This window comes from Microcaecilia unicolor, chromosome 3 (assembly GCF_901765095.1).
Source record: "Microcaecilia unicolor chromosome 3, aMicUni1.1, whole genome shotgun sequence".
In the NCBI taxonomy this organism is placed as follows: Eukaryota; Metazoa; Chordata; class Amphibia; order Gymnophiona; family Siphonopidae; genus Microcaecilia; species Microcaecilia unicolor.
The window spans coordinates 133,422,692-133,711,049 of NC_044033.1; the positions used below are offsets into that span (position 1 = coordinate 133,422,692).

Genomic DNA, 288,358 nt, shown 5'->3' on the forward strand with positions numbered 1-288,358 from the left:
TATTATGAGGGACATGATCAATAACAAAGCATCTCAGGGAATCAAAATCAAGACCCCTGTCATAGCAATGCGCTGCTACTGGAGCACCTTTTTTATTCAATTTAATGCATGAACGGTGTTCTGTGATACGATGATGCATCCGTCGTTTGGTCTTCCCTACTTAAAATTTTTGGCAAGGGCATACAAGAATGTAAATAACGTGTAGATTGACAATCCGTGGGATGATACAATTTGTATCTTTTTCCATCAACAGGATTCCTGAACTCATTTATTTCAAGAGTAATAGTACATGTTTTGCAATGATAACATTTTTTATATCCCCCCACTTCTGAGGTCCGAGTCAAAGGAGGTAAATTAGCTGGACTGATGATTTATTTGAGATTGCGTGTTGGTTATGTAGAATAGAGTGGGACTGCATCATTGTCCAATTGCGTTTGATAATATTTCTCATGCTGTCTCCACCTCTAGGGAATTGTATTATGAAGGTATTAATTTCCTTATGATCCATACATGATCGTGGGGACCCTTGAAGAAGAAGGTCTCTATCGTTGTATTTGGCCCTTTTGTATGCTGTATTGACCACACTGTCAGGATAACCACGCCTGGCTAGGTCTTTTTGAAAATTCCTAGCACAGATCTTAAAGTCTTTCTTATTCTCGCAGATCCTTTTAAACCTTAAGAACTGCGAGAAGGGCAAATTGTTCTTCAGATTTGTGGGATGACAACTTTGGTATTGGAGGAATGTATTCCTATCAGTGGAATTTTTGTAAATCTTGGTATTGAATTTATGGTTGATAATAGTGACATCAATGTCTAAAAAATGCACATTATTGGTGGAAAATTCATATGTAAATTTGATGTTCAAATGGCGAGAATTGAGCCAAAGTATGAAATTCCTGAGAACCTTACAACTAAAGATCTTTTTCATTGGAAAAGAGAATTCTCAAGATCCATCTATCATATCCCCAATATTGACCTGGACTCCTCCCATCCCCATGGACCCTTTGCTTGCAGCTTTTCAAACTCTGGTGTTGAGAGATATGGATGATCATTTTAGCAAGGAGCATTGGCGCTTTCATGATTTTGTGGAATGGGATTTGATTGGCCACCGCTGTTGACTCCTAGTCCATGTCACCTCTAGCAACAGCAGATCAGACTGTTGTCATAAGGGCTGAAGATCTCAGTGAGGTGGGATGCATGTATAAGAGCTCTTTGTGTGAAAGAAGGTTTGGGGGCTAAAAGACTGTCAGATGATTTTAAATTTATATTCCTAACAATGGGGATTTATAAGAACACTGCCATTCACTTTAGAAGTGATTTTCTTGTAAAGAAAAATAATTTTTCTGTTCTATCATTCAGGTGAGTGTCATAAGAAAGTGTAAAAGTGATTGGAACTGTGTCAGGAATTGTATTTTTGTGTTGGGAGTAAGGTCACAGTAGGGAAAATAAATTATTTTCTCTCCGGAACTGTAATTTTGAGGTGGGCCTATAAGGTTTGGGGTTCTGGACTGCAAGGCCTAGATGCTGGCCTAGTAGTATAGCAGTGGGTGAGATACCTGATACTTTACTAAATGTGAATGAAAGAGGTTAACTGGAGTTCTACTTAAAAGTGAAAATCCTGGGATGAAGGGATTTATTTTAAAAATTATTTTCTTCAATACAACTGCCTGTAGTTGGGTTTAGGGCCTAGGCCTGGGTGTAAGGTCTTAAGGTTCACAAATATAGGAGCTGGCCTAATAGTAAAACACAAGAGTGTATGGAAAATGTGATATGTGAGTGAAGTTATTATGAAAACCCACCTGTGCCCTTCTTAGTACAGGGACAACAGTATCAAGACAGGTATTTTAAGTTACGGGCCTCAGTTCTTTTTTAAAATAGTTATAGACACAAGTAACATTTCCTTTAGAAAGAATAACATGAAATTAGTCAGGAACGCTAAAAAATGGATCAGCACGTGCCCAAAACCCACGCCTACACTACCGCAAGCCATTTTTCAGCCCGCATTTGTAAAAGGACCCCTAAATGCATGATTTGGTCTATTATATCCTGCATGTATGCACGTCATCAACAACAACCGCACTAAGAATTTCACAGATCCAAGCGCCATGGCATCGTTTATTGAAAAATTTTCTCCCACTGCAATCAACATGGTATGAACTTTTGTCTGTAACTACATCATGCTGGATATTAATATAAATTCTGTCTAAATATTTCAACAAGAAAGCTAATATAAGATTCTATATTGATATATCTTTTCCCTCATTTCCTAATCTTACAAATCTAATAATAAATTAATTCTCCTTTAACACAGAAGATATAAAAAGAATCATTTATCGCTAATGGCAGTACTTTAAACAGTAATATCTAATGATTGGCTGTAACATTCAAGCTTCCAGGAAATATCTTTAGAATTGCATGTTAACATTCATAACAAAAGATAGTGATCCAACAACTACCAGCTAGCCTATTCAGGGAATAAATCTCTGACTATGGAGGAAAAAGAGCTTCAGTTTGTGCCGAAAATCAGGATAATGTTCCAAGGATTCTTGTATTGCAAACTTCCTTCAATCGGCTATATTCAATCATCGGTTCATAAAAAACCTCCAAATCTGAATTTATTAAAGAAAAAATAATTTTTCTTTCTTTTTTTTTTAACTTATTCATTCATTCATTCATTCATTTATGGTCTCATCCATCTGAATACTGCTAACCAGTGTGGTCAATCAAACCACAGTTTTTTATGAGCCGATGATTGAATATAGCCGATTGAAGGAAGTTTGCAATACAAGGTTCCTTGGAACATTATCCTGATTTCAGCACCAACTGAGGCTCTTTTTCCTTCATATTCAGAGATTTATTCCCTGAATAGGCTAGCTGGTAGTTCTTGGATCACTATCTTTTGTTTTAAGTGGGAACTAACTATTTGTGATCTTCTTCAAAATAATTTTTTGATGTTAACACTCATACCATCACGAATGGATTTTATGTGTATCAACTATTTTGTTGTTATTGGGACCTTTGGATTCCTTCTTGTCTTTCTGCCTCTCAACAACATCCTGGCACGATGAGTTACTTTGCAGTATTCCAGTTGCTGCCGATATATGGTGTGCTCGAATTTATACCGTGTTTGAAAGGAACACCTATATAAACCTTCTCCTCCAGCTGATCCTGGTTGGGTACGCAATGTACATCCGTAAGCAATCTCTCTGGATTTTGCATGTCAAATTTAAGAGTCCCTTGACAACTCGTCATATTATATCATGTAAATTAGTGAATTAACATTTACAATCATTTGTCTATTTTCAGATGGACGGACAGAGAATCCTATATCCAGCAATGATTTGTCTGAATATGCTTATGCTGACCTGCTACAGCTGTCAATAGTGTTTTCACACTTTTGGTTGCTATATTATGTATAATTGTTTCTATACTACTCTTTTTAAAATGAAGTATAGAAGCATATACAGTTCAACAATTATGTTAATTGAATACAAGGTTTTCATATATGATGTTCATAAATATATAATTCTAATTGCTGCTATAAAGATAGGATGCTACTAACTATAATATATGAAGCTATATAACATCAGTGAATCAGCTGAAGTGAGAAGCGCATCACCTTACTCAGTAACCTGTATTTTTCCTTTACCGTCATGCAATTGTTAGTTAAGTTCAGCATGATGGTAAGTTATGTTAACACATTTGTGTCTAGAGGTGTTTTCATCTGGTATACTATCCAGCTTATAATCGAAAAAGAAAAACGCCTATATTTCGACCCAAATCGGGAGATGGGCGTTTTTCTCGCAAAGGCGCCCAAATCGGTATATCGAAAGCCGATTTTGGGCGTTTCCAACTGCACTCCATCGCGGAAACGAATAAAGTATAAAGTTGATGGGGGGGGGGGGGTGTCGGAGGCGTGGTGGAGGCGAGACTGGGGCGTGGTTATCAGCTGAGGAGAGATGGACGTCTTTAGCTGATAATTGAAAAAAAAGGCGTTTTGACCGCGATTTTGGGTCACTTTTTTGGACCCTTTTTTCTGACGAACAAGTCCCAAAAAAGTGCCCCAACTGCCCAGACGACCACTGGAGGGAATCGGGGATGACCTCCCCGGACTCCCCCAGTGGTCACTAACCCCCTCCCACCAAAAAAACCCCCACTTTAAAAACTTTTTTTCCAGCCTGTATGCCAGCCTCAAATGCCATACCCACCTCCAAGACAGCAGAATGTGTTTGATCCTGTCACAGCCTTTCCCTGGGTCAGATGTGGTTCTCGGGTGCAGTAGAGGGTCACATCAGCCTTGCATTGTGGTGGATGTAGGGTATTGGGCTCCGTGATTTCATTTGCTTGTGTTACAGTCTCACGATGTTGGTAGTTGATAGGCTCTTCTCCCATGGTGCTTTTCCCCCTGCCTACTGGGTCAGAGTGTGCCCTGTTGTGTTTCCTGTTGTAGTCCATGTGGTAGTGGCCATTTTTGTAAGCCAGTTTTAGTTCCCTTTCCTGTGTTAGCCACATTAGAGAACTTAGTTCTTACCTTGAATGTGGCTGAAAGAGGGCATTGTACAGCATTCTGCCAGCTCAGACCTACTGCTAATCTCAGTACCAGGGAGACTCGTTGCCAGTGGGGCACAACCTCTGATCTGCAGTTAACTGTGAGTAAACGCGGTTATTCCAATAAAGGACATTTTCGGAGAGATTAGTCTTCAGGTGTCAACTGGTGTGCCAATGTTATACAGCAGCAACAAGTCCTAGAGGCCTGCGTGTATGCAGGTCCCTGGAGCACTTTTATTGGGTACCGCAGTGCACTTCAGCCAGGTGGACCCAGGCCCATCCCCCCCCCCCACCTGTAACACTTGTGCTGGTAAATGGGAGGCCTCCAAAACCCACTGTACCCACATGTAGGTGCCCCCTTCACCCCTAAGAGCTATGGTAGTGTTGTACATTTGTGGGTAGTGGGTTTTGGGGGAGGGGGTTGGGAGCTCAGCACCCGTGGTAAGGGAGCTATGCATGTGGGAGCTTTTTCTGAAGTCCACCACACTGACCTAGGGTGCCCAGTTAGTGTCCTGGCATATCAGGGGGGCCAGTGTACTATGAATCCTGGCCCCTCCCATGACCAAATGGCTCGGATTAGGACGTTTTTGAGCTGGGCGTTTTTAGTTTCCATTATCGTTAAAAAAAAACAAACGCCCAGCTCAAAAACGTCCATTTTTTCGAAAATACGGCTCGGCCCGCCCCTTCACGGACCCGTTCTCGGAGATAAACACCCATGGAGATAGGCGTTTGCATTCGATTATGCCCCTCCACGCATATTACCACTCTGCTCAAGGTATTTATAAATGCAATGTCAACATCACAACTGATCATATCATTACTACATGTAAAGATGAGCTTAAAGATTTTAAAGGTTTTAATAATCCAATCAAGAGAAGAAAAATATTAACCAGCTTAAATACAGATTTACCTGACATTCTTTTTCTACAGGAAACCCACCTATTCACAAGTGAGTCTGCTAAACTTAAAACCATTTGGTGTCACCCTCCCATTTTCTCTCCAGCGAATGGGAGAAGAAATGGAGTAGGAACACTTATAAGAAAAAGATCTGATATCAGTATCCTTTCACATTTGACAGACTCCTGTGGAAGATGGGTTAAAGTTAATATAAAAATTAATGACATATATTTAACGTTTATTAACATATATGCTCCAAATATAGATAATCCAGACTTCTTTAAAATAATTGCTGATCTATTAAAATAATTGCTCTCATGGATCTTCCTCCACCCCCATCCCCTTATCTGTTGGTGTTCCCCAGGGATATGTCCTTGGACCCCTTCTCTTCTCAATCTACACCTCTTCCCTGGGCTCCCTGATCTCATCTCTTGGTTTCCAGTATCACCTCTATGCTGATGACACCCAACTGTATCTCTCCACAGCAGACATCACCGTGGAGACCCAGGCAAAGGTATCGGCCTGCTTATCCAACATTGCTGCCTGGATGTCCAACCGCCACCTGAAACTGAACATGTCCAAGACCGAGCTTATCGTCTTTCCACCAAAACCCACTTCTCCTCTTCCTCCACTTTCTATCTCAGTTGATAACACCCTCATCCTCCCCGTCTCATCTGCCCGCAACCTCGGAGTCATCTTTGACTCCGCTCTCTCCTTCTCTGCGCATATCCAGCAGATAGCCAAGACCTGTCGCTTCTTCCTCTTTAACATCAGCAAAATTCGCCCTTTCCTCTCTGAACACACCACCCGAACTCTCGTCCACGCTCTCATTACCTCTCGCCTGGACTACTGCAACTTACTCCTCACCGGCCTCCCACTTAGCCATCTATCCCCCCTTCAATCTGTTCAGAACTCTGCTGCACGTCTCATATTCCGCCAGAACCGATATACTCATATCACCCCTCTCCTCAGGTCACTTCACTGGCTTCCGATTAGATACCGCATTCAATTCAAGCTTCTCCTTCTTACCTACAAATGCACTCAGTCTGCTGCCCCTCACTATCTTTCTACCCTCATCTATCCTTACGTTCCCGCCCGTAACCTCCGTTCACAGGATAAATCCCTCCTCTCAGTACCCTTCTCCACCACCGCCAACTCCAGGCTCTGCCCATTCTGCCTCGCCTCACCCTATGCTTGGAACAACCTTCCTGAGCCCTTACACCAAGCCCCCTCCCTGCCCGTCTTCAAGTCTTTGCTTAAAGCCCACCTCTTCAATTCTGCGTTCGGCACCTAACCCTTACCGTTCAGTGAATCCAGACTGCCCCAATTTGACTGCCCCTATCGGACCGACCATTCACTTGTCTATTAGATTGTAAGCTCTTTGAGCAGGGACTGTCTCTCTTTGTTAAATTGTACAGTGCTGCGTAACCCTAGTAGCACTCTAGAAATGTTAAGTAGTAGTAGTAGTATCTATGTATTCAAGAAAGTTCAAGCAAATGTATAATTGGAGGTGACTTTAATCTAGTGCTGTATCCATCTATAGATAAGAAGTCTGCCTTATCATATAAATGTACAAAATCATGGAACACTCTTCATGACATCATTAAACAGCTTGCATTGATTGATATATGGAGGTATCAACACAAACTAGAACATGAATATACCTTTTACTCTAAACCACACAACTCATATTCACGATTAGATTTCTTTTTAATTAATAAACCTTTACTTAGTTCAGTATCAAACTCAAACATTGGTACAATATGTTTATCAGATCACGCACCCATATCTATAACTCTCAACATAACTACAAATATAACAGTTAACAAAATATGGATATTTAATGCATCACTGTTAGGTAACTCTGACTTTAAGCCCACCATTGAAAAGGCAATTGAGTTATTTCAATTCAATAAGCCAAAAAAACCACAAATTGGATCACATTATGGGATTCCTTCAAAGCATACATCAGAGGTATCACAATATCCTACTCTGTTTCTCAACTTAAGAAATAAATGAACATGAAAATTCTTATTAAATCCTTGGAATTACTTCATCAAGCCAACCCAACAGATATGCATATCTTAAATCAACTGAACAAAACTAGATTCCAATATGTAATTCAATACTTAGTAAAAGGAAAGCTAGTGAATCCATTTTTATGTAGTCAGCTACATATTATTCTGATAATAACAAATGTGAACATTTACTAGCACAATATCTAAAAGCCAAAGCCGAAAAGAAAAACATATCGGCTATCTTAGACAGTAATAATATAATACAATCTAAATCAGAAATAATTGTTGAATGTTTTAGACATTTTTACACATCCTTATATAAGTCTGAAATATCTGATAAACATGGTAATTCATCATTTCTCGAAAACTTAGTCCATCCCATTTTTGAAGAAGAAGATAATTCTCTACTAACGAAGCAGATAACTGTAAAAGAAATTGAAATTATATTTAAAAAATGGCACCTAAAAAAGCCCCTGGGCCTGATGGACTAACAGTTGAATTTTACACAACTTTTATACACAAGCTTGCACCTATTTTGAATTCTTTTTTTTTCTTCACATCTTATTGAATCTGGTGATATTAGAGGTACATTTACAGAAGCTAATATAATAGTACTCCCAAAACTGGACACGGATCCTTTGTTAATACAAAACTATAGATGACTTTCATTAATTAATATTGATGTGAAAATTTATGCCAAACTAATTGCAGAACGTTTGAAATGTGTTCTTCCCAAACTAATTAAGAATGATCAATCTGGATTTATGCATGGAAGACTATCGTGTCATAATACCAGACTATTTACTAATGTAATTTTTGGTGCACACAATTCTCCTGAACTGGTCATTGATATAGGATTAGATGCTGAGAAAGCATTTGACTGTGTTGAATGGTCCTTTATGTTTTCTGTTCAAGTATCTCCAATTTTAAAGGTACTGTATGTTGATGCTAATCATTTAATTAATATGGCTCCTTCCTTTCTTCATTTATGTACGTATTTTTATGTATTCTATATATATCTGAATGCTTATTTTAATAATCACCAAAAAGAGGAAAAAATAAATCCACCAAAATGCAGTGCTCAACACAAATACAAACAGTATTTGACTCTTCAGTTTTAAAAATAAAGGTGGAGGAAAAGACCTCAGAAATCTTGGGCAATACAACTGACTGCCCAAACTTTGATGAGGACTAACAAGTTGCAGCCAAAGTAGACCAAAATTAATCACTGTCCAAAAATCTCTACCACACTATAGAGTACAAACTTAGGGATCTTTTTACAAAGCGGTGCTACCAATTAGCGTGTGCCATAGCCGCCAGGACCATGCCCCACATCCTGACTCACCTTCTGTCCACAAAGGAGCATGGGGGTCAATCTCCACAGTTCCTCCCAGGGTCCAGGCTGCCATCCTGTGGTGGCAGGACACTCATGCTGCTGTGCCAGTGACTGGGCACCCCATCGGGGGAGCAGGCCACACCTGCTGTGAGACACTGCGACTGCTTGGTACCAGCTCCTCTAGGCGCACACACATGCTGAAGACTCTAATTTAAAGGGTCCATAGCAGTAGTACCAGGAAACCATTTGGGAACTCCACTTCCAGTCTCCCCACATTTAAGGCTGGTTCAAATTCTTTTCCAGAGCAACAGGTCTCCTTTTGTGACTTGGTTCGTTGCTCCAGTGTTCCAGCTTGCCTCCAGTTGTGTTTCAGCCTGCCTTCAGCCCTTGTTCTACCTTGATTCCAGTCAGCTTGTCTCCAGTTCAGCCTTGACTTCAGCTCCAGCTTGTCCTCAGTTCCAACTTGTCTCTGAGACCTCTGCTGATGTGTTTCCAGCCTGCCAGGATCAAGCCTTCATCAGACGGTTTAGTTTCTTGCCAAAGTGACTTACCTGCCACTAGCTGGGACCTAGCTAACCCTCAGATTGGCTAGGTAGCATCAATCTAGCTACGGCCTAAGGGCTCACCCTTCTAGTTGTGTGACAGATTGCTAAGGCCATGAGCTCTGTTGAATCATCCGCAGTGCAGTTGTTCCAGCAATTGGCACTCCAACTCCAACAGCTCTCGGGTTTAGTTAAAGACTTGACCACCTGCATGGATCATCTTCAGATGTCAGCTGCAGCTCAAGTTGTGGCTTCTCCCATGCCAGATGCCAGCTCAGTTTTAGGAGCTGCATCTGAAGCCCCTGGTATCTGACTCGTGGCTCTGTTTAGATATGATGGAAATCCCTAGGCCTGCAGGGGCTTCATCAACCAATGAATCCATAATTTGCAAATTTCAAGCAAGAGATTTCCTTTTAGACAGAGCCCGGGTGGCTTACATAATTTCCTTATTGTCAGGGCTATCCTTCGCTTGGGCCTCCCCTCTCTGGGAATGGAATGACCCAGTGCTCTACAAACCTTAACAGCTTTCTTTACCAGTTTTGGAGGGTTTTTGAGGAACCAGGGAAGATGACTTCTGATGCCTCCATGCTGCTCAGTTTGAAGGAGGAATCACATATCCTCGGGACTTACACCATCAATTCCACACCATATCCGCAGAGCTAAAGTGAAACAATGAAAACCTAGTGGTGGTTTTCTGGAAGAGGTTGGCTCCCCAAATTAAAGATGAGTTAGGTGGATAGGACCTTCCTACTTTATTGGATGATCTCATCAGTCTCTGTAACCAGATATCTGATTTCAGGAATGGGCTCGAGAACGACAATCCCTTCTGTAAAATGGTCCACTTGGTACCTAATTTCCAGCAAGCCTTATGCCTGCCTTACAAGGAGGCTTTATTTACGGACACTAGGGAACCCATGCAGGTGGACCGATCTTCCATTTCAATACAAGAAAAACAGAGACACAGGTCTTTGAACTTGTGCCTCTATTGTGGAAAGCAAGGATATTATGCCCTTAAATGCCCTAAAAAGTCAGAAAACTTTCAGTCCTAGCCCTGGTTGGGGAAATGGCATTAGGTCCAGCTCCCGGGATTCCCAAACCCAATTTTTAGTCCCAGCATTACTGGATCTCAGTCAAGACATCAAGTTCACTGAGGCCTTCATTGACTCCGAAGCAGGAGAAAATTTAATTGACGAGGCTGTCATCCGACATTGTAAAATTCGAACCCACACCCTGATTAAAGCCTCTGGTTTCCTTGGTGTATGGAAACTTTCAGGGACACCTGAAGGCTAAAATGATACCCCTATGCCTGAGAATTGGGGCCCTCCACAGGAAGACTACCATCTTCTATGTTCTCCAGACATCCATGAACCCAATCATCCTGGGGTTGCCTTGGCTACAGAAACATAATCTGTCCATAGACTGGGAGAGTGGCGAAATTACCACCTGGAGCCCAATATGTTTCCAACACTGCATAAACTCAGTAAGGCCTGCCATTCCTCTTGCTACTGTCAACATCAGTATCCCAGATGGTCTGTCTCAGGCTTATGTGGCCTACGCTGATGTATTTTCAAAAAAGCAAGCAGAGATGCTGCCCCCTCACTGGGAGTATGATTGTCCCATCGACCTTGTACCAGGTAAGATGCCACCTCGAGGAAGAGTTTACCTGCTCTCAGTTCCCAAGACCCAAGCCATGTCTGACTACGTTGCAGAAAATCTACAGAGAGGCTTCATCTATCCATCCACTACTCAGCAGGGGCTGGCTTTTTCTTTGTTGTAAAGAAGGATGGAACACTACGCCCCTGTATTGACTACTGAGAGTTGAATGCCATTACCATCCAGATAAATATTCACTTCCCTTGATATTTATTTATTTATTTGTTGCATTTGTACCCCACATTTAACTGTTTGACCACTTTCAAGGAGCTTGCATCCTTAGTAAGCTGGACTTGAGGGGAGCTTATAACCTGATTTGCATCCGTGAGGGGGACGAATGCAAGATGGCCTTTAACATCAGCGCTGGACATTATGAGTATCTAGTTATGCCATTTGGGTTCTCAAATGCCCCAGCTGTCTTCCAAAACTTTGTGAATGATGTGTTTCAGGATTTGTTACAGAGCTGCATCTTGGTTTATTTAGATGATATCTTGACCTACTCCAAGATACTAGCCTAACATCATGAACAAGTAAAGCAGGTCCTGCAATGTCTTTGTGAAAACCATCTGAACACTAAATTGGAGAAGTGTACCTTTGAATGAGGGGAGTTGCCTTTATTAGGGCTAGACAAGGCAAGGCAGAGTAGGGCAGGACAAAACAAAGGCAACAAGGAAGAGTTCCAGGCCCTAACATAGTTCTGCTGGTGGCTCCCGTGGGTCCTCCCAGCTGTGGGTCCTTTAAAAAACAGCCAGTGTGCACGTGTGCCTATGCAAACCAGCTTCCGCTGGATGCATGCCCACAGGTCCTGAAGACAGCAGCGCTGGCAGCCTGCCATACCAATGGACCAGCTTGAGAGCCCCCTACAAAGGCCATGGAACCCCTCCCCAACTCCCACCAAGGCTTGCAGATGAGTTATGCCTGGGAAGTGACTGGAACTGCCTGGGTTGACACTGTGACACTGTGGTACCCCAAAGTCTCCAGGATAAAGTATTAAGATGGAGTCATAATTCTAAGCTCACCAGACATCCTGGACTCCGCAAGACATTAGAGCTAATATCTCATATCTATTGGTGGCCGCAGATGAAAAAGAATGTACACGACTTCATGACCTCTTGTCCAGTCTTTGCTCAGCACAAGCCATCCCAGTCACATCCCTGGGGGCTTCTGCAATCCCTTTCAGTACCAGGATCCCATGGGCTCACATTGCCATGGACTTCTTGACGGATCTTCCATTATCAGAGGGGTTTTTCACTGCATGATTGTGGATCGATTTTCTAAAATGGCCAACTTTGTTCCTTTATTAGGACTACCATCTGCACCAGCCTTGGCCTAACACATCTTTTAAAAAGTCTTCCGTCTGCACGGACTTCTCAAAATGATCATCTTGGATCGAGAAGTTCAATTCATCTCCAGGTTCTGGTGAGGTCTATGCAAGAGTCTATGAATTAAACTGGAATACTCTTTGGGTTATCACCCGCAGACCAATGGGCAGAGAGGGTCAACCAAGTTTTGAAGACCTTTCTTCAGAGCTATGTATCTGCTCAACAAAATGATTGGTCTCATTTGCTACCTTGAGTGGAATTCAGTTACAATAATCATGTAAGCAAGGTTTCTGGCTCATCCTTGTTCCAGATTGTATTCGGACGACATCACCATGTCACCAACTGCCGATGTTTGTGCTGTTGAGGCCACAGCCATCTCCTTTCATAATCGTTGGAAGAAGATTTGGGAACTCATACTCCAAGCGACAGAAAAATACAAAAGACAGGCAAATAAGAAATGGCAACCTCAGGCAGCACTCTTCAGAAGCATCTCAGGGGGCAGCTTCGCAGTGTTTTACCTCGTCACGTTGACATTCCAAACTGGTTATTTCCCACTCACAATCTGCAGTTAGGTACATAAAACTATTTAACAAATAGTTTTGAATATCAGGGGGTTTATGCACCTTTCAGTTCCCTTTGACCCTCTTTGGTGTGATGGGGGCTTCGTGCCATTCTTGGGGTTGCTTTACTATAGTGCATTAACAGATTTAGCTCATGCTAATGATTAGCATGAGCTAAATGCTAAGAAGCCCATAGGTATAAAATGGGTTCCTTAGCATTTAGCGCACCTTAGTAAAAGGACCCCTTGATGTCTTGTAGAACTGTTGCCTCTGCAGAGATGCAGATGTTAGGCTAGTTCTGGATTTTTGACAACTCCATCATAAAGCATTATGGGACCTACAGCACTGTTTTTAATGGGAAAAATTAGGGGATAAAAATAGCTCACTACTTTGGGATATAAGTACAAAACCAAGACTGGACAAAAAATCTCCCTCCTGAGGTAACTTGGCAGCTCTGTCTTACAGATGCCTGCCAACAAGTTTCACAATTTTTTTTTTATTTAGCTCACACCTTTAAGGTAAGTCACATTCTAAAAGAGTCATTCTATAAATCGGTGCCTCAGTCTAGGTGCCCCAATGCGATATGCTTACAGTAGCACCAATTCTATAATGGCATCTTGGCATCAATATTCCATTATGGAATACTAGTATAAGGATGGCATTGGTGCTCCCATATACAGGCTCATCCTCTCACATCATGTCAATGGCAGGCATAAGTTGGCAAGCCAAATGATGCATATAGTTTTATAGTATTCCATGAAATACATTCCTGAGAGATGTGCCCATAGCCTGCCCATGCTCCGCCCACATGTACCCCCCCCCCCTTACCCTTAGGCACTACCTTAGAGAATAGCATCTGTCTATGTGCTGTAAGTGGTGCCTACCTCTAGGGACCACTTTATAGATTTGACCCCAAATTTTACCTGAGGCAACAAAGTATCAGTGGAATCTGAACCCTAATATCACAGTTCAAACCATTAGACTCTTCTTCCATTTCAGAGAAGTCTCACTGAAAATTGCTTTCCTGTTGGCTTTAATGGAAACAAATTAGACAAATTTGACATACAAAAACCAATGGAACATTTTTCCTATGCACCTAGTACTACCCCAAACCCTAAGGATACAAACGCATGTTTAGTGTTATGTCACAGAAACATCATGTAACCTTTGTACTGGGGGGGGTGGGGGGGTCATCCCAAACAAGATGAGGGTTTGATCTGCTGGTGAACACCCAATTAGATAAAAGTGGCCAATGTTCTATGAGTCAGGTTATCTTGTGCCAAAAACCCAGGAATAAATGCATACAGCTCCTTCAGTTGTGACTCCAAAATAGGTCAACTTTATTTATACAGCAAGATATTTACAAGATACTTTTCAGATAAGCAATAAATGGTATAATTCTCAATTCACGTGCAGAGCAAATCAAATGTTTGTTTTACAAATCCAATATAGAGTATGTACATTTTGTTATTTACATCCACTCCAACATTCACAGAAAAGCTTAACGATTGTTGTGTCTTGCTTTAATCTTCCAGAAGTTACAGATTTTCTCTTTCCTCCCTGTATGCCTTTAACTTGGAGCTGTAGGATCGGTGTTTTAACAATTCAGCTGACAAATCGTTGAATATCTTTATTTGCTTTCAGATGTGCTACTGAGACTTAATCACCAGGATTTTAAAGCATGCTGCTTCTCCCCATCTTTCCCAATGAAATGGACTTCTGACTATGAACATAAAAACTTGTTACATTTGTAATTCATAGATCTGAAATTGCACCACAGGGAGGGGCAGCCTGAAAATCTTGTGTCATGTTGTTAACTGTGCCATTTATGTGACTGTTCGTTTTGTTTGTTTTTCTTGTTTTTGTTTTGTTTTGTTCCAGCTGAATACACACAATTAACAAAGAGTGCAGCTCTTTTTCCATCAGTGCACACATGCATGAACTATCTATCATGCATGCACACTTTTTGTAAAGTGTGCACACTATTATCAGCAAATAAAAAAACATAGAATGTATATTCTTCAGCTCATTTTCATATATTAGTGACATACAACTTGAGATATGTCATTGACATTTCCCATGTCATTGCAGACGACAGGTCAAAACCCCTAAAACAAATGAGGCAAGAGGCCCCTGTATTTGCACATGAGTTGAAGCAGTAGGGTTCTTTTGCAGATTTCCCTTAATTCAACCTTAAATGATGACTTGAATTCTAAAGAATATGAGAAATTGTAAGCTGTGGAAAAAAATTATTTTTATATAAAAGCCACAGATAACAATTGCATGGACCTACCATAGGCCTTTTACACTTCTCCAAACTCCACATTCATTGATCAAAAACATACAGTGGTGCATTGGTGCAGAGATGTGAATGTAGCATTCATCAGGCTCTGGCTCTTTATATTTATAAGTCCTTCTCCTAATTGGTTTTGAATGGTTTGGAACACATCATATCTTCAAACTTGAGAAAACAGGACATGGAAATAACCACAGTGAACACTTGAGAAATGTAAACAAAATGCATAAGCTATGGAAATTTGTAATAGTCAGATCTCATTAATGACGAAGACATCACAAGCAGGCAAGTATTTAACTACATCAGCATGTCTCTTAAGTCACTTCTTCCACGGTTTCATCATAAACAGCAATTTCATTCATCCTGGTGGATATGAAATGTTTAAGAAAATAGAGTAATAAACGCCCCTAAATGGAGAACTTATTTTTTACCTTGCTACAAATGTAGAGCCATGTAATGAGTTGCCCCTAATATCACATGAACTTCTTGGAGACTTGCTATGGAAGTACACAGCACTTACGAGGCAAAAGAGAGAACAAATGGGGGGGGGGGGGGGGGGGTTGGTGCACGCCAAAAATTCTGAATGACAGAAAAGAGAGATTTTCATTTAAAAGCAACACTTTTTTTGAGAACATATAGGGTTGTGCTGTTAGTACAATGCATTCACAGGTAGCATTTCATAATTATATTTGCCCATCATATTTAACACTCAGACCCACACTGTTGGTTTTGGACTTCATACGTTCTCATTAATAGCACTGGCAGCTATGTCTCATTTATTTTGAAATGTTCCTGTGGAAAATGTCTCACCTAAATCCAATTAGATCCAGTGGTATGTCGGTACTTCACAAAGTGAACTGCAAAAAAATAGTTTTCTTAAATATTAACTAAATTTATTCTAAATTTTAATCTGTGTCCTCTGGTTCTTTTAATTCCACAAATGTACACATGACCCTCTTGAATACATGTGCAAAGTTATCTTATTGCCAAGCATTCTTAGGATTCTGCTTCACATTAAGAAGTTTAGTTGTGATTGTCAACGTTTCCTGAAGCTGTAAATGTTTTTGAACTGCTCACAATGCCGAAGATTCCACCATAATGTAAAATGCAGGCACAGAGGATCTAACAAAACCCTAGAGACACGTGAAGACAAAATTCCCCTTTCTGTAACAGGGCACTTAAAAAAGTTTGATTACTGTGCCGATTTATGTTTCTTTTATAGAAGACAATATAGAGGGGCATAATTGAACAAAAATGTCTATCTCCATGGGCGTTTATCTCTGAGAACGGGTCCGTGAAGGGGCGGACCGAACCGTATTTTCACAAAAAATAGACGTCCATGTTTTATTCGACAATTTGTGAGCTGGGTGTTTTTGTTTTTCAGTGATAATGGAAAATGAAAGCGCCCAGCTCAAAAACGAATAAATCCAAGGCATTTGTTTGTGGGAGGGGCCAGGAGTCGTAGTGCACTGGTCCCCCTCACATGCCAGGACACCAACCGGGCACCCTAGGGGGCACTTTTACAAAAACAAAAAAAAAGGTAAAAGAGCTCCCAGGGTAATAGCACCCTTCCCTTGGATGTTGAGCCCCCTAAATTCCCCTCAAAACCCACCGCCCACAAGTCTACACCATTACTATAGCCCTAAGGGGTGAAGGGGGGCACCTACATGTGGGTACAGTGGGTTTGGGGGGCGGTTCGGAGGGCTCCCATTTACCAGCACAAGTGTAACAGGTGGGGGGGATGGGCCTGGGTCCACCTGCCTGAAGTCCACTGCACCCCCTAATAACTGCTCCAGTGACCTGCATACTGCTGCCAGGGAGGTGGGTATGACATTTGAGGGTGAAAATAAATAGTTGTGAAACGGCATATTTTGTGGTGGGAGGGGGTTTGTGACCACTGGGGGAGTCAGGGGAGGTCATCCCCGATTCCCTCCAGTGGTCATCTGGTCATTTAGGGCACTTTTTGGGGCCTTATTTGTGGAAAAACAGGGTCCAGGAAAAGTGCCCTAAATTCTCGCTAAAAATGCATATTTTTTTCCATTATCGGCGAAAGGCGCCCATCTCTGATCGCCCGATAACCACGCCCCAGTTCCGCCTTCACCACGCCTTCAACACGCCCCATCAACTTTATCCGCATCCGCGACGGAGTGCAGTTGAAAACGTCCAAATTCGGCTTTTGATTATACCGCTTTATTCGTTTTTGTGAGATAAACGTCTATCTCCCGATTTGGGTCGCAATATAGGCGTTTTTCTTTTTCAATTATAAGCTGGATAGACACCCATGTGCCTTTCAAAATAAGCCCCCAGAAGCAAAATGTGTGAGCAAAATGGAAATAAAATAAAATAAAAATAAAAAATAAACCCCAGTAATGTGCAAATCCAAATGCACTATTCTCTTCTCATACTGCATTTTTCCAAAGCAATATTCAAGAGTTAGCTAATTTATAGAGGAAACTTGATCTCATGGGGGCCCTTTTACAAAGCGTTGGTAAACCCAATGTGGGCTTACCACACGCTGTTCTTGAACCTGGCTGAGGTATAAGCAAGACAGGTCTCAAAGAGACTAGAGAAAAGGGATCACATGCCAACATCTAACCTATAGGTGTAAAGGTTACAGGACTAAAGCTGGAAACAGCTTACATTAGCTTAAGCCTGTCAGTATAATACAAACTAAAGTAAACATATACACACAATCTTGGGGACAGAACATGCACAAATTCACACCTGCTCTGGGGCAGGCGTAAATGTGCATGCATAATTTATGTGTGTTCACAAGCGTGACTCCAGGAATGATTATGCATGGTGTGCATGTAAGTACATTTGATTTATATTGTGATAAACACAGTGTCTGCCCTTACTTGAGGAGGCCACCAGAGGGTGCTCTCCCACTGAAAACCGGGAAAATGCCCATTCTGGTCACTAGAGGGAGCTCCAGGGATCTAGCTGAGTATTGACTTGCAAGGGCCAGTAGAGGGAGCTCCAGGGAGATAGCTGGGGGAGTGAGAAGAGACTTCTAGACCCAGAGCTTTCTGGAACCAGAGGGGCGAGGTCTCAAGAGGTGGGGAGGTTTATTGGACACCTCATAAATAGCTTCCTCTCAGTAGAGGAGGGAGTTTTCCCCAAAGGAGAAGAGATGGGAACCTGGAGACCCTGAGGCCTGGAGGAGGAGATGGTCCTGAACTGACTGGCAGCCTGAAGACATCAGGGGGAAAGTGCAGATACTTCCCAGACTTGGGGGCTATGTTATTGATGGACAAGGGAATGGTTTGAAATGGACTAACAGCCGTGGGGTGGAGGATAAGACTGTAAGGTCAATGAGAGTGAAGAAAGTCCTATCCAGGGGTGCTGGCTGTTATACACTGAGACCCAGGTTTCCCACAGTAAATGGGCTCAGTGAGTGAATTTGTAGTAAATATATAATAGCTGGAAAGAAAGGTTCCCACAAGACTGAAGCATAGTTCTAATAAATTGAATTGGCATCTACTCAGTTAATTTGCATATTTCTGAAAGCAGAGGAATCCTGGCTATATTCCAGAGAAGGGTGGCCAGGGGGCCCCACCAGAAGCACTGGTAAGGGGGTTGGTTACCAGGAGATACAGCAGGGAGGCAGGTCCATGACCGGATGTTAATGAAGAGGTCACCCTGAGGGAAAGAGGAGCCCCAAACATAGAGACCAGAGTCACTGGAGTCAGAGGAATCTTGTTTCAAGGTTGTTCCCTGAAGCAAAGGGCTGGTTAGGCCGGGCAGGAGCCACTAGAGGGCCTCTGCACATCTGAGAGCACTCCTGTGGGCTTACGATATGTATATATACAACTGTGCAATTTTGAAAAAGACCATTTCCTGTATAAAGAAGAGGTTCCACATATGGAAAACCCTTTCTAAAATACTTCTATAATAACCCCCACTAAGTCAATATTTTCCCCATCCACAACCCCAATCTTTCTCATATCACCAAATGCTCTACCTGCCTTATAAATCTGTGTATTTGAGACTCAACATTTTCAATCATTTAGGTTGAAAAGTTTCTTTAATTTCTTTGCATTCTCTTTTTTCCCTTACTGAATCCAGTGGATGTTACAAAGAAGGATATGAAAGTAGGGCAAAGGGGGGGGGGGGGTCCAATGTGAACGGAGATGGATGGATGGTAATATACGCCAGTGTCAAATCAACAATAGGGAGATAATTATATATGGCGTTATCAAACAACTCTATTTATTTAGTCTTAACATTTGTGAAGATTAAATGCTTATTAAGAGGAAAAAGCCTCTAGAAGCCTCCAGTGAATACTATTTGTTTTTGTATTTCACTATGGAGAGCTGGACTTCATCATCGGCTTACAAAAAACCTCTTTTAAGCATCATAGTTAAATGTCGTTATTTCTTATAACATAGAACTAGCACTAGTGTTTTAATTAGCTACTTAGCTTCGGGCAGAGTCAAAATTTGACTGGTCGAACCCCGAACGGGGTTCGACCAGTCAAATTTTGACTCTGCCCGAAGCTAAGTAGCTAATTAAAACACTAGTGCTAGTTCTATGTTATAAGAAATAACGACATTTAACTATGATGCTTAAAAGAGGTTTTTTGTAAGCCGATGATGAAGTCCAGCTCTCCATAGTGAAATACAAAAACAAATAGTATTCACTGGAGGCTTCTAGAGGCTTTTTCCTCTTAATAAGCATTTAATCTTCACAAATGTTAAGACTAAATAAATAGAGTTGTTTGATAACGCCATATATAATTATCTCCCTATTGTTGATTTGATATAAGCTAAACTCAATTGATTTTGGGAGATAACTTCTTTCTATGATTTAGTTTAATATACGCCAGTGAACATCAAATAAGGAGGAGATGCAGTTACTTGTTCTGAAAGCTTGGGATGGGAGCCCTTTGTCTACATATTGTGTTGTTATGGTATAAGTTAATTGTCAGAATTAAATGTGTAGCAGAATTATTGATTTTACTGGATCAGGTACCAGTATTAGAACAGAACATCCTTCTCTAAAATTGTTTTCAGACTTTTATCGGCTTTCATTTTCTGTTCAACAACACTACGTATGACATACGAGTGGCAGTCACCATCGGGCAGTTTCACAAATGTGGCTTTAGCAAAACTTTATCTGCCTGTTGTAAAGAAACAAAAAATAATACAGGTCTCCACGGTTGTTTACCTCCTAGATAAGTAATTGTTACAGTGCAACCCATGCCTTGATAAGAAACATACTACAGGTTTTGGACTATGTTGAGAAAGAAGTAGTGTTCCCATGCTGATATCAGGGCCGCAAAGAAACAGAGCCAGGTCCAGGGCAGGGCCTCCGCACCAGCCACCACCCCTCCACCCCACTCAGGCCACTGCCTCCCCCCCTGGGTTTCTGCCACTCCTGTCCCCTTACTTTCTGCTTGCCATCTACCTGCTTGAACCTGAACTTGCCTTGCCTTCTGTTTGCCGTTTGCCTACTGAACCTGAACGTGACTTGCCTTCTGCTTTCTGTTTGCCTGCTTGTACCTTGAGCCCGAGCCTGTGTGAGGCATAGATCCAGCTTTCAACTAGTCTCCTGTAAGCCTGTCAGTTCCTTTGAGCCTGCTGCCCTAGTTCTCCTCGAAGTCCTATCGGCTGCCAGCACTCAGGGGCTCAACCCCTGGGGAACAGTGGTCACCACAGATAAAGCACGGGGCTTACCAACTGCTGCTCCTGGTACTGAAAGTTCCAGAACAGCACAAGGGCTCACTACTCATGGCATCAATGTATCAACTCGACCAACGTGACAGAAAGTTGAAATTAGTCAGCTAATAATGTGATTGATGTCATTCAACTCTTTTTTAAAAGCATCTTCCTCTTATGAGACTTGTTACTTAGGGGATCTTTTACTAAAGATTAACTTGAGTTAGCTGTAGCAGGGCCCATAGGAATAAAATGGGTCCTGCTACAGATAACTTGAGCTAATCTTTAGTAAAAGACCCCCTAAATGATTAAATGTAAAGCTTAAATAATTTTCTTCCCTTGTATTTTTGCACCGTCTTTATACTGTTTACACTGTAGTATTATGTTTGCAAATCTTACTCATAAAATAAAATGTCTAATGTAAGCCACATTGAACCCAAGCTTAATTGGGATAATGCGGGGATATAATTGATAGTAAGTAAGTAAATAAATAAATAAATGTTTGTATCATATCGTCTCTCTCTCCTTTTCTCTAGTGTATAATATTCAAGTCCTCCAGTCTGTTCTATATGTCTTATGGCACAAACCCTGTACCATTTTTGTCACCTTCCTCTGAATCACCTCAGCCACATTCCTGGCTTTTCAATACTCCGTACCTTATTCCTGGTGCAGCATCTACTATAGGGTCCTCAATGACCTGAGTTGGGTAGTCTGAAGGGAGGGAGAAAGGAGCTAGTCATCTGGAGCAGACTACCCAACCCAGGGCATTGAGGACCTCACAGTAGATGCTGGGCCAGGAATAAGATACAGAATATTGAAATACCAAGAATATGGTCAGGCCTAACCTGAGTTGCAAGGAAGAGAGGAGCTCTTAACCCTGGGGTTCCTGGAAAGAAGCTGACCATCTCAGGGAGGAAAGGGAGGCCAGCTGACTGGAGAATACCACCACAGGAGCTCAGAATAGAAAGACTGCAGGAGCGGGACCTCTGTTGGCATGTGTAGACAGTACAAAGGAAACGTTAACATTCTCCTGATGACGCTGTGATCAGGTGAAACATCTATTCTCTTTATGCACACGTTCTTTAGGATCAAGTTACGTAAAGTACAATCTCTAATAAATCCTAATAAACTTGAACTTAACAACTTGTCTTATTTTTGTTACATTTGGACCCGGCGCTTTCCCACTCATGGCAGGCTCAATGCGGCTTACATATTATATACAGGTATTTATTTGTACCTGAGGCAATGGAGTTAAGTGACTTGCCCAGAGTCACAAGGAGCAGGCAGTGCCTGTGCCTGAAGTGGGAATCAAACTCAGTTCCTCAGTTTCCCCAGGACCAGAGTCCACCGCCCTAACTACTAGGCCACTCCTCCTACCAAAGTCCTTTTCTTTGGAGGAAAAAGCCTCAACAGACTCCTTTAACTAGCTCTAAGGCTTTAAATTAGTTGGAGTTCTCACTGTCATCATAGGCAAAAAACCTCCGTTAGTTATTTGGTATAAACAACCATACTTTGGCATAGATAACCAGCCCTTATCTTAAAGCTGCATTCTTCTCCGTTCGTCGCTTAACCTTTGCACTCCACGGTGGGAGGCCAATATGATGCCAATTTTTTAAACTATTATAAAGAATAAAATTGCAAAACACATAGACAAATATGGTTTAATTGGACATAGACAACATGGGTTCTGCCAAGGGAAGTCTTGCCTCACCAATTTGCTTAATTTCATTAAAGAAACTACTACTATCACTCCTTATGCATAATGAATCTTATGTATAGGTTCCCTGGGCACCTATTTTTTCAATTACATTTTAATCATTTTTGATCACACCACCACACTAGCATCATTATGCATAAGGAGTGATAGTAGTAGTTTCTTTATATATTGTTTTACTCCTGGCAGTTGTTTATATATTAATTTCTTTAAAGGCATGAATAAATATGTGGATAAAGGTGAGCCGGTTGATGTAGTGTATCTAGATTTTCAGAAAGCTTTTGATATTGGGCTAGATGGACCATTGGTCTGACTCAGTATGGCTACTCTTATGTTCTTATTACATGCACTAGTGCTAAGATAAACAGCATCACAATTTATAACAGAAGAATATGTCTGAAATAATTAACTGCATAAACAGTATATGTGTATACAGAAACATAAGCAACAAAATAATTTCATATCATAATGAATCTTTTACTGAATAATCTATGGAAAAGGGGAAGGAAATTAAGAAAGGAGGAAAAGGGGAAGGAAAGAGAATGAAGGAGGAAGAAGAGGTTAGGGGATGGAGGAAAGGGATAAAAAAAAAAGGGAAGAGGAGGGAAAACAGAGGAAGGGGAGAAAGGGAGGAAAATAGAAAAAAGGGGAAAGGGAAGTGGAAAAAGAGAACCTATCGTAGAAACACCTTCAAGTTAATATCTTGATTGAGTCCTGCTGGCTATGAACCTTTTACCATCTTTTCTACATGTTAAGTAAAACTTTTTTTTACCACAAAATAAGAAAGTTCATCAAATTTATGATCATAGTTTAGCCAATGTTCCACTAAATGAGCAGTCAAAATATTTCATTTAATAGAACCGTTCTGTTCTAATATTCAAGTTCTTACAAGTATAATGGTTTTACCAACATATAGTAATTTGAAAGGCCAGATGATATATATATAACTCCTGCTGAGAAATGCTTAAGTCTATAAGTCCTATGGGAGACAGGATGAAAAATGTATCAGTATTTAATTGGTACATAGTGTACAACAGACACATTTAAAATGTCCATTGGTGGATAGTTGAATTATCTTTCTCTCTGGCAGTGCTGTAGGAGCTATCATTTCTTTCAAATTCTTGCCTCTGGAGTATGCAACTATCAAAACCATCAAAATTTTGAAGGATATGTTGGTGTCTAAAATATTCATGATACCTTTTGACAAAGTAGAGAAGCTCAGTGTATACACTAAGGCTTTGGCCTATGTTTCTTTGATGATAATAAATCCATACTGTTAGTACATCTGGCTTTCTCAAATCCTTCACTAATACATTTGATAAGATATTCTCTATTGATGAAGCTGGATATCCATGTTTTGATTGTTTTCAAAATCTTCAAATTCACTGCAAGATCTTCTCAATCTGAAAAATTGACTGTACGGATCATAATATTTGAGACTGTATATGGGCATGCAGTTTAGGAAAAAAGGTTAAGGCAAAACTCCAACAATTTTAGGAAGGAACTTCAGATGGGTGCACAAAAGCATTCAATTAAAAAAAACAAAAAACAGGGTCTGACGCTCACTAATCCTGTGTACTCAAGTAACTGCCACCAAAAATAAGACCTTTATGGCCTTGTACTTCAAGAGGTTCAGAAGGAGCTTTCATCAACTGGGCAAGAACAATATTGAGGTCCCATGACAATGCAGGAGGCTTAATGAAAGGTTTTATAAGCAGCAAGCCTCACATAAAGTGAACTAAAGGCTGCACAGAGCTAGATTTACCTTCAGCAGGATGAGCTCCGATTGTGTTAAGGTGAACCCTTACAAAACTGGTCTTTAGACCCGCCTCTGATAAATGTAGAAGGTATTGTTTTTTTTTTTTCAGAAGGGCAAATAAGGGATCTATGGCCTCACCCTCACATCAAATGGCAAACCCATTTAAAATCATATGCCTTCTTACTAGAATCATTTCTGGCAGCTAGCAATACCTGTGAGATGCTGTCCAGTAAGTTCAGCGAAGTCAATGTCTACATCCAAGCTGTGAAGGCTAAGGATCCACAAAGGGATGCAACAGTGTGCTGTGCTCTTGTATGATCAGTGTTGGAAAACACTCAAGCCTCCTAGGACTTCTGATGGAAAGGTCCCCAACAGAAGTGGGAATCACATTTGTCTCAGCAAATAAGGGGCTATGAGACTCACGGTTCCCCAATCTTGCTTGAGCTTCAAGATGGATTTCATTATGAGATGTATTGGGTATACATATGAAGTATCACATACCATGTAAAATGAGTTTATCTTGTTGGCCAGACTGGATGGACCATACAGGTCTTTATCTGCCGTCATTTACTATGCTACTATATGTTACCTCAATGCAAGAGAAAGGCATCCAAGGCTTGTTTGCAATGTGACTCCATCCTGAAGCAAAATGAGATACTTTCTTGATGAACTAAGTGGCAAAGAGGACTACAAAGATGGTACCACCCACTTTTGAAAGATTCTGCGGACAACTTCATCATCCAGTGACCACTCATGGGGCTGTTTCGACATTCTGATGCTCTCTCCCACAAAGGGGGTACAACCCCACCCCTCTCCACTTTTTTATATAATACAAGGCCACTTGACCCAGGATGACCTTGTTGGACAACTGATCTCTGGCAGGCTTAAGAGCATCAGTCACAAACAGAAGGAAGAAACCTCCACAGATGGAAAGCACCAGACATAAAACAGTAGAGGAACAAAAAAGAAAAGACTCTCACAGATGGTGTCCAAAAACTTCTTTATTTCAGTAAATTTCAAGAACAATAAAGGAAACCCGACATGACTCCTGTTTAGGCTCTACCGGCCTGCATCAGGGGTCTTGGAAAATACAGACAAAAAATACAACTAAATCAACATCTAAAACATAAATAATACATAAAAATAAAATTATATACTTAAAAAACCCTTAAGACATATGGATCATACATATATTATATATTTAAGAGACACATTAAGGTCACATAAAGATCATTATCTGACCTTAATATGTCTCTTAAATGTATTTGTATTTTTTAAACTTTACATTTTATACGTTTTTGTATTGTTAATAGGAGACTTTTTTTGATGATCTTTCTGGGAATATGTAAGATATGACAAATTCCTAGGTAGGAATCATTTTTCTTTATCTATTTTATTTTTTTTATGTATGATCCATATGTCTTACGAGTACAAAGGAGGAGGCGGATGATTTGAGAATTTTGAATGCTGTCAGAGTCTGAGTCAGCCACTCCTAGCCTTTCTTCTTTTTCCACCTCCTTTCCTTCTGTGTGTGTGTGTGTGTGGGGGGGGGGGGGGGGTGCTTATACTTCTCTCCCACCCCCCTCCTCCTTTCCTTATCTTCTGCTCTCACTACACCACTGTAACTCTTTCTTCTGCCAGCGAGGCTGAGAACTTTGCCTACTCTACCCTCCCGTCATGGCCATGATCCACTTCAGTCTCTTCTGATGGCTAGGGCAGGAACCTCACTGGTGCTTAATCCCTGCCATAGCCTGCCTCCCTCATTTGTTGGCAAGGCTAGGAACCTTGCTAGAGTTTTCCTTATATTGCCTACACAGTCCTCATTCTTTCTTTTGTTTCCGAGGACGGCTCACTATCTCCATATGGATGAATGGATACAAGACCGTTCGTAAACAGGCACTATCATTTAGGTGAAATGTACCTAAAAACAAATCCAGATTTTAGCAAACTTTAATTTTAAAACACACATTTTCATTTATTAGCAAACATTCTTTTAATGTTTTATACATCTGTGTTTGAGACAAATATTTTTTTCCATGAGACCCACATAACTGTAAGTTTCTTACCAATGTCCTATATGTACAGATGACAATACAGTGGGAGCCTGAACCTGATTACTGTAATATACTGTCAATCATGACATTGCACAACAGTACAATATCCTAGGTAAAACAAAAGTTATCATACAAGGAAATAAGAACTGGTCAACAAAAGGGAAAACGTAAAAGTATCTAAAAATAATGCATACAGTGGTGGAAATAAGTATTTGATCCCTTGCTGATTTTGTAAGTTTGCCCACTGACAAAGACATGAGCAGCCCATAATTGAAGGGTAGGTTATTGGTAACAGTGAGAGATAGCACATCACAAATTAAATCCGGAAAATCACATTGTGGAAAGTAAATGAATTTATTTGCATTCTGCAGAGGGAAATAAGTATACTTTCCACAATGTTACCAATAACCTACCCTTCAATTATGGGCTGCTCATGTCTTTGTCAGTGGGCAAACTTACAAAATCAGCAAGGGATCAAATACTTATTTCCACCACTGTATATTGAACAGGACTAAAGGGTGAGCACTTTTTTTTTTTTTAAATGATAACATCTCAGTCATTTAATGTTCACATAGGTGACTAAGCCTGTGCTGGTTTTGAAACAATGCTATGAAGTTTTTAACTAGAAAATACATTTGGGGAAAAAACTCATCAAAGCTGCAAAAACTGTATTGATATAAAACAATTCTGCACCGTTTTAAATTTGTACCACAAATCTATCCAGGTGTATGTTTATGTACTCTACAAAAGGATATGTTGTAGTCCTGCACCTGTTCTTTTAAATATTCCATAAGGGGTCATTTCTTCTAAGTTTCCACATGTAAAGGCAATTTTAAACCCAGAAAAGGATTGCACAAATAAGCACATTGATAAGATGACATGTACTTATATGTATCTCATGGGCACGCATTCCCAGCGATGTACTTTGGATAGAGTAGGGGCAGCACCTCAATATAAAATATACAAATACATAGGCAGAGTTCATGCCCATATTTACACCTGATTTGCATCAGATGCAAATGTGTACATTGGTGTTTACATGTTACTGGGGCTGGTTCTGGATGCCTTTGTTATGAAGAGATATAAGCCTTTGTGAACTTCTCACATAGGCATCTTGTTATAAAACTAGGCCCAAAGAATGAAAGAACCCCCCCCCCCCCCCAAAAAAAAAAAAAAAAAAAAAACAAACCAACCCAAATCATACAGGGTTCACTGATGTTTATTAGAGGCAGAAGTCCACATTTAATTTTTCTTTCAATTGCTGTCACTGTTACAAAAGACCATGGTAACTGTTTAAAAGGACATCAGTCTAGACTGTCACTTCCATAACGGATAGCAATGGTACTGCTGACTGATTTTTCAACTACTGTTTATGACACATCTGAACTAAACTTCCTTTTGTTAAAGGCGGGTGCAGCATCTTTATCCACTTTATCAATCCTCTCCCCTCCATCTTAACACACACACACAAACCTGAACCAAAAGTATTTACATCTAGGAGTGTGTATCACTGATTCCCCCCCCCCCCCCCAATAAAAAGAAGTTAAGCAATTATTTGCCTATCTAATGTTTTAAATTTAAAAATAGCTACGATAGGCTTGACAATAATCAGCTGTTGCTTTACATTACTACATTAGTCATAGCATAATAATGGGATCATAATAAGACTATTTCGTAGTCATCTCAGGAGGTGTATAATCACTGAATGTATGCAGCACTATTGTCATCTGTACTCTAATTTTATATTAAAAATTTTATAGAAGTGTGCATTTATAAATGCACATTTGGTTCGTCTGGGCACCAAAATTTTAAAATGTGTGCAACTTGTCTGTATGAACATACAGTCAATTTCACACTTAAAAGTTATAGTGTGCATGAATATATATATAAAGAATGAATAAGTGAATCATGAAAAATGTTTGTAAATTGGAAAAACTTTCAACAAATCAAAACTGAACTTTTTGGGGGACCTAAATAACCCTACTTTACTAACCCTCCCCCAGCTTACCATGCTTTTTCTGAATCATCAGTGATTTCCAATACAGACAGCAATCTACTTGGGCTTCAACCACTTCTAAATTACTCTCATATGCCATGTCTTACTGGACAAAATTCTCTGAATTTTATGGTTTCTGGAACATTTACAAAGGAACGCTGGGACTAAAACAACCTATGGCCAAGAATATACAAAGTGATCCAATACTCAAAATTTGAAAAGGTTACTCCAGTTCTATAGCAACAGCACACAAACTTCAGATACATTCCTGGCTATAAAATTGGTTGGCTTCGGTTCGTTTACAAAATATATTTCGATCTGAAGTCACTACTAATGTCTCCTGCCATGTATTCATTTTCTTGTATATTTCATAAGAATACATTTTCGTAATTTTTCTTTTAGTATTTGCCTGTAAGTATGCAAAATGGTTCTTATTTTTCTTTTTTTCTCTGTTTTTTTCTTGGTCTGGAATCATCTTCAGGCTTTGGTTCCCAGAGAGCGTTCCTTAAAAACCTGGACGCGGCTCCTTTATCCAATTTGGCTGCTTTTTTCTTATCCGTTATTTCTTTGACTCTGTTCATGTATGTTCTGACTCTCTCCTGGATTGAACACACAGATATCAGAAATTTACTAGCATATAGGCTCATATCCCTTTTGGATATCATTCAATCCAGTACACAGGTTGACAAAATCCCTTAAGAAACAAGCTCATATTAACACCTTTGGCCTCAAGATCAACCCCGTTTACAAATAAAACAGTTTAGTTCCGGATTTTTCAGGTTTGAGATAAGGTGAATCCACAAATACGACTATTTTACAGTATCCATAGTTGTAAGCTGTACAGACATCAAGACTACTTAAACAACTACATTTAGATAAGGTGGTATATCAAATCTTCTTCATTCAAATGTATATATAGTACCAGGTATGTCGGATTAGCACAGGCACTGGTATTCATCAATTTTGCTGTAAAATCTTAAGGAATGAGCCCATTTGAGAGAGCTGTTCCTCAATATTAGAACTGACACCACATCAAAATACCACCGTTAACAGAAATAATAATGAAAGAAAAACTAATGAGATAATGTCTTCAAGGAGCTTGGCTCTGACAGTTTCCCGAAGTTTTTTCAGTTTTATTCTCTGAAATCAGAAAATATAACTGTAAACCAGGGTTGTCAACCTGCAAACCTCGAGGAACTCAAATCAGTCTGGATTTCAAGATGCACCTCATGCGCATAAGTGAGCTATATTTGCAAATAACTGAAGTAGAAAATGAAAATCTCTCAAGTATACCCAGGGCACATTCTGTAAAACCAGATCACTTTGTGGCCTTTGATAACTTAAGATGGATACATCTGATTGACCTATTGAAGAATATGGAAGCTTGTATCCTTTGTGTGTGAAATGTGAATAGGCATATTTTTACCATGTCACTGTCTTTGGTAAATTAATTTCACGTGATTCTTATCATATAGGGGGCCCTTTTACTAAAGGGTTGCCCCGCAGCAATGGGCTTGCCACGCGCAGCCTCTGGTGGTAGTTCCGCTTCGAACACGCGCCATTTCTGGTGCAACCAAAAATATTTTTGTAATTTTTACTGTGGCGCTAATCCAGTGGTAATTGAACAGCGCCATGTGCTGCCTGGTTAGCACCAGGTTACAGCAGGAGCCCCTACCGCCACCTCAATAGGTGGCAGTAAGTGTTTCCCACCACATGGCAATGTGATAAGAGTAACCTTACCACATGGCTATTTTTTTAGGGGTTTTTTTACCTCCTGCAGTATAAAAAAGGCCCTGGCATGCTACCGCAAACCATTTTTACCGCAGCTTGGTAAAAAGACCCTTAAGTGCAATAGAACTCAATTAAAAATCTTTAGGCCCTGTTTACTAAGGTGCACTAGCATATTTAGCTCACACTAAATGCTAGAGTTGCCGATAAGTACCTATGGGTGACTTAGCATTTAGCATATGCTAAAAACGTTAGTGCACCCTTAGCATATCTTAGTAAACAGTGCCCCTTTGTATCAAACATTGTCTCCATATAAGGAGAAACACTGCTTTTCAAAACATATCCTTACTTACTCCTTTATAAAATTATTAGATTAGCTTTATTTTTTATTTTAATTTTTTATTTCTGCAATTATCAAGCTAAATCTAAGACATACATACTTGTTACATAAAAAAGACATTCTAGTAAGGAAATAAAATTACTAGGAAAATTAACAAGGAAATTATTAATCTGACTTAAAGTCCACAACTTGGGACGGGGGACAAGGCCAATACCAGGAAAAATTACATTTTAAAAAGGCAATTGAAAGAGCCATCCAATACTAATTACAGAGTAGAAGCGGAACCACCCAGAGGGGAACGGGAAACAATAGCAGGTGACTTAGAATCAAAAAATTTCTTTAAATGATCGGGATCAAAGAAATTATATTTAACAGAATTACACATGACACAATCAACAAGGACAGTTAAACCAAAAACCAAAAAAGGGTTTTTGTCCAACTGTAATATATGCGGTCTCAGAGCCAAAACGTTTTGGCGATGCTTCTGGGTTGCCTTTGTAACAAACAGAAAAAGCCCAAATTTTACAACCCACAAAAAGGGAATCATGATGGCAAGAGACTTAAAACTCAATCACAGTCCAGGTCTAATACAAAGGACACAAAGTTGCAGGTTTAACTTCAGGCACATCTGCTTCAAAGACCTGGGTTAAATTCAACAAATCATATGAAACAACCAAATTAGCTGCTGTTATCTGCTGGTTGATCCATTTCTTTCTTTAAAAAAGGTGCAATAAAATGTATCTTAGATATAGGTGGATAGAATTATCTGGAATTTTCAAAAACCATCTCCCAAATATTTCTTAAAAGTAATCAATACTGCTTCAGCATATACTTTAGGAACATTTATAAAACGTAGAGTCCTACACCTTAAGATATTATCTAAGTTCTCTATTGTGCGGTGCAACTGAATATTGTCTTTTGCCAATAAACTATGACTTTCATTAACTCTAGATTCCAAATTCTCCATTTTTTTTTTCAACTGAAATAGTTTTCTGCTCCAATGTAGAAACCCAGGCAAAATCCATTGAAAAGAGACTAACAAACGTTTTGGGGATAAAGAGTGCTCCATACTAACCATTGCATCCCACAAAGTGTGCAGGCTTTTGAGGAAAAGAAGACTTACTGAGAACTGTACATAGATATGAATGCTCTCCTTCCATAGTCACTGCTCGCTTCCAAGGGTGGTGGACTTTGGTCCTGGGGAACTGAGGAACTGAGTTCGATTCCCACTTCAGGCACAGGCAGCTCCTTGTGACTCTGGGCAAGTCACTTAACCCTCCATTGCCCCATGTAAGCCACATTGAGCCTGCCATGAGTGGGAAAGCACCGGGTACAAATGTAACAAAAAAGAAAAAAAAAAAAAAAAAGAAGAACTCCCCTCCACAATACTGCCTCCAGTTTCCTGGACTGCTGTGACTGCAGGAGTCACCTCCAGATGCCTCTCCTGGGCAAGAAAGCCCTGCTAAGAAGCCCTTGGTCATTGTAAAAGATCCCCAGAGGTGCCACTCTACAAAGCCTGTAGATGCCGGCATCGGAGACAGACTCTGAATTTCCAGGCTTCAAGGTGATGTCAGCCTCAAGTGGGGGCAGTAGTTCCCCTCTTGACGCTCCCACCGTGGAACACTGAATCAATCTATTTGATCCAGAACCAGGGCTCCAGGTGCAGCAAGGAAATCATGCTGCTTCCCCCTCCTCTTCAGCAAGAAGAAAAGTCATGAAAAGAAACCTGTACATGTATCTTTCCTATGCAACCTACTCACGAAAAAGACTATACTCTAGCTATTTTTTTTAGCAGTTAGTTCTGGATCTTTGCATTGTTTATTAGCTAAAGAACTTTTCTAGAAAATCAGTTCTGCGTTAGACCATTTATTGCTCGATTTTACACTCATCTTCAGCTAACCTCAAGTTCCTCTTTCCTCTACACATTAATTGATCTGCTTGCTTTATTTTTTGTCTATTAGATTGTAAGCTCTTTGAGCAGGGACTGTCTTCCTTCTATGTTTGTGCAGCGCTGCGTACGCTTTGTAGCGCTATAGAAATGCTAAATAGTAGTAGTAATATGCCGAAAGCTTGATTCAAAACAACTCTGGGATAATGCTATTCCTCTGTTAGAAACTGTACAATCTAATTTTAATAGCTCTCTTAAGGGGCCTTTTACAAAGCCGTGCTAGTGATTTAGCTAGCGGTAAAAATCAGCTGGCTGTAAATGCTGAGACGCCCATAGGAACATAAATGTGTGTCTCAGTGTTTACCACCAGCTGATTTTTACTGCAAGCTAAAAACGCTAGGGCGGCTTTGTAAAAGGCCCCCTTAGTAACTGGAATGAAACACCTCTCTCAACTCTCGATACCTTAGTCGATTAACTTTGAAATCTAAGTCTAACAGACATCAAGCTCTCTGGTATTCCAAAGAATAACTTCAACTGAAAACATCATGCCATCACTTAGAATATTGCTGGAGAAAATCACACGACCAAGAGAAAAAAAATCTGATGGAAAATAGAATTTAAACAATATAAAGAAGCCACTTTTGAGGCGAAGAAACCATATTATGCTTAACATTCTACTTAAGATCAGAAAAAACTATTTGGGATCTTTAACAACTTAATGGTTACATTGTTTTCTTTAACTGCTGATTTGGAATCCATTCCTTCTGCAGATACTTTTGCTAGCTATTTTTTTGAAAAAAAAATCAAAAATTAAGAACTCAAATACCACCTAATTTAGACATTATTGTTGAACCATCTTATTATGAACACAGGGGCCCTTTTACTAAGCCGCGCAGGTGCCTACGTGCACCAAATTGGAGTTACCGCCCGGTTATGCGTGGCCCTTGTGGTAATTTCAATTTTGGCGCACGTCTACTACGCATCCGAAAAAAATGTATTATTTTCTGACGCGCGTAGACCATTACCGCCCGGTTACCGCGCAAGACCTTACTGCTAGGTCAATGGCTTGCGGTAAGGTATCAGATCCAAAACAGAAGCATGGCAATTTTCATTCTGATGCACGTCCGTTTTCGGCAAAAAAACCAAAAGGTATTTTTTGTAGGTACACTAAAAAATAATTCTGCGCGTGCCCGAAACACGCATCTACACTACTGCAGGCCATTTTTCAGCACACCATAGTAAAAGGACCCCACAGATATGTCATTTTGCCCTGCAGATAGATTCCGGTCACCTTTCTCATCTTATTTAATGGTAGATCCTCCTGCTCAGACTGACTGGCTTATCTCTTTTTCCATAACTTTTTACTTACAAAGGGAAAATTAGGTTCTTACCTTGGTAATTTTCTTTCCTTTAGTCACAGCAGATGAATCCATTAACTGATGGGTTATGTTCGCCTACCAGCAGGTGGCGATAGAGAACACTGAAAAACCATAGTGCTCTATGGACGGCTAGCTCCATCTGCCTTCAGTATTTGAAACTTCCAAAGCAGAGTGTATCCTCAAAGTAGAATAACATGAACTTTCCTCACAGCGAACAAATGCCCCAGAACAGGTGCCATAGTCACACAAAGGAGGGACGATCTCAACCTCCTGTAACAGAACAGAAATCCTGAAGACTGTTTTCCAACTTCTCCCAATGAGGGAACATGTCTGCAGGAAACAACTGAACAAATAAACAGAGTCAGACAGGGAGGGATCATGGATTCATCTGCTGTGACTAAAAGGAAAGAAAATTACCAAGGTAAGAACCTAATTTTCCCTTCCTTGTCATCAGCAGCAGTTGAATCCATTAACTGATGGGATGTACAAAAGCACTCCCTAGTTAGGGCGGGCATCTGTCACTCCCCGAGCAAGCACTTACGCTCCAAACTGCGCGTTCCGCTTCGCTGCAACATCCAGCCTCTAATGCCAGACAAAGGAGAGCTTAGAAGCCCAAGTAGCCGCACTACAGATCTCCTGGAGAGTGCTCCTGTTTCGGCCCACGAAGAGGAAATCACTCTTGTGGAATGCGCTTTAAATGCGTCAGGCGGAGACCGCCCTGATAGCAGATATGCAGAAAATATGACTTCCTTGAGCCAACGGGCTATAGTGGCCTTAGATGTCGGAGACCCTCTTCGAGGACCTGACAACAAGACAAAAAGGTGATCAGAGGTCCTGAAGTCATTTGACATTTGTAGATAATGCAAGAGAGCCCTGCGAACATCCAGAAGATGTAACTGCCCAAAAGATTCCGGAAACTCCTCCCTAGTAAAGGAGGGCAGATAAATGGGCTGGTTTAGGTGAAACGCTGAAACCACCTTAGGCAGGAAGGAAGGCACAGTATGTACCGTAACTCCGGACTCTGAGAATTGCAGAAAGAGGTCTCGACAGGACAGAGCTTAGAGCTCAGACACACGTCTCGCCGAGGTTATGGCCACCAAAAACACTGTCTTGAGAGTCATATCCTTCTCTGAAGCTCGCCCCAGCGGCTCAAAGGGCGAACACTAGAGAGCCTTCAACACCAGCCCCAGGTTCCAAGCAGGACACGGCAGCTGCACTGGCGGGCGGAGCCGGAGCGCCCCTCTTAGAAATCAGGCAACATCCGGATGAGCGGCCAGAGACCTTCCCTCGAAAGCATGCCAATGCTGCAACTTGCACTCGCAGGGAATTGTAGGACAAGCCTTTTTGTAAACCATCCTGCAAAAACTCCAGTATTGGCAAGACTGTAGCCCTGGGTTGTGAACCACTGACAGACATTATGCCTCCCCCAGCATACCCACATAAATTTACACCTGTACCTTTCCATATAGAGAAAGGGAAACAACGGAGCTTTTCAGTTTACAACCCCAAACAGCTCAACAAGCACACCTATCCCAACCACATCCACACCGACAAGTACAGCCATAATCTCCCACCCTCCAAACATACCCACAACTCTGCCACACAATGCCCATTCACAGAACCTCCCCCTCCCCACACAGTAAATATCCATCCTACTTACATCGCCCCCCCCCCCCCAGACTTTCCCTCAACCAACATACATGCACACTGACCCCCACCTAAACCACAGCCATACTCCCCAAAAATCATTCTGCCAACCCAACCTCCTACCCATTCACAAACACACTACATAACATCTACTTCCAAATGTACACTCCTACATTACACAGCTCTGTACTCTCCTCCCAATAAAGTCCACCCTCATGCACACACAATATCCACAACCTCAACCACCTCCAGAATACACAACCAACCTATACCTCCTACATATACATCCCATCACAAACCCCTTTCTTTCACAATTCTATGTTGCAAAGCTTTCCTTAAGCCATACCTCTACATACTTTCCCTACTTGCTATTCAAAATGTACTGATGCATCGTATTATCTATGACTGAGGAATCTCATTCCTCTAAAGAATATAATCTGACTCAATAGTTGACAATCTAGCATTCCATCAAAGACTTTGAGACTATGTGACCTTGTGAAGACCATGGAACAAAAAAAAAAAAAAAAAAAAGATGACCAACAACTGAAAAAGGATTAGTAATCTCAAAATAGTGGAGAAGCACCCTGCAAGCATCCAGCTTAAGTGTCTGTACTGTATAATGATCCCAACCCTGAGGGCATCCCAAAAGTAGGAAGAGAAACCACCTGGTTCAAACAAAAAGGAGAAACCACCTTCAACAGAAAAGTGGAACAGTACATAGCAAAACATCAGGAAAAAAAGGGACAAATAAGGTCCCTACAATAAAGCACCTGCAGCTCCGAGATCCGGGCCACAAGGAAAGCTGCTTGAGGAGCGAGATCTTTCATGGAAAACCACCAAACGGGGCCACCATCAAACAGATACCACTGGGCATCACCACCCAAAGGTAGGGGGGGGATGGGAATAAAACTGCCCAAAGAAAATACACATCTGGCAGGGCCACAATAAGAGGCCTAGAATGTCTGCCCACCAGGAGCTTACACTCTGGACAAAGCACAAGACGTCAAAGACCCTCCAGACCCTGACATAGGCCAGAGATGTGGAGGATTTCTATGTCTTCAGCAGGAAGGCAATGACTGATGGAAAAAATCTCTTCCTTCTCATATGCTGCCTTTCTTGGGCCAGGCTGAAAGCCAGAAGGGATCTAGATTTTCCATAAGTACCTTGGAAAAGAAGTCCCTGCAAGGGTAGCAGATGACCCACCAGGAGCTGAATCAGATCGCGTACCAATGGTGGTGAGGCCGGACAATCAGAATGACTAGAAACAGGTGCTTTGTAATCTGCAAATCACCCAACCTACCAGAGGCAGAGGGGGTGGGGGGGGGGGAGCAGATGTACAGAGGCTGAAGTTGAGGCCTGTGCTGCACCAGAGAATCTAGCCCCTTCAGCCAGGGATCTCCTCCGCTGAAGAACTGAGGGCATTTGGAATTCTGGTGAGACACCATCAGATCTGACAATGAAACTCCCAAGTGCTCCACCACCAGGTGGAAGGCACCCAGACTGACCTCTCACTCTCCAGGTCCAGAGTCTGTGGCTAAGAATGTCTGCCTGCACATTGTCCACCTCCAGCATATGGGCCTGCAAGAATGCCAGCAAGTGCAATTTTGCCCTTGCACAGAGCTTGTCCATCTCTAGGGAGACACCTGCACTTCTGGTACCTGTTTGTTTACATATGCCACATCCATGGTGTTGTTGGATAATACACAAAACTACAACACTGAAGTGGAGGAAAGAAGTCTAGCAATGCTAGATTAACAGTTCTAACCTCCAGGCGATTAATGGACCAGTCCATGTCCTGGCTGACCAACACCCCTGAGCGACCCTATCCAAACAGTGGACTTCCCAGCCTCAGACTAGTATTCATGGTTACCATAATCTGGTGGATTCAAAGGAATCCCTCTTAAGAGGTGGTACAGGACTGACCACCACACTAGCTCATTCCAAGGTGCTGCTGGCAGGGGAAGCTGAACTCTGAACCAATGAGATTGCAGGGACCACTGGGCCAGCACAACCCACTAGAGGCTGCATGTGGGCCCTTGTTTATGAACCTGAGCAACTACAGGTAGTCCCAAGCTCTTGCAGCTGCAAATCCATAGAAGGCATGGGAGCGGAGACTGAAAGCCTGCTCACTAGGGCCTGCAGAAGGAAGACTGATAGTAGACAGGTATTGAATCCAACTACCATATACTCAAGGATCTAACCTGGTACCAAGTGACTCTTGGCAAAATTTACCTCTCAGACAAGGCCTTGCAGGAAGACCACCACCCCAGCTGTTGCCTTGTCAAGGTAGGGTTGAACTCTGATCCCTTCCTTGCAAAGGAACACTGCAGCCACAGCCATTTCCCTCCTAAAGGTCCAAGGGGTTGTGGTAAAGTCAATTAGGAGCGTTCTGAACTAAACTGTCCCCCAGGACATAAAAGCACAGAAAATGCTTGTGAGATTCCTGAATGGCTATGTGGAAGTATGCTTCTGAAAGATCTCGAGGCCAGAAATTCCCCAGAACATACTGCCAAGATCAAGTGAAGAGTCTTCATCGAGAAATGCAGGACTCTCAAGGAAGTGCTAACCCTTTGAGGTCCCAAACTGTCCAAGAAGTCCCCCCCTTCCCCATTTTTGGGGTGACAACAAAGTAAGTTGAATAGCTACACTCATGCTCCTGTAGTGGCCCTTGCTCAATAGCTACACTTATGCTCCAGTAGTGGTACTTGCTCTACAGCTCCTAGCATGAACAGGCAATTCAAGGTCTCCCATTCTGTGAGTCGCTTGGGCCCTGCCCCACAGGATGATACTATAAAGGCATCTGAAACAGGTTATGCAAACTCAAAAGCATAGCCCAACTGAACCACCTCCACCACCCACTGGAGGGTTCACTCTTGGTGAAACAGGCAAAGTCTGATTCTAACCGGTTTGACTTTAGAGAGGACACACTGAATGTCACTGGAGCCCTTTGGCCCGCCAGCAGGGTTGCCAACAGTGGAGCCTGAAAATCTCAGTCAACTTGCTCCCCAGCCCCCCAACCCACCTCAAAAAGGCTGGCCTTTTTGCAAAACTGCTGAAGCATGAAAGGAAGACATCTTAATGGGACAGACTACAGCACTCTCTAGGCCAAACTCCCAGTGGATGCCCTGAGTATCTTGCCCTGTCCTCCTGAGTTAAGGAGGCTTGGTTTCCCCTAGGTCCTTCTCAAGATTGGGGGCTGGCCCCTGACTTGGGTGATCCCTACAGCTTCCCTTAAATTGCAATACTAACCCTTTCACACATGAGGCAAAAGGAACCAGCCACTGTGTCTGTTGAGATTCCCAGTTGTCAAAAAAGCTCCTGGCTGCACCGCTCCAGCGAAGCTGCAGACACATGGTCCTCCCTCGCTCCCAAAAGAGGCAGTTCTGTCTACCTCAGGTTCAATTACAAAAGGCCTGCCACTGGACCGAGCAGTGAGTGGAGGAGTAGCCTAATGGTTAGTGCAGTGGGCTTTGATCTTGGTGACCTAGGTTCAATTCCCACTGCAGCTCCTTATAGCCCAGGGCAAGTCACTTAAGACTCCATTGCCCCACATACAAAAACTTAGATTATGAGCCTTCTAAGGACAGAGAAAGTACCTGCATATAATGTGTACAGCGCTGCGTACATTTAGTAGCGCTACAGAAATGATTAGTAGAAATAGTACAAAGCAAGGCTGTTCTGCCCACTTGCTTTCTCACCTCCCCCCTCACCAAAAGCTCTATTGTCAGGAGAGAATCACCAGCAAACACAGCATTTTTTTTTCTTTTTTTCTTCAGAGCCCCTTGGGAGGATGAAAGAAATTACCCTTGCTGCTTGGTCCCATGAGCCCTGCTGGAACTCTGCACACTGAGCAAACCCCTCCTTTAGCTCAGTGGTCTACATAGCTCAGACCCAAGGAGGGAGTCCCCCAGTGAGACTTCAACCATATAGCCAAGGGCCGTAGCCCAAAGTTTGTGGAGTTTGGCCCAAAACTGGATCCTGCAGCACAAGTCCGCTTGCACCGTCTGCTACAGGCAGAGAAATACTGGAATGTTCCTGGCTACACCAATCCTCATGGTTAATATTTTCTGCTTTTCAATGTTAATAAGCTATTTTCCCGGGGATTCTTGAAGGGATACATTTGTTATTTGTCCTTGGGACTGTAGCGTTTTTGCCCCTACATTATCTACCCTAAAATTATAGGAGTATTTCTTTTTTCCATAACATGAGAAAACTTGTTATTATTTGCCATACAATACACAACCATGTAGCTCACATACAGCTATATGCAATACTACCCCATTTAAAATATATACTACTACTCACATTCTCTATAGCAGTTATTTATATGGGCAATTCTAAAATGGCAGCTGTAAATTAGATTTCTAATATTTATTTTCTTTAAATTGAAATGATTTGATCTGTGAAGTCAGCATTTTTTTAAACAGATATAGACCGTATATACCTAAATGGAATACAAAGACAAACCAGAAAGATTTATTATGGGCTATAAATATGTCAGTAATACAGAATTACTGGGCAGTACGTAGGCAGCTGGTGCCAAAAAAGCTTTTAGTTTTGTTGCTGAACTGGATTCTTTACTGCTGAGAAAATGAATTAATGGAAGAATTGGAATAGGGAGGGGGACAGAAAAAAAAAAAAAAGCTTTCCTGTTGTTGCTAGTAAATCAACTACCATTTAGTTTCTAGAGTACCAGGGCAAGGAAAATATCCTTGATTGTGCATACAATTCCAAGTATTTATAGGACGAATACAAATCTAGAGGTTTAAGGTAATTAATTGGACAGATTTCATTCAGTAAATGCAGACTAAAGAAGTCTGCTTAAAACTGTCCAACTGCCATTTGATATCTTTATTTCCTGTGACTTGGCTTTCAGTATGACTCAGATTCAAATGAAAACTGCCATAACAAATTTACAAAAAGAAGTAGTTAATATGAGAAGACACTAATCCTAGGAACACAATACTATACACAATGAAGTACAGAAAGAATGGTGACCTACCAACTCTTGTTTCACAGGATGTTCTTTGGGGTTCATTCCTTGAGTGGCCAGGTAGACTGAAAAAAAAAAAAGTGATTCATAAAAGCTTCATCTTTTTTCCTCCCATCCTTCTTCCAAATAAAAAGTCTCATGCTTACCCCAAAAAAGTGAATTCAGTGTGTATGCTGAAACCAAATCGAGCTTGGCCTGTTCAAGGGGGTCCAGCTTTAAAAGAAAAGAAGTTTATTTTTTTTAATTGAATTCCTTTTTTAATTTTTATTAATTGAATTTTAATAAGCAAACCATAACATTCACCAACTGAGTTATTAACAGTACATGGTATTGTTATATGAGCCAGCTATTTTGGCCACAATCTTAATATGACTACTACTTCCATCATGACTGGTTGAGTGACAGTTTTCCCTCAATATAGTAATCTGCGACTCAAGAAAAGTTTTTGGTTTTGTGGGAAAAAATGAAATAAAATAAGCACAAAGGACAGTTATATTCAGCCCATGGTGGTAAGTGATTTTTAAGCCACTGACAGGTACAGGCTGAATTAAGCCCAGATACTCAATCTCAGGTCACGTCTGGGTTCTGGCATTGAATATCTGCATAAATGTGGCCATCCAAAGTTAATCAGGCATCAGTTGATATTCAGACCAATACCCAGTTAAGCTCAGCAGATGAAGTTTGGACAACATTTTTGCTGTCCTAACTTTATCCACTTACTGAACCAGTTAGCAGGTTGAATATCACCACTAACCACCCCCGGCCTTCCCCAGCACCAACCAGTGCTTAATACTGGCAGATCATCAGCTCAGCAGGGTTTAACCGTTAAACCCTGAATATTGAGCCCAAAATTATATATTCAAAAAAACCCAGTCACAAATTGACAAAAAGGGGAAATTTCAAACTTCTTTCACAATATTGTTAGCATTTCCAGTATAAAAATTCAACAAAGGATGAAAAAACAAGATGCAATCAAGTGTTGTACATGTTGTGAATGGGAAAGTTTTAGCACATTGTGGACATACGTTTCTGATAAAAACACCAACCCAGGAGAGAAAGAGAATAAAATTATTTCCTTACAAAGAAAAGATAGGGCTCTTCAGCTTGGAGAAGAAATGGCTGAGAGAAAATAAGGACGTCTATAAAATCATGAGTTGGATAACAGCTAAATAGAGAATGTTTGTTTATTCTTTCAAAAAGAACTAAAATGAGAGATCACTTCTGAAAATTAACAGATAGAAGAACATTTAAAGCAAATTTGAAACAGTATTTAACGCAACATGCAATTAAGATGTGGAAGTGGTTTCCAGAATATATGGTCAATGCAGTTAACCCAGCTGTGTTTAAACGTTTATAAAGATTCCTGGAGGAAAAGTATGTGGAACATTTTTGTTCTTCGCCCATTTCTCTTTGGAAAACGCCCATTACTAGTCATGTAGGCTTGGGAAACCACCACTTCTCTCTGGTTATGAGCAAAATTTGTCCTGTTTGTCTGTCCTAATTAGATTGTAAGCTCTGTCGAGCAGGGACTCTCTCTTCATGTTCAAGTGTACAGTGCTGCGTACATCTAGTAGCGCTATAGAAATGATAAGTAGTAGTAGTAATAAAGAATGGATCTACTCCTTGGTATCATGCTGGGTACTTGCGACTTGGATTAATCAAACCCAAGCTTCAGCAGATCCTCTAGACTCTGATACCTATGGTCCTGTGCCTGCTTTGAAGAGTGCCTTTGGTTAAAATACCATACCCATGTTGACTTCACACTTTCAAATTCTTGATCACCTCTTTCCATTCTGCTACTGCACTTGCAACAAAAGAGTACTATGTCCATCTGACAAACTCTCTCTTGCTTCCAACCTTTGCCACACTGAACTCTATCTTCAAAATGCTTCCACCTCCAACAACCTCTCCCCCCCCTCATCTTCTGCCCAGCATAAGATAAGAATAAAGTTAATCTTGGAGGTTACCTGGTGGAGAACTCATCACATCCTTCTTTCAATCCCAGTCATCCCCTTTCTTCCTTTTTCACGTTCACATAGGAGGAAATTGCACATCTTCTCTCCTCCTTCAAACTCACTACCTGTTCCTCCAATACCATGCCCACCCATCTATTGAGCCCCATCTCCCCAACTGTCATATGCTCAAATCTATCAGTTTCCACTGCAACTGTTTCTGATATCTTCATACATGCTGCTATTACATCACTCCTCAAAACACCTTCACTAGACCCCATGGTCCGGTTACCCAATATGTGTATCCTTGGCTAATGTGGCTCGGAGCCCAATGTCTATGTGAGAGGAAAGAATATTTTATTATATATATATATATATATATATATATATATATATATATATATATATATATATATATATATGTGTGTGTGTGTGTGTGTGTGTGTGTGTGTAAAATGTTTTAGGAGCAACAGTTGCACAGCTGCAAAAGCCAACAACCTTGCTCAACTGACTTCTAATTTCCCTTCTAAGCTCTGGCTTTTTATTAGCAATAACCAAGCATGACTGAACATTCCATACACAATTACAATTTTGGTGAACAATATACTTCTATCTTTCTCACACACTGCTTGCAAAATTTACAGCCCACCTTATCTTCTTTGGCTAGACTACATACACATTGCCTCCCTTATGCCTTGTTTGTTTCTCAAGGACCTGTATCGTACAGTCTCATTCAGCAATTAGTGATAACAGATAATATTCACAGCTTGTTCCCTCCAAGATTACAGCTCTCACCAAATGAAGAATTTAATAATTCTTTATATGACCGACACACTCTCCATTTCTCCTTGGTCTTGTACTGGACCCCACCTACACAAATTCTTCACTTTTCCTTGGTCCCCTACTGGACCTCTTCCACAACCCTGCCTGCCCTTCTATTGTCCCTTCTCCTTCTTTCCTTTCACATCCAATCTACTTGAACATGCTGCTCACTATCATGTACCACTCCAATCTAGCCTTCACCCGTTACATTCTACAGAAACAGCTCTTGCCAAAGTCTCTAGTGATCTGTTCCTGGCCAAATCCAAGAGGTTTAACTCAATCCTCATCCTGCTTGACCAATGTAATGCTTTTGACACCGTTGATCACCACCTACTCCTTGATACACTTTCCTCACTTGAATTATGGGGCTCTCTTCTGTCTTGTATCCTTTATCTATTATCGCTATGCTGCTATCAATGTACCACAGGGCTCCATCTGGGAGCTTTTTCTATATATAAACTTGTTCCCTTTGTGCTCTGAACTCCTCCCATGGCTTTAGTACCATCTTTACACTGATGACTTCCAGAGCTACATTTTCACTTGAAATTTCACCAGGACACTAGGCCCAGGTCCATGTTTCAGCCTTCTCATCTGACCTTGCTGACTGAATGTCCCACCACCATCTGAAACTGAGCTTTTATCTTTTCCTCTAAACCCACCTTTCCTCTTCCAGCATTCTTTATTTCCATCGATAACACTGTTATAATTCTTGTCTCCTTGGCTCATAACCTTGAGAACATCTCGGACTCTTCTCCTCTGTACCTATATACAATATATAAATCACTTTGGTTGTACCATAGAAAGGTGGTATATCAAATGCATTACCCCTTACCTTACCACATATCCAACAGACTGCTAAAACCTGTTGTTTCTATCTCTACAACATCACCAAGATCTGCCCCTTCCTTTCTGAACATGCAATCAAAGACTTTAATCATATTCTCATCACCTCCTGAGCCTGCTCTTCAAAGGGCATCCATTCAATCACCTCTCTCCCCTTTAATCTATTCAAAATTTTGCTGTACAACTTATTTTCCACCGGTCACTAGTTTATAGTTATAGTTTATTAAATTTGTTACACCGCTTTACTTAAATACAAATATCAAAGCTAAAGGAAAGTCCAGTATGTTGGTAGCAAGAGGCATAAAAGATGAATCTCTTTCTGCTCACAAAAATGACACTCTTCAAACAAGACAACATCTCTAGCATCTATCCTGGAGGAGATACATGTCATAAAAGATTTATTCTTGGAAACCAAGGAGGACACCAGAGATGAAGTCAGAATTGACCTCTATAAAAAGCGACCTGGCTGCCTTTCACACAAATGAAGAGTGTTGAGACTAGGGTGCACGCAGCTGAAGAAAATATCCATGGCCTGCAGAGGAACACAAAACTTGTTGCGCAATTGGAAAGAGACTAGAAAGGCCTTGAAAAAAGGTCATGTAGAAATAGTTTGTGTGTCTTCAGTATACCGGAAGGTAAAGAAGGTCCTGACTCTAAAATTTCTGGAGACCCAATTTCCCATCTCTTGGATCTCAAGTTTGTCAAAGATTTTGAAAAAGGGCCCACCGGGGTAACAATCGCTATTCACAGCCCTGTGTCATGAAGCTCCTGCACTACAATCAGCTGATTGAAATCATGCAGCATATGAAGCCAAGCGTGCCAATAAAATACAAAGATCATACAACAAAAATATGGTTCACCTCAAGAAGCAACTCATGGCACTTCGGCCAGGTATAAAAGCTGCTAATGCTCGTCATGGCATGTACTACCCAGCTCATTTGGGAGTTACCTTACATAATCGGGCTCAGCCAAAACATCACACTGATAGCTGATTCCGGGCTGCATCGGGTCACTGCTCGCACATCACGCTTCCCTTCGCTTGCGCATTGCGCTTCCTTTCTGGGGCTGCTGGTCTTCTTCCTGGTGTCTTTCCCTGCATGCCTCCCTGCCTGAGTGTGTTTCCGGCGCTGCATCTTTCAGTTATGTTCTGAAGTGTATTTCTCCTATTTGGCCAGCAGATGGTGCATGTTTAAGCTTAAAAGCTGCTACAGAGGACTGACTTCTCTTTCTTTTAGGGGTCCTTTTACTAAGCCGCAGTAAAAAGTCGCCTGCGGCAGTGTAGGCATGCGTAGTAGGCGTGCGCCGGACCAGTTTTTACTGTGTCTGCAAAAAAGGTTTTGTTTTTTTTTATGTGACAGGAAACGGGCATGCGGTTAAAACTGAAACCAGCGCACGTCTAAAACCGGCCTGAGCCCTTAATGCCACCCATTAATCTAGCGGTAAGGGCTCACGCGCTACACATGCAGTGACTGATTGGCACCATCTGATGATTACCGCCAGAAACGACACGTGTGGGAGGAAATAATTCACCCACGTGTTATGGAAACGCGCCAAATCTGAAATTCCCGCCGGGGTGGGTGGGCACGCTGGCCTGAACAGCTATATATCCCGACCTTCCCAGGTACTGTTCAGATAGTATATAGATGTTTAGTTAGCGTTATAATTGTTCCATTTTTCAGTTATCAGTTATTGTTTGCCAATTTCACATTTGTTGCCATTGTTCCAGTGTGAGAATAAAACACATTTGTTTGTTCGTTCTGTCTGACCAGTGACTCCTACAGGTAGTCTTGTTTCCTAGAATGGCATTTACTGAACGCTTGTCCTCAAAAGCACGTCTCAATGAGCTGGTTATTCTTTGAGGAACCCTCAGCCTCTCGCTTTTGCTACTCAGCAAATATTACTATGTGCTTCAACGTAAAGAGGTTATGCCCTCTAAGAGAAAACAAAGCCACATAAATTGAAATAAACACAAAATTGTATGGTGTTCTCCAAGTTGCATCAAATATGAACACAGTATTTTTTAATATAAAGTTTTAACTTTCATTTTACCTTCTGAAGTAGCTCACTTCTAGAAACAGACATCATAGTTGTCAATATCTCATCCACGGACGCAAGAGAATTCTCAAATGCTAAAAGATAGTCATGAATTTCCATTGGATATTCTTCTCCAGTGATGTCATCTTCTGTCATTCTGATCTAAGGATAATACAAGAACATCTGCATTTCTTTTCTGTTAGACCTTTAGATGACAGAAGTTGATAAATATCTGTTATATAAACAAAATTGAAACTATACTGATCCAGCCAATTCAGTTCCAGGATACAAGAGGCATTTTACATAAGCAAAGAGATAATACCTCAAAACTCGTTTTACTACATCACAATAATACCACAGATATTGTTTTCTTTGATCCTAAACACTTAATAGTTTTTTGGCACTTACAGTTCTAATTCTGATAATTCTGCTGTTTTAAAGATGTGGACCAGGATACATGCGTACATACATGAGATTTAGTAGAATGGTTTGAATTATATTTACCATGTTTTAACATTAGTATTTTCTTTAATTAGTTTCTATTTCACTTCTTGTATTCTCTCCATTGTTATATCGAGTATAGTGGGAATATGTTGTGCTTTTTTTATATTTCTGTTATTATTTTATGGGAGTTTTGTTATTGCCTCACAACTATTCCATATTTTTGTTAAACCATTTTTAAATATCATAACACCAGCATTAATCCAACAAGCATATATTTAATAATATTTCAATGCTATCTATAATTCTCAGCAATGTGCCCATTATTTCTATCAAATATGGATGGTCTTACAAACAAGTAGGATAACCCTCAATTTTGACAATTTGTGGCTTTTTGGATCTAATGTATAAAGTTTACGCACATGATTGAATGGGCTATCCCCACTGGCCACATGGCTAATTGGGCCAACCAACTGAGCTGTGAAAAATGGGCTAGCCCACTTGTCCGTAAGATCATCCATATGAAATAATAAATCATACAAAATGTTTATGGGGATAGTCATTAAGGTGTAGTAAAATCAAGTTTTTTATCGCACCTTAATTTACCTCAGGAGTGATTAACCTGTGGCAGCTCAGTACAGTGAATGATACATACCTGTAGCAGGTGTTCTCCGAGGACAGCAGGCTGATTGTTCTCACGACTAGGTGACGTCCGCGGCAGCCCCCACCAACCGGAAGAAGCTTCGCGGGCGGTCCGCACGCAGGGCACGCCCACCGCGCATGCGCGGCCATCTTCCCGCCCGTGCGTGACCGTTTCCGCCAGTTGAATGACAAGCAAAAGATGAAAACGCAACTCCAAAGGGGAGGAGGGAGGGTAGGTGAGAACAATCAGCCTGCTGTCCTCGGAGAACACCTGCTACAGGTATGTATCATTCACTTTCTCAGAGGACAAGCAGGCTGCTTGTTCTCACGACTGGGGTATCCCTAGCTCTCAGGCTCACTCAAAACAAGAACCCAGGTCAATTGAACCTCGCAACGGCGAGGGTACAACAGAAAATTGACCTACGAAGAACAACTAACTGAGAGTGCAGCCTGACCAGAATAAATTCGGGTCCTGGAGGGTGGAGTTGGATTTACACCCCAAACAGATTCTGCAGCACCGACTGCCCGAACCGACTGTCGCGTTGGGTATCCTGCTGGAGGCAGTAATGTGATGTGAATGTGTGGACAGATGACCACGTCGCAGCCTTGCAAATCTCTTCAATAGTGGCTGACTTCAAGTGAGCCACCGACGCTGCCATGGCTCTGACACTATGAGCCATGACATGACCCTCAAGAGCCAGCCCAGCCTGGGCGTAACTGAAGGAAATGCAATCTGCTAGCCAATTGGAGATGGTGCGTTTCCCGACAGCGACCCCTAGCCTGTTAGGGTCGAAAGAAATAAACAATTGGGCGGACTGTCTGTGGGGCTGTGTCCGCTCCAAGTAGAAGGCCAATGCTCTCTTGCAGTCCAATGTGTGCAACTGACGTTCAGCAGGGCGGGTATGCGGCCTGGGGAAGAATCTTGGCAAGACAATTGACTGGTTAAGATGGAACTCCGACACCACCTTCAGCAGGAACTTTGGGTGGGTGCGGAGCACTACTCTGTTGTGATGAAATTTGGTATAGGGAGCATGAGCTACCAGGGCCTGAAGCTCACTGACCCTACGAGCTGAAGTAACTGCCACCAAGAAAATGACCTTCCAGGTCAAGTACTTCAGATGGCAGGTATTCAGTGGCTCAAAAGGAGGTTTCATCAGCTGGGTGAGGACGACGTTGAGATCCCATGACACTGCGGGAGGCTTGATAGGGGACTTTGACAAAAGCAAGCCTCTCATGAATCGAACGACTAAAGGCTCTCCAGAGATGGCTTTACCTTCCATACGATAATGGTAAGCACTAATCGCACTAAGGTGATTCCTTACTGAGTTGGTCTTAAGGCCAGACTCTGATAAGTGCAGAAGGTATTCAAGCAGGTTTTGTGCAGGGCAAGAACGAGGTTCTAGGGCCTTGCTCTCACACCAAACGACAAACCTCCTCCACTTGAAAAAGTAACTCTTTTTAGTGGAATCCTTCCTAGAGGCAAGCAAGACACGGGAGACACCCTCAGACAGACCCAACGCAGCAAAGTCTACGCCCTCAACATCCAGGCCGTGAGAGCCAGAGACTGAAGGTTGGGGTGCAGCAACGCTCCGTCGTTCTGCGAAATGAGAGTCGGAAAACACTCCAATCTCCACGGTTCTTCTGAGGACAACTCCAGAAGAAGAGGGAACCAGATCTGACGGGGCCAAAAGGGCGCTATCAGAATCATGGTGCCGCGGTCTTGCTTGAGCTTCAGTAAGGTCTTCCCCACCAAAGGTATGGGAGGATAAGCATACAGGAGGCCAGTCCCCCAATGAAGGAGAAAGGCATCCGACGCTAGCCTGCCGTGTGTCTGAAGTCTGGAACAGAACAGAGGCAGCTTGTGGTTGGTCTGAGAGGCGAAAAGGTCCACCGAGGGGGTGCCCCACTCTCGGAAGATCTTGCGTACCACTCTGGAATGGAGCGACCACTCGTGCGGTTGCATGACTCTGCTCAGTCTGTCGGCCAGACTGTTGTTTACGCCTGCCAGGTATGTGGCTTGGAGGAGCATGCCGAACTGGCAAGCCCAACGCCACATCCCGACGGCTTCCTGACACAGGGGGCGAGATCCGGTGCCCCCCTGCTTGTTGACGTAATACATTGCAACCTGATTGTCTGTCCGAATTTGGGTAATTTGGAAGGACAGCCGATCTCTGAAAGCCCTCAGTGCGTTCCAGATCGCTCGGAGCTCCAGGAGGTTGATCTGCAGATCCTTTTCCTGGAGGGACCACAGACCCTGGGTGTGGAGCCCATCGACATGAGCTCCCCACCCCAGGCGAGATGCATCCGTCGTCAGCACTTTCGTGGGCTGCGGAATTTGGAATGGACGTCCCAGGGTCAAATTGGTCCGAATGGTCCACCAGAGCAGTGAAGTGCGGCAACTGGTGGAGAGGCGGATGACATCTTCTAGATTCCCGGTGGCTTGGAACCACTGGGAAGCTAGGGTCCATTGAGCAGATCTCATGTGAAGACGAGCCATGGGAGTCACGTGAACTGTGGAGGCCATATGACCCAGAAGTCTCAACATCTGCCGAGCTGTGACCTGCTGAGACGCTCTGGTCTGCGAAGCCAGGGACAGGAGGTTGTTAGCCCTCGCTTCGGGAAGGAAGGCCTGAGCCGTCTGGGTATTCAGCAGAGCTCCTATGAATTCCAGAGACTGGGTTGGCTGGAGATGGGACTTTGGGTAATTTATCACAAACCCCAGCAGCTCCAGTAGTTGAATAGTGCACTGCATGGACCGGAGGGCTTCTGCCTCCGAGGTGTTCTTGACCAGCCAATCGTCGAGATATGGGAACACGTGCACTCCCAGCTTGCGTAGATACGCCGCCACCACCACGAGGCACTTTGTAAACACTCGTGGGGCAGAGGCGAGCCCAAAGGGCAGCACACAATACTGAAAGTGCCGTGCGCCCAGGCGGACTCTGAGATACTGTCGGTGAGCTGGCAGTATCGGGATGTGAGCGTATGCGTCCTTTAAATCCAGGGAACATAGCCAATCGTTTTTCTGAATCATTGGCAGAAGGGTGCCCAAGGAAAGCATCCTGAACTTTTCTTTGACCAGGAATTTGTTCAGGCCTCTCAGGTCTAGGATGGGACGCATCCCCCCTTTTTCTTTTCCACAAGGAAGTACCTGGAATAGAATCCCTGCCCTTCCTGCCCGGGTGGTACGGGCTCGACCGCATTGGCGCTGAGAAGGGCGGAGAGTTCCTCTGCAAGTACCTGCTTGTGATGGGAGCTGAAGGATTGAGCTCCCGGAGGACAATTTGGTGGCAGGGAGGCCAAATTCAGGGCGTATCCGCACCGCACTATTTGGAGAACCCACTGGTCGGAGGTTATGAGAGGCCATCTTTGGTGAAAAAATTTTAACCTCCCTCCGACCGGCAGATCGTCCGGTACGGACACTTTGAGGGCGGCTATGTTCCCGTGGATCCAGTCAAAAGCCCGTCCCCGGCTTTTGCTGTGGAGGCGCAGGGGGCTGCTTAGGCGCACGCTGTTGACGAGAACGAGCGCGCTGGGGCTGTCCCTGTGCCTGACGAGGCCTTCGGGCCGGCTGGGTGTACCTACGCTTTGCAAAAGAATAGGGTACAGCCTGCCGGGCCCGGGAAAAACGTCCACCTGCTGAGGTGGATGCTGAAGGCGCCCGGTGGGAGAGCTTGTCGAGGGCGGTTTCCCGCTGATGCAGTTGATCCACCAGCTGCTCGACCTTCTCACCAAAAATGTTATCCCCCCGGCAAGGGACGTCGGCCAGTCTCTGCTGGGTGCGGTTGTCCAGGTCAGAGGCACGCAGCCATGAGAGCCTGCGCATCACTATACCTTGGGCCGCAGCACGAGATGCCACGTCACAGGTGTCATAGATACCCCTGGACAGGAACTTTCTACACGCCTTCAGCTGCCTGACCACCTCCTGATAAGGCCTGGACTGCTCCGGCGGGAGCTTATCGACCAGGTCCGCCAGTTGCTTCACATTGTTCCGCATGTGGATGCTCGTATAGAGCTGGTATGACTGGATACGGGTCACGAGCATGGAGGATTGGTAGGCCTTCCTCCCAAACGAGTCCAGAGTGCGAGACTCCCGCCCCGGGGGCGCCAAGGCGGTATCCCTCGAACTCCGTGCCCTCGAGAGCAGAATCCACGACCGCCGAGTCATGGGGCAATTGGGGCCGCATTAACTCTGGGTCCGAGTGGATTCTGTACTGGGATTCCGCTTTCTTGGGGATGATGGGATTAGATAGCGGTCTCATCCAGTTCCGAAGCAGTGTCTCCTTAAGGACATTGTGCAACGGCACCGTGGAGGACTCTCTAGGTGGTGATGGATAGTCGAGGACCTCGAGCATCTCAGCCCTCGGCTCATCCACAGAGACCACGGGGAAGGGAATGCAAATAGACATATCCCTTACAAAGGAGACAAAGGAGAGGCTCTCAGGAGGTGAGAGCTTCCTCTCCGGTGAAGGCGTGGGATCAGAGGGGAGGCCCGCAGACTCCTCTGAGGAGAAATATCTGGGGTCCTCCTCTTCCCCCCACGAGGCCTCTTCCTCGGTATCGGACATAAGCTCATGTAGCTGAGTCCTGAACCGGGCCCGGCTCGACGTCGAGGCACCGAGGTCTCGGTGTCGTCGAGCGGTGGACTCCCGCGCCGGCGGGGACGAAGCTCCCTCCATCGACGTCGACGGGGACTCCACCTGCGTGGCGGTCGAGACCGGCGCCGCAAGCGTCGACGGCCTCAGCACCGGGCTAGAGCTCGCCAGCGCCACAGTCATCGGCGCTGAGGGCGCAAGCACCCCGGCGACGGCACAGCCTGGCGCATCAGCCCTTCCAGGATCCCCGGAAGGATGGCTCGGAGGCACTCGTCCAGGCCCGCTGTCGGGAAAGACGTGGGGGCCGGTAGAGGCGTCGGTGCCGGAAGCTGCTCGGGTCCAGGAGAGTGCACCGAGGTGCTGGGACCCTGACGTGGCGGTACCTCCACCACCGAGGGGGACCTTTCCTCTCGACGCGGACGCTTCGGCGTCGACTCCTCCCCGGTACCGAGAGCCAGATGCGTCGAGGGCGACCGGTGACGGTGCTTCTTAGCCTTCTTGCGGTGCCCGTCACCGGTGCCAGGTGGTATGGAGGAGGAGGAGGTCGATCCCCCTCGGTCCCGAGGAACCGGTCAGACAGGGTTCGGTCCCGAGGGCCACGGGCTGAGGGAGTGACTGGGGCCGACTGCCCACGCGGCCTCTCACCCCTACCCTCACCGGAGGACCGGCGGGCCGACGGGACCTGTTCTCCTGGGGTCGATGCCATCGGTGCCGATTTCTCGGGCATCGATACCGGTACCGAAGGGCCGGGCGTCGATACCGATGCCGTCGAGGTCGACGTCGAGGGGCCGGCGCAAGTTCCAAAAAGACGGTCCGCAGAACTTGCCTCGCAACCTGAGTCCGTTTCTGGAGACCGAGACACAGAGAACACGACTTGATATTGTGCTCCGGCCCGAGGCACTGGAGGCACCAAGCGTGGGTGTCGGTCTGCGAGATCGGCCGGCCGCACCGACCACACTTTTAAATCCACTCGGGACCTTCGAGGACATCGACGGAAAAATCGCGTCGGCGAAGTTAAAGCCGTCGATGGTGGCGGAAATCACACCTCGGAAAAATAAATCGATCGCGCGGCCACAAGGCCTCGCTAGAAAACGAGGGAAAAAAAGAGCGCTGCTCTCTTTTTTTTTTTTTGAAAAGAAAAACAGGAGCGCGCGGCAACAAAATCTAACGAAAATAAACAAATCGCGTAAACGCGACGGTCTTTCCGGGGCTGCTAAGAGAGAGCGGCGACGGCACGACTCTCTCCAGGCGCGGAAAAGAAAAGACTGGCAGGAACGGTCACGCATGGGCGAGAAGACGGCCCGCGCATGCGCGGTGGGCGTGCCCTGCGTGCGGACCGCCCGCGAAGCTTCTTCCGGTTGGTGGGGGCTGCCGCGGACGTCACCCAGTCGTGAGAACAAGCAGCCTGCTTGTCCTCGGAGAACACAGGTTAGTAACTCCCGAGGTACAAGACTAATGCTGCTTGCTATCAACCTTGCAAATAGTGTCATTTTTTATGGCCGATACTCCCAGGCCATTTCTTAAAAGGACCATTAGTAATATTCCCCCTCCCCCCAATGGCTCCCCTAACTGAGACACCCTGAACACTGCTGTCCTCACCCATTTCCCTTCAACCCCTGTAAGCCCCTTCTCCTGGGCATACCTGCCAAATGCTAAGGGTGTCTTGGGATTGCGGAAGAAGCTATCCCTGATGCCCCTTCCAGCACCAGGTATAAAATGGCACCAATAACCCCTAGCAGTAATCTTGCAGTACTACCATTACGGGTCAAGATGTAGTTTAAGCTCGGTTACTCAACAATAAACATGCTTGGAATATGTACTACTTGTACCAGAGCCACAGGCTAGGATCAGGGAAACCAAGATTCAAATCTCTCTGCTGCTTAAACAAGTCACTTATCTCTTATTGGCAAAGCAGACTGAAAGACCTCCAGGGTTAGGGAAATACCGACTACCTGCATACAACTCACCTTGAACTACTACTAAGAAAGGCGATGAGAGAAATCCAAGCTTAAAATCCAGTACAAGGTATATTTGTGAATACAAAACCCTACAAAAATCACTCAGGACTTAAGGCAATTCTACCATACCGTAATTGTTATTTATTTGTTACATTTGTATCCAAGAACAAAAAAAGCTTTGGGAGCAACTCCCGCTCAATTGTATGTGATAACAACTGCAAAAAACTAGCGGTACTGGACACAATGAATTGGAGATATAAGCGTTAATCCCGGGGGGGGGGGGGGGGGGCGGGGGGGAAGAGGATCTCAGACTCGTGACAAATTCTGATCAATAAGATCATATCAATATAGTCACCTTAATGTAATCACTGATCCTCTGCCAACCTCCTCCCTAAACATTTCACTTGTGCGCTTCTCATATCTAATGTCTGTAATTGTTTTTGCATGAATGGCAATGACGGCTGCACGGCGGGAGTGGAAATAGAGATTAACCAAATTGGATTCCTTGCTTACAGTGGACTAGATGGGCTCACTTCCACTCCTGTTCTATTAACTTCCTTGCAGCAGCTCATAGGTTTGCTTGCTGTGATTTGAGTGTATGGCAATGACGGCTGCACGGGGGAGTGGAAACAGAGATTAACCAAATTGGCTTCCTTGCTTACAGTGGACTAGTTAGGCTCACTTCCACTCTTGTCTATTATCCTGTCCTCACAATACAACACAAACAAACCCAATACCATAAACACCCCAGATTATACACTTAAGGTCTCAGAGAGCCTGAAAATTCTGGGAGTCACAATTGACCGAAATCTCACAATGGAAGACAATGCGAAAAATACAGCAAAGAAAATGTTCTACTCAATGTGGAAACTTAAAAGAATCAAACCTTTCTTCCCAAAGGAAGTATTCCGCAGCCTAGTACAATCGATGGTACTAAGCCATCTAGATTACTGCAACGCCATTTATGCCGGATGCAAAGAGCAAATCATCAAGAAGCTCCAAACCGCTCAAAACACAGCAGCCAGACTCATATTTGGGAAAACGAAATACGAAAGCGCAAAACCCCTAAGAGAAAAACTACACTGGCTTCCACTAAAAGAAAGAATTACGTTCAAAGTTTGCAACCTGGTCCATAAAATCATCTACGGGAAGCCCCAGCCTACATGTCAGACCTAATAGACTTGCCTACTAGAAATGCAAAAAGATCATCACGCACGTTCCTCAATCTCCACTATCCTAACTGTAAAGGACTGAAATATAAATCCATATACGCGACCAGTTTCTCATACATATGCACACAGATATGGAATGCACTACCGAAGGCCATCAAAACAACACAAGACCTAACCATCTTCCGAAGGCTACTGAAAACGGACCTTTTCAAGAAGGCATACCATAAACATCCATCTTAAATACTAAATATTAATATTATACTTGATCTACACAAGATGAACGTTTATCGCTTGACTGCCTAATCTCTATGATACTAACGATCAAGCACTACCACTCTAAACTGTATGTCGAATAGGGTCTCCCTATAGTCGACGATCTAATGTATGGTACAATCTAATCTATTACTTAGAGATATTATTACATCACTTTAATGTATTCCTTATCATGTATGTCTGCAAATAGTATTTACTTACACCACGAGCTATCCCATTTAAATCATGTTCCACATATGTCTCCACGTATGTATACACCCTAACGCAATACCATTTGTAATCCTGTTACATGGAAATGGCAACCGCCATTCCGGCAAATGTAAGCCACACTGAGCCTGCAAATTGGTGGGAAAATGTGGGATACAAATGCTACAAATAAATAAACCTCCTTGCAGCAGCTCAAAGGTTTGCTTGCTTTGTTTTGAGTGAATGGCAATGACGGCTGCGAGGGGGAGTGGAAACAGAGATTAACCAAATTGGCTTCCTTGCTTACAGTGGACTAGATAAGTTCACTTCAACTCCAATCTATTGCACCTCTTTGTTTAACTTTCTAAAAGATTTGTGCAGCGCTGGATTATGGCTGGTGATCGCTGCATACTATAAGCAGTAGCGGCCGTGAAAACAAAGAAGCGCTCCTTCTGTCATTAAACCTTATTTTAAGCTTGAGAACGGCCGAATCCAATCCGCTAAATTACGCCCCCTGTGACGTAATGTTACCGACGAGGATCGCATTCGCAACTTTTAAGGAGGACAAGATTGGTAAGGAAATAGGAGGATCCTAATCCTCAACGTTAAATACATCAGCTGTCTTCTTCTAAAAACATTTATTCTGGAGGATATATGTAAAATGTCCACATGCAAACGACTGGGCAAATAAAAAAATTAACGTTTTAAGGTTTTTAAATCGAATCCGGGAGGATCCCGACCGAGGATCCCGCTGTATCCGTTTTTTTACCTTTTGCCTCGCGTCCCTCCCAGTCCCTCCCGCTGTCTGAGAGCTGTGGTGGTGGCTGCTTCCCTCCCTACCCGCTGTCATCCAAGCCGCTGCTGCTTCCCTCCCGCTCTCACCCAAGCCACTGCAGCTGCTGAGGAAAGCAGCGACAAGAAGATAAACTTACCACAGCAGGGCCCAAAGAGGTCTCTCCCTTCTCTATTGGCAGTTGGCACATGCAGTTGTAATAGAATGCCACCAGCTTAAAGCTTTGCCCCGGAACAGGAACTGATATCAAGGGGCGGGATGGGTAGCCACGCAACCAAGCCACCCAATAATAGACAGAAGACGAAGTGACGACAATACGTTGGGAACAACCATTTTCGGGCAACTGCGGCTTGGAATTCTGGGTATTGTAGTCCTGTCTGCCTTACTCTGCGTCTCTTCTTTTCTGGTCCCTCGTCCGTCCGTCCGTCCCCCCCCCTCCACTTCATGATTTTAAATGAATCATGTTCCTTTTCTGGGAATGAACATTAAGCAAAAGTGGCTTCGTTTTAGTTCTGCTGCACTTAGAAACCGAACTACCGTAGTGCAGTACGAACCGCCTCGGTTTCCATGGCTACAGCGTCTCACATCTTGGCCGAGCTCTAACCCTTACTGTGCCCTGAGCGCGGGGCACAGCGAGATTATCTCTGACTCCAACGCCAAAACGGGCAGCGAGATTACCACTGACTCCACCACCTCCAAGTACGCCACAACTACCACTGACTTCGACACCGAGAACGACACTGGGGCTATCACTGTTACCAACTGCAAAACCGACACTGAGATTACCACTGACTCCGATACCGACACAGACAGTGAGATTACCCCTGACTCCAAAACTGAGACCGACACCGAGACTACCACTGACTCCGACACTGAGGAAGACATTGACAGTGACACTGAGACAGACAGTGAACTTACTTCTGACTCCGAAATTGAGAATAACACCAAGACTACCACTGATTTCGGCACTGAGGGTGACATTGACACTGACACCGAGACAGACAGTGAAATTATCACTGGCTCCAAAACTGTGAATACCACCAAGACTACCACTGAATCTGACACTGAGACTGTTTCTAACTGTAAAACCCAGAAAGACAGTGAGATTATCCCTGATTCCAAAACTAAGAAGGCCATAAAAACCGCCATTGGTTCTGGTTCTGACACTAAAACCAAAAAAGACAGCGAGATTATCCCTGAGTCCGAACCTAAAAAGGAATTAGAGATTACCTTTGGTTCTGACACTGAGGCTGTCACTGTCACCGAGATAGACAGTGAGATTACAGCTGACACTGAGACCGATACTGACTTCGATACTGAGACAGACAGCGAGATTACCCTTGACTCCCACACAGACACTGAGACAACCAGTGATTCTGATACAGAGAATACCACCGACTCTAACGCTGAGACGGATACCAAGACTACCCTTGACTCCGATATCGAGACTTAAATCCACACCAAAGTTTAAGACCCAAAGTGTCACCAACAGCCGCACTGACACTTCACAAACAGTCATAAATATTGACACCAACAACAGGAGTTAGTCTAACACGGGAGCTAAAATTGGCTGACACCAAGAGTAATCGTCACATTTGACAGAAAGTTAACACCAACACCGAGGCTAATACTGGTAAAACAGAAGTATTAGCAACAGGACTTGACACAAGATTAACACTTACCTTGACTTTCAATACTAACTTTGACTGGCACTGAGTACCAGCCACATTGACAAAAAACACCAACAGTACGCTAAGACTAACACCCATATCAAGACGTAACATTTGGACTCAAACAGGAAGATTAATATTAGCCAAAAGACCAAAACAACTTTGACACTAGCACCAAGATTAACATTGGCAATAGGACTAGTATCTATATTGACTTGGGTACCAAAACTAACACTGACAACAGTATTAATATCAAGATCAACACCAAGAGAAAACCTGCAATACCAATACTAGAACTGACAAAACCAATACCAATAGTAAGCATTGATAACTCCTCATTCTTCTTCCTGAAAATTATAAGGAGGAACCTTTTTATTTAACAAAAAAAACAGCTTGATTCTCTGTACCTGCAGAAGAAATGAACAACTGTGATTTAGAGAAATTTGCCATCTCTGGTGGAAAGTTAGAACCTCCTTTCCAACCTCAGGTTACTCACTATAAAGCTATAGTGGCTAGCAATGTGCCTAAAATTAGCTTGGACTTGCTGACTGCTGATAATGGGGCCTCCTACAATATTCTGGTGAGTTCTTTCACCTGATCTGTTTTGTTCTAGCTCAGTTTTTTGAGTATTTATAGAGAAAATTAGACTGAACTATGAGTCTGAATAGGGTACTTTCTAGAATGTTAAATTCAGAGATTTCAGCGAGTAATTTTATTGAATTTATGTCAATTGGATGTTTTTTAATACTATGGGACTCATTTTCAAAAGAGAAAAACATTTAAAAAGTGGCATCGCTATTTTTGAAACCTATTTTGCAGACATGTATCAATGCAGTTCATCTGCAGTGCATCTGAATTACAAGGGGGCATGTTGGGGGGGTGGGATTAGGGCATTCCTAATACTTGGACTTTTTTCTGCCATAATGGAAAAAACCAAAAACGTCCAGGACTAAAACTAAGATATTTTGAGCTAGACCTGTTTTAATAATGACTAAGCCACAAAAAAGTACCCTAAGTGAACAGATGACCACTAGAGGAATAAAGGAATAACCCCTCCTTACTCCTCCAGTGGACACTGACCTGCTCACACCCCCCAAAGATGTGAAAGAAACAGCACATACAGCCTCTATGACATCTTCAGTTTTATAGCCAGTCCTATTGGAGCAGCAGGCAGGTCCCTGGTCAGGGCCGTGCCAACACGGTAAGCGGGGTAAGCACCGCAGGGGGGCGCCTGCCTTCAAGGGCGCTGTTGAGTTGTATTTTAAAAAAAAAACCTTACCGTGTTGGCGAACTGGCGGGCGGGACACCAGTAGTAAAAAACAAGCAGGCACGCTCGTCTCCGTCCACTTCCCTGCCCTCTCAGCGTCCCGCCGCCCGAAAGGAAATGACATCAGAGGAAGGCGGGACGCAGAGAGGGCAGGGAAGCGGATGGAGACAAGCATGCCTACTTGCTGCTTTTACAACCCCTGCTCGCCCGCCCCGCCACCCACCAAGAAAGAGGAGAAGTTCAAAAGCTCCCCTCCTGTCTTATCGCTTCTTCTACTGCATGCTCTTCTTAATTATGGAGGGGGAGGGAAAACCCCGTCCCTCTCCCCCTCCTCGCCAAGATGCTCTCCTCAAATCGGTCACATCTCTGCCGCTTCAGTTAGATCTCCCCCTAGCTCAGGCTTAGTGTAGTTTCTTGTCGGTCGGTGATTGCAGATCGCCTCCTCTGCCAGGTGAGCTGTACACTGCAGTTGCACCGTTCCTAACCGTGCCTGCACTTGCACATCGGGCAGCTGCCGGCTTCTGCAAGGACGGCCAGGAACTTGACAGCGGTAGTCTCCTTCCTTCCTTCCTTCCGTCCTGCTGCCCTCCTCAGCTCAGGAAGAGAAGTACTACTTCCAGTCTCCTGCAGGAAGCGGCGCCAGGCATGCATGCTCTCCTCCGGCTAACTAGTCATTCATTCATTCTTCCATTACTCCGTAGGAGTCTGCTGTGGGGTGGCTCAACCAGCAACCAAGTTAATAAAGAAAGCTCACATTTTGGCCACGTTTATGCGAGCTTTCTTTATTAACTTGGTTTTGCATGTTTCAGACTTTCAGTTCTTTGCAAACCTGAAGAACAAGGTGAAGGTGAATCCTCTCTTCCCTGCTCGTCCTGTCCAAATTCGTGCTGTTATGGTTTAGTAAGGATATGAGTGTGTTTTTGCACAAGTTTGTGTGTAGCGTTTTGCAGTGGAGAAATTGTGTGTTGGCCTTACTGAGGTGGCACCAAAACAGTGCTCGGCTCTTTGGCACCACCCAGCTCTTCCATGCGCCTTGGAGCCAGGCAGGTCCGGGGGGGGGGGGGGGGGGGCGCCAACTGATAGTCTGCAGGGGGGCGCCAGAGACCCTAGGCACGGCCCTGCCTGGAGTAGTCTAGTGGTCAGTGCAGTGTAGAGAAGGGAACCCAGATCCGTATCCCACTAAAACTAAGACATTTTGAGCTACATTTTAGTAATAAATAAGGCACAAAAACGTGCCCTAATGACCAGATGACCACTGGAGGGAATCAAGGATAACCTCCCCTTACTCCTTCATGGTCACTAACCCCCTCCTACCCCCAAAATTTGATTAAAAACATTACTTGCCAGCCTCTGATGTTATACTCAGGTCCATTAGAACAGCATGCAGGTCTGGAGTGGTGTAGTGGTGGGTGCAGTGCACTGCAGACAGGTAGACCCAGGCCCATACCTCCCCTACCTGTTACACTTGTGGATGAAACTTTGAGCTTGTAAGGGCTATGGTAGTGGTGTACAGTTGGGGATAGTTGGTTTGGGGGGCTCAGCAGGCAAGATAAGGGAGCAATGGTGAGATGTGTACCTGGGAGCATTTTATGAAGTCCACTGCAGTGCCTCCTAGTGTGCCCTATTGCTTTCCTGGGATGTTTGGAGGACCAGTCTACTAAAAATGCTGGCTCCTCCTACATACAAATGGCTTGATTTTGTGCATTTTGCACTTGGACTTTTTTTTTTTTTTTAAATGAACGAAAAAAACAAAACATCCAAATCACAAAACCTTGTTCAAAACAGTAGTTTCAGAAAAAAAATATATACGTTTTTTTTAAAAAATGACCTTTTTTCATATTCAGATTTTGGACATTTTTTGCAAAACGTCCAAAGTCAGACTTAGATGTCATATCAAAAATGCCCCTCTGCATTCGCCACATGGATTCTGGATGTTTTGAACAAAACATCCAAAGTCAGATTTAGACTTCATATCGAAAATGCCCCTCCACGTGATGTGACTTGTCAGTAGTAGTAATGATATTGTATGCTATATGGAGAGAGTGTTATAATTGTCCTACTGTCTTGTGGTCCCCTAGTAATAGTGGGGATGTAATCAGCAGTATTTATTGTTCCTGCATATGTGGAGGCAGAATCTGTGAAACTAATAAAATGAAGTACTACAATTAATAAACTTGAAATTTCATCTCCATTTTACTATGCTGTATAACTTGATCTCCTGGTGACTGATCTCTTTACTTTGTTTCTAGGGTGGAGATGGCTCACGAGTGATCAGCTTGAAAGAAGGTATAAATACTATCTGTATTGAAGTGACTGCAGAAGATGGGACCACCAAAAAGTATGTATTGGAAGTAACCAAACTGTCTTCGAGCTGTGCATCACTTCAAGGACTTAAATTATCTGAAGATTTACAACTTCTTCCATCATTTGCATCCAACGTATATGAATATTCAAGTATGTATGCTCTATTTTTTTTAAATAAACCAAAATATTTAGCAATAATTTCCTTAGAAAAAATGTATTAAAGATATAAAATAGTTTACCGTTCCAATTGAATCTTTGCATATGGATTTTTTTTTGTTTGTGATTTTTAACAAATTAGATGAAACATTTATAAGAAATAATCACATCATATACAGAAGTTCCGCTTCAAGTACTAAGCTCCCAAGAAGGAAATAACTTTTCCATGGCATAACCTTAAGTCCAAAAAGTGAAGGGACATGAAGGATGTTAATGCAAGGCTAAGCAATCATTCATATCGTATTACAATTCCCTAACATTAATTAAGGGCTTCTTTTACAAAGCTGTGCTAGCGATTCCTGAGTAGCAAGTGAGAGGAAGCCCATTTAATTCCTATGGGCTTCCTCTTATTTACCGTGTGGGAATCGCTAGTGGGCTTTGTAAAAGAAGCCCTAAGTGATTCCACTTCACAGTTGACATACTCATAACCAGACCCTTATCACAAGGGAAGTCTAGAAAAAAATTATACAGAATTTATTCCTCAAAAAAGTAGAGGAGTGTGGTAGCCGTGTTAGTCCACTCTTAAGGTTATCAATAGAAATCAAACAAAATAAAACATGGAAAAGAAAATAAGATGATACCTTTTTTATTGGACATAACTTAATACATTTCTTGATTAGCTTTCGAAGGTTGCCCTACTTCGTCAGATCGGAAATAAGCAAATGACATTTGCTTATTTCCGATCTGACGAAGAAGGGCAAACCTTCGAAAGCTAATCAAGAAATGTATTAAGTTATGTCCAATAAAAAAGGTATCATCTTATTTTCTTTTCCATGTTTTATTTTGTTTGATTCCTCAAAAACAAAATCTTCAAATGTTAAGGATTATAAAACAAACTTATTGCCCTGATACACCACTATACATTTGTAAGGGAACTTAAGAAAAAAGAGCAACCTATACATAATAACATAGTAACATAGTAGATGACGGCAGAAAAAGACCTGCATGGTCCATCCAGTCTGCCCAGACAAACTCAATGTGTATACCTTACCTTGAATTTGTACCTGTCCTTTTCAGGGCACAGACCATATAAGTCTGCCCAGCAGTATTTCCCGCCTCCCAACCACCAGTCCCGCCTCCCATCACCGGCTCTGGTACAGACCGTATAAGTCTGCCCTCCCTATCCTCGCCTCCAAACCACCACCCCCTCTTCCCCCCACCTGCTCCGCCACCCAATTTCAGCTAAGCTTATACCCAACACCTGCACCTTAAGCTTCAGAAGGGTGGTCTTAGTAGCTTGTGTTAACTTAGAAAAATATTAACTCTGACCAAAATGTTAAAAGACTGGTTGTTAAAAGCCTCTCTATGTACAACTGAAGCACAAAAGAGTAAAATAATTAATGAGATTGAGTGCATATTATCTGCTGTATAATGCCATAATAACAGATAATGCCATAAGTCTACAAAAGATGGGCTTTCTGTGGATGTGAATACACTTGGCCTCCCTATTATCCTCTTCCAGTCACTTGCTGTGGAACTGTATTCTTCCACTAAGCTCTACAAGGGACTTGAGTTCTGGAGAAAAAGAAAAAACCCCAAACAGATATTCCCTCTTGCGTATGATATCCTGTAGTTTACAAAAGATAGCTTTTAATTTAAAAGTTGAATTCTTTCTGTGCATGTATAATGCTATATGCTACCAATATCCACTTGCAGGCAGCATTTCAGCCAAGGCAAGATATAAGTTGATTAGTTTGGCATATCTCATTCTAAATAAAAATGTATTTCTCTGAGGACAAGCAGGCTGCTTGTTCTCACATGTGGGTCGGCGTCCACGGTTGCCCAAGAATGGCAAATTTTTCTACAGCAAAATTTAAAAAGTTTTGCCAGAGCCTTCTACCGCGCGCACCACACATGCGCGGACGACTTCCCGCCTGTTGCGTGAGCGTTCCCACTCAGTTTTTCTTGTCCGCGGTGAGGTGAAGAGGTTTTTCCCCTGTTCGCTTTGCTGGCCCAGGAAAGAGAATCTTGACGATTCTTTTTGTATATTTTTTTCTTTTATATCGTTATTCATTCTTTAAAAAGAAGCCCAGTATTTTCTTTTTCTTAGTTTTTTTGGCACGTTCTACGTTTTCTTTGTTTTCGATGCGGCCGGCCTTAGGCCGCGTGGTCGGGTTTTTCCCCTTTTGTGCCCGTTACTTTTTTGGCATGATCGCATCATTTAATTTCGCCAAAGCCATTTTCCCTTCCATGTCATCGAAGACACCCAGCGGCTTCAAACGTTGTACTCGGTGCAACCGGACCATCTCGGGTACCGATACCCACGCTTGGTGTAACCAGTGCCTTGGGCCCGACCATAGCCCAGCCGCTTGCAGTCTGTGTCTTCGCATGAAGAAATGGACCCAAGCGTCTCGAGAAGCCCAACAAGAGAAGCTTTTTGGGGCTCGGTCCAGTCCTTCTAATTCGACATCGATATCGGTACCGAGGTCGGTGGCGTCGACATCGAGGGACACATCGACGGCAGGAGCGAAGGTAATGGCTGCGGAACGACCAACTCGTGCTGGGAGCTGTGAGGCATCGAGTGGGTCTCCACCTGTGTCGAGGCCTCCTGTTATGCAGGCCCCCCCTGGGACCGACCTTCGTTGGACCCGGACCCGAGGAGACGTGATGATTCCAGGTCTTCCTCGTCGGTACCGAGGAGTCTCAATAACGGGCGTCGAGCAAACGTGAAGAAGCACCATCATCGTTCTCCTTCGACACACGGTGCTGGGAGCTCCGGGGCATCAAGGGATTCGGCACCCGAGAAGCGTTGGCGCCGAGAGGATCGCTCTACCTCTATTCAGGAGGTGCCGATGCATCGGTCTAGCAGCCTGGTACCTGCTTCTGAGCCTCGACAAATTCTGCCACCGGCTCCTTTACCGACTCCGCAGCCTTGTCCGACAGCGGCTCTCGACGAGCGCATCAGGGCCCTGCTTCCAGAGCTTCTGGAAGGGTTGCTTCGCCAGTCTGCTTCGGTGTCGGGGGTGCTTGCGCCTTCCGTACTGTGTGCTGCAGCGGCATCTGGCCCTTCGCCTGTGGTGAGGTCCCTGACCTTGGTGCCGCCTGCGGCATCGGTGTCGGCTGCCACCTAGGTCGACTCCCCTTCGACGTCAGTGGAGGAAGCTTCACCGGAGTCCAGGCGGGTGTCGACTTCTCGGCATCACCATCGAGGATGTCGTTCCTCGCCATCGAGGCAGGCTCAGTTTCAGACTGCTCTGAGGGATGTCTTGTTCGATACTGAAGATGAGCGTTCATGGGAGGAAGAGGAGGATCCCAGGTACTTTTCTTATGATGAGTCCTGTGGGATTCCTTCTGAACCTTCCCCGCCACTAGAAAGGAGACTTTCTCCACCGGAGAGTCTATTCTTCACCTCCTTTGGCTGGGAAATGGCTGCGGCTATTTCCTTCCCTATGGAGGTTGAGGATGAGCCCAGGGCTGAGATGCTCGAGGTCCTGGATTATCCTTCTCTGCCTAGAGAAGCTGCAACGGCTCCTTTGCGTAATGTACTGAAGGAAGTCCTTATGCGAAACTGATTGTTTCCTCTGTCTAATCCCGTCATCCCGAAAAAGACTGAATCCCAATATCGGATCCACAGGGAGCCTGGATTGATGAGGTCTCAGCTACCTCATCCATGGTGGTGGACTCCGCTCACAAAAGAGCCAAGAGTACTAGGGACTATGCCTTGGTGCCCCCAGAAAGAGAATCTAGAACCTTGGACTCTTTTGGGAGGAAGGCATATCAGGCCGCTATGCTGCCTGCCAAAATCCAAACATGCCAGCTCTTCACGAGCATCCACTTGTGGAACTCGGTGAGGCAACTGTCTAGCTTGGTTGATACACTCCCTCTGGAGCAGACTGAGCCTTTTCGCCAGGTGGTCAGGCAGCAGAAGGCATGTCGAAAATTCCTGGCCAGGAGTACGTTCGACACTTTTGATTTAGCATCCAGGATCGCTGCACAAGGTATAGTGATGCACAGACTCTCATGGCTGCATGTCTCTGACCTGGATTATTCGGTCCAGCAGCACATGGTGAATGTTCCTTGCCGGGGGGATAAACTTTTTTGTGAGAAAGTAGAGGATCTAGTTGGCCAGCTCAAGAAGCACAATGATGCTATGGATTCTTTCTCCCGCCGGGCGTCTTCTGCTACTACCTCCTCATCTAGGAGGTTTTTTTGGAGGGAAGAGGAGTGCTCCCTATACCTATGCTAGGCGTAGGTACACTCCTGCTTCTTGGCAGCTTGTCCAGGCTCAGTCCCAATGCGCTCATTCTCGTCAACAGCGTGCGCCTAAGGCCTCTGCGGCTCCCCAGCAAAAGCAAGGGATGGGCTTTTGACTGGCTCCAGTTCAGCATAGCCTCAGTAAAAGTGTCTGTGCTGGATGACTTGCCGGTTGGAGGGAGGTTGATATTTTTTCACCAAAGGTGGCCTCTCATAACCTCCGAACGGTGGGTTCTTCAAATAGTCCGGTCAGGATACACCCTCAATCTGGAATCCAAACCTCCAGATTGTCCACCGGGAGCTCATTCTTACAGTTCCCAGCACAAACAGGTACTTGCAGAGGAACTCTCCGCCCTTCTGAAGACCCAAGCGGTCAAACCCGTTCCACCAGGGGAAGAAGGACTAGGATTCTATTCCAGGTACTTCCTTGTGCAAAAGAAAACAGGGGGTATGCGTCCCATCCTAGACCTAAGGGCCCTGAACAAAATTCTTGTCCAAGAAAAGTTCAGGATGGTTTCCCTAGGCACCCTTCTTCCCATGATTCAGGAAAACGATTGGCTATGCTCTCCGGACTTAAAGGATGCTTACGCACACATCTCGATACTTCCAGCTCACAGGAAGAATCTTCGATTTCGACTGAGAACACAGCACTTGCAGTACCGTGTACTTCCTTTTGGCCTGGCATCTGCGCCCAGAGTGTCTACCAAATGCCTAGCTGTAGTCACAGCATGGCTACGCAGACTGGGAGTGCATGTGTTTCCTTATCTCAACGATTGGCTGGTGAAGAGCACCTCGAAGGAGGGTGCTCTGGAGTCCATGTGAATGACTATTCGGGTGCTAGAGCTACTGGGGTTCGTCATAAATTATCCCAAGTCCCATCTCACCCCAGTGCAAACTTTGGAATTCATTAGAGCCCTGTTGAACACTCAGACAGCTCGACAACCTTCTGTCCCTGGTGTCCATGGTTCGAGCGTCTCACAGGTCACGGCTCGGCAGATGAAGAGACTTCTGGGGTATTGGCCTCCACAGTTCATGTCATGCCCATGGCACGTCTACATATGAGATCAGCTCAATGGACCCTAGCTTCCCAGTGGTTTCAAGCTGCAGAGGATCTAGAGGATGTAATCCAACTGTCCACCAGCTTTCGAAATTCTCTCCACTGGTGGACGATTCGATCCAATTTGACCATGGGATGACCATTCCAAGTTCTTCAGCCACGAAATGTCCTGACGACGGATGCATCTCTCCTGGGGCGGGAAGCTCATGTAGATGGGCTCCACACTCAGGGAGCCTGGTCCTTTCAGGAAAGAGGTCTGCAGATCAACCTCCTGGAATTAAGAGCGATCTGGAATGCTCTAAAGGCTTTCAGAGATCGACTGTCCAACCAAGTAATCTTAATTCAGACAGACAATCAGGTTGCCATGTACTACACCAACAAGCAGAGAACAGACACTGACAGCCTGATGATCAAAGGTAAATGTGGGTGTGGAGCCACTAGTGCTGGAGTAGCTCCCATATTTACCTTCACACCCATGATCATCAGACAAAATAGCACCAGCGAGAGGCAAAAGCGCAGAGCTATTTTAAATTAGATTTAAATGAACTCTGCTTGTATTCCACCCCTATGATCATAGAACATCGCTCTGATCGTAGGGGCGGGAAATAGTGCCTCAAACCCTTATGCCAGCTCAGAGCTGGCGTTAGGGTTAAGGCTTTGCTCCTCCCCCATCATGCCAGATGGCAAAATATTTCCAGCCCAATTTGTGGCCAAAAGGAGCCCAAAATTAATATTCACAAGAATTGTGAATATTCACGAGGAAATCTTGAATATTCATGAGGAAATCGTGAACATTAATGAGGAAATTATGAACATTACTGAGGAAGTCGAGAATATATATATATATCTATATATATATATATATATATATATATATATATATATCTATATATTATTTCAAATTACATTTCTGTTTGAGTAGATTTTAAAATTAATTTAAGCAAGCACATTAGCTTAAGTATCAAGATCCTGACAGGAATGCTGAGGCAACAGGAACAGGATGCCACTGAGGCAGGAACAGAGCACCTGAAAAAAAACAGAAGCAGAGCACCTGCCCTTCTATACATGTGCATTCCCCCTCTCGGTCTCCCTCTGCCAATCTCATGCACCTCTGTCTCTCCCCTCTTTGCTCCTGATGCGGTTGAAATACTGTAATCACCCCTAATCTAATCTGAAGCAGCATCATCATAATTAGCATCAAACAACATATATACCGCAACATAATCACCACAATATGAATATAATCAACATCAGCATCATAATCAAACCAGCAGCATTAGTGTCCCTTTACCAGAAGAAACAAGAAAATTCACATGCTAGCTAGGGTGTCCCCCCTATAACCAGCTAACTCCTCACGGACGTACCTAAATTTGCACTACCAAGTTGCGGACTCAAATACACAAACAACTACGCGTCCAGTTTTTCCTACATGGCCACAAACTGTGAACGCATTACCAAAATCCTTGAAAAGTATGAATAACCACCTAACTTCCGGAAAAACACTGGAAAACCAACCTGTTTAAAAAGGCATACCCAGCTGATTCAACATAAATGCCCAAACTAGCCAGCACAAAAAATTAAGTACAGTTGGACTTAACACAACTCTCTCCCGTGACATGATCCCTTAATGTGTCCTGTACCACATGAACTTTACCCTACCACAACATCACTCTGTATTTGTTTCACCAGTCTGCAAATGCTACCCCGGAAGAGAACTATGTAAGCCCACTTGAGCCTACAAATAGTTGGGTAAATGTGGGATACAAACGTAACAATTAAACTAAATAAGTCAAAATAAATATAAATATTTTGTTTCATGCAGATTTCTTTTGTTTAAACATAACTATATGGACTATATAAGCCCCTAATGCATTTCACTGTTCTTGTATTTTGTTCTTTTGATGAATTATACTGTGCCAAAACTGAAAACTCTTAAAGTGTATATTTGTGTCCCTAGTCATGCATCTAAAGGTTATATAATTATTTCAAGACAGCCAGTTAATGGTTTTACTTATTAGTAGAACATAACCACAGAGGCATGATAGGGTTGCATTTTTCAATACCAGGCCCAGCTAAGAAACCAGGTTATAACTTATTTTGAGTTAGTCTTCACTGGATCAAACTTGCTTTTATTGTGCCATCTGGATAGGCAGTGTCTTAAAAGGTGGTGGAAGTTAGGTTACCATATGGCTCCAGAAAAAGGAGGACGGATTGAGCCAGCCTGGTTTTACTTCCAGTGCTTTCAATGGAAAGTAATTGAGCCAGCCGGGTTTTACTTCCATTGCTTGAAAGCAATGGAAGTAAAACCCGGCTGGCTCAATCTGTCCTCCTTTTTCTGGAGCCATATGGTAACCCATATTTTTTGTACATTTTTTGTCACACATTATCTCAAGTAAACTCAGGTTCAATGTGGCTTACATTTGAAAATACAGTAAGACAGAATAATAGAATTCAGTTATATCATAGGAGCAAGTACATGGATATGTCAACATTACCAAGATGAGATTATTACCACCACATATATCCAACTGGGCATTTAAAGTCTGCCCTTTACTGGTAGAACAAATTAGTACTCTAACCTATGAAACTAGTACTTCTCTGTGTACATCCATATGCGGCACAAGCAGCAATGCATGTTTTGAAAATATAAGCTGGAATAAAAATGTTTCCAACAATAAGAAGGACAAGGAGGATGCATGCCGCGGCTCATAGGTTTGCTACTTTGCTTGCTTTGTTTTGAGTGTACTAGATGACGGCTGCGCGGGGATTGGGGAAAACAAAACAAAGGCTAAGTGGCTTCAACTTTTTGACATCACATAACCCCACCCTCTCCTCCCTGAGTTGCCCCGATGGACCCCCTCTTGAGTCCGAGTCGCCGCTGGACCCCCCACCCTCTCCCCCATCCCGTCCGAGTCGCTCGCCACTGGACCTGGAGGACCCCACTCTCTCCCCCCACTCCCCCCCGAGTTGCTGCTGGACCGCTGCTCTCTCCCTCCCCCCTCCCGAGCTGCCACTGGACCCGTCCCCCGACCCCTCACCCACCTCCTCCACATTGGACACTCACGCAGCCACTCGCTCACCGTCCCTCTCCGTCCTCTCCGAGAGTCCGAACCCGGACTCGGAGAGGAGAGGGGAGGGCGACGGGATGGCGAGCAAGTGGCTGCGGTGAGTGTCCATTGTGGAGGAGGGTGGGTGAGGGGGACTCTGGGCGGGGTACAGGGTCCAGCGGCAACTCAGGAGGGGGGAGGGAGAGGGTGGGGTCCTCCAGGTCCAGCGGCGAGGTGACTCGGTACGGGAGGGGGAGAGGGTGGGGGGTTCTAGCGGCGACTTGGACTTGTGAGGGGGTCCATCGGGGCGACTCGGGGAGGAGGAGGGCGGGGGGCCAGGCCAGCGGTTGGCTTGGGGAGGAGGGTGGAGGGTCAAGCAGCAGCGACTCGGGGTCCAGGTGAGGGAGAGTGGATGGGGGGCCCAGGGAGGAAGAGGAGGACGGCAGCGGGGGGGGGGGGGGTCTTTCTGTCTTACGTGCTTGCACACTGCTGCTGCCCTCCCTGTGTGTGGTGCTCGGCCTGCTGGCTGTGGCTGCTCTCCGATAATTCTCTCTCTGTCTGGGGGGCGTGGCGCGGCCGCTGCAGGTATTTAAGAGAAGCCTGCAGCCCGCTTCAGTGAGGCTTCTATTGGTTCAAAGTGGACCAATAAAAAACCCCACGGGAAAAGCGCTCAACCCGCACCGCAGCCGCGAAATGCCGCCCAATCCTCGCAACCCGCAAGCCTTCGAAAATTTCCCGCAGCCGGTCACGGGAAACCGCCCAATTGAGCAGGAAAACTGCAGCCCTGGCAAACTTCCAAGATCTCCCCCTTTCCTCCTCTTCCTTGAAAGGGAGGGGCTAGAGCAGTGATGGGCAACCTTTTGAGCTTGGTGTGTCAAAATTCACCAAAAAAACGAGCCTAACTCGGGTGGTGTGTCACTTCAAGAAAATCACTGCTACTAGGAACGCCCCCCGGGCCCCCCCTACCCGAGATCGCTGCCCACCCGAGGTGCCGGGCCCCCCCTCCACCCGCTACCGGGCCTGGAACTAACCTTAAAGCCTCCTTTCACGTTTGCAGCAAGCAGCAGCAGGGCAGACCTCTCCTCCTTCCTTCTGTGCTCCGCCCTCGCGGACGTTACGTCAGGCGAGGTCAGGACACGGAAGGAAGAGTGGCCTGCCCTGCTGCTGCTTGCTGCGACGTGAAAGGAGGCTTTAAGGTTAGTTTCCTGGGAGCGAGGAGGGAGGGCGGACAAACACTGCGGCGGCGCCGCGTGTCATCCAAATGGCTACGCGTGTCAGTGCTGACACGCGTGTCATAGGTTCGCCATCAGGGGGCTAGAGCATGCCTGCTACTGCTCTGGAGTCTGAAAAACAATGGTGGAAGTGTGTTACAGGCTATTCCCCCAGAAATTAAGCCCTGATGTTATGTGTATGTCATGCTTGATTTTTCTTTATATTGGAGACTAATAAAATCTTTGTTATTCTGTAATATGCAGAACTTTTTATATTTTTGATTTTGATGATTTTGTGGTATTGCTAGTTGTTTTTATATTATTATAATCCTTCTTTCCCCATACCTCCATCCACATGATTGATTCTTCAACTAATAAAAACCCTGCTGCTGCAGGAGGATACAGCATTTCTTACGTGCATCTTTCTCCCCCACCACCACCAGTACCATAACCACCACCACCGTCACCCTAAAATCTGAACATGACCTGTTGACAAGTCCCACAAATCAGTGGACTCAGCATGATTCAGATTGAAGCTGATAAAGTGGCAGACACATGTAAAAAGTGTTACTCTCCTGATAGAAAGAGAGAGGGAGAGAATTGAATTTATAGTAGAGGAGGGATTGATAGATAGGAAGAGGATAATGTTGAAGGGGGTAAAGAGTGTTTGCCAAATCGTGCAAAACACAAGACCTGGGACATTCACTCCAATTTACTCTGCAGATGGCTCCAAATTGGGGATATGGGGCACAGGCCCCATGTATGAGAGCTCAGCAATGGCCTAGATAAACCAAGCTCTGACAATATCAGGGTTACTTTTACAACTTTTTTAGATTCCTTTGGATTACTGTAATTTGCTTACTGTTGTATAGATAATTTGATATTTAGATTTACAGTATAACCCAATAAGTGGTTATTTGCTTCTGAGTGTCATGCAACCAGCTCTTATATGAAACCTATTAAGCTTTTTAGTAATTCATATGCAAGCATAGCTAGTAAGAGAAAACAGGATGTCATGTTGCTTGCCAAGATGAAAGTCATGGATAAAATCACTGTTAATTTAGAAGTGTTCTCACTTTCTTGGTACATACAACTGTATTTCAGTCATATTTACCTTTCAGATAACTTTTCATCTAGCTAACTTTTTAATTTGGTTTGAGAATGAGCAACTTGGACAATGAAACTCCCCATCATATTAATTATGCTTTTCAAAACATTATGGACAATTCTGATGCTGTACTTAAAAGAATGTATTCCTTATGTTCTTATTTTAAAATTGTTTTTATATATGTGTGTACAAATATATATATATACAGGTACAGTGCCATATTATCTCAGCAACATAAGTATTCAAGCTTCGATCTCAGACAGTAAAATGAAGGTGACAGTGAATGGAACAGATGCCCTTAAACCAGTACCTTTATGTACTGGTGATACTTTAATAGAAGTGCTGGTCTTTTCAGCAGATGGCACCAAATCACAGGTATTGTAAATACTTCCATATTTTAGTCTTTTTGCTGTTTCCTTCTTTATCTCTTTCTTCTTCTACTTTACTTTCACTATTTTGTCACTTACTGAAAGTGACGAAATAGTGAAATATATGTACTGGGTTGGATGGAGGGAGGGATGTGTGTGACATCACTCTCCTTATAATAACAGTCCCTTGGAGAAACTATAGATTTACAGTTTACCAGATAATAGATATAGTGGGAGACAAAAAGGGGCATAATCGAAAGGGGCGCCCAAGTTTTCCTGAGGACACCCATCTTTCGTTTCGATAATACGGTCAGAAACGCCCAAATCGCAAAATTTAGGTCGACCTTAGAGATGGTCGTCCCTAGAGATAGTTGTCCCTGATTTTTGGCAATAATGGAAACCAAGGACGCCCATCTCAGAAACGACCAAATCCAAGCCATTTGGTCTTGGGAGAAGCCAGCATTCATAGTGCACTGGTCCCCCTGGCATGCCAAGACACCAACCGGGCACCCTAGGGGGCACTGCAGTGGACTTCAGTAATTGCTCCCAGGTGCATAGCTCCCTTACCTTGTGTGCTGAGCCCCCCAAAACCCCACTCCCCACAACTGTACACCACTACCATAGCCCTTAGGGGTGATGGAGACACCTACATGTGGGTACAGTGGGTTTCTGGTGGGTTTTGAAGGGCTCACATTTACCACCACAAGTGTAACAGGTGGGAGGGATGGGCTCGGGTCTGCCTGCCTGAAGTGCACTGCACCCACTAAAACTACTCCAGGGACCTGTATACTGCTGCGATGGACCTGAGTATGATATTTGAGGCTGGCATAGAGGCTGGAAAAATATTTTTAAACTTTATTTTTTGAGGGTGGGAGGGGGTTGGTGACCACTGGGGGAGTAAGGGGAGGTCATCCCCGATTCCCTTTGGTGGTCATCTGGTCATTTAGGGCACATTTTTGTGGCTTGGTCGTAAGAAAAAAAGGACCAGGTAAAGTGGTCCAAGTGTTCGTCAGGGACGCCCTTCTTTTTTCCATTATGGGTCGAGGACGCCCATGTGTTAGGCACGCCCCAGTCCTGCCTTCGCTACGCCTCCGACACGCCCCTGTGAACTTTGGTCATCCACATGACGGAAAGCAATTGAGGATGCCCAAAATCAGCTTTCAATTATGCCGATTTGGGCGACCCTGTGAGGAGGATGCCCATCTTGCGATTTGTGTCGAAAGATGGGCGTCCTTCTCTTTCTAAAATAAGCCTGAAAGGATACTACCTAGTGTGTTATAATAATCATAATTTGATTTGAGATGGAAGAATAGTCAGTGCTGCTCATTTAGAAGGGGTTGCATTTTTGGTTCTATACAGAATTTTCTTTGCTGTCTTCTGTATGATTTGGTGACATTTAATATTGGAGAGTGTGAGCATGGATTTCTTGACAGAGCACAAATTCTGGGGGCTGAACATAATGACTTCAAGAGTATTAATTGTTCCTTTGAGTGGGATCTGCATACCATCAATTGGGAGTGTGAAAGACGGAGATTTTTACCTATGAAAGCAGATGGCTTCTGACTTGTAGGTGGAGTGTTAATTTGGGCAGAAGTAGCAAGTAAGCAACAGTCTCAAAGTAGTAATCTTTGTTTGACAAACAGAAGTCTCTTGAGGGTCCATGGAGCAAACCAGTTGGGTATCTTCTGCATGCAGACATAATTTAAATAAAAATAGAACAGAAAGAGGTTGAACAGAGTTGGGCCAAGGATAGATCCTTGGGGAAAATTGCAAGTTGGAGGATAAGAATCTGTGAAGATTGAATCCCAGGTTACCTGAAAGGTGTAATCGGTCAGATAAAGGAATGGAATCATCTTAGCACTGACTCATAGATGCCAGCCCTGATTAATCTAGCTATGAGAATAGAGTGGCCACTAAATTGAAAGTTACACTCTTGTCAAGGAGAACAAGGAGGATATGCCTCCATCTATTGAAGTGAGTATGATTGTATCTCCAAGGACAAGCAGGCCATTAGTATTCTCACATCTGGGTAACATCATCCGATGGAGCCTGGTGCAGATGCTGCCTAGCATATACAGCAAGCTGAAAATTCTAACAGCATCCCACCATGTATGTGTGGGTGCCTTCCCTCCTGACATTCAAGCGCAGGTTCCTCAGTCTGTTTTTTTCCATGGAGCTGAAAAGTTGTCTCTTCATGGTCTCTCTTCAGCGCATATTAACAGATTTTTTTTTCTGGGTGGGTGTTTCCTTCATTACTCTCATTTTCTTCATGGTTTTTATTCTCAGTACCTTTCCCTTCATTTTGTTATATTTCCATCTTCTCAAGTTATCTTTCTTTTTCGCGCGGCTTCAAAAGGTGCACCCAATGTAATCATGTGATTTCTGCCATAGACATACAATTGATGCATCGGGTACCTTGGGCCTGACCACCAGCCTGATTCTTGTTCTCTATGTTTACAAATGCAGCTGAGGACACAGAGGGCATGTCAAGTCCAACAGAAGAAAAATTTTGGCTCCATGAAGGACGGTCCATCGACACTGGCACCTGAAACATGAACCTCGATGGCTGCCCAGACTTCATCTACCACTGGGAATGCACCAATATCGGGGAGGTCTCCACCTCCCTCGACATCGGGTGCTGATAGTAGGCCTCGGAACCAGTCAGCATCAGACCTGACCCTGAGGATCTGTACAGGTTTGACATTGTTCTCATCGGCACCGAGGTCCAACAAAGCTAAACTCCGAGGGAAGTCAAAGAAGCACAAGCATTTGTCCCCTTCAAAGTACGGTGCCAGAAGCGCCGGGTCATCAGCATCACTGGTACCTGAGAAGCACTGAGAGGATTACTCCTCCTTGGTTGAGGTGTCAGTGCACCAGTCTTTGAGCAACCAGGTTCTTGCTTCTGGTTCAACACCAGCTCTTTCTCAGGCTGTCTCTAAACCAGCTCCCCAGCCTTTGCCAATGCCTGCTCTTGATGAGTGGTACTGGACTATGCTTAGAGAGGAGCTGGCACAGATTTTTCAGCTGCATGCCGCTCAGGCATTGAGGGTGCTTGTGCCAGCTATGTTTAAGCCTCAATGCCTTTCTGAGGTCCCTAGTCTGCCTGTGGAGCGGTCTTCGATGCTGATGCCTCGATGGGTGTCAACATTAACATCAACCCGTGCGGTACCACTCTCTATATCAAGGAAGATTCCGCGGAGCCAGAGATTAGGGCTCTACCTTGGTGCCCTTCAAGGACATTGTTCCACTGAGCTGGGGCAGACACAGACTCACTCTGCCCATCTGAAGTATGGCGAGGAGTCGGATAGCTCATTGGAGTCAGATGAAGATCCACATTACATCTTGGAGGAGGAGGCATGTGGAGTCCCTTCTGACCCCTCCTCTCCTCAAGAAAGGTATAAATCACTAGCTGAGAGTCTCTCATTCATGGGTTTTGTGAATGAAATGGCTTCAGTCATCCCATTTAAGTTGGACATGAAGGAAGAGCCTAGGGCAGAGATGTTATCTGTCCTGGACTATGAATCTCCACCTAAGGAATGGGTCACAGTTCCTTTACAACCCATCCTTAAAGATGTACTGACAAAGAATCGGGTATCTTCCCTCTCAGTGCATATTGTACCGAAGAAGGTGAATACTTAATATCATATGCAGAAGGCTCCCGGATTCAAGAGGATGCAATCTCACCACTCTCTGGTGGCCAAATCTGCTCTCAAACAAGCCAAAAGTTGCTGGACTCATGCCTCAGCTCCCCCAGGTAGAGAGGCTCAGACTCTGGATTGGTTTGGAAGAAAGATTTATCAGGCCTCGATGCTCATTAACCACATCCAGTCCTACTAGCTGTACATGAGCATATATTTGAAGTCTTTGGTGCACAGTATGCTCAGTCTTGTGGACTCACTCCTTCAGGAGCAGGCTGCAGAGCTTTGCCATTTGGCCAGCAAGCAGCCAGAATGCAGGAGATATCTGGCTAGGGATGCTTATGACATCTTTGATATTTCATCCAGATTCTGCACTATGGGTATGGGGATGTGCAGACCCTTATGGCTCTGTAGCTCTGACCTGGAATCAGCAATTCCATATCATCAAGCTGATCAATCCATAGACTGGTGGGTTGTGTCCATCTACCAGCAGGTGGAGATAGAGAGCAATCCTTTTGCCTCCCTATATGTGGTCATGTGCTGCCGGAAACTCCTCAGTATGTTCTCTATCTCAGCAGGTGGTGGTCACACACAGCAGCAGCTCTGGCTAGGCCTCCAAGCCTAATTTTTAGGTTTTGTTGAGTGCCTGGGGTTGAGGGCTCTTCTTGAGCAAGTGCAAACCTGGTGGCGCCAGGTCCCTCCTTTTCTCCCCCCTCCCACTGGCTCCGTTAAAAAAAAAAAAAAATTTTGAACGTCCTTAAAGGCGTTTATTTCGACGTTTATTTAAACGTTTATTGCAGCTACTCACTGGGACACCAGGTCGTTACAGCTCGGAGCGGAAAGCAGGTAATTTTTACCTTTTTATAGCGGGCAGGGGGTTCCCCGATTGATCTCCACGTGGCATATGGCGTCGGAGGGCGAGGGCGCAAAGAGTCGCTCCCCGGATCGCTTAGGCGCTTCTAGAGGGGATGCGGGGGTCTTAAAGTCTGATTCGCCCTTGTTGGGTGACAGGTTTCGTGACCGATAAGTGTCCCCGGTCCTTCCTCCGGCGTGGCGGTTTTTCCCGCCATAAACGCCCATCCCCCGCTGCTCGCCTCCGCCATCTTGGCCGGCCACGCGGCTCGGACGGCTTCTTCGTGGGCCGCCCTTGAGGGAGACATTAATGCCATGGACGCCCTTAATTTGGGCGACGGCACCAAAGCGGCTAAAGTTAAGCGCCGTTTTTCCCACGCGGCTCCTTCGCGGAATGTCGCGCCGGACACCATTTTGGATGCGCAGCATGTCTCTCCCCCGCTCTTGCGAGCGCCGGTTGAGGGTGCGTCTAGGGCTGTAGCCCAGGCTGCGGAAGTGCACAGTCTGGGGGGTTTCTCCCCCGAGTTTGTTTTGCTGCTGCATCAGGCCTTCCTTATGCAAAACGCTGCCCCTGCTCCCTCGTTTGGTAAAGAGGTTGAGGTCCCCGGAGGTAAACGCCCTCGGGTTGATTCCCAGGCCTTGGAGGACCTTGTCTCCTCCGATGTAGATGAGGGCAGCGTATCTGAGTTCTCCCAACGGTCCTTTGCGGATTCCTTGGAGGAGACGGATCCCCGCTCGGTTGGAGCAGATGACCCCTCTGCAGCGCGGCGTTTTAGCTCAGAGGATTTGCCCAACCTGTTAGTGCAGGCCATGGGCATTTTGAAGATTTCCTCTCCGGAGGACGTCTCTCCCTCAGCCCCTGTTGGCTCTGCCATTATGCTGGGGACGAAACGCCCGCCTAGAACCTTCCACGTGCATGATGCCATGCACACCTTAATTTCGGCTCAATGGGATGTCCCGGAAGCGAGCCTCAAAGTGGCTAGGGCTATGTCCCGCCTCTATCCTTTGCCTGAAAGTGAACGTGAGGCCTATCTGTGGCCTACCGTGGATTCTTTAATCACTGCGGTGACTAAGAAAACGGCTTTGCCGGTGGAAGGTGGCACGGCCCTAAAGGACGCCCAAGACAGAAGATTGGAGGCGGCCTTAAGGTCGTCCTTTGAGGCGACTGCTTTAAGTTTGCAGGCCTCGGTTTGCGGTTCCTATGTGACCAGGGCGTGCCTGACTATGGTGCAGCAGGCTTCCCCCTCGGATCATTCCTTGAGGGCTGATTGGCCGGCCTTGGAATCGGGCTTAGCCTATTTGGCAGACTTGCTGTATGATGTCTTGAGAGCCTCAGCTAAAGGCATGGCTCAGACAGTCTCTGCGCGGCGGTGGCTTTGGCTGAAACATTGGTCTGCTGACCACGCCTCTAAATCCCGCCTGGCTAGATTGCCTTTTAAAGGCAAGCTGCTCTTTGGGGTCGAGCTGGACAAAATCGTGACCGATCTCGGCACGTCTAAGGGCAAGAAGTTACCAGAGGTCAGGGCTCGGGCTAGTACTCGTTCCGGTACCTCCAGAGGACGGTTTCAGGAAGCCCGTCGGTACCGCCCGGGCAGGTCGGGCTCCTCTGCCCCCTCTTCCTTCAAGAGGACTTTCTCCCCCAAGCAGCATTCCTTTCGCAGAGACCGCCGTCCCGGAGGTGCTCCCTCCGGTCCTCCCCCAGGGTCTCGTACCCAATGACGGGGCCTTGGTCCACGCCCCAGTGCAGATTGGAGGACGGCTGTCCTCGTTTCTGGGCGAGTGGACCACAATAACTTCAGACGCTTGGGTGCTGGAAGTCATCAGAGACGGCTACAAGCTAGAGTTCTGCCGACCCTTAAGAGACGGGTTTGTACTCTCTCCCTGCAAGTCTCCGGTCAAAGCTGTGGCAGTGCAGCAGACCTTGGACAACCTGATCCGCCTGGGTGCGGTCGTTCCGGTGCCAGAAAATCAGATTGGCAAGGGACGTTACTCCATTTACTTTGTGGTACCAAAGAAAGGAGGTTCTGTCCGGCCTATCCTCGACCTCAAAGGGGTCAATCGGGCCTTGAAAGTGCGGCACTTTCGCATGGAGACTCTCCGCTCTGTTATAGCGGCAGTGAAGGCAGGAGAGTTCTTGGCTTCCTTGGACATCAAGGAAGCGTACCTGCATATTCCCATCTGGCCTCCTCATCAACGCTTCCTGCGTTTTGCAGTCCTGGGACGACACTTCCAGTTCAGAGCCCTCCCTTTCGGGTTGGCTACTGCTCCGCGGACCTTTTCCAAAGTAATGGTGGTCATCGCGGCCTTCCTGCGAAAGGAAGGAGTACAAGTCCATCCTTATCTGGACGACTGGTTGATCCGAGCCCCCTCTTATGCAGAGTGCGGCAAAGCTGTGAACCGGGTGGTTGCTCTTTTGAGCTCCCTGGGGTGGATCATCAACTGGGAGAAGAGCCAGCTGCGCCCATTCAGTCCCTGGAGTATCTGGGAGTTCGATTCGACACCCAAGTGGGCAGAGTGTTCCTGCCAGACAATCGGATTGTCAAACTTCAGGCTCAGGTGGACCAGTTCCGAGTAGCCTCTCCTCTTCGGGCTTGGGACTATGTGCAGCTGTTGGGCTCTATGACGGCCACGATGGAAGTAGTGCCCTGGGCCAGGGCTCATATGAGACCACTACAACACTCTCTGTTGCAGCGCTGGACTCCGATGTCGGAGGATTATGCTGTGCGCCTTCCCTTGGACCCAGCAGTGCGCAAGGCGCTGAGCTGGTGGCTGCAGACAGACAAGTTGTCTGCAGGAATGCCTCTGGTGACCCCAGAGTGGATTGTCATCACGACAGACGCCTCTTTGACGGGCTGGGGAGCCCACTGCTTGGGAAGGACAGCGCAGGGGCTCTGGTCTCCTGCAGAGGCAAAGTGGTCTATCAACCTCCTGGAACTCAGAGCCATTCGGTTGGCGCTTTTGGAGTTCATCCCGGTACTGGCGTTGAAGCCAGTACGGGTCCTGTCGGACAATGCCACTGCTGTGGCCTATGTCAACCGCCAGGGAGGTACCAAGAGCGCCCCTGTAGCCAAGGAGGCCATGAATCTATGCCAGTGGGCGGAAGCGAACCTGGAACAGCTGTCAGCGGCCCACATTGCCGGAGTCATGAATGTCAAGGCGGACTTTCTCAGTCGCCATACCTTGGAGCCCGGAGAGTGGCAGCTATCTGCTCAGGCGTTCTTGGACATCACGAAGCGCTGGGGCCAGCCGAGCCTAGATCTGATGGTGTCATCGGCCAATTGCCAAGTGCCGCGCTTTTTCAGCAGAGGACGGGACCCTCGATCCCTGGGAGTAGATGCTCTTCTCCAACAGTGGCCGACACAAGAGCTTCTCTATGTGTTCCCGCCCTGGCCCATGTTGGGCAGGGTGCTAGACCGGGTGGCAAAGCATCCGGGCCGGATAATCCTGGTGGGTCCGGACTGGCCCAGACGTCCCTGGTATGCGGACTTGATCAGGCTCTCAGTCGACGATCCTCGGCGACTGCCTGTGGAGCAGGGCCTGTTACATCAGGGTCCGTTGGTGATGGAGGATCCCTCCCCCTTTGGTCTTACGGCCTGGCTATTGAGCGGCAGCGTCTGAGAAAGAAGGGCTTCTCAGACAAGGTCATCGCCACTATGCTGAGAGCGAGGAAGCGCTCTACTTCTACTGCTTACGCCAGGGTTTGGCGTACCTTTGCAGCGTGGTGTGAAGCAGGCTCACTTTCTCCCTTCACTGCTCCAGTTTCTTCAGTGTTGGCGTTCCTGCAAGAAGGTCTGGAGAAAGGCCTGTCGCTCAGTTCCCTTAAAGTCCAGGTAGCGGCTCTGACTTGCTTCAGGGGCCGCCTGAAGGGTGTTTCCCTGGCTTCACAGCCAGATGTGGTGCGCTTTCTTAAGGGAGTTAATCACCTGCGCCCTCCTCTGCACTCTGTGGTGCCTGCATGGAATCTCAATCTGGTGCTAAGAGCATTGCAGAAGCCGCCTTTTGAACCCTTGTCGAGGGCATCTCTGAAAGACCTGACGTTGAAAGCAGTCTTTTTGGTGGCTATCACTTCAGCCAGAAGAGTTTCCGAGCTCCAGGCGCTCTCATGTCGAGAGCCTTTTCTGCAGTTCACTGAGGCAGGAGTGACTATTCGCACAGTGCCTTCCTTCCTGCCCAAGATTGTTTCTCGCTTCCATGTGAATCAGCAGCTCTGTCTCCCTTCCTTTCGTAGGGAGGACTACCCAGAGGAATACTCTGCTCTCAGATGTCTAGATGTGAGACGAGTCATCATCAGATACTTGGAAGTGACCAATGATTTCCGGAAATCGGATCATCTGTTTGTCCTGTTTGCAGGTCCTCGTAGGGGTCTGCAGGCTACTAAGCCTACAGTGGCAAGATGGGTCAAGGAAGCCATTGCAGCGGCTTATGTGGCCGCGGGGAAGGTGCCGCCTATCCAGCTGAAGGCTCACTCCACAAGAGCTCAGGCGGCCTCGATGGCAGAGGCCGGGTCCGTCTCCTTGGAAGAGATATGCAAGGCGGCAACTTGGGCTTCGGCCCATACATTCTCCAAGCATTACCGCTTGACTGTGGCTGCTCGGGCGGAGGCCCGGTTTGGAGCTTCAGTGTTGCGGTCAGGGATTTCTGTGTCCCGCCCTGGGTGAGTACTGCTTCGGTACATCCCACCAGTCTATTGATTGATCAGCTTGATGATATGGAAGGTAAAATTATGTATCATACCTGATAATTTTCTTTCCATTAATCATAGCTGATCAATCCATAGTCCCTCCCAGATATCTGTACTGTTTATATTCTGGTTGCATTTCAGATTCAAGTTTAGTCTTCAGTTCCTATTCAGGAAGACTTCGTGTTCAAGTTATTTTTTCACTTGGATTCTTCAAGAGTTGAGACGAGTTTGTGTTTCAGTGAGCTGCTGCATTCCTCTCCCCTCCGTTTTACGGGGCTGGATTGAGATTTAAATTCTGCCGGCACTCCCTCCCGCTTCGTGCGGCTGTAGGGCAGCTTTGTACCCCTCCCGCTTCGGCGGTGTTAGGGTCAGTCAGCTCCTCCCGCGGTTGCGGTTGCAGGATAAGCCAGATCCCCCCCGCATCGGCGGGTGTGGTGTCCCTCCCCCGCTCCGCGGGGATGAGCTGGACGGATTCCCCTCCCCCACTTGTGTGGGGATGAGCTGGGTTAATTCCCCTCCCCCGTTTCGGCGGTGGTGAGCTGGGCAGAGTGTCCCTTTGTGGGTGTAATTCTCTAAGTGCTGAGTCCTGCGGATGGAGCTTTGATATCGACATACTGAGGAGTTTCCGGCAGCACATGACCACATATAGGGAGGCAAAAGGATTGCTCTCTATCTCCACCTGCTGGTAGATGGACACAACCCACCAGTCTATGGATTGATCAGCTATGATTAATGGAAAGAAAATTATCAGGTATGATACATAATTTTACCTTCAGGAGAGGTTAGTAGATGTACCGTGCTGAGGAGATATTCTTTTTGGAGACAAGTTGGAGGAGGTTGCAGACCTCATTTATAAACATACTGACACTATTCATTCCCTCTATCGGTAGTCTCCAGCATCGTCCTCTACTAGAAGATTTTTGACTATGTCTAGGTGGCAAACCTATTAATCTGAAAGGCATAGGTTTCCATTGCCTTCCAGCTGTACCCAGCAGTGCCCTGACCATGTCAGTTCCATCCACAGAAGACCAAACCAGCTCCCCAGTCAAAGCAAAGCATGAACATTTAACTGGCTCCAGGAGATCACAGCTGCCATCCAAGTTACTGTCCCGGATGGCCTACTAGTAGGAGGGAGGCTGAGATTTTACCATCAAAGGTGGCCCCTTAAAATCAAATAGTTCAGTGTTTCCTAAGTCCAGTCCTGGAGTACCCCTTTCCAATCAGCTTTTCAGGATATCCACAATCAATATGCATAAACTTGATTTGCATACACTGCCTCCATTATATGCAGATCTCTTTCATGCATATTCATTGTGGATATCCTGAAAACCTAACTAGCAAGGGGTACTCCAGGACTGGACTTGGAAAACATTTAAATAGTCCACCTCAGTTGCACACTTCATTGGTGATAGACATCACCAAATTGCCCACTGAAGGCATCTTACATCAGCTCTCAGCAAAAGCAGGTACTTGTAGAAGAAATCTCCACCCTTCTATAGGCCAATGCAGTTGAAAATGTGCCACCTGGAGAAGACAGGAAGGGACTGTTCCAAGTACTTCCATGTATCCAAAAAGATGGGGGGATTTGGCCCCATCCTGGACCTAAGGGCTCTGAACAGATTTCTGGCCAATCTGTACTCGCACATTCAGTGGGAATGTACCCATGCATGAATGGTGGGACGCTGCTAGAATTTTCTAGTAGCCATATACGTTAGGCAGCGTCTGTACCGGGCTCCGTCAGATGTCATCACCTAGATGTGAGAATACTTGGCCTGCTGTCCTCAGAGAACGTCTGCTATGGTGAGTAACTTCGCTTTACTGTTTTAACAAGGGCCTGTTTGGTACTGTGTCCTGGCTAGTAATCCAGTTTTTTAGGGTGAAAAGATTTTTTTTTTTAAAGAAAATCAAGAAGCTATAAGGAATCAGATTTTCAGTATCATTCCCAATGAATGCTAGGTTAGAGATTGAAGGCAGCATATGTGATTCGAAGGATCATAGGTTGAATTTTTGAAAGGATGAATCCTAGCTCTTCCTCATCTGCCAGGAGACAGGCTGAACTTCAATCTTCTCCTCTTGTGGAGGATGGCTGCTTTTCATCTGTCTAACAGTAGTGCTAGACTATTTTCAGGACATTCCATAGGCTGCACCTCTCCAGTGGCTCAGAAGCTGTGTTGAGTCCCAGTCAACTCCCTTCCATGTTGATGACTTTTCCATGTTGCAGTGACAATAGGCCCCAGGTTAGATTAGTGCAAAAGTGCAAGCTCATACTTTCTATTTCATCCAGATGATTTTTCTTTCTTTTATCAGAGGAGTATATTACCTCTTCAGCCAACCTTGGGCCAGATGCACTAAACTTAACGAGCAATTAACGAGCCCTTAACGAGCAAGTAGTAGACCCCGGCATGCACTAAAGGCCATTTTCCGACGATGGTAGCAGCTAACGAAAATGGAATGCAGATAAGCAAATTATGTAGAATTTCCTGGAAGCCAATAAGTTGCAAGATCCGAGACAACATGGTTTTACCACAGGTAAATCGTGCCAAACGAATCTCATTGAATTCTTTGATTGGGTGACCGGAGAATTGAATCATGGACGTGCTATAGACGTAATGTACTTAGATTTCAGCAAAGCTTTTGACACGGTTCCCCACAGGAGGCTCTTAAATAAACTGGACGGGTTAAAGATAGGACCCGGAGTGGTGAACTGGATTAGGAACTGGTTGATGGACAGACGCCAGAGGGTGGTGGTTAATGGAGTTCGCTCGGATGAGGGAAAGGTGAGTAGTGGAGTGCCTCAGGGATCGGTGCTGGGGCCGATTCTGTTCAATATATTTGTGAGTGACATTGCTGAAGGGTTAGAAGGTAAAGTTTGCCTTTTTGCGGCCGATACAAAGATTTGTAACAGAGTGGACACCTGGGAGGGAGTGGAAAACATGAAAAAGGATCTGCGGAAGCTAGAAGAATGGTCTAAGGTTTGGCAATTAAAATTCAATGCGAAGAAATGCAAAGTGATGCACTTAGGGAGTAGAAATCCATGAGAGACGTATGTGTTAGGCAGTGAGAGTCTGATATGTACGGATGGGGAGAGGGATCTTGGGGTGATGGTATCTGAGGATCTGAAGGCGACGAAACAGTGTGACAAGGCGGTGGCCATAGCTAGAAGGTTGCTGGGCTGTATAGAGAGAGGTGTGACCAGCAGAAGAAAGGGGGTGTTGATGCCCCTCTACAAGTCGTTGGTGAGGCCCCACTTGGAGTATTGTGTTCAGTTTTGGAGGCCATATCTTGCTAAGGATGTAAAAAGAATTGAAGCGGTGCAAAGAAAAGCTACGTGAATGGTATGGGATTTGCGTTACAAGACGTATGAGGAGAGACTTGCTGACCTGAACATGTATACCCTGGAGGAAAGGAGAAACAGGGGTGATATGATACAGACGTTCAAATATTTGAAAGATATTAATCCCCAAACGAACCTTTTCCGGAGATGGGAAGGTGGTAGAACGAGAGGACATGAAATGAGATTGAAGGGGGGCAGACTCAAGAAAAATGTCAGGAAGTATTTTTTCACGGAGAGAGTGGTGGATGCTTGGAATGCCATCCCGCAGGAGGTGGTGGAGATGAAAACGGTAACTGAATTCAAACGTGTGGGATAAACATAAAGGAATCCTGTTCAGAAGGAATGGATCCTCAGAAGCTTAACCAAGATTGGGTGGTGGAACCGGTGGTGGGAGGAAGGGCTTGTGGTTGGGAGGCGGGGCTAGTGCTGGGCAGACTTCTACGGTCTGTGCCCTGAAAATTACAGATACAAATCAAGGTAAGGTATACACAAAAAGTAGCACATATGAGTTTATCTTGTTGGCCAGACTGGATGGACCGTGCAGGTCTTTTTCTGTCGTCATCTACTATGTTACCCCTCCCTGGACACAATGAAGGAGCTAGCTCTATATTGGAGGTGCTCAGCGCGCATTGACACCTGTGAGAGCAAGGGTAGACGTGGAGGGGCATAATCTCTATGGGTGTCAATGTCCGCGAACGGGTATATGAAGGGGCGGGACAGACTGTATTTTCAAAAAAAATGGGCGCCCATCTTTTTTTTCAATAATACGGTTTGTGCCCGGCAAATGCATCGGATATGTGCGGATTTGAGCTGGGTGGTTTCGTTTTTCAGCGATAATGGAAACCGAAGGCACCCAGCTCCAAAATGAACAAATCCAAGGCATTGAGTCGTGGGAGGGGCCAGGATTCGTAGTGCACTGGTCCCCCTCACATGCCAGGACACCAACCGGACACCCTAGGGGGCATTTGTAACAATTAGAGAAAAAAATTAAATACCTCCCAAGTCCATAGCTCCCATCCCTTGGGTGCTGAGCCCCTCAAATTCCCCCCAAAACCCACTGCCCACAACTCTACACCATTACCATAGCACTTATGGCTGAAGGGGGGCATCTACATGTGGGTACAGTGGGCTTTGGGGGCGGTTTGGAGGGCTCCAATTTACCACCACAAGTGTAACAGGTAGGGGGGGGATGGGCCTGGGTACACCTGCCTGAAGTCCACTGCACCCACTAACAACTGCTCCAGGGACCTGCATACTGCTGTGATGGAGCTGGGTATGGCATTTGAGGCTGGCATACATGCTGGAAAAAAAGTTGTTAAAGTTGTTTTTTTTATGCTGGAGGGGGTTAGTGACCACTGGGGGAGTCAGGGGTGATCATCCACGATTCCCTTCGGTAGTCATGTGGTAGGGCACTTTTTTGGGACTTGTTCGTGAAAAAAAAAGGGTCCAATAAAAATGACCCAAATTCACGCTAAAAACGCCTTTCTTTTTTCCATTATCGGCCGAAGGCGCCCATCTCTCCTCGGCCGATAAACACGCCCCAGTCCCACCTTCACTACGCCTCCGACACGCCCACATCAACTTTGCCCGTTTCTGCGACAGATTGCAGTTGAAGACGCCCAAAATCGGCTTTCGATTATACCGATTTGGGCGCCTTTGTGAGATGGGCGCCTATCTCCCGATTTGGGTCGAAATCTGGGCGCCCATCACTTTCGAAAATAAGGCTGTAAGTAATGTTGAGCTGTTTTCATACAGCAATTTATCTCAACAAAACCTAACTAAAAGTCCAAAATTCAAATAACCAGAGGCTGTGTATATAGCTTTAAGGAAAGATTATATTTTTCAGAAAAATGGTGATCTTCTAGTTGCTGTGGCAACCATTCCTTATGATTGAATAAAGCTAGTACAAAAGCACATCAAATATAGCATATTGTAATACAGATCAAACTGTGCATAGAAAACCTTCTCCTATCCCTGACTTCTACCATGGTCAGCTGCATTAATATGTTCTTTCAATCTACTTTCTATTTTTATCTTTTTTCATTTTTAATAAGGATTTGCACATTGAGAATAATTCTGAACACTATTTACAATGATAAATAGCAATTTACCCACATAAATTGACTGTCCCAAAATTACCCTCCCTCAATATGACTAAAACTACACATGGTATTCCAGTATTAGGTGCTTTTAATGGAAACATCTCTGCTCATATTCACCTTCTTAAAATTTGACATTGCAAATACCAATTGGACTGTGGTTTGCAGGAATATATGAAACTACTAAGAAGCTAATAAAATACATCACTTTTCAATGTTTATTTATTGATAATTCCTTTTGAGTTTTCTTTAGCATTGCTTACAGTGGCCCACTAGGGGCTCAGGCCCACCCAACAGTAGCACACGTTTAGTGGTAGCTGGTGGGGATCCCAAGTTCTGCCAGCTGAAGACTTCCCCCTGATGGTAACAAAAATGCTACTCTCCACGATACTGACACCTGCGCATGCTCAGTTTTCAGCGCATGCCTGCTGCAGACTGCCAAGGTGGAAAGAAGCATTTTCCTGTCAGCTTGAAACAGGTGGGAAATCAGGAGACGAAAGGCAAATTTTGGTTCCAAACAAGGCAACTTTATTGCTAGCAAGTGAACAGCACCGAGTAGCCTCGGGACACTGTGTGTCATAAATCATCTGACGCTTACATTTATACTTCCCTACTGGGCCTGCGCATTTGGCCCCTTACACGTCATACCTGTCATGCGCAGTAAACATTTGTAGTTCTTACAGTACAAAATTGTAGTCCCAGTACGTACACACGTCATAACACTGAAATGATACTGGCAAGAAAAACGAAACTTAGCAGCTTATTCTGTACACACACAATGCTCCTTTCTAGCACAGGAGATAAGGTGCGGCTCAGGAATGCAGGGGGGTGTCAGCACCCTCCAAGGTCGCCTATTCAGATGGCGTTGCTACGTGCAAGCTGGTCTTGTATAGGCCTTGCAAACTACTGTTACAAGCTACAGTGGGGGAAATAAGTATTTGATCCCTTGCTGATTTTGTAAGTTTGCCCACTGACAAAGACATGAGCAGCCCATAATTGAAGGGTAGGTTATTGGTAACAGTGAGAGATAGCACATCACAAATTAAATCCGGAAAATCACATTGTGGAAAGTATATGAATTTATTTGCATTCTGCAGAGGGAAATAAGTATTTGATCCCCCACCAACCAGTAAGAGATCTGGCCCCTACAGACCAGGTAGATGCTCCAAATCAACTCGTTACCTGCATGACAGACAGCTGTCGGCAATGGTCACCTGTATGAAAGACACCTGTCCACAGACTCAGTGAATCAGTCAGACTCTAACCTCTACAAAATGGCCAAGAGCAAGGAGCTGTCTAAGGATGTCAGGGACAAGATCATACACCTGCACAAGGCTGGAATGGGCTACAAAACCATCAGTAAGACGCTGGGCGAGAAGGAGACAACTGTTGGTGCCATAGTAAGAAAATGGAAGAAGTACAAAATGACTGTCAATCGACAAAGATCTGGGGCTCCACGCAAAATCTCACCTCGTGGGGTATCCTTGATCATGAGGAAGGTTAGAAATCAGCCTACAACTACAAGGGGGGAACTTGTCAATGATCTCAAGGCAGCTGGGACCACTGTCACCACGAAAACCATTGGTAACACATTACGACATAACGGATTGCAATCCTGCAGTGCCCGCAAGGTCCCCCTGCTCCAGAAGGCACATGTGACGGCCCGTCTGAAGTTTGCCAGTGAACACCTGGATGATGCCGAGAGTGATTGGGAGAAGGTGCTGTGGTCAGATGAGACAAAAATTGAGCTCTTTGGCATGAACTCAACTCGCCGTGTTTGGAGGAAGAGAAATGCTGCCTATGACCCAAAGAACACCGTCCCCACTGTCAAGCATGGAGGTGGAAATGTTATGTTTTGGGGGTGTTTCTCTGCTAAGGGCACAGGACTACTTCACCGCATCAATGGGAGAATGGATGGGGCCATGTACCGTACAATTCTGAGTGACAACCTCCTTCCCTCCGCCAGGGCCTTAAAAATGGGTCGTGGCTGGGTCTTCCAGCACGACAATGACCCAAAACATACAGCCAAGGCAACAAAGGAGTGGCTCAGGAAGAAGCACATTAGGGTCATGGAGTGGCCTAGCCAGTCACCAGACCTTAATCCCATTGAAAACTTATGGAGGGAGCTGAAGCTGCGAGTTGCCAAGCGACAGCCCAGAACTCTTAATGATTTAGAGATGATCTGCAAAGAGGAGTGGACCAAAATTCCTCCTGACATGTGTGCAAACCTCATCATCAACTACAGAAGACGTCTGACCGCTGTGCTTGCCAACAAGGGTTTTGCCACCAAGTATTAGGTCTTGTTTGCCAGAGGGATTAAATACTTATTTCCCTCTGCAGAATGCAAATAAATTCATATACTTTCCACAATGTGATTTTCCGGATTTAATTTGTGATGTGCTATCTCTCACTGTTACCAATAACCTACCCTTCAATTATGGGCTGCTCATGTCTTTGTCAGTGGGCAAACTTACAAAATCAGCAAGGGATCAAATACTTATTTCCCCCACTGTATATATCTAATAGCCCTGCATTCTGTCTGTACATTAGTAAACAGCAAACTTGTCTTGTTAGTAAACAGTAAAACTGGATAAGGCACAAATGTCCAGTGCAGTAATAAGGTGTGGCCAAACAGCCAAAAGCAGAGGTAGAGTGCATAAGTAAAAGTCCATCAGTAGGCACAAAACATGAGGTTGTCCTGTTGCTCAGTAGTATTCAGGTAGTACCGGCGTTCCACTCCTTCATTCCCCCCTTTTGATACTTGAACATCCATTCTGGTGGAGAGTATCACCTCCATGAACCCTGAAAAGGAAAGAAAGGACAAGGATAGTTAGAGAGGGAGGCAACAAGCGAGCCCTAAGCCCTTGCGCAGCCGTTGGTTGCTTCGCCGGGGTTGAGACGGAGGGCCCCTAGTGGAATCCCCCCCCCCTTTGTATCCGGTCTTATGCTGACACAAGGGTACTGGCCCATTAAGTGACTCAGGAGGTGAAAGGTGCACGTCAGCCACAAGGTGCTTCATCGTCAGCTTCATCAGACTGGGGAATGGGGGAGTACATCTGGAGAGCCATAAGTTGGGCAGCAGCACGGCGGTCAGCGATGCTTTCCATGGTGGAGCGGAGACACCTGAAAACTAAGGGGAGAGACAAGGGTATTATTAGGCAAGACAGCAAGAACAGGCCACCCATGACGAGGAGGCCTTGCAGGCTCCCGGAGGTTGGGAGCCAGCTGGTGAGGGAGGAAGTCCAATCCCACGCACTGTTCCAGGTCTGGACGGGGACGTGGGCTAGTTTGACCATCCGGTCAGTTATCTCCCTGATGACATGGCTCTGGTCATCAATCTGTAAGCAGCAATTACTGAGGTTAAACTTGCCACACACCCCGCCCTCCTGGGCTAAGAGGTAGTCAAGAGCCAAGCGATTTTGGTAGACGGCGGTAATGAGCTTAGTGTTCTGTCGAGCTAGGATATTGAGGGCCAGGGCAGAATCGTTAGTGAGGATTTCGAGTACGGCCTGTAGGCGAATAATGCGATTCAGCATGTAGATAGGGGTGCGGTACCCGTAGGTACCATCTTCAGCCCATGTGGCCGGTCCATAGTAGTGAATGATACGTTCAGGCGGCCACTCGTTGTCCTTCCAGTCTCCAATCTGGACTTTGGGCTTGATGATTGGGAAAGACCGTTTTCGTCGGGTAGGGTTATCAGGCCCCTTTTCCACGTATAGGGGGATTCCCAAGGTTTCGCCGACTTGTATGGGCAGAAGGAAAAAACTAGGTCGGACCGTGCCCAAGAGGCAGGTACCGTACCAGCGGGTCGGGAGTTGTTCATAGGCCCTGCGTCCGCAGATATAGTAGTAGCCCGCCGGGGCTACCCACTTGAGGGAGGCGTTCCCTCCGTATGTCCATGTCGTGTTCAAGGTGGGTTCTGTCCAGATAGGCTCCGGGGCGGGCAGGTTGTCCGTTTGCCACCAGGTCGTCCGGCTGCCATTATACTGAAGAACCCCCGTACAAGCAGAGTCTCCCACTGGTACAGAGTAACGCTTCGATGGCGCTCGACTAGCGCAGAGGGTACCTATGATATTTGTTCTCAGGGCCCATTCGTACGGCTTCGGCCGTTGGGGAAAGGTAATGTTAGTGGTGTTGAGTGCATCCCATGTGTGTTGTCGGATCTCTCTCGCTTCCCAGGGCCATTGTTCACCCATGTCGGTGCCTCCACAGACGAAACAGTTGGCAATTCCGAGGGAGAGGGCGATGTTTTCAGCCAAATTGAGGAACATATTTCGGGCTTCTGGGGAAATGGGGAATTTAGTCTCGGTCTGCTCAGCACGAGCAATTTCATCAAATACGTCTTGGTAGCCGACAACAGTAGTCTGGTAGTGCGTAGGAGGCTTCGTTTCGAGACTCTGATATATGGTAATATATGTCAACGGATCCATTCCTCCGCCGTCAATGCCGAGGCCCCACGTTCCTCTACAGGGCATGTCGTGTCCTCGGATGGGCCAGTCTAGGGACACATAGTTACCAGAACCTCGACGAAATTCGCCCAGGCCGGCGCATCCGGCATATCCTCCTCCCGTATAAGCACATACTCGGTCCCAGCCCGAGGCTCGAGTGTCGCCGGCGCATGGGAGCCACACCCACGGGGAGCAGCATCTCATGTCTGGACTGAAGGGGCAGACATACTTGTGGTCCTTAACGTATGCCTCTCGCCAACTCTGGCTACCACACTTGCGAGACCAAGGGTGCTTGTCCATGGCGGCACAGACGTCGAAGGTGAGGGTTGCTACAGTTTGGATGCCACCGACAAGGATACGAGTAGAATTAATGTAATACAGAATGCCATCTCCCTCGACTCCCGGAGGTCCGGCCACATACGCAGGGAGTCCTACGCTGAGGGTGACATTGTAGTATCTTGGTTTGGTAGGGCTGTGGCAGATAGTGAGATTTCCTTGGAGGCATCTGTGGAACTGTTGGAGGCCATTCGGAGTGATGAGGGCACAAGTCGGGAGAAACTGGCAATCGCCTTCCGGGGGCTGCGTCTGGTGAATGAGGGTAGTGACTAGGTGATATCCTCCCTCTATACGGTGGCGCACGAGGCGCAAACATTCAGTGCAATTCAGGCTCAGGGTGGCAGGATGATAGCTCGGAACTGCACACAGGAGAAGGAAGATGGTCAGCATTATATATGTGGTGGGAGGTATCCGAGCTTTTGCAGCAAGAAGATAATGAGGCCCACGATGAAGGCTGCGATAAAGAGAGAGCCAAAAACGCAGTGGGTCCAGAAACTGAGTTCCTGTTGCTGGGCAGGCATGAATCTGGTGGTTCACGTCTTTCTTAGAGTCAGCCGTAATGGAGCTTCAGGATGTTGGTGCGCAGTCCAACGCTTCAGGGTGCTGCTAGTGGGAGCAGCAGGCTTCAATCGGGTCCAATGTATCCACACTGGGCTTCCTGCAATTTTAACAGCGGTGGAGGTCGTTAGGAGAACAAGGGAGGGCCCCTTCCATTTTGGCTTTAGGCAGTCAGATTCATCCCACTCTTTTACCCAGACCTCGTCTCCCACCCTGAACCTGTGCGTAGGATTGGTGAGGACCAAGGGAGCTACTCTTTCAGTGTACTGCTGGATGTCTTGCACTACCTGGTGTAAGGCTCTCATCTGTTTCACTAAGGAACTCTCACCCTGTATCTGCAAGGAGTCGGGAAAGGAGGGTAGTGGTGGTGGCCTAGCATACATCATCTCGTAGGGAGTAAGGCCGGTAGCCTTGGGGGTACACCTAAGATGCAGCAAGGCCAGTGGAAGCAGGTCGGGCCACTTGGCTTTTGCTTCTTGGCATAGCTTGGCTAGCTGGTTCTTCAGGGATCGGTTAGCCCTCTCCACTACTCCACTGCTTTGGGGTCTCCAGGCACAATGCAACTTCCAATCGAGACCCAGCCTTGTACTGAGTTGTTGTGTTACTTCACTAGCGAAGGCGGGGCCGTTGTCAGAGTTTATTTGCTTGGGGAGGCCGTATCTGGGTAGGATTTGATGAAGCAGTAGGGAAGTAACTTCTTTAGCCATTTCCGTTCTAGTAGGCTGGGCTTCAATCCATCCGGTGTAGGTACACACGGCGACGAGGATAGCTTTGTAGCCGCGCGCCGGGGGCATGTGTGTGAAGTCAATCTGGCACACGTGGAAAGGGCTGGTGCCTCGGAGAACATGTCCTGGCATAGGGCCGGGCCCCGTTCGAGGGTTGTTCCGGGCACAAGTCGCGCATCGGCTGGAAGCGTTTTTGGTCCACAGGGATAGTTTGTTGATGTAGTAGGTCTTCTCAAGTAAGCGCCCCAGGGCGTCCCTTCCCAGGTGGGTGCGGTCGTGAGCCTCCTTGGCCACCGTCCAGGCCAAGGCTTCGGGTATCCATATGCGCCCATCCTGTAGTATCCACCAGCCATTGCGTGACTGTAGACCCTCTTGTTGGGCCCATTCCGTTTCTTGGGGGGTGTAAATAGGGGTCTCCGTAGGGAGCTGGACGACGAGTACGGGGTCAGGAGGGTGAGAGGAGTAGGGGAGCTGACTTGCCCTTTTTGCAGCGTCGTCTGCCCGCTGATTTCCCCGGGCGATAGGGTCCGTTCTTCCAGTGTGGGCCCTGCAGTGCATCACAGCCACCTTCTTCGGCTTCCATACCGACTCGAGTAATTGGCAGATCTCAGCGGCATTTGCAAGTCCTTTCCCTTCAGCTGTCAGAAATCCCCTCTCCTTGTACAAGGCTCCGTGCACCTGGAGGGTGAGGAAAGCGTATTTGGAGTCGGTGTAAATGTTGACAACTTTTCCTTCAGCCCACAGGAGGGCTCTGGTGAGGGCGATTAGCTCCGCTTTCTGGGCTGATGTTCCGGGTGTCAGAGCCATAGCCTCGATCACATGGTCCTCAGATACCACCGCATAGCCAGCTCTTCGAATTCCCTCTATCACCTGGCTGCTTCCATCGGTAAAAAGGGTGATGCCCCCTTGCCAGGGTTGATCCTTCAGGTCAGGTCTGCTCGAGTGCACAGTGGCCATTACCTCTTCACAGTCGTGGAGTGGTGGTTCAGGGGCCGGAAGGAGGGTGGCAGGATTGAGGTTGGTCGTGTCCAGGATCCGCACCTCCGGATTTTCGCACAGGAGGGCTTGGTATTTGACCAATCGGGAGTTGGTCATCCATCTGGGTCCGTGGCTCTCGAGTAGGCCGCGGATGGTGTGGGGTGTGGTCACAAAAAGTGTTTGGCCGAATGTGAGTTTATTGGCCTCGTGTATCAGGAGACAAGCAGCCGCAATGCTTCGTAGGCAGCCCGGCCATCCTCGTGCCACGTTGTCCATGCTCTTGGAGAGGTATGCTACAGGGCGTTGCCAGGTACCGACCAGTTGGGTGAGGACTCCAAGTGCCAATCCCTTCTTTTCGTCGATGAACAAGTGGAACGGCTTAGTCACATCTGGCAGTCCGAGCGCTGGTGGAGCCGCAAGGGCATCCTTAAGGTCCTGAAGGGCTTTCAGTTCGCTTTTCTCCCACTGGAGATCCTGGCCCTCGAGTTCAGGCCCCTTCAGCTTGGCATACAAACTGTGGGTCAGGATAGCAAAATTGATGATCCAAATGCGGCAATATCCAGCGGCTCCGAGGAGTGCCCGTAATTCCTTCTTGTTTGCAGGAGTGGGTTGGTTGCGAATAGCTTGGGTTCGGGGGATACCGAGCCTTCGGGTTCCTTCTCGGAGGCGAAACCCCAGATACTCGACTTCGATCTCGCATATCTGCGCCTTCTTGCGACTGGCCCGGTACCCCTGGGCTTCCAGGGTCTTCAAGAGGTAGAGTGTAGCTTCAGCACATTCGGTGTACGTTTCACGGGCCACCAACAGGTCATCCACGTATTGGACGACCGGCCCATACTCGTCCTGATACGTCTTCAGGTCCTGGGCGAGTTGGTCGCCGAAGAGGGTAGGCGAGTTCTTGAACCCCTGGGGAAGACGGGTCCATGTATATTGCTGCTTGGTTCCCGTCTGCAAGTCTTCCCACGTGAAGGCAAACAACTTTTGGCTGTCAACAGCAAGAGGGATGGAGAAGAAGGCGTCCTTCAAATCAATGACACTGTACCACTTGGTCTGAGATGGCACTTGGGCTAGGATGGAGTATGGATTTGGTACGAGGGCAACTATGTCGGCTACCTGGTTGTTGACTTTCCTCAGGTCCTGGACGGGTCTGTACTCGGATGTTCCTGGTTTCTTAACGGGCAACAATGGGGTGTTCCATGCGGATCTGATTGGTTTAAGGACTCCCTGTTGAAGGAGTTTCTGTAGATGTGTATGCATACTATGCCGGGCTGCATAGGGGATGTGGTATTGTCCTTGGTTGACAACTTGAGCATTTGGTTTGAGCTCAATCCAGATGGGGATAGCGTTAACGGCCAGCCCGCCGGGGTTCAATTCTGCCCATACATCAGGCACTTCATCCATTATGGCTCGCCTCTGCTGGGCGAAAGGGGTGTTCTGGTCGTAACGGCAGTCGCCGGGTCCTACAGTTGGGGGAACGTGTAGTCTCCATTCTTCTCTTACTGGACAGATAAGTGTCACTGGCCGATCTTCAAAGCGAGCTTCCACTTCACCCGTAGTCTTGAACTTCAAGGTGGCCTGGAGCTTACAGAGTAGGTCTCGACCAATCAAGGGGACCGGGCATCCAGGGATGTGTATGAACTGATGGGACACCATCGTCCCTCCGATCTGGACTTGGCGCTCTTTGAGGAGGGGGGCCGCAAGGGATTTCCCGGAGGCTCCCACAATTGGTATAGTTTCTTTCGTGGCTGGGGCTATGGCAGTGGTGATAACAGATCGCTGGGCCCCCGTGTCTAGTAAGGCCTTCATAGATTCTGTCCCCACCCGAATTTCCACCAGAGGGTCAGTGGGGACTCTGCCCTCCCGGTTTCTTCATGCTGTGCTGTCTCGGGTAGCGTCCACAGCCATCTGCCATTCCCTCCGGTCATCCCGTCCTCTCTCTCTTCGGCCCCTTCCACGGCCTCGCCTAGGGGCCCCCGTGCGGTCGCCGGTCTCCTCCTCTCTCTGCCGGTCCCATGATTCCTCTTCTCTCGGGTTGTCCCGTATCTCCTCTGGACAATCAGCCCACCAGTGTCCTTCTTGTCGGCAATTTGCACACTGGTTACGCCCTATGGGGGACCGCGTTCCTCTTGTTCTCCTGCCCCTCCCCTTTGGTCTAGACCTCATTCGTTCTTCCAGCACCGTGGCCAACACATCTGCCTTCTCCCGCATCCGTCTGGTCGATTCCTTCCGGGCCTCCACCTTCTCCTCCTGGTCGCGATATCCGAATACGCGATCAGCTATAGCTTTCAGTTGGCTTAGGCTCATCCCTTCGAACCCCTCCGTTCTCTGTAGCTTTCTTCGTATATCCGGTGCTGACTGGCTAACAAAACTCATAACCACGGTTGGGAGGTTCTTAGGGTCTTCGGGATTTATCGGGCTGTGCCTTCTGAATGCTTCCATAAGTCGTTCAAGGAAGTCCCCTGGACTCTCGTCCTTTTGTTGGACTACACTGTGGATTTTTCCCATGTTGGTAACCTTCTGCTTCCCCTTCTTTAAGGCGGCCAGGTACGCCTGCTGGTATCGGCGGATAAAAGTTTGGCCTTCGGCGGTTCGGTAGTCCCACGTAGGGGCAGCGATGGGCGCCTCCATTTCTATTAGGTTCTGTAAATTGGCATGGGCCGGATTCGCATCCCGGATGGCTTGCTCCATATTTTGTTGTAAAAGGCGGCGTTCTTCAGAGGTCAGGATGTGGGCGCTCAACTGCCTAAGGTCTGCCCAAGTTGGATTATAGCTGTATATAATGCCTTCCACCAGCTCTATCAGCTGCTCGGGTTTCTGGTCGTAGGACGGCCCATGGAATTTCCAGTTATACAAATCGGCACTTGAGAAGGGAACGTGGCTATAAACTGTTGATTCGATGGGCTGGCCCCCCCCTTCCGCCGGGTTAGGGGTATAGGTGGTGGACTGTCGAACTGGGAATAAGTGGGAGGTTCCCCCTTTTCGGTTGGACGGAAGGGCCTGGGCCTGTTGCGGACTCGATTGGGGGAACCGAGTAATGTTCTTCACAACCCGTTTACTCTTCCGTGTGGTTGCGAGGCCAGGTGACTCAGGTGAGGCTGGGCGGGACGTCTCCCCGGCATCCGACTCTGACCCGGAAGTCTCGGCGTCAGCGGGGCCTTCTGCTAGGCCCGTAAGGTCAGGGTACATAGGAGCATAGGGCGGCGGCGCAATGTCGTCTTCGTATGCCTCCGCCGTAGCAAGTATCGGGGCTTTTGGAGGCTTCTTCTCGGCCGAACCCTGAACTTTCCCTGCGGTTTTCTTTGGGGGTTTTTTTCTAGAAAGTGTGTTGGTGGTACTGGGCGTAGTTCCTGCCTTGACTCTGGTAGCAGGGGGCGTGGTCTCAGTGGCTTCAGTGCTAGGGGCGGTAGGCCGTATGGGGGCGGTCCCTGCGGCCTTCGGGACGGCAGCGGTTGCCGAGCTTTGGAGAGCGAAGGCATGGGTCGGCAGGGTTCTAAGTTTGGTTTTCCGGCCTTTTCTCTGCTTTACCAACATAAGGGCGGCCTTTTCTACCTTCCGTTGGGCCCAAGCCGGCGGATCCCGGACTACATCCAACCACGCTTCTATGTATGGAATGTCCTCGGGACAGCCTGGGTTTCCCTCAATTATAACAATATTCATGACCGCCGCCACTTTTTCATACTCGAATGACCCTTCCGGGGGCCATCCAGCAATTCCTAGCCCTGGCCACATAAATTGACATCTCTGTATCATCCCGGCCCTGCTACATTTATCTAGGTCGAACACTTCGCTAAAGTGTTCCGTCATTAAATCTAACGGTGAGGACCCACCCCCGCCCATCCTAACCTGAGTGCCAAAGGACAGGTGACGGACAAAAGGGGGAAAGGGGAGGTGGAGGAGTAAGGGGTCTCGTTCCACCAGACACAGAAGGGTCAACACTCGGCCTGACCAGGACGCGGTCGCCCGGCCTGGAACTGCAAGCCCATTCACACACTTTCATACGCCACAAGAAACCCTCCCGTTCGCCGCTTGGTTTCGTCGTCGGAGCCTAGTGAGTTTCGGGACCTAGTCGGATACCAATAGTCCGTATTAGTCACTGGCTAAAAGAGGGTGATCACGCCTCTTCTTCGGTCCTTACTGGGCCGGTCACTACGTAGAGTATACTCGCCTGTCCGCCGGGGTCGCAGGCTGCGCCGTCGTACGCTTCTCTCTGAAATGGAAAAAGGTGCCTTGTCGGAACCACACAGCCCCCTCTACAGTCAGGCGGAGTGGATCGGCCCTCCTCCGGGAGATGGACGCTGAAATCAGCGGTGGCCACTCACCACCTTCTCAGGTGGGGGTCGATGACCCGATCCGACCGCAGTGGGGGAGGGGAAGAATATAATCCGATTCCCCTTTCTACTTCTGTCCCATCTGGGTCGCCAATGAAACAGGTGGGAAATCAGGAGACGAAAGGCAAATTTTGGTTCCAAACAAGGCAACTTTATTGCTAGCAAGTGAACAGCACCGAGTAGCCTCGGGACACTGTGTGTCATAAATCATCTGACGCTTACATTTATACTTCCCTACTGGGCCTGCGCATTTGGCCCCTTACACGTCATACCTGTCATGCGCAGTAAACATTTGTAGTTCTTACAGTACAAAATTGTAGTCCCAGTACGTACACACGTCATAACACTGAAATGATACTGGCAAGAAAAACGAAACTTAGCAGCTTATTCTGTACACACACAATGCTCCTTTCTAGCACAGGAGATAAGGTGCGGCTCAGGAATGCAGGGGGGTGTCAGCACCCTCCAAGGTCGCCTATTCAGATGGCGTTGCTACGTGCAAGCTGGTCTTGTATAGGCCTTGCAAACTACTGTTACAAGCTATATATCTAATAGCCCTGCATTCTGTCTGTACATTAGTAAACAGCAAACTTGTCTTGTTAGTAAACAGTAAAACTGGATAAGGCACAAATGTCCAGTGCAGTAATAAGGTGTGGCCAAACAGCCAAAAGCAGAGGTAGAGTGCATAAGTAAAAGTCCATCAGTAGGCACAAAACATGAGGTTGTCCTGTTGCTCAGTAGTATTCAGGTAGTACCGGCGTTCCACTCCTTCAAGCTGAGATATTTTTTTGGGTGGTGGTCTTGGGGGAGGGGGAGAACATTTGGTGCCCACCCACTTCTTGCCTAGGCCCATCCAAAATCTGTTGTCTGGCTACACCCCTGATTGCTTACAATAGTGTCTTGAAGGTTCACGTTAATTTTTGAAAAGCTTGTAGCCATATTTCTGAAGAAGGATCAGGAGCCTATCTTTCACCACCATAGACAATATTCATGCCACTATCCTCTTTCTACTCTATTTTCTCTGACCCGCCCATCCTTGCCACTGATTATATCACCCCTCTCATTTTTACCTGTTTCCTCCATCCACTTCTTTTTCCAGTTTTTTTTTTGTTACATTTGTACCCCATGCTTTCCCACTCATGGCAGGCTCAATGCAGCTTACTTACATGGGGCAATGGAGGGTTAAGTGACTTGCCCACAAGGAGCTGCCTGTGCCTGAAGTGGGAATCAAACTCAGTTTCTCAGTTCCCCAGGACCAAAGTCCACCACCCTAACCACTAGGCCACTCCTCCACAGTCTCATTGGGAGAGAGGAAAATCTTAATAAGGGGGGAGGGGGGAGAGAGAGAGAGAGAAAAAAAAAAACAGGTGTAGAAAGGCCACAGTTTTCTGCATCTGTTCACAACTCCTGGGCTGCTTATTTCCTCTCTCACTTCAGGCTCCCCCATGCATTTCCCAGCTCTGATGTTGGGTCTATTAAAACAACACAGTCGTACTCAGTGTTGCCAGGTGGGCGGTTTTACCGCCCAATTGGGCGGTTTTCCGCGACCCGCCGCGGGAAATTTTTGCCCGCGGCCGGTCGCGGTTTTTTGGGCTTCTTTTTTTTCTTTTCCGCGGTTTTCAGGCGGTTTTTTCGGCTGCGGGGGGCGGGGTTAGTGATGTTTTGGGCGGGGTTAGTGACATTCTGGGCGGGGCCGATGATGGGGAGGCGGGGCCGATGATGGGGGAGGCGGGGCCGGTGACGGGGGAGGCGGGGCCGATGACGGCGGGGGCGGGGTTGATGATGGCGGGGACGGGGGTGATGACGCGGGGGTGGGGGTGTCAGGGGCGGGGTTTGAGTTTGGATGGGTTTTGGGCTGTTTTTAGGCTGGATTGGGTGGGAAAAAATATTTCCACCTGGCAACCCTGGTCGTACTGTACTGTCTCTCACTTTCTTTTTCCTTCCCAGTCTATGTAACCAAAGTAATCCCAGAGATAGTGTTGAAAGTTTCTCTAGTTGCTCTCCCTCCCTCAACAGCATTGAGACCCTAAAGGGGGAAATTATCAACATGGGCTACTGTTATGATTTATTATTTTACCACCTATTTAATTCAATGAGACCTAGTTACTAATAACTGGGGTTAACAGAACAGTATATAAAAGGCTGCTGCACAATTTTCAGAGAGATGACATTTAAATAATAATTGTTCGCCTTTTTTCCTAGGTGTATCAGGTAATTGTCACTCGTCTTCAGCTGCCATGTTTTATTAGTTTCACTGATGTCTCAGACCAAACAGAGTATGAGTGCCCAGTTTCTCTAACAGCCCTTTATAGGCCTGTCTCAATTAGAGGAAGGTAAGACAAACTGCCTATTTATTTATTTATTGGATAAATTATTCCTTGGGATACAAAAATGTCTTTGCTACTCACACAGTTCAGTATGTGATAGTCCCCATACATTCTAACTCATTTCTCATATCATCGATAGTATTCACAGTTCAAAATTGGAGTCAATATGAAGATTTCTGAAGATTGCATGTGGGTAACTGTCACTTTTGGAAAGTAGAATTTTAAAGTTAGAAAATAAGCAAAAACACTCATGGCTTGTATTAGGAGCCCGTCTGTAGTTCCGAATTGCCACACCCCAAGCCCTTTCTAAACCAAGACCCTAAGAAACCAACCTCCTAAAGATTTTTGTTAACATTTTCTGAGGATATTTTGAATAACAGGTTTAGGCACAGTTGCCCCTTAGTCATGCTTATAAATGTGTGGCCGAAACAAGCAGCTTGCAGATATTTATGTATGCCTCGATGGAGGTGCAAAAGCTGACTGGAAAATTCTTTAAAATATAGGTGTACTCCAGTTCAAAACTGGGAGTACATTTATTTTATTTTTGTTTTTTGTTTGTTTGTTTTTGGCTTGCCCAAGCCACATCCAGAACATGCCCCTTTAGAATCTTTGTACTCTGCAGCATCTACATATGCAAATAAAGGTTTACAAATGTGTGCCAGTGCTTACACTGTAGATGCACACAGCCATTCTAAAATTACCTTTAAAATGATTTTTCCTATTTGGGGAGGAAGTCATCAATGTGGGCTTCCATTAAGATGGGTTACATAAGTACTTCCATATCATCATGCTGATCAATCCATAGACTGGTGGGTTGTGTCCATCTACCAGCAGGTGGAGATAGAGAGCAATCCTTTTGCCTCCTTATATGTGGTCATGTGCTGCCGGAAACTCCTCAGTATGTTCTTTATCTCAGCAGGTGGTGGTCACACACAGCAGCAGCTCTGGCTAGGTCTCCAAGCCTAATTTTTAGGTTTTGTTGAGTACCTGGGGTTGAGGGCTCTTCTTGAGCAAGTGCAAACCTGGTGGTGCCAGGTCCCTCCTTTTCTCCCCCCTCCCACTGGCTCCGTTAAAAAAAAAAAAAAAATTTTGGACGTCCTTAAGGGCGTTTATTTCAACGTTTATTGCAGCTGCTCACTGGGACACCAGTTCGTTACAGCTCGGAGCGAGAAGCAGGTAATTTTACCTTTTTATAGCGGGCAGGGGGTTCCCCGTTCGGTCTCCACATGGCTTATGGCGTCGGAGGGCGAGGGCGCGAGGATTCGCTCCCCAGACCGCGTGGGTGCGTCTAGCGGGGATGCGGGGATTTCAAAACCTGAATCGCCTTTGTTAAGCATCAGTTTGGAGTCCGGTCAGTGTCCCGGTTCTTCCTCCGGTGCGGCGGTTTTTCCCGCCATAAACGCCCATCCCCCGCTGCTCGCCCACTCTATGTTGGCCGGCCACTCTGCTCGGACGGCTTCTTCTTGGGCCGCCCTCGAGCTGGGAGACGTTAATACTATGGTCGCCCTTGATTCGGGCGACGGTAAGAAAGCGGCCAAAGTTAAGCGCCGTTCTTCCCGCACGGCTCCTTCTTGGAGTTTCGCGCTGGACGCCATTTTGGATGCGCAGCACGTTTCTCCCCCGCTCTTGCGAGCGCCGGTTGAGGGTGCGGCTAGGGCCGTGGCCCAAGCTGCAGAAGTGCACAGTTCGGGGGGATTCTCCCCTGAGTTCATTTTGCTGCTGCATCAGGCTTTTCTTATGCAAAACGCTGCCCCTGCCCCCCTGTCTGATAAAGGGGTTGAGGCCTCCGGAAGCAAACGCCCTCGGGGTGGAATTCCAGGCCCTAGAGGACTCTGTCTCCTCTGATGTAGATGAGGGCAGCGTATCTGAGTTCTCCCAACGGTCCTTTGGGGATTCCTTGGAGGAGACGGATTCCCGCTCGAATGGAACGGATGACCCCTCTGCAGCGCGGATCTTTCGCTCAGAGGATTTGCCCAACCTGTTAGTGCAGGCCATGAGCATTTTGAATATTTCCTCTCCGGAGGACGTCTCTCCCTCAGCCTCTGTTGGCTCCGCCATTATGCTGGGGACGAAGCACCCGCCTAGAACCTTCCATGTGCATGAGGCCATGCGCACCTTGATTTCGGCTCAATGGGATGTCCCAGAAGCGAGCCTCAAAGTGGCTAGGGCTATGTCCCGCCTCTATCCTCTGCCTGAAGGTGAACGGGAGGCCTTTCTTTGGCCTACCGTGGATTCTTTAATCACTGCGGTGACTAAGAAAACGGCGTTGCCGGTGGAAGGTGGCACGGCCCTAAAGGACGCCCAAGACAGAAGATTGGAGGCGGCCTTAAGGTCGTCCTTCAAGGCGGCTGCTTTAAGTTTGCAGGCCTCAGTTTGCGGCTCCTATGTGGCCAGGGCGTGCCTGACGATTGTGCAGCGGGCTTCTCCCTCGGATCCTTCCTTGAGGGCTGATTGGCCAGCCCTGGAATCGGGCTTGGCTTATTTGGCAGACTTGCTGTATGATGTCTTGAGAGCCTCAGCTAAAGGTATGGCTCAGACAGTCTCTGCGCGGCGGTGGCTTTGGCTGAAGCATTGGTCTGCGGACCACGCCTCTAAGTCTCGCCTGGCTAAGTTGCCTTTTAAGGGCAAGCTGCTTTTTGGGGTCGAGCTGGACAAAATTGTGACCGATCTCGGCACGTCTAAGGGCAAGAGGTTACCAGAGGTCAGGGCTCGGGCCAGTGGTGTTCGCCCCGGTTCCTCCAAAGGACGGTTTCAGGAAGCCCGTCGGTATCGCCCGGGCAAGTCGGGCTCCTCTGCCCCCTCTTCCTTCAAGAGGAACTTCTCCCCCAAGCAGCATTCCTTTCGCAGAGACCGCCGTCCCGAAGGTGCTTCCTCCGGTCCTCCCCCAGGGTCTCGTACCCAATGACAGGGCCCTGGTCCATGGCCCAGTGCAGATTGGAGGACGCCTGTCCTCGTTTCTGGGCGAGTGGACCAGGGTAACTTCAGACGCTTGGGTGCTGGAAGTCATCAGAGACGGCTACAAGCTAGAGTTCTGCCGACCCTTAAGAGACGGGTTTGTACACTCTCCCTGCAAGTCTCCGGTCAAAGCTGTGGCAGTGCAGCAGACTTTGGACAATCTGATCCGCCTGGGTGCGGTCGTTCCGGTGCCAGAAGATCAGTTTGGCAAGGGACATTACTCCATTTACTTTGTGGTACCAAAAAAAGGAGGTTCTGTTCGGCCTATCCTCGACCTCAAAGGGGTCAATCGGGCCTTGAAAGTTACGGCACTTCCGAATGGAGACTCTCCGCTCTGTTATAGCGGCAGTGAAGGCAGGGGAGTTCCTGGCATCCTTGGACATCAAGGAAGCTTACCTGCATATTCCCATCTGGCCTCCTCATCAACGCTTTCTGCGTTTTGCAGTCCTGGGCCGACACTTCCAGTTCAGAGCCCTCCCTTTCGGGTTGGCTACTGCTCCTCGGACCTTCTCCAAAGTAATGGTGGTCATCGCGGCCTTCCTACGAAAGAAAGGAGTACAAGTCCATCCTTATCTGGACGACTGGTTGATCCGAGCCCCCTCTTATGCAGAGTGCGGCAGAGCTGTAGACCGGGTGATTGCTCTTCTGAGCTCCCTGGGGTGGATCATCAACTGGGAGAAAAGCCAGCTGCGCCCGACTCAGTCCCTGGAATATCTGGGAGTTCGTTTCGACACCCAAGTGGGCAGAGTGTTCCTGCTGGACAATCGAATTGTCAAGCTTCAGGCTCAGGTGGACCAGTTCCTAGTAGCCTCTCCTCTTCGGGCTTGGGACTATGTGCAGCTGTTGGGCTCTATGACGGCCACGATAGTGCCCTGGGCCAGGGCTCATATGAGACTACTACAACTCTCTCTGCTGCAGCGCTGGACTCCAGTGTCGGAAGTGAACCTGGAACAGCTGTCGGCGGCCCACATTGCTGGAGTCATGAATGTCAAGGCGGACTTTCTCAGTCGCCATACCTTGGATCCCGGAGAGTGGCAGCTATCGGCTCAGGCGTTCTTGGACATCACGAAGCGCTGGGGCTAGCCGAGCCTAGATCTGATGGCGTCATCGGCCAATTGCCAAGTGCCGCGCTTTTTCAGCAGAGGACGGGACCCTCGATCTCTGGGAGTAGATGCTGTTCTCCAACAGTGGCCGACACAGGAGCTTCTCTATGTGTTCCCGCCCTGGCCCATGTTGGGCAGGGTGCTAGACCGGGTGGCAAAGCATCCGGGCCGGGTAATCCTGGTGGGTCCGGACTGGCCCAGACGTCTCTGGTATGCGGACTTGATCAGGCTCTCAGTGGACGGACCTCTGCAACTGCCAGTGGAGCAGGGCCTGTTGCATCAGGGTCCCGTGGTGATGGAGGATCCCTCCTCCTTTGGTCTTACGGCCTGGCTATTGAGCGGCAGCATCTGAGGAAGAAAGGCTTCTCAGACAAGGTCATCGCCACTATGCTGAGAGCGAGGAAGCGCTCTACTTCTACTGCTTACGTCAGGTTTTGGCGTACCTTTGCATCGTGGTGTGAGGCAGGCTCCCTTTCTCCCTTCACTGCTCCAATTTCTTCAGTGTTGGCGTTCCTGCAAGAAGGTCTGGAGAAAGGCCTGTTGCTCAGTTCCCTTAAAGTCCAGGTAGCGGCTCTGGCTTGCTTCAGGGGCCGCCTGAAGGGTGCTTCCCTGGCTTCGCAGCCAGATGTGGTGCGCTTTCTCAAGGGAGTTAATCACCTGCGCCCTCCTCTGCACTCAGTGGTACCTGCGTGGAATCTCAATCTGGTGCTAAGAGCCTTGCAGAAGCCGCCTTTTGAACCCTTGTCGAGGGCATCTCTGAAAGACCTGATGTTGAAAGCAGTCTTTTTGGTGGCTATCACTTCAGCCAGAAGAGTTTCCGAGCTCCAGGCGCTATCATGTCGAGAGCCCTTTCTGCAGTTCACTGAGGCAGGAGTGTCTATTCGCACAGTGCCTTCCTTCCTGCCCAAGATTGTTTCTCGCTTCCATGTGAATCAGCAGCTCTGTCTCCCATCCTTTCGTAGGGAGGACTACCCAGAGGAGTACTCTGCTCTCAAATATCTAGATGTGAGACGAGTCATCATCAGATACTTGGAAGTGACAAATGATTTCCGGAAGTCGGATCATCTGTTTGTCCTGTTTGCAGGTCCTCGTAAGGGTCTGCAGGCTGCTAAGCCTACAGTGGCAAGATGGGTCAAGGAAGCCATTGCAGCGGCTTATGTGGCCGCGGGGAAGGTGCCGCCTATCCGGTTGAAGGCTCACTCCACTAGAGCTCAGGCGGCCTCGATGGCGGAGGCCGGGTCCGTCTCCTTGGAAGAGATTTGCAAGGCGGCAACTTGGGCATCGGCTCATACCTTCTCCAGGCATTACCGCTTGACTGTGGCTGCTCGGGCGGAGGCCCGATTTGGAGCTTCGGTGTTGCGGTCAGGGATATCTATGTCCCGCCCTGGGTGAGTACTGCTTCGGTACATCCCACCAGTCTATGGATTGATCAGCATGATGATATGGAAGGTAAAATTATGTATCATACCTGATAATTTTCTTTCCATTAATCATAGCTGATCAATCCATAGCCCCTCCCAGATAGCTGTACTGTTTTTATTCTGGTTGCATTTCAGGTTCAAGTTTAGTCTTCAGTTCCTGTTCAGGAGGACTTCGTGTTCAAGTTTTTTCAATTGGATTCTTCAGGAGTTGAGACGATTTTGTGTTACAGTGAGCTGCTGCATTCTTCTCCCCTCCGTTTTACGGGGCTGGATTGAGACCTAAATTCTGCCGGCGCTCCCTCCCACTTTGTGCGGCTGTAGGGCAGCTTTGTACCCCTCCCGCTTCGGCGGTGTTAGGGTCAGTCAGCTCCTCCCGCGGTTGAGGTTGCAGGATAAGCCAGATCCCCCCGCATCGGCGGGTGTGGTGTCCCTCTCCCGCTCCGCGGGGATGAGCTGGACGGATTCACCTCCCCCACTTGTGTGGGGATGAGCTGGATTAATTCCCCTCCCCCGTTTCGGCGCTGGTGAGCTGGGCAGAGTGTCCCTTTGTGGGTGTAATTCTCTAAGTGCTGAGTCCTGCGGATGGAGCTTTGATATCGACATACTGAGGAGTTTCCGGCAGCACATGACCACATATAGGGAAGCAAAAGGATTGCTCTCTATCTCCACCTGCTGGTAGATGGACACAACCCACCAGTCTATGGATTGATCAGCTATGATTAATGGAAAGAAAATTATCAGGTATGATACATAATTTTACCATAAGTATTGCCATACTGGGATAGACCAAAGGTCCATCAAGACCAGCATCCTGTTTCCAACAGTGGCCAATCCAGGTCACAAATACCTGGCAAGGTCCCAAAAAAGTACAATACATTTTATGCTGCTTATCCTAGAAATAAGCAGTGGATTTTAATAATGTACATAAGTATTGCCATACTAGGAGAGACCAAAGGTCCATCAAGCCCAGCATCCTGTTTCCAACAGTGGCCAATCCAGGTCACAAATACCTGGAAAGATCCCCAAAAAGTACTAAACATTTTATACTGCTTATCCCAGAAATAGTGGATTTTCCCCAAGTCCAATTTAATAATGGTCTATGGACTTTTCCTTTAGGAAGCCGTGCAAACCTTTTTTAAACTCTGCTAAGCTAACTGCCTTTATCATATTCTCTGGCAACGAACTCCAGAGTTTAATTACACGTTGAGTGAAGAAAAATTTTCTTCAATTCATTTTAAATGTACTAGTTTGTAGCTTCATCACATGCCCCCTACTCCTAGTATTTTTGGAAAGCGTAAACAGACGCTTCACGTCTACCCGTTCCACTCCACTCATTATTTTATAGACCTCTATAATATGTCCCCTCAGCCGTCTTTTCTCCAAGCTGAAGAGCCCTAGCTGCTTCAGCCTTTCCTCGTAGGGATGTCGTCCCATCCCCTTTATCATTTTTGTCGCCCTTCTCTGCACCTTTTCTAATTCCACTATATCTTTTTTGAGATGCAGCAACCAGAATTGAACACAATATTTGAGGTGCAGTTGCACCATGGAGCGATGCAAATGCATTATAATGTCCTCATTTTTTTTTCCATTCCTTTCCTAATAATACCTAACATTCTATTTGCTTTCTTAGCCGCAGCAGCACACTGAGCAGAAGGTTTCGACATATCACAACGACGACACCTAGATCCCTTTCTTGGTCTGTGACTCCTAACGTGGAACCTTGCATGATGTAGCTATAATTCGGGTTCCTCTTTTCCACATGCATCACTTTGCACTTGCTCACATTAAATGTCATCTGCCATTTAGACGCCCAGTCTCCCAGTCTCGTAAGGTCCTCTTGTAATTTTTCACAATCCTTCCGCGATTTAACCACTTTAAATAACTTTGTGTCATCAGCAAATTTAATTACCTCACTAGTTACTCCCATCTCTAGTTCATTTATAAATATGTTAAAAAGCAGCGGTCCCAGCGCAGACCCCTGGGGAACCCCACTAACTACCCTTCTTCATTGAGAATACTGACCATTTAACCCTACTCTCTGTTTTCTATCTTTTAAGCAGTTTTTAATCCACAATAGAACACAACCTCCTAGCTCATGACTCTCCAATTTCCTCTGGAGACTTACATGAGGTACTTTGTCAAACGCCTTCTGAAAATCCAGATACACAATATCAACCGGCTCACTTTTTTTTTTTTAATTGTTTATTAAGTTTCAATTATACATTTACATAAAATAAATGCCAGGAAAAATAAAACACAAAATTTTACCATATCTAATAAATCAGGAAAATATACTTTTCAATTTGTCCACGTTTTGATTCAAGATATAAGGAAATACTTTTAAAGGAAAATTTATCCTGTTAAATAACAGAAAGAGGATATAACACACCTTCTAACCAGCGGTTTTCAGCTACCTGCGGGAGCAGTCAAAGACCCATCGACATTGCCACTTTCCTTAGCGGTAATAAACTGTAGCAATTTAACAGGGTCAAAGAATACACAATTAATTGAATTTAAAGAAATTAAATATCTACAAGAAAATTTCAGAGTAAAAGTTCCTCCCAGAGCTAAAGTCCGTGACCTCAACGCTAGGAATTCCTTCCTCCGTCTCTGTGTAGATCTACTCAAATCTGGGTATACTTGTATCCTTGCCCCGAAAAATTGTTGAGAGATGTTTCTGAAGTAGAGCCTCAAAATGTTATTCCTGTCAGACTCGAAGGCGAAAGTAACCAGCAAAGTTGTACACTCAGTTATTACCTCCAACGAGGTTTCCAATAGTTCAGTTAAATTTTGAGTTGAAATTGGGGCAGGAGTTGATGTTATACCCGTAATATAATATGCCTTTACAATTGGAGGAAATAAATCAGCTGAAATACCTAAGACTTCCAGGAAATATTTTCGCAACAATTCTTTTGCGGGTAACAAAGGAGCCTTTGGAAAATTCAGGAATCTCAGGTTATTCCGTCTTAACTGATTCTCTAAGTACTCAGTCTTCTTCTGCACCTTATCATTGTCACTCACAAGTGTTCCAAAACAATTCTGAAGTTTTTTAATCTCAAAATCGTTTAACTCATGTTTTTCTTCCTGTACTCTCATCCTCTCGCATAAAGCTTGATGTTGCTGTTTAGCTTCAATTACTTCAGTCTTAAGAGAATTAACGGATTGTTGCATTGTCGAACTCAGGTTTTGAATTGCATCCCACAGAGTCTCAAGTGTAATTACAGCTGGTCTTAAAGTTCCACCAGGGTTAACCGTGGGGGTAGCCAGAATAGGGGAAGATGAGGAAACAACCCCACTCAGACTTCTTCCAGATGGTAAGTTTTCTGGTGTTGAAAATCCAGCTGGGCCTCCAACAGTCGTTACCGATTCAGACAGCGACTCTCGAGCTAGGATTAATCCTCCCACGGGTCTTGGTGGAGCCGTTTGAAGAGGCGGGCTCAAAGACACCGCCTCAAGGCTAAAGTCTCCCTGCTGTACCGGAGACCCAACCAGGGTCGAGAGGTGTGTTCCATGCGCCTGAGCGCAAAACGCTTCCATCTTCGTCTGTCGCATTGCTGGAACAGTACCAGGGCTAGTGGAGGCTTTCACCCCAGTCTTCCACTTTCTTTTCCCTATTAATTAGGGGATAAGAAGGACAGCTTTGCGAAACGCGGTAAGAAGTCGAGAGCGTTCAAGCCGCACCTCCTCTCATGAACGCCATCTTGAATCCCCCAACCGGTTCACTTTTATCCACGTTTGTTCACCCCTTCAAAGAAATGTAGTAGATTGTTGAGGCAAGATTTCCCTTCACTAAATCCATGTTGGCTTTGTCTCATTAATCCATGCTTTTGAACATGTTCTGTAATTTTGTTCTTTATAATAGTCTCTACCATTTTGCCCGGTACCGATGTCAGACTCACCGGTCTATAATTTCCCGGATCTCCCCTAGAACCTTTTTTAAAAATCGGCGATACATTGGCCACCCTCCAATCTTCTGGTATCATGCTCGATTTTAAGGATAAATTACCTGTTACTAACAATAGCTCCACAAGTTCATTTTTCAGTTCTATCAGTACTCTGGGATGAATACCATTCGATCCAGGAGATTTGCAACTCTTCAGTTTGTAGAACTGCCCCATTACATTCTCCAGGTTTATAGAGAATTATTTTACCACAAGTCATGCAATTTTACCAAAGGATCTCATGACATGAAATGGGACCCTGTGTTAAAGTAGTGTACTAGGCTGCATTTGGTTTGCCATTCTCTAAAAAACTTATGAAATATCACAAAATATTATAGAAGAAATTGTACAGGAATCAGAGATAATTACAAGTATTTAATTACTCACCCACCATCACAGCATCTGACATCAGTTGTAAAGTTATAACAAAGCTTACAAAATCTAACATCAGTACCTCTGGAAATTATAAGTAATTAGACTAATTAGATAAAGAAGAGAGAAAGGAAGAAGGAAGTTTGTTCCTCATACAAAGGTCACAGAACAGAGAGAAAGAAGATAAAGGAACAAAGAAAGAAAGAATAAATGAAAGAAAGATTCTTAATTATAGAGAATTAGTTTCTAGAAGGTACGAAGGGGGGGAAGCAAACCCCTTCGGGAAAAACAGGCCAATTGGACGGATCTGAAACACTCTCTCCAAGCATACCTAGTTTTTCAGAGTTTCTTTGTCTGCAGCGTGGTTTTATAGTCTGTGGTGAGCATCCACCTCTCCTCTATCCTGGACCAATCATAGGTGCTGCATATGGGCTGGAGTCTTGTAATTGGGACTTTCATATGTGCTGGAAGCTTGAAATTGGTCCTTGCCACACCTCTTTCCAGTAAATCACTTTTGTAACAGGATATACCAGGTATCTGTGTTGCCTTAGCAACATTTTCACCATCAGAGCATGTGACCAGCCAGAAATTCCTTCATGTGGCTGATAGGAAAAGAGAGATGAGGGGTGGGAAATAATGCAGTATACCTGAAGTAGAACTTTATACCTTATAGCTAAAATTATAGACAATAGCACAACTTGTGGTAAAATAACCTGTCTTAATGATATCCCAAGTTGATAACTTCCCTTATAGAACCAGCCCAAAATTGAAAAAAAAAAGAATCTCTCTATATAAAACGCACCTCCAACGTTCTAATGAAGCCTCACTTTCCCAACGTTCTAAATGTGAGGCGGCATAGATCAATTTTTCCTCCATGACTGTCTGCCACGCCCACACGACAAACGTGATGACGTCGCGGGCGGAGCAATGACACTCACAGACCGTGTTGCGCATCTGATTGGCTGAGTTGGGTGAAGCCTCGAATGACGTCGCCAGCACGGACGCTCCACAAAAAAAAAACAAGGAAAGGGGGAGGAGTAGCGTGTTTCCCTACTCCTCCCCTGCCTAGGAATTAGCTGTCAGTGCCGAGCCAAGCAGTCAGAACTACTGCCTTTACAGTGCCAGAGTTCAAATTCATGCAACTCAGCACCCCCCTTTCCGATACAAACAAAAAAAAAACCAAGCAGACCAGAGTGCCGTGCTAACAACCCTGTCGCACTCCAAAAAAATAGAAGCACCAGAGACTGACACCCTCACAGAGTGCACTCCAAAAAAAAAAAAAAAACCCAGCTGACCAAAGTGCTGCGCTAACAACCCTGTCGCCCTCCAAAAAAAAAACACACACTGACGCCCCCACACAGAGCACAATACAAAAACAAAACACAGCTTAGCAGACTGACGTCCTCTCGAACAGATCGCACTCAAAACTTCCTCTTCTTTGCAACACATTGTCAGTTTTGGCTGCAGTCGTAATCGAACAAGAGGCAGAGAACAGCAGCACAAGAATTTCAAGAGAAAAAAAAAACGGTTTTGTTTGCCTACTACAAAGGGAAGGTTTCAGCTCTTTGTTCGCCAACACACAGCACAGGAAAAGAGTCTGGGTAATCCGCTCACAAAAAAAAAAAAACAGCTGAGCAGACTGAGGTCCTCTCGAACAGAGAGCACTACAAACTTCCTCTTCTTTGCAACACATTGTCAGTTTTGGCTGCAGTCGTAATCGAACAAGAGGCAGAGAAGAGGGGCATAAGAATTTCTGTAGAAAAAAAAACCCGGTTTTGTTTGCCTACTACAAAGGGAAGGTTTTAGCTCTTCGTTTGCCAGCACACAGCAGAGGAAAAGAGTCTCAGTAATCCGCTCACAGACACAAGAAAACTTTTAGACCGTCAACACTTGGACAACGTAAAAAACAAAACGGCAAAGGGACCTTTTTTATAACATTGACACATTTGCTTTTTTTGTATATGCCACATTGCAGCTTCAGGAGATGGGCATACATTCACATCTGGGGCTGGGTTTTACTTTTTTTAGGAGACAGGGGGAAAACGACCCTGAAAATGGGAGGGAGGAAGGGAGAGATGGGGGGGGGGGGGGCAACGACCCTGGGAGGGAGGGAGGGAGGGGGGCTGACCCTGGAACTTGGATGGGGGGGCGTGCAGACGGACCCTGCAACTGGGAGGGAGGGGTAGAGGGCAGACCCTGGAACTGGGAGGGGGGGGGGCAAGCCTGGAACTGGGAGGGAGGGGGACGGGGCACTCTCATTCTCACACTAACACTCTCCAACCCAGTCTCACTCTCTCTGTCACACACACACACACATTCACTCTCTCTCTATCACACACTCTCACACACACTCTGTAAAACACACACACTCCGAGGAAAACCTTGCTAGCGCCCGTTTCATTTCTGTCAGAAACGGGCCTTTTTCACTAGTTAAATATAATTGTTAAAGCAGAGAGAATCATCACCTTTTGCATCCAATATAGTTTCTCAACTCATCTACAAATGTGTAAAATTGGAATTCTCCGAGGACAAGCAGGCTGCTTGTTCTCACAAATGGGTGACGTCCACAGGATCTTCACTAGCAACAGCGTTTGCTAGCCCTTGCGTGCGCATGCACACTGCGCATGTGCGACCGTCTTCCCGCCCGAACGCGAGCGTGATCGCCAGTCTTCTTTTGTCCGCGGCTCAGGACGGCTGTTTTCGGTCGGTCTGCGCCCCAAGGAGACCCCTCGCGTCTTTTCGCCGCGTTCTTCCGTTCGGAAGTGTCCAGATTCTTCTTTTCCGTCATGTTCTTCGTTTTTAAAATAAAATCCTTTATTTCGAGAGTTTCCCCATTAAGTTTCCTTTCGTTGTCGGGCGCGGCCTTTTTAGCCACCCGTGCAGGTTTTTTCTCACTTTTTTGGTGCCATTAGCCATCATCGTGAATTTTGATTTCGCCGGCGTGATTTTTCCGCCCATGTCCTTGAAGCCTGCCAGCGGCTTCAAAAAGTGCACCCAGTGCAGCTGGACTATCTCCCTCACTGATAGGCACGTTTCGTGCCTTCAGTGTCTGGGGGCCGGGCATCGTCCCCAGGCCTGTACTCTCTGTCTTCTGTTGAAGAAGAGGACTCAGGCGGCGAGATTGGCCCAGTGGAACCTTTTGTTCGGGGCCTCGTCCGGTGCTTTGACGTCTTCGGTACCGAGGTCATCGTCCAGTGCGTCGACATCTGCGTACCCAGCTCATCTGCCGGTGCTCCAACGTCTGTGATACCGAGGTCATCGGTGGTATCAATGTCGTCGAATGGTGCTTCGTCTTCCGGAGTGCAGGTGAGGGCTGTCCATTCCCCTCCTGGTAGTGGTGAGCCCTTGAGTAGGTCTCTGCCTGCCTCGAGGGCTCCTGAGGTACAGGCCCCCCGGGATCGACTTCTTTCGGACCCGGCCCACAGGAGACGTTTGGATTTGATGTCCTCCTCTTCGGTACCGGGAGGTACCGGTGATGTGCTTCGTGCGAAGGCAAAGGAGCATCGTCATCGGTCGCCTTCCAGACGTGGTACCGAGAGCTCTGGGTTGCCGGTGGCACTGGCACCCAAGCGCCAACACCGGAAGGACCACCCACCCTCCATACAGGAGGTGTCGATGCGCTCCACTGTGGACAGCCCGGTACCGCCTCCGCGTCCTGGACAGATTCTCAGCTCATCGCCTGTACCGGACTCCTTGCCTTCCTCGACAGCCGCTCTGAACGAGATCCTCAGGGCCATCCTCCCAGGGATTCTGGAGGAGCTGTTGCGCCCTTATCCTCCGGTACCAGGGGGCGCTTGCGCCGCCAGTGCCATTGAGTGAGGCGCCGGCTGGCCCGTCGTAAGGTCTCTGGTCCCAGTACCGCTTGCGGTACCTGCATCGGCAGCCTCCCAGGCCGACTCCCCAACGACATCGATGGAGGGAGCTTCATCGCTGCCGATGCGGGAGTCTTCCTCTCGACGTGTCCACCATAGCCCTGTTTCCACGGAGTCGAGATGGGCCCGGCTTCGGACTGAAGTACGTAAACTTGTGTCCGATACCGAGGGCGAGGCCTCGTGGGAAGCAGAGGAGGACCAAAGATATTTCTCTGATGAGGAGACTGGTGGTCTTCCCTCTGATCCCACTCCTTCTCCTGAAAGGCAGCTTTCTCCTCCTGAGAGTCTGTCTTTCGCAGCCTTTGTCCGGGAAATGTCTACGGCATTCCCTTCCCTGTGGTTACGGAGGATGAGCCAAGAGCCAAAATGTTTGAACTCTTGGACTATCCTTCACCACCTAAGGAATCGTCCACTGTACCCATGCATCATGTCCTCAAAAAGACATTGCTGGCGAACTGGGCGAAGCCGTTACCTAATCCCCACATTCCCTAGAAAATTGAATCCCAGTATCAGATCCATGGGGATCCAGAGTTAATGAGGACCCAGTTGCCCCATGACTCTGGTGTGGTGGATCTGGCCCTTAAGTAGGTCAAGAGTTATAGGGAGTATGCATTCATATGCGGAACAATGTGCGGCAGTTGGCGGACTTGGTGGACAAGCTCCCTTCTGAGCAGGCCAAGCCTTTTCAGCAAGTGGTCAGGCAGCTGAAGGCGTGTCGTAAATTCCTGGCGGGGGTGTTTACGATTCTTTTGATGTCGCATCCAGGGCTGCTTCTCAAGGTGTGGTGATGCGCAGACTCTCATGGCTGCGTGCCTCCGACCTGGAGAATAGGCTCCAGCAGCGGATAGCGGATGCTCCTTGCCAGGGGGATAACATTTTTGGAGAAAGGGTTGAACAGGTGATAGAACAACTCCACCAGTGGGACACTGCCTTCGACAAATTCTCCCACCGGGCACCTTCAGCATCTACCTCAACTGGTAGACGTTTTTATGGGGGAAGGAGGACTGTTCTCTATTCTTCTAATAAGCATAGGTACAATCCTCCCTCCCGCCAGCCTGCTGCTCAGGCTAAACCCCAGCACGCTCGTTCCCGTCAACAGCGTGCGCCTCAACAGGCCCCAGCAGCTCCCCAGCAAAAGCAAGGGACGAGCTTTTGACTGGCTCCAGCAAAGCATAGCCGAAGTCCAAGTATCCATGCCAGACGATCTGCCTGTCGGGGGGAGGTTGAAATTTTTTCACCAAAGGTGGCCTCTCATAACCTCCGACCAGTGGGTTCTTCAAATAGTTCGGCTGGGATACGCCCTCAATTTGACTTCAAAACCTCCAAATTGTCCACCGGGAGCTCAGTCCTTCAGCTTCCAGCACAAGCAGGTACTTGCCGAGGAACTCTCCGCCCTTCTCAGCGCCAATGCGGTCGAGCCCGTACCACTGGGGCAGGAAGGGCTGGGATTCTATTCCAGGTACTTCCTTGTGGAAAAGAAAACAGGGGGGATGCGTCCCATCCTAGACCTAAGGGCCCTGAACAAATATCTGGTCCGAGAAAAGTTCAGGATGGTTTCCCTGGGCACCCTCCTTCCCGTGATTCAGGAAAACGATTGGCTATGCTCTCTGGATTTAAAGGATGCTTACACTCACATCCTGATACTGCCAGCTCACAGTATCTTCGATTCCGTCTGGGAACACGGCATTTTCAGTATTGTGTGTTACCCTTTGGTCTCGCCTCTGCGCCCAGAGTGTTTACAAAATGCCTGGCTATCATGGTGGCGTCTCTACGCAGACTGGGAGTGCACATGTTCCCTTATCTCGACGATTGGCTGGTGAAGAACACCTCTGAGGCAGGATCTCTACAGTCCATGCAGGTGACTCCTGGAGCTACTTGAGTTTGTGATAAATTATCCAAAGTCCCATCTTTTCCAACCCAGAAGCTAGAATTCATAGGAGCTCTGCTGGACTCTCAGATGGCTCGTGCCTACCTTCCGGAAGCGAGGGCCGACACTCTTTTGTCTCTCGTTTCCTGGGTATGGGCGTCTCAGCAGATCACAGCTCGGAAGATGTTGAGATTGCTTGGCCACATGGCCTCCACAGTTCATGTGACTCCCATGGCCCGCCTCCACATGAGATCAGCTCAATGGGCCCTAGCATCTCAGTGGTACCAAGCTGCTGGGGACCTAGAGGACGTAGTCCTGCTGTCCACGAGTTTTCTTCAGTCCCTCCATTGGTGGACAGTTCGGTTCAATTTGACTCTGGGACGTCCTTTCCAAATTCCTCAGCCTCAAAAGGTACTGACAACGGATGCGTCTCTCCTGGGGTGGGGAGCTCATGTCGATGGGCTTCACACCCAAAGGAGTTGGTCCCTTCAGGAGAAAGGTTTACAGATAACACAGTTATCTACATAGTTTTTACCTTTAGATTGTAAGCTCTCTTGAGCAGGGACTGTCCTTCCCCATGTTTAAACTTGTACAGCGCTGCGTAACCCTGGCAGCGCTATAGAAATGCTAAGTAGTAGTAAGTAGTAGTAGTAGATAAACCTCCTGGAGTTACGAGCGGTCTGGAACGCTCTAAAGGCCTTCAGAGATCGGCTGTCCCATCAAATTATTCAAATTCATACAGACAATCAGGTTGCCATGTATTACATCAACAAGCAGGGGGGCACCGGATCTTGCCATCTGTGTCAGGAGGTCATCAGAATGTGGCTTTGGGCTCGCCGGAACGGCATGTTTCTTCAAGCCACCTATCTGGCAGGCGTAAACAACAGTCTGGCCGACAGATTGAGCAGGATAATGCAACCTCACGAGTGGTCGATCAATTCCAGGGTGGTACTCGAGATCTTTCAAGTGTGGGGCACTCCCTTGGTGGATCTCTTTGCCACACAACTCAATCACAAGGTCCCTCAATTCTGTTCCAGACTTCAGGCCCATGGCAGGCTAACATCGGATGCCTTTCTCCTGGATTGGGGGGAAGGCCTCCTGTATGCTTATCCTCCCATACCTTTGGTGGGAAGACTTTGCTGAAACTCAAGCAAGATCGAGGCACCATGATCCTGATCGCTCCCTTTTGGCCGCTCCAGGTATGGTTCCCTCTTCTTCTGGAATTGTCCTACGAAGAACCGTGGAGATTGGAGTGTTTTCCGACCCTCATTAATCAGAACGAGGGGGCTCTTCTGCATCCCAACCTTGTCCCTGGCTCTCACGGCTTGGATGTTGAGAGCATAGATTTTGCCTCCTTGGGTCTCTCCGAGGGTGTCTCCCGTGTCTTGCTTGCTTCCAGGAAAGATTCCACTAAAAAGAGTTACTCTTTTCTATGGCGGAGGTTTGCCGTCTGGTGTGACAGCAAGGCCCTAGATCCTCGTTCCTGTCCTACACAGACCCTGCTTAAATACCTTCTACACTTGTCCAAGTCTGGTCTTAAAACCAACTCTGTAAGGGTTCATCTTAGTGCAATTAGTGCATACCATTACCGTGTGGAAGGTAAGCCGATCTCTGGACAGCCTCTAGTTGTTCGCTTTATGAGAGGTTTGCTTTTGTCAAAACCCCCCATCAAACCTCCTACAGTGTCATGGGATCTCAGTGTCATTCTCACCCAGCTGATGAAACCTCCTTTCGAGCCACTGAATTCCTGCCATCTGAAGTACTTGACTTGGAAGGTCATTTTCTTGGTGGCAGTCACTTCAGCTCGCAGAGTCAGTGAGCTTCAAGCCCTGGTAGCTCATGCTCCTTATACTAAATTTCATCATAAAGTAGTCCTCCGCAGTCACCCTAAGTTCTTGCCGAAGGTGGTGTCGGAGTTCCATCTGAACCAGTCAGTTGTCTTGCCAACATTCTTTCCCCGTCCTCATACCTGCCCTGCTGAACGTCAGCTGCACACATTGGACTGCAAACGAGCATTGGCCTCCTATCTGGAGCGGACACAGCCCCACAGACAGTCCGCCCAAATGTTTGTTTCTTTTGATCCCAACAGAAGGGGAGTGGCTGTCGGGAAACGCACCATATCCAATTGGCTAGCAGATTGCATTTCCTTCGCTTACGCCCAGGCTGGGCTGACTCTTGAGGGTCATGTCACGGCTCATAGTGTTAGAGCCATGGCAACGTCAGTGACCCACTTGAAGTCAGCCACTATCGAAGAGATTTGCAAGGCTGTGATGTGGTCATCTGTCCACACATTCACATCTCATTACTGCCTTCAGCAGGATACCCGACGCGACAGTCGGTTCGGGCAGTCGGTGCTGCAGAATCTGTTCGGGGTTTAGAATCCAACTCCACCCCCCTAGACCCATTTTTATTCTGTTCCAGGCTGCACTCTCAGTTAGTTGAATAAGTTTAGGTCAATCTCAGTTATGTCCTCGCCGTTGCGAGGCCCAATTGATCAATGTTTATTGTTTTGAGTGAGCCTGGGGGCTAGGGATACCCCATTTGTGAGAACAAGCAGCCTGCTTGTCCTTGGAGAAAGCGAAAGCTACATACCTGTAGAAGGTATTCTCCGAGGACAGCAGGCTGATTGTTCTCACAAATGGCGTATCCCTAGCCCCCAGGCTCACTCAAAACAATAAACAGGCCACAATGCTCAATACCTGTATACAGTCATACCAGCTCTTCACGAGCATCCACTTGCGGAACTCAGTGCGGCAGCTGTCTAGTTTGGTCGATGCCCCCTCCAGACCTTTTTGCCAGGTGGTCAAGCAGCAGAAGGCGTGTCGAAAATTCTTGGACAGGGGCGCATTTGACACTTTTGATGTAGCATCCAGGATCTCTGCTCAAGATAGCAATGTGCAGACTCTCATGGCTGCGTGTTTCTGACCTGGACCATTCGGTCCAGCAGAGGATTGTGGGTGTTCCTTGCCGGGGGGATAATCTTTTCGGAGAGAAGGTGGAAGATCTTGTTGACCAGATCAAGAAGCATACAGATGCTATGTCTTCTCTTTCCCGCCGGGCACCTTCTGCCTCCACCCCCTCAACTAGAAGATATTATGGTGGGTCATGGAGTGCTCCCTATTCCTATTCTAGGCGTAGGTACACTCCAGCATCTCACCAGCCTACTCAGGCTCACTCATTCCCATCAACAGCATGCGCCCAAGGCCCCTGTTGCTCCCCAGCAAAAACAAGGGATGAGCTTTTGACTGGTTCCAGGAGAGCATAGCCGCAATAAAAGTGTCTGTGCCAGAAGACTTGCCGGTTAGGTTCTTCAAGTAGTCCGGTTAGGATACACCCTCAATCTGGAATCCAGACCTCCAAATTGCCCACCAAGAGCTCATTTATTCAGCTCTCCACACAGGCAGGTACTTGCAGAGGAACTCTCTGCCCTTCTAAAGACCCATGCGGTCGAACCCGTTCCATCAGGGGAAGAAGTGCTGGGATTCTATTCCAGGTATTTCCTTGTGCAGAAGAAAACAGGGGGGAATGAGTCCCATCCTTGACCTAAGGGCCCTGAACAAATTCGTAGTCCAAGAAAAGATCAGGATGGTTTCCCTGGGCACCCTTCTTCCCGTGATTCAGGAAAAAGATTGGCTATGCTCTCTGGACTTAAAGGACACTTACACTCATATCCCAATACTTCCAGCTCACAGGAAGTATCTTTGATCTTGGCTGGGAACGCATCACTTTCAGTACCGCGTTCTGCCCTTTGGCCTAGCGTCAGTGCCCAGAGTATTCACAAAATGCTTAGCAGTGGTTGCGGCGTCACTACACAGGCTGAGAGTGCATGTGTTCCCTCATCTCGACGATTGGCTGGTAAAGAGCACCTCGGAGGACGGTGCTCAGGAGTACATGCGGAAGACTATTCAAGTGCTGGAACTATTAGGGTTCATAATAAATTACCCCAAGTCCCATCTCACGCCGGTTCAGAAATTGGAATTCATTGGAGCGTTGTTCAATATGAGGACAGTTCGAGCCTTTCTTCCCAAGGTATGGGCAGACAACCTTCTGTCTCTTGTGTCCATGGTTCGACAGTCTCAGCAAGTCACAGCTCGGCAGATGTTGAGACTCTTGGGGCTCATGGCCTCCACTGTTCATGTCACACCCATGGCACGTCTGCATAAGAGATCTGCTCAATGGACCCTGGCTTCTCATTGGTGTCAAGCCACTGACCTTGTGCATTCTCTTCAGTGGTGAACAATTCAATCCAGTTTGACCATAGGACGTCCATTCCAAATTCCTCAGCCACAGAAAGTGCTGACGACGGATGCGTCTGTCCTGGGGTGGGGGGCTCATGTAGATGAGCTTCACACATCTCTCCAAGACTCAGGTCTTCAGATCAATCTCCTGGAGCTCCGAGCGATCTGGAACACTCTAAAGGCTTTCAGAGATCAGCCGTCCAACCAAATTATCTTGATTCAAACAGACATTCAGGTTGTGATGTACTACACCAACAAGCAGGGAGGTACCGTATCTCGCCCTCTGTGTCAGGAAGCCATCCAGATGTGGCTATGGGCGCGTCATCATGGCATGTTTCTCAAAGCCACTTATCTGGCAGGTGTAAGCAATAGCTTGGCCAACAGACTGAGCAGGACAATGCATCCTCACAAGTGGTCTCTGAATATGGGTGTAGCCCGCAAGATCTTCCAAGCATGGGGCACCCCCTCAGTGGATCTTTTTGCCACTCACCACAATCACAAGGTCCCTCAGTTCTGTTCCAGGCTTCAGGCCCACAGCAGACTAGCATCGGATGCCTTCCTCCTTCGTTGGGAGACAGGCCTTCTGTATGTATATCCTCCCATACCTCTGGTGGGAAAGACTTTGTTGAAACTCAAACAAGACTGCGGAACCATGATTCTGATCGTCCCCTTTTGGCCGCGTCAGATCTGGTTCCCTGTTCTTCTGGAGTTGTCCTCCAAAGAACCATGGAGATTGGACTGTTTTCCGACCCTCATCAGGCAGAACGAAGGGTTGCTTCTACATCCCAACCTCCAGTCTCTGGCTGACACGGCCTGGATATTGAGAGCCTAGAATTCACTTCATTGGGTCTCTCGGAGAGTGTCTTCCGGGTCTTGCTGGCTTCCAGGGAAGATTCCACTAAGAGGTGTTACTCTTTTAAATGGAAAAGGTTTGCCATCTGGTGTGACAGCAAGGCCATGGATCCCCTTTCCTGTCCTACACAGACCCTGCTTGAATACCTTCTACACTTATCAGAGTCTGGTCTCAAGACCAACTCCATAAGGGTTCACCTCAGCGCAATTAGTGCTTATCATAAGCGTGTAGAGGATAATCCTATCTCTGGACAGCCTTTAGTGGTTCGCTTCATGAGAGGTTTGCTTTTGTCAAAGCCCCCTGTCAAACCTCCACTGGTGTTATGGGGTTTCAACGTTGTTCTCACCTAGCTGATGAAAGCTCTTTTTGAGCCACTGAATTCCTGCCATCTTAAGTACTTTACCTGGAAGGTCATTTTCTTGGTGGCTGTTACTTCAGCTTGTAAGGTCAATGAGCTTCAGGCCTTAGTAGTGGATGCACCTTATACTAAGTTTCATCACAATAGGGTAGTCCTCTGCACGCACCCTAAGTTCCTGCCGAAGGTAGTGTCAAAATTCCATCTGAACCAGTCAATTGTCTTGCCAACATTATTTCCCCGTCCTCATGCCCACCGTGGTAAAAGCAGCTTGCACACCTTGGACTGCTAGAGAGCATTGGCCTTTTGCATGGAGCGGACGAAGTACTTCAGACAGTCCGCCCAGTTGTCTTTTTCTTTTGATCCCAACAGGAGGGGAGTCGCCATCGGTAAACGCACTATTTCCAATTGGCTAGCAGATTGCATTTCCTTCGCTTATGCCCAGGCTGGGCTTACTCATAATATCAGAACCATGGCTGCGTCGGTGGCTCACTTGAAGTCAGCCTTCATTGAAGAGATTTGCAAAGCTGCGACGTGGTCTTCAGTCCACACATTCACATCTCATTACTGCCTTCAGCAGGATACCTGACGAGACAGTCGGTTTGGACAGTCGGTGTTGCAGAATCTGTTTGGGGTATAGAATCCAGCTCCAGCACCCAAGGCCTGTTTTATTCTGTTCCAGGCTGCACTCTCAGCTAGGTTGTATACAGGTTTAGGTTAATCCATGTTATGTCCTCGCCGTTGTGAGGCCCAATTGACCAGTGTTTATTGTTTTGGGTGAGCATGGATGCTAGGGATGCCCCACTTGTGAGGATAATACAGCTTGCTTGTCTTCGGAGAAAGCGAAGATACTTACATGTAGCAGGTATTCTCTGAGGACAGCAGGCTGATTATCCTCACAAACCCACCCACCTCCCCTTGGAGTTGTCTTCTCTATTTTTCTTTTTTGCTTTTGACTGAACTGAGGAGTGCAGCCACGTGGCGGGCGGGAAGGCATTCTGCACGTGTGCAGTCAGAAGCGTGTCACGCTCAGAAGGCTTTAGCAAACGTTTGCTATTTGGAATGCCGGTTTCTGGTCTGGCGCAGATCGCCTACCCACTCGTGAGGATAATCAACCTGTTGTCCTTGGAGAATAGCTGCTACAGGTAAGTATCTTCGCTTTATTGCCAATTAATGCTGATAATTGCTTGTTAGCATCCAATTATCAGCACTGATTGGCTCACTATCAAATTAAATTACGCATGCAAATCAGAATACGCCCAGATTTGCGCACATAACTCAAGGCACCATATATAGAATCCGTGGGAATGTGTTGAAGAAAGACCTCCTGAAATTGACGAGTTAGGGGGAGTGGGCACTGTATCTTCAGGGCCAGTACAGAATGGAATGTTAAATGTCAGCATACAAAACACAGGCTCTGCGAAGCTTTGACTGGGACCTCTAAGGATAGTGTTGGGACGGGATTTAGCTAACTTGTTTTACAATTATAATTTAGAAAAACAAATATTCTTATATGAATTGTTCTGCAAATCTTTTCTTACTTGTCTTTCATCCAGTGAGCCGAAGCACACTTTTTCAGCACCATATATTGACTTACTAACAAGAAGATTAAAGATTGACCCACTAGATGAGACACTCCTAGGAGAAAATTGGAGGCTTCCAGAATATGAACTTGACATAAAAATATCTAGAGCAACTGTTCACTGCTGCTATGCCTACCGAGGTATGAATCCTTGGATTTCCTTTGATACCTCTTGTGTAACTTGAAGTCATATAGGAGGCAGTTTCAAAAATGCCTACACTGATATAAAATCATAGAATCTGCCAGTACTTGTATTCATGATCGTCGTAGCAGTTTTCAAAGAAATAGGACAAACATTCTTACCCTTTGGAAAATTGCCCTGGGGAAAAAAAGTGCCCACAGAGATGTGCTCCTTCTGTTTCTGTGAGTACTTTTCCATTGTAAATAATATACAGTATGTAGACTTAAAATTGTATTCTGCATGCATTATTTCTCTCTGCAGACCTAAACATGCCTTGTGAATGCTGTTCCTTATACAAGTGAAAGTATGTGTTTTGTTGATCATCACACTCACTTTTACCTGGGAAGTTAAGTAGTCGGTTTATCTGTATAAATAACTATTTGTCCAGGTAAATGACTTTTGAAAATGAACCTGCCTGTATAGCTGATATTTTCTCTTAAGAATGCTGCTTTAAGGAATCAGGTCCAGCTGTTAAGGTATTAAAAGGTCTGGTTTTCAGAAGAAACCCAATAAACCTGAAAATTACAATGGAATTATTTATTTATTTTTAAAGGCTTTATAAACTGCCTTTCCAAAACACTAGTCGCTCAGTGTGGTATATAAACATTAGTTAATCAAAAAAATAAGTTTAAAACTGATAATACTTCCAAAATGTTAATAGCAAATTATAGGATTTTAAAGAAATGTTTTCTGTGTCTTTCCACTCTCCATAATAGTCCTCTCATTTACATCTATGACTTAATTCATTTATATTTAAACCAAACTACTCATGCTATGCTGTGTTAAAACTTTTTTTTGAGAAAAAAATTTGTTAAAGTTTTTTTTTTTTAAGAGATCATCATATAGGGGGTCTTTTATTTTACTAAGGTACGCTAGCGTTTTTATCTCATGCTAGAAATCAGCTGGTGCTAAACACAGAGAAGCCCATATGGGCATCTTGGTGTTTAGCGCCAGCGGATTCCTAGCTCGAGCTAAACACACTAGTGCACCTTAGTAAAAGACCTCCATAATTTGTGAGACAAATCTTCATTATGTTCACTTTACTAAACTGTTCCTTGAATTATCTGCCTGACCGGTTAAATAGCACTTAACCGGTTATCTGCTGAATATTCATGGTCAGCGCATACTCCCGGATTCTGTGTAGTGCGCTTAGATTTAGATGCCAAAATGGGCGCGGATTCTATAACACAGCGCGTAACTTAATTGGCTTAACAGCACTTATCAAGCAATAATGAGCACTAATTGGCACTGATTAAAATTTGGGCGTACAACTCGGTAAGCGTATTCTGTAACAATGTGCGCCGAACTTCGAATGTGCAGAGGCAAAAAGAGGTGTGGTTATAGGCAGAGAAATGGGTGTTTCATAGTGTTCCAAAATTTAGACACCTAGTTATAGAATATGGCCCAGTGCGCCTAAATCTACGCGCTGAGATTTATACCAGGTTTTCATTGGCATAAATGGATGTGCACAGATATCGGCGCTGAAATATCAACTAAGCATATTCTATAATCGGTGCCTAAATCTAGGTTTTTTTTAGGCGCCATATATAGAATCACCTACATAGGGGCTAACCAGCTATATCATGCGATATAGCAAGCTAGCTGTCAATATTCAGCATATCACCAGCTAAGTTTGGCGGTCAAATCGTGCCGCCCAAATAGCAGGCCTATCTTTGGCCACTATAAACTTAACTGACATGCACTGAATATTGCATAGTCAGTTAAGCTGGCCCAAAAAACACCCGGATATTCTTTGCCAGTAACCGGAAATGGCCCTGCATAGAATATCCGTGTTTAGTGCTGGCATCGGGTGGACAGCATGCTGAATATCGGCCAATATAAGTCCAACGTTTAACTAGTAATTTTCAAATTATTTTCCTTTTGTATATAACATCACTTAGGAAGTATTTTACAAAGGCGTGGTAACATTTTTAGCACATACTAAATGCTAGAGACGCTCATAGGAATATATAGGCGTCTCTAGCGTTTACCGCACGCTTATTTTTAGTGCACACTTATTTTTAGTGCATGCTAAACAATGCTAGTGTGCCTTTGTATAAGGCCCACTTAATTATTTAAGTTGAGTATGAAGGGTCTACAATCCCATTTACTATGTCTACCCATACTGATGTAATCATCCATCCGATGTGCTATATTTTATGATATCAGCATACCATGTCTCTAGAAGAGAAAAGAGCTCTGCAATGAATTTCAAACACCATCAATTACTGATAGTCAGTCATGTCTTAGTAACATCTATTTGTCTGTCTGTCTTCCCCCCCCCCCCCCCCCCCCAGTTCTGTTCTGCTGCTCATCTGCTTGTCGGTGCAATTCCCCACAGGCCTGCCCATGGTCAAATGATAGTTCAAATGGTAGTTTCATCATTTGTGATAGTACCAAGTTAAGATCCCATAATTCTGAGGAAACCTGTTGTGAATCTTGCTACCAGCAGGAGCTTACAAATAGTTTGGTTTTTTTTAACTATAAATTCATAGTAGATTGCTACAGTTACTGACCTTATACTGAGGCCTGGATCTGAGAAGGCAAAAAAATATTGAAGCTGTGAAGATACTAAGCACCTGAATGGATTCTTCTTCTATTCTGAGCACCAAGTTGCCAATCTTCTCCATTTAAAAGAATATGATTTTCTGGTGGGATATTTTTGCTAAATGATAAGAGAATGTCCTGTACCTCATTTGACAAACTGAGATTCCTAGTGGGCAGACTTCTATGGTCTGTGCCCTGAAAATGGCAAGGATAGATCAAGATCATGTATGCATATGCTATGAGCTTATCTTAATGGGCAGACTGGATGGACCATTCAGGTATTTATCTGACATCCTCTACTATGCTACTATGAGACCTGCTAGCTTCCTCCTTTTAATATACATACATGCAGGGCTGAGGAATAGAGACTGTGATGCAGAGGTTTTGCATTCTTTTGTGTGATGAGGTTTGGATGATCTGGAAGCATTATAGGAGATCCTTGACTGAGTTGTTGAAGTCAAGGAAACCAAATCTGTCTTGGCCAGTGTAGTATTGTTAGAATCAACTAAACAGAGTCCCTGCATGCCCTCTAAATGTCCTGGATAATAATTAAATTAGAGTGAACATCTAAAAAATGCACTGCTTCCATGCTATTACAAATGTGTCTCCTGCTATTTGATTCTTGCTCAGGTGGGTGGAGCAGAAATCTGGACATTTGCTGTTCTCTGTCACAAAGAGATTCACTTGCTGCTGACCCTGTGTTCCCTTAATGATCGATGCTTGTAAATCTCACCTCCGCTCCGTGCATGTTTGGATTCTACGAGATCTTCTGCATTCTGTTGCATTGCTCCCCTTTTATGGAATGCCATTTCTGCTCATGTTAGATTAGAACTTTCATATCCAAAGTTTTAAAATGCTTATAAGACATATTTGTTTGCCAAGTGTTCGATACAGTGGTATAGTTTGGTTATGGAGAGAGGCATCTGAACTGTGTCTGTCTAGTATTTTCTTGAATGTTCTCCTCTGAGACTTTCTCCTATCCTATCTATATTATGGATTTCTTTTCTTACTTTGATTTATTTTAACTTATTGTAAACTGCTTTGCTATTTGCTTTGAAAGGTGGTATATTAAATACCGATAAACCATGAACTATATTTGAAAAGGTTTAACATTTGCTTTTCTCTTTTGTTCATAAACTACTCATTAAGATGTAATTGTCAACTCATCTTGTTGGCTGGATAACATTCCTTCGAAGGTAGATGAGGTAGCCTTTTTGCCAAGTTCCAAATGCTCACCATTTCTAAAAATAGATGCTCTCAACCAGTTGCTCCCTAGTATTCTTGATTCTATGCCATAATCAAAAACTAGGCTCTACATTTGCCTGGGGTTGGTTGGTGGGCTTCAGTGATTATCTGCCCTTTATTTTTTGCTTCTATCGACCTTGTTGAGGAGGTCTTTGTGATTGAGACCTGGTGTAAGTACAAGAGTAGGGCTGGTATTTCTTGTAAGGATAGTAGGGTCTCTGGTACAGATGATACTGCATTCCATGATAAGAATATGATTGTTGCTGATTGTTATTTTCTACTGCTAAAGTCTGGATTGTAGAGCAGCTATCTCTTATGATACTGTTTATTTGACCCTTTCTCTGAAAAGTTTTTTCCAGTGCAAGGTATGTCTGCAAATCAGTTGTTCACATCATTCCAGAGGCCAGATGCCCTTAACTAAGCTTCCTTGCTATAGCTATTATTGCTCCTATCAGTGCTGTGTCATAAGCATCATAAGCTGTCCTAAATCAAGTTCTTGATGTGCATAGCAAGCTTCTGGATCCCTATAGGTTCTGAGACAGATGAAACCAAGTTTCTAAGTCCAGGTTTCCAAGTTTATTTAATATTTGCTACCTCGCCCTGTGGAAGCCTTCAGGGTGGTTTACAATCTAATATAGTGAGAAGAGACAAAAGAAAAAGTGAACACAAACTAAGGGACATGACACAACAAGGGCAGTAGGGGTAGAACTACAATCACAATAGTAAAGTGGGTGGAGTATTTTTTTTTTGTTACATTTGTACCCCATGCTTTCCCACTCATGGCAGGCTCAATGTGGCAATGGAGGGTTAAGTGACTTGCCCAGAGACACAAGGAGCTGCCTGTACTGGGAATTGAACTCAGTTTCTCAGGACCAAAGTCCACCACCCTAACCACTAGGCCACTCCTCCACTCTTGTATCCATTCGAATTGGTGTGCTGCTATTCTGGAACATCTGATTTCCTATAGCGTCAGGCAACTTCAAATCTTTTCCCAAGACAGTATCTCAATATAATCCTGAGCTTTTTTAAAATTTTTTTTATAAATTTCAAATTAAATCAATTAAAGAATATATTTCAGCTTAAAAATCATCAATAGTTAAAGACAAAATGAAAATCACTTCAGTGGGGAAAGCACTAGGACTATACAGACTGAAGCTGAAAAGGAGCAGGACTAGTCCAACCATTAGGCAAGACTAGGTGGTTGCCTAGGGCATCAGCCTCTGGAGGCTGGAAAAAGCTGCTGCAGTCAGTCGTTTTTGTAGTAATATGGTCTTGCGGAGCATTTTGCCATACAGCGCCTCCATAAATATGCTGTTTTGAAAATCTGAATTTGAAAACACATTACATAAGTACATAAGTACATAAGTAGTGCCATACTGGGAAAGACCAAAGGTCCATCTAGCCCAGCATCCTGTCACCGACAGTGGCCAATCCAGGTCAAGGGCACCTGGCACGCTCCCCAAACGTAAAAACATTCCAGACAAGTTATACCTAAAAATGAGGAATTTTTCCAGTCCATTTAATAGCGGTCTATGGACTTGTCCTTTAGGAATCTATCTAACCCCTTTTTAAACTCCGTCAAGCTAACCGCCCGTACCACGTTCTCCGGCAATGAATTCCAGAGTCTAATTACACGTTGGGTGAAGAAAAATTTTCTCCGATTCGTTTTAAATTTACCACACTGTAGCTTCAACTCATGCCCTCTAGTCCTAGTATTTTTGGATAGCGTGAACAGTCGCTTCACATCCACCCGATCCATTCCACTCATTATTTTATACACTTCTATCATATCTCCCCTCAGCCGTCTCTTCTCCAAGCTGAAAAGCCCTAGCCTTCTCAGCCTCTCTTCATAGGAAAGTCGTCCCATCCCCACTATCATTTTCGTCGCCCTTCGCTGTACCTTTTCCAATTCTACTATATCTTTTTTGAGATACGGAGACCAGTACTGAACACAATACTCCAGGTGCGGTCGCACCATGGAGCGATACAACGGCATTATAACATCCGCACACCTGGACTCCATACCCTTCTTAATAACACCCAACATTCTATTCGCTTTCCTAGCCGCAGCAGCACACTGAGCAGAAGGTTTCAGCGTATCATCGACGACGACACCCAGATCCCTTTCTTGATCCGTAACTCCTAACGCGGAACCTTGCAAGACGTAGCTATAATTCGGGTTCCTCTTACCCACATGCATCACTTTGCACTTGTCAACATTGAACTTCATCTGCCACTTGCACGCCCATTCTCCCAGTCTCGCAAGGTCCTCCTGTAATCGTTCACATTCCTCCTGCGACTTGACGACCCTGAATAATTTTGTGTCATCGGCGAATTTAATTACCTCACTAGTTATTCCCATCTCTAGGTCATTTATAAATACATTAAAAAGCAACGGACCCAGCACAGACCCCTGCGGGACCCCACTAACTACCCTCCTCCACTGAGAATACTGGCCACGCAATCCTACTCTCTGCTTCCTATCTTTCAACCAGTTCTTAATCCATAATAATACCCTACCTCCGATTCCATGACTCTGCAATTTCTTCAGGAGTCTTTCGTGCGGCACTTTGTCAAACGCCTTCTGAAAATCCAGATATACAATATCAACCGGCTCCCCATTGTCCACATGTTTGCTTACCCCCTCAAAAAAATGCATTAGATTGGTGAGGCAAGACTTCCCTTCACTAAATCCGTGCTGACTTTGTCTCATCAGTCCATGTTTTTGTATATGCTCTGCAATTTTATTCTTAATAATAGCCTCCACCATCTTGCCCGGCACCGACGTCAGACTCACCGGTCTATAATTTCCCGGATCTCCTCTGGAACCTTTCTTAAAAATCGGAGTAACATTGGCTACCCTCCAGTCTTCCGGTATTACACTCGATTTTAGGGACAGATTGCATATTTCTAACAGTAGCTCCGCAAGTTCATTTTTTAGTTCTATTAATACTCTGGGATGAATACCATCAGGTCCCGGTGATTTACTACTCTTCAGCTTGCTGAACTGACCCATTACATCCTCCAAGGTTACAGAGAATTTGTTTAGTTTCTCCGACTCCCCCGCTTCAAATATTCTTTCCGGCACCGGTGTCCCCCCCAAATCCTCCTCGGTGAAGACCGAAGCAAAGAATTCATTTAATTTCTCCGCTACGGCTTTGTCCTCCTTGATCGCCCCTTTAACACCATTTTCGTCCAGCGGCCCAACCGACTCTTTGGCCGGTTTCCTGCTTTTAATGTATCTAAAAAGTTTTTACTATGTATTTTTGCTTCCAACGCTAATTTCTTCTCAAAGTCCTTTTTTGCCCTCCTTATCTCCGCTTTGCATTTGGCTTGGCATTCCTTATGATCTATCCTGTTACTTTCAGTTGGTTCTCTTCTCCACTTTCTGAAGGATTGTTTTTTGGCTCTAATGATTTCCTTTATCTTACTGTTTAGCCACGCCGGCTGACGTTTAGTCTTTTTTCCCTTTTTCCTAATACGTGGAATATATTTGTCCTGAACCTCCAGGATGGTGTTTTTAAACAGCATCCACGCCTGATGCAAGTTTTTTACTCTGCGAGCTGCTCCTTTCAGTCTTTTTTTTCACCATTTTTCTCATTTTGTCGTAATCACCTTTTCTATAGTTAAACGCTAGCGTACTTGATTTCCTAGTTTCACTTCCTTCAATGCCAATATCAAAACCGATCATATTATGATCACTGTTATCAAGCGGCCCTCGTATCGTTACCCCCTGCACTAGATCATGAGCACCACTAAGGACTAAGTCTAGTATTTTTCCTTCTCTTGTCGGCTCCTGAACTAGCTGTTCCATGAAGCTGTCCTTGATTTCATCAAGAAATCTTATGTCCCTTGCGTGTACAGATGTTACATTACCCCAGTCTATATGCGGGTAATTGAAATCCCCCATTATTATTGTGTTGCCCAGTTTGTTTGCGTCCCTGATTTCCTTTAACATTTCCGCATCCGTCTGTTCGTCCTGGCCAGGCGGACGGTAGTACACTCCTATCACTATCCTTTTCCCCTTTGCACATGGAATTTCAATCCACAGTGATTCCAAGGAGTGTTTTGCTTCCTGCAGAATTTTCAATCTATTTGATTCAAGGCTCTCGTTAATATACAATGCTACCCCTCCACCAATCCGATTCACCCTATCACTACGATATAATTTGTACCCCGGTATGACAGTGTCCCACTGGTTATCCCACCAGGTCTCAGAGATGCCTATTATATCTAATTTTTCATTTAGTGCAATATATTCTAACTCCCCCATCTTATTTCTTAGGCTCCTGGCATTCGCATATAGACATTTCAAACTATGTTTGTTGTTCCTAAGTACATTGCTTGCTGTTTTGAAAGATTCCTCTGACAAAGACTGTGTTTGAATCACGGCCCATGTTGGGTTAATCGGCAAATCATCTTAGAGAATAAACTTTACTTATCCTGAACATTTTGGTTGGCTTCCTCCACTTCTTTGGTTTCATCTGTGTGATTGTGTGGATTTTATCAGTGCCTTCAGGTTTTGTTTTGTGGAGACTAAGTAAAACAATAGATTCTGGCAGCTACACAAATTCAAAGAACCATCAGAATATACTTTAATCTGCTGCATTTTTATAAGATGTATAGAATGTTTGTGTGATTATCATTATTGTTGATCTTAATTATCAAATCCTGAGAAAGCTGTGGGCTAGGGACCTGAAAGTTAATCGAAGGGGGGATATAAGGCTGAAGGTATGCCTAAGACACCCACCACCTTTGCACCAGCTCTGAGGGAGCCCCTGGTGCTACATGCATGAGCCAGAGATTCCCCTGATATAGCACTGCATTTTGAGGTTTCCATGGAGTTGTCAGTGCTGGATAATGAGCGGAGAAGTAGCCTAATGGTTAGTGCAGTGGCTTCGATTAGTACTGCAGCTCCTTGTGACCTTGGGCATGTCACTTAACCCTCCATTGCCCTAGGTACAAAAACTTAGATTGTGAGCCCTCTAGGGACTGAGAAAGTTACCCGCATATAATAAAAAGTAAACCACTTTGGTTGTTCCTCAGAAAGAGTATATCAAATCCCTGATCTTTTACTCTTAACTGCCATTAACCATCTTGTCTCCTCTGGGTGCCTTTTCATGGTGTTTAAAGTTTAGCTGGTGAATTCAAACTGGTTTTTATCTCCATTTATGAGAGTCAGAATTGGCTGATTTCTTTAATGCTTAGGGCTGTGATTTGTTAGATTGCTCCCTAAGATCATAAGAATATAAGAATAACCATTCTGGGTCAGACCAATGGTCCATCTAGCCCAGTATCCTGCTTCCAGCAGTGGCTAATCGAGGTCACAAGTACCTGGCAGAAACCCAAATAGTAACAAGATTCTGGAATCCCAAAGAGTACATAAGAACATAAGATTATCCATTAGATCAGACCAATGGCCCATCCAGCCCAGTATCCTGCTTCCAATAGTGGGCAATCCAGGTCACAAGTACCTGGCAGAAACCCAATTAGTAGCAACATTCCATCCTACCAATCCTGGGACAATAGTGGCTTCGCCATGGTCCGCCATGTTTTTGAACCATTGACCAGAGGAGACGGCGTGACAACTAAAAACTTGGATGGTTTTTGAAGAATTCCCCTGAAGCAGCTTGCATTTAGCGAAACAGGGCTTCCCTGTCGGGATTTGAACATTGATTTGTGGAGTACAGTGAACGATTAGCCGAAGTTATAACTCTCCGGTTCAGATAAGTACTCTTTCCAAGTTTTTTTCTTTTTTTCTTTTTTGAAAAAGTTTTGTTGAATTTAGAATTGGCTGAGAGTATCTCCTTTACAAATGTTGCCAAAGTATTCAGCTAAACAATTGGCAAATTAATTTATGACATATAGTGTGGAGTTTTTTTTAAGACACATGATTGATACGGTCCTCTCATTATACAAAAGGCTTGTCCTTTAACAACGAGATGGTCTGTTATACCTGATGTCTTTTTTTCTCCACTTTTGTTGTATTGCCAAATTCTGATCTGTTTGACTTGTCAACTATTTGTAATTTTGGTAGACAGAGGTATTTATTGATTATATATTCTACCTATTCCGGTTTTTGAATTGAGTGACAATAGTGGCTTCCCCATGTGTATAACTGCTAGAGGCTTTCAGCACTGCTGTTTCTTCCACAGATTTACATTTGCTAGGTAATGGCTTCCTGATCTCCTGGCCCTTGGTGACATTTGGGCACTTTTTTGGCAGTTGAGAAGAAAGTGAAGTTCACAGTGACACATGGAGGGGCATTTTCGAAAGGGACGTCCAAGTTGTGATTTGGACGTCCTTGCAAAACGGCGAAATCCAGGGGCGGGGAAACCTATATTTTCTAAACAAGATGGACGTCCATCATTCGTTTCGAAAATACCATCAGAGACATCTAAATCCTTAAATTTGGACGTCCCTAGACATGGATGTCCCTAGTCACAGACATTTCTGACTTTCGGTGATTTTCAAAACCAAAGACGTCCATGTCAAAAACGTTCTAATGTAAGCCATTTGGGCATGGTAGGAGCCAACATTTGTAGTGCACTGGTCTCCCTGACATGCCAGGACACCAACCAGGCACCCTAGGGGCCACTGCAGTGGACTTCATAAAATGCTCCCAGGAACATAGCTCCCTTACCTTGTGTGCTGAGCCCCCCAAAATACCCCAAAACCCACTGCCCCCAACTGTACACCACTACCATAACCCTTACGGGTGAAGGGGGCACCTATATATGGGTACAGTGGGTTTGTGGTGGGTTTTGGAGAGCTCGCTGTTTCCTCCACAAATGTAACAGGTGGGAGGAGTATGGGCCTGGGTCCGCCTATCTGAAGTGCACTGCGATACCCACTAAAACTGCTCCTAGGACCTGCATTCGCTGTCATGGACCTGAGTATGACATCTGAGGCTGGCATAGAGGCTGGCACAACATATTTTTCAAGATGTTTTTTGAGGGTGGGAGGGGGTTAGTGACCACTGGGGGGAGTAACGGGAGGTCATCCCCAATTCTCTCCGGTGGTCGTGTTGTCATTTCGGGCACCTTTTTGTGGGTTATTCGTAAGAAAAACATGTCCAGGTGAAAACGTCCAAGTGTTCGTTAGGGTCATCCTTGTTTTTTTCGATTATGGGTCTCTTTCGAAAATGAGCCCAATTGTTGCATGGGAACTCCAGTGCAGGTTCAGAAACTTTTGCTAGAGATTTGGAATAGGAACTGGGTCAGCTCTGTTAGGTGATGTTTTCACCCATATATGTTGCTATTGTGATCTTTCTTGTCTATGGAGAAAATGCATTTCTCGTGGCATATTTATTTATTTACTTATTCATTTATTTTGTTATTTATTTATGTGTTCTCCAAGGACAAGCAGGCTGCTTGTTCTCACGACTGGGTGACGTCCGCGGCAGCCCCCACCAACCGGAAGAAGCTTTGCGGGACTGGCTTTTGACTGGATCCACGGGAACATAGCCGCCCTCAAAGTGTCCGTACCGGACGATCTGCCGGTCGGAGGGAGGTTAAAATTTTTTCACCAAAGGTGGCCTCTCATAACCTCCGACCAGTGGGTTCTCCAAATAGTGTGGTGCAGATACGCCCTGAATTTGGCCTCCCTGCCACCAAATTGTCCTCCGGGAGCTCAATCCTTCAGCTCCCATCACAAGCAGGTACTTGCAGAGGAACTCTCCGCCCTTCTCAGCGCCAATGCGGTCGAGCCCGTACCACCCGGGCAGGAAGGACAGGGATTCTATTCCAGGTACTTCCTTGTGGAAAAGAAAACAGGGGGGATGCGTCCCATCCTAGACCTGAGAGGCCTGAACAAATTCCTGGTCAAAGAAAAGTTCAGGATGCTTTCCTTGGGCACCCTTCTGCCAATGATTCAGAAAAACGATTGGCTATGTTCCCTGGATTTAAAGGACGCATACACTCACATCCCGATACTGCCAGCTCACAGACAGTATCTCAGATTCCGCCTGGGCGCACGGCACTTTCAGTATTGTGTGCTGCCCTTTGGGCTCGCCTCTGCCCCACGAGTGTTTACAAAGTGCCTCGTGGTGGTAGCGGCGTACCTACGCAAGCTGGGAGTGCACGTGTTCCCATATCTCGACGATTGGCTGGTCAAGAGCACCTCGGAGGCGGGAGCCCTCCGGTCTATACAGTGCACTATTCAACTTCTGGAGCTGCTGGGGTTTGTGATAAATTACCCAAAGTCCCATCTCCAGCCAACACAGTCTCTGGAATTCATAGGAGCTCTGCTGAATACCCAGATGGCTCAGGCCTTCCTTCCCGAAGCGAGGGCCCACAACCTCCTGTCCCTCGCTTCGCAGACCAGAGCGTCTCAGCAGGTCACAGCTCGGCAGATGTTGAGACTTCTGGTTCATATGGCCTCCACAGTTCATGTGACTCCCATGGCTCGTCTTCACATGAGATCTGCTCAATGGACCCTAGCTTCCCAGTGGTTTCAAGCCACCGGGAATCTAGAAGATGTCATCCGCCTCTCCACCAGTTGCCGCACTTCACTGCTCTGGTGGACCATTCGGACCAATTTGACCCTGGGACGTCCATTCCAAATTCCGCAGCCCACGAAAGTGCTGACGACGGATGCATCTCGCCTGGGGTGGGGAGCTCATGTCGATGGGCTTCACACCCAGGGTCTGTGGTCCCTCCAGGAAAAGGATCTGCAGATCAACCTCCTGGAGCTCCGAGCGATCTGGAACGCACTGAAGGCTTTCAGAGATCGGCTGTCCTACCAAATTATCCAAATTCGGACAGACAATCAGGTTGCAATGTATTACACCAACAAGCAGGGGGGCACCGGATCTCGCCCCTTGTGTCAGGAAGCCGTCGGGATGTGGCGTTGGGCTTGCCAGTTCGGCATGCTCCTCCAAGCCACATACCTGGCAGGTGTAAACAACAGTCTGGCCGACAGACTGAGCAGAGTCATGCAACCGCACGAGTGGTCGCTTCATTCCAGAGTGGTACGCAAGATCTTCCGAGAGTGGGGCACCCCCTCGGTGGACCTTTTCGCCTCTCAGACCAACCACAAGCTGCCTCTGTTCTGTTCCAGACTACAGGCACACGGCAGGCTAGCGTCGGATGCCTTTCTCCTCCATTGGGGGACCGGCCTCCTGTATGCTTATCCTCCCATACCTTTGGTGGGGAAGACCTTACTGAAGCTCAAGCAAGACCACGGCACCATGATTCTGATAGCGCCCTTTTGGCCCCGTCAGATCTGGTTCCCTCTTCTTCTGGAGTTGTCCTCAGAAGAACCGTGGAGATTGGAGTGTTTTCCGACTCTCATTTCGCAGAACGACAGAGCGTTGCTGCACCCCAACCTTCAGTCCCTGGCTCTCACGGCCTGGATGTTGAGGGCGTAGACTTCACTGTGTTGGGTCTGTCTGAGGGTGTCTCCCGTGTCTTGCTTGCCTCTAGGAAGGATTCCACTAAAAAGAGTTACTTTTTCAAGTGGAGGAGGTTTGTCGTTTGGTGTGAGAGCAAGGCCCTAGAACCTCGTTCTTGCCCTGCACAGAACCTGCTTGAATACCTTCTGCACTTTTCAGAGTCTGGCCTAAAGACCAACTCAGTAAGGAATCACCTTAGTGTGATTAGTGCTTACCATTATCGTGTGGAAGGTAAAGCCATCTCTGGAGAGCCTTTAGTCGTTCGATTCATGAGAGGCTTGCTTTTGTCAAAGCCCCCTATCAAGCCTCCCGCAGTGTCATGGGATCTCAACGTCATCCTCACCCAGCTGATGAAACCTCCTTTTGAGCCACTGAATACCTGCCATCTGAAGTACTTGACCTGGAAGGTCATTTTCTTGGTGTCAGTTACTTCAGCTCGTAGGGTCAGTGAGCTTCAAGCCCTAGTAGCTCATGCTCCATATACCAAATTTCATCACAACAGAGTAGTGCTTCGCACCCACCCAAAGTTCCTGCCGAAGGTGGTGTCGGAGTTCCATCTTAACCAGTCAATTGTCTTGCCAACATTCTTCCCCAGGCCGCATACCCGCCCTGCTGAATGTCAGTTGCACACATTGGACTGCAAGAGAGCATTGGCCTTCTACTTGGAGCGGACACAGCCCCACAGACAGTCCGCCCAATTGTTTATTTCTTTCGACCCTAACAGGCTAGGGGTCGCTGTCGGGAAACGCACCATCTCCAATTGGCTAGCAGATTGCATTTCCTTCACTTACGCCCAGGCTGGGCTGGCTCTTGAGGGTCATGTCACGGCTCATAGTGTTAGAGCCATGGCAGCGTCGGTGGCCCACTTGAAGTCAGCCACTATTGAAGAGATTTGCAAGGCTGCGACGTGGTCATCTGTCCACACATTCACATCACATTACTGCCTCCAGCAGGATACCCGACGCGACAGTCGGTTCGGGCAGTCGGTGCTGCAGAATCTGTTTGGGGTGTAAATCCAACTCCACCCTCCAGGACCCGAATTTATTCTGGTCAGGCTGTACTCTCAGTTAGTTGTTCTTCGTAGGTCAATTTCTGTTGTTCCCTCGCCATTGCGAGTTTCAATTGACCTGGGTTCTTGTTTTGAGTGAGCCTGAAAGCTAGGGATACCCCATTCGTGAGAACAAGCAGCCTGCTTGTCCTCGGAGAAAGTGAATGATACATACCTGTAGCAGGTGTTCTCCGAGGACAGCAGGCTGATTGTTCTCACCTACCCTCCCTCCTCCCCTTTGGAGTTGCGTTTTCATCTTTTGCTTGTCATTCAACTGGCGGGAACGGTCGCGCACGGGCGGGAAGACGGCTGCGCATGCGCGGTGGGCGTGCCCTGCGTGCGGACCGCCTGCGAAGCTTCTTCCGGTTGGTGGGGGCTGCCGCGGACGTCACCCAGTCATGAGAACAATCAGCCTGCTGTCCTCGGAGAACACCTGCTACAGGTATGTATCATTCACTTTCTTGTATCCCACTGTTATCCAAAAATAGGTTTCGGTTCAAAGTGGCTTACAATTTACAGTTAGGTGAAATTACAATTATGGTTCTTAGGACAATGATAGCTTATGGAGAGGACATCGATAGTTTATATAGTTAGGTTTGGAATTTTTGAGGTAGGTTTTCATTTCTTTTCTGGGATGTAGTTAGCTGTAGAATTTTTTGAAGAGGTATGTTTTCAGTTCTTTTCTGAATTGAAGATAGTTGGTGATGCCTTTTGTGACCTTTCTATATTGTGACCTTTCTTGTAACCTATTTGATATTGAAACCTACTTCTGTTTATTCTTTAATTCTGGTCACAGTAATCAGAATTTGTCGTACAGAAGCAGCTATTCATGTTCTTAGCAAAGAAGATTAATAATTGTTTAATCACTGTAAACTCTTTAAAGTCTCAATGCTTATGAACTATTATTGTATGTTTATATTAGATCTTTATGTGTTTTATATTATGCAGGTTGTTCAAGTATTCTAAAACTGTCTGAACTTGGTCTTCATGCGAAGGACTGTACCTGTAAACCGTCACCTGCACTGGACGCACAGGTCTAACTTCAAAATCTTACCCAGAATATCTAGAAATGACTTTTCAAAGGAAGCTATGTGTTTACTGGTGACTAGTAATTGAATAACTTCCCTATCTGTAGATGTAGGTACAATGCTGGGCTGAAAATACATCTGGCTATACCAGTACTATCTCTGTGATGGGAAAACAGAGCAAAGGCGGTACTAAGAAATTATCTGTATGGCGGCAATATTCAGGTGCTAGATGGATAATTTATACTTTTAGTTTAGGCCTGTTCAATAGCAGACATGTGGAGAGTAACTTCATAACAGGGCACCATGGGTAGATACTTACAGAGACACCTACCTAGATGCTATTTTATAAAGACAAGTAGGTGCTTACCTGGCTTTATAAAGTATGGGGTAGATATTCAGCTGGCAGCAGTCAGCACTTTTTTAAACGCTGACCATCACTGGCTAAATTAGCCTTGGATATTCAGCACCGGGCCATGTGCAGGCACCGACACTGAATATCCGGTGCTAATATTGGGTGTCCTGGCCACCAGAGCTTATGCGGTCCCCAGCCATATTCAGCCAGGGCCCATATAAGACAGTTATCAGCCGGGACCCACATAACTTTAAAATCCTCTGATCCTCATCCCCCCTAATCCCCCCCCTCCTTCTGATCCCCCTCCTCTCCTCTCTGAACCATCAGGTCCCTTCCGATCCCTCTCCTTTGAGTCAAGGATTAAGGAACGAAGGGACATGCTGTTCCTATTACACTGAATGACTCTCACTGAGAATATTGCTTTCTTCTTAACTTGTAACGAATAAGTTTGGTGACTTTATTCATGTTTTAAGAGATCACTGTTGACCTCTGACGCAGGCATTGTGCGTTAAAACACGGCCCATGTCGGGTCTATATTGGAATTTTCATTTTGCAAATTAAAGGAACTGTGTCCCATTTCTGAAGGCTCTTGGTGCTTTTTGTTGCATGGTGTGTACTTTTACACCCATCACAATTTTATAAGAGGTCATTCACCCTCATACGTGATCATAGTCATGTAGTAATGACTTTATAAAATTACCTCCATAATGCAGATTGTAGCAGCAGTATTGACTGGATTCTAAGTACACTGAGTGCTAAATATATGTAATAATTTAAATGCTATGTCTGGCATTTAAATTATTTTGATCACCACTGTCACTGAAGATCTGGACTTACTGTTCAAACATTTTCTAGGTCAGCTAGTGCATTGAAGTTCTTGGATAATTTAGAGAGGGCTGTGTTTCAGAGTCCGTGCTGATAACTATAAGAAAAAAAAAACAGTGAATCAGAAATGTTTCAAAGATGCACAACTTACTGACATGAGAATGTAATTTCTGTATTTGAATTTGTGCTTCAGACTATTTTTAGTACATACACCTTGGTTTCTAGTCTCCATTGTTCCATTGTTTGGGTCCTAAGAATCAAAATCTTCTGGTTGTCAATTCAAAACCTTGGGCCTCTGCTACTTTTTCAATTAATTCAAAATATTGTTCTCAGTTAAGATAAGAAGATATATTTTCTTCTAGGATGTTACAGAATCTAAATGGTACAAAGAACATGTTGCTTCTGTACAGAAACCGGATCATCGTGTAAAACATGTTATCCAAGTAAGTAAGAAGGAAAAACTGCTGCATTCATCTGTATTTATTCTGGTTATTGTTGAATGAATCGAATTCAAGGTTCTTAGGAGGATTCATCATGTGGTTTACCTCATTCTTCCTTTGTATTTATATCTTCTCTTATTCCATTCTTTCCTATACACTCAGTCAGATCTTCCTCTGATTCCTTCACATCACATATCCAGCCTAAACCGACTCATTAGAATGCCGTCTATGTCTTGACTCCCCTTCTAAGGAAATTATTTTCCTCACAAATTGAGGAATAAAAGTTCTTATTCCAGATGTAAAGCTGGGGTGAAAACTTGATTGGTTGCATATAACACTTCCTAGGGTGGTCTGGATGGCTGCTGCCCACTCTTAAATGTCCACTATCTACTTTCTCAAAGTGGCATTCAGCTTTTCCCCTATCTCTTGTGTCTGTCCTTGTTTCTCTGTTGGTTATTTTTTGCCACTCTCCTCTTTGTTACAGCTGCTATTGTTTGTACTGTAAATTGTCATGAAGGGGCATTTTTGATTTGATGTCTGAGTCCAACTTTAGACATTTTGCTAAAAACGTCCAAAATTCAAGTGGGGAATATAGCCATTTTTAAAACAGAAAAAAATGTCTTATCTTTATTTTTTTTGTCAGAAAATGGCTATTTGCTAGATGTTTTTGAGCTCTGTGAATTTATCTTTTTTCAAAGTTGTTAAATCGCAAGAGGACTGTGAAAAATTACAAGAGGACCTTACGAGACTGGGGCAGCCAAATGGCAGATGACGTTTAATGTGAGCAAGTGCAAAGTGGTGCATGTGGGAAAGAGGAACCCGAACTATAGCTATATGCAAGCTATATGCAAAGTTCCACATTAGGAGTCGCCAACCAGGAAAGGGATCTAGGAGTCATCATTGATGATAGGATGCTGGGCTTGATGGACCTTCGGTCTGTCCCAGTATGTTCTTATGTAATACACAGAGGGCAAGCATCTCTCAATTGAAAGGAAGCTCTGGAATGAGAGGGCATAGGATGAAGGGGGCAGACTCTGGAATAATCTGAGGAAATACTTCTTCATGGAAAAGGTGGTGAATTTGTGGAATAGTCCCAGGTGGAGGGTGGTGGAGGCAAACATTATATCTGAATTCAAGCAAACTTGGGATGAGTACATAGGATCTCTAATGCAGAGGAAGGGACAGTAGATGGCATAGATGGAGAGACTGGATAGGGCATATGGAATTTACTAGCCTTCATTTTTCTCTGTTTCTATATTTCTGTGAAATCTTAGGCAAATCATAGGCACACATGGCCTGAAATCACACATACTAGTCAGTCGAGATGTTGGAAGTTTTATTCTGTATTGACATCATTTTGTTGAAATGCCTGATTAAAACTGGGGAAAAGGAGAATAAATCTGATTTTACAACTGGCCTATTACTTTGCTCACATCCTATCCTATATAATAAAAAGCACCTCCAACGTTCTGAAGCTGACTCTGTGGCAGTGAAAGTTTGAAGGGTTTGTGCTGCCTCTAACGCTGTATCCATCTCCTGAATTGACGTCACGCACTTCCAGGTTCGCCAAGAAACAGCACTGACCAACCACAGGATAGCAGCACAAGGCACAACCTCAACGTCTATAGCCTTCCCTTCGAGTTCGTTCCTTCAGAGTCCTGCCCTCGCGAAAAGAGGAAATGACGTCAGCAGGTGGAACTCAGAGGGAACGAAGTCGAAAGGAAGGCTACAGACGGGCAGGGGTTTCAAAGATGCGGCCGCTTCGACGGAGGTAAACAGGGGAACGAGGAGAATCTCTGGGTGGCTGGAGGGGGAGCAGGGGAGAGAGGACAATCGCTGGGTGCCTGGAGGGGGGGGGGCATGGGAGAGAGGATAATCGCAGGGTGGCTGTAGGAGGAGGCAGAGGAGACAGGAGAATCGCTGGGTGGCTGAAGGGGGGAGAAGGGGAGATAGGACAATCACTGGGTGGCTGGAGGGGGGGCAGGGAAGAGAAGAGAATCGCTGGGTGGCTGGAAGGGGGGCAGGGGAGAGACAAGAATTGCTGGGTGGCTGGAGGGGGGGCAGGGGAAAGACGAGAATCACTGGGTGGCTGGAGTGGGGGCAGGGGAGAGAAGAGCATTAGTGGGTGGCTGGAGGGGGGGCAGGGGAGAGAGGAGAATCGCTGGGTGGCTGGAGGTGGGGCAGGGGAGAGAAGAGTATCGCTGGGTGGCTGGAGGGCGGGCAAGGGAAAAAGAAGAGCATTAGTGGGTGGCTGGAGGGGGGGCAAGGGAAAAAGGAGAATCGCTAGGTGGCTGGAGGGGGGGGCAGGGGAGAGAGGAGAATTGCTGGGTGGCTGGAGGGTGACAGGAGAAAGAGGAGAATCGCTGAGTTTCCAGAGCACCAGCTTAACCTCTTCTTTCTGCTAAAGGATCTTTTTTATCCTGGCCTTCTTAAGAATAAAAACTCTTAGGAAAATCTGTTTAGTATCTTGAAGCAGCAGGAATCAAGGAGCTCACCTGATCAACAAAAGAAGTGAATTTATATATTCATTAAAAAAAAAAGATAAAAATAAGAGGAGAAAAAGGGGTACTGTGCCTTATAACACTGCAGAGCAGGAGGAAGGATTGGTGCCCTGGAGGTGTCATGTGGTTCAGTTATATGCACCAGTGACATCATCCCAGTGCCGACTTGGCACTTTAAAAGCCCATTTTGCTGAGCTAAATGGCCACAGATACATGCCTGGAGGGGCATGCCTAAAGGGAAATGCCCTTTTGGAGCTCCCTTGGAGGAACTGAGAGGCCCAAGATCAATGAAGATTTTATGACGGTCATCTTTGGCACCAAAGTTAAGATTAAGAACAAAGCTCTAAAAGCATCTAAATCTGCATCTCCTAGCCTTAGGTATAAACATGTGTCTATTATAAGGATGATTCCAGAGGCTAATACTTCTCAAATTCCTTCTGTTACTAAGGGTATTTCTCTCAGTTTGGGCAGCAGGACTCCTCACCTTCTGTTAATTCTGGTAAATTGGTTCTATGGATACCTCTCTCCCTTTCAGAAGGGCAAGATCCCAGGTATTTCTCTTCTGAGGAGTCTTGTGGTCTTCCCTCTGATCCCACTCCTTCTCCAGAAAGAAAGCTTTCTCCCACAGAGAGTCTTTCTTTCTCTTCATTTGTCCGGGAAATGTCTGTGGCTATTCCCTTCCCTTTGGTATCTGAGGATGAGCCCAGGACTGAGATGCTTGAGGTCCTTGACTATCCTTCGCCACCTAAGGAGTCATCCACGGTTCCTTTGCATAATGTGCTCAAGGAGACACTTATGTGGAACTGGATGAAACCGCTAAGTAATCCCACCATTCCCAAGAAAGCTGAGTCCCAATATCGGATTCACGGAGAACCTGAGCTGATGAAGTCGCAGTTACCTCACGACTCTATGGTTGTGGATTCCGCTCTCAAGAGAGCCAGTAGTTCTAGAGACTTTGCCTCGGCACCCCCGGGGAGAGAATCTAGAACCCTGGACTCTTTTGGGAGAAAGGCGTATCAGGCCTCTATGCTCGTGGCCAAAATTCAATCTTACCAGCTCTAAACGAGCATTCACTTGAGGAACACAGTGAAGCAACTAGCGGTTGATAAGCTCCCTCCGGAGCAGGAGGTGGTCAGGCAGCAGAAGGCGTGTCGTAAATTCCTGTCCAGGGGTACTTACGATTCTTTTGATGTTGCATCTAGTGGAGGAGTGGCCTAGTGGTTAGGGTGGTGGACTTTGGTCCTGAGGAACTGAGTTTAATTCCCACTTCAGGCACAGGCAGCTCCTTGTGACTCTGGGCAACTCACTTAACCCTCCATTGCCCCATGTAAGCCACATTGAGCCTGCCATGAGTGGGAAAGCACTTGTGCAGCGGTCTTTTTTAAGGTATGTGTTTCGCGTCCTTTTTCTAATGTATGCGGTTCGCGCCTCTAGCACTGCCGCGTTTTAGCATTTTTGTTTCACCTGTGCGCGGTTTTTTCTGTTATTAATATGTAGTGCGTGATTTCTTCTCTAACTAACTTTTAGCTAATCTTGTGTTTTTCAGCTAGTCTTGCGTTTCAATCACGGACCAGTGCTGTAAAAAGGCTATATAGGTAGATCACGTGACTCTTTTTCTTTGGCTTTCTTCTATTCATTCATTTAAATTGCCTGGCGCGACCAAACGGTTGAACATATTTATTTTCTCGTGAATGTTTACCATAAATGTGATTATACGGACTTTCTTTGCGTTTGTTATCCATGCACATTATGTTTTTAATTACATATGTGCTTATATATAAAAAAAATTTTCTCTGTCTTCTACAAGAATTTTTTTCTCTGTCTTCTACAGACCATTTTTAAGATCTTATCTGCAGATCTTTTTATCCCTGGAATCTTTTATCTGGGGTTTGAGATTCCTTTGATGTGTTATATTCAATTTCAACTTGATTAATAAGGTTAGTTTTTTCATTTAGTTTTTTCATTAATTTTTCCTTTACCCCCATGTATGTATATTGTAATTTGCTTCTTGTTTCATCATTTTTTGCTCCTTTTCTTATTTAATGTTCCTTTCCTTAGTATGTTCGTTTAACATATTATGTTAATAGAATTTTACTTTTTGCATTTATATGGTGATTTTTTTTTATCTTTTTGATAATCTATATATGTTCCTCTTTCAGTATAATTTTTGCTGTATTTTATTTTTTATGCTTAATTTGTTTATTTTTTATGCTTAATTTGTTTATTTATTGTTTGTTTATGTTTATAGACTCCTGATGTAGGCCTATCCGGCCGAAACACAACGTTGTGTCGAGTCATTTTTAATGTGTGATTGTTATATTATTATTTGTTTGGAAATTATTAAATTTTGTTTTTTTAAAAGATAATTTGGTTCCATTCTTTGGATAGCCTGGCTTATATTCCCACCTTTTTTATTTTTTATTTTTTATTTCACGCCTCGTGGGATCTATCGAATTCTCCACTTTTTGTGGATTCTCTTTAGACAAAAAAAAACAAAAACACTGCCCAAAGTATAGTGATGCGCAGACTCTCATGGCTGCGTGCCTCTGACCTGGACAATCGAGTCCAGCAGCAGATTGCGGATGTTCCTTGCCAGGGGGATAATATTTTTGGTGAGAAAGTCGAACAAGTGGTTGATTAGATCACTCAGCGGGAAACCGCTATGGACAATCTCTCCCGCCGGGCGGCTTCTGCTACTACCTCATCAGGTAGACGATTTTTCCGGGGAAGGAAGAATGGTCCCTATGCTTATAACAAACATAGGTACAATCTTCCTTCTCGACAGCCTTCTCAGGCTCATCCCCAGCGTGCTCGTTCTTGTCAACAGTGTGCGCCATGGCAGGCCCCTGCAGCTCCCCAGCAAAAGCAAGGGACGGGCTTTTGACTGGCTCCAGTTAAGCATAGCCGCTGTAAAAGTGTCCATGCCGGAAGGCTTACCAGTTGGAGGGAGGTTAAAATTTTTTCACCAAAGGTGGCCTCTCATAACCTCCGACCAGTGGGTCCTTCAAATAGTCCGGTTAGGATACTCTCTCAATTTGATATCCAAACCTCCAAATTGCCCACCGGGAGCTCAATCCTTCAGCTTCCAGCACAGGCAGGTACTTGCAGAGGAACTCTCCGCCCTTCTTAGTGCCAATGCGGTCGAGCCCGTTCCACCAGGGCAAGAAGGGCTGGGATTCTATTCCAGGTACTTTCTTGTGCAAAAGAAAATGGGGGATACGTCCCATCCTAGACCTAAGGGCCCTGATCAAATTCCTAGATCCACAAAAGTTCAGGATGGTTTCCCTGGGCACCCTTCTTCCCATGATTCGGGAAAACAATTGGCTATGTTCTCTGGACTTAAAGGATGCTTATACACACATACTGATACTTCCAGCTCACAGGAGGTATCTTCGATTCCGTCTGGGAGCGCAGCACTTCCAGTATTGTGTGCTGCCCTTTAGTCTGGCATCTGCGCCCAGGGTCAAAATGCCTGGCAGAAGTTGTAGCGTTGCTATGCAGACTGGGAGTACATGTGTCCTTATCTCGACAATTGGCTGGTGAAGAACACCTCAGAGGCAGGAGCTCTGCAGTCCATGCACATGACTATTCAACTGCTGGAGCTACTCGGGTTTGTAATAAGTTACCCCAAGTCCTATCTTTTCCCTGTTCAGAAACTGGAATTTATAGGAGCTCTGCTGGACTCTCAGATGGCTCGTGCCTATCTTCCAGAATCGAGAGCAGACAATCTTCTGTCTCTAGTTTCCATGGCCAGGGCGTTTCAGCAGATCACAGCTCGGCAGATGTTGAGACTTCTAGGCCATATAGCCTCTACAGTCCATGTGACACTCATGGCCTGTCTTCACATGAGATCAGCTCAATGGATCCTAGCTTCTCAGTGGTATCAAACTGCAGGGGATCTAGAGGATGCAATCCAGCTGTCCACCGATTTTCACAATTCCCTTCAGTGGTGGACAATTTGATCCAATTTGACCTTGGGACGTCCTTTCCAAATTCCTCAGCCACAAAAAGTGCTGACAACAGATGCATCCCTCCTGGGGTGGGGAGCTCATGTCAATGGGCTTCACACTCAGGGAGTTTGGTCCCTCCAGGAAAAAGATCTTCAGATCAATCTCCTGGAGTTGCAAGTGGTCTGGAACGCTCTAATGGCTTTCAGAGATTGACTGTCCAACCAAATTATCCAAATTCAGACAGACAATCAGGTTGCCATGTACTACATCAACAAGCAGGGGGGCATCGGATCTTGCCCCCTGTGTCGGGAAGCCATCCAGATGTGGCTTTGGGCTCGCCGTTACGGCATGTTTTTCCAGGCCACTTACCTGGCAGGCGTAAACAACATTCTGGCCGACAGATTGAGCAGGATAATGCAACCTCACGAGTGGTTGCTCAACTCGGGCGTTGTACGCAAGATCTTCCGAGAGTGGGGTACCCCTTTGGTGGATCTTTTTGCCACTCAGGTCAATCACAAAGTCCTTCAGTTTTGTTCCAGACTTCAGGCCCATGACAGACTAGTGTTAGATGCCTTTCTCCTTCATTGGGGGAAGGGCCTTCTGTACGCATATCCTCCCATATCTCTGGTGGGGAAGACTTTGCTGAAACTCAAGCAGGACCGTAGAACCATGATTCTGATTGCTCCTTTCTGGCCGCGTCAGATTTGGTTCCCTCTTATTCTGGAGTTCTCCTCCGAAGAACGGTGTAGATTGGACTGTTTTCCAACCCTCATATCTCAGAACGAGGGGGCACTTCTGCATCCCAACCTCCGGTCTCTGGCTGTCACAACCTGGATGTTGAGAGTGTAGAATTTGCTTCTTTGGGTCTCTTTGAGGGTGTCTCCCGGGTTTTGCTTGCTTCCAGGAAAGATTCCACGAAGAAGTGCTACTTTTTCAAATGGAGGAGGTGTAATAGCAAGGCCCTAGATCCTCGCTCTTGTCCTACACAGACCCTACTTGAATACCTTCTACACTTGTCAGCGTCTGGTCTCAAGACCAACTCTGTAAGAGTTCATCTTAGTGCAATTAGTGCTTATCATCAACCTGTAGAGGGTAAGCCTATCTCTGGACAGCCTTTAGTTGTTCGCTTTATGAGAGGTTTGCTTTTGTCAAAGCCCCCTGTCAAACCTCCACCAGTGTCATGGGATCTCAACGTCATTCTCACACAGCTGATGAAGCCTCCTTTTGAGCCACTGAATTCCTGCCATCTGAAGTACTTGACTTGGAAGGTCATTTTCTTGGTGGCTGTTACTTCAGCTTGTAGAGTCAGTGAGCTTCAAGCCTTGGTAGTACATGCTCCTTATCTCAAGTTTCATCACAACAGAGTAGTCCTCCGCACACACCCTAAGTTCTTGCCGAAGGTGGTGTCGGAGTTCCATCTGAACCAGTCAATTGTCTTGCCAACATTTTTTCTCCGTCCTCATACCCGCCCTGCTGAACGTCAGTTGCACACCTTGGACTGCAAGAGAGCATTGGCCTTTTACGTGGAGCGGACAAGCCCCTTCAGACAAGTCCGCCCAAATGTTTGGTTCTTTTGATCCCAACAGCAGGGGAGTCGCAGTCGGGAAACGCACAATCTCAAATTGGCTAGCAGATTGCATTTCCTTCACTTATGCCCAAGCTGGGCTTACTCTTGAGGGTCACGTCACAGCTCATAGTGTTAGAGCCACGTCAGCGTCGGTGACCCACTTGAAGTCAGCCACCATAGAAGAGATTTGCAAGGCTGCGACGTGGTCATCAATCCACACATTCACATCTCACGACTTCCTTCAGCAGGATACCCGATGCAACAGTCGGTTTGGGCATTCGGTGCTGCATAATCTGTTTGGGGTTTAGGATCCAACTCCACCCCCCCCCCCCCCCCCCAGGCCCATTTTTGTTCTGTTCCAGGCTGCACTCTCAGCTGTTCTGGTTTTAGGTCAATCTGAGTTATGTCCTCGCTGTTGCGAGGCCCAATTGACCTTTTTTGTTGTTTTGAGTGAGCCTGGGTGCTAGGGAATACACCACATGTGAGAACAAGCAGCCTGCTTGTCCTCGGAGAAAGCGAAGATACATACCTGTAGCAGGTATTCTCCGAGGACAGCAGGCTGATTGTTCTCACAAACCCGCCCATCTCCCCTTTGGAGTTGTTCTCCTTTATTCTTGCTTTTGGATATAACTGAGGGGGGCTCTTGCGCAACAGGCGGGAAGACGGCCGCATGCGCGGTGCACGCACTCCGCGCGCCAGAAGGTTCTCTCAAAGCCTTGAGATTTTCTTGCTTTGAAAAATTCCGTTGGTGGGGGCCGCCGTGGACGTCGACCCACATGTGAGAACAATCAGCCTGCTGTCCTTGGAGAATACCTGCTACAGGTATGTATCTTCGCATTACTGGGGAAGGAATATGCTGGAGGAGTGGCCAGGACTTATGATTAGGGAAATTTTGCACACAAAAAAATAAAGAGTTCAGCATTTTTAAATATTGTGCACAGAGTTTTCAAAATTTTTACATTGAAATTTTCATTTTGAGTGGAATTCCTCCAGGAATAATAGGGTTCTGGGTGTTTGAATCATAGCATTAGTGCTACTGTTTCTCTTTCTTCATGGCTTCGCTGCTCACAGGCCCAGATGCACAAAAGCTAACAAGCCAGCAGCGTGGTTTGTATACCAGTCCTAGCCGGTTTATTTATTTATTTATTCATGACATTTATACCCCACATTAGCCCGAAATAGACTCAAATTCAATGTGGCTTACAAACAATAAACATAATAATGTACAGAATATAAAACAAATTACAATATTTCCTTACTTCTCATCAGAAACATTCAGACTATTGGTACAATCATTAACATTGATTGTACCAATCATCAGGGCTTTTTTTGAGGGGGTACTTGTGAGTACTGAGAACCGACACCTTTTCCATTGTCTGCTAAAATTGACCCATGGACCCCAAGTTTTAATGAAAGCGCTCAGGCTCTACACACCAATTCTGCCTTGTCATAGATTCTGTGACTGGTTGCAGGGGGCCTGGCTATTGTGGGGTGGGTCCCTCAGTGATCACCCACCTTTGAAGGGTGGCCTAGTATTTGAATAACGGCACCTTTTTTGCTAGAAAAGACGCACTGCCAATCATTAACATTATCCCAATTTGATTATTGTAATGCCATATATGCTGCCTGCAAGCAGTACCTGTTGAAAAAACTCCAAACAGCTCAAAACATTGCAGCCAGGTTCATATATAAAATCTCTCGTTTTGAAAGTGCCTCCCCTTTATTAATCAAATTACACTGGCTTCCCATCAAAGCGAGAATTACCTTCAAATTATGTACCTTTATCTTTCAAATACTAAATGGCACAGCTCCAGACTGTATGGTACCGTTAATAACCTTACCTCAAAGAGACACTAAATATGAGGCAAGAAACTATTTCAGACTACACCTCCCAAATTACAAAAAGGGGATCTACAAAACTGTTCACTCTACAGACTTCACTTACCTAGGAACCAAATGGTGGAACTCCTTACCACCCAAAATAAGAAATATACAGGAATATACTAGATTCCGCAAAATCCTCAAATCATTCCTAGTCAAACAAATTCTCACAAAGAACAACTATATCTCAAACAATTAATTATTACCTAAATTGGTTATTATTCTATTTACCATTATCTTTCTTTTTGCTTCATGTACAATTTATCATTCATAATAGATTTTCTAATTATTAAATATCCATAACTATCCCAGTATGTTACTTGTGAGTAAGGATGACAAAGAAAGCGTAGAGGATCAGATGGACTTAAATAAAATTAATAATGGCCAGACAGAAGACAACATATGTATTAAAAGTAATAAAAATTGGAACAACAAGCATACATTAAAATGTCTATACGCAAATGCCAGGAGCCTGAGGCATAACATGGGAGAGCTGGAGTACATTGCACACAATGAAAAACTGGATATTATAGGCATCTCTGAGACCTGGTGGAAGGAGGATAACCACTGGGCACAGTCATACAGGGCTACAAATTATATCGTAGCGATAGGGTGGATAGGATTGGAGGAGGGGTAGCACTGTATGTAAATGAGAACCTTGACTCAGATAGGCTGCAAATATTGCAGGAGACAAAACCCCTATTGGAATCCTTGTGGATTAAAATTCCACGTGAAAAGGGAAAAGGGACGGTGATAGGAGTGTACTACCGTCCGCCTGGCCAAGACGAGCAGATGGATGCAGCAATGTCAAGGGAAATTAGGGAAGCGAATAAAAAGGGCAATGTAATATTAATCGGTGACTTCAATTATCCGGATATAGACTGGGTTAATGAAACATCGGTACACGCAAGGGAGGTGAAATTTCTTGATGAAATCAAGGACAGCTTCATGGAACAGCTGGTTCAGGAGCCCACAAGAGAAGGAAAAATACTAGACTTAATCATTAGTGGCGCTCATGATCTGGTTCAGGGGGTAACGGGGCGAGGGCCACTTGATAACAGTGATCATAATATGATTGGTTTTGATATTGGTTACGAAGCAAGTGAACTCAGGAAATCAAATACACTAGCGTTTAACTTTAGAAAAGGAGACTACAATAAAATGAGAAGAACGGTGAAAAAAAGACTGAAGGGGGCAGCTGAAAGGGTAAAAAACTTGAATCAGGCGTGGTTAGACTCTGGAACTTATTGCCGGAGAAGGAGGTAGTGACGGCAGCTGGCCTTGCTGAGTTTAAAGGGGGTTTGGACAGATTCCTGAAGGAAAAGTCCATTAATCGTTATTAAATTTTGGGGTTTTGCCAGGTTCTTGGGGCCTGGATTGGCCGCTGTCGGAGACGGAGTGCTGGGCTTGATGGACCTTTGGTCTTTTCCCAGCGTGGCAGTGCTTATGTGCTTATGATATTGTATTGAAAAATTGAATTCTTACAACAAATTACTTTCTTATGCATTATTCTTTGTTATGTATCCTATACTATTTATTGTAAGCCACATTGAACTGAAACTTGTTTGGGATAATGTGGGCTATAAATGTCATAAATAAATAAAATAAGTTGAAGAAGCAAGCAAGAAGTAAAATGAGACATGCACAAAAGGGTTTTCTGAGCTCTTTTCCTAACACAGCAGTAGCTAATGAAAACGGAATGCAAAGCTACTATAATGAGCTAATTACTATACAAATGTGCATGCAAGGCAATGCGCAGCCATTTTCTGACCTAATGCACAGAAGTAGTCTCTAGCTTTACTGTGGAAAAGTTAACAGGAGGTCCGGAACTGTCGGTGCTGTCAACTCCAGAACTCCAACTAAATTTGAGCTTCACACAACAAAATATCAGGGCAGACTGGCAGAGAGTTCTGTAAGCAAATGCACTGTAACAGCAGGGACTGCTTTTAACCAGAACACAAAAGGTTGTGACAAAAATCCAACCTGAAAGGCTGTAGGGAGCTTATGAGTCCCTGCGATGGGAGGAAATGATCCTGTTTCAGCTGTCCAGGCCAAGAAGATAGGGAAACTGCAAGCCAGAACACTAGAGCAAACATCAGAAATTTTGTTGAGATGAGGGAGAGCCTCAGAAGTTCTTGTGCTGCCACTGCTCTGTCCTGTCACCTGGCAAGGAAGCAGAGGTGGTAGAGGAAAGAAGAGAACCCCAGAGCCCACGAGCAAGAACCCGGAGGGTGGGGGGCTGCTTTTCCTGAGGGTTGCAGGTGTTTAACCTGTCTCCCTCCTCCCGCCGTTTGCACTGGATAGAGTGAGAATTGCTAACTTCAGGCTCCCGGCATCAGTGGACTGCCGCCCCCCCCCCCCCCCCCCCCCCCCGGGGCAGGAGAGTGCTGGCTCCCGGCATGTTTTGGGGGGAAAAAATAAGCTACGCCGGCTCTCATAAACGCAGCTGCTCTGCACATGCTCAGCTGGCCGACTGGCTTCCCCCTAGAGAGTTGCACGGGGACAGAAATCTTACCCATCCCTGACCGTCCCTGCTGGAATCTTACCCGTCCCCACTGGAATCTTACCCATCCCCACCCATCCCTGCAAAATTTTAACCCATCCCAGCCCGTCCCCACAAGAATTTAACCCTTCCCTACCCATCCCCGTAAAATTTAATGGTACATAAAAGAAAATTCTAGTCAGCTCCCTCAGTCTGTCTCTGGATTTGAGCCACAGCACTGTAGGCAAGGAAGGACCGGAAGTTGGAACTTGGAACACTCTGGTGTGCACATGTAAGATTTGTCTCTGATTCACTGGCACTGTGTGCTGAGAGGTCGCCACATGCATGCGCCAGTAGGTCAGGTGACATCTGATTCTCGTGCCTGTGTCAGAGCTGAGGTCTGTGCACCAGCCTGGGAGCAAAGAGGATTAATAGTAACATAGTAAGTGACAGCAAATAGACCTGAACAGTCCATCCACTCTGCCTAATAGTTACACTCATTATCAATTCATCATTAAATCAAAGAGTGTGATATTATATATTTGATTATGGTCTTTCGTGTTTCTGGAACAAAGACCACAGAAGTCTATCTGGCCCTATCCTTATGTTACAACTACTCGAATTGCCGTTGAAGCCCACTCCAATCTATTCGTCTTCTCATTTGTGGGACACAGACTGTAAAAGTCTCTCCAGCACTGTCCTCATATTCCAGCCACTGAAGTTGCTGTCTAAGCCCTTTCCAGCCCATCCGAAACCAGATTGCCATATATGAGACACAGACCATACAAGTCTGCCAGGTATCAGCCCTAGTTCATCACAGCCAGAGTCGCCATCTAAGCGTCACTTGACCCATCCACACACATGCAGCCATTTAAGGTTAGGTTTTATATAACTTCCATTTTCTAATTAGAAATCCTTTGTGTTCATCCTATGCCTTTTTGAATTGTGTCATCATTTGTGACTCTACCACCTCCTTAATGGAAGACTTTCCACATTTGTGCTGTTAAAGCAAGGAAGAGGAGGAGACAGCACTCAAAGAACTTGGTATTCAGTAGATGAGAGGCTGGTGCAGGTTCAGCTTATACTTTCACGGGAATCCCGCTGATCTGCTTCCATCCCCGCGGGAACCCCGCAGGAACTGCCTCCGTCCCCACGGGAACCCCGCAGAACTGCTTCCATCCCCGCGGGATTCACGCAGGAATTGCCTCCGTCCCCACAGGAATCCTGCTGGTTCCGCGGGATTCCTGCGAACCCCATTCCCGTGCAGCTCTCTACTTCCCCCATATCACATGCAAATAAGCTGAGTATTTTCAAACCCTCTGTTCAGTGTGCTGCAGTGGCAAAGAAAGCAAATAGAATGTTAGGTATTATTAGGAAAGGAATGAAAAATAAAAACAAGGCTGTTATAATGCCTTTGTATCACGCCATGGTGTGACCGCACCTTGAATACTGTGTACAATTCTGGTCACCGCATCTCAAAAAAGATATAGTGGAATTAGAAAAGGTACAGAGAAGGGTAACGGAAATTATAAAGAGAATGGGACCACTTCCCTATGAGGAAAGGCTGAAACAGCTTGGGCTCTTCAGCTTGGAGAAAAGGCGACAGGGGAGATATGATAAAGGTATATAAAATACTGAGCGGTGTGGAACGGGTAGATGTGAATCGCTTGTTTACTGTTTCCAAAAATAGTAGGACTAGGGGTCAAGCAATGAAACTACAAAGTAGTAAATTTAAAACGAATCAGAGAAAATATTTCTTCACTGAATGTGTAATTAAACTCTGGAATTTGTTACCAGAGAATGTGGTAAAAGCAGTTAGCTTAGCAGGGTTTAAAAAAGGTTTGGATAACTTCCTAAAAGAAAAGTCCATAAGCCATTATTAAAATGGACTTTGTAAAATCCACTTCTTATTTCTGGGATAAGCAGCTTAAAATGTAGTGTAGTGTTTTGGGATCTTGCCAGATTCTTGTGACCTGGATTGGCCACTGTTGGAAACAGGATACTGGGCTTGATAGACCTTCAGTCTGTTCCAGTATGGCAACACTTATGTACTTATATACTTATAAAAGCAATAAGCAACTCATTTGCTTGCGATTCTCTTTGGGAATCCATCTGTATTTCCAAATCGATCATTTTTACTGATTTGAAAATATGAATGGATTCTTAACGGGGATCTTAGTGCATCTGGGCCACAGTGTGGATTCTGTAGTTTTCCATTTCATTTATTTTGTCTACATATTTGTTTCTAGCTTGCATATAGGATTCTGTAGTGGTCCATCTTTTCTATCTGGAAAAGAGCCCTTGTACCCCCTATGCTTCATAAAAGATTTGCACCCCCAATCCCAGTTCCTGGCTGCTGCATTTCCTTGTTGCCCTGTTCTGTGGGCCACCTCTCAAAGGAAAATGACCCTTTCATGGGTGGTGATTATCTGTTTTATTTCTCCAAGAAGATTTTATTAGCAACCCCACCACCACCACAACCACTACCACCACCTTACCTCTATTCCTGCTATCCACCTTCATGACACTTTACCTTCCATCACCTGTTCACCTGGCACTGTATTTTCTTTACTCTCATCCCCTGCCCTGATCCTTGCTCTCTATATCCTGCAGTGTGATAGAATACATTGACTCCAGCTTTTACCCAATCTTAAAAGATCTGCAGGATCTGGTTTGTACCCATCCTTTATAGAGCTGGAAATTGCTACTGGACATGCGAACTGGAGGATCTGGCTTTTACCAATCTTAGTGGAGGTGGATCCTCTGGATCCAATGCATTCCACATTAAAGGAGCTGCCTTAATATGAGTAAAAGCCATATCCTCCAGATTTTATTACGGTGGAATGCAGTGGCTCTACCTCCTACATTTTTTTTTTTTGCAGAACATTGGACAATGGTTAAAACAACTCATCCTACACTGCCCTCTTTCTGCCTCCAACCCCATCCCTAGGAATGTCCAACCTCTAGAAACGGATGGGAACAGGGTAAGACAGAGGTGAGAATGTGGGAACATGAGAGGAATGTCCAGAGTGGAAGACAGAGGGGTACAGGGCAGGGGCACAAAATTTTTGTGGTCCTTATATTCCACCATTTACTAATAATCTTAATTGCTTAGCTTCTGTCAGTTTTCTGTTTTCTTTCACTCCTAACCCCCTTACTCTCTGTTAGTAGTTCTTCTGAGGAGGAGCTCCCCCCCCCACCCCCCTACCGTTCCTGGAGTCAGGGGGGCAGGGTGCCAGGGGTGCTATCTCATCCCCTAGCCTCTAGTAGGTTGCCTTGGACCGCCCCTGCTTGCAGACACTCTCTACTAAATAATTCAGTCTAAGTGAATACTTATATATCCTGTTCTCATGAGCTCTGAATTTAAATCAATGAGCAAAATACCCCAAGGTTTGATTGTATCTTTCAACTGCACTTAGATCTTCATTTACACCAGCAATATATAAGCAGTATCTAAATGTTTTATGAGCAGCAGCAATCAAAATAATTTGGTCATTGCGAATTATGGGTTAGGCACAGGCCAGAATACAATTATTTTTCAAAATCAAAATCTATGAAACTAAATTCCATTTACTTCTTATTTCGGTCTAACTAGGAGTATATAGTTCCCCATAAAAGCAACATTTAGTATAAGTGTACCATACATTTTAATGTGAACCCCCCAGCTAGAATCTTAATAGATTTTAATACATTTTATAGAAATAATGAAAAAGATGTTAGGCATCCCCATTTTAGAAAGGACAGGATGTCTCAAGTTCACTAGTATTTTAGAACAAAATCTACTGGCATAGAGGCTGTTCTAAAATTCAGGAGAAATGGACGTTTATGCACTGAGTGCAATGTGGCATAAAAATCCATTTTAGAAAAAGAAATGTAGAAAGTAATATTTATTCTGTGGCGGTAAACAGCATGTAAGCCCCTCACAGCCACGAGTTGAACTAACCCCAGATATTCAATGTAAGGGTGTGTGTGGCTTCTGGCATTGAATATCCAGGTAGTTATGTGCATTGACCTGGAACTCAAACATGCACTGGCCAATATTCAGACTGGTGCCCAGTTAACTCAGTGCATAAATTTAGACAACCAGTAACTGGCTAAGTTATGGCTCTGCCTGAATTCCACCCACAGACTGTCCCTAACCTAACTGGAAGGGAATGGCCAGTTAGTGGAGATATTAAATGGTACTACACAGTTAAGTGCCGCTCGGCACGGTTTTACCAGGTTTTTGAATATTTGGCCTGTAGAAAATTTCAACAGGTTGAAAACCACCAAGTGAGGTCTTACGATGACTTGTAAAGCAGCATTAACACCTCCTTTCTTCTGCTGGTTATACTGCTCTCTATACAGCCTAGGATTTTGGCTATGGTATGGCCACCGCCTTGTCACATTGTTTCACCACCTTGAGTTCTTCAGACACTGTCACTCTAGGTCCCACTCCCAAACTGTACATATCAGCCTTTTCTCCCTTAGCACATACAGCTTCTTTGTATTTCTACTCCCAAGAGCCTCACTCTGCACTTCTTCATATTAAATTTTATTATTTAATGGTTGTTCTGTAAGAAATAAGTTGTAGGTGGTTCATGATTTTTTTCTTAGAGAATGATCCATTATTTGTCATGATTGTTGAAATGTGATGTAATCAGAATGAAGCACCTCTGTTAGTTGAACTCTGTCCCAGTGGATACTCCCTTGAGCATTCTCTTCAGATAGGAAGAAGAGGAGGCTGTAGCATTACTGTTTATGTTAAAATCATTTTTATTAACAGTAACACCTTTGATAATTACAATTTTTCAACGTAACACATATAAAATACTCTCCAGTAGCTACCATCACTTCGTAAATTTTCTTTTTCTCCCCTTCCCAACCCTATCTTCCTCTCAATCCCCATCCTCCCCCTTCCCCTTCCCTCCCTCTCTTAGCTACCCCTCCCATCAGTCTCACTCAGCTTCTTGTAACTTTGTCTGTCCATAAATGTTAAAGTCTATCTACTTATTATTTGGCTTCTTGCCGCTGGGGTCAAAGTGTTCCAGAACGGGCTCCAACATCTCTGTAGATTCCCTCCTTGTGTCGAGGCCAGGTCTCTCGTTCCCATTCTCTCCATCCTTGAGAGCGTAATCATCCTTATTCTCCAATTCTGCATCGTGGGACAACTCCCAACTGTCCATTCTGCCAAAATAGCTTGTTTTGCTACTATGACCGACTTACGCACAAAGATTTTCATGCCTCTTGGAGTGGGAGTATATAGAAGAGCTCTCCCAAACAACATTCCTGGATCATAGCGCCATCTCGCATTCCACATGGCTGCTACCTGTTGTATCACCTCTTTCCAGAACTTCGCAATTCCAATACATGTCCAAACCATGTGGCTCATTGTGGCCCCTTCTGCTCCGCACTTAGGGCAAGCCCCCCATGGCGACGCTCCCATGTGGAACGCCCGGCAGGGAGCGATAAAGGCTCGGAGCGCAAACTCATACTGCATTTCCCAGTGCGCAGTGAATACAGAATATTTCCGGATTGACAGTACATGTTCTCTCAACTGTTCTACTGTTAAAGAAAGCTGGATGTCATCTTTCCATGCCTTCAGTACCCGTGAGTAATCCAACTCCGGTGTCGTGTCCTTAATGTGCCTATGGTGGAATGACAATGGCACTTTTTCCTGTGCTTCTAACGAGTAAGCCGTCGAGAGTTCGACCTGCACATCCTCTGTCAAATCACACCATGATAATGAGTCAACATAATGTTTGAGTTGCGCATAATAAAAGGAATCTCTGGGTGAGATATTAAATTCTGTTTGCAAGTCTTGGAAGGGCTTAAGTTTGCCTTCTTGCGTCAACACCTGTAGTAGATACACTATCCCCTTTCTCTGCCATCTAGCAAAGGCTGTATATAAGATACCCGGTGGGAATGCTGGGTTGTTACAAATTGACAGATATGGCGTCACCTTCGCTGAGAAGTTATGGAGTCGGCATATCCATTTCCACACCGCCTTGGCCGTGGTCATGATTCCTGTCGTTTTCAATATTCTTGGTACCTCACTTCCTGCGGTGTGCAAACAGCTACTAAATGCACCTTTTGTAGAAACTGTAACTCCAACTGAGTGTTTGAATAATCTGTTCTCAAGCGGAACCAATCATTGATATGTCTCATTCCACTTGCAACGGTTATGTTCCGCAAGCTCGTTAATCCTGCTCCACCATATTCCGTTGGTGTTTGCAAAACTTGCAGTGACATCCGTGCTGTCTTCCCCCTCTATAGAAAAGTCTGTAACATTTTGCTCAACTTTTGTTCGTCTTTTCTTTTTAGAAATAGGGGTAGCAGCTGGAACACATATAACCATCTTGGCACAATGAACATATTATACATAGCTATTCTCCCTAGTAAAGTTATTGGCAGGGACTCATAGCATTACTGTTTAAAGATTATATTTACAGTACTAAGAAAGATATGGAGGGGCATAATCGAAAGGGACACCCAAGTTTTGTTGAGGACGTCCTCGCAAAACGTCCCGATGGAGGGGCAGGCGAACCCGTATTATCGAAAAAGATGGACGTCCATCTTTCGTTTCGATAATACGGTCAGGTGCGGCCAAATCTTGAAATTTAGGTCGTCCTTAGAGATGGTCGTACCTAGACTTGGTCGTTTCTGATTTTCAGCGATTATGGAAACCAAGGACGCCCATCTCAGAAACAACCAAATGCAAGCCCTTTGGTCATGGGAGGAGCCAGCATTTCTATTCCACTTGTCCCCCTGACATGCCAGGACACCAATCCTAGGGGGCACTGCAGTGGACTTCATAAATTGCCCTCAGGAACATAGCTCCCTTACCTTGTGTTCTGAGCCCCCCCCCAAAAACCCCAAATCCCACTACCCACAACTGTACACCACTACCATAGCTCTTACGGGTGAAGGGGGCACCTAGATGTGGGTACAGTGGGTTTCTGGTGGGTTTTGGAGGGTTCACTGTTTCCTCCACAAACGTAACAGGTAGGGGGTGGATGGGCCTGGGTCTGCCTGCCTGAAGTGCACTGCACCCACTAAAACTGCTCCAGGGACCTGCATACTGCTGTCACAAACCTGAGTATGACATCTGAGGCTGGCATAGAGGCTGGCACAAAATATTTTTAAAGATATTTTTTGAGGGTGGGGGGTTAGTGACCACTGGGGGGGAGTAAGGGGAGGTCATCCCTGATTCTCTCCGGTGGTCATCTGATCAGTTCAAGCACCTTTTTGTGGCTTGGTCATAAGATTTTTAAAAAAGGTTCCAGAGGAGATCCGGGAAATTATAGACCGGTGAGTCTGACATCGGTGCCGGGCAAAATGGTAGAGACTATTATTAAGAACAAAATTACAGAGCATATTCAAAAGCATGAATTAGTGAGACAAAGTCAACATGCATTTAGTGAAGGGAAATCTTGCCTCACCAATCTACTACATTTCTTTGAAGGGGTGAACAAACATGTGGATAAAGGTGAGCCGGTTGATATTGTGTATCTGGATTTTCAGAAGGCGTTTGACAAAGTACCTCATGAAAGACTCCAGAGGAAATTGGAGAGTCATGGGATAGGAGGTAGTGTTCTATTGTCGATTAAAAACTGGTTAAAAGATAGAAAACAGAGAGTAGGGTTAAATGGTCAGTATTCTCAATGGAGATGGGTAGTTAGTGGGGTTCCCCAGGGTCTGTGCTGGGACCGCTGCTTTTTAACATACTTATAAATGACCTAGAGATGGGAGTAGCTAGTGAGGTAATTAAATTTGCTGATGACACGTGGATGGGCATAATTGAACTTCGCCGGCGAAATAGATCACCGGAGATCTATTTTGGCGGCGGCGCAACAGCTGGCCGGAACCGTATTATCGAAAAAGATGGCCGGCCATCTCTTTTTTCGATATTACAGTTTAGCCCGGCCAAATGCCAGAGTTCGCCGGGTTTGAGATGGCCGGTTTTGTTTTTCAGCGATTAATGGAAAAAAATGCCGGCGATCTCAAACCCGGCAAAATCCAAGGCATTTGGTCGTGGGAGGACCCAGCATTTGTAATGCACTGGTCCCCCTCACATGCCAGGGCACCCTAGGGGGCACTTCTAAAAATGTTTTAAAAAATACAAAAAAAGCTCCTAGGTGCATAGCTCCCTTACCTTGGGTGCTGAGCCCCCAAAAACCCCCCCACAACTCTAAACCATTACCATAGCCCTTATGGGTGAAGGGGGGCACCTACAGGTGGGTACAGTAGGTGTTGGGGGGGTTTGGAGGGCTCGACACTTAGCACCACAAGTATAACAGGTAGGGGGGGAGGGACCTGGGTCTGCCTGCCTGAAGTGCACTGCACCCATTAAAAACTGCTCCAGGAACTTGCATACTGCTGTCAGGGACCTGGGTATGACATTTGAGGCTGGCATAGAGGCTGGCAAAAAAGTGCTTTATTTTTATTTTTTTCGTGTGGGAGGGGGTTGGTGACCACTGGAGTACTAAGGGGAGGTCATCCCCCATTCCCTCCAGTGGTCATCTGGTCAGTTGGGGCACCTTTTTGAGGCTTGGTTGTGAAAATAAAAGGACCAAGTAAACCCGGCGAAATACTGCTTAACGCCGCTTTTTTGTTTTCCATTATCCGCGAAAGCCGTCCATCTGGTAGCCACGCCCATGCCCGCCTATGTCCCGCCTTCGCTTCGCTGGCGACATGCCCCTTTGAACCTTCACCAGCGAGGCGACAGGAAAGCGGCAATGCTGTCAAAAAAGCAGCTTTTGATTATACCGATTTCGCCGCTTTTCCAAGATCGCTGGCCATCTCCCAATTTATGTCGGAAGATGGCCGGCGATCACTTTCGAAAATAAGCTGGAAAGTTATTCAAAGTGGTTAAATTGCGGGAGGATTGTAAAAAATTACAAGAGAGCCTTACGAGACTGGGAGACTGGGCGTCCAAATGGCAGATGACGTTTAATGTGAGCAAGGACAAAGTGATGCATGTGGGAAAGAGGAACCTGAATTATAGCTATGTCATGCAAGGTTCCACGTTAGGAGTCACGGACCAAGAAAAGGATCTAGGTGTCGTCATTGATGATATGTTGAAACTTTCTGCTCAGTGTGCTGCGGCGGCTAAGAAAGCAAATAGAATGTTAGGTATTATTAGGAAACGAATGGAAAACAAAAATGAGGATGTTATAATGCCTTTGTATCGCTCCATGGTGCGACTGCACCTCGAATACTGTGTTCAATTCTGGTCACCGCATCTCAAAAAAGATATAGTGGAATTAGAAAAGGTGCAGAGAAGGGCAACGAAAATGATAAAGGGGATGGGACGACTTCCCTATGAGGAAAGGCTAAAGCGGCTAGGGCTCTTCAGCTTGGAGAAAAGGCGGCTGAGGGGAGATATGATAGAGGTCTATAAAATAATGAGTGGAGTTGAACGGGTAGATGTGAAGCGTCTGTTCACGCTTTCCAACAATGTAGTAAATTTAAAATTAATTGGAGAAAATTTGTCTTCACTCAACGTGTAATTAAACTCTGGAATTCGTTGCCAGAGAATGTGGTAAAGGCGGTTAGCTTAGCGGAGTTTAAAATGGTTTGGACGGCTTCCTAAATGAAAAGTTCATAGACCATTATTAAATGGACTTGGGGAAAAATCCACCATTTCTGGGATAAGCAGTATAAAATGTTTTGTACGTTTTTGGGATCTTGCCAGGTATTTGTGATCTGGATTGGCCACTGTTGGAAACAGGATGCTGGGCTTGATGGACCTTTGGTCTTTCCCAGTATGGCAATACTTATGTACTTATGTAAAAACATGACCAGGTAAAGTCATCCAAGTGCTCGTCAGGGACACCCTTTTTTTTTCCATTATGGGTCGAGGACGTCCATGTGCCTGCCCAAGTCCTGCCTTCGCTACGCCCCCTTGAACTTTGGCCATTCCTGCGACGGAAAGCAGTTGGGGATGCCCAAAATCGGCTTTCGATTATACCGATTTGGACAACCCTGTGAGAAGGACAACCATCTTCCAATTTGTGTCGAAAGATGGGCGTCCTTCTCTTTCGAAAATGAGCCTGATAGTGGCCTCAAGTGCCAAGGGCAATTTTGTTTGATTAAATGTTAATTGACCATATAGGTAGAGTTTATCTGATATTGATGAGTTTATTATTTTGATTGTTACATTGGCTGTTGTATTTCCTGTTTTGTTCATAGATTGAGACTTCAGTTTTCATTTTGATGATCCTCTAGACCAAGGGCTCAACAATCCCAGGCGTCAGGTTGCTATGGCACCTAGAAATCGTAGGCTGGCGCCCAAGATTTCATACATTTGAATTTTTGCTTTTGTAGAGCTGCCTCAAATGATGCATTTCCTGCTTTACACAGTAATTCAGCTCTCTATGAAGCTTGAGCTGCACGGTGCAGGAAGTCTGGGGAGTCTCACGGTTTCAAGTCTCACAGGACTTGAAACTACGAAACTGGGCCAAACTTCTTTCACCGCTTGGCAGGGGCATAGCCAGCCCTCCAATTTTGGGGTGCCCAGGGGTGAACTGGGGGGCAGTGCATTCCTCCCTCCTCTTCCTCTCTTTCCTCTCCCCTCCTGCATGCACTAGGTATACTTTTGCTGGTGGGGATGCAGAGGCCCTGCCAGCCAAATGGGTTACCATATTTTGTCCCCCCAAAAGGAGGACACATGCCCCACCCCCTTTCAGGCCTGCCCACTTTCGTGCCCTTGCTCCACCAGCTGTCACATTTTCCCCTCCCCCCTGTCACACACCCTGTCACTCCCCCTCCCCGTCACCTCCCTCCCCTTACCTTACTACTGCCCTGGTGGTCTAGTGACCTCTTCAAGGCAGGAAAGAGCCCCCTCGTTCCTGCCCGGAGCGCTGCCCTGCATGCATCCTTCCTGTTCATGATATCGGCGCCAATTCAAAATGGCCGCCAAGAGTTGAAGTCTCACGAGGTCACTTCAACTCTCACAGCCATTTTGAATCAGCGCCGAGATCACGAACAGGAAGGATGCATGCAGGGCAGCGCTCCGGGCAGGAAAGAGGGGGCTCTTTCCTGCCCCGAAGGTGGAAGAGGTCACTAGACCACCAGGGCAGTAGTAAGTAAGGGGAGGGGAGGCTAGCAATCAGAAATCCGGACAAACGGGCAGATTGGCAAAACCCGTCCGGTTGCCCGGACATGTCCTCAAAAAGAGGACATGTCCGAGTAAATCCAGACATATGGTAACCCTAGCCAAATAAATACAGGTGCCTGAGCTGCCCCACTCTCCTCGCACTGCTTCCTTAATACAGACGTTGGCACTGTGCATTCAGCTACTGACTTCTGCATTAAGGAAACAGCGCGAGGAGGAAGGGAGCAGTGGCACTGTATTTATTTGGCTGGCAGGGATTCAGCATCCCTGCCAGCAAAGGTGAAGGGGAGTTACAGTTCTGGAGGGGGCCCAGGCCTACAGGGTTTCTCCATGATTATGCCACTGCTGCATGACTCAATCTTCATTGAGAACTGAATCATGGTGGGGAATTGAAGCATGTTGTTTCTTCTCAGAATACAGCCTAAGGTGCCAGTGTCAAAGAGACAGACAGACTGGGTGAAGGCAGTGAGAGAGAGGGGTAAGAGAGAGATACTGATAGGGACCCAGGCTAAGGTGATAGGTGAAACAAAGAGGCAATAGCCTCTTTCCTTCACTTATCAAGAGGGTGATGTCACAAAGCTGACAGCATGATTTGAGTAGAGAGACTGTTGGCTTCTGCCATTGATTAGCAGAGGAACCTCAAGGAACTGATTTCCTAAATTTTCTTTGCCCACAGACACAAAATAGGAAAAAGGCCTTAGTAAATCAGTTTCTAAAAGAGCTACTGCTGATCTGGAAGGTAATTTTATACCCTCTAAAGGGTGGGGAAGGAGAAGTGAAAGAGGTCTCAGATGCTGGCTCCTTTTGGTTTGGCTCCTGGATTTAATGGAAAATTATCAAGGTCTGCTCTACACTGTTTTGTGCTGTTGGAATTTATACAAATCATTTTTTTTTCTGTTTCAAGACTTTTTAACAATTCCCACAAACAGAGAAATAAAAAAAGGAATTTACCTAAAAGTCCATATCACGAAGAGAATAAGCTTATTACATAAATAAAACAAAAAACAAGGAAAACTACACAGTACATATTTATATTTAAACAGTAGAAGAAAAAATTCTCAGTTTAGGAAAGGCGTTCCAAAATCTAATAAGAGCCTCTCAAGTTGTGCAGGATCAAAGAAAATGTAGGGCTCCTTTTACTAAAGCTTAGTGCACCCTAAATGCTAAAAAGCCCATTTTATACCTATGGGTTTCTTAGCATTTAGCATGCCCTAAGCTTTAGTAAAAGGGCCCCATAATTTTTAGTATTCAAAGAAATCAAATATTTACAAAGGAACTTTAGGGTAAAAAAATTGTCTTTAAGAAAAAAGAATGCTTTTAAGAGAAAGTACTTTAGATTTAAGAAGCTGTCACAAAACGCCTAGTCACCCGCCTAGGGTTACTTCACGGCCACTTAGAGGGTCTACCCCCAGCACAGCTTAGATCCACCTGCACCTGCTGCTAGTGCTCTACACTAGCATCCTCCTCCCACCGACTGGGTCACAACCGCCTCTGGGTGAGTCTGCCACTCTCAAATTATCCCCAGTGATTTCTAAGTTACTAGAACCACACTCCCAGTGGTCCCATAGTTCCCAGAAAGCACTCACAGACCAATACACAAACCACCAGGATTCTTTATCAGTCCAGACAAGCAGAACAAACAAATGTGTTTATTCTCACATTGGGACAATGAACAAAAAATGTGCAATCGGCAAGCAATAACAGGTAACTGAAAACTGGATCAATCATAACACTAACTAAATATCTATATACTATCTAAACAGTACCTGGGAAGGTCAGGATATATAACTATTCACAGAGCTTCAGGAAAGATCTCTCTCTCTTTCTCTCTCTCTCTCTCTCTCTCTCTCTCTCTCTCTCTCTCTCTCTCTTTCTCTCTCTCTCTCTCTCTCTCCTCCCGGGCTGAAACTGAAGCAACAGCCAGCATCTGCTGGGTAATTTCAAACTCCAGGCCAATCAGAGCCCAGAACAGTCAAGTTTCAAATAAAAACTGGTTACATCACTGGTTGTGTCTTCAGTCTCTGGCAGGGAGACCATGTCTTTCTTGAGGGTGGAATTATGAATGTCTGACTGGCATTTCCAGAGGGATCTGGGGTTGCACCAGTATTTCCAAGTGGGTATTGGAGGTTCGAAAGATTTGCTAACTCTTCCAGGAGGGAGCTTTGGTTGGTTTAAAAAGGGTTGCAGCACTTCTGGGAATGACAGAGTGTCCAGGAAATGGTTTCCAGGTGGTGGTCTGGAGGTGTGTTTTACAAGTGGCCATTATTAGGAAAGGTAACTATACTTACTAAGATGAAAACTACCTTTCCTGTTTTAAGTGACTCATGTTAGCACGCTTATGTATCAACACTTGATGTTGATCTAACATTGAAACCTAATAAACTGATTAGCATAAACATTTTCAGCTTACATATTGGTTATCTTATTGGTCAGTAACACTATCTTCCTTGTCATCTTGCTGCACTGTTCTGAACAAGTGGGTGTTATCCCCTCCTACCAGCAGATGGAGGTAGAGAAAAAACTGCTCTTTTCCAGTGAACTTATTGATACAACCCACTGATGATGCTCAGGGAAATCGCCAGTATTTTTCTCTACCTCTAGCAGATTGTAGGTTGTTCAGGTTGATGCTTCTTGGCCTAGCTCCCCGCTCTGCTGGCCGAGGCTGCACAGCAAGATTGAGCCTAATGACTACTCCTAGGTTACTTGACCCCTGGACCGGATGTGGTTGAATGCGGAGCTGTGCTCTGCTGCCCCCAGTTGCTCTTTTTAGTGTCCACTGGGTGAGGTGCTTGGCTCAGCCCTGCAGGGCTCTGCCGGAGGGGTGTAGTCCCCCCCACCCCACCCCCACCCCTCATAGCCTGTATACCTTGTTTGGGAGTTTTCTACCTGGGCTCTCCTGCAGCTTCCAGGCTTAAAAATATTACTAATTGGGTCTACCTGGTTTAGCTTATTCCATCTATTGGGAAATAAAGCTAATTTAGTAGGTGGTTTGAAAAGGTTACTCCCTGTAGTTTGCCTACACTGTTTCAGATGTCTTCATAGTGTCTCCTTGTGACTTGGAGCCAAAATGACAGGCTGTCACTCTTACCTTTCAACATTTCCTTGACTTGGGTGTGGTAGAACCCATTCTGTTGGAGGAGTGGGATCGATATTCCATTTATTTTGTGGTCCCAAAGAAGGATGGCTCCTTTTGGCCCATCCTGGACCTAAAAGGAGTGAATGCTTGTGTTTGGGTTCAGCATTTCTGTATGGAGACTCTCCAGTCTGTGGTCACCTTAGTTTGTCCAAGTGAGTTTTTGTCATCAGTGGACCTCACGGAAGCCTATCTGCACGTTCCCATTGTGGACCACCACAAGCGGTACCTTCACTTTTGTGTGCTTGGGTGCTATTTCCAGTTTCAGGCTTTGACTTTTGGGCTGGCCATGACCTCCTGCATTTTTTCCAAAGTGATGGTGGTCATGATTGCCCATGTGATGCACCAAGGCCTCTGCATGCATACCTACCTGGATGATTGGTTGATTTGGGCCAACTCTGAGACAGAGGCCATGGGAGCAACTTCTCAGGTCATCGCATGAAGAATCACTTGCTCCCTACCCAGATCCTGAAATATCTGGGCGCTTGCTTCAACATGGCTCAGGAGATGTTTTTTCTCTCGAGAGGAAAACCATCCCCTGAGCCATGTTGAAGCGTTTGTGGTGATCCACAATCGTGCTGTGCCAATAAGCTTCTGTGAGGTCCAATAATGTCAAAAACTCACTTGGACAAACCGAGGTGACCACAGACTGGAGAGTCTCCATACAAAAATGTTAGTTCAGGCATAGAAACAGAGACTGCGCAAGCTGCCAACTCCCAAGGTTTGGGACCATCTACAGCTCTTGGGCTCCATGGCACCAACCCTGGAGGTAGTGCCATGTGTGCAGCCGTGCATGTGACCCCTGCAGTCAGCTCTCTTGTCTCATGGGCCACCGTTTTACAGGACTTTGAGGCTACAGCATTTTTTCCCTCCCTGCCAAGGTGAGAGCCAGTTTAGACAGTGGGAGAGTCCCATCCACCTTCTTCAGGGGATTTTACTGGACTCTCTGCGGAGGGTGGTAGTTACCACCAATGTGAGTCTCCTTGATTGGGAAGCCCATTGGTCCCCACGAGCTGTTGTGGTCAATCAGTCACCTGGAGACTTAGGTAGTGCACCTGACCTTGGTGGAATTCCTTCCTCTGCTTCAAGGTGTGAAGGGGAGGATAAGGGTTTTGAACAGATGGAAGTGGAGGGGGGAGAAGGAAGGAGGCTCAAGAGCCGAGGGAGACAGAGCAGAGCCTTACCTTTAATTGTTCCTCAGAGAGAGAGAGAGAGAGAGAGAAGGGAAAAGGTAGTGCCCCCTAGAAAATGGAGGTAGGAGAAGGACTACATTTCCCAGCATCCCCGGGGAAAACCCTGGTATAAGGATTATTGGCCCCAGCATTCCCCGGGAGAAGGCTCTGACAAGGCAAGGGAGGGGCACCTGGAACCTAATCAAGTAAGAGAGGAACAGCCGCCCAGAGAGGAGGAGAATGAGTCCATGGACTGGCAAGCTGCTGGAGAGCAGGAGCAGGAGGCAGGCTCTGTGGAACCCATGGACCTTTCTGCCTGGGCTCATGCCTTGAAAACTAAACTGAAAAACCAGGTGAACTCTTGGCGTCAGAGCTGGGCTGAAAGTGGAAAGGTCATGCGGGAGGAGGGTCAGTGAAGTAATAGAGTGACCCTGAATGGGTGGGATCTTTTCCTCTTTCCCAAAGGAGTTCAGGCTGTGTCTTGGTGAAGAGACTGTGTGGCTGAATTGAGTGCTAAGGCATTGAGCCCTGGGGATTTTGAACTGTTGGGAAAACAAACCTTCTTTTGTGTGGGGGAGGGGAAAGTAAGCTACAGGTTTTTTTTTCTTTTGTGGGCTGAGGCCCAAAGAACTTTGAGGGTTTTGAACTGTTGCAGAAACCCAAGCATGGGGCCCAGCTACCTGGGTTCCTTTTGGTTGTAAAGTTGGACTACAAAGGGATCTATCTTTGGGGACTGTTAAATTGGCTCCAACTGTTTTTTTTTTCCTTGAAGCAGCAGAGAGCTGCACGGTTTTTTTTTTCTGCTGTACCTGGGCCCTGGGAGGAAAGCAGGAGCAACTGTTTGAAGGGCTGCAGGATTCCTTTTGCAAGTTACTGAACTGTGAATCCCTGACAATAAAGGAGCTTGGTGACTTTTGCCTTTTTGAAGTTTTTCTTTGAGCCCTGCCCTGTGGACTGCAGTGGGCCGGGAGGCTGAGTGGCCAGGGTGGAGGCAAGGTCCCGAAGACCCTCTGGCGGAGGGAAGGATCTTCACAAAGGGAGTACAGTCCGGGTGATGATAGACAATGCCACCTAAGTAGTCTACATAAACAAACAGGGAGGTACCAGGAGCCAGGCAGTAATGTTGGAAGCTGTGAGTCTATGATGTTGGGCAGAGAGCCATCTACAGACCCTGTCAGCAGTTCATATAGCAGGCAAGGACAAATTCCAGGTGGACTTTATCAACTATTCCCATTTGGATCCCAGGGAATGGGAGATTGGGTTGGAGGCCTTTCATCTCCTTCAGAACCGATGGAGCCCACCAGTGTTCAACTTGATAGCTACATGCTCCAGTACTAACGCTGAACACTTCTTCAGCTGCCAGAGGGAGACAGCCTCAGAGGGAATAGATGCCTTGTTCCAACTGAGGCCAGAAGAGAAGCCCCTGTATGTTTTCCCTCCATGGCCTCTGATAGACCACCTCTTGCGCAGAATAGCATGCCATCCTCATCTGATCCTCTTGTGGCTCTGGATTGGCCCCATTGGCTGAGGTATGTGGCCCTAGTGCACCTGTTAGTAGTTGAGCTACTTCTTCTACCCAGAGAATGTGGCTTTCTTCATCAGGGTCTGGTGGAAAAGGAGGATTTGGATCCCTTCTGGCTTACAGTCTGCCCCTTGAGAGGATGTGTTTAGTGAGGCACGGTTTTCCTCAGTGATTTTATCTATCTTGCTTAAGTCCCAGAAGTCTTCCATCCCGTTGGTTTATGTGTGAGTTTGGAAGGTTTTTGAGACGTGGTGTGTTGAGCAGGCAGTGTCTCCTTGAAAGGCACAGATTTCTGATATCTTAAGTATTTTGCAGCAAGAGCTGGATTGGGACCTGGCACTGAATTCCATAAAAGTCCAGGTGGCTGCCCTTTCCAGTTTTTGGGGCAGAGTGCAGGGCCTTTCCCTGGCAGTGCATGGGGAGGTAGCCCAGTTTCTGAAGGGTGATGCTCATTTACAGCCTCTGGTACACCCTTCCTTTTCTTCCTGGGACCTAAGTTTGGTCCTTTGCGTGCTCTCTGGGGCTCCCTTCAAGTCCTTACTGTATACCTCGACCTAGGATCTTACACTGAAGTTTGTTTTCCTTGTAACGATCACTTCTGCTCAGAGAGTCATGGAGTTGCAGGTATTGTTTTGTTGGAACCAGTTCCTCTCCTTTTTGGAAGATTCGGTGTCCATGCACATGGTTCCCTTCTTTCTGCCCAGGGTGATTTTGCTGTTCCATGTGAACCAGGAGGTCTGTTTACCCTCCTTTCTGGAGGACAGTTCCAGTTTTTAATCTGTAGAGGACTACAGTATACAGTGCCTCCTACTGTACACAATATGAGGAGGGATGGAAGATTAGGCAATGGTATGCTCTCTGGAATTATTTATTTATTTATTATGTCCTCTGGGCATATAAATCTGAGTTCTAAGACTCCTAAATAGTATTGACAAGTGAGGAAACTGGCCAATTATTATAAAAATAAAACTTACATTTATTTAAAAGCAAGTAGCAGCCAAAGATAAAAACTGTGTAATTAGAATGTCAGACATATGCACACATGCTAGGACGCCCAGAGAAATACAAAAGTGCTTCTTTACATTATTATAAAAACACTTAAGAATAAACATGCACTTTCCCTACAGGCCTTAAACTATGCTTCCTGAATTACTCACTAGCAATAACAGAGCTGTATACAACCTGAGAGTGGAGAAGTATCTTCCCCCCTCCCCCTTGGGGAGACTGATGATCTGAAGGTGTAGAGATGTTGAAATAATTCTGAGCTGTCTTAGCAGTGCAGAATTGAGTTACAGATTTCAGTGGAGCTCTACAAGCTGAGTAAATGCACTGAGACAGTTCCAGTTCAGATCTGATAAGGTGATCAGATAGCTTTTGGTTCCCAGGGAGGCCTCTTTTATATACCTCTGGTAGAGTCCTTATTTCTGGAGATAAGGAAAACACTTCACTTTGTTCCAAACATCCTGATTTGGGACACTCCACGAATATCCATTTTATGTCATTCACATTGCAGTTCAGGGAACTCAGGTCCTGACATTCTTATGATCTCATTCCTTGGTCTTATTCAAGGAACTCAGAAGACTTTGGCTCCATAGTAGCTAATGTTGTCCTGAGCAAGAAGTTCCTAATGCCATACTGGTCAGGGGTTGCATCAGCTAAGTGGACATTTTCTAGCTAAGAAGCAAATTCAGGCTAAACTTCACTCTATTTTAAATCACAGTCTAAAAACTAAATTGCAGAAGGTTGAGCCAAGCTTTTTATTACACCTATATAGGCAGGGGATTAACCCCTACAGATCAGAGACTGCACAAGTTAGACATCTGGAGGACATACTATAGCTTCATTACCTGGAGCATACAAATGAATTTCATGTTTCTGATCCATGGCCCTCGTAAGGACCAGGCAGTTTCCAAGGCCACCATTATGCATTGGATCAAAGGTGAAATACAAAACCCATGGCTGATTTTACCGTAAGATAATTTAAAGGATCCCAGTTATATATACAGTCTCTATCAATGGTATCCAATAGATCAATTTTTTGAAATTCTGAAGATCCAGTATTCAAAGTCACTTATATTATTTGATTCACAATATTCAGTGTGTATTGGTGACCTCAGCGGTGCTCATTGCTAATACATAGTGTAACCAGGTACCTCTAAGTGCAGCCAAGGATAGAATAATCTCCTCCAGCCACAGGCTCCCGGTACAATCAGGAAATAAATGTCCACCAAGCAACTTCAATCTTAAGGACTTTATTCCATGCAGGTTTCTAGTAGACTTGATACACAGTTCCAACAGCAGCATTCACCTTTCATCTTGAGCACATATAAGCCACCTGAAAGTGTGTGGCAAATATCCCCTTTAAGCAGTAGGCTATCAGCACATACCAGGATTCAATACAGGATCACAGTCAGCTCCAGTCTGGGCTCTTTATCCAGTGCACAATAAACAGTAGTTCAATTCCAAATAGAAGCAGTTCATCATCACAGTTAAATCACAAAGCAGCAGTTTCTACCTTCTGCTCTCTTTACCTTCCTAATAGGTTCCATATTTTAGGGACTTCTCATACCCAAGGGATTCCACTCTGCATCTGCTTCACTGGTAGATTCAATACTTTAGGGACCTCTCTTACCCAAGGGTTTTCAGCCTGCACAACTTTAGGGACTTCTCTTACCCAAGGATTTTCAGCGTACATCTGCTTCACTCTACCCTCTTCTCTTCTCTCCTCTGCTTCTCTCTTCTCTGGGACTCCTTCCCACCTGCCTAATCAATCCCTGGCTTCTGCTACCACAACCAATCATTCTCCTTCCATTAACGTCCCCCACACCCATACCAGCTGAGTTGAGCATTAGACTAATGATGAGCTCCTGCACACAGGGTTTCCTATCTCTCTTTCCCCCTAGTGGCAGCCAGTCTACACGTCCTGCCAGCTTACACCCATGTCTTCCCCTATTGCAGCTAGTCCAGCCGGATTCTTCATCTCACCCCATGGCTCCTTGCCTGCAATGCCTTCTGAGACTTGTATTTCAGACTGAAACTGCCTTAACCCAACTATCCTGAATGTGACTCTATGACAATAGACTTATTATACAATCAAAGTATCAAAGGTACTTGCTGCCTAACCTAAGTTTAATGCACCCTTAAGCAAGTGAACCTCTCCTATATAATCTAAGTTCTAAATGGAGGCATACATAGACATAGCAATGTAGCCAGCACCCACCTCTTCATTGGCTTACCTGATTAACTCTTGTACATTCTTACTATTCACTAGTTAGTATTGTTATTTTGAACTTATAAATACTCATCTTCTTTGTGTCGAACCCAGGGGTTTTAATGTCTGACATGCATGTTTCGCCCGAAGATGAGCTGTCTCAAGGACACTCTCCCCAAGCCTCCATTAGCGCTAGCTCTGCTTTTACTGTTCGGGACAAACCCCCTTGCAAAGGCGGCCATAGAGTCTATGTTTTAGAACTTGGCCGGTGCCTCCAGGTTTGAAAGCCCACTAGATGAGAGCTCAGGGAACTTCATGGGCGGAGGCCTGAAAGGTCATCCCAGAGGAAATCTGTAGGTTGTCACTTCATTCTTTTGTGAAACATTGTGGGTTGGACATTCTTGCAAAGGTTCATTTGGACTTTGGCAGAGATGCATTGTCTTTTCCCACTTAATAGTTCTGGTTCGATATATCCCACTTGTTCAGAATGGTGTAGCCAGATGTCAAAAAAGATCAAATTGTCTTGCCTGATAATTTCCTTTCCTTTAGTCAGCTGCACCTTCTCAAGACTGCCCTTGGAAGACTAAGGCCTGGGCTTTCAGGGTGCTCTGTTCTTTCTCTTGTAGTTTAAAAAAAGAAGAAAAATTCATGAAGAGAGGAAATGCAGGGTAGCAAGTGCCACTCTGTGGTGTTTTGCTCGCTTGGTGATCATTGTAGCTGCAATGGTTGATGGAGCATGGGTGTGCATTACAAGGGACCTTCTGCTGTTTTGGCAGATGCATACTGGAGATTTCCCTGAGCACCAGCAGGTTATGCTGGTGAGTTCACTGGAAAAGACCAGTTTTTTCTCCACCTTCATCTGCTGGTAGGAGAGGAAAACACTGACATGTTTCAAATGGTGCAGTTGACTAGAGGAAAGGAAATTAACAGGTAAGGTGTAATTTCACCATGTATGCAAATAATCTTTATGCTGTGTGGATATTAGATAACAATCACATTAATACATGTTAATGCATATTAAGCATGGACATTATCCTTAAATCATAAGTACATAAGTATTGCCATACTGGGAAAGACCAAAGGTCCATCAAGCCCAGCATCCTGTTTCCAACAGTGGCCAATCCAGGTCACAAATACCTGGCAAGATCCCAAAAAAGTACAAAACATTTTATACTGCTTATCCCGGAAATAGTGGATTTTCCCCAAGTCCATTTAATAATGGTCAATGGACTTTTCCTTTAGGAAGCCATCCACACCTTTTTAAAACTCCGCTAAGCTAAATGCCTTTACCACATTCTCTGGCAATGAATTCCAGAGTTTAATTACATGTTGAGTGAAGAAACATTTTCTCCTATTCGTTTTAAATTTACTACATTGTAGCTTCATCGCATGCCCCCTAGTCCTAGTATGTTTGTAAAGCATAAACAGACACTTCACATCTACCCGTTCAACTCCACTCATTATTTTATAGACCTCTATCATATCTCCCCTCAGCCGCCTTTTCTCCAAGCTGAAGAGCCCTAGCCGCTTTAGCCTTTCCTCATAGGGAAGTCGTCCCATCCCCTGTATCATTTTCGTCGCCCTTCTCTGCACCTTTTCTAATTCCACTATATCTTTTTTGAGATGCGGTACCAGAATTGAACACAGTATTCGAGGTGCAGTCGCACCATGGAGCGATACAAAGGCATTATAACATCCTCATTTTTGTTTTCCATTCCTTTCCTAATAATACCTAACATTCTATTTGCTTTCTTAGCCGCAGCAGCACACTGAGCAGAAGGTGTCAATATATCATCAATGACGACACCTAGATCCCTTTCTTGGTCCGTGACTCCTAACGTGGAACCTTGCATGACGTAGCTATAATTCAGGTTCCTCTTTCCCACATGCATCACTTTGTCCTTGCTCACATTAAACGTCATCTGCCACTTGGACGCCCAGTCTCCCAGTCTCGTAAGGTCCTCTTGTAATTTTTCACAATCCTCCCGCGATTTAACCACTTTGAATAACTTTGTGTCATCAGCAAATTTAATTACCTCACTAGTTACTCCCATCTCTAGGTCATTTATAGATATGTTAAAAAGCAGCGGTCCCAGCACAGACTCCTGGGGAACCTCACTAACTACCCTTCTCCATTGAAAATACTGACCATTTAACCCTACTCTCTGTTTTCTATCTTTTAAGCAGTTTTTAATCAACAAAAGCAGCAACAGGGTTATATTCACTTTAACAGGCACAGTGTATTTTCCAAATATTTTTGTAATAGTCAACGCATTTTGGTCACTAGACATTTTAGGTGCCCCAATGCCATTTGATGGGAGCCTATTTTGGGCACCCAAATTGCATAATAAATACTAGCATAACCCGTTACACCCCTTATATTTAGGTACTCACAGTTTTACCAGCCATATAGCTGGTGTTACTGCGGACATCTAAATGCAGCAAGGGTGAGTAAACTTGCTGTATTCTGAAAGTTGTATGCATAAGTGGCAGCCCCTCCCATGCTCTTCCCATTTGAATGCCCCACATACACACACACACATTTATAAGCTATGCCACACAGAATAGTGCTCAGTTACTTTGCTGCCACTTATGTATGTAAGTCCCATTTTTCTAAACATTAATGCACACAAGTGTCCTGTAATAGTTAGCACCCTGTTATAGAATTGCCCTTTTAGGGGTTTCTCTAATAATTAAACAGGGAAGTTATATATGTGTCTTAAAATTTCACATAAGTCTATCTCAATAATATAAGAAACTCTTTTTAGGAACGAAATTGGGAGAAAAAGCTTCAACAAGTATTTAGAGAAACTTCTGCTGACAAACTTTGTATTCAAGCTGAGGAGCATATTAATCTTTACAGACAAAAGCTTCCAAAATCAGGTAAAGATTTTTATTATAGTGGAACGAAATATATCTTAGTTTTTATATTTAGTAATTTCTAGAGTCCATTGTAGATAAACCAAGGGGGTCAATATTCATCATGATTTAAGCAGGTGGCAGGGTTGCTATCTGGTTAAATCATGCTGATAGGGTCTGGCACTGATATTCAGTTGCACTTAGATTGCCAGTGAACATCTGCACAGACTGCCATGGTATTCTCTGGTTAATGCCTGGATGATCCGGGGCAAAGCATAGGTAGAGCTGGAAGTTATCTGGGCCCCGAGGATATTAGTTGCCCAAATCCTGGATAACTATCCAGGCAAGTAGGACCACATAAGTGGCAGTCCTACCTTGCCAGAATAACTATCTGAGTACCAGCTCTGAATATCGATGGTGCCCGGATAACTTCTGGTGGCCACCCAAGAGCCAGATATTCAGTGACAGTTACCAGATGTGGTCCAACATAGAATATATGGGTCTAATTCAGCCCATGACAACCAGTGTTTAAAAAAATGCTGCCTGTCATGGACTGAATATTGCCTGGCAAGAGTCCAATATTCAAATGATTTGTTTCAGTAACACTTCAGGAATGTCCTATTTGAACCAATTTTAACTTCTAAAATTCCATTCTCTAGACCAAATTTATCCAGTTAACAAAAAAGGAGCAGTGTGGATACTGTTTAGCCAGATAGCACTAATTGTCAGCACAAGCTGGGTAGCATTAACCCCTTTATTTTAATTTAATTAATTTGTATTTATTTTTTATGGCTTGATATACCACCTTTTAAACTCTTATCAACAAAGTGGTTTATAATAATATCATACAAAATAAAATAGAGAAAAAGAAAAAAGGGAAGTTTGGTTAGCAAAAATTGTCCATAGTAAAATAAATTTAGAAAAAAAGGCAATTCCTTTTCATCCTACAGATCAGTCTGGTACTTATGAGTTACGTGACTAGCGGATGGAGACAGAGAAAGAAAGCTAATTTCAGAATGATAAAATCAGAGAAGACATGTTATTTTTTTTGTGTGTGTGTCAGAGCTTTTATGTGAGAAGGGGCACTCGTCCCACAGAAATTAGGCCTGATGCTATGTGTCCATTTTAAGTCATACTGCTCTTACTTCTGTAATGGCATTTGGAGGAGCTGCTAGCCTGTAAAAAGGGCATGAAAATAAAGTTCCTAGTCAGCGATAATCACTCAAAAATAATGTCTCTCAGCTAAGTGCTCTCTTGGGCCAGTCCGATTTAGTCATAAGAGGGACTCTGCTGCACCACAGCTAATATTTTCCTGAAATTAGCAAATGATTTCTCGGCAATGCCTGAATTATATACAGTACTGAAGGATGCTGCAAAATTTAAAGAAATAATTCACAAGACTCTGTCAAAAATTTAGCCAAGCATAAAAAGGCGCAAAATTCATAGCGAAGAAGCAAACAGATTACTGTTCTCTAGACATACCGCATGGAGACAGTTTATCTCCCTCTTAAAAAGGAGAGTGGGTCTTTTGTGCCACAAAGCTGCTGTTCAAAGACACAATAAAAGATATTATAACATTGATGGTGATATAAAGAAACAGAACAAGTAACATGCTTCATACTCATGACCGCTTCCCCTACCATCAACACAGCAGTAGTAAGGAACACTGAGCAGTTTCTGATTGTGTTGCCTTGAATCATAATACCAGGCAAAATGCATTTGGGTAAGGAGCTCAGAACTTCTGAATTGTACCCCAATTCCAGGCATAAAAGCCATTAAAATCATTAGTAGAGTGGAGCTCAGACTTAGAAGGTACCTTTAGCTCAACTGATTCTCAATCATTAAACTGGTTCAGGAACCTTTCCATTCAGCGCATGAGGGCACATTAGCCCATCATCCATCTGCTGGAGACAGAGAAATATTGAGGCTTTTTGGAGACATGATACCTTTAAGGGGATGGATCACAAAGAATACTTGCCACTTCATGTCCATATTTTAGTTTATTTATAAGTGTGTACTGAGTTATTTTGTTTTTATGATTCACTCTCTATTTTTATGATTTAAACTAACGTTTTTATTTTATTTTATTGCTATTTACTTTTGAGCCCCTGACGAAGCCCTTGCATGGGTGAAATATGACCTATGTTGAGAATTTCTGTTTGTATTTTATACTTTAGTGAATAAACCTTGGGATAAAGATTTCCTGTCTAATCTGCTGTTTTCTACTACCACATTGGATCTTGCAGATCATCTGCCTTGTTGTTTCCTTGGACCTAAATCCTTACTGTTCAGAGATCATAATAATATTTCTAGTCAACAGGTTGCTGTAATTGAACTTGTGCAGCTATCTACTCTGAGTTAATTCTCCTGTGTGATAGAACTGGGATTTTTTGCCTGTTCTGGCGATTCCAATTCAGTATGTCTCCTGCTCCTAGATTAAGGTATACAGTTACTCATGGATTCAGCTGCACCACTACCCGATTCTTGGCTAGGATACAACTCGGAGGCTTCACTTCTACTGCTCCATTTCACTTGAACACATCCTTCAGCTTCAATAATCGCCTCTTCTCAGAATTTCCTGGATTGCTCCTTCTGCACACAGATAGGCAGTTACACCTGGAAACTCCTGATCGGTAACATTGTGAATCGGCGTAAGGTTGGAGCATAGCTTCGCCGATAGCTTACGCGATCAGCTAGGATTCTCAACTGTCTGCTTCTTACATTAGCAGCTGAATTTGCATTCTAATGTGTTATTATTCACTCAATGTAATGAACTTCTCTCCTCTCAATCATCTGAGCCACCATCTTCAATTTCCTTGGTAGGCCACTCATGGCTTCAGTGGGGATTTATCCAGACTCAACTACATCTATTCTCACGGGCTCGCTTAAGTGTTCCCTTGTCAATCTTAGTGGTCTTTTTACATCACAAAATCATTGGGCCTAAACCTCTTAGGCTTATTAAGTTTCATGTCTTGGTCTCAGCTGACCTTTGTCTTTGAGGCTGAGTAGAGCTTTGCCTTGCAAATTCCACTGAGCCTCCTCATTGTTTCAGTTCAGTTTCATTTTCTGAACTTATTTGGATGATTATCACAGGCTCAGCTGAGCTTGTTCCACAAACTCAGCCAAGCTTTAAAGTCATTGTTTCAGATGGGCTTTATGTCATTGGCTCAACTTGAGACTCAAGTAAACTCTGTAATAAAGAAAATGTTCTACTCAAAGTGGAAACTTAAACAATTAAAGTTTTTCTTCCAGAGAGAAATATTTTGAAACCTAATACAATAAATGGGCCTAAGTCATGCAGATTATTGTAATGGATTCTACGCAGGATGCAAACATCAGCTCACAAAAAAACTCCAGACCGCCCACAACACAGCAGCCAGGCTGATATTCGGTAAAACATGATTCGAAAGTGCTAAACCCCTCAGAGAAAAGCTGCATTGGCTCCCAATCAAAGAAAGGATCACCTTCAAAATCTGCACCCTGGTCCACAAAATCATCTACGGCGTAGTCCCAGGATACATGATAGACCTCATAGATTTACCAACCAGAAACAGAATCTGATCATCACAATCATACCTAAACCTACACTACCCTAACTGCAAAGGACTTAAATACAAAACAACTTACGCATCCTACTTCTCCTACATAAGTGCACAACTATGCACTACCATAAGCTGTGAAAACAATCCATCACCATTTAAACTTTAGGAAATCTCTAAAAACCAACCTCTTCAAAAAGGCTTACCCCACCGACCCACCGTAAATTCCCAAACCCAGCAACACAGCAAAACCAATGATCTTACTGGACAATATATAACCTACATTCCCTTCGACCCTCCTGTTGCCTGATACACACCTACCTCATCAGACCATCCACATTACAACCTGTATTTGTTATCAACCAAACTGGCAAATGCCATTACGGTACTATGTAAGCCACATTGAGCCTGCAAATAGATGGGAAAATGTGGGGTACAAATGTAACAAATAAATAAATTATCCATGCAGACTCATCAGAGTTTACCTTCTGTGCTTTTTTTAACACAGAATCAGTTAAACCTAACCTCTCACATTCTGCTCTAGTTAGCCTCTCAAGCTCGGCTGAGCATACAGATTCAGCTGCACTTCCATCACAGGCTCAGCTATACTTATCCTCACAGGCTCAGTTTAGCATAATCTCTCTAGCCCAACTGAGCATACCTTGCAGTCTCATCTAAACGTACCTTTTCCACTTGGCCCAACTTATTCTTGCACACTTAGCTGGGTTTATTTTCATAGACCTAGTGATTCTTCATTATCTGGCTCTGTTGGACTCTATGGCTCACTCAGGGCATGATTTCTGGCTCTCCTGAGCATCCTTATCTGGTTTTGCAGGGTGTACAGGGCATATTAATCCAGCTCAGCTGGAGGTACCTCTATGTCTCATCTGAGCATGTATCTCTGTATAAATTGGAGTTTACCTTCTCTGATTTGCTCTTATTGCTTAATCTTGAAAGTGTCTGCACGTCTTCTCTGAGCTGCGGCTGAACTTTATACTGTTGGCTTTGGCAAGCATTAACATTCTAGCGGGATACACAAATGCCAGATCAATAGTCAATAAAACAATAACTATAACAGACTGGATCACAGCAGACAATCTCGACCTACTATTTATCAGCGAAACCTGGATCCATGACCACAAGGACCCCATAATTCTGGAACTCTGCCCCCCAGGCTACAAAATTACCCATTGGACAAGTAAAGAAAAAAGAGGAGGAGGTCTAGCAATAATCTACAGATCTCACTTTACTGTAACAACAACTGCCGAGTCTATTACACCTAAACTCGAAATCGCTTCTGTTAGAATCAACCATACCGCCTTGCTTGACAACTTAAACGTTGTCTTATTTTACAGACCACCAGATAATAGGCAAGATTGCCAATCACACTTTATGGATTTCATATCGAATACCTGTGTATCTAACTCCAACCTACTCATAATAGGGGATATAAATATACACCTAGAAGACGTGAATGCAAAGACTTCCTCCAGCTATGGGACCTTAACTGGCCTAGCATGCAAGCCACCCACGCCAAAGGACACACAATTGACCTCATCACACACAAATTATCCTCAGACCTAAACCTTATACTAACAGATACAAATTGGACAGAGATTCCATGGTCAGATCACTATAAACTAAACCTCACCCTACAGCGGCGGAAAAAAGTTACACACCTCAGGCAAGAACCAACAACCTACACTACGAGAGGCCAAATCGACCCCATAACATTCTGGCAACAGATCTATAGTGATGAATGGACAGCACAAACAGATTCCAAACACTATCTACTAAACTGGGACGACAGATGTAGGAACACACTAGACAAAATTGCACCAATACAAAAAAGGACTACACGAAGACAAAACTCAATACCTTGGTTCAATGAAGAACTGAAATCACTAAAAACACATGTTAGGAGACTTGAGTGAGCATGGAAAAAAATGAAAGACAAATATACACTTAATGCATGGAAACAAATGCAAAGAAAATATAAATACTCAATACGACGAATTAAAAAAGCATACTACAAAACCAAAATAGGACCAGACTACAAAGATGCACATAAACTCTACCAACTCGTGAATAAACTAATAGACACCAAACCGGTTACCACAGACAGCACAGAAACCCCATCAGCAGATAAACTTGCCAAACACTTCAATGAGAAAATTATAAAACTTCGATCCACGTTACCACTCAACACCACTGATCATGAAAAATTTATGGATTGCCTGGACCCAACTCTCGGTGAATATCCAGCAGATCGAACCTGGAATAACTTCGATTAACAAATTCTCCAAAACCCACTCCAAACTGGATATTTTCCCCAGTAACCTGATAAGGTCTGCCCCCAAACACTTCATAACAGACCTTATGTCACACCTAAACTACATGTTACAACACGGACTCTTCCCCAAGGACAAAGGAAATATATTACTTACACCTATACCCAAAGACTTAAAAAATTAAATGACACATCCAACTATCGACCAGTAGCATCCATCCCCCTGATAGTCAAACTAATGAAAAGTATGGTAACCAAACAACTTACTAACTACCTAAACAAATTCACAATACTGCACAAATCACAATCAGGATTTTGATCCAACCATAGCACTGAAACAGTGCTAACCACCCTCATAACCAAATTCAAACAATTGATTGCAACCGGGAACAATGTACTACTCCTACAATTTGACATGACCAGCGCATTCGACATGGTTAGCCACCAAATACTCTCGAACATCCTAGACTACTTCAGGATTGGAGGAAACGTACTAAGTTGGTTTCAAGGCTTCTTAACAACAAGAACATATCAAGTGATTTCAAACTCTAAAATGTCGACACCATGGAAACCTGAATGCGGAGTACCACAAGGATCACCGCTCTCACCAACCCTTTTTAACCTAATGATGACACCTTTAGCCAAATCGCTATCCAACCAAGGACTCAACCCGTACATCTATGCAGACGATGTCACGATATACATCCCGTTCAAACACGATATAACCGAAATCACAAATGAAATCAAACACAGCCTCCAAATAATGAACTCGTGGGCGGACGCATGCCAACTAAAGCTAAACGCAGAAAAGACACAATGTCTCATCCTATCCTCACAATATAACACAAACAAACCCAATACTATAAACACCCCAGACTACACCCTTCCGGTCTCAGGCAGTCTGAAAATTCTGGGAGTCACAATTGACCGAAATCTCACACTCGAAGACCATGTGAAAAATACCGCAAAGAAAATGTTCTACTCAATGTGGAAACTTAAAAGGATCAAACCTTTCTTACCAAGGGAAGTATTCCGCAGCCTAGTACAATCAATGGTACTAAGCCATCTAGATTACTGCAATGCCATTTATGCCGGATGCAAAGAACAAATCATTAAGAAGCTTCAAACCACCCAAAACACAGCAGCCAGACTCATATTTAGGAAAGCGAAATACGAAAGCACCAAGCCCCTAAGAGAAAAACTTCACTGGCTCCCATTAAAAGAACGAATTGCATTTAAAGTTTGCACCCTGGTCCACAAAATCGTTCACGGGGAAGCCCCGGCCTATATGTCAGACCTTATAGACTTGCCTACTAGGAACGCAAAAAGATCAGCACACTCATTCCTCAATCTCCACTACCCCAACTATATCTGCACACAACTATGGAACGCAGTACCGAAGGCCATAAAAACAACGCAAGACCTAACTATCTTCCGAAGGTTACTGAAAACTGAACTGTTCAAGAAGGCATACCAATAACATCCACCCTCAATACTAAAGAATAAGATTGCACATGAACTAGAAAACCGAACTCTTTATCACTTGAATGTATAACCTCTTTGTTAATAATGATCAAGCACTACCGCTTTAATCCTTATGTCGATTATGGTCTCTCTGTAGTCGATGACCTAATGTATGTTGCAATCCAATTTATCACTCAGGAACCAATATGCAATACCATAACATATTCTTCTTTACCTTGTATGTATGCACCTTAACGCAATGCCTTTTGTAATTCTGTTACCCGGAAATGGCAACCGCCATTACAGCAAATTCCACATTGAGCCTGCAAATCGGTGGGAAAATGTGGGATACAAATGCTACAAATAAATAAATAAATATGGACCTTTAGTGTCTATAGATAGGCAACCAGATTTTCTACCTTTGAGTTCCAATAATCATCTTCCTTGGCAAGTTAGCTAACTAAGTCCTTCTCAGATTTATTACCTTATTTGTTGAGATCAGATGACTTTTTCCCTCAGTCCTTGCTGGGTTGCATCCCACACAATTGGTGTCTGACTTAATTTTTGAGATTGGCTTCCTTATTTTCTCATCTCCTGAGTTTGGTCCTGGAGGGTTTAGACAGAAGTCTTTCTTCTAAATCTTTGTTGTATTTCCTTGCAGAATCGGCTACACTTTGCAGCCCTTTATGGCAGTCCTTAGTCTTATTCACATGGAAGCATGGTATTCTCTTATCAGAAACAGTAGCGCACCTTCATTTTATCTCCCAGTAATAGGTAGTCATCCCGATGCTAAGGGTCTTCAGTTATGTGCTGACACCTTTGATTCTCTCTTTCCTGTGTAACTGGACTTTATTCGCTTTCTATCATCTAGATTTCAGTAACTCGGCATTAGTGGGCTTCAACCTTCTCTTGTTTCTGGATTGTGTCTCCTTCTTTCATCTCACTGGGAGCCTTGGCGCAGTCTTTACCGTACCTTGTATTTCAGCGTTGTTTTTTATGGTGCACATCAACAATAGTCTTAAGATTGTCATACAGCTGGGATCTCTCTAAACAGCTTCTCCCTTATATTCCTTCTGAGATTCACCTGTGTATTATTGTCTGTGTTTCAGTTTGTCACTACTGATTTTGTTTCACCCCCTCAATTTTTATGAAGTTCGCATCTTCTATGTCATTCTGTATCATCTCAGAGTCTATTTGACTTATACTTTGCAGGATATTCATTTCAGTCCTACTTTCATATTCTCATTCTGTTCTGTGTTGAGCTTCCCTAGGCTTGGTGTTCAACCTCTTGGGCTGCATATATGACTGAACATAAGTTTAGATTCAGACATAGTAACTTGTAACATAGTAGATGACGGCAGAAAAAGACTTGCACGGTCCATCCAGTCTGCCCAACAAGATAACTCATATGTGCTTATTTTTTGTGTATACCTTACCTTGATTTGTATCTGTCTTTTTCAGGGCACAGACTGTATAAGTCTGCCCAGCGCTAGCCCCGCCTCCCAACCACCAGCCCCTTGATTTGTATCTGTCATTTTGAGGGCACAGACCATATAAGTCTGCCCAGCACTAGCCCCGCCTCCCAACCACCAGCCCCTTGATTTGTATCTGTCTTTTTCAGGGCACAGACCATATAAGTCTGCCCAGCACTAACCCCGCCTCCCAACCACCAGCCCCGCCTCTGCCATCCAATCTCCGCTAAGCTCCTGAGGATCCCTTCCTTCCGAACAGGATTCCTTTATGTTTATCCCACGCATGTTTGAATTCCGTTACCGTTTTCATCTCCATCACCTCCCACGGGAGGGCATTCCAAGCATCCACCACTCTCTCCGTGAAAAAATACTTCCTGACAAGACGTAATACAACTTGAGCCACAGATTTTATGATTTATGTGATCATCTGCCCATGCCCAAAGATCTATGTGGGTCAGCCCTCACGACAATTTTGCATGTGAATAAATGAACACAGAAATTGTGTCAATTTTAGGAGACTTGAAGGGTCTCTGGTGCTGCATTGTGATTCCTGGCATCATTCTTTTGAGGTACTGCAATGTTGCGTCATTAACCACATTACTGTTTCAGTTTATGGAGGAAATCAGTGTGCTGCTTTTCTACACCATGAACAAGAGTGGATTTTTTGTCTTAATGCTGAAGAGCCCCGTGCGCTGAATGCCAAACTTGAATGGCAACATTTTTATTAAGGGTTTTTGTTTACATGGTATGTTAATGGCTACATTCATTGTGTAGTTGGGAGTCTGTTAATTTTTGGTGAGTTGCAGTCGGTGACCATTTTTGAGAGCTTATGAGCTTGCTAAGCACAGCTGGATTCATTCACCTGTGAGTAAGACTGCTGGAAAAAGAAAAAAAAAAAATATATATATATGTGTGTATATATATATATATATATATATATATATATATATATATATATATATATACTTTGTATGAAGCTTGTTTTCACAGCCTTAATATTATATTTACCTGCAGATATTAGATTAGAGCTTTCCCTTCCAAAGTTCAGAAAATATCTAAAAACTCATTTTTTTTTCAATTGGCTTTTCAATCTAGTTCCTGTTAACTATACCTGCGTGATTTGGATTGCACACACTATGGCTGGAAATTTTCAGCTGGGTTTTTTTGTTTTGTGTTGTTGTCCTTATTAATTTGTGTTTGAATGATTGTCCTCTTTCCTATTGAAAATGGCATACTTTTCTTGATTTTATGTTAATATTTTATTGTTAACTGCTTTGATCTATTATTGTGTAAAGGCGATGTATCAAGTTTTAAATAAACATAAACATATTTTTACTTATTTGTAGACGCATGGTCCTGGTTACCCTGGTGCAGCTTCCTGTGAAACGCTAGCCACCTTACTGAGCACAGATAAGATTTTGCGAGTTAACATTTGTTTGTACTTTAGTTTGGCAGAAATAAGACATTTTTTGAATTTACAAGGAAGTTATTTAACTTTACATTTTGAGGAGGTTTTTTTTTCAGCTGGTGAGGTAACTACCCTTTGATTCCAGCCAAGTAATTTCTGAGCTTTCACCTGCTTCCTGAAGTAGAGATAGTCTTGTGTTAAGCAGAGCCTTTCAGGCAATGCATTCCAGAGTGTGGGGGCTACTCCGGAGAAGGCTTACTTGCAGGTATCACATCGTGTAATGTCTTTTGGAGAGGGTGTAGTTAGTGAAATTCCTTGGGAGGGCCTTAGTGTCCTTGGCGGTGTGTGGAGGATCATCCTATTCTTTAGATACTCAGGGCCATTTCCTTTCATAATCCATGCCCTGTTCTATATGTATGACCTCCATTGCTTTGTTATTCAAAATACTGAGGTTTCATTTTTCCATTTCCATTTATTCGTATTTATACCCCACATTATGTAATCTGGTGTCCTGGACAATGTAGCCTACATTGTAATAGTAAAATTACAATTAACAGTAGTATTACATGGAACTTAGTACATTAAAACATAGAATAGCCTCAAATTAGCATAGTGTGTATAATATTGAGCAGGAACTTGATAAAATGAAAACCTAGAGATTTTCAAATTTAAAAAAAAAGTGATCATTATTTTGTGCAAGGTTGGGGAACATAACTTGGTGTGGTGTAGGGGAAGCTAATTGGTGAACTGATATTGCTAGAGACATCGATATGGTGCTGTGGTATAGGGGATGCTAATCGGTAAATCTGATGTTACTAGTATCACATGTGTCCTTACAGGTGGTTGATAAGATCCAGGAAGATGCTATTATTACTCAAGTGGGATGATAATTGTGCATGTTATTATGGTCTGTGAGTCATGGTTTCTTGTTTAGGTATTGAGTAAATTGGCTTTTGTCCAGCAAGAACATGTCGAAGTGTAGCGACTTGAGGGCTTTGCAAAAGGTCAGGTAATTGGTTATCCATTTTATGGTTTTTGGAAGTGTGTACCATAGCCTGAGTTCCTTAGAGGTATGATATCCTTAAGGAGGCGGATTACAAAAAACTACTCTCTTTTTCTGTCTCCATCCACTGGTTGACGGACATAACCTACAAGTTCTGGACTGATCTGTTGGCACTAAAGGAAAGAAACTTATCAGGTAAGGAAGAATTTTTACACATAACAATATGCCAAGCTCATTCCACATAAGCCTGAGGAGGTAACAAAAAGTTACACAAATATTTTGTCTAAACAGAAATATTTTATGATTTTGCTTAAATTTCATGACTGATTGGAAAAACACCAGGCCTAAGGTTAACTGGATAAGTATCTAATTATTGTTAACCAGCTATGGGCTCTTTTACTAAAGCTTAATGTGCACTAAATGCTGCATATCCTATTTTATACCTATGGACTATACATGGCACTTAGCGCACACTAATGTCTGTTAGCATGCATTAAGGTTTAGTAAAAGGGCCCCTATATGAGCAGTGCTGACTTAACCAGTGTGGGATACAAATGCAACAAATAAATAAATAAATAAGTGTTCACATTTCCTGGCTATGCAGCAGCTAAATATAGCCCCCACTATATATATTTCAGTTTATTCAAAATGAAAGTGTAGGCTTTTTTCTACATTAGTATGTTTTTTTAAAACAAACTCTGGGGCCTTTCTTCTAAAATATGTTACTTAACATGTTTCAACACAGAATTTTAAGACGCAATGCAAGAACATAAGAATATATGAATAGCAATTCTGGTTCAGACCAATGGTTCATCTAGCCTAGTGTTCTGCTTCCAACAGTGGCCAGGTAACAAGTACCTGGTAGAAACCTAATTAGTAGCAACATTCCATGCTACCAATCTAATACATCAACAAGGGGCATTCCCACTACTTTTTATTGCAGGTTGTATGTTTATATTCAAATTAACTTGCAGTACCTGCTGCAGGTTAATATGGACACATTTAGTGCCTCCTCTTTAGGAGGCAGTAAGTGGTCCCATGTTAACTCTTTATTAGCCAGTTAGCATGCTGAAGCTTCCATGCCCCCGACAGAAAAATTTGGTAACATGCAGAAACAGGCGAACTACCACAAAACCCCTTAACATGGTCTGCAATAGCCTGTTTCCACTCATTAACTGTGCATTATGTGATTAACGCCCTGTACTAAAAGGGTCCCTTTAAATAGCACTACATTAAAGTGTGCTGTAGTATGCAAGATTGAGCTTTTACATTTTTCAAGATTTTGAAAGGTTTGGTAGTTCTTGTGAAAACTGTGATATATTTATATGGGGAAATGGTAGCTGATTGAGACAACAGATTAATGCATGTACTGTATTATTGGGAATACAGGGGAAGTGTTCTCTTATGAGGAACAGCTGTCACTTCTGGATGCCCTGCATCAGGCTGCAATTATCTATGCATCAGTTATCAAAATCAAACCAAAGGATGCCAACCTCCATTTCCAACTTGGTCTTGTGTTAGAAGAGCATTACTATGCAGCAGAAATACATGGCCTAAAGAAAAAAGTAAGTCTTCGTTAATACAAACTTTTCAGCCCTACAGTCTCTGCCAATTTTCTAACACAGTGTACCACATAAATTATATTTAAATATTGGCTTTTTGCTTAGCCAACAATACCAACATGCATTTATACAAGGTTAAAGTATGTATGCTAGCAGTATGCAAGCAACAAGCAAACATTTTATTTTAATTGAAATGTGCACACATGGAGCAAATATGTAAAAGTATTTAACTGAATAGGAAGCCCCCTATCTAGTTGAATTCAGCTGGCCATCTCCGCCACTGATATTCAGCAGCAATTAACCAGACGGTGCTGCTGATTATCAGTATAGACTGCCGTGGCAGTATCTGGTTAGTGCTGGGATGATGCAGGAACAGAGTCAGGACGGAGTCAGTTCACTAACTGGGCAAGTGACCAAATGCTTGCTTGCTTGCTTATTTATTTATTTATTTACTGCCTTTTTGAAGGAATTTACTCAAGGTGGTGTACAGTAAGAATAGGTCAAACATGAGCAATAGGCAATTACAGCATGTTTATGTTTATTAAGAATTTTATATACCGTCACTACTACAATAAGATTGCAGCAGTTCACAATAAAAACAATAATAAAATGGAAAGGAACTCCATAGCAGGATAGGACAGAGCAATCACAAAAGCATGAATCAAAGTGTATAGATCAGAGTGCTCTAAAAACTTAGAAATAAATTGGAGGTGCCTAAGAAAGAAATCCCTTTTGGGGAACAGAAGAAACCGGGGAAGAAAAGAAAGGGCAGAATCAAAGAAAACACCAAGATATTTGAAAGAATGCACAGTAGGAACAGGTGAACCAAAGAGCACTGGAACTAGTGAAGGAGGAGTGAAAGGACCCAAAATCCAACAGGCAGTAGTCTTTGAAGTGTTTATTTATTTTTAAATATGTTTATTAGTTGCAGTCACAACATCAACAATTTACAGATACTCTGGGATTCATATTTCTGTACCTCGATTATAGTGATCTGCAGTTAGCATACTTCTCGCTCTATCAAATCCTAATCTATGCATATGCCGTTGTCCCTTTCTTCATAACGCAACATTTTTATACTGTTATTCAATCTCTCAATTCCCTTACAACCCCAGCCTTTAGCTAAACTGTAATAAACCAAATTTAGCAAATATTCCAAAACCCCCTCCCTTCCCACTCTATCCCCAAAATCTCTACCCAGCCCCCCCCCTTAGTATTCCTAGTTAGCCACTCATAACATGTCTTTCCACTCATTCGGTCACATATTTAAAATGCGACCTCTGCCCCCTAGGGGTATTGTCTGCCAGAATGGGGTCCATATTCGGTTAAATTCCTTCTCGGTGTATCTCGAGTCTTGCTTATAATCCGCCACTCTCCTCTCAAATCTCATATAGTCGATCATGTAGCTACGCCACTGCTATATGTTGGGCGTTTTATTTGTAATCCACTCCCTGAGAATTAGCTTTTTGGCTATCGCTGTTGCTCTACGGGTGAAGCCCGTGAGTCCTGCAGGAACGGGACGTATCAATGCCGCATGACCAAACAGCAATAGGGGGTCACACTTCCATGTCGCGCACCACATTCTTGATATGGCTTGCAAAAGGGCCTTCCAGAACCGTTGTATCACTGGGCAAGCCCAAAACATATGGCCCAAGAGCGCTCCCTGTGCTGCACATTTGGGACAAGCACCATCAGGGGAAACCCCCATATGGAACGCTCTCCGTGGCAAAATATATGACCGCAGTGCAAATTTGTATTCCATTTCACAGTAGGTGATCATCTTCGATGACCTCTGAATCGAGAGGATGTACTCCTTTAGTAACTGCGGTGACACTGAAATTTCCAAATCTGTGCTCCACGCTTGAGCCAAGGCACTGAAATCTATCTCTGATAAGTCTCTTATGCATTGTCAATGTAACCTTATTTTGAGACTGTAACGAATAGGCTGATGAAAGTTCCTCCTGTACGTCTTCTGTAAGGCATTCCCATGGCAAACTGCGCATATAGTGCCGTAGTTGCACATAATGAAAGTAATCCTCTGGTTTAAAAGAGAACTGGGTTTTGAGTTCTTCGAATATCCTTATCCGCCCCTCGTCTGTCAAAACTTGAAAAAGGTATGCAAGACCATTGCGTTGCCATCTTCGGAAAGCTTGGTATATGATTCCAGGCGGGAACTGAGGATTGTCACAAATTGCTAGAAAAGGAGTAACCTTCCCAGAGAAATTATGGTATCGGCATGTCCACTGCCACACTGCCTTGGCTGTGGTGAGGATATGCAACTTTTCTAAGACTTTAGGAATTTTGCCACCTCCAATATGCAACAAACAGCTGAAATGAGTTCCCTGCATTAGTGTTGTTTCCATCTCTGTAACTGAGAACTCTGACCTCTGATGTGGTCTGATACCAGTCAGAGATGTGGCGCATTCCACTGGCCACAGTAAGGAATCGTGTGCTTAAAAGGCCCAGTCCTCCAAATTCACGAGGTATTTGTAATGTTGAGAGTGGGATACGCCTCCACCCAACTTCCTGCACCCCTCCCAACAAAGACGAGCCTCCTCAAAAAAAGATCCAGATAAACACACACACTTCCTGACCTTCCCCAAGTTCTTACTGGTGTCTAGTGGGGTGCAGGAGTGATCCCAGTTGCTTCTGTCCCTTCTATTATTGGGTTCAAAATGGTGCTGGCAAACTTCTAGTGGTAGTCTCACTGCAAAAAGCAGGTGTACAGTCCATGAGTACTGGATATCTGTAGCAACTTTCAAAAATCAAAGCGTCTCTGTGCATTCCCTTTGAAAATCAAGTGCAAGCTCTGCAATTTCAAAGTACCCCCAGACATTGCACCTAAGTGGAGGGTTTGAAAATTACATTGCTCCCATCATGTTCACGTAGCCCAAGTTATTGTAAGAGTTTTTGAACTTCTATTTTAATTTAATTTCTGGACTTTTAATCACATTTTCTTTACAAATGCTGGTCATCTTGAAATTTAGTTCTGCTTGTACATCTTCAGGACTAGAGTTACCTGTGTCCTGCAATGTATCCTAATGACTGGGGTGACCAATTTTTATTTATTTATTTTGGGAAAATTAATTGAATTACTTACTTTTCAGGGTGAAGAGATGGTTCCAGAATTCAGCAGTGCAAAAGACATGGGAAAACAAGAGGAAATATTAGCAATCTGCAAACTGCATGGGTTCTCTGGGCACCCAAACTTAGAGCAACAGCTGAAAGCTTTAGATCTAGAGTTTCATCAACTTAAGGATCAGGGGCAGTCAAGCAGAGCTGATTATATTCAAACACTCTTTGCTTGGAAATCAAAGCAAGCAGGCAAGGTAACAGTATTACTGTTTAATGTCAAATTAAAAATCATATGAAGTAAAACAATTCATTTATTGGTGTTTCAAAGCTTCCAGGGTTTACAATCCAGTGCCCGACATGGCCATATTTTGCCAACAATACAGGCTGCATCAGGGGCAACAAAAACTGTAACACTGAACATAAAAACACATCAATAAAGAGTTCAATAAATATATACATGTCTATGAACAAAAACATATACCTAGTATCAAGAATACATCTAAATAAATAAATTTTTAATTAAGACAAATAATTAAAACACCAGATAAATGAATATATAAAACCATAAAACTTAAACAGTAAGATGTTTGATTTGATGTAACCAGTAAAACAAATGAGGATGTTTTATCCAGCTGGTGTGAAACAACAAACTTCATCTGTGTTGATTACCACTGAAAAACAAAGTAAAAAGTGAAAAAGCAGAACAGGAAATCTTTGAGTCTAACTCTAAACATTGTTCGGATAAAGATAGAAGTAGCAAAATGTTAATTAATTATTTAAAGAGAAAATGAACATAAGTATAAATACCAGCTGTAAAGATGCCAAATAATACAATTTCTACTACCTTAAAAGATATTTCAAAGACTTTTAGCCTCTTTTATTCCACTTTATATAAATCTGAATCATCCCATTCTAATCCCACTCTAGAAACCTTTCTTTCACAATTACAAGGACACAAATGGTCTTCTATAGATTTCAACACTCTCCATCATGATGTTACAGAAAAATAGTTGTTCTGTGCTATTATAGAGTGAGGAAAAAATCCAGGTCCTGATGGCATAACCATTGAATTCTTTAAAATATTTAAGAAAGACTTGTCTGGTGTCTTAATTAATTTGTTCAATTTCATAAATCCTGAAAATGTCCTCGATACCCAATTTTCTGAAGCAATAATAAATGTTATTTCTAAACCGAACAAAGACCCCCTTCTAGTACAAAATTAGCAACCCATAGCCTTACTTAGGGCCCTGTTTACTAAGCCACACTTTAGGCACACTAGCGTTTTTAGGGTGCACTAAAAATTAGCATGTGCTAACGCTAGAGTCACCCATAGGAATATATGAGTGTCTCTAGCATTAGCGGACGCTAATTTTTAGCACGCGTTATAAATGCTAGTGCATCTTAGTAAACAGGGCCCTTAATGTAGACTATAAGATCTATGCTAAAATATTGTCTAATAGACTTAAACAGATAATAGGAAAAATCATACATTCAAATCAAGTAGGTTTCATTCCTGGTCGTCTAATTACACATAATTCTTGTTTGTTTTTCATCTTACACATATAGCTAGATCCAGTGCCAACCCTGTTGTAGCTATAGCCCTAAACGCAGAAAAGGCTTTTGACAAGGTAGAACTGGATTATCTCTTTTTAGTTTTACAAGGGTTTGGCGCTCCTCATCTTTCATTCAAAAAATTAAAGTCCTATATACTAACCCTATGGCAAAACTTCTAACCAATAACACACTCACAGATCTTTTTTTTTCTCAAATGTGGCACACAGCAAGATTGCCCATTGTCTCCATATTTATTTAACATAGCACTTGAACCTCTCCTTATTGCCATCAGATGTCATCCACATATAACTGGAATTTCATTTAAAGATATAGAAATTAAATGTTCAGTATATGAAGATGATGTTTTGTTATACTTATCCAATCCTAAATCTTCCATACCTGCATTATTTCAGTTAACACTTTTCAACCTTTTTTGGCTACAAAATAAATTTTAAAAAATGTAAACACCATGCTCATTCTGATATTGCACACTCACTTAATTTAGTTTGGACAAAGAACAAAATCAAATATGTAGGTATTGACCTTTTCATGGATTTAGAAGCCACTGTTAAAAATAATAGAGACTCTAGTCTCACTTTTGTGAAATCTTTACTTCTTACTTGTCATCGTCTCCATTTATCCTGGTGGGGCAGATTGGAGACTCTTAAAATGATAGTGGTTCCTAAAATAAACTTTTATAATAAGTATAATTTCAGTTCTTTTCCCAACTATCTTCTGTATTCAAGTTGATAAACTTCTGGTCACTTTCCTCTAGAAATCTAAACATCCTAAAATTGCTCTCAGGAAATTAAAGAAACCATGAAACCGAGGAAGACTTTCCTTCCTGAGCTTTATTACTTATCACAAAGCTTTTATTCTTCAGTAGGAATGGAACTGATTTTACACTGATCCTGATTATGCGCCAATTTGGCTCCTTCTTGAACAGCTTGTCCACCTTTTAAGCCTCACTTGTTGGTATCCAGTTTTTCATACTATATATCTAACTCAAATCCACTTATTATTTCCACTGTTAAATGTTTAATAAAATTTGATAAAATGATGTCTCACCCTATTCGAACTACTACTTATCAAACTGTTTGGAGAAACTCACATGTTCTCATTGATAAAACTCCTTTTTACTGGAAAGATTGGATTGGTAAAGGTGTATGGACTTTAATGATATTCTAGACACTGATAAGAAATCTTTATTGTCCTTTCTATTACTTCAAACAAAATTCTCATTATCAGACAAGAACTGTTTTAGATGGCTACAACTTCAACATTGCTTACATGCTCAAAATTTCTACTCTAAAGTGGTTACAGATGTACCATCAATATTTTTAACAGCACAACTTCTTAATACTAATGGGCATATAGAGGGGCATAATTGAACGGCACCGGCCAAATCAATGGCCAGCCATCTTTGGGGCCGGCTCCGCGAGGGGGCGGAGCCAAGCGTATTTTCAAAATATGCTTGGCGCCGGCCAAATCGCTCACTGGGTTTAGAATAGGATCGCCGGCGGATCACCGGGTTTAGATGAGATGGCCGGCTCCATTTTCCAGCCATAATGGAAACCGGACCCGGCCATCTCAAACCCGGCGAAATGCAAGGCATTTGGGCGTGGGAGGAGCCAGCATTTGTAGTGCACTGGCCCCCCTCACATGCCAAGACACCAACCAGGCACCCTAGGGGGCACTTCTAAAAAATTTAAAAAATTACACAATTAGCTTCCAGGTGCATAGCATCCTTCCCTTGGGTGCTGAGCCCCCCAAATCTGCCCCAAAACCCACTGGCCACAACTCTACAGCATTACCATAGTCCTAAGGGGTGAAGGGGGGCACCTACATGTGGGTACAGTGGGTTTTGGGAGGTTTTGGAGGGCTCACATTTACCACCACAATTGTAACAGATGGGGGGGATGGGCCTGGGTCCACCTGCCTGAAGTGCACTGCAACCACTACAAACTGCTCCAGGGACCTGTATACTGCTGTCAGGGAGCTGGGTATGACATTTGAGGCTGGCAAAAAATGTTTGAATTTTTTTTTGGGTGGGAGGGGGTTGGTGACCACTGGAGGAGTAAGGAGAGGTGATCCCCGCTTCCTTCCCGTGGTCATCTGGTTAGTTGGGGCACTTTTTTGGGACTTGGTTCTAAAAATAAATGGACCAAGTCCGGCCGGCGAAATGCTCGTTTGAGCCGGCCTTTTTTTTCCATTATAAGGGGAAGCTGGCCATCTTGTAACCACGCCCCGCCCTGCCCCCCTTCCCTCCTTCTCTACCCTACTAACAGGCCCCTTGAAGGTTGGCCGGCACCGCAACGAAAAAGCAATTGGGGCCGGCCAAAATCGGCTTTTGATAATACCGATTTGGCCGGGATCAAGAGATCGCCGGCAATCTCCCGATTTGTGTCGGAAGATCGCCGGTGATCCCTTTCGAAAATAAGCCTGATAGCCTCTGCCATCTACAAGCAATTTATATCTAATACACCTAATCAGATTACAGAACTCCAGAAGACATGAGAATTTGATGTTGTTTGTACCATTTTGGAAAAATAGTGTGCTCATTTATGGTCTTCAGTGAGAAAACCTCTAGGGTCTGCATCATCTTTACAATCCATGTTCTTTTTATATCATAGATCCATATGGACACCCCGTAAGCTTTTCAGTGCTGATCTACTTCCCACAAATAAATGGGGTTGGAATTGCAGTATGGAAACAGGAACTCTTCTTCATATAATTTTTGAATGTGTTAACACAAAGTCCTTTTGGTCTGATGGTTGGCCTGTTATTCAACAGATCTTCAACCTCCAGTGTACTCTCTCCTCTTATAATATAATTTTTAAACCATGTTCACCACAGATTATTCTTCCACAATCACAGTGTAAACTATTTAACATACTTCTTACCATAGCTCAAAAGATTATATTATCCCACTGGAAATCCACAAAACTTCTTAATGTTCATCTTTAGTGGCAATCTATACTTCATTACCAGAAACTTTAATTTTCAATTGCAAAAAAATGTGAAACTATACTCAGTAAAAGGAAACTGTGGTATCCTGTGGAACTTTGTGTTAGAAATTTATAATCTAATTATCACTAAAAGTAATTACAATGAGTGCATCAGCAGAGAGTTATATTCTTAGAAGTTAATATTGTTTTAGCATACTTGATGAATTAGTCTATACTTCTTTTATTATTGTTATGCCTTATATGTACTGGGGGGGGGGGTTGTAAAATTCAAAATCAATAAAACTTTCTAGCAAAAAACACTTAAAAGCTTTAAAAACATGGTGGAATATATTGAGACCGATTCTATATGTTCCAATGATGTCACTGCATTTGACATCATCAATGCATTCCAACCACGGAAGAAGCCTCAGTGACCTAAAACTTTCATAAAAATTGTGTGGAACATCATAAAAAGTTCTTAAAACAAACGAGAACATCTTAAAACATCTCATATACATGTAAACTAATACTTAAACATAATTTGTAAAATAATATATGTTAAAATCCCAATGAAGATTCTGAGTAAACCATCCTCTGAACATATCCTATTAAGACCAAACATAAGGTTCTAAAACTAACAAATCCATAGAAGTGAATAATACATGTAAAACACTAATCCACTGTTAAAAACAGGTCAAACAAGACAAATCATATTGAACAACAGCAAAAGAAATAAAAAAATCAGAATAACAAAAAGAACAGACACCATCAAAGAACCAGCAGTGCAGCAGCATCACAGAAAGACTGAAAAATCTATATCTTGATTCAGTCCAAATGTAGAAACAGTATTAAAATTATGGATGAACCACTGCTCAGTTTGTAAAAGCAGTCTATCTATATCCCCTCCTTTCCATTTTAGAACCTTATGTTTGGTCTTAATAGGAGATTTTATCCATGTTCAGGGGATGGTTTACTCAGAATCTTCATTGGGATTTTAATGTTTGTTATTTTACAAATTATGTTTATATAAATATTAGTTTGGTGTTATTTGTTTCAAGAACTTTTTATGATGTTCCACATATTTTTTATGAAAGTTGCTGAGGCTTCTTCCATAGTTGGAATGCATTGATATCACTAGAATGCAGTGACATCATTGGAATGTATAGAGTAGTCTCAATGCGTTCCACCACATTTTAAAAACTTTTAAGTGTTTTTGAGATATTTTTAGATATAATTGTACAGCAATTTTGGTGGTTATGGAATGGCAAATATCTCAGGACCTTTTTTTCATACTTTGTTTCTGGTTTTTAACCATTTTTTATCCCGATGGTTTTTCTATTTTTTTTACATTGCCCCAGACCTCCAAGCACAGCTTTTTTTATTCAGCTCTCACAATTTTAAAGACTGGATTACAGCCTCTGTGCAGGTTTGGAAAAGCTTATACATGTTTTTCAACTTATTTTTAATGTTTGAGGCAGGTTATGCATATGCAACATTTAAGGTAGACTGTCACAGCAAGTTTGTTTTCATGGTATCAAACTGACCCAGGCAGAGACACATGTAAGTTCTCACAGATTCATTTTTATTTCTTTCAGATTTGCTCTGTGAGAGAAGGTGGTTGTAGTGGCACCACCATTTTATAATTATGTGATCACTTTGTTCAAGTGATTCCAATTCAATTACATCTTACTTTGTTTTTCAGTGGTAATCAGCACTGGTGAAGTTTGTTGTTTCACACTAGCTGGGTAAACCATCCTCTGAACCTGTTTTACTGGTTATATCAAATCAAACATCTTATTGTTTAAGTTGTATGGTTTTATATATTCATTTATCTGGTGTTTTAATTATTTATTGTCTTAATTAAATATTTATTTATTTAGATGTGTTCTTGATACCAGGTACATGTTTTTGTTCATAGACATGTATATATTTATTGAACTCTTTATTAATGTGTTTTTATGTTCAGTGCTACAGTTTTAGTTGCCCCTGATGCAGCCTGTATTGTTGTTGAAATATATAGCCATGTCATGCATTGGATTGTAAATCCTGGGAGCTTTGAAACACCAACAAAGGAACTGTTTTTCTTTTGCTTCTTTCTTCTGTTAGATATTGGATCATGTAGACCAGTTGCCTTCTTGTAAATTAAAACTCATTACAGTTTTCTAATTGATGATGCTATAATTTCATAGGATTCATTACATCTGTTGGTGCTTTAAAGTTTTTCCATAAATTTGGCAAGAAATTAATCAAAAAGTAGTCAGCAGTTACATGTCCTTGGAGGGCATGTATTTCCCTATATGAATGATTGGCTGATTAAGAGCACATCTCAGGATGGAGCCCAAAGATCCATAGACATAACCATCCAGGAGTCACTAGGATTCATCATAAATTACCCCAAATCCCAATCAAGCCAATTATCTCAATTGAAATTCATAGGGGCTCTGCAGGACATAGCTCAGACAGAAGTCTTTCTTCCACAAGAAAGGATAACCATGTTGGTGTCCAGAGCAAGAGAAATACAAATGAGTCAGCAGAAATCAGCATGGGGCATGTTGAGGATTTTGGGTCACATGGAGGGGCATAATCAAAAGGGACGCCCAAGTTTTACTGAGGATGTCCTCGCAAAATGTCCCAATGGAGGGGCGGGGAAACCCGTATTATCGAAACAAGATGGACGTCCATCTTTCGTTTTGATAATAAAGTCAGGGACACCGAAAACTTGAAATTTAGGTCATCCTTAGAGATGGTCGTCTCTTGACTTGGTCGTTTCTGATTTTCGGCGATAATGGAAACTAAGGACGCCCATCTCAGAAACAACCAAATGCAAGCCCTTTGTTCATGGGAGGAGCCAGCATTCATAGTGTACTGGTCCCCCTGACATGCCAGGACACCAACCTGCGGTGGACTTCATAAAATGCTCCCAGGAACATAGCTCCCTTGCCTTGTGTGCTGAGCCCCCCCCCCCCCAAATCCCACTACCCACAACTATACACCACTACCATAGCCCTTACGGGTGAAGGGGGCACCTAGATGTGGGTACAGTGGGTTTCTGGTGGGGTTTGGAGGGCTCACATTTACTACCACAAGTGTAACTGGTAGGGGGGGATGGGGCTGGGTCCGCCTACCTGAAGTGCACTGCACCCACTAAACCTGCTCCAGGGACCTGCATACTGCTGTAATGGACCTGAATATGACATTTGAGGCTGGCACAAAATATTTTTAAAGATTTTTTTTTAGGGTGGGAGGGGGTTAGTGACCACTGGAGGAGTAAGGGGAGGTCATTCTAGATTCTCTCCGGTGGTCATCTGGTCAGTTCGGACACCTTTTTGTGGCTTGATCATAAGAAAAACAGGACCAGGTAAAGTCATCAAAGTGCTCATCAGGGACGCCCTTTTTTTTCCATTATGGGTTGAGGACATCCATGTGTTAGGCACGCCCAAGTCCTGCCTTTGCTACGCCTCCAACATGCCCCCATGAACTTTAGCCATCCCTGCGACGGAAAGCAGTTGGAGATGTCCAAAAAAGGCTTTCGATTATACCGATTTCGATGACCCTGTGAGAAGGATGCCCATCTTCCGATTTGTGCAGAAATATGTGCGTTCTCTTTCGAAAATGAGCCTGATGGCCTCAACAGTACATACAGTGGTGGAAATAAGTATTTGATCCCTTGCTGATTTTGTAAGTTTGCCCACTGACAAAGACATGAGCAGCCCATAATTGAAGGGTAGGTTATTGGTAACAGTGAGAGATAGCACATCACAAATTAAATCCGGAAAATCACATTGTGGAAAGTATATGAATTTATTTGCATTCTGCAGAGGGAAATAAGTATTTGATCCCCCACCAACCAGTAAGAGATCTGGCCCCTACAGACCAGGTAGATGCTCCAAATCAACTCGTTACCTGCATGACAGACAGCTGTCGGCAATGGTCACCTGTATGAAAGACACCTGTCCACAGACTCAGTGAATCAGTCAGACTCTAACCTCTACAAAATGGCCAAGAGCAAGGAGCTGTCTAAGGATGTCAGGGACAAGATCATACACCTGCACAAGGCTGGAATGGGCTACAAAACCATCAGTAAGACGCTGGGCGAGAAGGAGACAACTGTTGGTGCCATAGTAAGAAAATGGAAGAAGTACAAAATGACTGTCAATCGACAAAGATCTGGGGCTCCACGCAAAATCTCACCTCGTGGGGTATCCTTGATCATGAGGAAGGTTAGAAATCAGCCTACAACTACAATGGGGGAACTTGTCAATGATCTCAAGGCAGCTGGGACCACTGTCACCACGAAAACCATTGGTAACACATCACGACATAACGGATTGCAATCCTGCAGTGCCCGCAAGGTCCCCCTGCTCCGGAAGGCACATGTGACGGCCCGTCTGAAGTTTGCCAGTGAACACCTGGATGATGCCGAGAGTGATTGGGAGAAGGTGCTGTGGTCAGATGAGACAAAAATTGAGCTCTTTGGCTTGAACTCAACTCGCCGTGTTTGGAGGAAGAGAAATGCTGCCTATGACCCAAAGAACACCGTCCCCACTGTCAAGCATGGAGGTGGAAATGTTATGTTTTGGGGGTGTTTCTCTGCTAAGGGCACAGGACTACTTCACCGCATCAATGGGAGAATGGATGGGGCCATGTACCGTACAATTCTGAGTGACAACCTCCTTCCCTCCGCCAGGGCCTTAAAAATGGGTCGTGGCTGGGTCTTCCAGCACGACAATGACCCAAAACATACAGCCAAGGCAACAAAGGAGTGGCTCAGGAAGAAGCACATTAGGGTCATGGAGTGGCCTAGCCAGTCACCAGACCTTAATCCCATTGAAAACTTATGGAGGGAGCTGAAGCTGCGAGTTGCCAAGCGACAGCCCAGAACTCTTAATGATTTAGAGATGATCTGCAAAGAGGAGTGGACCAAAATTCCTCCTGACATGTGTGCAAACCTCATCATCAACTACAGAAGACGTCTGACCGCTGTGCTTGCCAACAAGGGTTTTGCCACCAAGTATTAGGTCTTGTTTGCCAGAGGGATTAAATACTTATTTCCCTCTGCAGAATGCAAATAAATTCATATACTTTCCACAATGTGATTTTCCGGATTTAATTTGTGATGTGCTATCTCTCACTGTTACCAATAACCTACCCTTCAATTATGGGCTGCTCATGTCTTTGTCAGTGGGCAAACTTACAAAATCAGCAAGGGATCAAATACTTATTTCCACCACTGTATAACTCTATTTCTAACACTCTCATCCTTCCTGTATCATCAGCTCGTAACCTTGGGGTAATCTTTGACTCCTCCCTCTCCTTCACTGCACATATTCAGCAGACTTCTAAAACCTGTTGTTTCTTTCTCTATAATATCACCAAAATTTGCCCTTTCCTTTCTGAGCACACTACCAGAACCCTCATCCACACTCTTATTACCTCTCGCTTAGACTATTGCAACTTGCTTCTCACAGGTCTCCCACTTAGCCATCTCTCTCCTCTTCAATCTGTTCAAAATTCTGCTGCACGACTAATATTCCGCCAGTGTCGTTATGCTCATATTAGCCCTCTCCTCAAGTCACTTCACTGGCTTCCTATCCGTTTTCGCATACAGTTCAAACTCCTCTTATTGACCTATAAGTGCATTCACTCTGCAGCTCCTCAGTACCTCTCCACTCTCATCTCTCCCTACATTCCTCCCCAGGAACTCCGTTCACTGGGTAAATCTCTCTTATTTGCACCCTTCTCCTCCACTGCTAACTCCAGACTCCGTTCCTTTTATCTTGCTGCACCATATGCCTGGAATAGACTTCCTAAGCCGGTACGTCAAGCTCCATCTCTGATCGTCTTCAAATCTAAGCTAAAAGCCCACCTTTTGATACTGCTTTTAACTCCTAACCCTTATTCACTTTATTCAGAACCCTTATCCTCTCTTTAATATTCCCTTATCTCTTGTTTGTTCTGTCTGTCTGCCCTAATTAGATTGTAAGCTCTGTCGAGTAAATGAGAGTGTTATCCACAGAAATAGAGAATGGGGGAGGAGGGAGAGGTTGGTTTAGGGGAAAAGATGAGAAGCTCAGTCTTAGTCATGTTTAGTTTCAGATGGCGCTGAGACATCCAGGCAGCAATGTCAGACAGGCAGGCTGATACTTTGGCCTGGATTCCTGCTGAGGTTTCTGGTGTGGAGAGGTAAATCTGGGAGTCATCAGCGTAAAGATGATACTGAAAACCATGGGATGAGATCAGAGTACCAAGGGAAGAAGTATAGATGGAGAAAAGAAGAGGTCCCATGACAGATCCCTGAGGTACACCAACTGACAGTGTGATAGAAGTAGAGGAGGATCCACTAGAGTGTACGCTAAAGGGATAGATAAGAAGAAAACCAGGAAAGAACAGAGCCCTGAAATCCAAGTGAGGAAAGCGTATCAAGGAGTAGGCTGTGATCAACAGTGTCAAAAGCAGCAGATAGATCGAGAAGGATGAGTATAGAATAGAGACCTTTGGATCTGGCCAGGAACAGATCATTGGAGACTTTAGCAAGCGCTGTTTCAGTTGAATGAAGGGGGCGAAAGCCAGATTGAAGTGGATCAAGACTAGCTTGAGATGAAAGAAAGTCAAGGCAATGGCGGTGAACAGCACGTTCAAGTATCTTGGATAGGAAAGGGAGGAGGGAGATGGGGCAATATTTGGAAGGACAGGTAGGGTCCAATGAAGGTTTTTTAAGGAGTGGTGTGACTACAGCATGTTTGAAGGCATCAGGAACAGTCGCAGTGGACAGTGAAAGATTGAGGATATGACAGATAAAAGGGATGACAGTAGGAGAGAGAGTGTTAAGTAGATGGGTGGGAATAGGATCAGAGGAACAGGTAGTTGGTTTCGAGGAAGAAATAAGATGTGTAGTTTCCTCTTCAGTGATTTCAGAAAAGAAAGAAAAGGAGGCAGGGGTTAGAGGGTTGAGAGAATGGACTAAGGGAAGGAGAGGTGGAGGTAACCTGGTTGAGAATTCAAGTTTAATCTTGTGAACCTTATCATGAAAGAACTCAGCCAGAGTCTGGGGGGAAAGTGAAGGGGGGGGTTGGAGGTGAAGGCACTTTGAGGAGAGAGTTCAGTGTGGCAAAGAGACGTCGAGGGTTTGAGCCAAGAGAATTAGTCAACTGGATGTAATAGTCCTGTTTGGCAATTAAAAGAGCAGACTGGAAGGAGGACAGCAAGAATTTGAAATGTATGAAGTCAGCATGGGCACGGGATTTCAGCCAAAGGCGTTCGGCAGAGCGGGCACAGGAACGTAGGTAGCGGATTCTAGAGGTCAGCCAAGGCTTTCTTCAGGAAGCACACTGGCTGTCTATCTCACATAAAATTTCATTCAAAATTCTGACTCTTATTTATAAAGTGCACTACAATGGTCTCCCACTGGTCCTCTCACAATTTTGATACTTATTCTCCACCTTGAACGCAAGATCATCTCAAGAAAACCATCTCATGATACCTAGTATGAGGAGTATTGTGTTTTATTCTATTAGAAGTACTCCAGTCAATATTCAAAATGATTTAAGCAAGCAGGAAATATTTAAATCATGCTCTGCAGGCTGGCTGTCAATATTCGGTGGCACTTAACCAGGCAATGCCGTTGAATATTGTCTCTGACCAGCCATTTTTGACATAGGCCAGAGAGGTGCGTTCTGAGGGCAGAGTTGATGAGGAGCTGGCAGCTAATGTGAGTGCCAGCAATATTCAGTGCCAATGTCTGTATAGCTAAGTGACCAACTAGGACTGCATAAATAGCAGTCCTAACGCGGGTCACTTAGCTATGTGGGTGCCAGCACTGAACATCTACTGTCACTCGCATAACTTCCAAATATCGGCCTGAAGTGTGCCATTTCCTCTCTGTCTCTCCCAACCCTCAGAACATGCAGAAACCACCTTCTAATCCTCCTTCCTCCTTCCCAATCCTCCCCAGTACATTAAGAACCTCTCCCCCTTCTGATTCCCCTCCCTCCTTCTGGAACATCAACCCCCCCCCCCTCCCCCCCCACCCCCCCCCCCCCCCCCCACCCCCCACACACACACACACTTAGGGATTGCTGATGTTCTGGGGGATCAGAATGGGGCTTTCTTCATGTTCCAGGATGGTTGATCAGAATGGGGGCTTTTTTCATGTTCTGGAAAGGGGGGGTTAGAAATGGGGATTGCAATCCTAGGGGGGGGGACCTGGCCAGGTACCCTTATGCAGGTCCCAACCAGTATTCTGCCAGGACCTGCTAATGGGTCTTATGTGGGGCCTGGCTGAAAATTGGCAGTGAATAGGGACTCGCTTAAGACCCAGTGGCTAGTATATGACTAATTAGCCTTGGATATTCAGTGTCAGGGCTCGGACATTGCACAGCATTGGATATCCAGGGCTAATTCTGACTGCCACAGACTGAATGTTGATTGGACTATTTTTAGTTGCACTGGACCAACTTTATTGAATGCTCTTCCATCATTTTTTAAATTAAAACCCTCATTTAAGAAGTTTAAACAGATTTTAAGATTCACCTTTTTCGGGATACCTTTGCTTAATGCTGCTAATTCTAAGTATTTCTGTGTATGATGGGCAGGAGAGTCAGTTTCTGAATCTTACAGCTAACCTTGTTCTTTTTTTCTTTATTTTACATTTCCTTTTGTGATTGTAATTTTTTTTCTTTTCCCTTCTGCTGTGTTCTACTCTATTGTTAGATTGTAAGCCATTTAGAAGGTCAAACCAATGGGCAGGATAACATAATAAACTTGAAATAAACTTAAACACCTAGTAACAAACTGTGTAATTATTTTTGGTACAGAACGTGCAATTTTTCTATGCTGGCTGTGAGCCATTTTGTCTGTAGTCATCTGTCCTGTGTTTGCAGCTATCAAACTCCCATCTTTAGATTTAAGTTCACCACTCCTTTCATTTATCACTTACAAAAAATGTTGACTGTTTATTTTAAAATTGTAGTAAAAATGACAGAGACAGAAGGCATCTTGAAGACTAACCAACTTATTGAGGCCTGAGCTTTTGAGGACAAGAGGCCACTTCATCCTGTCCTTGAAAGCTCATGCTTCAGTAAATTGGTTGGTTTATAAGGCTCCACCTGCCTCTCTTAATGGCTACCACTCCGAAAGTTTAAAAAAAACTATAAGAATATTTTTAGTTTTATATTATTTTTGTATTTCCAGCCTGTATATTGTGTTTTTGACTGATTCTGAAATTAGAGTTCCAAAATTAACAAGCTATCATGTATTTCTGCTGTTTTGATAACATGCAGATTTTCTGTTTGTATCTTTCTTTTTATGGAAGTAAAGACTGGAGCAGTATCTGTAGATGAAGAAAGTCCTGTGGCACAGGCCCTCCTGAAGTATCTAGATGCTCTGTTTCTGAACCCTGACAATTGGCAGTATAACTTCCATGTGGGACGACTCAAATTTTTACAGGGGCAGAATAAAGAAGCCTTGACATACCTGCAGACATCACTGGCTCTCCGACCTGCCTCACCAGTCACCAGGTTAAACAGCAAAACAAGGGCATACTTAAATCCCACTGCCTTATTTTGTGTTTGTGTGTGAGTGTGTGTCATATTTGTTCCTAACACTAACATTATTCTAGATCAGCCAGTTTGTTATATTGCAATATTAAGTCCTGCAAATGGTCAGATGGTACACAGCAGATTTTAAAGGGTCATATTTTCACTTCCAGATTATATGCTGAATCCTGCATGGATGGAGGATGCTTATAAGAAGTAACATTACTTACATCTCTTCTTCATGATCTTAATGAGGTGATCTAAATACAGTGAAATACTGATTCTCCGAGGACAAGCAGGCTTCTATATTCTCACAAGTGGGTGACACTGATCCGCCTAGTGGTTAGGGTGGTGGACTGTGGTCCTGGGGAACTGAGGAACTGAGTTTGATTCCCACTTCAGGCACAGGCAGCTCCTTGTGACTCTGGGCAAGTCACTTAACCCTCCATTGCCCCATGTAAGCCGCATTGAGCCTGCCAAGAGTGGGAAAGCGCGGGGTACAAATGTAACAAAAAAAAAAATTCCAGTATTTAGCAAGCTAAATGAGAGCTTATGTGAAACCCAAGCCACGCTCCACCATGCATGCTCAAGTGCCTTCCTGCCCGTTGCGCAAACGCGGTCTCCTCAGTTCTTCTTTTTCCACATGAGGAGAAGGTGTTTTTCTTGTCCTCTCCTCATTCACTCGGTCTAGAGAGCTATTTTTTGTCTCAATAATTGAGCTCCTCTTGTTAGGACATATTTTACCTTTCTCTTATTTTCTTTACAGTTGTTTTGCCCTGTTAAGTTTCATTGTTTTTCCATTGTCATCGGCCCGCTTTTAGGCCTTGACTTCGGCTGGGACTTTCCTTTTTGCCATGTCTTGCCCCTTTTTCAGGCACCATCGCGTCATTTAATTTAGCCAACAAAGTTTTTCCATCCATGTCCATGGAGATTCCCAGTGGCTTCCAGCACTGTACCCATTGCAATTCGACGATCTCGAATTGCATTCTTGGTGTCTGCAGTGTCTTGGGTATGACCATAGCCCTGCTAACTGTGTTCTCAGTCTTCACATGAAGAAGAAGACCTAGCTTTCCCGAGAGGTGCAATGAGAGAGGATTTTTGGAGCCAAGTCCGGTTCCTCGACATCGGCATTGGCATCGAGGTCGGAGGCGTTGGCCTCGACGTCGAGCCCAGCTTTTTGTTTCTTTTGATCCCAACAGGATGATGGTCACCATCAGGAAATGAACCATTTCAATTTGGCTGGCAGATTGCATTTCCTTCTCTTATGCCCAGGCTGGGCTGGCCTTGGAGGGTCATGTTACAGCTCATAATATCAGAGCCATGGCCGCGTCGGTAGCCCACTTGAGGTCAGCCTCCATTGAAAAACTTTGCAAGGCTGCAACGTAGTCTTCAGTCTACACATTCACATCACACTACTGCCTTGAGCAGGATACCTGATGTGACAGTCGGTTCGGGCAGACAGTGTTGCAGAATCTTTATGGGGTCTAGAATCCAACTCCACCCTCCTAGGCCAATTTTTTTTCTATTCCAGGCTGCACTCTTTCAGATTGTATATAGTTTCAGGTTAATCTGTTTTATGTTCTCACCATTGCGAGGCCCAATTGACCAATGTTTGATGTTTTCAGTGAGCCTGGATGCTAGGGATCCCCCACTTGTAAGAATATAGAAGCCTGCTTGTCCTCAGAGAAAGCAAGATACTTATCTGTAGTACTTATCTGTAGCAGGTATGCTCCGAAGAAAACAGGCTTTATATTCTCACAATCTCTCCCACCTCCCCTTGGAGTTGCTTCCTTTGTTATTTTTGTTAAACTGAGGAGACCGAGTTAACGCGACAGGTGGGAAGGCACTCGCTCATGCGTGGTGGAACGCTTCACAAAAGTTCTCATTTAGCTTGGTAAATATACCGGACCGGACAACTCAGATCGGTGTCACTCACTTGTGAGAATATAAAATCACTGTCCTCGAAGAATACTTGCTACAGGGAAGTATCTTCGCTTTATCTTTCTACCAGACACTACTTCATGCAGAATTTGGACTATGTCTGAAAAGAAAAATAAATGGGTCAATATTAAAACCCTGTGGTCAGCATTTTTAAAATACCAGCATGGCATTTAAGTCATTCAAAGTCACAACAACCCTCAATCGTGGGGAAACACAGCCATGAACTATTGTCTTAATACAAGCTCGCCTATAAAAATTGCTTTAGGAGAAAAGGCAGTAAATGTTAACTCCCTAAAAATAAATAATATCAATCATAATGCTTACAGTAATGTGAAATTGAGCAGAAACCACTGATGATATAGGTAAGTTTTAGTCCTTTATGTGAGACTTTCAACAAGTTTCAACATTGACTTATATTTTACTGATTATAGTGGACTTATGCTTTTAATAGAGAGAATTGGAATATATATTTGAATTTACTTCACATTTGGGTTTTCATTAACTTTGTTTGGTGCTTTGACTCATTAGCACCTTATCAGCTGAGAGATTAATGATGGGATTCTGAACTTGAATGAGTGTCGAAAAGATAACGGCTGTTCCATTAATATAGCCCATTTGACCAAAAGTTTTGTCTGTGTACTGAATATCTCCCTGGCTTACTTTTATATTACAATGAATATTATTATTATTTATTTTTAAGGAGTTTATGTGTATTGCCTTCTCATACCTAAACCTACATTATCCAAACTGTAAAAGACTAAAATACAAAACAACATACACATCTAACTTCTCCTACAAAAGCTCACAACTATGGAACGGACTCCCAAATACAGTGAGAACAATCCATGACCACTTAAACTTCAGAAGATCACTCAAGACTCACCTATTTAAAACAGCCTATCCCAACGATACAACATAAAATCCCAGCACCCAGCGACACAGCATATCTAATGATCGTACTGCACAATTTATAATCTTCACCTCTTTCAACCCCTTGATACCTGATCCAAACCTACCTCATCTGATCACAATATAACTTTGTATCTGTTACCAACCGAATTGGCAACAGCCTCTAAGGTACTATGTAAGCCCCATTGAGCCTGCAAATAGGTGGCAAAATGTGGGGTACAAATGTAACAAATAAATAAATAAATGCTATTTTTGTGGGCGAACTTATGTTAAGACAATAGTTCATGATTTAAATCATTCACACATGTTTAGTGCTACTATGCATATGGTCAGTAGCACTGAATATGTGTATGACTGGTGACCTGTAGTGTAGCAGTGATATTCAGCTGCTATTTTCATAGCTAAATGTTTTAATTTAGGACAGCCTTTTTGTTGGCCTAGTTGGCCACAATTCCCACATTCTGTTCTCACTATCAGGATAGGGCTAAGGCAGTCTGTAAGAATTCTCAGCAGCACTATCTGTGTAGTGCCACTAAAAATTGATGGCTAGAGATTATACATTTAATATCCACTGCTAAACATATAAGTGCTTTTGAATATTGACAGAAAAGCTCTTAACTATCCACTTTGAGCTAAAATGCATGTTTTGATACTCACTGTTGCATTTTCAGAGCAATTCTATAGCAAGATGCCTAAAATTAGGCATCTGGATAACACCTGGATGGAGCCTATTCTATAAAGGAACATTCCATATCATCAAGCTGATCAATCCATAGACTGGTGGGTTGTGTCCATCTACCAGCAGGTGGAGATAGAGAGCAAACTTTTGCCTCCCTATATGTGGTCATGTGCTGCCGGAAACTCCCCAGTATGTTCTCTATCTCAGCAGGTGGTGGTCACACACAGCAGCAGCTCTGGCTAGGCCTCCAAGCCTAATCCTTAGGTTTTGTTGAGGCCTGGGGTTGAGGGCTCTTTTGAGCAAGTGCAAACCTGGTGGTGCCAGGTCCCTCCTTTTCTCCCCCCTCCCGCTGGCTCCGTTTAAAAAAAAAAAAAAAAAAAAAAAAAAATGTTTAAACGTCTTTAAAGGCGTTTAATTCGACGTTTCTTTAAACGTTCATTGCAGCTACTCACTGGGACACCAGTTCGTTACAGCTCGGAGCGGCAAGCAGGTAATTTTACCTTTTTATAGCGGGCAGGGGGTTCCCCGATTCTTCTCCTCGTGGCAATGGCGTCGGAGGGCGAGGGCGCAAAGGGTCGCTCCCCGGATCGCTGGAGCGCTTCTAGAGGGGATGCGGGGGTTTTACAACCTGATTCGCCCTTGATGGGTGATAGTTTAGTGACCGATGAATGTCCCGGTCGTTCCTCCGGCGTGGCGGTTTTTTCCCGCCATAAACGCCCATCCCCCGCTCCTCGCCTCCGCCATCTTGGCCGGCCACGCGGCTCGGACGGCTTCTTCGGGGCCGCCCTTGAGGTTGGAGACATTAATGCCATGAACGCCCTTAATTTGGGCGACGGCACAAAAGCGGCTAAAGTTAAGCGCCGTTCTTCCCGCGCGGCTCCTTCACGGAGTTTCGCGCCGGACGCCATTTTGGATGCGCAGCATGTCTCTCCCCCGCTATTGCGAGCGCCGGTTGAGAGTGCGTCTAGGGCTGTTGCCCAGGCTGCGGAAGTGCACAGTCTGGGGGGTTTCTCCCCCGAGTTTGTTTTGCTGCTGCATCAGGCTTTCCTCATGCAAACGCTGCCCCTGCTCCCTCTTCTGATAAAGAGGTTGAGGTTCCCAGAGGTAAACGCCCTCGGGTTGATTTCCAGGCCTTGGAGGACTTTTGTCTCCTCCGATGTAGATGAGGGCAGCGTGTCTGAGGTCTCCCAACGATCCTTTGCGGATTCCTTGGAGGAGATAGATCCCCGCTCGGATGGAGCGGATGACCCCTCTGCAGCGCGGCTTTTTAGCCCAGAGGATTTGCCCAACCTGTTGTTACAGGCCATGGACACTTTGAAGATTTCCTCTCCGGAGGACGTCTCTCCCTCAGCCCCTGTTGGCTCTGCCATTATGCTGGGGACGAAGCGCCCGCCTAGAACCTTCCACGTGCATGATGCCATGCACACCTTAATTGCGGCTCAATGGGATGTCCCGGAAACGAGCCTTAAAGTGGCTAGGGCTATGTCCCGCCTCTATCCTTTGGCTGTGAGTGAACGTGAGGCCTATCTGTGGCCTACCGTGGATTCTTTAATCACTGCGGGGACTAAGAAAACGGCGTTGCCGGTGGAAGGTGGCACGGCCCTAAAGGACGCCCAAGACAGAAGATTGGAGGCGGCCTTAAGGTCGTCCTTGGAGGCAGCTGCTTTAAGTTTGCAGGCCTCAGTTTACGGCTCCTAGGTGGCCAGGGCGTGCCGGACTATGGTGCAGCGGGCTTCCCCCTCGGATCATTCCTTGAGGGCTGATTGGCCGGCCCTGGAATCGGGCTTAGCCTATTTGGCAGACTTGCTGTATGATGTCTGGAGAGCCTCAGCTAAAGGCATGGCTCAGACAGTCTCTGCGCGGCGGTGGCTTTGGCTGAAACATTGGTCTGCTGACCACGCCTCTAAATCCCGCCTGGCTAGATTGCCTTTTATAGGCAAGCTGCTCTTTGGGGTCGAGCTGGACAAAATCGTGACCGATCTCGGCACGTCTAAGGGCAAGAAATTACCAGAGGTCAGGGCTCGGGTTAGTACTCGTCCCGATACCTCCATACCGCCCGGGCAAGTCGGGTTCCTCTGCCCCCTCTTCCTTCAAGAGGAATTTCTCCCCCAAGCAGCATTCCTTTCGCAGAGACCGCCGTCCCGGAGGTGCTCCCTCCGGTCCTCCCCCAGGGTCTCGTACCCAATGACGGGGCCTTGGTCCACGCCCCAGTGCAGATTGGAGGACGGCTGTCCTCGTTTCTGGGCGAGTGGACCACTATAACTTCAGACGCGTGGGTGCTGGAAGTCATCCGAGACGGCTACAAGCTAGAGTTCTGCCAACCCTTAAGAGACGGGTTTGTACTCTCTCCCTGCAAGTCTCCGGTCAAGCTGTGGTAGTGCAGCAGACCTTGGACAACCTGATCCGCCTGGGTGCGGTCGTTCCGGTGCCAAAAAATCAGATTGGCAAGGGACGTTACTCCATTTACTTTGTGGTTCCAAAGAAAGGAGGTTCTGTCCGGCCTATCCTCGACCTCAAAGGGGTCAATCGGGCCTGGAAAGTGAGGCACTTTCGCATGGAGACTCTCCGCTCTGTTATAGCGGCAGTGAAGGCAGGAGAGTTCTTGGCTTCCTTGGACATCAAGGAAGCGTACCTGCATATTCCCATCTGGCCTCCTCTCCAACGCTTTCTGCGTTTTACAGTCCTGAGACGACACTTCCAGTTCAGAGCCCTCCCTTTCGGGTTGGCTACTGCTCCGCGGACCTTTTCCAAGGTAATGGGGGTCATAGCGGCCTTCCTGCTAAAGGAAGGAGTACAAGTCCATCCTTATCTGGACGACTGGTTGATCCGAGCCCCCTCTTATGCAGAGTGCGGCAAAGCTATGGACCGGGTAGTTGCTCTTTTGAGCTCCCTGGGATGGATCATCAACTGGAAGAAGAGCCAGCTGCGCCCGACTCAGTCCCTGGTGTATCTGGGAGTTCGATTCGACACCCAAGTGGGCAGAGTGTTCCTGCCAGACAATCGGATTGTCAAGCTTCAGGCTCAGGTGGACTAGTTCCTAGTAGCCTCTCCTATTCGGGCTTGGGACTACGTGCAGCTGTTGGGCTCTATGACGGCCACGATGGAAGTAGTGCCCTGGGCCAGGGCTCATATGAGACCACTACAGCTATCTCTGCTGCTGCGCTGGACTCCGATGTCGGAGGATTATGCTGTGCGCCTTCCCGTGGACCCAGCAGTGCGCAAGGCGCTGAGCTGGTGGACGCAGACAGACAAGTTGTCTGCAGGATTGCCTCTGGTGACCCCGGAGTGGATTGTCGTCACGACAGACGCCTATTTGATGGGCTGGGGAGCCCACTGCTTGGGAAGGACAGCGCAGGGGCTCTAGTCTTCTGCAGAGGCAAGTGGTCTATCAACCTCTTGGAACTCAGAGCCATTCGCTTGGTGTTATTGGAGTTCATCCCGGTACTCGTGTTGAAGCCTGTACGGGTCCTGTCGGACAATGCCACGGCTGTGGCCTATATCAACCGCCAGGGAGGTACCAGAGCGCCCCTCTAGCCAAGGAGGCTATGAGTCTTTGCCAGTGGGCGGAAGCGAACCTGGAGCAGCTTTCAGCGGCCCACATTGCCGGAGTCATGAATGTCAAGGCGGACTTTCTCAGTCGCCATACCTTGGAGCCCGGAGAGTGGCAACTATCTGCTCAGGCGTTCTTGGACATCACGAAGCGCTGGGGCCAGCCGAGCCTAGATCTGATGGCGTCATCGGCCAATGGCCAAGTGCCGCGCTTTTTCAGCAGAGGACGGGACCCTCGATCCCTGGGAGTAGATGCTCTTCTCCAACAGTGGCCGACACAAGAGCTCCTCTATGTGTTCCCGCCCTGGCCCATGTTGGGCAGGGTGCTAGACCGGGTGGCAAAGCATCCCGGCAGGGTAATCCTGGTGGGTCCGGATTGGCCCAGACGTCCCTGGTATGCGGACTTGTTCAGGCTCTCAGTCGACGATCCTCTGCGGCTGTCAGTGGAGCAGGGCCTGTTACATCAGGGTCCCGTGGTGATGGAGGATCCCTCTCCCTTTGGTCTTACGGCCTGGCTATTGAGCGGCAGCGTCTGAGGAAGAAGGGCTTCTCAGACAAGGTCATCGCCACTATGCTGAGAGCGAGGAAGCGCTCTACTTCTACTGCTTACGCCAGGGTTTGGCGTATCTTTGCAGCATGGTGTGAAGCAGGCTCACTTTCTCCCTTCACTGCGCCAATTTCTTCAGTGTTGGCGTTCCTGCAAGAAGGTCTGGAGAAAGGCCTGTCGCTCAGTTCCCTTAAAGTCCAGGTAGCGGCTCTGGCTTGCTTCAGGGGCCGCCTGAAGGGTGCTTCCCTGGCTTCGCAGCCAGATGTGGTGCGCTTTCTCAAGGGAGTTAATCACCTGCGCCCTCCTCTGCACTCAGTGGTGCCTGCGTGGAATCTCAACCTGGTGCTAAGAGCATTGCAGAAGCCGCCTTTGGAACCCTTGTCGAGGGCATCTCTGAAAGACCTGACGTTGAAAGCAGTCTTTTTGGTGGCTATCACTTCAGCCAGAAGAGTTTCCGAGCTCCAGGCGCTCTCATGTCGAGAGCCTTTTCTGCAGTGCACTGAGGCAGGAGTGACTATTCGCACAGTGCCTTCCTTCCTGCCCAAGATTGGTTCTCGCTTCCATGTGAATCAGCAGCTCTGTCTCCCTTCCTTTCGTAGGGAGGACTACCCAGAGGAGTACTCCGCTCTTGAATATCTGGATGTGAGACGAGTCATCATCAGATACTTGGAAGTGACCAATGATTTCCGGAAATCGGATCATCTGTTTGTCCTGTTTGCAGGTCCTCGTAAGGGTCTGCAGGCTGCTAAGCCTACAGTGGCAAGATGGGTCCAGGAAGCCATTGCAGCGGCTTATGTGGCCGCGGGGAAGGTGCCGCCTATCCAGCTGAAGGCTCACTCCACGAGAGCTCAGGCGGCCTCGATGGCAGAGGCCGGATCCGTCTCCTTGGAAGAGATATGCAAGGCGGCAACGTGGGCTTCGGCTCATACATTCTCCAAGCATTACCGTTTGACTGTGGCTGCACGGGCGGAGGCCCGGTTTGGAGCTTCAGTGTTGAGGTCAGGGATTTCTATGTCCCGCCCTGGGTGAGTACTGCTTCGGTACATCCCACCAGTCTATGGATTGATCAGCTTGATGATATGGAAGGTAAAATTATGTATAATCATACCTGATAATTTTCTTTCCATTAATCATAGCTGATCAATCCATAGCCCCTCCCAGATATCTGTACTGTTTATATTCTGGTTGAATTTTAGGTTCAAGTTTAGCCTTCAGTTACTTCAGGAGGACTTCGTGTTCAAGTTCTTCTTTCACTTGGATTCTTCAAGAGTTGAGACGACTTTGTGTTACAGTGAGCTGCTGCATTCCTCTCCCCTCCGTTTTACGGGGCTGGATTGAGACATAAATTCTGCCGGCACTCCCTCCCGCTTCGTGCGGCTGTAGGGCAGCTTTGTACCCCTCCCGCTTCGGCGGTGTTAGGGTCAGTCAGCTCCTCCCGCGGTTGCGGTTGCAGGATAAGCCAGATCCCCCCGCATCGGCGGGTGTGGTGTCCCTCCCCCGCTCCGCGGGGATGAGCTGGACGGATTCCCCTCCCCCACTTGTGTGGGGATGAGCTGGGTTAATTCCCCTCCCCCGTTTCGGCGGTGGTGAGCTGGGCAGAGTGTCCCTTCGTGGGTGTAATTCTCTAAGTGCTGAGTCCTGCGGATGGAGCTTTGATATCGACATACTGAGGAGTTTCCGGCAGCACATGACCACATATAGGGAGGCAAAAGTTTGCTCTCTATCTCCACCTGCTGGTAGATGGACACAACCCACCAGTCTATGGATTGATCAGCTATGATTAATGGAAAGAAAATTATCAGGTATGATTATACATAATTTTACCTTAATGCTTACTTCCCTTCATGGAACATTATTTTAATGTCATTTAATACAATGTTTTATAATCTGCAACTTTTGGCCAAAGACCATATAGTATGGAGTATAAATAATAACAAAACAATCACAATAAATAGCACAAATCATATTGACAGATCAAATTACCATCCCTCATAAACCTCCAACATCCTAACATAGGGAGGATCCTGCAACTCCCAAATGACAGTGCCTGAATTGGGAGGTGGATCTGAATGAGGAGACCTCACTGGGGTCCCTCCATAACTTGGAGGGTCTGGATAAGGACTTTGCTGTCTGAGAAGATGGGGTGAAGGACCCTTCGGGGAACGATGCCTCTGGGGTAGAATCCATCTGTAGTTCAGACTTTCCACTGGGATGAGCTTCAAGCAGTTATCTTACAGGTGGTCATAGTTCTTAGCACTACCAAAGACAGTCAGTCTGAGGTAGCTCAAGCATGTCATAGGTGAGCAAAGCAGGTGTTAGATTAGCCATCGGACTCCTTTGGAATCTTCCTACAGGTCAATAGGATTGAGATGGGGGCCGCCTTTCTGTCTGATGCTATGTATGACCTGGTTCGGGCCTCTGCTAAAGAGATGGTGTTTCTAGTGGTGGAAAAACCAACACCAGAACACAACAAGGAAGGATTTCCTACAGGAAAAGTACTGCCAACAGAGTAGGGAAGGGACGCAGAACAACCAAACCAGGCAGGACTCCAGAGGTAGATGAATAAAAATCTTTATTACCAAAGACCAGATACATGGTCCCATGTTTCGGCAAAAATATGCCTGCTTCAGGAGTCAGAGTATCCACATACATAAATACATAAGAACATAAAAATGGATACATGATGTAGGAGTACAAACACTCTTAAAAACATGTTTCTTTTTAAGAATGTTTGTACTCCTACATCAAGTATCCATGCACAATAAATACATGCAAAATAAATGACCCATAAAAAGTGAGATATACAAGAATAAATAAATAAATGTATAAATATAAACATGAAAGTACTATAACGAATACATGCAAAATTAATAAGCCATAAAAAGTGAGATATATAAGAATGTGTAAAAATATTTTTGCCGAAACACAGGACCATGTATCTGGTCTTTGGTAATAAAGATTTTTATCTGTCTACCTCTGGGGTCCTGCCTGGTTTGCTTGTCCTGCATCCCTTCCCTACTCTGTTGGACAGTTCCTACTGATGGCTCATCATTTCTTTGGTTGAGGAACTGGTCAGCAGATGTGGTTCTAAGTCCAAGTTCAGTAGGCTTCCTTTTTGTGATGCATGATTGACAGGTGAGGATTTGGACAAACTAGTCAAGAATTTTGGTGAGTTCAAGGTTCCTAGACTATCCAAATATAAACCCAGGGGTGTGGCTACCAGAGGGCTCCTTCAGGGAAGCTAGGCATTATCAGCATGGATGGATTAGTGGTCAGCAGAGGTCTAGGTTCTTCCAGAGGGGACAGTCCTTTTATGGAGGCTGAAGGGGGAGCTGAGAGTCGAGGACTGTCCCATCTGATCAATCCTAACAAAGGTTTCTGGGTTCACTGTCCAGTTGCTATTGGAGGTCATTTTCAGGGTTTATATCAGAAGTGAGCCCAGTTATCAGACATGATTACACCTTGGAGTTCACCAGACTGCGGTGCGGTGCGGTGCTTTCCTGGTGTCTCCCTACTGCTCACAGTAGAAGGAGAAGGAGATAGGAGATGCTGCATAGACTAGTGAAACTTCAGGTAGTATTCCCCGTACTGCAGTAAGAAAGGGGTATGGGGCAATATCCCATCTATTTTGTGGAACCTAAGAAAGAGGGCACTTTTTGGCCAATTCTACATCTCAAGGATGTCAACAAGGCCCGCTGAGCCCCTAGTTTCTGGATGTAAACTCTACATCAGTAATGGTTGCAGTCAGGCAAGGGAAGTTTCTCACATCCCTAGACTTGACAGAGGCATGTCTACATATTCTCATCAGGCAATTCCACCAGAAATACCTTTGCTTTGCAATTTTGGGACTGCATTATCAGTTTTATGCTCTACTTTTTGGATTGGCAACAGCTCCTTGTATCGTCTTGAAAGCAATGGTTGTGATGGCCATTGCCTTACAGAAAGAAGGCATTTTGGTACACCATTACCTGAACAATTGACTGATCCAGGCAAAGTCTTTTCAGGAAAGCAAGCATATGATGATGACATAAGTAATGCATCTTCTGGAGGAGTTAGGCTGCATGGGCAACTTGGCCAAGAGCAAGCTAGTTCCCTTTCAAGTGATTAGAGTATCTCAGTGTGACGGGGCTAGGTCTTCTTCCTGGAGGAGAAGGCAAAGAAGTTACAGAGCCAGGTGAAATGACTCCTCAGCCAGGAGAGATCCTGACCGTCTGACTACCTTCAGCTGCTTGGCTCTATGGCAGTGATGATAGACGTGGATCTGTGGGCCAGGGTACACATGTGTCCTCTTTAGATATCCATGATATCCCAGTAGTCACTAAGTCACAAGAGTTGCAGCTACAGTTTCCGCTCTGGGGAGAAGCAAGATCAAGCCTTGATTGGTGGTTGAACAGTCCCAGTCTGCAGAGATGGTCGTCTTGACATTCCAGAGTGGATGGTGGTGACCACTGATATAAGCCTTTCATGGTGGGATGCCTAGGATCACTGGTCAATCATGGAGGAATCTTGGTCGATAAGCTGTCTGGAAACCAGGGTGTTTTGCTTGATGCAGCAGGCCTTTCAGCATCTAGTACACTACAAAGAGGTATGGATTTTGTCCAACAGTGTCACAACAGTAGTGTAATAAACTGCCAAGAAAGGACCAAAAACCCTCAGGTGGCAGTAAAGGCAGCACTTCTATTAGAATGGCCAGTAAGTTATCTGAGGGACCTGTCAGTGGTTCATGTGGCCAGTGGAGAATGTTCAGGCAGATTTTAAGTCACAACTAGTTGGATCCAGGAGAACTGATCCTGTGATATGAGGCCTTCACATTGTTATTCAGCCCTGGGGCAAGCAGGTCTGGATCTGATGGTGACAGCAGCCAATGCAAAAGCACCTCCTTTCTCCATTCATAGGAAAGATCTTCGGGCAGAAGGGGTAGATGCCCTGCCACAACCACAGCCTGAGTCCATTCTTCTGTATGTGTTTCCTCCATGGCCATTGCTAGGCACAACAGTTCAAAGAATAAAGGAGCACAGACTGGCCCCAAAAGCTATGGTATGGAGATCTGATTTACTTGGCAGTAGGGTCTCCACTGCATTTTCTGGTGTTGAACAATCTGCTGGTTCAGGGGCAAGTGCAGATGCAAAACCCATTTCTTTTCTGTCTTGAGGCTTGGCTGTTGAGAGGGCATGCTTATGGATGAGAGGTTATTCCAGCAAGGTGATTTCCACTATGCTTGGTTCCAGAAAACTGTCCACTTTGTTAGCCTATATCCATGTGTGGTGAATTTTCAATGTGTGATGTGTAGAATGTCAGCATAATTTATGGAAGGTGTCAGCCAATGATAAAATTGGAGAAGCCAAATTACTATTGTTACAAAATGCCTAGCACCCACCTGGGGTTAACCCTGTGGCCACCTAGAGGGTCTGCCCTCATCACTGCTCAGACTTGCCTGTACCTGGGCACATGCTCTATACTAGCACCCTCCTCCCACCGACTGGGTCTCGCCTTTGGGCGAGTCTCCCACTCTCAAGTTATTCCATGGTGATTTCTAGGTTACTGGGGCCACACTCTCAGGGGTCCTTCCGCTCCTGGAAAGCACCCACAGACCTAACACACCAACTACCAGGATTCTTAGTCAGTCCGGGACATCAGAGTTAACAAACAAATATGATTATTATCATAAAATTGAACAGTGAACCAAAAAGGGTGTAACCAGCATCAATAACAGGTAAATTAAACAGGAATCAATATTAAACTAACTAAACATTTATTCGCAACCCGAGTAGTGCCTGGGAAGCTTCAGGAAATTAACTGTTCACAAGCTTTGTACAGGATCTCAGGACAGAGATGTTTATCTCTGTGCTCCCATACTAAGACTAATGATTACCTCACAGCTTAGGCGAGAAAAAGAAACTGTCACTTCTGTAACAACGTTACAAAGAAAAGACAGTCACCATCTTCTGGCCAAACAAGAGAAATGCACTGGGGATTCAATATGTCATACATTCCATAAGAAGTCACAGTGTCTGACACAGTGAAGAGAATGCAGCAAAGAGTTGATTGTTACCTTCCGCGTTAGGAGTCACAGACCTAGAAAGGGATCTGGGAGTCATTGTTGATAAGACGTTAAAAATTTCTGCTCAGTGTGCTGCGGCGGCTAAGAAAGCGCACAGAATGTTGGGTATTATTAGGAAAGGGATGGAAAACAAACACAAGGATGTTATAATGCCATTATATCGCTCCATGGTGCGACTGCACCTCGAATATTGTGTCCAATTCTGGTCGCCGCATCTCAAAAAAGATATAAAGGAATTGGAGAAAGTGCAGAGAAGGGTGACAAAATGATAAAAGGGATGGAACGACTTCCTTATGAGGAAAGACTGAGATGGTTAGGGCTCTTCAGCTTGGAGAAAAGGCGGCTGAGGGGTGATATGATAGAAGTCTACAAGATAATGAGCGGAGTAGAGCGGACAGATGTGAAGCGTTTGTTTACACTTTCAAACAACAATAGAACCAGCGGACATAAGATGAAGCTAGAATATGGCAGATTTAAAACAAACAGGAGAAAGTTTTTCTTTACTCAGCATGTAGTTGGACTCTGGAACTCGGTGCCAGAAAATGTACTGACAACAGCTGGCCTTACGGAGTTTAAAGGGGGTTTGGTCAGATTCCTGAGGGAAAAGTCCATTGAACATTATTAAAAATTATTTTTTAAGGATTTTGCAGGGTTCTTGAAGCCTGGATTGGCTGCTGTCAGAGACAGGATGCTGGGCTTGATGGTCTTTTCCCAGTATGGCAGTGCTTATGTTCTTATGTTGTAGGAATTGGCAGAATTTTTTTAAAATCTAAAATTGAAATGATATACTTGGCATTACTGTCTTTACAGTTAGAGGTAGTAACAGAATATTTGACTCGGGTCCAATAAAGATAGAAATTCCTGGTGATAGATATTGGACTTCTTTCAGGTTGATCAAAAGATTGTTGAGAAAATATTCCTCTTCTCACTGTAGTCTAGATATTTGTCCTACTGACCTCTTTAGATTTTCTTCTGTAACATTTTTAGCTTGATTTACAAATTGGTTAAATTTAAGTTTGGTACCGGGTCACTGTTTTCTGCTTCACATTATTCTTACACCCACCCTAAAAATCAGTCAGGACTTTCTTTAGTTAATAATTATAGGCCGATAGCATGTGTTCCTCTTTTTGCTAAAATACTGGAAGCAATAGTTCCACAACAGCTTACAAATTACCTTGATTCTCATGATATTTTACATCTTTCACAATTGGGTTCAGGAAGGGTTCCAGTACAGAAAAAGTATTGGGTACATTGGTATCAGAGATGAAGGTCTGGCAGGGTAAAGGTTGTCATGTTCTATGGATTTAGTTTGACTTAGCAGCATTTGATGTTGTTGATCATGAAATTTTGTTGTATCTATTAGAAGAAATTGGGATTATGAGACCTAGCCTGAATTGGTTCAAGGGCTTTCTTACCCTGAGAACTTACAAGGTAAAGATGTACAATGAACTTACCCCATCATGGATCTCAAGATATGGGGTGCCCAGGGCTCCACTTTATCAGACATTTTGATTAATGTTATAATGTCATTTTTGAGCAAAGTGCTGAAAATGTTGACAATAAACATTTTTTATATATGCAGATAATATTACATTGATGTTAGCTACAGAGGACATCTCAGTTGATTAATATCTCTAAGGCTGAATTCTATGTTAACATTGTGGAGAAATGGGTAATGGCACACAAGCTAACGTTGAATTTAGAAAAAACTAAAATGTTTCTGTCATTTGATCCAAAAACAAGTAGCATTTTGTCAGAATTTAATTATTAACGGCTCTTGTTTCCCCGCAGAGACAGATATAAAAATCTTGGTAGTGGTATTAGATACTAAGCTTTCTTTTGAGAAACATGTTGTTTTATTAACAAAGGGCCCTGTTTACTAAGGCACATTAGCATTTTTAACGTGCCTACAATTAGCGCGTCTATACTGTGTAGGCGTCTATAGGGATACTGTAGGCACTAGAGAATGACATGGAGATAAAATTTGTTCCCATCCCCGCCCTGTCCCTGTGGGTTCTGTCTCTGTCCCCACCCTGTCCCCGCAGGCCCCATCTCCATCCTCATCCCTGCCCCGTCCCCATGGGCTCTGTTCTCATCTGCAGAAGCCTCAAACACTTATGATTTTATATTTAAATCTTTTTATTTAAAGTATAAAAGGGAACAGATCTACATCTACATCTCCACCCCTGAAATCTCAACCTCGATCCAGGACAAAATCTCAGCCTGCTTGTCCGACATTGCTGCTTGGATGTCTCAACGCCATCTAAAGCTCAACATGACCAAAACTGAACTTCTCATTTTTCCCCCTAAACCCACCTCCCCTCTTCCCCCTTTCTCTATCTCTGTTAATGGCTCTCACATCCTCCCTGTCTCCTCGGCTCGTAACCTTGGAGTCATCTTTGATTCCTCTCTCTCCTTCTCTGCGCATATTCAACAGATCGCCAAAACCTGTCATTTCTTTATCTATGGGATTTGCGTTACAAGACGTATGAGGAGAGACTTGCTGACCTAAACATGTATACTCTGGAGGAAAGGAGAAACAGGGGTGATATGATACAGACGTTCAAATATTTGAAAGGTATTAATCCGCAAACGAACCTTTTCCGGAGATGCGAAGGCGGTAGAACGAGAGGACATGAAATGAGATTGGGTTATGGAGGACTCGCCATACAACATAAGGGGGTAACAGTGAGATGTGTACCTGGGACCTTCTATGTGACGTCCACTGCAGTGCCCCCTAGGGTGCTCTGCTGGGATGTCTGTGGTGCCAGTCTACAAAGAATGCTCCCCCCCCCCCCCCCCCCCCAGATGTCCCAATGGCTTGTTTTTGTGCATTTTTCCTATGGACTTGTTTTTTTGTTTTTTTAATGATCACAAAAGAAAAAAGCATTGAGCTCAAAACATCTATTTTATTTATTTTTTATTACATTTGTACCCTGCACTTTCCCACTCATGGCAGGCTCAATGTGGTGGGCAATGGAGGGTTAAGTGACTTGCCTAGAGTGACAAGGAGCTGCCTGTGCCAGGAATCAAACTCAGTTCCTCAGTTCCCCGGGACCAAAGTCCACCACCCTAACCACTAGGCCACTCCTCCACTATTTTTGAAACAAAAAGATAGACGTTTTTCAAGTTCAAAAATGGTCATGATCAACATCTGATTTTTGGACATTTTCAACAAAATGTCCAAAGTTGGATTTAGACGTCATATTGAAGATGCCCCTCTACATTAGTTATATCATTGTAATGTGTTATTTGTGGGAAATACTCAAGCACTTTTAAAAAGGTTGCAAACTTTGCAAAATAAGGTAATCAGGTTGGTTTATTTCATGGAGAAATTTGATAAAGTGACTCCATTGTTGATTAAAGCTCATTGGTTGCTAATCGAGGCCAGAATCTATTTTAAAGTCTGTACAATTATATTCAAGATATTACATTGTTATCTCCATAATATATGCCCTCTTTAGTTACTTTTCCAAACCACTGTAGTATTATAAGGTTGACAGATTTTTTGATGTTATATGTACCTTCCTTTAAAGCAATTAGATTTAAAAAAAACTATTCAGTCTTCTTTTCCTTTATAGGGATTAAACATGTGGAATGAGTTACTTCTGTATGATAGATACCTTATCAGCTATTTCTTGTTTTGGAAAGTCTTTAAAACATGGCTGTTTAAGAAATTTTTGAACTAAGTACTGGACTGTGTTGGACTATCCTTTCTGTTATGATAATGTATAGTAAGGAGATTTTTATACTTTCCCATGTATGCATGGCTTCTTATAAGGAGATTGTGGAATATAAGCATTGTATTAGATTAGATTCGATTAATGGCAGATGTTCTGGGATTCTTGCAGGATGGGCTAGATAAGGGCTGGGCTTGGCTTTCTTGGAGGAGTAGCCTATTGGTTAGTGCAGCAGACTTTGATCCTGGGGAACTGGGTTTGATTCCCACTGCAGCTCCTTGTGACTGTGGGCAAGTCACTTAACCCTCCTTTGCCCCAGGTACAAAATAAGTACCTGTATATATGTAAACCACTTTGAATGTAGTTGCAAAATTCCACAGAAAGGCAGTACATAAGTATTAAATTCAAAAAAGAGATAATCTCCCTGAGTCAATAATGAATATCAAAACAAAGTAGGGAGATTTCTATATCTGGCATCACAAAACAGCACTATTCTTCAATCTTATCATTTGTAGAAATAGAGTACTTGTTCAGAGGAGGAAGCCTCCAGTAAATATTTTTATAATTTTTATAGTTTTTGCAATTTACTTCGGAGAGCTGGGCTTCATCATCATTGGCTTTCAAAACCTCTTTAAATTGCCAATCTTATTGTCATGTAACCGTTTTTTCTTATAGTTACATGAACTAGCACCAATACTCTTCTATTTAGCTACTTAACTTAAAGCAGTGTTGGTTATTTATTTCTCTACTCCGGATCTTGTTGAACCCCCAACCTACGATGGCCGTCGTTTCGAAGGACCTGCTTCAGGGTACGGTGGTTCGAAGGACCTGCTTCAGGGTACGGTGACAATAAGATTGGCGATTTAAAGAGGTTTTGAAAGCCAATGATGATAAAGCCCAGCTCTCCGAAGTAAATTACAAAAACTATAAAAATTATAAAAATATTTACTGAAGGCTTCTAGAGGCTTTCTCCTCTGAACAAGTACTCTATTTCTACAAATGATAAGATTGAAGAATAGTGCTGTTTTGTGATGCCAGATATAGAAATCTCCCTACTTTGTTTTGATATTTGAGTACATAAGTATTGCCATACTGGGAAAGACCAAAGGTCCATCAAGCCCAGCATCCTGTTTCCAACAGTGGCCAATCCAGGTCACAAATACCTGGCAAGATCCCAAAAAAGTACAAAACATTTTATACTACTTATCCCAGAAATAGTGGATTTTCCCCAAGTCCATTTAATAATGGTCTATGGACTTTTCCTTTAGGAAGCCGTCCAAACCTTTTTAAACTCTGCTAAGCTAACCGCCTTTACCACATTCTCTGGCAACGAATTCCAGAGTTTAATTACACGTTGAGTGAAGAAACATTTTCTCCAATTCGTTTATCAAGTCCCATTTCCCTTTCCCTTTCTTGAAGGTTCAGGTGTCAGTCTTAGCATGTTTTAGGAGTCTGGTTCTGGAGAGACCGCTGGCCTCACACCTGGATGTCATCCATTTTCTCAGAGGCATTAAATTGCTGAGGCTGCCTCACTGGCCCGTAGTTCCGTCATGGGAATTGAACCTTGTTTTAATCAGCTCTAATGGAATTCTCCCTTTGAGCCTCTAAGGAAGGCGACATTGAAGGATGTGACCTTGAAGACTATTTTCTTGGTAGCTATCTCATCGGTGAGGTAGATTTCAGAGCTTCAAGCATTGTCAGATGAGAGCCAATCCTAGTGTTCCATGAGGAGAAGGTGGCTCTTCGTCAGATCCCTTCCTTCCTCCTGAAGGTGATCTCCAGCTTTCATATTAATCAGAGTATTGCCTTGCCAATGTTGGGAACATACTGAGGAGACAAACATCAACAATAGTTGCATCTTTTGGATGTACATAGAGTACCAAAAAATAGGGGAGGAAAATAGGGGAGACCTGGGTTCAAAAGTGTCCTTTATTGACGGTTGGAGCGGACAAGTTCCAAGAAACATAGGTACAAAGGGACTCAACATAAGTTATGTTTCAGCACTTCTACCTGTATCAGGAGTCCAAAAACACTGGATTAGAGTGTTACGAATGATATGCTAGAACTTTGCATAAATAAATTGAAGTAGGGCAAGGTTAAAAGCCGTAAAACTCTGCAGGGGCATGGCAGTCATCTGGAGTGATTTCTACTCAAACAAAAAACGTTCTCCATTCACTCCTGCCCATAATGAGTCCAGCTGTAAAATTGCCACTGTGATCTCTAGTGGTAGTCTCTCGGTACTACAGCTAAAGCTCAGCCTTCCATATATGGAAGGCAGAGCTCATGGGTGCCATTTTTCAGCTGCAGCTGCTAGGGACAGGAGCAATTGGGATTCATTCCTGCCTGGCCTAACCCATTAGACCACCAGGGAGCTTAAGGTAGTCCAGGGGGACTTATAAGTGAGTGGGTGAGAGAGGGGGTCAGTTCTCAGGTGGGAATGCTGGGAGAGGGGGTCTGTTCTTGGGTTTGGTTTACAGGCAGGTCTGCATCTCTTTCACATGCCCAGATTGGCCTGACTCTGGAAGGTCATCTCACAGCTCACAATGACAGAGCCATGGCTGTATTGGTAGTCCACTTGAGGTCAGTCTCCATTGAAGAGATTTGCAGGGCTGCGATGTGATCTTCAGTTCACACATTCACATCCCACTACTGCCTGAAGCAGTATACCCAATGTCACAGCAGGTTTGGTCAGACAGTCCTGCAGAATTTGTATGGTGTCTAGAATCCAACTCCACCCCCCCTAGGCCCTTTCTTGTCTGTTCTAGACTGCATCTTCACAACAGGTCTGTTTTGTTTGTTAGTCTGTGTTGTTGGTTCTGCTTGGCATTGCAAATCCCTATTGATTGTTTTCAGTGAGTCTGATAGCCAGGGATTCCCACGTGTGAGAAACTAAGTCCTGCTTGCCCTTGAAGAAAGCAGAGATACTCACCAATAGCAGGTGTTCTCCAAGGACAGTAGGACTAGTATTCTCACATACCCTCCCTACTTTCCCTAGGAGTTGCATACTTTAGTATGCTGTTTGATCTTACTGAGGGTCCCGCGCGCCTCAGGCTGGCAGAGAAGCACTTCTGCATGCTTGGTACAGGCCTATGCAATGCTTTTTAAAGGGATATGAACACTGAGTAGTGACCACACCAGGGCTCCTTCATGGACATCACCCACATGTGATCATACTAGTCCTAATATCTTTAAAGAGCACATGCTACAGGTGAGTATCTTTGCTTAAACATGATTGGGGTTATTTACTGGAGGGGGATATTAATTATGTTAGGTGATATTAATTGCTGGGATGAAATTACTTTGTTTCATTATTGGAATGGTGCTGAACTATGTATCAGTCAATTTTTGATTCGAGATAATTAGAACTTGCAAGGTGGAGGCACCCCTGTCGGCTCATTGGCAGGAGCATCATCATGACATTAGGGATTTGAGATATACAGTTCTCCTTCAGATTGAATTGACAAGAGGGGGTTCTCTGAGTAATATACTGATTCAGATGGAACAGCGTCTTATCTTTTCCTGGGACACGGTTCAACCTTGGGGGTTGAATAGAGAGGTAGAGTGGTTGTGAAAATGGGAGGGATGTTCTGTGTTTGGACATTGCGGTTGTTGCGAGTGGACATTTAGAATGAAGGGGGAAGAGAGTGTAACTGAGGATTTTTGTGTGTTAATCTGTTAGTTCTATTTTCTAACCAATGAGTGCATAGGGGCGGGGTTTTGATGGATATTTAAAGAGAGCCGAGAAAGTGACGTCACACGCTTCGCGCTGTTGGAAGGTGGAGCCCTGGTGTGAACCCGCTCAGGATTTGTGTCCGAAACTGGTTTTTCAGCTTGTTTAGTAAGTTTATTGAAGTTTTGTGTGTTTATTTAGGAGCTTAGGGTAAAGTGTATGTTCCTGCTTGTGAGTTAGATATGTGTTAAACTTTGTGTTGATTGCAGATTCCCTTTCTGATGACGCAATGCGAAACTTGGCCAGAGTCAAAGGGAACTACTATTTGAAATTGTGAGAATGGACAGGATGAATGGACAATGAGTGGAGTATGTGGAGTTTGAACACAAGCACAATTAACCTCAAGGGAAGTAAATTCTATATGCAAAGTTTGAACCATCTTTGATTTAAATGTAGGAAACTGTTATTTGCATATTTTTGCAGAGTGTTATACATTGTTTGTGCAGTGGTTTCTAGCACATGTTGTAGCATATCTCCCTTTGTTCATACAACAGTATAATTGTACCCCTTTGTCTTTTGAGTAATTCAAAATGTAAGGTGCCATGTATACTGAATGTCGTAGAGTATTGGTACAAATGAGTACATATAACCTGATTTCAATATATGTTTATGTATACATGTGCACATAAGGTTGAACATAACTAATTAGAATTGATTACTATCAGAGGAGCGGAGGTTGGTTTTGTTGTATGTACATACACGATCTAAGAAGGTGGAACACCTAATGTGCTATGATGGTTCAATCTGTGACACTGCCACATATTCCTTTTGGGGATATAATGGTTGGAATTGGTACAGACTGAGCACATTAACGTTATCACTTTGTGAGGTGTACTTATAGCTAATCTGAGCATTTAATCAATTGTAGAAGTTTTGGGTAATATGAGACTCAGGAAGTTTTTAGGTTTCTTCCAGACTAGTATTGAATTGTTTAGTAATACTGTCAACTCTGTTATTAACAATGTTTAGAAATATTAACAATATGTTAGAATTAATAATAATAAATTAAGAACACAATATTCAAGGTTTTTGAGAAATCATGTTATGGAAATCCTTCCATCACCACTGGGTGTATGGGTAAAAGCACACACAATGTAAAACATTACCAGATAAAAGAGGGTGGAATTAGGTTGAGAGAGTGAAAATTAAAGGTAAAGGTGTATATGACTTCCTTTTCCGATCTCCCCATGTATTTTCATGATCTTATAGTGTACTTACTTGCAGAAGTGTAGCCAGTTGACAGAACAGGGGGAGCGAGAGCGGACTTCCGCCGGTGCACATTTTCAGCGCTGCACAATGAAAAAAAATAGGCGCCAGCAGAACTCCATTTGGGGGAGCGCCGCTCCCCTGGCACCCCACCTAGCTATGCCACTGCTTATTTCCATGCAAAGAAAGAAGGGTTATGCATGTTGCCTTTGTTTTCACAACAAAATTCCTCAAGTAGTCTCCTTTCGAAAATGAGTTACCTGTCAAGCACCTGTAGGACTGCAAGATCCCCACAAAGTACAGATATATTGTCCTCCTAATATATTATCAAGCACAACAAATTGGCTGAGGCATTATAGGATTTGAATATGTATTGAAGAAGATGTTGCTTTTATTGACATTTTAAAAATTACATCTTTCATTAGGGTTTATACTGGCTTAGCGCTCATGGAACAGGAAGATGAGTCAGATGCAAGTACAAAAGAAGCTCTGATGTACCTTCAGCAGGGGTTAGAGCATTTACTGAATGAACTTTTCATTTTATCAGAAAGGTTAGTTCCACTGTTGGTCAAAGCATTTTATTGATATACTGCAAAGCCTAGAAACTACCTTTTCCATGAAAAAAAAGTTTTATGTACACATTACAACAAAATATCTATATTTATCTATATCTATTTATCCTCTCTCTCTCTCTCTCTCTCTCTCTCTCTCTCTCTCTCTCTCTCTCTCTCTCTCTCTCTCTCTCTCTCTCTATATATATATATATATATATAGTAATGTGGGTGACAGCCTTGCATGGACATGGAGCTTTCAGAGGCAGCAGACAGTGCAAATTCAAGAAAAGAAGAGGCACAGAAAAACCAGCAGCAAAGTACAGATTCCAGAAAAGCAGCCAAATGAACCAACCAGTGACCGTAAAATAAAAATTTATTGGAAAACCAACCTTTGATAATAATGTGTCTATATTGCCCTATCATTTAATGGTTTTAATAAATGCCTGACATGTTTCAGCAGTGGACTGCCTGCATCAGGAGCACAATCAACCCTTGTAGTTAGAACATGTATTGCACCTTAAACAGAGCACTCAATGAGGAAAGGGTTCCCTACAGTCGAGTGTTTTTGTAAGTTCTATGAAACAGTTCATACTGGTCTATGGGAGCCTAGTGTAGATAGTCTTTTACGTATAGGGTGCCCTGTTTAAGGTGTGATACGTGTTCTAACTCTAAGAGTTGATTGTGGCCTTGAATGGTAGGACAATATATATAAACTAGTGAAAAAGGCCCGTTTCTGACAAATATGAAACGGGTGCTAGCAAGGTTTTCCTCGGAGTGTGTGCCCCTTCCCTACCCATCTTCAAATCCTTACTCAAAGCCCACCTCTTCAATGTCACTTTCGGCACCTAACCATTGTACCTCTATCCAGGAAATCTAGACTGCCCCAATTTTGATTGACTGCACTTTTTGTCCTTTTTGTCCTTTAGATTGTAAGCTCCTTTGAGCAGGGACTGTCCTTCTTTGTTAATTGTACAGCGCTGCGTAACCCTGGTAGCGGTCTAGAAATGTTAAATAGTAGTAGTAGTAGAGTGTATGTGAGATTGACTGTGTGGGAGAGAGTGAATGTACGAGTGTGTGTGTGTGACAGAGAGAGAGTGAGAGTGGGTGCGAGTGTGTCCGTGAGAGAGAGAGTGTGTGTGTGAGAATCTGCCAGTTACAGGGTCCCCCTCCATCCCTCCCTCCGTCCCTCCGAGTTCCAGGGTCATCCCCCCTCCAAGTTCCAGGGTCATCCCCCCTCCCTCGGAGTTCCAGGGTTCCTTCCAGTTTCAGGGTCCCCCTCGCCCTCCCTCTGAGTTTCAGGGTCCCCACCCTCCCAGTTCCAGGGTCACCTTCCCTCCCTCCCTCCCAGTTCCATAGTTCGCCTCCCAGTTCCAGGGTCCCCCTACCAGTTCAAGGGTCCTTCCCCCTCCCTTCCAGTTCCATGATCCTGTCCCCTCCCTTCCTCCCTCCCCTGGAGGTGCTTGGTGGGGGGGGGGGGGGGTTGCTATTTGCTGTCAACCTAAGGAGACACTACTTCTGGCGTCCAGCAGCTAAGTCCTGTCCTGACCCACAGGCAGCTGGAGCACCCTCATACTCTTTCAGTGACACACATTGACAGGCAACGGCTGGATAAAGTGTTTTAGTGATATTTAGTTTAGATTTCATGATATTCATATGTACAGATATGTAGCTTTCAAATAAATTAAAAAGGTGTGCAGTAAGAAAACAAAAACAAAAACCTTTTGTCCTTTACCTCTTAAGGCGCAGTTTATCCAGTAGAAACACCTTTAGATGTGTTTCAGATGGAAGAAGGGAAAAAAAAACGACAATGTGTATCAGCAGCTCATAGGTGTGCTTGGTTTTGAGTGTATGGGAATGACAGCTGTGTTGGGGAGTGGAAATAGAGATTAACCAATGGGCCTCCTTGTAGTTGATTGGGTCATAAGTACATAAGTACATAAGCACTGCCACGCTGGGAGAAGACCAAAGGTCCATCAAGCCCAGCACTCTGTCTCCGACAGTGGCCAATCCAGGCCCCAAGAACCTGGCAAAACCCCAAAATTTAATAATGATCAATGGACTTTTCAGTCAGGAATCTGACAAGAACCCCTTTAAACTCAGCAAAGCCAGTTGCAGTCACTACCTTCTCCGGCAATGAGTTCCAGAGTCTAACTACGCGCTGAGTAAAGAAAAACTTTCTCCGATTTGTTTTAAACCTACCATATTCTAATTTCAACTTGTGTCCACTGGTTCTATTATTGTTAGAAAGTGTAAACAAACGCTTCACATCTGTCCGCTCTACCCCACTCATTATTTTGTAGACCTCTATCATATCACCCCTCAGCCACCTTTTCTCCAGGTAAAATAGTCCTAGCCATCTTAACCTCTCCTCATAGGGTAGTCATCCCATCCCTTTTATCATTTTTGTCATCTTTCTCTGCACCTTCTCCAATTCCTTTATATCTTTTTTGAGATGAGGCGACCAGAACTGAACACAATACTCCAGGTGCGGTCGCACCATGGAGCGATATAACGGCATTATAACATCCTCATGCTTGGTTTCCATCCCTTTTCTAATAATACTCAACATTCTGTTCGCCTTCTTAGCCGCCGCAGCACATTGAGCTGAAGATTTCAACGTCCTATCCACGATGGCTCCCAGATCCCTTTCTCGGTCCGTAACTCCTAAAGCGGAACCTTGCATGACATAGCTGTAATTCGGATTCCTCCTTCCCACATGCATCACTTTGCACTTGTCAACGTTGAACTTCATCTGCCATTTGGACGCCCAATCCCCCAGTCTTATGGGGTCTTCTTGTAATCTTTCACACTCCTCCTGCCACGAGACGACCCTGGATAACTTTGTGTCATCTGCGAATTTAATTACCTCACTAGTTACTCCCATCTCAAGGTCATTTATAAATATGTTAAAAAGCAGCGGTCCCAGCACAGACCCCTGAGGGACCCCACTAACTACCCTTATCCATCGAGAATAATGACCATTCCACCCTTCTCTCTGCTTCCTATCTTTTAACATTCTCTGGCAACGAATTCCAGAGTTTAATTACACGTTGACTGAAGAAAAAGTTTCTCTGATTTGTTTTAAATTTACTACATTTTAGCTTCATCGCATGCCCCCTAGTCCTAGTATTTTTGGAAAGCGTAAATAGACGCTTCACGTCTACCCATTCAACTCCACTCATTATTTTATAGACCTCTATCACCATCTCACCTCAGCAGCCTTTTCAACAAGCTGAAGAGCCCTAGCCGCTTTAGCCTTCCCTCATAGGGAAGTCGTCCCATCCCCTTTACCATTTTCGTCGCCCTTCTCTGCACCTTTTCTAATTCCACTATATCTTTTTTGAGATGCGGCGACCCGAACTGAACACAATATTCGAGGTGCGGTCACACCATGGAGCAAAACAAAGGCATTATAACATCCTCGTTTTTGTTTTCCATTCCTTTCCTAATAATACCTAAAATTCTATTTGCTTTCTTAGCTGCAGCAGCACACTAAGCAGAAGGTTTCAACGTATCATCAACGACAACACCTAGATCCCTTTCTTGGTCCGTGACTCCTAACATGTGTAATCCGTTGGGTTGGTCGTGAGCCCTTGGGCCCTGGCTGAGGCCAGCAGAGTGCCGACCCAGGCCAAGGGGAGACCGACCCACCACCACACACCCCAGCTACCCAATACCCCTAAGCTACCCTCCCCCGCAGTACCTCAGGAAGAAAGGGAAATAGACATACAGCCAGACCTCGCAGCCGAACCGGAACCCAGGCATGCAGATACACTCGTGCGGGCCTCACGGCCGAACTAGAACCCAGACACACACAGGGAGGGGTGAAAGAACCCCGAGGGCCCCCGGGCCCCCAAAATGCCAGACACACGCTAAACCCCAGCAATAGGGCAGAGAGAGTAACAAAAAGAACCAGAGTGGGGCCACACCCTCCCAGGGGCCTAGCGCGGGACAGGGGAGTTAATACAGCAAGCAAAAAGGGGTGAGAAAGCCCCCAGCCAGAGGCCAGGGTTACAAGACACAAAAGGGAGGCAGAAAGCCCTTGCCTCAATCCCACTGAAGACAGAGGCAGAGACACAGTATACAAAGTACACAAAGGGTTAAACTCACTGAGTCAGCAGACACAGGGAATTGAAATCCTTAGAATAAACAATCAAAGGGAAAGCTCCCAAGGGGAAGCACGGCCCTACTGAACAAACACACAGTACACAAAGGGTTAAACTCACTGAGTCAGCAGACACGGGGAAGACAATCCTTACAGTAAACAATCAACTGGAGAGGACACTCTCAAACAAGCAGCCTAGCTGCAATGGAGGCTGAACAAACCCCAGCCCCCACTGACAAACAAGCAGCTGGCTTCCCTCAGCGAACTGCAGGCAGAAGGGAAGCCCAGCTGGAGGCAAGAGAACTGATTACTCACACACGCTGGCCCCCAGCTAACACAAACAGAAGGGAAAAGAAAGAAATCCCAGAACAGGAAAACTCAGATCAAAGTCAGAACACAACAAAGTACTGACAGAGAACTGGACGGCTTTAGTCACACATGGAATGTAACGCCAAAGCAGCGTAAGAAGCAACATGCAGGCTTAAGTACTCCCCACTGACGTCAGCACAAACCCTGGCAGCCAATCAGAAGAGACATCCCCCCTCTCTCCCTGCCAAACCGGCAGAATCATAACAACATGGAACCTTGCATGACATAGCTATAATTTGGGTTTCTCTTTCCCATATGCATCACTTTGCACTTGCTCACATTAAACGTCATCTGCCATTTAGACGCCCAGTCTCATAAGGTCCTCTTGTAATTTTTCACAATCCTCCTGCGATTTAACGACTTTGAATAACTTGTGTCATCAGCAAATTTAATTACCTCACTAGTCAGTTCCACTCGTGTGTAGTAATCGTCCTGCTGCATGGCTAGAGTCGGAGAGGAGAGGGGGGTGCGGCGGAACGGTGAGCGAGTGGCTGCAGGAGGGTGGGTGAGGGGGAGTGTGGGCGGGGGGACGGGGTGCAGTGGCGATTTTGTTTGGTTTTGAGTGTATGGGAATGATGGCTGCGTGGGGGAGTGGAAATAGAGATTAACCAATGGGCTTCCTTGATTTGTTGAGTGTCTTTGCTCCGCCCTCGACGTCATCACGTTGTGATGCGAGGGCAGGGCAGACACTCATGGCCAATCCGGATATCTCGGCTGCCTCAAGTTTCCAGCTTGAGGTTTCATTCAAACGTTGGAGGTGCCTTTTATACAGTGCTTTTTTTGTGCCGGTACGCAACGGTACGGCGTACCGGCACCTTTTTTTTTTGCTCCCCCCGCCCCGTGAGTCCATGTCCCGCACGCAGTGCCAGCCCCCATTTCCGGCCGCTGCTGCTTCTCCTGTTGAGCAGCAACGGCCGCTACACAAAGAAAAAGATTTAAAAAAAAATTGAAACCTGGCTGAAACGCGGCACCCCGGCACTGTAGACAGCCATTAGGCATTGGCTGTTGCCCCGCAGCCGCTCCTCCTCTTGCCTCTACGTCACTGCGCTCCTCCGGGGTCTTCCTCCAGGGGCAGTGACGTAGAGGCAAGAGGAGGAGCGGTTGCGGGGCAACAGCCAATGCCTAATGGCTGTCTACAGTGCCGGGGTGCCGCGTTTCAGCCAGGTTTCAATTTTTTTTAATCTTCTTTTTCTTTGTGTAGCGGCCGCTGCTGCTCAACAACAGGAGAAGCAGCAGCGGCCGGAAATAGGGGCTGGTGCCGCGTGCGTCGCGTCTTCGCGCCGTTCGCGCCAAACTTGGCAGGGAGAGGGAATCCAACAGAGGGAAGGATTGGGGGGAGAGAGAGAAAGAGGGAAACCAACAGAGGGAAGGATTGGGGAAAGAGGGAAAACAGAGGGAAGGATTTGGGAGAGAGAAAACAACAGAGGGAAGGATTGGGGAGAGAGAGAGAGAGGGAAAACAACAGAGGGAAGGATTGGGGAGAGAGAGAAAGAGGGAAACCAACAGAGGGAAGGATTGGGGGAGAGAGAGAAAGGGGGAAAACAACAGGGAAGGATTGGGGAGAGAGAGAAAGAGGGAAAACAACAGGGAAGGATTGGGGAGAGAGAGGGAAACCAACAGAGGGAAGGATTGGGGAGAGAGAGAGAGAGAGAGAGAGAGGGAAACCAACAGAGGGAAGGATTGGGGAGAGAGAGAGAGAGAGGGAAAACAGAGGGAAGGATTTGGGAGAGAGAAAACAACAGAGGGAAGGATTGGGGAGAGAGAGAGAGGGAAAACAACAGAGGGAAGGATTGGGGAGAGCGAGAGGGAAAACAACAGAGGGAAGGATTGGGGAAAGAGGGAAAACAGAGGGAAGGATTTGGGAGAGAGAAAACAACAGAGGGAAGGATTGGGGAGAGAGAGAGAGAGGGAAAACAACAGAGGGAAGGATTGGGGAGAGAGAGAAAGAGGGAAACCAACAGAGGGAAGGATTGGGGGAGAGAGAGAAAGGGGGAAAACAACAGGGAAGGATTGGGGAGAGAGAGAAAGAGGGAAAACAACAGGGAAGGATTGGGGAGAGAGAGGGAAACCAACAGAGGGAAGGATTGGGGAGAGAGAGAGAGAGAGGGAAACCAACAGAGGGAAGGATTGGGGAGAGAGAGAGGGAAAACAGAGGGAAGGATTTGGGAGAGAGAAAACAACAGAGGGAAGGATTGGGGAGAGAGAGAGAGGGAAAACAACAGAGGGAAGGATTGGGGAGAGAGAGAGAGGGAAAACAACAGAGGGAAGGATTGGGGAGAGAGAGAAAAGAGGGAAACCAACAGAGGGAAGGATTGGGGGAGAGAGAGAAAGAGGGAAACCAACAGAGGGAAGGATTGGGGAGAGAGGGAAACCAACAGAGGGAAGGATTGGGGAAAGAGAGAAAGAGGGAAAACAACAGAGGGAAGGATTGGGGAGAGAGAGGGAAAACAACAGAGTGAAGGATTGGGGAGAGAGAGAAAGGGAAAACAACAGAGAGAAGGATTGGGGAGAGAGAGAGAGAGGGAAAACAACAGAGGGAAGGATTGGGGAGAGAGAGAGAGAGAGGGAAAACAACAGAGGGAAGGATTGGGGAGAGAGAGAAAGAGGGAAAACAACAGGGAAGGATTGGGGAGAGAGAGGGAAAACAACAGAGTGAAGGATTGGGGAGAGAGAAAGAGGGAAAACAACAGAGGGAAGGATTGGGGAGAGAGAGAGAGGGGGAAAACAACAGAGGGAAGGATTGGGGAGAGAGAGAAAGAGGGAAAACAACAGGGAAGGATTGGGGAGAGAGGGAAAAACAGATGGAAGGATGGGGAGAGAGAGGGAAAAACAGATGGAAGGATTGGGGAGAGGGGAAAACAGATGGAAGGATGGGGATAGAGAGAGAGGGAAAACAGGGAAGGATTGGGGAGAGAGAGAAAGGGAAAACAACAGAGGGAAGGATTGGGGAGAGAGGGGAAAACATGGAAGGATGGGGAGAGAGGGAAAAACAGATGGAAGGATTGGGGAGAGAGAGGGAAAAAACAGATGGAAGGATTGGGGAGAGAGAGAGAGGGAAAAACAACAGAGGGAAGGATTGGGGAGAGAGAGAAAGAGGGAAAACAACAGGGAAGGATTGGGGAGAGAGGGAAAAACAGATGGAAGGATGGGGAGAGAGAGGGAAAAACAGATGGAAGGATTGGGGAGAGGGGAAAACAGATGGAAGGATGGGGATAGAGAGAGAGGGAAAACAGGGAAGGATTGGGGAGAGAGAGAAAGGGAAAACAACAGAGGGAAGGATTGGGGAGAGAGGGAAAACAGATGGAAGGATGGGGAGAGAGGGAAAAACAGATGGAAGGATTGGGGAGAGAGGGGAAAACAGATGGAAGGATGGGGAGAGAGGGAAAAACAGATGGAAAGATTGGGGAGAGAGAGGGAAAAACAGATGGAAGGATTGGGGAAAGAGAGAGGGAAAACAGATGGAAGGATGGGGAGAGAGAGGGGGAAAACAGATGGAAGGATGGGGAGAGAGAGAGGGAAGATGCTGGATGGAAGAATGCAGAAAGAAATAGGGGAGACACTGGAAGGATGGGGAGAGAAAGCAGAGCTGCTGGATGGAAAAGGGAATAGAGAAAGACTGGAGAATAAGAGGAAGGGGCATGGGGAGAACAAGGGTGAGGAAAAGATGAAAAGCCACAGGTAGATGAAGGACATTAAAGAATGGATAGTAAGAATGAATTAAATCTGGACAGAGAGAGAGCCTGAAAAATATTGAAGAAAGCAAAGAAAAAGGAGACAAAAATGACAAATGGCACAGAAGAGTTAAGCGAAAAGAAAAGAAAGCAGAATCACAGAATGGGACCAATATGGAAAGAAAAACAGTCACCAGACAACAAAGGTAGAAAAAAAATCATTTTATTTTCATTTTAGTGTTTGTAATTATGTCCAATTTGAGAATTTACATTGGCTGTCTTATTTTGCACTGGGTATACTGGAGCTGTAAGAGCTTACAGAGATTATTTATAATGAAAAAAATCACGTTATTTTTTCTCCTATAGTACTATAATATTTTCAATGATGTCTGTTTATATGCGCCATGGCTGGTATAGGGGGTGTGGTTAATGTGGGTGTGGCTATCATAGGGGTGGAGCCATACGTGGTGACCCCGCCTATAATGAGTACCGGCACCTTTTTTTCTACAAAAAAAGCACTGCTTTTATATATAGAGATGTTATCTGTGCTATTTCTTTGTAGGAAAAAAGGTACCGGTACTCATCATGGGCAACCTTAGGGGTAGGGTTACTATGTATGGCTCTACCCGTACAGTAACTGCACCTGCAGTAACCACACCCCTTTTACCAGCCATGCAGCATATAAAAAGACATCACTGAAAATGTTACACCAGTATAGGAGAAGAAAAATGACTTTTGATTTTTTTTTCATTATAATTAATTACTGTATGCTGTTACAGCTCCAGTACACCCAAAATGACACAAACCAAATTAACATAAAGACCAGAAATTAGGAGAACAGTCTTGCCAAATCTGAAACACAAAATCTCAGAAGCTAACAAATAGATCCCTATTCAGACACATGGCTATGCAGTCACACATGCAGAACAAAGATAGCCCCTCTTCAAATACAGGCAAAAATTAACCTGAAATCCCAAGAAACCAGAGTGCATGCAGCACAATACCAGAAAACAGAAAGAAACATTTTTCCTTCTATATAGTACAAAATAAAAGAGCAGATGTAAATCCTCAAATTGGACATATTCCAAAAATTAAAATAAAATGATTTTTTTCTACCTTTGTTGCCTGATGACTGTTTTTCTGATCATCTTGGTCCCAGTCTTTGGCTCTGCTGCTCTCTATCTGTTCTCTTAACTCTGGGGTCCTTTTACAAAGGCGCGCTGAAAATGGCCTGCGGTAGTGTAGGTGTGGATTTTGGGTGCGCACAGAATCAATTTTCAGTTCACCTGTAAAAAAGGCCTCTTTTTTTTCCCCTGAAAATTGCCGCGCATCCATTTTGGGTCTCAGACCTTACCGCCAGCCATAGACCTAGCGGTAAAGAATTTGGGCAGTAATGACCTATGCGTGTCAGATGCTACTTGGCGCAGGTCTGCTACACGCACCAAAAAATAAAAAATATTTTTCAGACATGCATATTGGACGCGCACCAAAAATGAAATTACCTCAAGAGCCACACGGTAGTTGGGCGTAAGTCCATTATGGTGCACATTGGGCGTGCGTAGGCACCTACGCAGCTTAGTAAAATGGGCCCTGTGTTTCAAGGGCCTCCTGTCTATTTCTTTACTCTCCTCCTTTCTTCTTCACTTCCTGCCCTACATCCATAAGTAAAAGCTGGGTCATCTGCAGACTTGACTGGTGGAGGTATAATGTGAATCCAACTTTTGCCTATTTTCTCCATCCATATGCATTTTCCTCCTTTCCATTCATGTACATCTTTTTCCTCCCCTCCATCCATGTCCAGCATTTCTCCTCTTTCCCCTCCCCTTCCTCCTCTCCATCCATGTGCATCACTTTCCTCTCCTCCATCCATGACCAGCATTTATCTTCTCTTCTCTTCTCTCCCCTTCCATCCCCTCCATCCATGTCCACTATTTCTCCTCTACCTCCTCCATCCATGTGCATCTCTCCTTTCTCTCTCCACTCCCCCTCCTCTCCATCCATGTGCATCTCCTTTCTCTATCTTCCCTTCCCTTCATCTGTGTCTAGCATTTCTCCTCTCTTCCCTCCCCTCCACCCATGTCCAGAATTTTTCCTCTCTCCCCTTCCCTCCCCTCATCCATGTCCAGCATTTCTCCTCTCTCCCCTCTCCATCCATGTCCAGTATTTCTTCTCTCTCCTTTCCCCCTCCCTTCCATCCATGTGCATCTCCTTCCTCTCTCTTCTCTTCCCTCCATCCATGTCCTGCATTTCTCCTCTCTCCCCTCCCCTCCCATCCATGTTCAGCATTTCTCCTCTCTCCCCTCCCATCCATGTCCAGCATTTCTCTTCTCCCCTCCCCTCCATGTCCAGAATTTCTCTTCTCCTCTCCCCTCTATCCATGTCCAGCATTTCTCCTCTCCCTCCCCTACTCTCTTTCCTTCCACCCGTCCTCTCTATTTCCTCACCTCCCTTGGTCCCTAAAGAGCCTTTTCACCCATGCGCTCAGGAAGCCCCTGTTGGTTCTGACATATATGCATCAGAGAGGCGGTACCAACAGGACCTCCTCGAGCGGATAGGCTTGAAGGCTCCTCAGTGCTGAAGTTAATGCTGGTGCCAGGCCTTGTACTGTCTGATTACTGCCAGGGGCTGGACTCTCAGAGGCAAGCAGTGAGAGGGAAATGGGATCAGCCCCATAGTGACGCCAATGGGGAGCAAGTAAAAAAGGTGCCGGTATGCCGTGCCTGTGCGTACTGGCACAAAAAAGCTCTGCATGTTATTATCAAAGATTGCTTTTCCAATAAATTTTTATTTTACAGCTACTGGTTGGTTCATTTGGCTGCATCTTTTCTGAAGAAGACATGTGTAAACCAGAAGAATAGTCTTTATTAAGAACCAAAAATCTGTTATTTTCACAAATCTGATATGCAAACATAGGCAGGATTCAAATGGAACTTTATTTCACACAAGAAGGAACTTTACTCTCTTAGGTCCCAGAAGCCCATCTTCATTAACTCACATTTGTTTATACAATGATCGCAACTAGCATGCCCAACTTCAGTACTTCACTTGTATTCAATAATCTTCCCATCTTGACCAGTCACACTGCTACCTGTGCTTGGAATCTCTCATGGAGCACCCACTCTCTCTTTTCTGGGCCTCTTGGTTCTGTTCCCATACTAGGAATTTTAACCTGTTGTCTGCCTGAGCCCTTCCCTCCTGACTCAACAGTCTAACTAACTATCTTTAAGTTGGCCCAGTGAGGATATGCTGTTAAGGGGAGCTGTTTTCATGCTATTTACTCCCCTCCCCCCCCCCTCTCTCTCTTTATATATACATACACATATATATATATATATATATATATATATATACACACATATATATATATATACACACACACACACTTATATATATATATATATATATATACACACACATATATATATATACACACACATATATATACACATACACACACTTATATATATATATATATATATATATATATATATATATATATATATATATATCTTTAAGATCAGGGCAGATGAATCCAGGAACTGATGGGTTGTGCCCATCTATCAGCAGGTGGAGATAAGAGTGCAAAACTGAACTCCTTCGTATAGGATGGTAAGGCTTTAGCAGGCAGTGGATGGTCTCTCCTCAGCTCCTGAATGGTCTGCTTTGACCCAGCTCCTGTTTCTTGCCCAGTTCAGTTGAGCTTGGGGGGGGGGGGGGGGTCAGCTAGTACTGGGCCACGTTTAGAGTACACCTGGTGGTGCAAGGTCCCTCCTCCCCCTCCACTGTGCTTTTTCTTCTCCATATTGGAAAAAAAATTAGGCACTTTAAGAAAAACCATTTGCTGGTGGTCAGTGGCAGCTGCCTTTGGAGGGGGTTGATTTTAAAGTCATATTCAGCACTGCAGCTCTGAAGTACCATTATTGGTGAGTAGCTATTTAAATTTTACCTTGGTGTCAGGGATTTTGCACCTTCAGGTCATGTTTCTGCTCTGTGCGCTGGTATGGCTGCAGTGCTTGTCAAACGGTACTACCTGTTTGGAGTGCCCAAGGTTCCATCAGGACTGTGTTTGGCCTACCCGGGGATGTCTGAGATGGTAGCTGGGGTAGTGGGGCCGCCTTCACGCATGGATCATGGTGCCTCCTCGTCACTGCTGCTTCAGTAAGACATGGTTCCCGTGGTATCGGTGGCCATCTTTGATGCTCGTGGCTCCCTTCTTCCCAGGAGCAAGGACTCTGCCACGAGTTGGGGGGAGTTGCCTGCTATAAGTTTGGCATCAGGGAACCCCTCTACATTAGCTGCTGCACTGCAGGGCAGCTCTGCTGTCCCCTTCTCCCTGGAATTCATCCTCTTAATGCACCAGGCATTCCTTTTAAAAAGGCGTTCTCTTGTGGGGAACCCATGCAGAATCCTGCAGTATGGTAGCTGGACCTCATCAAGCGGTGCCACATGGTTCTGGAGCCTGAGGGGAATGGTGAATCTTTCCCCTCTCCTGGACAATTGGAGGGGGAGGGGGTTCTCAGCCACTTTGGACCAGTCTGGCTTTGCCAGCAGTCCCAGAGGAGGAGGAGTTGGCTCCAGATCACTCCGATGATCCAACAGCAGTATGCCTGTTTTGTCAGAAGGAGATTCCTTTCTTTCATTTTGAAGGCCTTGGAGGTCCTCTGATGGGCAGCCTGCATCCGCATCCAACTCCCTCATGGCTAGCACCAAGAGACCCCTAAGGACCTTTTCAGTGCATGAAGCAATACAATAATTGATTTCAGTTCAGTGATCCATGAGTTGGCCAGGCTATTGTCCATTTGTACCCAGTACCTCTGGAGGATCTGGAGAGATTTCAGTTCCTTGAAGTGGATGCACTGGTGGTGGTCACTAAGAAGATGACCCTGCCGGTAGAAGGCAGAATTGTGCTGAAGGATGTGCAGCATAGAAAGTTGGAGTCAGCGTTGAAGCTGTCCTTTGAAGTCTCAGCCCTGTCCTTGCAGGCCTCAATTTGCAGTTCTTTTGCTGCTAGAGCTTGTTTGTCCTGGCTCCAGAAAACAGCTGACTCTCAGATCTGATAGACGTGCTGGCTCAGGACTTTCTGATGATGGTCTGGACTGGCTATCTGGCTGGCATCTTATATGATCTCATCAGGGCTTTGGTGAAGCAGATGTTGTTGGCGGTCATGGCTTAACACTTGCTATGGCTTTGCTATTGGGTGGCAGATGCCACCTCCAAGCAGCGCCTTACTGTTCCCTTTTTGGGGTAAGCTTTTGTTTGGGGAGGATCCTTTCACCTGGTGTTGGACCTCAAGCAGGTGAACCTGTCTCTATGAGTATGATATGCATAGAAACTCCGCATTCGATGATAGCAGCGGTGGCCTCAGGAGAGTTTCTCACTTCTCTGGATCTCATGGAGGCCTATTTTCATATTCCCATTTGGCCACATCATCAATGTTTTCTGCAGTTTGAAATCCTTGGCCAGAATTCAATTTCGAGCGATACCCTTTGGCCTCTCGAGGGCCATGCAGACCTTCACCAAGGTGATGGTGGTAGTGGCGATATTCCTCTGTCAGAAGAGGATTCAAATCCATCCGTATCTGGATGATTGGCTGATCAGGGCTCCTTCCTTTGCAGACAGGGTCAGGGACATGGCACAGGTGATTGCGCTCCTTTGGTTGCTGGGTTGGGTCATCAACGTGGCCAAGAATCAGTTGAACCCATCTGAGACCTTGTAATACCTGGGAGTGCTGTTTGACACTATTCAGGGGCAGGTGAAGAGTCATGGGATAGGAGGTAGTGTTCTATTGTGGAATAAAAACTGGTTAAAAGATAGAAAACAGAGAGTAGGGTTAAATGGTCAGTATTCTCAATGGAGAAGGGTAGATAGTGGGGTTTCTCAGGGATCTGTGCTGGAACCGCTGCTTTTTGACATATTTATAAATTATCTACAGATGAAAGTAACTACTTTGGTAATTAAATTTGCTGACAACACAAAGTTATTAAATCGCAAGATGATTGTGAAAAATTACAAGTGGACCTTAAGAGACTGGGAGACTGGTCATCAAAATGGCAGATGATGTTCAATGTGAGCAAGTGCAAAGTGATGCATGTGGGAAAGAGGAACCCGAACTATAGCTAAAAGGTTCCACATTAGGAGTCACTGACCAGGAAAGGGATCTAGGTGGCATCATTAATGGCACATTGTAACTCTCTGCTCAGTGTACAGCAGTGGCTAAGAAAGCAAATAGAATGTCAGGTATTATTAGGAAAGGAATGGAAAACAAAAATGAGGATGTTATAATGCCTTTCATAAGAGCCAAGTTTTCCAAATGATTGGGGGCTCTGAACACAACCCAATATTTTCCCTCCACCTGCCATCACAAGAAAAAAAAAGTCTTAGTTTGCATTCAAGGATCTCCTGTTCCCTCTCCCCCCGCCATGCATCATCTCCCCTCTCTCTTTCTCTTGTGCTGACCATGCAACATCTCTCTGTTTTTTCCCCCATCCAACATCACCCCTCTGTCTTTCCCTTCTCTGGCCATCCAGGATATCTTCTCTGTCTCTTTCCGCCCCAATCCAACATTCCTGACTGTCTGTCTTGCCCCCCGCTAGACCACCACTGTCTCTTTCTTATGCTATTCCTTCATCACACTCATCCAACATTGCCCCTCTTCCCCCACCATCCAGCATTTCCCTCCCTCTCTCTTTCTCCCCCCACCATCCAGCATTTCGCTCTCTCTCCCCCCACCATCCAGCATTGCCCCCTTTCTCTCTCCCCCCACCATCCAGCATTACCCCCTCTCTTTCTCCTCCCTCCATCATCATCCCTCTGTCTCTCCTCCTTCACTATCCAGCATTGCTATTCTCTCTCTCCCTCTTCACCTCACTATCCCTCTTCACCCTTCTGTCTTTTTTTTTTTTGTTACATTTGTACCCCGCGCTTTCCCACTCATGGCAGGCTCAATGCGGCTTACATGAGGCAATGGAGGGTTAAGTGACTTGCCCAGAGTCACAAGGAGCTGCCTGTGCCAGGAATCGAACTCAGTTCCTCAGGACCAAAGTCCACCACCCTAACCACTAGGCCACTCCTCCACTCTTCACCTACCACTTATTCCCCACCTCCAGCATCACCCCATCACTCTCTCTTTTTCCTCTTCACCTGGACACTCACTTACTGATGGACATCTCAGCCTGTGAGCTTCCCCACCCCGTCACCCACCCACTTACTCCTTTGCTTACCCATTTGCTTGACTCACTGTCTCCCTGACTGCAAATGGATACCACATGGGAGCTATAGAGCTGTGAACGCTGCTGTTGGCTCCAGGATTCTTCTGGCTTCCAGGAAAGATTCTGCTAAGAGGTGTTATACTTTTAAATGGAAGAGGTTTGCCATCTGGTGTGAGGGCAAAGCCCTAGATCCTCTCTCTTTTCCTACACAAAAACTGCTTGAGTACCTCCTACAACTCTCTGGGTCTAGTTTAAAAACCAATTCTGTAAGGGTTCACCTCAATGCAATTAGTGCTTACCATCACCATGTAGGAGGTAAGCCCATCTCTGTTCAGTCTTTTGTCATTTGCTTTGTGAGAAGTTTGCTTTTGACATAGCCCCCTGTCAGACCTCCAACTATGTTGTGGGACCTCAACATTGTCCTCACTCAGCCGATGAAAGCTTCTTTTCAGCCGCTTGATTTCTGTCATCTGAAGTACCTGACCTGAAAGGTCTTATTTTCATTGTGGTCACGTCAACTCTCAGAGTCAGTGAGCTGCATGTCCTCTGATCCACCTTACGCAAAATTTTATCATAACAGCGTAGCTCTCCTCACGCATTTGAAATTCCTTCCTAATGTGGCATCAGAGTTTCATCTTAACCAGTCAATTGGACTTCCAACATTTCTCCAAAAGCATCATGCCCTTCCTGGAAAAAGTGTACTACACACCTTGGATTGCAAGAGAGTCTTGGACTTATATCTGGAGTACATTAAAACCCAGAGACAGCTCACCAATCTTTTTGTTTCTTTTGATCCTAACAGGATGGGGGCAGCCATCAGTAAACACAGTATATCCAACTGGCTAACAGACTGCATCTCTTTCACTTATGTCCAGTCTAGCCTGACTCTGGAAGGTCATGTAACAGCTCACAATGCTAGAGCCATGGCTGCGTCTGTAGCCCACTTGAGATCAGCCTCCACTGAAGAGATTTGCAGAACTGCAACATGGTCTTCAGTCCACACATTCACATCTCATTATTGACTTGAGCAGAATACCCAATATGACTGTTGATTAGGTCAGACAGTTCTGCAGAATTTGTTTGATGTCTAGAATCCAACTGCACCCTCCTAGGCCCATTTTTCTTCTGTTCCAGACTGCACCTTCAGAACAGACTATATATAAGTTAAGGTTGATTGGCTTCTGGTTGATTTTCTTGTTGCAAGGTCTCTATTATTCTTGGATTGTTGTTTTCAGCAAGCCTGCTAGCTAGGGATTCCCATATATGAGATAAAATGTCCTGCTTGTCCTCTGAGAAAAAGAAGTTACTCACTTGTTTCAGGTGTTCTCCAAGGACATCTGGACATGTATTCTCATATCTCCTCCCACCTCCCCCTAGGAGTTGTAGTCTTTTAGCTTTGATATTGTACTGCTGATCCCGTGTGCTCATGTTGAGCGGGAAGGTATTCAAGTATACACGATACAATGCTGTCAAAGGTTTCTTAAACATACAGAACACTGGGTAATGTCCACACTGAGGCTGATGGATCAGGTCGCCCATATGTGAGAATACATTTCTGCTGACCTTGGAGAACACCTGCTACAGGTGAGTAACTTTGCTTTCTATAACAGAATCTAGGTACAAAATGGCATTATAAAATAGAATCTCACCATGTGACATTAGAGAGCCTAAAAGGAGATGCCCACTTACAGAACTGCCTCTATATTGTCTAACTTATTGGGTAAATACATTCAAAACACTTTAATTTGCTTTTGTTACCTAATTCCAAAAAGTCTCAAATGAAAAATTACTTATCTGAAAAATCTTCATAAATGATTAGAGTCTTTCAGCCATCTGATATATCATGTTTTGTGCTGGTCTGCATCAGGAATATATTGACAAAAACTTAAATGTTTATTCCATAAGTACATAAGTATTGCCATACTGGGACAGACCAATTGTCCATCAAGCCTTGCATCCTGTTTCCAACAGTGGCCAATCCAGGTCACAAATACCTGGCAAGATCCAAAAAAAAGTACAAAACATTTTATACTGCTTATCCCAGAAATAGTGGATTTCCCCAAGTCCAATTTAATAATGGTCTATGGACTTTTCCTTTAGGAAGCCGTCCAAACCTTTTTTAAACTCTGCTAAGCAAACCACCTTTAACACATTCTCTGGCAACGCATTCCAGAGTTTAATTAAACGTTGAGTGAAGAACATTTTTCTCCAATTTGTTTTAAATTTACTAGTTTGTAGCTTTATCGCATGTCCCCCTAGTCCTAGTATTTTTGGAAAGCATAAACAGATGCTTTACATCTTCCCGTTCAACTCCACTCATTATTTTATAGACCGCTATCATATCTCCCCTCAGCCGCCTTTTCTTCTAGCTGAAGAGCCCTAGCTGCTTTAGCCTTTCCTCATAGGGAAGTCGTCCCATCCCCTTTATCATTTTCCCTTTCTCTGCACCTTTTCTAATTCCACTATATCTTTTTTGAGATGCGGCGACCAGAATTGAACACAATATTCGAGGTGCGGTCACACCATGGAGCGATACAAAGGCATTATAATGTCCTCATTTTTGTTTTCCATTCCTTTCCTAATAATACCTAACATACTATTTGCTTTCTTAGCCACATCAGCACAGGTTTCAACGTATCTTCAATGAAGACACCTAGGTCCCTTTCTTGGTCTGTGACTCGTAACATGGAACCTTGCATGACGTAGCTATAATTTGGGTTCCTCTTTCCCACATGCATCACTTTGCACTTGCTCACATTAAACGTCATCTGCCATTTAGACGCCCAGTCTCCCAGTCTCGTAAGGTCCTCCCGCAATTTAACAGCTTTGAATAACTTTGTGTCATCAGCAAATTTAATTACATCTATGTCCCAAAACAAACCTTACCACTCAATCCAAATGGGATATGTAAACGCCAGATCAGTAGTAGAGATTATAACAGACTGGATCACTACAGACAACCTGGACCTCCTATTCATCACTGAAACCTGGATCCACGACCTTAAAGACCCCATAATCTTAGAACTATGCCCACAAGGATACAAAATCACCCACTGAACAAGAAAGGGAAAGAGAGGAGGAGGTATAGCCATAATATACAAATCCAAATTCACCATCACAACCATAGCCAAATCTATTTTACCACAACTAGAATTGCATCGGTTAGAATTAATCACCCAAAATTGCAGGAACACCTCAACGCAGTCTTACTCTACAGACCGCCAGGCAACTGGCAAGATATCCAAACACACTTTATGGACTTTATCTCGAACACCTGTGTCTCTACCTCAAACCTTATCATAATCGGAGATATCAACATACACCTTGAAGATATCACTTCAACAAGCACACAAGAATGCACAGAGTTCCTACAAATTCGATCCTGATTCCAATATTATATTAACAGATACAAAATGGACACCCACACCATGGTTAGACCACTATAAAGCACACATCTCCCTCCAATGGCGAATGAAAGACTCACCTAACAAACAAGAACGAAAAACTTATTCCACGAGAGGAAAAATAGACCCGGTAACATTCTGGCAACAGATCTACCACAACAGATAAGTACATAAGTAATGCCATACTGGGAAAAGACCAAGGGTCCATCGAGCCCAGCATCCTGTCCACGACAGCGGCCAATCCAGGCCAAGGGCACCTGGCAAGCTTCCCAAACGTACAAACATTCTATACATGTTATTCCTGGAATTTTGGATTTTTCCAAGTCCGTTTAGTAGCGGTTTATGGACTTGTCCTTTAGGAAACCGTCCAACCCCTTTTTAAACTCTGCTAAGCTAACCGCCTTCACCACTTTCTCCGGCAACGAATTCCAGAGTTTAATTACACGTTGGGTGAAGAAACATTTTCTCCGATTGTTTTAAATTTACTACACTGTAGTTTCATCGCATGCCCCTAGTCCTAGTATTTTTGGAAAGCGTGAACAGAAGCTTCACATCCACCTGTTCCACTCCACTCATTATTTTATATACCTCTATCATGTCTCCCCTCAGCCGTCTCTTCTCCAAGCTGTATAGCCCTAGCCTCCTTAGTCTTTCTCATAGGGAAGTCGTCCCATCCCCGCTATCATTTTAGTCGCCCTTCGCTGCACCTTTTCCAATTCTACTATATCTTTCTTGAGATGCGGCGACCAGAATTGAACACAATACTCAAGGTGCGGTCGCACCATGGAGCAATACAACGGCATTATAACATCCTCACACCTGTTTTCCATACCTTTCCTAATAATACCCAACATTCTATTCGCTTTCTTAGCCGCAGCAGCACACTGAGCAGAAGGTTTCAGTGTGTTATCGACGACGACACCCAGATCCCTTTCTTGGTCCGTAACTCCTAACGTGGAACCTTGCATGACGTAGCTATAATTCGGGTTCTTTTTTCCCACATGCATCACCTTGCACTTGCTCACATTAAACATCATCTGCCATTTAGCCGCCCAGTCTCCCAGTCTCGTAATGTCCTCTTGTAATTTTTCACAATCCTGTCGTGATTTAACGACTTTGAATAACTTTGTGTCATCAGCAAATTTAATTACCTCGCTAGTTACTCCCATCTCTAAATCATTTATAAATATATTAAAAAGCAGCGGTCCTAGCACGGACCCCTGAGGAACCCCACTAACTACCCTTCTCCATTGTGAATACTGCCCATTTAACCCCACTCTCTGTTTCCTATCCTTCAACCAGTTTTTAATCCACAATAGGACATTTCCTCCTATCCCATGACCCTCCAATTTCCTCTGTAGCCTTTCATGAGGTACCTTGTCAAACACCTTTTGAAAATCCAGATACACAATATCAACCGACTCCCCTTTGTCCACATGTTTGTTCACTCCTTCAAAGAATTGAAGTAAATTGGTCAGGCAAGATTTCCCCACACAAAAGCCATGCTGACTTGGTCTCAGTAATCCATGTCCTCGGATGTGCTCTGTAATTTTGTTTTTAATAATAGCCTCTACCATTTTCCCAGGCACCGACGTCAGACTCACCGGTCTATAATTTCCCGGATCTCCCCTGGAGCCTTTTTTAAAAATGGGCGTTACATTGGCCACCCTCCAATCTTCCGGTACCACGCTCGATTTTAAGGATAAGTTGCATATCACTAGCAGTAGCTCCGCAAGCTCGTTTTTCAGTTCTATCAGTACTCTAGGATGAATACCATCCGGTCCAGGAGATTTGCTACTCTTCAGTTTGCCGAACTGCCCCATTATGTCCTCCAGGTTTACCGTGAAGTCAGTAAGTTTCTCCGACTCGTCCGCTTGAAATACCATTTCCGACACCGGTAACCCACCCAAATCTTCCTCGGTGAAGACCGAAGCAAAGAATTCATTCAGTCTCTCCGCTACATCTTTGTCTTCCTTGATCGCCCCTTTTACCCCTCGGTCATCCAGCGGCCCAACCGATTCTTTTGCCGGCTTCCTGCTTTTAATATACCGAAAAAAATTTTTACTATGTTTTTTTGCCTCTAATGCTATCTTTTTTTCATACTCCCTCTTGGCCTTCTTAATCTGCGTCTTGCATTTGCTTTGACACTCCTTATGCTGTTTCTTGTTATTTTCAGACGGTTCCTTCTTCCATTTTCTGAAGGCGTTTCTTTTAGCCCTAATAGCTTCCTTCACCTCACTTTTAAACCAGGCCGGGTGTCTTTTGGACTTCCGTCTTTCTTTTCTAATTTGCGGAATATGTATGGCCTGGGCCTCCAGGATGGTATTTTTGAACAGCGTCCACGCCTGTTGTACAGTTTTTACTCTCTCAGTTGCCCCCCTAAGTTTTTTTTTTTACCGTTCTTCTCATTTTATCATAGTCTCCTTTTTTAAAGTTAAACGCTAACGTATTTGACTTTCTGTGTACAGTTACTTCAAGGTCGATGTCAAAACTGATCATATTATGGTCACTGTTATCAAGCGGCCCCAGTACCATAACATCCCTCACCAGATCATGCGCTCCACTAAGGACCAAGTCTAGAATTTTTCCTTCTCTCGTCGGCTCCTGTACCAGTTGCTCCATAAAGCTGTCCTTGATTTCATCAAGGAATTGTATCTCTGTAGCGTGTCCCGATGTTACATTTACCCAGTCTATATTTGGATAATTGAAGTCACCCATTATTATCACATTGCCCATTTTGTTCGCGTCTCTGATTTCTTTTATCATTTCTGTGTCTACCTGCTCATCCTGGCGAGGCGGACGGTAGTACACTCCTATCACCATTTTTTTCCCTTTTATACATGGAATTTCAACCCACAGTGATTCAAAGGTGTGATTTGTGTCCTGCTGAATTTGTAATCTATCTGAGTCAAGGCTCTCGTTAATATACAATGCTACCCCTCCACCAGTCCGGTCCACCCTATCATTACGATATACTTTGTACCCCGGTATGACAGTGTCCCACTGGTTATCCTCCTTCCACCAGGTCTCAGTAATGCCTATTATATCCAATTTTTCATTTAATGCAATATATTCCAACTCTCCCATCTTATTTCTTAGACTCCTAGCATTTGCATATAGACATTTCAGAGTATGTTTGTTGTTCTTATTTGCATGATGCTTAGTACCTGACACTATTGATTTGACATCTTTTGTCTGATCTTTAGTTGTATGGACTATAAAGACAGATGCAATCCAATTCCTCCTAGATTGGGATGACAGATGCAGAACAATATTAGACAATATTGCCCCAATTCAAACCAGAACCTCACACAGAAAGAAATCAACACCATGGTTCAACGAAGAACTGAAAAAACTTAAAACACAAGTTAGAAGGTTAGAACGAGCGTGGAATAAAATGAAAGACGACTCCACACTTAATGCATGGAAACAACTTCAAAGGAAATATAAATATACCATAAGATAAACTAAAAGATTATATTACAAAGCCGAAATTGGACCAAACTACAAAGATACACATAAACTCTTCCAGCTCGTGAACAAACTACTAGATATCACACAGTCACAACCAACAGCAAAGATACACCAGGAGCAGACAAACTTGGGAGATACTTCAATGAGAAAATAGTACAACTACGACTTAAAATACCTGTCAGTACCATCGACTACACCGTACTCCTAGATTACCTAGATCCAGACCCTGGTGTATACCCAGCAGACAGAACCTGGACCAACTTCGATCTCATCTCACAAACGCTCAAAAGGTTCGCCAAATCTCATTGCAAATTAGACATATGCCCAAACAACCTTATGACATTTGCCCCTCAACAATTTATAACAGACTTAACGAACCACTTGAACTATATGTTATAAAATGGACTCTTCCCGAAGGAGAAAGGAAACATTTTACTCACCCCCATACCCAAAGACGCAAAGAAAAGTGCTAATGAACTAACCAATTACAGACCAGTAGCATCCATTCCCTTAATAACCAAACTAACGGAAGGGATGGTGACCAAACAACTCACTAACTATTTAGACAAATTTTCAATACTACACGACTCCCAGTGAGGATTTCGAACCAACCACAGTACTGAAACAGTACTAGTCACTCTCATGACTAAGTTCAAACAAATGATTGCAACTGGCAAGAATGTACTACTTTTACAATTTGACATGTCTAGTGCCTTCGACATGGTTGATCATGGAATATTACTACATATCCTTGAGAACTTCGGAATCGGAGGCAACGTTCTCAACTGGTTCAAAGGGTTCCTAACCACACGATCATACCAAGTGACATCTAATTCGACTACATCAGCCACATGGACACCTGAATGTGGAGTCCCAAAGGGATCCCCCCTCTCACCGACCTTATTCAACTTAATGATGATACCCTTGGCCAAACTACTATCAAACCAAAACCTCAACCCATACATATACGCAGATGACGTAACGATCTACATCCCATTTAAACAAGATTTAAAGGAAATTGCCAACGACATCAACCAAAGTCTACATATCATGCATTCATGGGCGGACACATTTTGACTGAAACTAAATGCAGAAAAAAACCCAATGCCTAATAATCACCTCTCAATATAACAAGAACAAATACATCACCATTAACACACCTACACTGAATCTTCCAATCTCGGACACTCTAACACTTGAGTATCACGCGAAAAACACAACCAAGAAGATGTTCCACTCAATGTGGAAACTAAAAAGAATAAGACCTTTCTTCCCAAGGACTGTCTTCCGAGACCTGGTACAATCAATGGTACTTAGTCATTTAGATTACTGCAACGCACTCTATGCTGGCTGCAAAGAACAAATAATCAAGAAACTTCAGACAGCCCAGAACACGGCAGCTAGACTCATATTCGGTAAAACAAAATATGAGAGTGCTAAACCCCTATGAGAAAAGCTGCATTGGCTCCCCTTAAAGAACGCTTCATGTTCAAAATATGTACCCTGGTCCACAAAATCATTCATGGAGATGCTCCAGCCTACATGTCAGACCTGATAGACTTACCGCCTACTTTTTTGTGTATACCTTACCTTGATTTGTATTGGTCATTTTTAGGGCACACACTGTAGAAGTCTGCCCAGCACTAGCCCCACCTCCCACCACCAGTTCCGCCATTTTACTAAGCTGCGGTAAAAAGTGGCCTGCGGTAGTGTGAGCTTATGTTTTTGGCACAAGCTGGGCCATTTTTTTTACCGTGTCTGGGAAAAAAAGGCATTTTGCAATCGTGCAGTAAACAGCCATGCGCTAAAATTAAAAGTAGCATGCAGCTCTTTCCTGCCTGAGCCCTTACCACCACCCACTGATCTATCAGTAAGGGCTAACGCGCTACTCGCACGGTAATCTAAGACATCATCCCGCACATTCCTCAACCTTCATCTCCCCAACTGCAAAGGGATAAAATACAAACTAATGCACGCGTCAACCTTTTCCTACTTGAGCACACAATTCTGGAACGTGCTGCCGCGCAACTTAAAATCGATCTATGAACTAACTAACTTCCGCAAACTATTGAAGACTCATCTCTTTAACAAAGCGTACCACAAAGACCAACAAATATGAACACCTTCACATATACCCAGAATTGTCTTTACTACTTGCTGGTCATATTAATATCATGCTCTATCATTATCATGTTAGCTAAAAGCCTTCTGTAATACTAAATGTTTATTTCTCATATATCTCTACTATTCATGATGTATTGTAAGCCACATTGAGCCTGCAAAGAGGTGGGAAAATGTGAGATACAAATGCAACAAATAAATAGTTACTCCCATCTCTAGGTCATTTATAAATATGTTAAAAAGCAGCGGTCACAGCACAGACCCCTGAGGAACCCCACTAACTACCCTTCTCCATTGAGAATACTGACCATTTAACCCTACTCTCTGTTTTCTATCTTTTAACCAGTTTTTAATCCACAATAGGGAAAGGAGCGGGAAAGGGAAATGGGACTTGATATACCGCCTTTCTGAGGTTTTTGCAACTACATTCAAAGCAGATCTCCTCTGAAATCTTCCGGTACCACGCTCGATTTTAAGGATAAATAACATATTACTAACAATAGCTCCGCAAGCTCATTTTTTAGTACTATCAGTACTCTGGGTTGAATACCTTCTGGTCCAGGAGATTTGCTACTCTTCAGTTTGTAGAACTACCCCATTACATCCCCCAGGTTTATAGAGAATTCATTCAGTTTCTCCGACTCGTCAGCTTTGAATACCATTTCTGGCACCGGTATCTCTCCCAAATCTTCCTCGGTGAAGACTGAAGCAAAGAATTCATTTAATCTCTCCGTTATGGCTTTATCTTCCCTGATCGCCCCTTTTACTCCTCTGTCATCTAGCGGTCCAACCGATTCTTTTGCTGGCTTCCTGCTTTTAATATGCCTAAAAAAATTTTTACTATGTGTTTTTGCCTCCAACGCAACCTTTTTTTCAAAGTCCCTCTTAGCCTTCCTTATGGTGTTTCTTATTATTTTCAGCTGGTTCCTTCTTCCATTTTCTGAAGGATTTTCTTTTAGCTCTAATAGCTTCCTTCACCTCACTTTTTAACCATGCCGGCTGTTGTTTGATCCTCCGTCCTCCTTTTTTAATACGTGTAATATATTTGGCCTGGGCTTCCAGGATGGTGTTTTTGAACAGCATCCATGCCTGATGTAAATTTTTGACCCTCGCAGCCGCTCCTCTAAGTTTTTTTTCACTGTTCTTCTCATTTGATCATAGTCTCCTTTTTTAAAGTTAAACGCTAACATATTTGATTTCCTAGCAGCCTTATTTTTGAAAGTGATGGGCGCCCAGATTTCGACCCAAATCGGGAGATGGGTGCCCATCTCGCAAAGGCGCCCAAATTGGTATAATTGAAAGCCGATTTTGGGCATCTTCAACTGCAATCTGTTGCCGAAACGGGCAAAGTTGACGGTGGTGTGTCGGAGGCATGGTGAAGGCGGGATTCGGGCGTGTTTATCGGCCGAGGAGAGATGGGCGCCTTCGGCCGATAATCGAAAAAAGAAAGGCATTTTTAGCACGAATTTGGGTAATTTTTATTGGACCCTTTTTTTCACAAACAAGTCCCCAAAAAGTGCCCTAAATAACCAGATGACCACCGGAGGGAATCGGGGTTGATCACCCCTGACTCCCCCAGTGGTCACTAACCCCCTCCCAGCATAAAAAAAACAACTTGAACAACTTTTTTTTCCAGCCTGTATGCCAGCCTCAAATGCCATACCCAGCTCCATCACAACAGTATGCAGGTCCCTGGAGCAGTTGTTAGTGGGTGCAGTGGACTTCACCCAGGTGGACCCAGGCCCATCCCCCCCTACCTGTTACACTTATGCTAGTAAATGGGAGCCCTCCAAACCACCTCCAAAACCCACTGTACCCACATGTAGGTGCCCCCCTTCAGCCATAAGGGCTATGGTAATGGTGTACAGTTGTGGGCAGTGGGTTTTGGGGGGGGGATTTGAGGGGCTCAGCACCCAAGGGATGGGAGCTATGGACTTGGGAGGTATTTAATTTTTTTTTCAAATTGTTACAAGTGCCCCCTAGGGTGCCCGGTTGGTGTCCTGGCTTGTGAGGGGGACCAGTGCACTATGAATCCTGGCCCCTCCCACGACCCAATGCCTTGGATTTGTTCGTTTTTGAGCTGGGCGCCTTCTGTTTCCATTATCGCTGAAAAACGAAACCGCCCAGCTCAAATCCGCACAAATCCGATGCATTTGCCGGGCACAAACCGTATTATCAAAAAAAAAGATGGGCGCCTATTTTTTTCGAAAATACGGTCTGTCCCGCCCCTTCACGTACCCGTTCGCGGTCATAGACGCCCATGGAGATGGGCGTTCGCGGTCGATTATGCCCCTCTATGTATACTTATTTCAAAGCTAAACAAATAGTATTAAACCCAAATAAGTCTAACATGACTTTCCACTTAATCACTATGGGACCCTTTTTCTAAAGCTTAGCACACGCTAACTGAATTAGTATGTGCTAAATGCTAAGAAGCCAATTTTATACCTGTGGGTTTCTTAGCATTTAGCACACAATGGGCTCCTTTTACAAAGTGATGCTACCAATTAGCATGCACTGAATGCAAGGAAGCCCATTCAATTCCCATGGGCTTCTTCTCATTCAATGCACGCTAATCAGTAGTGTCGCTTTATAAAAGGAGTCCAATAAGCTTTAGTAAAAGGGCCCTTATGACTCTTTTTATATAAAAATTGTACCTGTGTCTTTTCAAGTCACCCTATCATGTGACATTTCAAGCAAATCACAGATAAGTTCAGAGTTATATGAGAGATACTATTAAGGTGACAGCATCAATCCTTTTGTCAGAAGCACAGACTAGAAAATATGAGTGAGAAAAACCTTGAAAAGATGCTAGATCAAGAAATACTAACATATGGTACTGCATTGTTTGAGATTATGATTTAGCTAATCATGTTTGGGTTTTTTTCCAGTTCAAAGGTTCTTCAGGCTGAAAATTCATTTTCACTATTGAATGTTCAGTTGCTGAGAGGATTTTTAAAAATGGCTACCTTACTGAGGAAACTGTCTGTGAAACCAGCTAACTTCAATCTGACAGCTGTACAGATTCTTCACATGTGAGTGCCATATTTCCTAATCACTGCTTGAATGTATTCAGGTGACAGTATCCTGCTAAGTTATTCAGTGTTGGAATACTACTGGTTAACTACCCTATTATTTTTCAAGCTATGGACTACCTATGTTTCTCATAGTACTGAACCTAAAGTAACTAAGGGTCCTTTTTTACTAAGCTGCATTAGGTGCTAATATGCACCTAACACAGCAAAAAATGGCTTAAAGCAGGATGTGCTAAAGTGTTGTGTGTTAGTTTTGCCATCTGCACATGCTAAGCCCATGGATGCACTAAGCAATTAGCACGCTGACATTATCACCTCACTAACTGGTTAGCGCAACTGTAAAGCAGGAACCTTTAGTGTCTCCTAAAAAGAAGGTAGTAAGTGCTCCCACAGTAACATTAGCGCATGGCCATAATATTAAAAAATTAGAAAAAAAAACCTTTTTCACAGCTGTGCTAAAAATGGGTTGAATTGAACATGCGGGAAAGGCCTGTGTAAGGATGCAATAACCCAATTTCTTAGCATGGCTTAGTAAAAGGACCCCTAAGCTTAACTTGACTGGCTACTAGTACAATACAGGGCTAAGTTTAAAATATGTCTGATCTTCAAGGACCTCAAAGGAAATGGCCCAGAATACTTGAAAAATATATTCTTCTTTTTTTTATATATACTATTTAAAGATTATTTGTACCATCTAAAACTATGTAGGACACAACACAGATGCAGTGCAACATTTTCGGATAATCACTCATGGTATTCCCTCTCTCCTTAACACCTAAAAGCATCTTCAAAGAGTCATATCTTTAATGTGTTTAAGTACTGAATTATTTGGGGAAAAAATAAGTATTTTCCAAAAGAGTTCCAAGAAATCTGGGAAAAACAAAAAAATAGATGAGAATTAATCTGGACCAGTCGGACTTGATGTAAAGATGGGATATCCTGCAAATAATTATTAGCAGATAATGAACCTGGGGTGAAGGGAGGTGAAGAAGAAAAAGAGGGAGGGAACTGAGAGAAAACTTTGGGTGTGGCAGCAGATAGAGAGGGAGATAGAACCACGGGCAGGGCCAAAAGGGGTGGGAGAGATGCTAGACTCTGGCCCCAAGGGGTAGATGCATCAAGCAAACGTAAAAAAATCAAAATCGTTAAAGGCCCTAACGATTTTTAAAAAACGAAGAATGCACCAAAAAAAAGAGTCACACATGCTCAGATCGGTATAGAAACGTACAATGTATCAAAGAATCACAATACACATCGTTAATCGGCCCCCAAATCATGCGCAGAGCAGCCAAGCGTTATGTTAGCTGCTCTGCGCATGCCACAAACAGTCAAAACACAGTCAAATCACAAGCACATGGCTCCCAAATCAAACAAACAAAAAAAAAGGGTCGGGAGGGGGCAAGGGCGCTCATCAGGAGCGTCCTGTACGGACGGCCTTGCCCCCCCCCCCCCCCGCTGCTCCCCACTTTCCGCCGCTCCCCCCACACCGAAAAAGCAAAATTCAAGCAGCCCTGCTCCCCACTTTCCGCCGCTCCCCCCACCCCGAAAAAGCAAAATTCGAGCAGCCCCTGCCCCCTCCCTTCCTCACTACTCTCACCTCAGCTCCGCCTCCCGACATCCTCCGTCCTGTGCCCCGCCCCCTTTTGGGGTCGTCGCCGCCATTCCCCTCCTCCATCGGGCCCCCCTCCCTCTTACCGGGCCCGTGCAGCGCCTCTCTCCTCTGTCCGAAGGCGCTGCACGGGCAAGAAGACAGCTGATGCCTGCCTTTGCCCAGCTTCGATGGCGCGTCTTTCTCCTGCTGGGCCCGCCCCTGTCTGACGTCGGTAACCTACGTTGGTTACTGACGTCAGACAGGGGCGGGCCCAGCAGGAGAAAGCAGGAGAAAGACGCGCCATCGAAGCTGGGCGAAGGCAGGCATCAGCTGTCTTCTTGCCCGTGCAGCGCCTTCGGACAGAGGAGAGAGGCGCTGCACGGGCCCGGTAAGAGGGACGGGGGCCCGATGGAGGAGGGGAATGGCGGCGACGACCCCAAAGGGGGCGGGGCACAGGACGGAGGATGTCGGGAGGCGGAGCTGAGGTGAGAGAGTAGTGAGGAAGGGAGGGGGGCAGGGGCTGCTTGAATTTTGCTTTTTCGGGGTGGGGGGAGCGGCGGAAAGTGGGGAGCAGCGGGGGGGGGGGGGCAAGGCCGTCCGTACAGGACGCCTCGGACGAGCGCCCTTGCCCCCTCCCGACCCTTTTTTTATTTTTTTATTTAATGAGTTTTCTGAGGTCCTTTGGACCAATCACAGCGCTTTTAGCTCTGCTAATGCGCTGGGATTGGCTCAAAGTTTGTTTGTTTTTTAACTTTACACTTTTTCCTGGCACAGAGCTGTCCTAACGAGTGGTCCAGACCTCTCGTTAGATTTCCTGCCTTTTTCCTGCGTAAAGGCAATCGGAAAAGGTTAGTGCATGTCGTTTCAATGGGGTTTTCACACTAATTGCTCATCTCCATTCCGTTTTCGTTAGCTGCTGGCTTCCTCGGTAAAAGCCCTTTGATGCATGCAACGGATCAAATTTTCCTCGTTGGAGAGTCATTAAAGGCTCATTTAGCTTTAGTGCATCTGCCCCTAAGTATGCTCGGTTCGTGCATGAACTGAGAGTGCTGGCATTAGTGGCTGGAGGCATCCTGCTGACTTCCTTCTTTCTAGAACCAGTGAGGTAATAATACAGTAAAAAGTATATTTCTGTAGACCTGTGGTAACGTGAACGAGGGCAGGCCCTAAAGCCAGGATAAACCAGAGCGGGGTAAGGTGAACAAAATAATTTATTGAAGGTGTCAGGTAGGTGTCCTGTTTAATTCACAGGTGGGGAAGAAAAGTAAACACAAAAAAGTTCTTCCCTACAAGAGTATCCCCCAGTGGCCTGTTCCTACAAGTCCACAGCATGCAACATAAGCTGCTAAGCTCTGGTCTGTCTCCCCAGAGTTACCAGCACAATCATTAGCAGTTTACTGAGGCCAGCCTGTGACCAGCCAGGTCAAAGATACTAAAGTACAAAGTTCCAACTCAAACTTGGCTAGAGTTACCATATTTGAGGAGAAAAAAAAAGAGGACACAAAAAATAAAATGGTTGCTACCTTTGCTAAAGAAATATTTAATCGTAGTAAATGTGTAAATGGCTTTTAGTTAATTAACACAGTATGTTTATGTTTATCTGAAATTTGCTATACTGCCTAAACTAACTAGTAGATCTAGGTGGGTTACCATACTGCTACAGACCAAAGCAGGGTCGGTCTTAGGCAGAGGTGACCAAGGCGACCGCATAGGGCCCCGCGCCTAAGGGGGCCCCGCACGGCGCGCCTAAGGGGGCCCCGCGCAGCGCCTCAACTCTGCCTCGCTCATGCCTCCGCTCCGACCTCCGCCGCTGCTTGCCTTAGTCGCCTGAGATGATCCCCATTCCCGCGGCTCAGCCATTCCGCTCCCGCCACCACCGGCATGGCGCCTACCCCCGGCTTGGGCCCGCTGAGCCCGCCGTCAGCTCCCGAGTCCCTGGACCCCGGAGACTAACTGAGCGAGGCCAGCGAGCCAGCCCAGGCAGTGACTGCCCCTCCCCCGACGGCGACGACAGACAGTTGCAGCGCGACGGCTCACCTCCAGGCTCCAGCTTCCCGCTCAATGTCCCACCTTCTGATGTATTTCCTGTTTCCGGACGCGAGGGCGGGAGTCACTGAGCGGGAAAAGCTGGAGCCTGGTCGGAGGTGGTGAGGACGTGTTGCTGACGCCAACAGTTGTGCACTTAGGCCAAATCGAAATCAGATTCCATGCAGGCAGGAGATCAGGAGAAGTGTCTCTCTCATCTAACGATGCTTGCAGACGGTGCAAGGGTTGGAAATGTCTGCTTCCCTGAGAGAGATTTGGCCCAACAACATTAGTTGCTAGAGAAGCTGAGCAAGTAAGATCTTCTGGCTTGGAAGAGGCTGTTTCTAACATATCTGGGGTATTTTCACATACAGTGGGGGAAATAAGTATTTGATCCCTTGCTGATTTTGTAAGTTTGCCCACTGACAAAGACATGAGCAGCCCATAATTGAAGGGTAGGTTATTGGTAACAGTGAGAGATAGCACATCACAAATTAAATCCGGAAAATCACATTGTGGAAAGTATATGAATTTATTTGCATTCTGCAGAGGGAAATAAGTATTTGATCCCCCACCAACCAGTAAGAGATCTGGCCCCTACAGACCAGGTAGATGCTCCAAATCAACTCGTTACCTGCATGACAGACAGCTGTCGGCAATGGTCACCTGTATGAAAGACACCTGTCCACAGACTCAGTGAATCAGTCAGACTCTAACCTCTACAAAATGGCCAAGAGCAAGGAGCTGTCTAAGGATGTCAGGGACAAGATCATACACCTGCACAAGGCTGGAATGGGCTACAAAACCATCAGTAAGACGCTGGGCGAGAAGGAGACAACTGTTGGTGCCATAGTAAGAAAATGGAAGAAGTACAAAATGACTGTCAATCGACAAAGATCTGGGGCTCCACGCAAAATCTCACCTTGTGGGGTATCCTTGATCATGAGGAAGGTTAGAAATCAGCCTACAACTACAAGGGGGGAACTTGTCAATGATCTCAAGGCAGCTGGGACCACTGTCACCACGAAAACCATTGGTAACACATTACGACATAACGGATTGCAATCCTGCAGTGCCCGCAAGGTCCCCCTGCTCCGGAAGGCACATGTGACGGCCCGTCTGAAGTTTGCCAGTGAACACCTGGATGATGCCGAGAGTGATTGGGAGAAGGTGCTGTGGTCAGATGAGACAAAAATTGAGCTCTTTGGCATGAACTCAACTCGCCGTGTTTGGAGGAAGAGAAATGCTGCCTATGACCCAAAGAACACCGTCCCCACTGTCAAGCATGGAGGTGGAAATGTTATGTTTTGGGGGTGTTTCTCTGCTAAGGGCACAGGACTACTTCACCGCATCAATGGGAGAATGGATGGGGCCATGTACTGTACAATTCTGAGTGACAACCTCCTTCCCTCCGCCAGGGCCTTAAAAATGGGTCGTGGCTGGGTCTTCCAGCACGACAATGACCCAAAACATACAGCCAAGGCAACAAAGGAGTGGCTCAGGAAGAAGCACATTAGGGTCATGGAGTGGCCTAGCCAGTCACCAGACCTTAATCCCATTGAAAACTTATGGAGGGAGCTGAAGCTGCGAGTTGCCAAGCGACAGCCCAGAACTCTTAATGATTTAGAGATGATCTGCAAAGAGGAGTGGACCAAAATTCCTCCTGACATGTGTGCAAACCTCATCATCAACTACAGAAGACGTCTGACCGCTGTGCTTGCCAACAAGGGTTTTGCCACCAAGTATTAGGTCTTGTTTGCCAGAGGGATTAAATACTTATTTCCCTCTGCAGAATGCAAATAAATTCATATACTTTCCACAATGTGATTTTCCGGATTTAATTTGTGATGTGCTATCTCTCACTGTTACCAATAACCTACCCTTCAATTATGGGCTGCTCATGTCTTTGTCAGTGGGCAAACTTACAAAATCAGCAAGGGATCAAATACTTATTTCCCCCACTGTAGATCTGCAGATATTTCTCCTGATAAAAATTTGGATGGCAATAGCAGATTTAGCTAAAACACTGCTTCCAGTAATTAATGATATGACACCTCGAAATAATCATTTGGAAGCTAGACTGCAATCACAGGAAGAAAAGATTACTAAGCTAAAATCTGAGAATGGAAATCATGAAGTAGCAAAATCTGATATAAAGTAGGTACAATCAGTTCAAACTATTTTAGTAACTGATGTGGCTACTTGCCTCTCTGGTTTGATGTTTTACAGAGTAATAGGGGAATTTGAAAGTACTGGATCTTTTTTTAATATTTTTCCTTTATTCTCCTTTGTTATGAGAATTGGAACTACTAATTGTAGTGGACTTGAACTGAATAATTTGTGGGGAGGGGAGGTTTCATGATAGCATTGTGCTTATTATTTCAATCAGGTTTTTTTGTACAAGTTTAGCTTCATTTGTCTTTATTTGAAATTTCATAAATAAAAAAATGTTCTAAAAATGGAATAATCTTATCAATGGGGTGGAGCTAGGGTGGGGCGGAGCAAGGGTGGGGGCAGAGCTAGGGTAGGCGGGGCTAGGATGGGGCCCCACCAAATTGGTCTGCATAGGCCCCGTACTTGCTAAGACCGGCCCTGGACCAAAGGTTCATCAAGCCCAGTATCCTGTTTACAACAATGGCCAATCCAGGTCACAAGAACCTAGCAAGATCCCAAAAGAGTAAAACAGATTTTATGCTGTTTATCCCAGGAATAAGCAGTAGATTTTCCCAATTCCATTTTAACAATGGTTTATGGACTTTTCTTTTAGGAACTTATTCAAACCTTTTTAAACCCTGCTATGCTAACTTTTATTTTTTTTTACCACATTCTCTGGCAACGAATTCCAGAGTTTAACTACACATTGAGTGAAGAGATATTTTCTCTGAATTGTTTAAATAACGATCTTTCCATCAGTCACAGGTATTCATTTTAAACAAATGTTGGACAGTTCTTTTATGTTTCAAGCCAGCAAAATCTGGAATGAAGTTCCATTACAGATTTGACAAAAGTCTTCATATATTTATTTTAGGGTTGTACATCAATTAAAAGTTTCAATCGTACGATTAATCACAGTTAAAAGTTTTAGTTGCACAGTTAATTGCATGATCCAAATGGGTACCATCTTCTCCCATTTCCCTTCCTCCCCTCCACTGCATGGGCACCATCCCCCTCCCCTCCCCAGGCACCATCTCCTCCTTTCCCTTCCCTTCTACTCCATAGGCACTTTCCCCTCCCCTCCATTGACACCATCTTGTCCCCTCCCTTACTCTCCCCTCCCCTCCCCTCCATGGGTACCATATCATCCCCTCCCTTACCCTTCCCTACATTGGCACCATCTCCTCCCTTCCCTCCATTCATGATCACCATTGTTTCCCTTCTCTTTCCTCCCCTCCCATCTTTGATCCTTCCATCCCCCATTTCCAGCATCCTTCCCTGCCCCCCATCTCTTCTTTATTCTTTCTCCCGCTCTTCTCCCCCCTCCTGTGGTATGCATCTCCAGCATTTATTGCAGGCACCCCCCACGGCCCCCTCCCTAGGCTAGCAAGCATTTTTTTGTATAGCTCCTCTTCTGTCCCTTGCCATAGTTTGGCACCCCCCCCCCCCCCCCCTTATCCTCTGCTCTGAGTCCAGACCGGTGGCTCTACCCACGTTGTTCTTTATTATTGGTAGCATTTTTATTTGATCAGATGCTTAACAGTCAGACTTCCTATTTATTAGTACAATTTTTTTAAAAGCATTAATTAGTTTGAAACCTGAAAATATAATATTATGCTGATGATTGTGCTGCTTATAATGATTATGATTATGCTGCTGATGCTGATTATTATGCTGCTGATTATGTTTATACTGCTGTTTATGCTGATTATGCTGCTGCAGTGGCGTAGCTATGTGGGGCCTAAGGGGGCCTGCGCCCCCATAGATTTCAGTGGGGACCCCCCTCCCGGCGAACCCGCCCCCGCCACCGCCTACCTTCCGTTTTGCTGGCGGGGGACCCCACTCCCCGCCAGCCGACGTCCTCTCCCGTAGAACGCAGCGGCACTGGCAGAGAAAAGTCTTCTTCCTTGCATGCTGTTCTCTGTTCTCTGAGTCTGACGTCCTGCACGTACAGAAGACTTTTCTCTGCCAGTGCCGCTGCGTTCTACGGGAGAGGACGTCGGCTGGCGGGGAGTTTACTCTGACATGTGTTGTAAGTGGATCCCTAAGTCAGCACCTAAGGCAAAAAGCTGTTGAAAAACAGGGAGCACTTAAGCATAAACCTGCTACAGAAATCAGACTTAGAATATAGTAAATATAAAGAGAAATGAGGCATCCAAATCAATCTTAAACTGGACAAAATGAACTAGAGGTTTTACCATTAAAAAAACATGGAATATCAGTCAAAATGGACCAAAAACAATGAAGCTGAAATTTTATGGGGGTGGGGGGAAGAGAAAACAAAGAGGAAGCAGAAATTGAAGCAAAGCAAAAAAAAAAAAAAAAAAAAGCGATGCTTAGAGGGATAAAATTTTTCCATTATTAACGGAAAAGGGCAGGCTTGGAAAAATACTCCCCTATCTGGCGGGCCTCCAGTTCTCGGATACGTTACCAGCAATGTCAGTGAGGCCAGGGCCGTGCCTAGGGTCTCTGGTGCCCCCCTGCAGACTATCGGTTCCCCCCCCCCCCCCCCCCCCCCGTGTGGCACAAGATGCAAAGGAAATAGGAGCTGAAAGATGGAGTGCATCTTTGTGGGATTGCCTATTTATTACCTTTAAAATTGACTAACACAACAGCCACAGTATGTTACCCCTGAAAGTGAAACTTGAAAGGGATATTGCACTTTTTGACAGCTTTAAGAAAAATACACTTATATGCTTCTAAAATGGCAATATTAATCCCTTTAATTTTGTAAACTTTTATTGTTATAAAATGGATGCCCCCACCACATGTAACCAGCTCATAAACATCCATTTCTCAATGTATTTCAGAACAGACTCTACATCAGCAGATCCTGTTCTAAAATACTAGTGGAACTTCAAATATCTCAACCTAGACATCTCAACTCCAGTTTACATGTCCTTTCTAAAATCCACTTTAATATACAGCAGTTACAGGTACAGTTTATAAAATTTGCTATACCGCTAGGCTTTCTACCACAGAAAGATCACAGCGGTGTACAATAATAAAAAACAATAAAACACAACACATAAAAGGAACTACAATGTTCACATAGGAAACAAACAAACAGAACAAAGCAATCATACAGATAGCAACAGTAAACAACAGTCTCACCGTTACCCAGGGCTTGACCCCCATCAACCCTTAAGGAGAGACACACCAAAAGCAAGAGTAAAATAATGTGCCTTCAATATCTGTTTAAATTGTTTCAGTGATTTTTCCATATTTATTTGGATTTTGCTCACACCTTTTCAGTTGTAGCTTAAGGTGAGTTACATCCAGGTTCACTGGGTATTTCCCTGTCCCAGGAGGGCTGACATTCTAGTTGGTACCTGAGGCAATGGAGGGTTGTGACTTGCCCAAAATCACAAGGAGCAGCAGTGGTATTTGAACTGGCTACCTCTGGCTGTCAAGCTTAATGCTCTAACCACTAGGCCACTCCTCCACATCAAAGGAAGTGTGTTCCAGAGGAATGGTGCCAAATAAAAATAGGCACTCTTCCTAGTAGCCACAAGCCCCAGGATTCTATATATTGTGCAGAAGTTCCCTTGTGGCTACAACATGCAAATCAGCTCATTACCTATGTTTACATAGTTACATACTGTACACATATTTCAGAGAAGTGCTCTTTAGTTTTTTGAGATCTCAAAATATAATTTCCAAAAGAATCCAGTTTAAGCATAAGTCTCAGCTGCTAGCTATGTATGGAAGCATGAGTGCTTGTAGAATATATATTTTAGAACCAGCTTCTGTTCTCTTTCACCATTCTGTGTGCCTGCACTTTTTTTTTACCATGTTTTTATTCAACATTTAAATCAGTAATAATTTGTACACTAAAGGAAAGTGAACTATATGGACTCTGACATGTTACTTTAATCTGCTTGCAGGGGGTACAGAAAAATGCCAGAGAAGCATTGCACATAGGAGTCCATTATACAAAAGGTTACACTGGATCAAATACCCCAATCACCAAGTTAAAGACTACACATGACGCCGGAGTCCGAATTTGGCCGGGGGGAGGGGGTGGCACAAAAAGCAGCTCCTTATACTAAACTAGTTCCACAAAACGTAACACTGTAGAAAGCAAAACCTCCAGTTTAACTAACTTCCTTTCCAAGTGCGATACAAAAGACTCGTGAAAGTTAACAATCTAAAATCTGCTAAAGAACCATGAAACAGCAAACACCAAGCCTCTCACCACTTTGGGCAACTCTTTATAGAAGCGTACGACACTATCCACTGCTCCCTCCATGCTGCTTCAGCTAACAACAGTCTCCCTGACTGCCTCTCGCAGTCAGTCCTGCCCCTAGACAAAAGCCGCCTTCTCATTGGCAGCTGTCTGATGGCTTCTAATTCACCACTAAAGACTCGAAGAAGCAGATGGGAGATTCCAAGGAAGTTTGATTGAGAACAGGGGGCAGCATGACATCAAAACGTTGAAGCCACTTAGGTTAGTCTATGTTTCCCCTTCCCGCGCAGCCGTCGTTCTGCATACACTCAAACCAAACCTAGTTGCGGCTAAATCTACGTTTACATTCTTTTTGTTGGTAGCAGGCGCCCTTGAAGGCAGGCGCCCCCCTGTGGTGCTTACCCCGCTTACCGGGTTGGCACGGCCCTGAGTGAGGCACCCACTCCTGGGCGGCCCTTCAAGCCCTCTCTACTGTGTCCTGCCTGAGTGAGAACAGGAAATTGCATCACGAGTGGTGGGACATGGAAGAGAGAAGACTTCAGTAGCCGGCCAGTAGTGGGTGCCTCATCACTGACATTGTCAGCAACTTATCAGATGATTGGAGAACTGTCGGGGGTGGAGGGGGGGGGGCTAGAGAAGAGGTGTTGGTCTACCGGGAGGAGAGGAAGAGGAAGAGATGCCAGACTTTGGTGGGAGAACTATGCTGAGCTCAAGTGGGTGGGCCTGTGGTTATGCCACTGTTGGGAACAGCAGGTTTTTTTTAAACCTGGAGAAATGATCGCAAACACCCCCCGATTTAGAAAAACCACCCGGATACCCAGACAGGCACCTAAAAAGAGGACATGTCCGGGGGAACCTGGATGTATGGTAATCCTAAATTTAGCTTGTCTGTAGCAATTGCAGGCATATGCAATGGGGCATTGCCTCTTCTTTCTGGGCCTTCTTAACCTAGCTGTGGCGTGAGCTTTTATGCTTCCTAGTTTCTGCTGTTATGGCTCCACCCCTTCCATGTCACTTCCCCCTTTGGGCTGGACTATGGATGTTAAGGTAGTTTTGACACTCTCAGTGAGTATCCTTAAGGGGAAGTGGCAGCATCCTCTAGACTCTGTCACGGTACTCTTATTGCAGGACCTTAGGATCTCTATAAATCAAACAGTGTTTATTTACACCTTATATAAGTGCAAACAAAGAAACTGACACCTATTATAAAGAAGAATAATCAATAATTTTTATTTTTTCAACTGTCCTCCCTTGGACAGAAGCTGTATGAGAACATCATACAGGAAGCAAAATATACTCACAATACACAATCAGCAATAATACACAGAAGTAAGTTTGCTTATGTCACATATATTCTACTCTGCTTATATACACTCACATTCATACTGCACCCAATGCCTGCACGTCAGCAACCCTTTTCTTTGAAGCTTGTTCTTTCTTATCTGCAAATGTCAGCAGCATTCTTTCTATCCCTGCACAGACTTTCTGTCTCTGTTTCACACAAGGCTACCCAGCTCAAGGCTAATCCTATGACACCCTTATTGTTTTCACAGGTTTGTGACTCATAGCTCGTTTGCCTTAATACTTGCACTCCACTGACCATTGGAACTTTCTACTGTTTAACTGGTTCTCATTATATTTATGCAGCATGGTTTATTATTAACAAATCCTCCCTTGAACCTTGTAAAGCAAGGTTCACCAAAATTTCATGGTTATAGTTTTCATCACTGTTAGACTGGGCATCATCCTATAAATAGGTAACACCTCAGGCCATCATGGCAATGACAAACATTTTCTATCAAACCATAGAACTTTCGGGAGTCATCAGTAACCCAGGACAATTTGGTTCATAGTCACTGGTTTCAGCAGGCATTACATTTTGTATCTCATTTACCATGGTCATCTTCGATGAAGTTTGACATGCTCGTCTGCAGCAGCCAAGCAAACAAGGCAAACAACATAATAAGAGTCCTGCAACACATATGAAAACAATACATCCAGTCACAATCCCTCTTAACCATGGACCTAATCCTCCAAACCAATTTTTTATTGAATCCCACCATGACATATCTAATATTCCTTCATAATCACTTACTTGAGTTCTTGCTAGAGAAAGAATGCGCTGCATTGCATTTTTCACAATTATTGATTTCTGATAACAGTACAACATGAGGTATCATTAATAAGTTCACAAACATCATCATCAATCTGCCTTTGTAGGGCGGTTAAAGCAATGTCCAATTCATGGGTAACAACATGTAATAATGATTGTAATTGTCTAATTGACATTCCTAATTCAGCAGTGGCAGCTGGTTCTGTAAAAGGTATCCAAGATGTTGTAGTGTTGCTGCGGCAGCTTCAGAGCTCTGGTATGAAGGAGGCTGTTTTTGAACTTCCTCGTCTGCCTTCATGCATGCTGTTTCACGCGTCTGTGTCTCAATTTTCATTTTATCAGCATGGTATAAGTCTGCTGCTACCATAAACAGATTTAAAACATGTAAGTGTTTCTGCAAGGATTTTCCCTTTTTGTTTTGTTGTATGTATTTTAAAACAGACAACAGCTGAGTTCTTACAAATGAACCAGCACCTGGCCATGATAAAAATGAATCCTGTGAGGCATATCCAGCCCATTTAGTACAGGTCTGTTGGATAACCAGAGCTTCAAAAGGAAAAGTGTCTTTCACGTGTACTAAAGGCGAACAATTTTTTCTACTGTCTATATAGAGTACATAAGAGGGATCGGTAGTCTCATTCCCCTCCTCTGCAGTAGGAGAGCAAAGAGACCGATCTTTAGACCAAAAGCGCTTCATAATAAAATTACCCAAAAAGTATAAAAGCAGAAAATAAAAGATAAAAAGGAGTATAGAAATAAACAAGTATAGAAATAAGAAAGCAATATTTTACAACTATTAAAAACTTTGCTTCAGCATATACTCACGATTATGTTGCACAACTTTCAAACACCTACTCAGATCAGACTGGCCATTTCTGAAGATCATAGGAACAAAGTCACACGATTACCAATACAACAACTTAATCAGAACAACGGCAGCCGCGTCCTGCCGCGGTCGCCAATTTGTTTATTTACACCTTATATAAGTGCAAACAAAGAAACTGACACCTATTATAAAGAAGAATAATCAATAATTTTTATTTTTTCAACTGTCCTCCCTTGGACAGAAGCTGTATGAGAACATCATACAGGAAGCAAAATATACTCACAATACACAATCAGCAATAATACACAGAAGTAAGTTTGCTTATGTCACATATATTCTACTCTGCTTATATACACTCACATTCGTACTGCACCCAATGCCTGCACGTCAGCAACCCTTTTCTTTGAAGCCTGTTCTTTCTTATCTGCAAATGTCAGCAGCATTCTTTCTATCCCTGCACAGACTTTCTGTCTCTGTTTCACACAAGGCTACCCAGCTCAAGGCTAATCCTATGACACCCTTATTGTTTTCACAGGTTTGTGACTCATAGCTCGTTTGCCTTAATACTTGCACTCCACTGACCATTGGAACTTTCTACTGTTTAACTGGTTCTCATTAGGGGACCACGTGACGCTATGAGCTGAGCAAGATGTGTGGTGCTCTGGCTCCGGGGCCCTCACTCCTTAGACATCCATTTTTGCACTTGCAAGAGGCTCCAAAAGCGATTTAACAGACGGGAAAGTGCTTATGGACAAGTATATTAATAAATCGCCAGCGGAGATGGCGCAAAGAGCCGCGAAAAGAGAAAAAACTAAGTTGGGAGTACAAGACGGCAAAATGGCGGACGGGCAAGCAGTGGCGGCAATGTCGATAAGTTTTTCGGAGCAACAATTGATTCAGCTGACCGCGGCCACTAAACAAGCCTGGGAACCGAAGTGGTCCGAGCTCCATGAAAAACTAGATCATTATCAAACAGCGCTAGACGGCCTGGGAATTAGAACAGGAGATTTGGAGGCCCGAATGTCAGCGCTTGAAGATGACACGTGAGAACACGGGCCTGACATTCAAAGCTTATACCGTAAAATAAAAGAACAAGGAGAAAAACTTGAAGACTTAGAAGGCCGTTCCAGGAGGAATAATGTGCGCATAGTGGGACTGCCGGAGCAATTACCAGAACGGAACTTAAGTACATGGCTAGAAAGTTGGCTGGGAAAAGAATTGGCCCTCACGGACTCGGCAGGATCCCTGGTTATAGAGCGTGCCCACAGGGTAGGGAAGAAACCAGAATCAAATGCTAGACCACGAGTAGTGGTGGCGAAAATTCTTAATTATAAGCACAAGATCGAGATTCTACAGGGCTTCAAAGAACGGAGGGACTTGCTGAAATATGGGGACCGGAACATATTGATTTTCCAGGATTATACAATGGCGGTGCAAGAGCAGCGTAAAAAGTTTCACCCCCTTTGCTCAACTTTAATAGAGAAAAAGATCAAATTCGCGTTGCAATACCCGGCCAAATTGCGTCTATGTCTTCAAAATAATTGGTACTCTTATTCTTCAGTAGAAGAAGCCCGGAAAGCACTGATAGACAAAAAGCTTCTAGAAGAATCTTGAACTCAATTGCATGCAATTGTAAGTGAAAGAATGAAAGTTCCTTTTGCGGTGAATGTTGTTTATAGGATGTTGGGGAGTGGGGGTCCCAAAGCGAGGGATCGTGGTTCTCGCTTTTTCGTAGGCTAAGCGGCCTGGGAGGAGGCATAGGGAATACTGGAGGCAAAAAGGGAAGAGGGGGGGTATTCGGGGAAGAAGGGGAGAGGGGGGGGAGGGAGGGACATTAAGATATTAATATCTTCACCAGTGACAGGTATGAGGCTGGCAAGGGAACACATTAATTGGCAATATATAAAAATAAGCGCTTTTGGGTGGCTCGCGCAAGGGAGATTGGCCACAGATAACACTTATAGGCAGCCTTGGAGGTTAGTCATGATTTATTTACCACTACTGACATGCCCACACGAATTATCACATGGAACGTAGGAGGGATATCGTCCCCATGTAAGCGCGCAAAGATATTAACAGCACTCCGCAGGCATGGCGCAGACATTGCTTGCTTGCAGGAAACTCGGCTTTCTGAGGTAGAACATAACAAATTGCAGAGAACATGGGTGGGGGAGGTTCTGGCCAGTTCCTCATCAGGCCGGAAGGGCGGAGTGGTAATTTTATTTAAGAAAGGCCTGTCGTATAAAGCCACATTACTAGACAAAGATCAAGAAGGACATTATTTGTTGGTAAAAATATGGCTCCAGGGGTTAGAGATGAACTTATTAGTGGTGTATGGGCCAAATAGACAAGATCCAGAGTTCTATCAAAAAATACAGCAGTTAATTCTTAAACATGGCGGTTTACCCCTATTGCTGGTAGGAGATTTAAATTTAATTATGGACCCAACTATGGATTGCACTAGCCCTACCTCACAGCACTATCGAGGTAATAGAGGGGACATCTTACCAAGCTTGGTGCAGGTTCTGGACTTGGTGGACACCTGGAGGGCACTTCACCCTACAGAAAAAGATTTTACACATAGGTCTAGAGCCCACGGGACCCAGGCTAGATTAGATTATGCTTTGATAACGCGTAACATGTTTCACAGAGTAACTAAGGTAACGATAGGCCCAGAGGAAATTTCAGACCACGCCCCGCTGTGGCTAGACTTGGAGGCGAATGCAGGGGGGCTTGGAGAACGGAGATGGCGGTTCCCAGCTTATTTATATAAGGACCAACACTTTCAGAAGTATCTTTCAGATAAGTGGGAGGAATATGCAACACATAATGCCCAGCATGAGGACCAGGCCTCCCTGTATTGGTCTGCCTCTAAGGCAGTTTTGCGAGGAGACATCATTGCATATGTGGTAAACATGAAAAAGAGAGCTGCGGCCAGCATCCTGGGGCTAGAAACACAATTGCAGGTAGCCCGGAGGGCCCATGCTAGGCACCCATCGGCACAGACACTTGAGACCTTAAAAGCGACACAGGTGTCCCTCAATACGCTATTGCATGAAAGAGAAACACACTCTCAGTGGTACAGGAAATATAAATTAGAGCGGTTTGGGAATAGGCCGGGCCGGTTGATGGCCAGGATAATAAAAGCTGGAGGGGGCACGCGGGCAATAGACTCGCTGAGGGACGCCCAAGGGAAAATAACCAATCAACCTGCAGAGATTGTTCAAGTACTGGCCAAACATTTCGCCCAGCTGTACACCAGGGAACATCTAGGGAGCCCTCAAGACATAGAGCAGTATCTGACACAGGCCAGGCTCCCAAAATTAACAGAGACAGAGAGGCAGGCGCTGAATGACCCACTGACAATGAAAGAATTGCAGGCAGCTGTGAACAAATTAAAACTGTATTCAGCGCCTGGGCCTGACGGGTACTCTGGAGAATACTTCAAGCTATTATCATTGAAAGCTAAAGGGGCATTGTTAGAATACTATGATGAAGCCATAGAAAAAGGGGTCCTCCCGCGATATGCTAATACCTCCACTATCACACTTATCCCGAAGCCCAATAAACCAAAGGAGAAGGCCGAGTCCTATAGGCCAATATCACTTCTAAACGTAGATACAAAATTAATGGCAAAAATTTTGGCGGAGCGATTAGCTTTAGTTCTGCCTGGATTGATTGGGCCGGATCAAGTGGGGTTTGTCAGAGATCGGTCCTCCTCATGGAATGTTAGGAAGGCGCTCCTGGGTATGGCCAGTTGTCAAGAAAGAGGGGACCCGGCAGTGCTGTTGAGTCTAGATGCGGACAAAGCATTTGACAGAGTAAGCTGGGATTTCCTCTTTCAAACTTTACAACACATGGGACTTGGAGACTGGTTTCAGAAAGCTGTTAAAACACTGTATAATCAGCCCAGGGCAACTATAGTAGCAAATGGGGTTTGCAGTACAGAGTTTGACATAGAACGAGGCACGCGTCAAGGGTGCCCTTTGTCTCCCCTCCTGTTTGTGCTTTCCTTAGAACCTCTACTGCAGCATATAAATCAAGCGGAAGCGGTGAGGGGGGTAGAAGTGGCAGGGCACCACCTTAAAACAGTGGCATATGCGGATGACCTGCTGATAATGGTTTCTGATGTCCGAAGCTCTCTCAGGCCACTGTTGGAGTTGTTAGAGCAGTATGGGAGAGTGGCGGGATTTACCTTAAATTTGAACAAGTCCCAAGCCTTAATACTAACATCGGACCTGTCAACAAAAGAAATTACAGGGCTGCCAATCCCAGCGGCAGACGGAGTGTTGAAATATTTGGGTGTGTTGATTCCGGCGGAGTTGGATCAGTTATACACAACTAACGTTCGTCAGTTGCTGAGAGACACAAGGCAGAAACTGCAGGGGTGGGTGTCCCTCCCACTGAACCTTTGGGGTAAGATAGCAATGTACAATATGTTTATAATACCAAAATGGCTATATATCTTTCAATTATTGCCATTGTCATTAAAAGTCAGCGATGAATGTAAACTGAATCGAATGCTGAGACGCTTTTTGTGGAATGGGAAGAAAGCACGTATATCTTTGCAAGTTATGTACACACCAACTGAGTATGGAGGGATGGGACTAATCAGTGTAAAGAACATTACCGTGGCAAGTAGTATGCGCCACATAAGGGATTGGTTCTGCCGGACATCATATTACTCAAATACAGATTTGGAGCTGCAACTTCTGCCGAAGGCGCATTTTAGTAACTGCTTACATACAGGAGGAGCGGAGATCCCAAGAATTCTGAAATTAACAGGGATTATGAGTTCTGCAAAAGCAGCTTGGAGATGGATCTGTCGCCTACATCGTTTCTCTGCAAAAGTAACACCGTTTTTGTCGGTGGCAGGTAACCCGGAGTTTCAGCCGGGGTGCCTTTATCCAGCCTTCACTCGTTGGAAACAAAAAGGGATTATATATTTGTCGCATGTCCTGACCGTGGAGGGAAGGCCTAAAACGTTCCAAGAACTGGAAGAGGAATATACAATATCTAAAATAGATAATTTTCATTACATGCAGCTGAGACATTACCTCCAGTCTCTACCCTGGACAGACTTAACGGAAGATGTCCAAGAGGAGTTATCGTCAGCCTTTTCTTTGGGAGCACAGGTAAAGGTGCCCCTGGCGTACCACCACCGTCATATAAAAGACACGATATCTGAAATGGATTACAAACGATTGGCGGAGAGCTGGGAGAAGGACTTGTTGATTACTCTAAAGCCAGATCAACTTAGAGAACACATAATATCTATCCGACAGCGATCGGTTTATGCGGCCCAATGGGACATACAATATAAAATAGCTCTGAGGATATATATAGCACCAAGGAGGGCATTCCATATGGGAGTGTCCCCCTGGGGCGAATGCCCGAAATGCAAAGCAGAAGGAGCAACATTGGGCCATATGCTGTGGTCATGCAGAGGAATCAGAGTTTTTTGGGAGTCCCTGATGGCCCAAATTTCAAATTTATGGAAGGTACGCTGGAAAAGTGATGCCAGGTTGTTGCTGGGTCGTTGGTCGGTGCCACAGCGGAGCCCAAGGGGAATGAAGGCCTTTGTGGAAAAATCCATCATAATAGCAAAACAATGCATTCTGGCTGAGTGGATTACAAATAGATATCCCACTATACAGGGATGGAGACTGCGGATGATACACCTAACACGGATTGAGAGGATGGACATAAAACAATGGCCCTCGGAAAGAGGTGAGAAATGGACAAACTGCTGGAGCCTATTCACGGACACCTTGACGCCAACCGCACGAAGCCGCATCTTAAACAGATAGTTGTGTAACCAGCACTGGTGGACAGAATGAGTGTAAAAGGTTGAGTTCATGAAGGGGTTGAAAGGGGAAGGTAGGGTGGGAAGGGAGGGATCAGGGAACGACTCTGACCCAATTGGAATCTCACTTAGAGGTGTAAGACTAACGAGTCAAGTCTGGGTAAGGGGAGTTGGGAGAAAAGTTTGAAAACAAATGACTTTCAAGTTATATGGTTATGTATGCACGTGACATGATGATTAGTGAAATGTTAAACCTGATATGTTACTGACTAATAAAAAATGATTTAAACATAACTGGTTCTCATTATATTTATGCAGCATGGTTTATTATTAACAACAGGCATCTGGTGTTACTAATTCAGGAGCAGCCCTGAACAAAGTCTGCCTGATTGGTATGAAGGAAATCTTGGAGCAATGTCTTTAATCTATTCTGAAGCACTTTTTACTAGGATCATCCTTTCTATGTTAAGTAGTGAAATAGGTCGGTATGAGCCATAATGTTTATGTTTGTTTATTTCACTTGATATACCACCTTTACAAAAACATGGTCAAAGTGCTTTACATAATAATAATAACAAAAGAGAGAAATGAAATACAAATGTTGATAGGAAAAAAATCAAGCATACATAACACCAGGACATAACTACTAACAACAGGCAGAAATAGAGCATGCATATAGGAAGGCACTCATATAGATCTAGCTACAAGCATGCACTAAGCTCAACTGAATCCGCAAAGTCAGTGGAAGAGGGAGTCAGCGGGGGCAAGAGAGTCAGTGGAGAGATTAAACACAGAAGTAAAAAGGTAACTTAAGAAGGGCTTTAAACCTGAGCAAGGAAAGGTCTGATCTGAGATATGGGGGTAAATCATTCAAGAGTCTGGGGTCCAGAAAGTAGAATGCAGAGGACTGCATGGTTTCATAGTGGACAAGCCTTGGAGATGGAAGCACCAGTCGGTTGGCATCAAAGGAACGTAGTGAGCAAGTTGGGGTATAGGGAACTATGACCACAGAAGGCAGTGGTTCCTTGCCCTTCTTATAGATCAAAACAATTGAGGCATCCAGAAGACATTGTAGATTTGCCTGAGCCATACTGAGCATCGTACCATTTGGGGCCTGCACACTTGCCATTCAGCATGGCCTTAACAGCCTCCTGAATCTCCACTGATGAAATAGGCTCTTTGAGCACCTGACTACATGCAGCCATCATAAGAGAACTTAAATTGTAAGTCACAACATCCACAAAAATTAGTTCTCAATTCATTAAATACAGAAGCATCAAAAAGCCTCAAAGAGCTCCAGGCTTACAAACCTTTGGAGCTAAAACTCTTCATCATCGGCAAAAAACCTCCAATTATTAAACAATAATACTTATGTCTTTTCAGTTGTCAAGCAACAAACAATCAGCTTGTGCAGTAGTAGCCTTCTTCTAAATTCAAAACAGATCCACAGCCAATGGTGGCCAGCGTTTCACTTTGCTGCTTCAGGGTCTATGGATCAAAAACTGCAGAAGAAAAGAGAACGAAGATGAATAAGATGCCAACAAATTGTGATAGCTTAATTCACTTAATGTTTACTTCTTAGAACTGCCGTCAAGGCACAGCTGAGAACTGAAAGGCAAACACAATCTATCAATATTCTAGAATACTTTGGAATTGGAGGCAACGTTCTTAACTGGTTTAGAGGATTCCTGACCTCTAGATCATACCAAGTAACAACTAAAGAAGCTATATCAGCCCCATGGTCACCTGAATGCGGAGTCCCCCAAGGATCTCCCCTCTCGCCAACCCTCTTCAACCTGATGATGATACCCTTAGCCAAGCTACTAACCAACAATAACCTTAACCCATACCTATATGCAGACGATGTCACAATATACATCCCGTTTAAACATAATCCTAAGGAAATCGCCAACGAGATCAACCAAAGCTTCCAAATAATGCACTCCTGGGTGGATGCATTTCAGTTAAACCTTAATGCAGAAAAAACACAATGCCTTATACTCACCTCACAACATAATACAAATACATTCACTACCATAACCACACCAAACGTCTCACTCCCCGTCTCAAACACACTGAAAATTCTTGGAGTTACCCTTGACTGAAATCTCACACTCGATAACCACGTGAAGAATATAACTAAGAAAATGTTCCACTCCATGTAGAAACTTAAAAGAGTAAAAACCTTTCTTCCCGAGATCCATCTTTCGCAACTTGATACAGTCAATGGTACTAAGTCATCTGGACTACTGTAACGCACTCTACACCGGCTGCATAGTACAGAACGTCAAGAAACTTCAAACAGCCCAAAATACTGCTGCCAGACTCATATTTGGTAAAACAAAATATGAAAGTGCTAAACACTTAAGAGAGAAACTACACTGGCTCCCACTTAAAGAATGGACCACATTCAAGATCTGCACGATTGTTCACAAAATCATCCACGGAGATGCTCCAACTTACATGTCAGATCTCGTCGACTTACCTCCCAGAAATGCTAAAAGATCTTCCCGCATATTCTTAACCTACACTTCCCGGGCTGCAAAGGATTAAAATACAGACTAACACATGCTGCCAGCTTTTCCTACAAGAGCACGCAGCTATGGAATGCACTACCAACAAATCTGAAATTAATTAACGAAATCACTAACTTTCGCAAATCTCTGAAAACCTCTCTCTTCAACAAAGCTTTTCACGAGAATCCATAGCTTAACTATAACACTTCACCTCTCCACTGTATTCTGAATGATGCCTTTTGATAACTGTCTGCTTAGTTCAGAGCCGTAGCGAGGGGAGCTGACACCCGGGGCAGGTCGCCGCTGCGCACCCCCCCCCCCCCCGGGTGCAGCACGGCGCACCCTCCTCCCGCTGGAGTGCAACCCCCCCCCCCCCCGGAGCGCATACCTGCGGCGAGGGACGGGGGGAGGTTCAATCCGCCCCGACTGCACGTTGCTGGGGTGTGTCGGCTCCGCGCTGGTTCACTGCTCTCTCTGTCCCGGAACAGGAAGTAACCTGTTCCGGGGCAGAGAGGGCAGTGCACCAGCACGGAGCCGACACCCCCCAGCGGCGTGCACCCAGGGCGGACCGCCCCCCCTTCCTACGCCACTGGCTTAGTTCTTCTATGTTATCCTTGATCTCACTGTGTTACCAACTGTATCTGCTACCCTGGAATGGCGATGCCATAACAGGTCTTTGTAAGCCACATTGAGCCTGCAAATAGGTGGGAAAATGTGGGATACAAGTGCAATAAAAATAAAATAAATATGGCCCCCTTCTTATAAAGATGACATCAGATGCCATTCTATCAATTGTCCAATCAGAATGTAAAACAACATACAACTACCCTGCAAAACATTGAATTATCAAAAAAGTGATACCATTCAGTCCTGATATTCAAACCCCTTTGGCTCAAGTGTATTAAGTAAAAAAAATCCACTTCTGCTCTTGTAATAATATTGGCGCTAATAGGCTTGTTAGCCAATTTAGTTACTCACGCATCTCAGAATAGCATGGAAATGTATGCAGCATTTAAAGAATCTGGCCACCTATGTGCATTGCCCAGAGTTCCTCACTAACCTGAAGTAAATCCCTGTATACCATCCTAGAACAAGTTCCCTTGAGTTTTCCTTCCAGTTCCTTAATCTTAAGAAGCAAAGCTCTTTGATGGGACAAACATGCCATATTAAGTGCACTAGCATGTAATGACTTCCCAGCGGCACAATCTGACACAGGACTGTGAAACTAGAAGTCTTCCACTCTCCTGCAAACCAGTTCAGTAAACTCCTTCCCCTAAAAATGAGGTATTTAGCTTTTATATGTGGCGCTCCATACCCTTCCTCAAGCATCATTTCTGAGCATAAAAAGGAGTCCAATCTCCTGTAAGTGTTCTTTCTAGGGAAATAATATGTATGTATATATGTATTTATTTTATTTGATTCTTCATAAACCACCTTTCTGTGGTACAATCAAAGCACTTTATATATTACACCCAGGTAGTTTCACTGTCCTTAGTGGGCTCATATTCTAATCATTCATTGATGGATACAAATAACTCTAATAACCTGTAAATAGATACCATAATAGGCTTACTGGACCATCCCCTGTCCCCCACCCCATGCAACTAGAAGTTTGGTTCATGTGAGGATTCAAGACAACAGTCAGGTCCCCTCCCTATATCTATTTAGATATTCTAAACCTAGCCAAATTCTCACTATTTTACTATAAAAATCCTGTTGGTCAGTGCTATAGCCGTATTTATTAACTACCTTGAAATCCTCTGAAAAGGAGCATTCCAAAATATTAAACTGCTCTTCAGGATCCCAGTAAGACCCAGAAACTAGTTAAGGAAATTATTTATGCACTAGAATACAAACCCCTCCATTCCTTGAACTGTGTGATACGTGGAGGGGCATAATCGAACGGAAACGCCTATCTCCATAGGCGTTTATCTCCGAGAACGGGTTCGTGAAGGGGCGTTTTTGAGCTGGGCGTTTGGTTTTTTTAGCGATAATGGAAACTAAAAACGCCCAGCTCAAAAACGTCCTAATCCGAGCCATTTGGTCGTGGGAGGGGCCACGATTCGTAGTACACTCGCCCCCCTGATATGCCAGGGCACCAACTGGGCACCCTAGGTCAGTGCGGTGGACTTCAGAAAAAGCTCCCACATGCATAGCTCCCTTACCACGGGTGCTGAGCTCCCAACCCCCCTCCCCCAAAACCCACTACCCACAAATGTACAACACTACCATAGCTCTTAGGGGTGAAGGGGGCACCTACATGTGGGTACAGTGGATTTTGGAGGCCTCTCATTTACCAGCACAAGTGTTACAGGTGGCTGAAGTGCATTGCGGTACCCACTGAAAGTGCTCCAGGGACCTGCATACACGCAGGCCTCTAGGACTGGTTGCTGCTATATAACATTGGAACACCAGTTGACACCTGAAGACTAATCTCTCCGAAAACATCCTTTATTGGAATAACCACCTTTACTCACAGTTAACTGCAGATCAGAGGTTGTGCCCCACTGGCAACGAGTCTCCCTGGTACTGAGATTAGCAGTAGGTCAGAGCTGGCAGAATGCTGTACAATGCTCCTCTTTCAGCCACATTCAAGGGAAGAACTAAGTTGTCTAACGTGGCTAACACAGGAAAGGGAACTAAAACTGGCTTACAAAAATGGCCACTACCGCGTGGACTACAACAGGAAACACAACAGGGCACACTCTGACCCAGTAGGCAGGGGGAAAAGCACCATGGGAGAAGAGCCTACCAACTACCAACATCGTGAGACTGTAACACAAGCTAATGAAATCACGGAGCCCAATACCCTACACCCACCACAATGCATTGCTGATGTGACTCTGCAGTTCGCATAACAGAAAAGGTGTCACACTCACCCGAGAGCCACATCAGAACCAGGGAAGGCTGTCACAGGATAGAACACATTCTGCTGTCATGGAGGTGGGTACGGCATTTGAGGCTGGCATAGAGGCTGGAAAAAAAGTTTTTAAAGTGGGGTGTCTTTTGGTGGGAGGGGGTTAGTGACCACTGGGGGAGTTCGGGGAGGTCATCCCCGATTCCCTCCAGTGGTCATCTGGGCAGTTGGGGCACTTTTTTGGGACTTGTTCGTGAAAAAAAGGGTCCAAAAAAAGTGACCCAAAATCGCGGTAAAAATGCCTTTTTTTTTCGATTATCAGCTAAAGACACCCATCTCTCCTCGGCTGATAACCACGCCCCAGTTCCGCCTCCACCACGCCTCCGACACGCCCCCGTCAACTTTATTTGTTTCCGCAACGGAGTGCAGTTGGAAACACCCAAAATCGGCTTTCGATTATACCGATTTGGGCGCCTTTGCGAGATAAACGTCTATCTCCCGATTTAGGTCACACTATAGGCGTTTTTCTCTTTCGAAAATAAGCTGGCTAATAGACCAAAGCCACACACCCTTTAGGATAGCTTTAATATGTTGGCATCCATATGCAGGACCAGAGAGCAATGTGAAGAGTAGATTTCTTCCACAGAGATCATAAAACATGATCCTAAAATAAATGGAATCAGGTTCCTATTTAGCATGGGCATTTGATGCCTTCAAAATTTGGTGCCATAGGCAGTTGCCTGTGCCTAAATCTAGGCCTGCCCACCCACTTGCCAGTTTTTCATGCTCTTTTGTCATTTGAGTTTCATGTAACAGGACAACTTGAGCTTGTTGTCAATAAATTGTAGGACATGTTTCCTCTTAATGAGAGCGGAGAGACTCCCATAAATTCAGGGAAATATAATTCACACTATTTGCCATCTATACCAAACAATCAACAAGTGCGCAGAACAAAAGAAAAGCAACCCCAGACCAAAAGGCCCCCCTTTTAGTCAGATAAGCCCAATACCCTTATTTCCCAAAGCAGCATAAGGAAAGCAAAGACAAATGCGTCCCAGCCATGATCCAAACAAGCGCAAGAAACAGAAAATGCCATTTATGCATACATTTTCATTTTTTGATCCTCCACAACTCATAAATTGCCCACCAAACTTAAAAGTATGAACCTTTCTCCCTATAACAATACTTATCCTCACCTTAGCAGAACCACGTACTATGCTGGTCCCACACCACTGGAGCCAGACCCTAAGCCCATCTGTGGTGAATTCAATCATGGTTCAGGGACACCACCTGAAAACACCCATTCACCCACCTCCCAGAACCCTATCCTAACTCCTCCCCCCATATCCCCCCCTGCATTCTTCCAGCCTAAATCCCCACCTACTCTTCCCTCCATGGCTGTCCACAGTCCCAACTATAGCATTGAAACCCCTCTTCTGGGTCCTTGTGCACCTACTTGCTCTGCAGACATATCTTCCATGTGATTTCATGTAGATCTGTAAGTCTAAGTCATGTGAGTGCCTATAGTCCTGTGCTGTTCTCACGAGGACAGGTTTGGAGTACAGACACCTCCACAGCTAAAACCCACAAAGATGAATGATGACTAATGAACAAAATAATGTTTTTGTTTCTGTTTTACCACTGATATATACCTGGTGTATGAAAGTTATTTCCTGAACTGTGTTTGTTACTTTGTCATTCTTGTACAGAGATATTTTTTCTGATCTATGTTTGCTACGTATGGGGGAAGAATTATTCACTCATCTGTGTTTGGTGTTTTCATCCTCATTTTAAAAATAGCAGTGGCAAAGAGGGAACTGGAGCTCTGCATCCCCTTCTAAGTTCTGCCCAGGGTATTGCTCTACTTATCCCATCCTTGTTGGATAGCTCCTCCTAGGCCTTGCCTAGGGTTACTGCCCACTCACTCTACCTTGTTATGTTGGAGTCCACCATTACATATATCTTCCAGATACATGTTCTTACTAATATGCAACTTTTGTTTTTGTATAATTTGGGGTTCTAAATGCAGTTGCAGCATTTGATTCCTGACAAAGAATGCCACTGTGATAATTAAGTTACAGAGAGAGAAAGGTAGGATCTAATTGAGGAAAAACTCTGGAAGTCACAAGTGAAAGCCTACTGTGCTTCAGTATCTCTGACATCTCCCATCACTCATCATAAATTGTAGTGAGCAAGGTTAGGACAGGTTCCTTCCAACTAGACTGAAAGCTGGCAAGTGAAGGAAAGTGAGCCAGGTCATTTAAAAGATGATCTACAACACTAATTTGATATGTGTTAGCATTTTGAAATGTAGTAGAGTCTAGAGTATTTAATGTGTTTGAGAATGAAGCCTAACAAGAAAATCTTTTTAGGATTGCAGATTGGGCTGCCAAGGCTCTATGCCGGTGTTTTCAGAAGGGAGCTATAACTCAGGAAATAGAGTGGGTTCTTCTAAAGGCCTCATTTAACCTTCTGGAGATCCTTGTTCAGGAGGCCAGTTGCAAAGAGGACTGGATCAGTAAGAGATGCCAGGCCTTATCTGCACTGATACGGCTTGCTTCAATTCCAGCCTGCAAGGAACTTCTAAACATGCAAGAAAAGGTGTGTAGAAAATCTGAATATAGTTTTTTTGTATTTGTTTTTTCAAAATCTTTCTAACAATTCCTGGGAGCATTTGAGTTAGTTTACTCTGAGATTAGCAAGTAAGCAGGGGCAAATGCTGTCATTCTTTCTTGCCCCATCCTCTGTCCTACCAAAGGTGCATTGCTGCATCAAATGTGTCTCACAGCACAAGAAAGAACAGCTAGCTATGTTTGCAAGATAACTTTATTTCATGGTATGTGTAAAAAAGGATGACAGGACCAGAATTGCTGTAGTATTGAGAGACTCCAGGTCAAATGCTGTGAATTCCTAGATTATTCTAATTGCTTAAGGAATTATCAGGAGCAAACTACAGCTTTGAAAATGCCCCCGTTAATACAGCATCATCTCTTTCTAAGGCTTTAATGTTACAAAGAGATTAGTGTCTATGGAAAGACATTTAGGGGCTAATTCTATAATGTAGATGCTAACATTTATGCACAGATTACACATGTAAATGTTTAAAATACTAGCATATATGTGCTTATGTTCATACTGTTTAGCTCCCCTTCCCAAATCCCTGGGAAGGGTAATCAGTCGAAGGATGTACAGGCTATATCTTCAGGGGGTATGTCTCCCTGGATTTACTCTTTTATACTTTAAATCCTATCTGTTCTATTATCACAGGAAGAGATATACTCTGATTCAATTTGTAAAAAAAAGTTATTTTATGTTAGACACCAATCAGATAAAGCCAATTACATTGCAATTTCATAAAACATGTATTCTGTAACAAGCAATTGGGTCTCTTCCTTCCTGTGAGGGGAACTAAAGCAAAACTACAGCAAGTCGTTGATCGACTTTACTAAAGTTCCCCTCCTCCTCTTTAACTCTGTTTTTATACTTTTTTTCTTTCACTTTTAACTACATACATGCAAAGCTCAACACTTGCTGACCCCCCTTCCACCTTCCTGGTTTCTGCTTAATCTGCAGTTAATTACTTACTTCTACACCCTACCCCTTTTTCTTGTTTGTTTACTTTCTCAGTTTTATTCCTTTAGAAATGTTAGTTTCACATTCCATTCTTGTCTCTGAGCTGCACATTATACTCTGGAGTCTATAGTCCATATTCACCTTCTGGTATTCTGCTGATGTCTTCACTTCTTATCAGTTTTCCCTGGCAGGCTGCTATTGTTATCACACAATCTCCTAATGAAACAAAGCTGGCCAAACTCTGCTTCACTCTGGGGTTAAAGAATAGACAGAGTCCATTTTTCATAGCAAGTAGCTAGCTATCATATGCACAGAGATTTCTACAACACATATGTGTGTATATGCCAAAATTCTGCCTAAGTGCTATTATCTACATTCATACTTATCTTGCATAGCGCCTATTTGACAGGTGCAGAATCTAGGTAGGACTGTCATTTACATGTGTAACTTATAGAATGCTATAAGTTATGTGTGCATCTCCTGCACTTAGATGCAATCATTTACACCAGCATGTATATACCCAGTTATGTGCCTACATTCCTTTGTAGAATAGACTCCTATCAGGCGCTTTCCATGTGCCTATTTCTAGGTACCCTATCCTGCTTATAATCGCAAGAGAAAAACGCCTATATTGCGACCCAAATCGGGAGATGGGCGTCTTTCTCCCATGGGCACCCAAATCGGTATAATCGAAAGCCGATTTTGGGCGTTTCCAACTGCAATCCGTCGCGGAAACGGGTAAAGTTGATGGGGGCGTGTCGGAGGTGTGGTGAAGGCGGAACTGGGGAGTGGTTATCAGCTGAGGAGAGATGGACGTCTTTAGCTGATAATCGAAAAAAAAGGCGTTTTTACCGCGATTTTGGGTCACTTTTTGTGGACCCTTTTTTTTCACAAACAAGTCCCAAAAAAGTGCCCCAACTGACCAGATGACCACTGGAGGGAATCAGGGATGACCTCCCCGGACTCCCCCAGTGGTCACTAACCCCCTCCCACCAAAAAAACCCACTTTAAAAACTTTTTTTCCAGCCTCTATGCCAGCCTCAAATGCCGTACCCACCTCCATGACAGCAGAATGTATTCTATCCTGTGACAGCCTTTCCCTGGTTCTGATGTGGCTCTCGGGTGAGTGTGACACCTTTTCTGTTATGCGAACTGCAGAGTCACATCAGCAATGCATTGTGGTGGGTGTAGGGTATTGGGCTCCGTGATTCCAGTAGCTTGTGGCAAATGCTCACGATGTTGGTAGTTGGTAGGCTCTACTCCCATGGTGCTTTTCCCCCTGCTAACTGGGTCAGAGTGTGTCCAGTTTTGTTTCCGGTAGTCCATGAGGTAGTGGCCATTTTTGTAAGCCAGTTTTAGATCCCTTTCACGTGTTAGCCACGTTACAGAACTTAGTTCTTCCCTTGAATGTAGCTGAAAGAGGGCATTGTACAGCATTCTGCCAGCTCTGACCTACTGCTAATCTCAGTACCAGGGAGACTCGTTGCCAGTGGGGCACAACCCGTGATCTGCAGTTAACTGTGAGTAAGCGTGCTTATTCCAATAAAGGATGTTTTCGGAGAGATTAGTCTTCAGGTGTCAACTGGTGTGCCAATGTTATATAGCAGCAACAAGTCCTAGAGGCCTGCGTGTATGCAGGTCCCTGGAGCACTTTTAGTGGGTACCGCAGTGCACTTCGGCCAGGTGGACCCAGGCCCATCCCCCCTACCTGTAACACTTGTGCTGGTAAATGGGAGGTCTCCAAAACCCACTGTACCCACATGTAGGTGCCCCCTTCACCCCTAAGAGCTATGGTAGTGTTGTACATTTGTGGGTAGTGGGTTTTGGGGGAGGGGGGTTGGGCGCTCAGCACCCGTGGTAAGGGAGCTATGCATGTGGGAGCTTTTTCTGAAGTCCACTGCACTGACCTAGGGTGCCCAGTTGGTGTCCTGGCATGTCAGGGGGGTGAGTGTACTACGAATCGTGGCCCCTCCCACGACCAAATGGCTCGGATTAGGACGTTTTTGAGCTGGGCGTTTTTAGTTTCCATTATCGCTAAAAACAAACAAACGCCCAGCTGAAAAACGTCCATTTTTTCGAAAATACGGTCTGTCCCGCCTCTTCACGTACCCGTTTTCGGACATAGACGCCCATGGAGATAGGCGTTCGCGTTCAATTATGTCCCTCCACGGGTCATATTTTAATTCAAAGTCTGGATTTTGGAATGACATTTCAGAATAAAGTAATGTATTTATGATAGTTTTACCACCTATGATTTAGAGACAGTGAATTATAAGTATACATTTGAAGTAAAATGGGAGGAGTATCATTGGTTTCTCCTGAGCAGAACATAGGATCATTGAGACCCTAAATAATTCTTGGAGTTCAATAGGTCCTTGTTCCACTTCAGTATTAAGGTTGCAGACATAACAGGAACTGTTACCATTATCATAAATAAATATTTCACTGAAAGCTGTTCACTAGATCTCTTAAAGAGAGCAAGTATGTGCCCAACTTTAAAAGAACATGATCTTGATCAGTCAAAATCTGTCATAAGAACATAAGCATTGCCATTCTGGGTCAGACTGAATGTCCATCAAGCCCAGTATCCTGTTTCCAATAGTGGCCAATCCAGGTCATAAGTCCTTGACAAGATCCCAAAAGAGTAAAAACAGATTTTATGCTGTTTATCCTGGTAAGGAGGATCTAAAAAGTGTGATCACCCTATTCTTTTTATGATGGGCTGGAAAAAACAGCCTGGTCCTTTCCAAGCCTTAAGAAATTTATTTGAATCAGCATCAGATAAATGAGATTCTTGGAGTAGAATGATATAGCATAGTTGCTTACCTATAACGGGTGTTCTCCATAGTCATCAAGATAATGCATACTCACCTTATAGCATTCTCTTCAGGCTGCCGACTCAGACACTCTATCCCTAGCTTTGTTGATGAAGTTCAATATCCAATCGGGTACAGAGGTGTCCATCATGCTCTAATTCACATCATCTTGAGTATTAGGTCTTTGGATAGCAAGAGTAGAACAGAGACTGATAAAGTAGTTGATGGACACCAGAAGAGATAGTTGTTGCCTCCATTTAGAATGAAAGGTGGACACAGGTTGATGACTAGTGTCTCATTGTAAAGTTTTTTGTATTTTGGTTCTTTATTGAGGGGATGGCAGGCAGCAAGGTGTGTATGAATTATCCTGATGACTACAGGTAAGCAATTTCTCCTTCTCTGAGTCTTAAGATAATGCATACATACTTGTTGACTCCCAAGCTCAGGGTTGCATTGTTTCATATTTGCAAATGATGCAACCCAATGAAAGAAGATATATGGGAGAAGGAAATTTTATGAAAGTAAGCTTTGTAGAATTACTTGATCAAACTTGGCATCAGTTCCAGTTGCAGTGTCCAGACTGTAATGTTGAGAGAAAGTACTTTGCAGTAGAGAGTTGCACGGGGACAGAAATCTCACCCGTCCCCACCTGTCCCCACTGGAATCCAACCCATCCATACCCATCCCCGCAAGTAATCTAACCCATTTTGTGGTAAAATAACCCAACCTATGCCATCTGGAAATGAAAGATATCAGAGATGTTCATTTCCTATACCTCTATCTATTAAAAATGTGCTCTACTTCAATCCATTATTCCATCAGTATTTCTTTCAAACACAGTCCGCTGCATTCAGAAAACATAGTGTTCTTAAAGGATCTGTCAGATCAGCGCACCTTCCCCTAATAAGGCTAAATGAGCCTAGCATATATCTAAAGGGGTGTAACGCAATCCTATACCTGACATAGTCCAGTTGATAAATAAAATTTAAAATAAATTTTCTACCTTTTTAGTTTGAGCATTTTATTTTTCCATTCGATTTTGTCCACATCTTCTGATTTTCTCTGTTTTTTTTCCTTCCATTCCAAGGTCTTCTATTTCTATTTCCTCTTTCTCTATGTCTGTTATCCGTATCCCTCTCTGTCCTCTCCAGCACCTCTCTTCTGTGTCCCTGTTCCTGTCTACTCCTCATGGGTCCAGCCCATCTCCCTCCAGTCCCTCATGCCTCCCTCTTTAGCTTTCACCCAGCCTCTCTGATGCCCACCCCCCAGCCTCTCTCATGCTCCCTCCTCAGCCTTCCCCCAGTCTTTCTGCAGCCCCCTCCATCCTTCCCACAATCTCTCATGGCCCACCTCCAGCCATTGCTCACAGCGCTGCTTCAAACCCTTCCTCTTCTCCTGCACAACGATCAGGCTCTGCAGAGATTTTAGCTATGCAGTGCAGGTAGTTGGGGTAGTCTCATGGTTTGATTCCCATGAGACTTCCCCAACTGCCTGCATCAGGTGGCTCAAGTATCTACAGAGCATCAGAGCCTGATTGCCGTGCAGGAGAAGAGGAGGAGTTTGAAGCAGCTCTGAGGATTAGTCTGGGAACCCCGCAGAACCTGTGTTCATCCCCACAGGATCTCTGTAGACCTTGAGGGGATCCCCACAGGATTCCCGTGGTAGCCATGGGGTTCCCACAAACCCCTTTCCTGTGCAGCTGTCAGCTTTGCAGATATCAAGGTAGGGTATTCCCCTGAGATGAGCAGTGGAAGTGGCCGTAGCTTGAACTGAGTGAGCTCCATGTTTTGTTGGTAGGGAAAGGTTAACTTGATGGTAACAGAAAGAAATACAGTCTGCTATCCAGAGGGAAAGAGTAGATTTTGAAACTGGTTTACCAAGTGTCTTTAGATGGAAAGAAAGGAAAAGCTGAGATGAATGTCTGTGAGTTTTTGTGTGACTGAGGTAAAAAAGTAAAGCTCTGTGACAGTCCAGAGTGTGAAGAGATTGTTCTGTAGTTGAGGTATGTGGTTTTGGGAAGAA

General features: G+C 44.8%; 2 protein-coding genes across 2 annotated transcripts; one reads left to right on the forward strand and one right to left on the reverse strand.

The window, feature by feature from the left end:
- Positions 1 to 27,562: 27,562 nt before the first annotated feature.
- On the reverse strand, positions 27,563 to 56,259 carry C1D (C1D nuclear receptor corepressor). Its single transcript, XM_030196372.1, has 5 exons — positions 56,178 to 56,259; positions 45,997 to 46,143; positions 40,477 to 40,543; positions 40,340 to 40,395; positions 27,563 to 28,954 (listed from the first exon to the last, which is right to left on the reverse strand). The coding sequence occupies exons 1-5, from the start codon at positions 56,226 to 56,228 to the stop codon at positions 28,787 to 28,789; spliced, it is 489 nt and encodes a 162-aa protein (XP_030052232.1). The 5' UTR covers positions 56,229 to 56,259; the 3' UTR covers positions 27,563 to 28,786.
- A 1,867-nt stretch (positions 56,260 to 58,126) lies between these two features.
- LOC115464288 lies at positions 58,127 to 180,306 on the forward strand. The gene is made up of 9 exons (XM_030194681.1): positions 58,127 to 58,288; positions 61,225 to 61,429; positions 72,321 to 72,487; positions 100,660 to 100,790; positions 123,318 to 123,484; positions 138,707 to 138,792; positions 140,326 to 140,406; positions 173,547 to 173,738; positions 180,154 to 180,306. Exons 1-9 carry the CDS (start codon positions 58,127 to 58,129, stop codon positions 180,304 to 180,306), a joined length of 1,344 nt encoding a protein of 447 aa, XP_030050541.1.
- The last annotated feature ends 108,052 nt before the right edge of the window (positions 180,307 to 288,358 follow it).

Coding starts and splice junctions, on each gene's coding strand:
- LOC115464288 (XM_030194681.1), top strand. CDS start 58,127: ATGAACAACTGTGATTTAGAGAAATTTGCCATCTCTGGTGGAAAGTTA. Junction 138,793..140,325: donor CACCTGCACTGGACGCACAG/GTCTAACTTCAA, acceptor ATTTTCTTCTAG/GATGTTACAGAATCTAAATG. Junction 140,407..173,546: donor GTGTAAAACATGTTATCCAA/GTAAGTAAGAAG, acceptor TTTCTCTTGTAG/TTTAAAAAAAGAAGAAAAAT.
- C1D (XM_030196372.1), bottom strand. CDS start 56,228: ATGTGCCAACTGCCAATAGAGAAGGGAGAGACCTCTTTGGGCCCTGCT. Junction 40,396..40,476: donor ACTGAATTCACTTTTTTGGG/GTAAGCATGAGA, acceptor TTTTTTTTTCAG/TCTACCTGGCCACTCAAGGA. Junction 28,955..40,339: donor ATCCTGTGAAACAAGAGTTG/GTAGGTCACCAT, acceptor TGTTCAATCCAG/GAGAGAGTCAGAACATACAT.